This window comes from Psittacula echo (assembly GCF_963264785.1).
Source record: "Psittacula echo genome assembly, chromosome: 8".
Classification (NCBI taxonomy): domain Eukaryota; kingdom Metazoa; phylum Chordata; class Aves; order Psittaciformes; family Psittacidae; genus Psittacula; species Psittacula echo.
In genome coordinates, this window is record NC_137744.1 from 9,727,119 (window position 1) to 9,958,236 (window position 231,118).

General features: G+C 47.0%; 14 protein-coding genes and 1 pseudogene across 27 annotated transcripts; 9 read left to right on the plus strand and 6 right to left on the minus strand.

Moving 5' to 3' along the window:
• Positions 1-18,332: 18,332 nt before the first annotated feature.
• Positions 18,333-20,241, minus strand: LOC308224486 (voltage-gated potassium channel KCNC1 pseudogene; annotated as a pseudogene). Its single transcript has 2 exons — positions 19,750-20,241; positions 18,333-19,136 (listed from the first exon to the last, which is right to left on the minus strand). The product of its transcript is annotated as a voltage-gated potassium channel KCNC1 pseudogene (transcript).
• Positions 20,242-25,475: 5,234 nt separating this feature from the next.
• Positions 25,476-52,338, plus strand: LAS1L (LAS1 like ribosome biogenesis factor; the record flags this gene model as incomplete). 3 transcript variants are annotated; one of them, XM_080625008.1, is made up of 13 exons in its annotated part: positions 25,476-25,678; positions 26,205-26,330; positions 26,497-26,566; positions 27,655-27,736; positions 28,629-28,817; positions 32,275-32,321; positions 33,932-34,041; positions 35,840-35,925; positions 36,767-36,982; positions 37,578-37,713; positions 38,298-38,677; positions 40,561-40,702; positions 49,472-49,876. In XM_080625008.1, the coding sequence occupies 13 exons, from the start codon at positions 25,476-25,478 to the stop codon at positions 49,560-49,562; spliced, it is 1,878 nt and encodes a 625-aa protein (XP_080481134.1). In that variant the 3' UTR covers positions 49,563-49,876. The 3 variants fall into 3 exon arrangements, with proteins under 3 accessions (XP_080481134.1, XP_080481135.1, XP_080481136.1); XM_080625009.1 differs by lacking the exons at positions 25,476-25,678; positions 49,472-49,876 and adding exons at positions 25,758-25,993; positions 52,119-52,338; XM_080625010.1 differs by lacking the exons at positions 25,476-25,678; positions 49,472-49,876 and adding an exon at positions 52,119-52,338 and having other exon boundaries at positions 26,261-26,330; positions 27,655-27,749.
• A 50-nt stretch (positions 52,339-52,388) lies between these two features.
• Positions 52,389-63,141, minus strand: ZC3H12B (zinc finger CCCH-type containing 12B). The gene is made up of 5 exons (XM_080625007.1): positions 62,455-63,141; positions 60,004-60,143; positions 59,029-59,263; positions 58,832-58,938; positions 52,389-58,252 (listed from the first exon to the last, which is right to left on the minus strand). Exons 1-5 carry the CDS (start codon positions 63,063-63,065, stop codon positions 56,832-56,834), a joined length of 2,514 nt encoding a protein of 837 aa, XP_080481133.1. The 5' UTR covers positions 63,066-63,141; the 3' UTR covers positions 52,389-56,831.
• Positions 63,142-85,121: 21,980 nt separating this feature from the next.
• Positions 85,122-93,106, plus strand: ZC4H2 (zinc finger C4H2-type containing; the record flags this gene model as incomplete). The annotated part of the gene is made up of 5 exons (XM_080624918.1): positions 85,122-85,222; positions 89,439-89,610; positions 90,864-91,036; positions 91,724-91,886; positions 92,993-93,106. The coding sequence occupies exons 1-5, from the start codon at positions 85,170-85,172 to the stop codon at positions 93,104-93,106; spliced, it is 675 nt and encodes a 224-aa protein (XP_080481044.1). The 5' UTR covers positions 85,122-85,169.
• Positions 93,107-100,061: 6,955 nt separating this feature from the next.
• BRCC3 (BRCA1/BRCA2-containing complex subunit 3) lies at positions 100,062-107,070 on the minus strand. Of its 2 annotated transcripts, XM_080624748.1 has the most exons (8): positions 106,949-107,070; positions 106,571-106,691; positions 105,896-105,982; positions 105,180-105,268; positions 104,484-104,539; positions 103,804-103,935; positions 103,199-103,242; positions 100,062-102,276 (listed from the first exon to the last, which is right to left on the minus strand). In XM_080624748.1, the coding sequence occupies exons 1-8, from the start codon at positions 107,051-107,053 to the stop codon at positions 102,125-102,127; spliced, it is 786 nt and encodes a 261-aa protein (XP_080480874.1). In that variant the 5' UTR covers positions 107,054-107,070; the 3' UTR covers positions 100,062-102,124. The 2 variants fall into 2 exon arrangements, with proteins under 2 accessions (XP_080480874.1, XP_080480873.1); XM_080624747.1 differs by lacking the exon at positions 103,199-103,242.
• A 386-nt stretch (positions 107,071-107,456) lies between these two features.
• On the plus strand, positions 107,457-115,997 carry CMC4 (C-X9-C motif containing 4). Of its 6 annotated transcripts, none has more exons than XM_080624410.1 (5): positions 107,457-107,499; positions 107,862-107,913; positions 112,928-112,995; positions 114,528-114,661; positions 114,776-115,997. In XM_080624410.1, the coding sequence occupies exons 3-5, from the start codon at positions 112,938-112,940 to the stop codon at positions 114,869-114,871; spliced, it is 288 nt and encodes a 95-aa protein (XP_080480536.1). In that variant the 5' UTR covers positions 107,457-107,499; positions 107,862-107,913; positions 112,928-112,937; the 3' UTR covers positions 114,872-115,997. The 6 variants fall into 6 exon arrangements, with proteins under 6 accessions (XP_080480536.1, XP_080480534.1, XP_080480537.1 ...); XM_080624407.1 differs by lacking the exons at positions 107,457-107,499; positions 107,862-107,913 and adding exons at positions 111,687-111,781; positions 111,864-112,046; XM_080624409.1 differs by lacking the exons at positions 107,457-107,499; positions 107,862-107,913 and adding exons at positions 111,728-111,781; positions 111,870-112,046.
• On the plus strand, positions 111,191-111,777 carry MTCP1 (mature T cell proliferation 1; the record flags this gene model as incomplete). The annotated part of the gene is made up of 3 exons (XM_080624465.1): positions 111,191-111,307; positions 111,406-111,576; positions 111,730-111,777. 3 exons carry the CDS (start codon positions 111,191-111,193, stop codon positions 111,775-111,777), a joined length of 336 nt encoding a protein of 111 aa, XP_080480591.1.
• A 4,028-nt stretch (positions 115,998-120,025) lies between the features above and the next one.
• Positions 120,026-124,638, minus strand: FUNDC2 (FUN14 domain containing 2; the record flags this gene model as incomplete). The annotated part of the gene is made up of 6 exons (XM_080624469.1): positions 120,026-120,103; positions 121,400-121,534; positions 122,708-122,783; positions 124,044-124,191; positions 124,271-124,416; positions 124,478-124,638. The coding sequence occupies 6 exons, from the start codon at positions 124,636-124,638 to the stop codon at positions 120,026-120,028; spliced, it is 744 nt and encodes a 247-aa protein (XP_080480595.1).
• Positions 124,639-132,220: 7,582 nt separating this feature from the next.
• F8 (coagulation factor VIII) lies at positions 132,221-155,799 on the plus strand (the record flags this gene model as incomplete). Its single annotated transcript, XM_080624908.1, has 26 exons — positions 132,221-132,369; positions 135,883-136,028; positions 136,291-136,413; positions 136,597-136,809; positions 137,869-137,940; positions 138,384-138,491; positions 140,202-140,423; positions 140,702-140,936; positions 141,633-141,807; positions 142,775-142,868; positions 143,586-143,797; positions 144,237-144,387; positions 144,500-144,709; positions 145,961-148,628; positions 148,880-149,045; positions 149,715-149,921; positions 150,507-150,735; positions 150,827-151,009; positions 151,207-151,323; positions 152,669-152,740; positions 152,977-153,062; positions 153,414-153,569; positions 154,301-154,445; positions 154,867-155,015; positions 155,260-155,436; positions 155,644-155,799. The coding sequence occupies 26 exons, from the start codon at positions 132,221-132,223 to the stop codon at positions 155,797-155,799; spliced, it is 6,621 nt and encodes a 2,206-aa protein (XP_080481034.1).
• A 3,947-nt stretch (positions 155,800-159,746) lies between these two features.
• Positions 159,747-177,041, plus strand: MPP1 (MAGUK p55 scaffold protein 1). 2 transcript variants are annotated; one of them, XM_080624762.1, is made up of 12 exons: positions 159,747-159,954; positions 166,027-166,170; positions 166,486-166,564; positions 167,513-167,598; positions 168,262-168,330; positions 171,447-171,643; positions 171,897-172,003; positions 172,683-172,763; positions 173,286-173,366; positions 173,787-173,989; positions 174,296-174,370; positions 176,354-177,041. In XM_080624762.1, exons 1-12 carry the CDS (start codon positions 159,853-159,855, stop codon positions 176,528-176,530), a joined length of 1,401 nt encoding a protein of 466 aa, XP_080480888.1. In that variant the 5' UTR covers positions 159,747-159,852; the 3' UTR covers positions 176,531-177,041. The 2 variants fall into 2 exon arrangements, with proteins under 2 accessions (XP_080480888.1, XP_080480889.1); XM_080624763.1 differs by having other exon boundaries at positions 171,507-171,643.
• Positions 169,719-190,391, minus strand: DKC1 (dyskerin pseudouridine synthase 1). Of its 4 annotated transcripts, XR_013957548.1 has the most exons (17): positions 188,855-189,748; positions 188,684-188,745; positions 188,382-188,468; positions 187,751-187,842; positions 187,032-187,216; positions 186,475-186,539; positions 185,809-185,935; positions 185,293-185,423; positions 184,176-184,319; positions 183,614-183,734; positions 182,221-182,339; positions 181,369-181,472; positions 180,873-180,927; positions 179,966-180,124; positions 179,269-179,508; positions 171,795-171,950; positions 169,719-170,245 (listed from the first exon to the last, which is right to left on the minus strand). XR_013957548.1 is itself a non-coding variant. In XM_080624760.1 (16 exons), the coding sequence occupies exons 2-16, from the start codon at positions 188,868-188,870 to the stop codon at positions 179,440-179,442; spliced, it is 1,536 nt and encodes a 511-aa protein (XP_080480886.1). In that variant the 5' UTR covers positions 188,871-189,126; positions 190,336-190,391; the 3' UTR covers positions 178,154-179,439. The 4 variants fall into 4 exon arrangements, 2 of the variants coding, with proteins under 2 accessions (XP_080480886.1, XP_080480887.1); XR_013957549.1 differs by lacking the exons at positions 169,719-170,245; positions 171,795-171,950 and adding an exon at positions 174,455-174,506; XM_080624760.1 differs by lacking the exons at positions 169,719-170,245; positions 171,795-171,950 and adding an exon at positions 190,336-190,391 and having other exon boundaries at positions 178,154-179,508; positions 188,855-189,126.
• Positions 189,889-191,542, minus strand: F8A1 (coagulation factor VIII associated 1). Its single transcript, XM_080624765.1, has one exon. It carries the CDS (start codon positions 191,482-191,484, stop codon positions 190,411-190,413), a length of 1,074 nt encoding a protein of 357 aa, XP_080480891.1. The 5' UTR covers positions 191,485-191,542; the 3' UTR covers positions 189,889-190,410.
• A 140-nt stretch (positions 191,543-191,682) lies between these two features.
• Positions 191,683-198,555, plus strand: TRMT2B (tRNA methyltransferase 2 homolog B). Its single transcript, XM_080624919.1, has 12 exons — positions 191,683-192,121; positions 193,439-193,493; positions 194,095-194,214; positions 194,628-194,727; positions 195,163-195,233; positions 195,665-195,811; positions 195,961-196,055; positions 196,568-196,782; positions 196,911-197,012; positions 197,194-197,313; positions 198,092-198,191; positions 198,287-198,555. Exons 1-12 carry the CDS (start codon positions 191,871-191,873, stop codon positions 198,411-198,413), a joined length of 1,503 nt encoding a protein of 500 aa, XP_080481045.1. The 5' UTR covers positions 191,683-191,870; the 3' UTR covers positions 198,414-198,555.
• A 1,988-nt stretch (positions 198,556-200,543) lies between these two features.
• On the plus strand, positions 200,544-203,800 carry TMEM35A (transmembrane protein 35A; the record flags this gene model as incomplete). Its single annotated transcript, XM_080625098.1, has 2 exons — positions 200,544-200,668; positions 203,414-203,800. Exons 1-2 carry the CDS (start codon positions 200,549-200,551, stop codon positions 203,798-203,800), a joined length of 507 nt encoding a protein of 168 aa, XP_080481224.1. The 5' UTR covers positions 200,544-200,548.
• Positions 203,801-206,749: 2,949 nt separating this feature from the next.
• Positions 206,750-221,540, plus strand: CENPI (centromere protein I; the record flags this gene model as incomplete). Its single annotated transcript, XM_080624470.1, has 23 exons — positions 206,750-206,821; positions 206,884-207,040; positions 207,124-207,217; positions 208,522-208,739; positions 209,058-209,195; positions 210,135-210,253; positions 210,928-211,035; positions 212,238-212,286; positions 212,605-212,651; positions 213,300-213,389; positions 214,107-214,235; positions 214,477-214,638; positions 214,917-215,037; positions 215,253-215,344; positions 215,676-215,793; positions 215,879-215,943; positions 216,443-216,540; positions 217,214-217,349; positions 218,071-218,195; positions 219,243-219,291; positions 219,445-219,678; positions 220,586-220,627; positions 221,409-221,540. The coding sequence occupies 23 exons, from the start codon at positions 206,750-206,752 to the stop codon at positions 221,538-221,540; spliced, it is 2,595 nt and encodes an 864-aa protein (XP_080480596.1).
• Between the last annotated feature and the right edge of the window lie 9,578 nt (positions 221,541-231,118).

Below are 231,118 nucleotides of genomic sequence, written 5' to 3' on the forward strand. Positions count from 1 at the left end.
AGTAAGAACCACCTTTCTGCTTGAATTGCCTCTTTTTCAGTTGTTCTTTCTATGTACCATATGAGAGCAAATGCTCATCTTTAGCTTGCTTTCTACACCTTGTACTGCTTTGCAGCAACGTGGGGAACAAAGGGAAACCTAATGGGTATTCTGGGACCTCACTCCAGATGTTTACAGCCCAAGTAACAGATAACATAACTAGCAAGGACAAAACAATGAATGGGAACATATTTTTCCAGTTTGGGTGAAAGGTGCTGATGTAGAAATGCTCTGAAATGTATGCAGAATTGTAATGATGTGAGCTTTGGAGACTGACATTGATGCCTTCTCCTCAGAGCAAGGAGGTGGGGTAAAGCCCACTGATCTGTTCCCTCTCAAACTAGAGAAGAGAAATTTCTCCCATGGGTGATGGGAGGAATCAAACTCAGTTTTGGAAAGATAGCTAACCTAAGAAGTAGCTCCAGTGGTATTTATTCTGACAGGGTTAATGGTGTGATGTGTATCCAAACGGAAACGTGCTTACCCATATGTATTTCTCAGAGGCCGTTAAGCATTTACAGTGGTCAGTCAACTAAAAAATACTGGCAGCAGGGAACTAAAGGTAAACTACTACATTACCAATGCAGTTTATCCCCTGAGGCAGTCCACAAAGCCCATAGGACACCCACCAGAGTGGAGGCAGGCCAGAAGTGCTGTGACACATGGTGATATTTTTACTGTTCATCCAAAAACGTTTAAGTTCATGCAAAACTGTGGAGCCTGGCTGGGCTCTTTGTGTTTCATTCATGGGGTGACAAAGGAAGAGCTCTGCAGTCAGGGAGGAAGGAGACCTTGCGAAATATCCATCCCATATCCTGTATCTCCAGTGCAGTCAACAGAATTCTATCAGGGCTAAATGTAACCCACTGAGAATAACGAAGTGACAGCCTATCATTTTGGCAACTGCTTCCAAATTCATCAGAAACACCAATTATTACACAAGTGCCAGTAGTTTGCCAGTCCTGGTTCAGGGGAAGAAGCTTCCTGATTATAACCAGAGACTGATAGTCTTAGTTGAACTTTGATTAGGTGCACAATAATTTTCTGCGACAAAATGTCACTGATCTTTGTAGTTGTAACCAAGTCATTACTTGTCACCCAGGGAAGCTGAAAAAAATAAAGGTAAGTCTGTTTAACTTCAAATTTGTCATCATCAGCTGAGGGATCTCAAAGCACCAGTATTTACTGGAGTGTTTCATTCTCCCCATGTACATCCTGCCCCCTCCAGTTCTTCATTCCCTAGGCTTTATCTTCTGGATGATCATTCAGAACACATTCTTGGGCTGCTGTGTCTGCAGCCTGCAGACTTCACAACGGGAGTCCAGTCCTCCAGAGCTGTACAGCTTGTCTGCTCTTTAGCAGAATAGAATAGGATAGGATTCTATGATTCATTTAACTGGACCAGAATAGAGCAAGTCAAAAATAAAGTCCCTCTGAAACACATTTAGTGTGAATGTTAAATATTCAGCAGTAGCTCTTTTGTTTTCCAGGTCTGCTCCTATTACACCATGCCACTTGTTAACGTAGACATGCTTACCTGTCAAAAGGATCCAGGCTTGCTTGTGTGCCTATTGAACCTGTTCAAACATTTTTAGCTGGATGGATTTTAACCTGGATGGTGGTGGCAGAACTGAGTTAGGGAGCAAGCAGGCATGCAGACTTACTGGCACCTCTGTGGAGACAGTAACCCCCAAGGAAGACGGCCTCAAGTGAGCCACAATAGCACCTTCAGCCTCAGGCTGGCTGAGCCATTCCTGAGCGCCAGGCTAGCTCATGGGTGCACTGGGCACCAAACTGCAGTGCTGAAGTTGGCTCCTAAGTTCTCCTTCTCCCCTCTGCAAAACGTCATAGGCTCACCCATGGATTCAGGCTTCACTGATTGACATCAAGTTCCCCCTGGAACACAAGTATGCAGCTCCATGAGTGTTTTACCCTCCAGTTAGCCCCTACTCCCACTCATCTCTTCCTGACCTCTTTCACTTGCCACTGTGATTGGAAAACCTTCTCTCCCTCACTCACAGAGCAGCTGCTTATAATCGACTTCCCTCTGCTTCTCCAGGGCTCTAACAGTGACTCGGTGTTCCAGGCATTCAAGCTCCTACAGAGCAGGGAGGGAGCTCTCAGTTTTGCCACTAACTGTCAGTTAAAGTCAGTTCTCCCCACTGTACTGAAACTTGGTCAAGGGAATCAATGCACTGGAACATAGGGCTCAGACAGCCATGAAGAGGGAAAAGAAAACTGGGCCATGTTTCCAGGTAGCAGTGTATAACGTGGAAGATGATCTCAGCACTAACCGTTTCAGACAAATGACCATTTACCAGTTCTTTCCATCTAAGTCTTGGCTCCATTCATTTTGCCTGAGACTTAGATCTATTTTTGGAAACCTTAAAAATATACAGGCGGTTGCCAGCCATTTTTATTCCAATGCAGGAACATTATATACTGAAGACATTCGTCTTGGTTCCTGCTCAAATGACAGGCTTTTTCCAGGTGACCACCAAATTGACCCATGGCAATGTTGTCCAGGCAAGTATTGCAGCTCTTTCTGGGCTGGAACATGAAGTAGACCTAAAAAACCCCAACAACCCAGAATGTTATTGTGCCGGAGATGCCTAGAACAGGAGTCTAATCCGGGAATGTTCATACTGTCTCCCACCTAGCTGATTCACTCACAAGTGAAGGGAATTCCCTCCCAGCCTGTTAACACTACAGGGTGTGATCTGCAGTCAGGGTTGCATGACTGTGGGAGACATGCACCGCTGGGCATCCCTAACTCCCACTCTGCATCCAGTTCTTCTTTTCCCCACTGCAAAACACAGAGCACACACCACCCAGCCCAGTTAGGCATGATAGAAGGCATCCTTCATTTAGGTTTTTACTAAACACGTGGCATCTCTGATACTAAAATGCAGAGAAATAAGGCATTTAGGATATTTATATCAGCAGAGTGAGTGGGTTATAAAAATGAGGAATGGATAGGTGGATAGATAGATAGATATAGATAGATAACAGATAGGTAGACATATGGATATATACATACATACTGTGTTCTCAGCTGTTCTCTGCCCCAGAAGCGGCTGTCTTCAGCCACAGAGAAGCAGACACTCAGTCACAATTATGCCTGTTATGTTTCAGGACAATTCTATCTTCATAGAGAACACAGACTTCCATTTTTCGAACAGAGCCATGCCTTTATTTTTCTGTGTCTTAGAGGTTGGGTTTTTTCTCTCACTTAACCCATTTCTGTTTGTTTTTAAGTAAAGAGGACAAGGAAAAAAAAAAGCCTGCAATGTCAAAACTAGTTTTTCAAGCCCAAAAACGTGTTTTGAGAAGATCCCCAAGCCCAGGAGCCTTCCCCCACCAGAAACCTCCATCCTCAGCAACCCTGGGGGCAGGGAGGATTAGCTTACTGATGTTTGTACAGTGCTTTGAAAACACAAAAGCTCTCTGGGTAATTCTCTTAGAAACCACACAAACCACCAAGATACCAAATTCCCCCTCAGTGAAAGGCTAGTGTACAGCCAAAAATAACCATTAAGGAAAAAGGATGGCTCCTCAAGAGCACAGGAGATATCAGAAGTCCTCACTGAAGATGGCCTTCCAACAGACCCAAGGCTGAGTCGCAGCATTCTGAACTTGTATGTCTGTGCATGTGCCTTCTGGCTTTCTGTGAGCATCTGAGAGAGAAGCAGCAGGGCCAGGGTCAGGCTGCCTCTTCCCTAAATCACAGCACAAGGCTCCCAAACAGGTCAGCAGGTCTCCCTGGGCTCAAAGTGCACCATCCTTTCCGAGGGGTGGTGAGGATAACAGAGGGCTCAGCAGTTTCCTACAGCACCAACTACTGGCAGTATCAGTGGAGCCCCATGGTCCCTCTGTAGGGAGAAGCAACCAGCTTCTCAAAGAGCTCTGAGGAGGACTACTAGAGACTGTCTTGCTGTCCTCTGCTGCCAGGAGATGAACATCTAACCTGAGTCAGTCAGCAGGCCTGCGCTTCTCTGGGAGGAGTTTAACCTACTTCTTGCTTGTATTCTTTCTCTTCATCTTGCTCATTGCAGGACCTCCAAAGTCAGGGAACACACCGACATGTATTGAAAAGCATGGAGAACCATAGGAGTTTGTGTCGTGGTTTAAGCCAGTCGGCAAGTCAGCCACGCAGTTTCTACTCCCCCTTCCCCCCAGAGGGATGGGGAGGAGAATCGAAAGAATGTAACTCCCACGGGCTGAGATAAGAACAGTCCAGTAACTAAGGTATAACACAAATCACTGCCGCTACCACCAATAATAGTAATGATAAGGGAAATAACAAGGGAAGAGAATACAATACCACCCACCAAAAACAAGCCCAACAGAGAAGAGGACGTGCCATTCCGGGAAACTCCCAGTTACATTCCCAGGCATGACGTTCTGTGGTATGGAATACCTCTTTGGCTAGTTTGGGTCAGGTGTCCTGTCCCTGCTTCCTCCCGGCTTCTCCTCCTCCCTGGCAGAGCATGAGACTCACAAAGTGCTTGGTCAGAGTAAACATTACTGAGCAGCAACTAAAACCATCGGTGTTATCAGCGCTGTTCCCAGGCCGAAAGTCAAAACCACAGTGTTGCACCATCTATTAGGAAGGAGAAAAACTGACTGCTGCTGCTGAACCCAGGACAGTTTGTTTCCTAGCTGCATCCAAATTCTCTGGGCAACCTGTGCCAGTGCCTCACCACCCTCATAGGAAATAACTTCCTAAACCTAAATCTTCCCTCTGTCAGTTTAAAGCCATTCCCCCTCTTCCTATCCCCAAAGGCCCTTGTGAAAAGTCCCTCTCCAGCTTCCTGCTGGGCCCCTTTAGGTACTGGAAGGCAGCTATAAGGTCTCCTCAGTGATTTCTCTAGGCTGAACAGCCCTAACTCTCTCAGCCTGTTTTCATAGGAGAGGTGCTCCAGCCTGAGTATTTTCCTGGTTTCATGTTATTCCTATTAGTTGATGCATTTGTAGGAGCTGAATGCTTTCACAAACTTCAGAAGGATGGGAAAAGAATGGTGTAAGATAGGACACAATAGCATAGGATAGCATCTCATAGAAGCAAACTCCTTCTTATCAGTGGTCAGTGTGTCCTCATGTTGATATTTACAGTGTCAGTATAGTAAAGATTTCAGGCAATGTCAATTCAGTAAATACTTCAGTTCAGCAACCCAAACACACAACTAGAGTGGCTCCCACAGTAACCAACACAGGGTCAGGCACTGCCTGCATAGGTAACTTGAGCTTTCTTGGAACAAAATATAAACCCTGTATTGCCTCACTGCAGCGTGCAAAACCGGTGAAGTACATCCCTGTACCACATTGTATTTCATTAACCCACCCCTGGGCTGATGCCTTCTTTCAGAGAAAATGGATTGCTTTGAAAGCCTGGCTCAATAATCTCAGGAATTACTGCAGGTTGTTCTCTCTTGCCTCAGTTTCCCCAGTTAATGCTGAATTACTGGATGCTGATGGTGTTTATTAACAGCTGCAATGCACTCAAAGGGCCAAAGGTGGAAAAAAATATTATAGCATTACTGAGCTTCCCAGGATTCATTTGATATTATCAGTATTCTGGGGGATTGACAGGGAATCTGCCTTATTCATAGCTAGTTTATATCTTACTAGTCAAACTGGTGGGCCCTTGGGAATCCTCTGTGCATGTGGGGGTCTTACGGTGGGAAAAAGTTAAAAGCACTGTTAGAAACACTGCTAAGGACTCTCAGTAGTCACAAGAAGAGGCTTCACACTCCAGATCTTTGTCCAAGCTCTTGGATGCAGGAAGCTGATACACTGTCTTTGCCCCAGCACTGCTGCTATTGGATAATAGCAAATATAAAGCCCTGTTTCTCTGGAGAAATAAAAGACATAAGACGGTGAGAAGAAAACATGGATTACTGGGGGTTGGCTGGTGAGTGCTGAGCAGCTCTTTGCATTTCAGAACAGAGATGGCAATGTGGTGTCACTTTAACTGCACATTTCTGCATAGGTGATGCTCAGTCCATCTCAGCCTTATGGCTGGTGTCAATATTGTGCAACAGGACAAGGAAGTGTCAAAATAATGGACTGCTGACCATGTCCAAACACCTCTCCATGTGTGGAGGTTTTGGGGCTGACCTTTGAGACCTTTTATTTCTGGCCAGAAGATCCTGTTCCTTAGATACACATGAAACGTGTCAAAAACCAGTGCCCACCTACCTTTCTGAGCTGCTGAGCAGCTGATGTCCCAAGATATTCCTTGGCTTTGATGATCCAGCCCATTTCTCCCCTGGATGCAGACAAAAGCACTGACTTGCAGACATGTGCAGGCTGCTGACACCTACTTCAAAGAGAATGAAATTAGGAAGCTACTTTATCCACCACAAACTACCACAGACAACTCTTTTCCCGCAGGCTTTTCCTCCTTTCCATGAAGATGCAGATGATTCTGAATTAATTGAAATGGTGTATTTGAGAGGGAGCAGCCAGAGCTTCCTGTGCCCCGTGATACATCACACATCCTGGCTTGTTAACATTCAAATGCAGCAGACATCCCTTTCCCTCCCTTCCAAAACCTACATGGACTAGCCTACTTTATTAGTCTCACAACCACACCCTGCCATGCTTGTTCAGTCCCTGCCCCAGGCTTCTGCATGTCCACAGCAGGCCAAAACACAAATACACCAATAGACTACAAAGCTGAAAAAGCCAACACCTTCCCTAGGTTTCTCTCAGGTTACTTCAAAAGGTCCATTTCTCGGGCACTGATGTTAATGTTATATCTGTCCACTTGATGTGAATCTCATCTATTGACTTCAGAGCACCTAAAAGGCCAAATGTGAGGACGCAATATGTGTTCAAATTACCTGAATCTTTTTTGAGGGTCACCTGAAAAGGGCCTTGGTCAGGCATATTGATCTGATGTCAGCTCTGCTGGAATTTTGCTACCCTCTGGCATTCACATACCCAGACCCAGAGCGCCCTGGGGATTCGGGTAGTCACAATGAACGTGCTCACCCAGAGAAAGCTGCTGATCTGTACAGCCCCATAGACAGTATTCAAAGGGTCTCTTCTTGCACAAGTATCAAGGGACTCTTTTTTCTCTAATACCACTCAATGGCATTCACTAAGAACACTTACAGAGAAGGTAAGAACAAAACACAGAGGTTTCCTGGTTCCTGCTAACAGATGTGGAAAACAGAGACTCAAGAACCCGGCCTAGTGGACTCTTACTGATTATACAATAGAGAGGCATACAATTCTAGAACAAGCTTAGGCAGGGTGCTCCTTTGGATGGGTTTTTTTTTTCTCCTTCTAAGTTAGCAGATAGATGATGAAACAGATTGAGAATGTTTCGTAGCTCCCTATTGTGCCCTTTAATAAGGTCAAACCAGGATTAACAACGTTGTCTGGAGGAGTTCAACCCAAGCAGTCTTGGCTATCTTCTTAAACACAGTCTAAGTCATCTAATTTGGGTGACATTCAGTCAAATGGATTTTTAGTCATTGTTTTCAGAGCCACGTTCCCTTTCTTCATTGTTAGCTACATGGTCCTCCCTGAATGGTAGTACAGTCCAGGTGCTGAGCATCACTCTGGGTATTGATCCAGACTCTGCCCCAGTCTGAAGAAGCCTTCTGTCCTTTCCATATCTCAGTCACTGAGACACCTCTGCAACACCGGGGTAATGTCTTTCACCAGGAGCCTTTAACCTTTGGGGTTAAAAAAAGCATGTTGAATACTATCTAGTACTTTCTGCTTTCCCAAGCCATACCTGTAAAGTGTGCCAGTTTCCATCCACTTGCGCCTTCATGCAGTTTCCACTTTACAGTATTTAGAGGAAATAGAACAACAAAACACAAACAAGGTATTTATTTCTTTTTAGATTTCATTTCACACAGGCTGTGCTTCTGTGAACACCGATACTGGATCCACGCAGTTCTGGATCACTGACAGTAAACTTTTCATGTGGAGCAGGCAAGGACATTTCTGTCTGGTTAGCTGGGTCATGTTGAGTTTTGCTGACTTCATGTTTTAATGCTAGCACACTTCAGCAGAGATGAGATGTGATCTGGCGTGAATCTATAGGGGCCTGGACAGGTGATCCATCTTCTGGGACAAACAAGTTCAGCAATGTTTTTCCAACGAATCTTAACCAAAAGAAAGAGCCGCCTCTGGACTGGCTTCTTGTATCACCAGGCCAATGTGTTTCTGGTCTGTTAGTTAGAGTCTTAAAGCTGGATTTACTGCCCTGAAGTCTTCCAGATTCTCTTCCACTTTGTTTTTGCCTAGATTTCCACAATAAATGGAGACAAATTCTCTTCCATTTTGTTTTTTGCCTAGCTTTCCATGATAAATGGAGTCAAACTTTCCAGGATGATTCACCCTGGCTATAAGCAGAGATAACTCTGTACAAACCAGTGGGAATCAAGCGTGCTTTGCTACTCTCCCATACTCATCATCATAACCTAAACTGCTATTATTTTTACTTTGTCATCTTTACTAATCTTCTTCTACACCACTTAATATTTGTTAAAAGGGATGAGGTATTCTCATAAACCCCAGTCACACTGCATCACAGTACTGTGCTATTTTTGTCTTTGTCATACCCAGGAAACATGGCATCACATTGTGCCATAAAACTGAAATGGGATCAAAGCAGCAAAGGGCTGTGTCAAAAATCACACAACACTATCCTGCCCTGCAGAGAACTGAAGCAGCCTGCAGCGCGTAAGCATAGGGTGAAACGCAGTCTTCTGTGGGCAAGTCATTCCTGTGCTGTGGGAATGAAATGAGAGACTCAGCACATGACCCAGACTTCCTCCTGCACATACAAGGATCAATATCCTAGAAACACACAGGACAGCATCTTAGATGAACATTCACACCGCACAAAACTCCACAGCAACTCCTCACCAGAACTGCTGTCATCCACCTATCACTAGGTACTGCTGCTGTACCCTGCTGCTGCCTCTCCTGACATTTTGCAGGCCATGTGTTTTCATATGACTCAGCAAAAATCCCAGAGATGGAAGAACTGCACACCAGATCTGGCCAATTCAGCGCGCAGAAGAAGGAACTCCTCTCCTCCCCTCCATTGCTAAGCCCACCTGATAACCTCAGCACTCTGGTTAGATACAGAAGAATAGAAGTTAGTTCAAGTTCTCGACACCCCCCAGCTATCCCAGTGCTATCAGAGCAATTTGCTGTCCTGCTGCCCTGCTCACAGCAGAGCCTGGCATTAATATGCAGGTTCCTGATGCTGTCACCAGAACCCAGCCCTTGAGCTCATTGCATGCATGAATAGTTGTGCATTAATTTCAGTTCACTTCAGTTGCCAGTGCTGCACTGTGCAGCATTGGGAGTGAGGAGCAAACAACCTAGCAAGTGATAATCATCTTGTATATCTAGCTTTGCAAAGAGCTCAGCGTGGTGAAGAATTTAATAGCTTGGTTCTCCTATTCAAAAATAGATCAAGGGGAACAACTAGAGAAGAATGATACTAGTAAATAGAGTTTGGGATTACACTTGGGATTAACATTAAAAAGAAACAGAACAGTCTTGCAGTTTACTGGACAAAAGATAACAGTGATGTGTATGTTTTGTTGTTACTGCTCTCAGCTGGACTTCTGGAATATCAAAGCAGGTTGTTCCCCATGATCTATTTTGGACTTTTCAAATCTCCTTAATGGTAAAACCAATCTAGTTTCCTGAAACTATTTGGAGGTATGGGATTGGTTTAAACCCATATTAAGAGAGTACATCCTATTCTGTAAGGCATCGGTTCATTTAATCTCAGTGCTTCAGTTTCCTTACATATAACATGAAAACACTAATGTCTCCTGTTTCAAGAACAAAAAGCCACGCTGTAATTACTGATGTTTGCCAAGCAGTTGGCAGCTGTGCAGGGGAGGGTATGGGTACAAACGATGACAAACACAGCACTGTATGAATGTATTTATGTATAAGTTTGTTACCTTGCTTAGGAAAAAACAAACTCTGCAGATATCCCTCTGTGTCTACCTGGAAGGCTGCCCAAAGAGACTGTAGCTGAAGGGTGTGGTTTGGAAGCAGCCCGCTTATCATCCCTCACAGAAGTCATGAGAGCCCATCTCTGTGAGCCTGATTCTGTTCTTCCTTAGGGGGCTGCAGAATGAGTGCGGTGATTCTGGATTAACTGTAACTGAGACACAAATCTGACCTGTTGGGCCAGATTCCAGGAGAGTTCGTATATCCAGGCTCAGGAAAACAAACCTTTCTTTGGCAATCTCTGCTGTATTGAGTGCTAGCTTCACCTTCAAAATGATCAACTAATTCCATATTGTTTTATATAATCCACAGCTTTTGATTTAACTACCTTGCTTGTAGACTGATTTGGAATAAAAGTGGGTGCTATGAAAAAGCGCTTGGGATGCCTGGAAATGACGGACTGACGTGATTTTGGGGAGGGACTCCCCTGTGCTTGCCCCCAGCTAAGAGTGTTTCTTATATTTCAGCTCTGCTTCTAAAGTAACGATGGTTCAAGGCATCCATATTTCACGAGGCATAAACGGTTCCCCTTTAGGAAAAGTAAAAGCAGTTTTTCCTGTTTGTGAAATTTCCACGCTGCCAAGAACAAGAAAGCTTTCGAAACTCTATCTTTGCTGCTTGCAAAGCTTCACTGCCTTATAGGGTTCTGAATCCCCTGGATTCACACTGGGGGCGGGCTGGGAATGCTGGCTTTTCCTCCTTCTGGGTGATTCTGGGAGGCCCGCAATGATGTCATGGTACATTTTAGGCTACAATAACAGGAAATCATCAAGTGTTTACACTGGCAGACTGGGCTGTGATGTGATTTTCCTCCTTTTCCTCTCCGCCCCCCCCGCCCACCTCGCCCCTGCCATTGACTTCCTTGATATATCTGCTTCCTCCGATTAAAATACTACAAGGTGACAACGCTGAAGGAGGAAGAAGGGAAGTGGGGGAGGGAGACAGAAAAGGATGATTTTAAAAGGATGATTTCCCTTCCCCTCGTAGCACTCACACAACACCTCCCCCTCCACCGACTCTGCGCACACTGGGTTAGAAGAGCAGCCCAGATGCTTGGCCTGCTGAGGCCCTAGAGGATGTACCTCTCCAAGCTGCTGACATGAAAAAGAAACTCTCCCTTCCCTAGCACATCTGAGTCACAGATCTCCCCAGCAGTTTTACTTCTGAACTTCCCTGCCACACCAGAACAGATGAAGACATATGGCATAGGCTGATGGACTCGAAGGAGGTCCATACTTTCAGGGCTTGTGGCAGAGGAAGAATGGAAGTGAACTTCAACCAAAGACCGTGCCACAATTTGAGGCCAACATCAGGTTTCAGTCGGAGGGGAGTGAAGTTTCTGGGGTTGGGCTGGGTTTTATGCACTGCTTGGACCAGGGATGCACAGCATGAGTGTGCATGAAGTGTTAGATATTCTGTGCTTTCCAGCTTGCTAATACTGGAGGGAAGAAAGAGGAAGATATAAGGAAGTGTCCAGAAGACAAGTGTCCATCTCCCATCCTCTGTCCAGTGAAAGCACTCACCATCTCTACCTTGGCGTAAATTATCCTCAGCCAAATGATACATACTTGGAGCTGAAAAAATGCTGTATAATAAAGTGGTGTGTTTGTTTATCCTTGCTGAGACTTCAAGTGTCAACCAAGCCTCAGGCACAGCTGAAACAAAAGCAGAGAATGAGGCCACGCTTGTCTCAGCTGATGGAAGTAATGGAGGCTTGGCTGATGTAACTGTGGCCTTCCCTTTTCTGCTGCATCTGCCTGCTCCTTTCTTGTCTCATCCTGCCAAGTCCAGACATGACCAGGGTAGGAAGGAAAAGAGTAAGAAATAAAATGATTTTATTTCTGTTGTCTATTTCTCTCCATTCGTGCATCATCAGCAACACTGCCAGCTTTAAATCATGGCAAGAAACCTCCCAAATGGAAGAGCAAAACGTCTGTGTCAATCACTCCACAAAACCAGTAGGATGCAGGAAGTCTTTCTCAGAGCACCATGGCTCTGTTCAGGGCATTTAGAAATTGCATATCCCCAGCTCATAAAGCTCAGTAGCAGAAAAAAATACAGGGGCACTTAGACCCTGCATTTGTGTGTGTAAAGTGCCATTTGCAGTAGTTAGCAGAAGGAACAAGAACATGCAGATGTGACTTCACATTCTAAGTTACTCAGATACTTATCTGTGGCCAGTGACAAGCTGACACAAACTGCATTAAAGCTGTCGGTGCTATGTCCTCAGTGTTATTACCTGAGGCAGCTGATCAGGGCTGCTAGGGAAAGACCATCCCAGTAATGCTCACACACTCATCTTCCAGCATGGGTATATCCTGGTCCAGAATCATAGAATCATAGAATAGTTAGGGCTGGAAAGGACCTTAAGATCGTCCAGTTCCAACCCCCCTGCCATGGGCAGGGACACCCCACACTAAACCATGTCACCCAAGGCTCTGTCCAGCCTGGCCTTGAACACCGCCAAGGATGGAGCATTCACAACCGCCCTGGGCAACCCATTCCAGTGCCTCACCACCTTCACAGTAAAGAATTTCTTCCTTAGATCCAATCTAAACTTCCCCTGTTTCAGTTTGAACCCGTTACCCCTTGTCCTATCACTACAGTCCCTGATGAAGAGTCCATCCCCAGCACCCTTGTAGGTCCCCTTCAGATACTGGAAGGCTGCTATGAGGTCTCCACGCAGCTTCTCTTCTCCAGGCTGAACAGCCCCAACTTTCTCAGCCTATCTTCATACGGGAGGTGCTCCAGTCCCCTGATCATCCTCGTGGCCTCCTCTGGACTTGTTCCAACAGTTCCATGTCCTTTTTATGTTGAGGACACCAGAACTGCACACAATACTGCAAGTGAGGTCTCACGAGAGCAGAGCAGAGGGGCAGGATCACCTCCTTCGACCTGCTGGTCACGCTCCTCTTGATGCAGCCCAGGATACGGTTGCTTTCTGGGCTGCGAGCGCACACTGAAGCCGGCTCATGTTCATTTTCTCATTGACCAACACCCCCAAGTCCTCCTCTGCAGGGCTGCTCTGAATCTCTTCTCTGCCCAACCTGTAGCTGTGCCTGGGATTGCTCCGACCCAGGTGTAGGACCTTGCACTTGCCATGGTTAAACTTCATCAGGTTGGCATCAGCCCACCTCACAAGCGTGTCGAGGTCCCTCTGGATGGCATCCCTTCCCTCCGGCGTATCAACTGAACCACACAGCTTGGTGTCATCGGCAAACTTGCTGAGGGCGCACTCAATCCCACAGAATAAACAGGAAGATTTTGCCCCTAGCAGGTAGCTGTGATCTTAAGCCCACTTAAACACATACTTCACTCCCAGACATGCTTAAAATGAAGCACGATCTTAAATGCTTTGCTGAATGAGGGGTTGAGGCTTTTTTCTCTTTAATAATCCCAAAGACAAATTGGAAGGGTTTACCCGCTGGTAAATGGTGTAGACTAATTAGCTGAGCTTGAGGGAGCAGTTTAAAGATCAAGAGTCCCATGCACCCTAATTATTATTATTAAATATACCTCTAAGGCAGCGATGTTAGAGACTTGTGCACTCTGTCACAAGGCTTTTAATAGCAATAAAAGCAATAGCCTAAAACTACAACATGATCTACACTACAGAACCATACTGGCTGCCAAGATCTATCTGAATAGATATGGATATGATTCATAATGCTGCTAACACAGAGGGTAGCTCCATGCAAGGCTGGGGTGAGGGAGGGATACTCACTTCATATTTTGCTCCCAAATAAATGGGGGGATGGAGATTTGTTTCACAGAAACCCATGCAAACAGTAGATTGAAGTCAACCTCACTACATCGTCCATGCCTCCTTCTTAAATAGTGACAAAGGTGGCCTCGCTGGAGAATGACTTCTGCAGTTTGGCAGCCAGAAGGAAGGGTGGCTCCAAGTAAGGCCTTTGGTGGGGAATTATGGGACAGAGCCACTCCTCACGTTTTCCTTACTGCTCCTCTGCAGGCAGGGATAGGCTGAAAGAAGGATGCTCAGTGTTAGGTAGGAAGGATTTAGCCCTTCCACAAGCAGCTGTTTTTTCCAGGCACAACCTTTAAGCTGGAAATCGGTCAGTTCAAGACATGGTAGCATCAGAGTGGTTACAAGCTGCCTGGCCACAGCAAGTGGACAGGCCCTCCCATACACACACACACTCTCTCATCGTTCACTTACTAAGAATTTTCCATCATTTCTTTGCAAACTTTGTGGGACCTGAATAAAAACCTTTTCAGACAAGTAAAACAACATCAAACCTAAGCCTGTCCAGGAAAGCAGTGCTACAATTGCACAGAAACACAGAAAGGCAGAAACATCTGGAAGGGGCACTAGTACTTCAGCAAGCAAAAGTTTAATAGCATGACTATCTGAGAGCCAGTGTTATCTCTTTTGGGTGCTTGTTCTTGAGTCCCAAGAAACACCCAGATTGTGGAACTTCCATTCATTTCCCGCATATGTCAAAGGCATTTGCTTTCAGTGAGTCAGAGCCTGCGCCTTCACCAGACACTGACTTCACCATCTGTAGCTGAATTTCCCTTTGCTGCTGAGTCACCCTGCCCACAGACAGGCTGTGGAGATGCCCTGTGCAGATGCAGGCTGTGGGAGCGTGCTGCACCAGACCCTAAACTTTCCATATCCTGAGGGCCTAGGAAAGTCACCACCCTCACTGGCACAAGGAACTAACTCTCAGCTGAGAACATGGCTTGTTTCTCTGAAAGTGACCTGGTCTGTGTCAGTGACCCCTCTCATTCATTTCATGGGTACAGTAAGTCTGACATCCTATCTCTTCCATGGACAGCATCCATGAGCCTTTGTAGGGGAAGAGAGAAACAGTGGATGGGGTTTGGCCCTTCCCATAATGAAACACCTGACCAAGAGATTTCTTGCAAGGGGGTTTATGGCTTCTTCATCCCAGCCTTGAGCAGGTCGGGTCTAATAACTACCACGCTCAAAGCACAGGGAGCACAGAGTTGTCAGAACTGCAACAAGCACAACTGCAAGCACATGCTTTGGAGTATTTTGGGGATGCTGTGGAGCTAACATGGCTAAAATCACTGGAAATTCAGCCCATGAAGTGTAGGCAGTATTAAGAAAACAGACTCAGAAGAAAGAGGCAGGAATAGTGAATTTTGACCTGCCTTTGGGCTGTCATGACCTAGGAAGCAAGTGGGAGTTAGTATCTATTTCATTCAAAGAGTTTTGGAATAGGATAAGAAAACAATCATGGGGGGTGAACGTAGCAACCTAGAAAGATAGTGACTTTTAAGCACAAAGCGCATAGCATGGCTGGTTAAGGAAACCACCTACCTAAAACCCATGTCTGGGAGTCCAACACAATCCATCCCCATGCCATTGCTCTCACCTACCCTTAGGTCACCTGTGGCCCGAGACCTGCCTCTCTACTCCCATTCAAGCACTGCAAAAGAGATTGAAAACTGATCCAAGGCTACAGTTACCAGCTCCACAGCAGGGCCAACGGGGCACGCCATAACCATGGATGAGCCTCTGTACTTTCCTTCGTTGGGCTGTGCTGGACTCATCAGGAATTGTCCCATAAACTGCTCTTATGGTGGATTACACCAGCAGGCAGCAATGCTTTTCCCTTATCGCTCACAAAGCACAGCTTCTCACAGTGCTTCTCTTGCTTGGGAAGAGGAGCTAAGAGGCTCCACAAGACAGCGAGAAGCATGGTCTAGAGAGGGGAAGGGGCTTTCAAATGCTTTGGCAAGGCCATATTGCCAAGAACAGGCCTTTTTTCCTCATCACTTTTACACTGTGTGAAGCTGTGTTGGTGTTTCCCAGTGACAAGCAACTCCTCATCCTTCCACACTGGGGAGCACTGAGAACATGAAAGGAGGGGAGCTGTGTCTATTCCATGCTGATTCAGAGGTCAGCACAAGTTAGCAGCACTGGTCAGCAAGCACAAGAGAATTTAATGCTGGAAAATCCTAAACTGTTTTGCAGAAATGAGTTATTTTTACTGATATTTTCATGAAAGAAATCAAAAGTGCTCTTTGTCATATGATTTAGTTTTAGGTAGTCCTGTCAGGAGCAGGGAGCTGGACTTGGTGATCCTTATGGGCCCTTCAGACTTGAGATATTCTATGATTCTGTCATTTCTAGCTTCAGGACTCCTCACCAAAGGCTAAGTTTGCTGCACTGAGCTGGTGGCAGATGAGCTTGTGCATTAGGGTTTGTTTCTTCCTTGTGCTTACCTTCACCTGGGACCATGATCTCTTCATCCAGCTGCTCCAGCACAGTAGGGCTCAGAGAGCGTACATTTAGGTCTAAATGGGGTCATGCTACAGAGAGCAGTGTAATACCCTGGTCTGATGTTCACATCATCTTCCTGCACAGAAATGCCATATGCATTTAGAGAGCACCCTCTTCTGGGGGCAGCAGTGAAGGCTGCTCTCAATCGCAGATCTGTCTCCTGTGAAGCATCTGCTGAAAAATGCGTGTACAGCAGCAGAGCTGGTTAAACAGAGCAATAAGTACTGCAACATTCTGAACACCTCCTAACTCTGCAGCCAGCAAGATGTAACTATTCCAGTGGCTTTAACTTGGATTCTTAAAATGGGGTCATGGTCTATGATTCTATTGTGGACGTTTCCTGTACTGGGGAAAATTTGAGGACAGACCTGGTAAATCTCTGTTAAGCTGTTGCAATTAATATGAATTTTCAATAATACTATCTACATCCACAGAAAACATAGCACCACTTTAATATAATGAAGAAAACCTCCCATGCACCAGCACGCATGGCTTTACCCTGTTTGCCCCCTCTACTCTCTGCATACCCAAGGTGCGTGCAGGAGAACACCTAGACCTTTCTTCCACTGCCAGGCTGCCTCCAGCTTCTCATGTGCCTTGTGCCTGAAATGTTTGCAGCATTTTTTCTTGCTGTTTAGACAAAACCTAAATTCATTGTAATTGCATTGGAATAGAGGGAAGCTACCTTCTGGTGTTTCAATAGAAGTAAAACATCCTTAAATGCTATCCTGAACAGAAAAATCACAGTGACAGACAAAACTTCATCAAAATTGCAATTAAAATACAACCTTAATGAAATTTAAAAACAGAAATGTTATTGGATACAGAAATTTTTATTTATTAAACACAATAACCTTAGCACATCATCCTGCTATAGAAACAGTGGGATGTGGTTTGTTCTCACACCTCAACAATATTTGTTATTTCAAAAACGAACAAAGGTAACAATTAAGACTATCCAGTTAAAAGATAAATATTCCATATTTATATCTATGCTTTAAGAAAGTAAATGACATTAAATCTATATTGAGTATTGAGTATTAAATCTATATTGAGAATGTAGATTACATTCTTCCTTTTGAAGAGCAAAAACCATAGATATTTTGGCTAATAACTCAGTCACTTTTTTACATAAAATCCAAGAACTGTTGGAATGTGTTGATCCAATGGAAGTGTCCAATGAAATTTTGGTCTCACTGAGGCCAAGGAAAGCTTGTCATTGACTTCAGCAGAGCCAGGAAGGACTTGCTGTCAGAGGGCTCCCTTAGTGCTACCTGAATGCCACAGCAATTCCTGTGAGCCCACAAAGCAGGTTAGCAAACAGTGCTGGCTCTAAGGACCACAGAGCAGCCTGCAGCCTTCTTTCCACCTGTGTGTGAGCACAGGCAGGTCAGGTGTACTGGCCTGGCTTGGTAAAGTGAGGAAGTAGAACACTGCTGAAAAATACAACTTGGAAGTGCTTCCTCCTCGCTGTTAGAGCAGGGCCGTGCATAGATCTTCTTTCCCAGCATGCAGAATGAGACTATGGTCTGTTGATGGAGGGCACAGCTAGTACCATGGGTTGTATGGCAGCTGAGAGAATATGCTGTGGCCCCAGGTCATGGAACTGGGGTATGTGGTGCACATTCAGGCTATGGAATCATAGAATGCTGCTATAACGTAGCATCAGGGGAGTTGGAACTACATGATCTTAAGGTCCTTTCCAACCCTAACCATTATGATTCTATGATCACAGGCCTGTCCCTGAACAGCTGGATGAGAGAGAGAAACTGTGACATGTAAAAGAGCACAGCATGAGGTACAACGTGGGAAAGACCCATGGGATTTGACAGGTCTGATCAGTTGTGTACCAAGCACTCCGATGTTAGGCCTCACCAATAGTTTGAAATACACTAAGGCAGCAAGTAAATGCAGTATGAACTATTGGTGCTCCATTGCCCACCAAAGGGAATAAACCATGCTGAAGGTTTATTGCTAAAGGCAAAAGGGGAACAGAGCTTCTGAAGTGTTAATGTTTCTTGCTCCTTTTCAGCTTCTGTTTGAAGATAGCAATGTCATAATAGTTTTTAAACTTCACCAGGAAAATGGGTATTGGGATGATAATAGTTAACATGCCAAACACCGCCGCCAAGGCTGCCGTCACTTGGCCAGCTGTGGTGAGAGGGATAATATCTCCATAGCCAACTGTAGTGAGTGTGATCAAAGCCCACCAGAAGCAAACAAGAATGTCAGTGAAGTGCAGCTCCCCTGTGTAGGAGGGATGGCTACCCAGCAACTCCCCATAGAAAAAGAGAGAGCCAAAGAAGAGGGTCTCAAAAGCCAAAATCATCAGCAGGATGCAAATCTCTCTGAGGATAGACTTGAGGGTGTAGCACAGAACCCTGAGGATCAGTGGCGTTTCTATCAGCTTGGATATCTTCAGGAGTTTGAGGAGATAGATAACTCGAACAAAGCCCAACCAAAGCCCTAGGCTTGGCACTCTCTGAATCTGCCCAGCCACAAAGAGTTCAATATAAACTGGGAAGAGGGAGAGGAAGTCAACCACATTGAGGGGATTTTGGAAGAACAGCTTCTTGTCTGGGCAGAAACAAAATCGCACAGAGAACTCAAAAGTAAACCAGAGGACACAGAAAAGCTCCAGATGAAGCAAGTAGGCAGCCTGGTGGTAATAGGGTTCATGGTCATTGTGGGAGACCTCAGAATAGCCAACAGCGGTGAAGTTAGCAGTAAAGAACTCAAACTGTGCCTTGGTCTCCTCACAGAATACGATGACAATTCCAACGATGAACAGCAGAGAAACAAAAGCCAAGCACTGCAGAGGGAGGAAAGGGCACACATGCAATTAGTTCAACAAAGTATCCCATAACCTCACTGCCCCACCACAACCCCAGGGTCACTTCCACAAGCACTGTACAATCCCAGACTCATCTTTCCCAAACCACCATTGTTTTGCTCACAGGGAGCACATTTTCTCCTTCCAGATTGGAAAAATAGTAGAGAAGACTGAAGTCAAAGAAAAGACCACCTGAACTCGTATATCAGAGTTTGTAAGGAAGGGAAATATCCAACAGCTGGAGTAATGCGGACAGACTCACACTGGGGGCCTCTTCAGCACAAAATGTTGGCTCCAGAAACACCAGCAGCACAGAAAATACCCTCTGCAGCCTCTGACTTGTGTGTTTTGCTCTACATGCCTGACATTTTAGAGAGGCATGGGGCATGCATTTTGTACAGAGAGCAGGGACAAGAGGAGGACAGAAGAAGAAGGAGGTGTCTGTTAATGAGAAGAGAGAATTTTATTTTCCTTTTTCAATCTGGGACTCAAAGCATATTTATCAAAGCTGTGAACCCATTAGCATTTTTCATGGACCCATGCCAGTAATCCCAAAGGACACACGCTGTGTCATCACCACATATAGTATTACCTTAGCACTGAAAGAGGAAAAGGGTTTTTCAAACATAGACCAAATCTTTGGCTGCCATCTGGTTCGCCAGCTCAGATCCCTTCTTTCTGTCTGGACTATGAGGCACTGGTCATCAGTCTGCTCATTTTCATCCAAAATGTTAAACTCCTCTGGCTGCACCTCTCTGTTATTCAGCTTCAGCCAGCAGCAGGATGCTAGCTGTGCCTCATTGATTTCCCAGAAAGCCAGCTCTTCTTCCAAGACTGACCTACAGGTATCAATGGGACAGTGGAAATGTTTAGTCCTATAATAGTTCAACACATAGCTGAAGATCTCAGCACTCCTATCAAAAAAGAACTCTTTGGTGGTGGGATCATAGTCGTAGATGCTTGAGGCATGGGGCTCTGTGAGGCTGCAGAGCTTCGTCCCTGGGAAGGTCCGGAGGGTGGTGCTGTATGTCTCATATCTGACTCCCCCGATATTCAGAATGATTTTTTCCTTGGAGCCTTCCATCTGTGAGGGAGGAGGGAGGCACAAGTCCTCATAGGCTCTTGTTTACCTTCAGTCAAAAAGAGAAGAACACAAATTAAAAGAAGTAAAGCAAGCTTTGGAAGGTTTTCTGGGGTATCTCAGTTCAGTGCTTTTAAAGCATATTTTGTACCTGAAGCCTGCATCTCCTACATGGAGGAAGGCACTCTGCCATTTCCCATCAAGTTCAGTGCCTGTTCCCAGATCCTGCTCCATGTCCATATGATCTGAGCTCTTTTCAGGAGAGGTATCAAACTAAATGACAGACATCTGGTTTGCATTGCTCTCCCTCCCAGCTTTTCCCCACGGGGACAGAGCGCACACTCCAGAGTCTGTTTCACCACATTTGGTTCATATACTATAGAAAATCTTGCAATAAACTCATTTGAGGTGAAGGTTTTTCCTTAAGTCATCCCTACACAAAGGCAAATAACCTTTCCCTCTGCAGGAAGCTGCTCCTTACCCAGAATCTATATGCAGGATTTCTGGACTAGATAGAAATGCAGAACAGCATACTGCTACCTCTTTCAGGGCTGGCTGACATCTCAGAATAGCACCAGAACCTGCTGCCAAGGCCTCTGACATGGGAAAACATGTTGCTTATTTCCTGTAATACATTCCCTGTTTTTCTCTTCAAAATCCAACATACCTGGGAGAAACTCAAGCCCTTCTTCATGAATGTTACTGTAAGAAGGGAGAGAAACCAAGGATCTCTGCAACCTTGGAGAGCACATAGGAGAGGTACAGAATAGGGGCAGCATGTTCTTATGAAAGTGTTTAGGGCTGCCTTTCACTCACAGGTATCCGCTTCTGATTGTCTGTACCTCTCCATTTCCCCTCCTCCATTCCTACAGATTTCCATCCAACTTTCTCTTATGCCCTGCATTTCTAGTTCTTGCCCTTCTCATAATTGAGCAAGCCTGTGTATCTTTCCTGCTTAGGCTGTCTTACCCAGAGATGGCTGCTAAGTGTGCCAAGCATGGGAGTCACAGATCACTTCTGCAACAAGTCTTTCCATGCAGGATCAGCAGGGAAACAAGCCCTGCACCAGGGGGGAACCTAGAAGTAAAGAACTTCACCCAGCACCTCATTCAGCTTTATCAGAAAGGCTGGAAGATGCAGCTTGGTCACACACACAGCACAAGAGAATTACTGCCCATCTGCTGTCCTTGCCAATCCCAACATATGTGAGGCTTCATGCAGCTTCACCCTAAAACTTCCACTGGCTTCAACAAGAGCAGGATTGAGCATGGGGACTAAAAGTGTGCAGGCATTGCTTAGCAGTTTCTGCACAGGAATCCACACAGTGTGATTCCAAGCAGGTTAAATTAATTCAGCACTCAGCAAATCTGGAGTTACAATACTGGTCTCTGTTGCCTGACTCTAAAGAGTGCAGTGATTTTTGAAATCCCAGCTGAACTTTCCTTTATCTGCTGAGGACACCAGATACCTCTTGCTCAAACGTAACAATCCCCATGTGAAAAATGAGCCAAGAAGTGCCATTTCATATTCTTACCTTGGTGCTATTGCAGCAACTCTGCAACCAGAAGAAAGGAGAAGAGACTGGGAAGAACAGAGACAAATTCAGTGAAAACAGGATGTTCGATGGCTAGTCTCCAAAGCTCAAGTCTCATAGATGCCAGAAAACAAAACCAGCCAATAGCACTGAAAAGAAGCAGAGGCCCCTCTCCCTTGTTCCCTGCCCTATCAGCACTTGCTCTCCCCACTTCAAGGAATAACACTTGAACAAGAAGGCAGCAACTGCCATGCCAGATATGTTCTGACAATGCTGTCACCCACTGCTCTACTAAGTCTCAAAGGGCCACAATGCCTGGGAAATAGGTGCAGCTCAAATGTCTTAGGACCAATTAGAGATCTAACTTTCAAGCCACAGAAAGGCAGACCGAGCATTGCTGTTGGCCATGCCTTATTCAAATTTAAGTTAAAATTAATACAGAAAACAATAGGAGCAAACAAATAAAACCCCCAAAACACCAGACCCATCTTCTTGTCATCACACTCTTCTTTTTCTGGTTTGAAGGGCTTTTACTTAATTTCTGCATGACCCAAAGCTTAACCTTTGTACCCACTGATTTTAAATGCATTTTTTGTGATTGATTACTCCTGTAAAAGGGTTGGCACATAGTTATTAATCCCAGTCAAGAAAGGCATGCTGCGTGTGAAATTTCCTCTTGGCTGACATTCCAAGGCTGGTTCTAAGTATCACCTCTGCTTACTTCAAACTCTTTGGAAAGAAAATAGGAAAAGGAATTTCCTCATTCCCAGAAAGAGCAAGACTATTCAGGAAGGCTCTGGGGGCTTCCTTTTCAGTTATACAAATGAAAAACAGATTCGTGTCTCTTCAGAGGAAGTAGTATCACAGTTCACCTGCTGGGTTGTTAATTTTAATCCACCACCTATGTAACCCTGACACACCAAAACCTCTTTTCTTTTAAAAAGTAGGTTTTCCATTTAGGCCTTTTACCTAGAAAGCAGTCTGGTTCTTCACTCCTCATACTTGCACCTGCAGGTGCAAGTAACCCCACTCAACCATCCAGATTCCCAAAGTACTACAGGGACACCACAAGACAATCCTGGCCTCCTCTCAGCCAACACCACAGCAAGGCTGCAGAAACCAGAATAGCAAATTACGGCCAGTCTTGTGTGGGACATTCCAGGCAACAAGCCACCTTTGCCCATTACCTCCCAATTCTCAACTGAGCAACCTTATAGCCAGATATAAGAGCATCAGTACAAGCATAACTGCCCTTAGGTCTGGGCCCTAAAAGCACATGAAGCATGTGAAATCTATGCTGGTTCAGTCCTTTCTCCCTTCCATTCCTATAACAGGCACCAAACTCTTCACAACGTTCTCGCTCTCCACAGAGAATAGAAATGAAAAATAATCCTTTTCATTTAATTTCTGATCTGTCTCTGAGGTTCTGGAAGCAGGTGATCTGATCAAGTCTGATGCATCCTCTCTGTTCCACAGCACTGCCAGCATTTGCCTTTTACGACCTTTGCACTGCAATTGATTTCTGAAACCCAGAAATAATCTGGCAAGCAAAATGACACATGGTGTTCCTATGCTCTGAATAAGGCCCTTTGATTGCAGTAAACAGCTTGTCCTTTCAGAACATTTTTTAAGCAGATGAAAAGTGCAACTCCATTTCCAGAGAACAGGGCCCTGTTCCAAGTTTTCTCCCTGCTTCATATCTTCTGAGAATTCACTTTAACTGCATGAGGCACTGCGGGAGTTTGGCAACAAATGTTAAATCTGTTCCCTCAGCCTTACACTTCTTTTGAGTAATGAAACTCTTGTTTCAGTTTGGCACACGCTTAACACCCAAGAACAAGGTAGACTTTTTCTGGGGGAGGAGGTTGAAGCTGTATTAAACTAAGGCATCTGTCAAAGACAGTGATTAAACAGAACTCATTTAACAGAACTCATTCAGCAGAACTCATTCAGCATTTCTTTCCCAGAATCTCTGGTATTCAATAAAATAAATATTTCATACAGGGCAGAAGTTCTATCATTTTTTCCCATTCCCTCAGATGCACGTGGTCTCAACTATGCACTCATGCATACTCATGTTAGTCTAAATGATGTGTGTGTGTGTGTGTGTGTGTTAACTGCTTGTACTAGAATATAAGACAAGCTTTATCTTTCCAGAATAAACATTTCTTCAGAGAATGTTCATAGAAAGCTGGTGAGGATGATTGTCCTCAGCGCTGATAACACCGATGGTTTTAGTTGCTGCTCAGTAATGTTTACTCTGACCAAGGACTTTGTGAGTCTCATGCTCTGCCAGGGAGGAAGGGAAGCCAGGAGGAAGCAGGGACAGGACACCTGACCCAAACTAGCCAAAGAGGTATTCCATACCACAGCACGTCATGCCCACTATATAAACTGGGGCAGATACCCGGAAAGGTTAGATCACTGCTCGGTTCGGATGGGTATCGGTCGGCAGGTGGTGAGCAGTTGTATTCTCTTCCCTTGTTATTTCCCTTATCATTACTATTATTGGTGGTAGCGGCAGTGATTTGTGTTATACCTTAGTTACTGGACTGTTCTTATCTCAGCCCGTGGGAGTTACATTCTTTTGATTCTCCTCCCCATCCCTCCGGGAGCTGGGGGAGGAAGAGGGGGAGTGCGAGAGCAGCTGCATGGTTCTGAGTTATGGCTGGGCTTAAACCACGACAATGATTAACAGTTTTGCAAACAAAACTGTATTGAATAAGGAAGCTTAAGCTATCCTGAAGTCCTGACAGCCTTGGGGAAAGACCAAGCTACTCCCTAGGTGCTGGAGGTAGCACCAGAGCCTACACACTTAGCTTTTCTGCTAGGAACACCAGTGTAAGTAGGTTTTGTAGATTCCCACCTCCAGTGCTGTTTTCCCATCCCATGTTTCAGCTCTGCCTCCCCGCTGACTTCTAACACATGGGATTCAGCAAACCAGTGAAAACAGAAGTTTAAAAACATTAAAAAATCCTCCAAAAATAAGGTGACCTATAGCCTGGATCATTTATTGACACAGCCTACTGCAAAAACCAATTGCAAGTGGAAAGCAAAGCAGTTAAGTCTCATTCCCTGATTGGAAGGTCAGGAACACTGAAAGCATCCGTACAATGTGTGCTGTTTTAGTCAGGGGAGCTGCCTCTTCCCTCTCCCTTTAGGCCCACGACGGGCCCAAAACAGTACATCACTGGAGGGGGCCAGGTTGCTCCAGAGGTACTGAGTTTGGATAGCTTGTACAGATCCAGTGTGAAGCTCCATGTTATCCCTTCACATCTTGCCACTGGGGCCATGTTATGCATCCCATCGAGTTCACCACCCTGCCCTGAAGTCCTCTGGACGCTCTTCTTCACACCCCTGTCTTCACCCACCTCACAATACGTCTCACTGTCCCTCAGCTGTCTCCAGGCACGCCACGGGAGAGCTTGCCTGTTTTGCACACTCTTTTGGCCGTGGCCCAAAAGACTATAGCACTGGAGGGGACCAGCCTGCTCCAAGACCCGTGCAACCTGCTCCAGTGGAAGGTGTCCCTGCCCATGGCAGGGGGTTGGAACTGGATGAGCTCTAAGATCCCCTCCATCGAAGCTTGTGAAACCCAGGCTGCACAAGGCAAGACCCGGTTTCCTGCGGGCTCTCCCCGCCCCGGAAGCGGTTCCGGGAGGCTGCGCAGGCGCGGGGCGGTGCGCAGGGGGAAGCCGGGTTCATGGCGGGCGGCGCGGGGGAGTCGTGGCGCCGCGGGCGGCGAGGCTGGTCGCGGTCCCCGGCCCGCAAGCGGCTGAGGCCGCTGCGGACTGTGGTGGCGTGGAGGGGCAGGGCGGAGTGGGACCAGGTGATGGTGGGGCTGTACTGCGGGGAGAGCCGGCTGCAGCAGGAGGCGCTGGACCGCGTCTCGGCCTGGAAGAGTCGGTACGGGCCGCGCACCGCGGGCACGGAGCGCTGCGGGGCCTCCGCCGGCTGCTCCCTCCGCTCTCTCTCTTGGGTTCATAGGGGGCTCCGGACCCGGCCGGTTACCGGTGCTTCGACCGTGTGGTTCGTGCAGAAGCAGCGGGGGCAGTAGGAGCCGTGGATGCCCGCAGCTTCACAGGCGGGTTTCCCGAGGCAGTGCTGCAGTGAGCAATGCAGGGCCCCCAGGTCACCTCAGTCTGTTTGTGTTGCCCCTGCGGCATCCATAGACAAGACCAGTCTATGGCATCTTGTATTGTGAGAGTGCTTAGTGTATCCGTGAGTACTCATTTAACGTGTGCCTAGGTGTAGTCATGTAATCGCTATTCTAAATAAAAACCATCTGGAAAGAGCCTCTGCTGGCTTTTTGCATATTGTTTCTCAGGGTGTTCACTAGCACAGAGCACAAAGCATAACCCAAAAGTTACCCTTTTTTGCAGGGGGGATGTATTTTTGTGAGACTGCTCACCTATATCTCCTTTATATCTAGGTATGGTCCCAAAATGCCTCTTGCAGTGGATTGCACCGCTGAACTGATCCGTTGTAAGGTCCTGGACTCATCTGGCAGGTTGAAGTCGCATGAGCTCATCCTCTCTTATGGGCTGGCTCTTGTAAGGTAGGGAGACCTGTGTGCTCTGTGAGACCTGGGCAGATAGTGTTATACAGCAGTCTAATTTCACTTTGCATCTCTGGGACCACAGCACGTGGGGGATTTGTCTCTGGGGTTCCAGGTTTCTCTGCAGCTCTTGATAGTCATTTATCATTTCTGTATCTGCTTGCAGGTTTGTCAACTTGATCACAGAAAGGAAACAGAAAATGGTCAGCATTCCTCTGAGGCAATTAGCAAAAGAGGTAAATATTTATTAAGAGTAACTTGATAACTTATGTTTATACAGAGAGCTTATGCATCTGGTGGAGGGAGTTGGGGGGCATCATTCTTTTGTAGACAAAATGAGGGATATAGATGCCAGTTCTTTCCAACTGCAAAGTTTAGAAGGGGCTTGATGTAATTAGGTCAGATTAGAAGCAACAGGTTGATGATCATCAAAGCATTTTGAATCATGTGTGATCAAAAAGTCTTTGATTTTCGTGTAGATAGTCCCACTTGACATATACACCACACATTTATGTATAAATTCTAGTCTTTGACAAGCAATGCTATACATAAAAAGCACTTAATCACCTTTGCACACATTTTCATCTTGCCTCGCTTGAGGTGAGCTTGTCCTCTTTGTGGAGAAGGGAAGGTTTGAGTTGTAACTGTAGTAGCAGGACCAGCTTGAGTCCTTTTATTGCCATCTGCACTGAGCATCACATCTGGGTCTGAACAGTGAGTTTTGAAAGTGAAGAACTGACAGTATCTGAGACTCTTCTGTTTATGCAGCCTTTTCTGGGGCCCCTCTGTGAAAATGATGTGGTTTTGTGGTTTTTGTCTGGGTCTTTAAGAAAACTAAAAGCACCTTTTTTAAGAAAGGTGCTGCTTCTCACCTTTTGAAACTGATCACTCTGAAAAATAGAGGTCTTGCATAAAGTTAGTTGTCCTTGGGAAAGTTGTAAAAAACTGTGCACAAGCTAGAGTGTGTATGATTTGTATATTATACGTGATATGATTTGTATCTTTGCTATGCAAACTGTCATCCAATTTAAATAGAATTAAACTGCTTCTCAGTATCCCCTTAAATTATATATAGCAACTCTGTCTAAAAACACATCTGTTGTTGCAAGTAACGTTGAAGAACTTAATCTGTAAAATCCCAAGTTTGTGAGGACTCTAGGCCAGAGGAGGCAATCCCAGCCCATTCTTGAAGTGGGAGGTTGGGGGACTGTGGTGCGGGAGTGGCCTGGATGAGGCCATTCCCACTCAGATTCCCTGCAGCTGTGTATTGTTGTGGCATGATGCAGTGGGAGCTGCAGGGTAACACCAGTGGCTGTTCTTCCAGGTGGATATCCCTATCTGGGTTGTGGATCTTCGTCACGAGCTGACCCATGGGAAGCTGCCACGTTTGGCTCTGTGCCGCAAGGGTGAGCACTGCTGGTGGGTGGCATCAGGAGGTCTTGGCCTGAGAGGGGTTCGGGGCAGCAATGCCAGTGCCACAGGTCCTGAGGGGCTTATGCTTCCCTCCATTCTGGGACACTGCAGGGCAGGCAGTGGGCTCATCCTGGCAGGGAGACTTGTGGTGTGAGACACTGGGAGGATTTTCTGCAGCCTTATGGAGGTAGCTGAGCTATATTCGATGGCTCCAGGCTGTGATGCATCACAGGCAGTTGTCCAGAGACTTTCTCCTTCCCCTGAAAAAAAATACTGGAAACAGTAGTTCGTCTCTCTTGCTTTACAGCACAGGAAGTTGGTCTCAGGAAAAGAGGTAAATGTTTTTCCTGATGGTTTAGAGATACCTGAGATTCTTTAAAAATCCCACTTAGGGAGAAATGCAGTAGGTGCTGCAAGACTGAAGGAGTGACCAGCTCATGGCACTTGAAGCGATTCCCAGGAACTTCAAGTTAAGCACTGAGGAACCAGTTAAATAACTTTGGGCAGGGTCCTTGGTTGAGTTGGGTGGTGAAATAGTGATGGGACAAAAGACTTTTTTTTCCATTCTATCTAATGAATGCATAGTGTCATCTCTGCACAAAAATTAATGTTACTGTTACAGACATTGTGTTGGTCATAGTGATATTAAAGAATCGACTTATTTTCTTATCACAGCTCCACCACTGGGCTTAAATTGGTCCTAGTTTGAGCAAGGTGCAGCAGTATAACAGTGTCCAGTCATTTTTGTTGCCAAAATGATGATGGGTGTTACCAGGCCTGTGATACTGTTCGTTTTTTGGTTGATTGGTTGGTTTGGTGGTTTCTCTTTTTTTCAATACCAAAGAAAACCTCACTGAGAAGAGAATCTTTCCTCTTCTCCCTTAGGTTGTGATGTTGTACTGGACTGGCTGCGAAAGACCTATTGGAGCCGTCAGCTGGGCAATAACTTGTGTGGAGAAAGTGAGGATGAAGATGAGCAGGAAGAAGTGGAAGAAAATGCAGAGTTGGACAATGATGAATGGGAGATTCAAGCCCCACAGCATGAGGCCTGTCAGAAACACAAGGAATTCCATGGTAGGCATCCCTAGAACAGTGTCAGATACAAGGATTAGGTATGCCCTGTGCTAAAGAAATCAGTTTAAAAGTGTCATCTTCTAGCCCTGGCAGTGCATAAAGATGTACCTTCAGCTTAGGCGTTGGGGTTCCTTTTTGGGCCTTGCTGGATTTTTGGGATGACTGACTTTTGTTATTAGCTCACTGAATTTGTAGCGTAACATCTTCAGTTGAATATGCAGTATCTTGATCCGTAGCAACAGTTACACTGGGATGGTTTAGGACCAAGCATTGTAAAAATTAGTTGTAGTGCCTTGACAGCCACAGTTTCGGTACTGAGGCCACTACTGACAAAGAAGGCTGTGGTACTTTTATAGCTCTCAAAACTCTGTAGATTCATAAGCTGAGCAAGAGCAGAATAAAGGCAGTTCAGCCAGTTTCAAAATATGGACAGAAGTGTGGACAGAAAAATCCCTAGCTGCCAGTAGTATTAAAAAACAGCACAGGTAACTTAGCCTGGACATAATCTAAGATACAAAGTGTAAAGCAGTGGGAAAACCTTGATAAATTTTTTCAGTGGCTGCTTTTCTATCACCATAAGTCTTTGAACCTAAAATAAGGAGCTTTTCTCAAAGTGGATTTCTAGTTTGAATGACTGGTCTGTGAGTTTGAGCCATGTGAGGTGTCAAACATTATCTCAAATACCAAGACATGACATGCTTATGGGAGTAACTTGCCCAACAGATTACAGCAGACCAATCCAAGGTCCAGAGAGTATGCAGAAGTGCTGAAGTGACCGTTATTGCTCCCTGGAAGGTCACACTAGAGGACTATAACGATCTTTCTGGCTTTAGGATCTATGGATTTATTGCGAGTCCTTTCTAGATTCCTTTATAACAGACTCATACTAGATACAGTAGCTGTGATTCAGAAAATATCAGCTGATATGTTGTGCACTTTGAGAACAATCCAAGCCCAGAGGCAGTACTGAACTTTGGAATGCAGCAGCACTTGCCACTTTTCTTTTCAGAGTGTATGTCTGAGCTGCTGTCTTACTTCATTTTGGATGAGATCCAAGCATGTGCTATTCCATTGTCTCCCTGGCTACCCTAATAAAAAGGAACACCCCACTGCAGTTGCCAAAAGAGAACAACAGAATGATACAATATAGTCTCTGTTTTATTCCAGAGTAATGGAATGGCAATGGTGTGTCAGTCCTACAGTTCAAATGCATCTAGCTGATATGGGGTGGTGGGCATTCTGAGAGCACGTGGCAATAACACCTGAATGGTGAAGTATTTTGAAAGATGGTGCATTTCAGGTACAGTAAAAGTGGTCCTCAGATGGAGAAAGGACATTTCATGTAGATGGTAAATTAAACTTTATTAAAGCCCAGTAGAGATGTGCTTGGTTTGTGAATAGCCACAGTGCTGTTGCAGTAGATTTAAAATGCAAGTGTAAGGAATACACGTATACATCAGAACATGAACTGCTTATGGGGATAACTGCTTCCTAAAATGATCTATTTAGGGATTTTTTTGGAGCTGTTCGGACTTACTCAACTTGTCAGTCTTTGGCCACTGCTAGTGATAAAATGTGATCTTAAGGTCCTTTCCAAACCTAACTATTCTATGATTCTATGGTAAAATTTATGTTGCTGGAAAGGTCTGAAAGCTGTAGTATCACAGTATCACAGTATGTTAGAGATTGGAAGGGACCTCAAAAGATCATCTAGTCCAATCCCCCTGCCAGAGCAGGAACACCTAGATAAGGTTACACAGGAATGTGTCCAGGCGGGTTTTGAATGTCTCCAGAGAAGGAGACTCCACAACCTCCCTGGGCAGCCTGTTCCAGTGTTCTGTCACCCTCACTGAGAAGAAGTTTCTTCTCAAGTTTAAGTGGAACCTCTTGTGTTCCAGTTTATACCCATTACCCCTTGTCTTATCATTGTTAGCCATTGAGAAGAGCCTGGCTCCATCCTCATGACACTCCCCCTTTATATATTTATATACACTAATAAGGTCCCCCCGCAGTCTCCTCTTCTCCAAACTATAGAGACCCAGCTCCCTCAGCCTTTCCTCATAAGGGAGATGCTCCACTCCCTGAATCATCTTTGTCGCCCTGCGCTGGACTCTCTCCAGCAGTTCCCTGTCCTTCTTGAACTGAGGGGCCCAGAACTGGACACAATATTCCAGATGCGGTCTCACCAGGGCAGAGTAGAGGGGAAGGAGGACCTCTCTCGACCTACTGACCACCCCCCTTCTAATACACCCCAGGATGCCATTGGCCTTCTTGGCCACAAGGGCACAGTGTTGGCTCATGGTCATCCTGCCATCCACTAGGACCCCCAGGTCCCTCTCCCCTACACTGCTCTCTAACAGGTCGTTCCCCAACCTATACTGGAACCTGGGGTTGTTCCTGCCCAGATGCAGGACTCTGCACTTTCCCTTGTTATATTTCATCAAGTTTCTCCCTGCCCAACTCTCCAGCCTGTCCAGGTCTCACTGGATGGCAGCACAGCCTTCTGGCGTGTCAACCACTCCTCCCAGCTTAGTGTCATCAGCAAACTTGCTGACAGTACACTCAATTCCCTCATCTAAATCATTGATGAATATATTAAATAATACTGGTCCCAGTACTGACCCTTGAGGCACTCCACTAGATACAGGCCTCCAACTGGACTCCGCCCCATAGACTACAACTCTCTGGCTTCTGTCCTTCAGCCAGTTTGCAGTCCACCTCACTACCTGATCATCCAGGCCACACTTCCTCAATTTAGCTATGAGGATGCTGTGGGAGACTGTGTCAAATGCTTTGCAGAAGTCAAGGTAGACCACATCCACCGCTCTGCCATCATCCATCCACAATGTTATTTCCTCATAAAAGGCTAGGAGGTTGGTCAAGCATGACTTCCCCTTGGTAAAGCCATGTTGACTGCCCCTCATAACCCTCTTATCCTTGACATGCCTTAAGATGGCATCAAGGATAAGGTGTTCCATCACTTTCCCAGGGATGGAGGTGAGGCTGACCGGTCTATAGTTACCCGGGTCCTCCTTCTTGCCCTTTTTGAAGACTGGAGTGACATTTGCTTTCCTCCAGTCCTCAGGCACCTCTCCCGTTTCCCAAGACTTGGTAAAGATGATGGAGAGTGGTCTAGCAATGACTTCCGCCAGTTCCCTCAGCACCCGCGGATGCATCCCATCTGGACCCATGGATTTATGGATGTCCAGATTGCTCAACTGGTCCCTAACCCATTCCTCATGGACTAAGGCAAACTGCTCCAGTGACCTGACTTCATCTGAGGTCTTCAGAGTATTGATATGATAGTCTTCAGAGTGTTGTCTGAATCAGAATTTATGACTTCATTTGGCTGATTTCTTCCTTGAGTGTGCGTTCAGAACTGAGCAGCTTGCTCAGATACAGAATTCCCTTATTGATCCATTCTTTGTTTAAACTATGTATTTATGTTTATTTCTAGAAAAAGTCAGAGATGTGCTGATATCCTACAAGAATGAGCAGTTTCGGGTAAGTGCAGTCACATCAGCAGCACTTTCAGCTCTTCCTGTTTCCCTCTTGGCTATAAGTCTCTTCATTCTTGCTCAGCCTGAAGAACTGATCCTCTTGGCCAGGCCTCACATGAAATACCTGAGTGCAGCACAACTAAGTCACTGTGCTAGGAGTTTATTTCAAGTAACTGCAGGGATCTATTTTTTCTCCTTGCTGCATCTTCCCATGATCAGAATCTGTCCAGAAGCATCAGTGATACAGAAGTTGTATTTGTATCAGTGCTGAGAGGTGGCAGTACACCAGTGACACAGTGCTACCAACACTTGCCAGGTTGTGTACTCGCACCTAAAGGTAGTGCTGCTGTCCAGTGCATGGCCCATAGGGGAATCATGACTGCTGCATGTATGGAGTGAGGATTGGTTAATTCCTTGTTCTCTCCTAGTATTGTCATACATGGCTTGCTAAAGTAAAGCTCTGCTGCAGAGAGCAAGCAGTTTGAGCTATGATGGTTTCTAATGCAAACACTTTGTTCATGTTTATAAAAGATACATAGTTGTTGGAAATCCCAGATTTTGTCCGGGTTGTTTCCATTCGTCCTGGTGTCTATGGAAATGAAGACCTGTCATTCAAAAGTTATTAGCCTGTGTTTTCCATCATCCATCATGTATTTTTGCAGTGGCCCAGTGGCTGATGGTATTGGTAGGCTAGAGTTTCTTTGGTTGCTTTAAGTCATGTATTAATACTTGATTTGTTATCTAAAGTATCTTTTGCATGCAGTTGTAGCTTTGCATGTATAGGTTGAAAGAGCAAATCACAGTCCTGAAAATGACACCTTGGTTTTCCAGTCTCATTTTATATTAAGTTTCTACCTGGCAGGAAAAATAATTTCTTCTTTTCTCTCAGTAGCTATTGTCTTCCAGAAAGAATAGGGTTAGATAGTTGTTTGTGGTGTCACATGCTTCATGCCAATATTTTACAGAAGGAGGTAATGGTAGAACTGCCAGTTGGGTAGCTGATGAGCTTAAGTAGAAGAATGTAGTATAAGCATGTCTCACCTTGCTGGACAGACTCAGATCAGGTATATATCAACCCAAGAAATCACTAACTTTCAGGGGATTACTAACCTCCGATACTCTCTCCTCCGTTCTTGGTACAACCTGGTAGGCTGTTCTGTATATTGCTCCTACTCATCAGATGCTGTCAGTTGATGACAGGTTGCCTGGATGGCTGTGTTGACTTGAAATTTTCATCTACTGTATGCATAATATGAGTGACAAAACCTTGTCCTGAGTAGGCAATCTCATCTCCACCCCACATGGGGAGTTAATGATTCAAAATGAGTCTGTCCTGGTTTGTGCTGAAGTCAGGGAAAGCAAGGTTTAGAACCAGAATGAGGATGCCAGGACTGTGACTCTTTGGTGACTGCCTTTTTAGTTTGGGACTTTTCCAAGTACGACATGGCACATACTAGTTTTTAATATACCCCTAGGAAGGGGAACTTCTGTGATTTTTTTGAAGTGCTGTTGGTGAAGTATGTATGACATGTGCATCTTGTCTTCATAGCAATGCCTTTCTGTTTGTCACTGGAGCATATTTTCTGTTAATACTTGGATTTTTCCTTCCTTCAGGTTATGCAGACTGTACAATCTGTTTCAAAGAATCGAGAACAGTGGTCCGATACCTCTTCAGAAGTGGACTGGATTTTGGCTCAGGTCAAAGACCTCATGCAAGAGAACAGGTACGTCTCTGATAAGGAACTGAGGTGAAAGGTGTAATGCAGAGCTGGGCCTGTAGACCTTTAGATTTCTTCAAAATTGTAGGGCAATACTTGGCCTCTTCTCTGCTTTCTATCATAGAATCATAGAATAGTTAGGGTTGGAAAGGACCTATCCTTCTATTACTACAAGGGCCTCTGTGACCTAGTGTGTTGAGACATTATTATTACTATATAAATTTACCTGAAGATCTTCTCCCACTCTGAGAAATGTGATCAGTGTAACTGTAGAGGGGAGAGAATACCATGTTACAGAAATGAGCTATAACTCCTGATGTTTTGAATATAAATATATATATATGCCATACAAGCTGCTGATTAGTTTAAGAGATTATCAGATGTTGTGCCAGAAGAAAACCCTGAGGAAGAGAGTTGCATCTTAGTGGCGTTACCCCTTAGTTGCTGAGCATGGAGTAATGAGCAAGAAGGCATAAAGATTCTGTAATGAGAAACATATCTTACTAAACATGGGACTTCTACATTACTTAAACTATATGTTGCTAGATGTTTTTGGAAGGTCCTGGTGGAAGCAAGCCATTGCATCTTCCTCTGATTCTGGTACTCCCTCCCTAGGCATCCTCTGTTAGCCACTATCAGAACACAAATGGACCAAGTGCAGCTGCTTTTATGTATAAATAGGTATTTGCACCTCACATAGCTGTGTGGTAGAAGGAGTTGGGGCAGCTTTGTTTTTGAAACCCTTGGAACGGATGGCATATTTGAGAATACAAACACTTGGAATACCCATCCAGTTCCCAGGGCTCTGCAATGCTTGTTCTTTACTGCTAGCACAAAACCATGTTAATGTTTTTCCCTTTAAGTAATCTCAAATGTCTATCTTAAGCACATCACACTACATGTATTTCATGAGTGATTCTTAGAAGAACTCATTAGGCTGAATTCACTATCTCAACAGTGCCAAAACTTACTAGAATGGACAGCGAGTGGGATGGGTTGTTGATTAAAACTTTGTTACTGTGCTGGCTTTGACACTGTACTGGCTGGAGGGCAGGTATGTGGGGAAGGGAATGTTCCCTTAAGCACAGGCTTTAAAGAAGAGAGGAAGCTGGTTTCTATGACTAGAAGACTGTATTTTTTTGCCTTGTGGGATTTGTTTCTGTTGGCTGTTTCATGCTTTCCTGAGTGACTCCTAACGATCAGGTGACTTCATGAAAATAGCTGCTCTGATGTGCAGGGAAATCCCCCACTTGCAGCAGCCAGGGATTGGGAACTGTTTCACAACTCACAGCTTGCAAAACTAGGAGAGAACCAAACCCTTCAGTAGTGATGCTACTGTAGACAGATTTTGCAGTTGCATTTAACTCCCTTGTGTATTCATTGTTCAGAGAGAACTTTTGGCAAGAATGTTCTTACTTATAGATCTCTGTGTGTGTTATTTCCAGTAAGTGCTGGTTCCACAATTTCAAACTTTAGATCCAAGTCATGCTTGGATGTTTAGGTTTGGAACTGACCCCTACTGGAGAAGACAAATTTTCTCATCCATTCCATACCAAAATATGCCGTGTTTGACATGGGTACTACCATTCCAAATCCAATGAGTCTGATACCAAAAAGCGGTTGTTTCTGTGGAATTTATTCAGTGTTTGAAAATGGCCACCTTGATTTTCATTCTGAGGAGTATTTATTTTAGTGCCGGATCTTTGCACAGAAAGAGAAGCTCTCAAACTTGTTTCAGAGCTGTTGCAGGTGGTGTTTTGATACGTAAAGGAGTAAGTGGCATTAATGACTCTGATTGCTCTAGGGAGACAGTGGCTGAAGCTCTTCTCAGTGATGGCTTTCTCATCCCAAAGATGGATTGTCTGAAGATGCTAAATATCAAGTACGAAGGTTAGTGTCTTGGCACCACAAGTAAAAGGTGAATAGCTGGTGTTTTGTCCAAGTGTGTTCTTTTGTTTTCCTCACTATATTGAAATCTACAGTTTTCTGCATATTTTTCATATATCTGGGTCCTTAAGAATCTTTTGAACTGTTCTCCAGACCCCACTATGGTCATGCCATAAATCTCTTGCCATGGAAGAATGAATGCTGCTGGGCCACAACATCTTTTGAAGCTTTCATCTCTGCCCTTACCTGCAATAGTTAGTGATTTCCTGAATTGCCACGAGTTTTTCTACATTGAAGTTTTGAAACAAATCTGATTTTCTCTTTTTTTGCCCACATGTGAAGTTCATGGGTTTTCTGCAAGAGAATTTTATGCCTAGAAATGAAAATTAATAACTTGTCTATTGCTCTGGCACCTCATGGAAATACCATCCAAAGAACTTCCCAAGGAAGGTCCTCAAATTGCTGGGACTATATTACAGTAGTAAAAATATAGAAACTTCTTGATTCTATGTTTCTTTGCTCAATGTGCCTTCTCTTTGCGTATCATTAAACAGAATAGTTCTTTGCTATGTGTGAAGTTACCTGTTTTGCTAATCCCTTCCCAGTTTCAGATTGATTTTCCTGTGCCTTACCATGTGATTAGATCAGGCCTTGTAGATTTTGCTTTCACCGAGCTGTTGTGTTATCAATTTGGTGCTTATTTTACATTCCTGGCATAAGAAAATGATAGCTTCAGGTTCAGTGAGGATCCCAGGAAATACCCTGGACCCAGTGATCTCAGAACAGGCGACTTCAGTTTGGAACAAGTGTTACACCTGTGGTTTATTTTTGCTTCTTATTGCAGCAAATAAGGAGTTATGGCAGTTCAAAATTCCTCAGACGTTTTACTGCTTTTGGCAGCCTTTGCTGACAGGCCTCCTTTCCCGAAGCTTTACACAGATCCTAATAGAGAAAATGTTTATGGAGCTGAAGGAATGTTCTGACTCTTCAGAACTCCGGCCTCAGTTCTTAATCAGTTGGATATCTGAGATGCTGACTGGCATTGCCAAAGTAAACGCTGGTGAGTATGTCTGGAATGTCTATGTATATGCAAGAGTCTCTTCTCTACTATTGTGAAAACTGAGTGGTGTGACCTTTAGCTGGGAAGTGTAATAACCCAGTTATTACAGTTTGTTATGTGAATGTAGGACCTCTTTTCTTGCATTTCTTGCACTTTTCAACCAGCAGCTTGTATATGTCATATACTTCTGAGCCAAGAATCGAAATTGTTAGTGGCAGCTTTGCTACAGCCTCCTCAAGACAGGAAAAGCTGATCTCTCCCATGAAAGATCAGGCCCTCAAGTGGTGTTTTTTCCAGATACTGGTACAATACTTTGCAAACACATCTTACGGCTTCGTTGTCTGGGATGGCGTGCACAGAACTGGGTTGGGAATGTCTGCACCTCACTGTGGTCATGTCTTGTGGAGCTAACGTAGCTGTCCATGCATTGGCAAGTCACTTGTAACAACCTTGATGAATTTGGTCAGTACATCTTGGAGTCGGATTGGAATGCCAGCTTGTTTGAGGATGAGTGTTTTAGTAACAATGCAAAGGGTGAAGTTCATATTTCTAATGAGTTTTGAGCCCCCTGTTGTTTTCTTTATCTTTTTTGAAGGGAAGAAAAGACAGCACTGTAACAAACAGGTGGCGGTGAAGGAGCTGTTCCTTCATAAAGTTCCTTTGCAGTGGATAAGACTGACTGACAATTGCTTGGAAGCTCCTTGCTGGGCAACCCCACACCTTCTTCAGCTGTAAGTTTGACCCTGTGACAGCAAACAGTGCTCTGTGACATCTTTGGCCACCTCCCTTGAGATATGCGGAGTTACAGCTGTGTTCCATTTCCTCCCTTTGCATCTAGTAGAAATTGTGGTAGGTGCATATGAAGCCCTGTTTGTTGCTGCTCATCTCCTCATTGATTCTACAAAGAGAAGGAGGAGGAGGATGATTTAAAAGGACTGCACTTTCAGAATGAAAGTGGAGATTACCTGGGGGGGTATTAACAGAAGCAACCTGGTCAGAAGAAAGTGACTTGGTAGCAGAGATGTGACTGCATATACAGGTGATACAAATTTAGCACAGGTGGTAGCTATTCCATATGAAAACAGCAAAGCAGGAATTCAATTAGAAGTATTCCAAGTCCTTAATTGTAATCACAAAGAATGAGTATTCCAGCATCTACCCACCAGGGAATAGTCAGCTTTTGCCTCTTAAAGGAGATGTATTGAACAAGCTGTCCTGTAGGACACTCACACTTAAAAGCCTGCTCAGCTTGGTAGATCTTCATCTGGAATCTTCTTTTATCTTACGATTTTTACATTGCCCTTTTCCTTTCTAGGATCCTCACAATCATGAGGCCTCGCTTGCCACGTTCTTCACGGAAGAACCTTCTCTACCTCGCTTCCATTTACACAGAAGGAGGTGGGCCTTTGTCCAGCCCAGGCCTCTCTTCAGACGGCAGCGAACAGCCAATTTACACTATAGAGAGCTTACAGTGGAAGACCAGGCAAGAAAATCAGGTTAAAAATCCAGGTCAGATTGCAGAGAAACAAGATGATGTGCTGGAGAGAGATAACAGTGTGGAGGAGGTGGAGGAGGAGGAAGAAGAGATGGTAACTGAAACAAATCCTTTGGAAGGACTTGCTCATTCTGGTAACATGGTGGCTATTGCTGAGAAAAGAGCAGCACTGCAAGGGTCTGCTTGGCAGATCACTACAGGTAAGAAATGACTTTGTAAGACGTAGTCTCTGTCATTGGCAGATATTAATTGAAATGCAAAAGCAGCTCAGCCCTGTGGGCCTGGCCGGAATTGAAGTGTGCTTCAAAATCCTCAAAATGCCAAACCACTGAAACCTGTGGTTTATGTGCAGGAGTCAGCTCTAAAACATGTAAAATACTGTGAGTGCTGTTCCCAGGAGCAGGTTGTCGCTGCCTCATTCCATTCTTTATCCGGCTTTTCCAAACTGTTAAAAATGCCAATGTATCCAACTGATGGAGCAGTGTCTGTGCAGCTGTGAATGGCAAAAACATCTGGATGTTTCTTGGAATTCTGTTGTCAGACTTGGGGGGTATTTGAAAGCACAGTTTGGCTGTGCTGGAAAGCACCAGTTATATGTTCGTAAGTTCCGTGCTCCAGGAAAACTGCAGTTACAACATGGTGGCAAGCAAAAGAAAGGAGCAAGGGAAGCTTTTAGGAGGAATAAACAGTATATCTAGTATTTTGTTAGCACTATTTTGGTAGCTGTACTTTCCCTTTGTGGTGAAGGGTTCTGTAGCTAAGAAGTTTTTTGAATGAGTGATTTATGGAGGGATTTGAAGACAGGAAGTGAAAGTTGGTGGAGAGGAGTTGGAGGCGAAGTGGTATTTAAAAGAAGGAGGAAAACAGCCATTAGGAGTCAACGAACTCTTGTACCCTGCTTGCTGCTGTGAGCAGCTTTACAGAGCTGGATTTTGAGAACAGAAGCAAAATTGTCCTCTGCTTCAGTGACTTTGGTTCAGATGAAGCAAAGCTTTCACTGAAGGAACATGCATTGTATCCTGAGCCACCGAGGTTTTGGGAAGATTCTGGTTTTGTAGTTGGTTGTGGGTAAACTTAATTTCTGTTTGAATAACATTTGTGTGGCTAAACAGATCCTTAAACAATTTGGAACTGCAGCCAGTAGGTATGTACAAACCCATGCCAACATGTGGTAGATGAGCTAGGTTGTTCCCCAAAGACAGGACTTAGCCTGTTAAATATGTATATATGGTAATTTGCCTTACAGCTGCACTGGATGCCAGCTAATTCTATTTCTGCCCTTTTAAATTGTAAAATTATAATACTTAGAAAGCACTATCATAGGTGATGTTCTGTTAAGTTCTATTCTTCTTCTATTAAATGCCCAAGAATGCTATAAAAGGAGAAATGGATAAATCTGCTGATTCTTCAGGGCAATGCTTGAGGGTTTTGGGCAGATACCAGGTACACAAAACAAATCAGTTTCAGGCAAAAGGAAGGAAATGGGCAAATTGTACTTATTTAGTAGGGATCTCAAATACTCTGTGTAATTATGGCTGGCTCTCTAGAGCGGAGTGGCCTCACTTGTGAGGGCTTCTGTCTGCTGATGTTCGCTGAGCTGCTGGTAAGCATTAAGTACTAAATGTTCTGATATCAAGAAAGCACACAGCCTTAAGAGATGCTATTGTCACAACAGTTACACAAAATCATCTGTTATCTTTTATTTAGTTCATTGTGAAATAAGAATTAAATTTAATGGGGGATTGCCCTGTTGGCACCACAATGTAAAGGAACGGGCTCACTGATGTTTATCTGTGGTGCATGGTTTCCCCCTGCGCACTTGGAGGCCCCCATTGGAAGACAAATTTAACAAGCATGAAATGGAGAGGGAACAGCGATAGGAGCTTGTAAAAACAAATGGCAGAATTCCCAAGATGTTGTCATGTTCTTATGAACTAGAGTTTTTGCTGGGTACCTGAGATTGTTCCTTTTTGCTGAGTGGCCAGGTTGCATGAGCCAGCATCTGTGGACTTAGGGGGACCTTGTTCTTTGAAAGTCTCTCTGGGGAGCTCAGACTTCCTGTTCATGTTCTGTTTTTATCCAGATGAAGTTCGATGGCAAGACTTTCCTCTTGGGAAACTCCCAGGGCAGACAGATGACCCTGATGGTCTCATGTTGGATAATTATTCCATGATGTCCCTGCTTGACCAGCCAGTGAGAGATGAGTGGAAGTCTCCCAACACAAAGTGAGTAATAGCGTGGGCAGGACTTTGCCCCTGACCCATGAAATACATTTGTCTGTGCCTTGTATTATATAACATGAAAAAGTAAGGATGAGATTTCCGTTTTACTTCTGTTTGACCAAATAGTTTGACCCAAATATCTGCTACTATCTCTAGTATCTACTAACTGCACTGCTCATGGGCTTTTTAAGAAATGTGTGTGTTTGGAAGGCCCTGTGCAGTGCTGGTGTAACAGCATAACAGTCTGCTCTTGAGACTGTGCTGACAACTGTCAGTGTTGTCTGCTGCTAGTCTGACAGTAAGATACAGTCTGCTGATCCCTTAGAAGTACTAGTGTGGAAGTGCAGGATTTTTAAAGCAAGCTACTGAGCTGGTGCAGAGTGTGCCTGGTGATACACTGGGAAGAATAACTAATGGGAAGAAATGTTGCCTTACAATTAAAGCCATCAGGGCTGGGAGACTTGGAAGTCATTTAGCCTCTCCCAGTGGCAGTTTTCCCACACTAGCTAGTCTTGTTATAGGAAGGAGGAGTCATTGTAAAATGCACAGTGGTTTGCTGAAGCACTCTGAGGTGCATTAATGGGAAAGCCTAAAGGTGAGGAGAGAAGATAGCCACAGAAAGTGGTTGACTGCAGGTTGCTTTTGTAACACCTGAGGGAGGAATTGGTTGTACATAACTGGGGTGGTAAATATCTGAGAGTTTCACATCAGTGAATGCAAACATGTCTCTCTTATGTATGCTTGAAATGGGGACTATAATGTGCATCCTGAGTAAGGTCTGTGTCACTGCAGTCCCAGTTATTCATCCTGGGATGAATAACATGAGATAAAGTCTCTTCTCCTCACCATCCCCCATCACAACAGGAAACTCTTCCTGCTTGTTTGTACTGCATTGACAGTATGCTTGCATTGTTGATGGGCACAGACAGAAGTTACTGTTACCTGGATTGCTGTGACAACTCACCAGTATCATAGGAAGTTACTCCATGAAGCTCTCACAGTCATCCTTCGAAGCTGAAAGAATATACACAACAGTTACCTCTCTGCATTTGTGTCCATCTTTTCATGTCACCAAGCCCGAAAACTGTTGTTTGCGATTGCTGCTGTTCTCATTCCTTTCAGGGAATGTGTTTTTGTTTTGCGCTCCTTGGTTCTTTTGTGCTATCTGAAAGTTAAGTGCAGTGGCATAATTGGCAATCGGAAATGGCTTCCTCAAAGGATATCATGGAAAGCACATCTTACAGTCTTACCATCTTCATTCCTATTCTCTTTAAAATAAACCATTGCAAAGATTATGAGAAACTGTTGTTTAGCGGCTTGGAAGTTACTAGCACAGCCTCAGCAGGCTTGAAAACTGTTTCTGTTCACTGGGGCTCTGATCCTCAGCCACACTATGTTGGCATTGCCCAGTGACCTTTTCAGAGCTGCAGGTAGTAATTTCAGTTGCAGATCTCGCCTCAGTGAAGAAACACAGATTGTCATGGAAATAACAGTAGCGTTCTGTAAAGCTTTAGTAGGGTCACCTCTGCTGCTAAATGAAGCTTGTCCAGTTAAACCATCCCACTGAAGACATTTTATTAGGGTTATTTCACCCTTTGAAGTCAAAGAAACTCAAATGGTGTAAGCTGTCAAATCAGTATCATCACATACACAATAGGAGATGGGCTTATATGTGTTTGAATCCAAGGAACACTTCCGAGTATAAATGAATGGCAGTTGTTTTCTTAAACACTCGATAGGGTGACTTATCAGTGATTCTTTCCCTGTAGTTGATGGGCCAAATCTAGTAGCTTCCAGAAAATGTGAGTAACAGTGACAGTCATGCAGCCTGGGGTGTTGCACTGGGAAGAGCTCCAGTACACACTCGTATTTTCACATATTCAGAGTTGTCTTCAGATTCCTGTTTCAAACCTTCCAACAAACAAGGTTTCCATTCTTCTCTATCCTCTTGGGCATCCTCCCCAGGACCAGTCTGCTCTTTGGTCGGTTCAGGCCTGCTGAGAGGGTGTTGTTTTCGCTTGATTCATCCAATCAAACTGTAAAATCAGCATCTCAGAGATTGCTGGGTGATCAGAAGGAAACTGTCCTTTACTGCTGCTCCTTCTGATGGTCCAGACATTTAATGAAGTCTTTGGTTCCAACACTTCTAGAAGAGGCAGGACCAAACCTGTGTCTCTTAATATCAAGAAGGTAAATGAGTTACCCTTTTTGAGAGTCCTCCTGAATGACGTTAATCACTGGTAGAACCTATGCTTTGTGCGCTGCAGGAATTTCCTCTCAGACTGTGAAGAGAGCAGCACACATTTGTCTTCTGATAGGTGATCATCCCAAAAGGAAGAGGAAAACTATCCTAGATGCAAAACCCCCCTTTTGATTCATCCAAAGAGCCCATTGGTGTCAGCCAGCCGTGAATCATGGTTCTTGCAACATGTTCCATGTTGGGAATAAGGCAGATCCTGGAATTTACATATCTGCTTCTGATCTGCAGAGCCCTGGCACTCTCACTGTAGTCACAAGAGACAGAATACTTGATCTCAGAGACTTCAAACAGAAAGCTGTTTGACTTGATGCTCAGGTGGGTGAGATCACTGATAAGAATAAGGAGCTGCCGCAGAGCTCTAATTGTCTGCAGTAATCGGTACCCCTGGCTTGCGGCCAGGCTCTGACAGGAGCTGGTGGGAGTTTTCTTAATCTGATCCTCCTTGGCTCAGTTCATTTTTTGTGAGCACGATAGCTGGAATCATCATTACGGGGGCTGTAATGAGTGCATGTGGAGTAGTGTGATTCACTGCTCAGGCTTGTTTGTAAGCTGCTCCTTGAAACCAGCTGTAGCGTGTGCCCTTTCTGACTTGTGGTGTAGGCTTCAGGTGTTCTGAAATCCCAGTGTATTTCTTGAAGTGGTTTCTAGACTAGCAGCAGTTAAAAATCACCTCATGACTCCAGGTTCTGCTCTACAAGCAAAGGAATTCCTCTACATAGAACCTTTATAACCTACCACTGATGTAGATGTTAAAGGAGATAGCAGATTTTAGTACGGCCAACTTCTATCTGAATATCCACAGCACCATTACTCAATTAATTTGTTAATAAAAAATCCACTAAAATTACTAATAAATTAGGTATTTTGTAAGTCTGCTGTTGATATCAACAAGATCTTTGCTAGTGTCAGCAGTAAAGTCATTGCCAGTATTTAAGTGTGATTACTTTCAGCTTGACTTTGGCTTTGGAAACATCTCTTAGATAAAATTCAGACTAGAATTGAGAACAGAAAATTGTGTTGGATTATCATGGAATGTAAATCTTCTCATGTGCATTGCTGTTCCATTCCAAGTAATGGGCTACCATAGCATAGCCCAGGCTGGAAAGGACCTCAGAAGGTCATCTGGTCCAACCTTCCATGGAAAAGGGAGCCTAGGTGAGACTGTACAAACTGTCCCTGCCAAATTGCATTTATTTGATAGGCTCAGCTCAATAGAGGAGGGGTAGTGCAAAAGACTCCCAGAAGAGGGGATAAAAGCCACCAGGCTTGCTTGTTTCTGGATTCCTGAGGAATGTATTTACTGAGTGCAAATAGCAAGCAGACACTATTGCTGCGGTGCTGCCCAGTTTTTGCACCTGATGTGCTTACCTATGTTTTATCCTTGCTGCTTTTAGTCCACACATTGTGGTAGCAGCAGCAGTTTGGGATTGTTGGTAATGTGTCTGTTTCTATTGCCTCTAATCCTCCGGTTGCAGGTGGCTGGGGGATGATCTGGTGGTTGTTCTCTTGTCTCCCAGCCACAGCTGCTTTGTCTCCTTTTCCCTTCCCATAGCAGTGGCGGTTCTGCTGCAGCTTCCAGCCTCTGTGGGGTGAGAGTGAGGAGGTGGCTGTTTGTTTTGCTGAGTACAAGTGCCAGCAGTGGCAATATGCTTCTGTACTGTCACAGGGAAGGTGAAGAATTGAGATTTATCACCATGACAACATTCTCCTCTATCCCAAATTCCTCAGAAGTCTGTGCCATCAGTATACTGCTGTCTGCTCCTGCAGCTGGCAGAGCACCTTGCAGTTTCTATTGCTTTTCATTAGCAAGGTAATTAACTGTGTTCTCATTGCTTTTACTTTGGTTTTGACTGCTTTCATCTAATTCCCACTGTATCTTTTTTTCCTACGACTTCTACAAGTTGTGCTTGCTTACCTTTTATAAGAAAGGCTCAGCTGTGGATTCTGGCAGCTGACCTGAAGATGTTTTCTAGATAGTGTTTCCAACATGTTTGGCTTGTGTTCCAACGTGAAAAAGTCCTCTGTGTTCCATCGTAGTTCCTAACAACTGGAAAGCAGAGCCGTGAAGCAGCAACCAGTGGGTGCACTGGTCCTGCTACTCCTTCAGTGTTTTGTTCCTTTCTCCTCCTTATCAAAAGCTGACACATGCAGTTGTGTTTGTGATACTTACTTGTTGCAGTGAGTTGTGCAAAGCAGTTCAAATCTCAGCAGTTTTACAGCACTGGCAAGCAGTAACTGAGGGTTACAGTTAAATGGTGACTTGGTAAAGCTTCCAGTCTGTCCCTGACTTAATATCCCCTCTTGTGACTTCAGAATTAATGGGATCTGATTCTTTGGATTTAGAGGGCATAAAGGGTAATAGGGAAGAGTTTTGGGAGGTAAAACTTGTTAGTATTTTTGCAAATCCATTAAAGTGGGCAAGGTTTCTGGTGTTCCAAAACTTGCTTTCCTTATGCTTCAAGTGCAAAGCATCAGTGACATTAACATGGAAGCTGGAACTGTGGTCCTGGGAGTTAGGATGTCTGTGTGAAGTTACTTTGAGATCCGTGCCTGAATAGTCTGCAAAGCCACGTACTTAAAGGGTCTCAAGAAAATAAACCAAGCACAAAACAAACACCCACATGTCAACAAGTGCATCTGAACACAAGGCTGACCTTTAGCTCAGCAAGTCTGTGATTCACGAGCTGCTGGCAGGTGGGAGGGTAATTGGGAACACTGTTCTGTGCTTGTGTGCTTGCTCACACATCTGCTTTTGAACATAGCTGGGGACAGGCAACTCAGACCTTTGATCTCAGCTAGTGCAGATGCTTCTACCTGCTAGAACTGATGTGCAGCTAAATCTGGGCCGTAACAGCGTGATGCACACTCTGGGAGATCTCCTGGGCTCATCCTCCTTTCTCCCTGAATGTTAGCAGTTAGGAAATATGCATGGCTGGTTGTTTAAAAGGCCTCTTCCCCATGGCAAACATGTCAGGGGCATTTTTCTCCCCTCCGTGCTGTAAAAAGCACTGGAAAGTCAGATTTTTACTTAGTCATAAACTGTTCTTTGGAATGCACTGTTCAGTGGTTTTCTAATGGTGAACCGTAACTTATCCATCCTTCAAGTAATGTACTCTAGGTTTTACTTTCTAGGACTTGTTTAGGATTCCACTGCTTGCAACAAATCAGAAATGAGCGATCCTTGCTTCTGTACATCTGCAAAGCAGCAGCAAGTCAGACAGAACAGACATGGCGATGGGAGACGGGTCAGCCTGGCTGTACAGAGAAGAAGAGCAGATAAGTTGCTGTAGGATAACAAACCCCTGTCTATCAGCCAGCTGAAGGTTTTCCAGGAAGGCTCCAGGCTCAGCTGGAGTATGTACATTTGAAGGAATTGCTGCTCTGCACCATACTTGTGTAACTGTTATGGGAAATTTTGCTAAAGATACTTAGCAGAGGCAAGAACCTTGGAATGACATGGGCTATCTTCAGGAAGCAGTGCACTCTCTGCTATGGTACTTGCCTACACACTTGACTCTGGTCCCTGTCTTGATTTGGAGAATAAGCTGCTGGTAACCAGAAGAGAAATGTTTGGCATCGACAGCTCCTCTGTTCCTGGAAGAGACAAAACCTACTTTGCATTATAAATTCTTGCTCACGTGTGCCAAAACACTCCTCTTGGTATCTGCAAATGAATAGCTTGGAAGGACCTGTTTTCTCCAGTTTCTTTGGTGCTTTTCTTTATAGGTAACACTTAGTTATTTGGTGCTTGCAGGGACATGAAAAAAGATGTGGTGACATTAAGGAATTAATGACAGAGTGGGTGGTGTAGATTGATTGTTTGCAGTTTTATGGTTAGGGGGAAGCTGGCATTTCATTTTATAGTGCACAATTGTAGAGGGCCCTGGAGAGAATGAGACCTTTTCTGCAATGCCTGTCCTGGGGGCAAGGATTGAATTTCTGTGGTGATGCTTTGCAGAGAGGCTTATGCTGATGCTGCTGTGGAGCCAGCATCAGTGACAACAGTTACACAACCTAGTTAGAAACCTTGCTTTAAAAACGGGGGGAAGCCAGAGCCACCAGTAAATGTCTCACAGTTAAGGCTGAGGGTATCGTTCACTTTCTACCTTCAGTGCTCTCTTCATACACCATGGAAATAAAAGAAGAGGGAAGGTGATGTACACGATGCCGCTGACTTCCTGAAGAAATAGTGTGCGAGCTGATTTCTGCTGCAGTGCAGTGCCTCATGCTTATGTTACAGAAGCCGAGTCCCCACTAACTGCTGCATTGCAGACCTGCATGGAGTGTGTTGCCTGTTCTGTGTGGCACAGAATTACTTGTACTTCTTGAACTCCTACTGCAGAGAAACCAAAGCAATTCACAAATCAGGTGCATGGGGAATCATTTTGCTAACCCCAAAGTTCAGCCACTTCTTGGGTGGAAAATGGTAGCAGCTAAAGCAAGCATAGCATAAGGGAGCTGGAAAAGTAGCATCCTGGGAACTTGAAATAGTGAAGGTCACACGGGTTTCTACTCACTGTGAGCTGGGGTGTTTTCATATTGCCTTGACAATAGTCTTTCTCATAGATTGCTGCGTGCCTTCTTATGTTAATGTGGAACAACTGCAGCACGTATTCGATGGTGAAAATGCCATCGAGGTCTATAATGAATTGCTTCTAGGAATTTGTAAATTGTGTTGAAATTTGCTTTACTCAGAATTTGCTGCTGTTATCTCTGACACAGCCTCATTGGATATAATACCAGTGACAAGATTTGTAATTGCTCTCATGCAAGCTACAAGACTTTGTTGTCCAGGAGGTGCCTCAAAAGAAGCTGAGGCTTCACTTCAATCGTAGAATTATAGAATCATAGAATGGTTTGGGTTGGAAAAGACCATTAAGATCATCCAGTTCCAACCCCCTGCCATGGGCAGGGACACCTCGCACTAAGCTGTGTCACCCAAGACTCCATACCAGTCCTCCTGTTCATGCCTTGTTGGCTTCTGTGCTGCGTGTATTTGTGGCACAAATGTGCCGCCTTCAGAGGTTTTGGCTTTGTTTTCACATAAGTTCCTGTGATGCTTGGGATACTTTGGGAAAGCTTTCAGTTCCTTCCTCCCTGGTCCCAAAAGATGGTGTTTAGTGTTCTTTAGTGTATGCTCTGTGTGTGTTGTCAAAGTTTGCTGTGCCCGCCTCTGATGCTTTGAATAGCTGCTGACATCCTCAAGCAGAGGTTTGGGTTCTGTGATGAGCCCCAAAATGCGATTTCTCTTTCTTCTGTGTCAGTTTTACCTGCCAGCAGGAGCAGATTTGGCAGGTAATGACCACTTGGAGCTTCCTGAGGGTGGAGCTGCTGCCATGCACTTGCTTTGGGGATTGCATCCATCTGACGTTTCAGAAATGGGATTCATCATTTAAAGGTCATGGATAATGACCGGATTTGGTTGTCCTAAGGGTGAGATGCAGAAGCGGATGGGTGAGAGGGATGGCTAACATGTACTGAAGGGTGAAGACAGCGAGTAGGCAGGGAATGGATTCTAACCCTGGAGGATGGTAGGTTGCAGCTGGGAGTGCATCAGCTCTCCTTGGGCATGAGGAATAGAGAAAGTGGAAAACCATGCACAAGACAGCCAGGTTTTCACTTTTTCTCCTTCACCAGGTTTCAAGTGGATCCTTTAAAGATTTGGTTTATTGATAAAGTTTAGTTTTCACCTTCATCATTCTCATAAAAAGAATCAAAACAATAAAGCAAACCCTTCCCCGACCTACTAAGCAACGTGGCAGTGATAGAAGTTCCTCCGCACAGTAAAACTTTGGAGAGGGATAAGTTTACATGTGTTCTCCAGCCGTCCTTTGAGCCTTGTGTTTGACAGTGCCTGGTGTCTGGGAACACTGTAAAATCTCACTGTTCCTCTGTGCTGTGTTGGGGATCTCCTGGGGCTCAGCCCTAACTGGGTCACTTCTGCAATGAAAAGGGATTTTACGCCTGTCTGAGCGAGATACCTTCCAGAATTAGACGTTACACAGCGTGCTGTGGTGTCACGAAACAACTTCCTTTCCAGTCTGACAGAGCAGTAGTTTCTGTGACTTCTCTGTAAAGCCATAGGAATGGCAAGTTGCCACGTGCAGTGTGTGGTGGTGGTGCAATGCTTGTGACAGACTCTTCGCATGGACCACTCGCTGTGTTAGCACTTCTGGTGAGCTCGTGTGCCAGCTGCAGAGGACAGATGAAGGGTCAGATGCAAGTTGCTGCGTGGTTGTTGCTGCAGTCACATCTCCCTCACCGTTGTCAGTAACTGGTATAACCTTTGCTTTGGTACCTTTGGCACCTTGGGACTGTTGCCTCTCTTCACCAAACCAGTTAAAACCTAAGGCCATTCCAGCAGGCAGATGTTCAGAGCTGAAACGAGGAGAACTAATGTTTTGTTTTGGAAATGGAAGTTGTTAATAAGTTTCAAGTGCCATCAAACACTGGTGACGTGAGCTTACAAATCAGCTCGGTGCTCACGTGCTTTATTTCTGTTCCTCTCGCAGCTCTGCAGAACTGAATGTTCCCGTGACAGGAGGGTTGTTATGGACCCAGAGTGACTTCCATAAAATCAAAAGTGGCCTTCAGCTTTTCTGAGACAGCAGCGTGCTCTGTGGCTTCCAGGATTGCACAAGACAAGTGGCACGGGAGGACTGGTGATGGTGATGGGGAAACGGCTGCTCCAAGATGGGGTTTTTGGTGAAGATTTACTGATATTTACTGTGTAAAATCAGTATCTTCTGAAGGAGGTGTTGTAAGTTCCATGTGTGGTAGCCACCGTCTTGCTTAACCACTGTCCTGAACCATTAGCTCTAGTTGATGTTTGCCAAATACAGTCAGAGTTCTTCAGAATCCCTCAGTGTTCCCTAATGTTTTTCATGGTTAATAAATGCAGCCACCTGAAGGCAGAACTTCCTGCTGGATCCTGGTTTTCCTTTTCCACTCGGGTATTCTGCAGTGGCCTCATTAGCCACACTATTGAGCCCTTCCTAGTTCAGTGATGCTGATACCATCCTGTATGAGTTTGCATGATTTTGCCAGGGTAAGATTGTGCTCCAGCTTTCATCTAGCCAGGATGTCCCATGAAGCTGCAGGGGTCAGGTCTCGCTGTGGCATGGTTGGATGCACTGGAGTGCTGAGGTATCTTTGAGTATTGTGTTTTCCTCACCCTTTTTTCCCAGTGACGGTCTCGAGGCCTCCCCTGTCTCTTCAATGAGAGTTTTCTGCTTGATGTTATTTCTGGTCACGATTTTGTCAAGGTTGGTCCCTAATCCTGTGGTGTTTGCTGAGAGCTGCTGTGAGCACTGCAGGGATGGGCTCAAGTGCTGTGTTGGGAAGTTGGTCAGAAAGAGGATTTCCAGCTGGTTTTTCTTTACCTGTATTAAAGGGCTTGGAACCTGGAGACATCTGTAATTACCTGTCCAAAAAATTGGAGTTTTAAGCAAGTATTCATTGCAGGAGTCCTCAGTAGGAATTTGTTGGAGCTGGAGGGTGCCAGAGCCTTTCTCTGAGCTGTGGTATTTACAGGCTGAATAGGAACATGTCAGTGCAAGTTGTGATGGGGAATCCTCTTAGTTCCTTAGAGCTATTACTGACATGTGGTGTTCTGCAGAAAGAAATACGCAGAGGGATGGACACACAGCTTCAGCAGGACACTGGGTAGGGTTGAATTTCAAGTTTAGAGCAGCACCTTCACGGATACTTGGGGCTGGTTCTCAAGTTAAACGCATAGTTAAATGTCTGTAATGGATTATTTCTCTGTTCTAATTTTGTGTCATCCTGCTCTGTTCTACTGCAGTTGCTCTTTGCCAGGCAGCCAAGAGTTGTGCGCAGTGAAAGGTACCTGGTACATTTTCCTTGGCTAAAAACAAGCAGTGCTGATGCTAAAGGAACCAAACTCTGTCTTGGGGGCGATATTTCATGTAAGCCCTTTCCCTTTGTTGTATTTTGGGAGATTTCTCCTTTTACCCAGCAGTTCCTCATGCTTATTTAGGACATCTTGAGTGAAGGGGATTTCTTCTTACTGTATTTGGCAAGTAATTTCATACCCTAAGTTATCCTGTTTGGTACTTCTGAGGTCTGTCAGTGCAAACACAACAGCTCACACAGGCAAGGGTGATGCTGGCAAACACTGTGCTACGTAGCATTTTTTCCCCTTGGTAGAAGTTTACTTGGTAACGCTTGTTTTCAACACAAATATTTTCTTTGCTAGAAGCACATTCAGAGCAGTGGTAGGAAAGGCAAGGTTGGTGTATGCCCAAATTACTTCATTTTTCCTTTGCACTGGGCAGTACTTCCAGGGGCTGCTTTCTCCCTGTAAATCAGTCTCTCCAGGCAGATTTTTACTATCTGGAAAAAATACCTCCAAAGGGAAGAAAGGATTGGAGATAGAAGCTGGGGCTATACGGAACAAATCGCACAAACAGGAATTGCTGAGGAAGGCAAGGCCTGTGACCCTGCTTTTGGCTTTTGGACTTTCCAAGTTTCTTTTCAATGGAAACAATTGGAGAGAGTAATGGAACCTCCTGGGCATTTGTTCCTGGCTGCTCCAAGTGTTCACTGTTCTGTTTTCTCATTCCCAAAGGCAGCTGCTCTGACAAGGACTTCAGCTCTACCCAGGGGTTACAGTGCTGGGGGGGAACCTGGACCAGTAAGAATATCCTACAGAATCTAGTCCGTACTTCTGTTCAGGAATGGTGAACTTGAGGATGTGAATTTGAGTACAAAGGGCCTGAGATTAGGAAAAAGCAGCTTTGTGATACAGGTGTTTTATTGGTTCTCCTTGCGTTTGTGCTGTCTCCGAACCTGGTTCCTGGCCATTGAGAGAGCAAACATGGTAGGGGTGAGAAGTTCAGGCAAATCCAGATGGAGATGAACTTTGTGTGTCATTTTCCTTCTGTTAGGTTTACTTCCTTCCCCCACCCAACAAGTTAAAGCACCTGGAGTCCAAGCAATGGTAATAAATGAAACTGGATCAGGCCCCCCAGAGTAAGGGGGGTTTAAATGAAGGATGAAGTGTTTAAATAGCAAAAGAAATGTGTATATTGCAGAGGTTGATAAAGGACATTACTATGACAACACAGCAGGACTCCAATAGTACTTTTTCTTCTGCTTTTTAAAGAGAAGTAACCCTTTTGCCCTGTTCCTTCACAGGTTTCAGCAGATGGAAGGTCTCAGCATTAGGAATGATTTCAGAATCTGGGTATTTTTTAGTAAATCAGCTAAAACTATTGGGAAACAATTTGGCCAGAGCCAGACCAGTTGGTTTGGCCAAAGCAGCTTTTGGGGCTCCCCTCTACAGAGGGTTACAAAATAAAAAGCTAGAAACAAATAATCCAATGGCTCTCAGTTTTATTAAATAAGCAAGTTTCAATATATAGATATATAAAGTATAACAGGTTTCATGTTACTAAATAATTGTGCAAACTTGGTACACAGAGGGGAACAGGGAATAGCTGAGATTTTGTTGAGTTTCTTCTTATTTCTAATACGTTACAAATGTTAAATACCACAGACCAAAATCATAGGTGTTGTATAATGGCTCTTCAATAACCAAACACTGGCATGAGAATAACTGAAGTGACAGTGCACTTGTACTTTTCCAGTTGAAATACTGCAAGAGATACAGTTAATAAAGGCTCTGTCACACAGAAAAGCTATGGGGAGGTAAGAGGAGTATTAAAGCTGAACACTCACTGTAGAAATCACAGTGATGAGTCCTGGAGTACTGATCCTTCAGGTAAACTTCGGGCAAGTCAAGCTTAAAGTAATACTTCAGCTCTGTGGAGCAAAGTCTCACAGAAACGATGAGTTCCCTGCCTGCAGCATGGAGCTTTACCAATGACTGTAGTCAGAATGCATCCCTTGAAATGTTCCTGCTTGAGGGGTGGCTGCAGCACAGGCACAAGCGCAGGTCACCAGCGATTCTGGACCTGAATTATTTGGGCAGATTCTGTGTGTGTTCTGACTTGATCATTCAGAATCTCAAAATGCCAAAACTTGCCCCTTCAGGCAGACTGGCAGAACAAGCATGTACAGGGGAACTCACCTACAGAGATGGTTTGGGTTTGTAATGAGGCTCCTTCTGCTTGTTCTCAGCAACCATACCCACACCTTCTGCTGTTAAATTCACAGTTTGAGCGTTTCTACAGAAGCTAAACAGACTCATGCTAGTGAATGGGGTACATGCAGCAGCAGCTAGAGCAGTGCACGCTTACTACTACTGAGGTTTACGAATACCACGTACTGGTTTAACATCCATGTTCACTCGTTTTGTCATTAAGACTTACATTATATTTGGGTCAACCAAAAAAACCCAAAGAGATTTATAAAAGTTTACAACCATTAAACAGGAATGTTTAATTCTACAAATGAAGAAAGCCAACTACTGCAGCTCAATACAACCACAACAGGACGAACAGTAGTGAAGTCATCTTTATGTACAAGTTAATATATTACTGACATGTCATTCTTACAAAAAAGAACATTAAATAACTCAGACTGACATCCCATGGTTTATGAACTGAAGGTTATACGCTTCTAAGTGACAAATTATATGAAAGTAAGATAGCTAAAGATGAGAGATCAGTAAATCAGAACTCCCAGGGAACACTCTGGCCCCAGGAAAGCACTGATCAAGTCTACTGCTTAACAACTGCTGATTGCAGTAGGCCAGGATTTTACCTTCCCGCTCTTTCTTCCTTCATCTAGAACTGTAATTTCATGGATTTTATTAAAATAGAGTTTCTAGAACTGTTCTCTTACAGTTTTAAAAACATTTAAATACCATGCTCTCAAAAAGAGCATTTATACAAAGTCTTATATTTACAATATAGACAGTTATGATCAGGTGTTAATAAGATCAACTCTTCCATGTAAGAAGAAATCTAAGCTTATGCGCTGAAGATGAACGAACGTGTCAGTGTTTTGAATTGGCTTGTAAACATATCTGAAAACGGATGGGGATGACATATTAACCACTTAAAGTAGTCGATTAGGAAAGCACATCACAGACAAAGGGGGTTTTACCTCTAAGGAGGACTAAAGGAGCAGAAAACTTGCAAACTATTTCCACAAGGCTGCGCTGCCCCTTCTGTAGCTCTGTGCAGGGCACAGGCCAACAGCTTCCCAGGGAAAGACAGTTTGCCTTAGGGAAATAGTGTGCCGGGTTTGTATTGGCATAGTATGCCCGGTGTTTAAAAAGGAATTACTCTATCAGTAAGACAGAAGTTAGTGAGAATTAAAATGACCAGACAGTCCTACAGCAATGAGTATCTCCATGAACCAGCCAACGCTTCTTAATGGAAATTTCTGCTCAGTTTTCCACATCAGAAAACATCAAAATCACTTCCTAAACCTCTCTTAAAATAGCTTAGAAGTGGAGAGAAAGGGAACAAACCGTTTTCTACATACAAATATTTAATTCCATGCAAGATGGAAAACATGAGTGCACAAGAAACTTCATTTTATATCTAAAGAAGTTATAAATTAATGGGTTCAGAATAAAGCAGGGTCTCTAGCAATCATTGTCACATTTTAAACACATGCAGATGAGTTAACAGCAACATTTTCACATAAAGTTTAGTGCAAGAAGGTATCTGCTTAATAAATAGACTAAAGATAACTATGTAATGCTTTGAGGTGTACACACAGTATCTGTGCACATAATAACCTGGTTCTGAAAAGTTGTCCTTGTTTGTCTATAAACTACAAGTGCCCATTTGAAATAAAAAAGATCCATAATTACTCATGGGCTACTTCCCTGTGACACACGGTGTCACACACGTGGTGGTGAAAATGTAATACTGAAGTTAATCTAGAGATTATTGTTTTCTTTTTATACACAGTTTTTATACAATCAAGAAAAAGAGATACAATTTGTATCAACAAACAAAAGGTCATTTCTGGTTATTTGAGGCATTGCTCTCAGCTGCTTTATACCATGCAAGAGAAGAGAATAAGAATTAATCGCAAATCAAAAATAGAAGATGCAGGTTAATAAGAAATTGGTTTGAAAGCTTGTCCCGAGTTAAATCTTTTCTCCAACTGTTTTCAATGTCTGAAGATTTTCTTTTTTCCCCTTTAACAGACAATAACCAACTAAAAGTAATTTGCAGACACCGAGTGTAAATACAGACTCACCTTCAGGATAATTGATTTTAGATACATGATGTGGCCATTGTGTCTGTTACCTGTACCAACACAAGGATGTTTATCCTGTGTGAAGTGATACGGTTATCAAATGTCAGTAAGTCAACTGCAGTTGCACCTGTAATTGTGGTTTGTTCTTATTTGGGGTTTTTAGTATGACAGGAAGGTATTTTGCACATGATAAAGAGCCCACAAGAGATGTTGAATCAAACTAACCCTTACAGTAACACAAGTGGAAGAAATGATAGAACTTTGTTCCTCAGACAGGTAACTAGGAAGCAGCATGCAAGCCATTATCAAAACACCAGAAACAACCCTGACTGCAGCCTCACGTTCCGTGTGTTTCACAGTAAGAAACATTTAGGCAGTGTCACACCTTCTCATGAAGAAACAAAAGGCCATAAACCAGGCCTTTCTCAACTTTCATGAAAAAAACTACAGTAGAAGTCAACAAGTCCTAGCTCGAGCCGTGCCGAGTTAGTAATGGTTCCAAATGCTGAAATATACAATGGATTCAAAAAAGGGCGTCCAGTCAGTGCAGCTTAAAAAACAATAAACGCCTCTTTTGGAGACATTTAGCTACAAAGGTTCCCACCCTGAGCAAGATACCAGTTGCGCAAACAATGCCACACAAAATTATCTCACCTGTTGAAACAGGAACTCTAAAAGCCTTCATGAGGCAAATGCACACCTTTGCGTGGATCTGAAGAGCGAAAACCAGGCCCAGCTTTGCCATAAACCCAAACTGGAGCATCTCTTTTCAAGAAGCAGCCTTCCCCCTCCAGCCCCTTCTCAAGTTGATCTTGTACAGCCATCGTGAAGGTTAGGCTCACTCAACCACCATCCTTGCCCCCAGAGGAAGGGCTGTAGTTACTGACGAACTTCCATGTTAAACATCCAGTGCCTGCTGCTTCAGGTGGAGTAATCCAACTTACGCAAACCTGGCCATTTGCTTTCAGCTTGGCTGGTCCCTGGGGGCAGCAGCTGCCTAGTGCGGAGCTGGGAAGCGATTCTGAAGAGAGAAGCTACAGTCAACCTTGTTTTAATGTACTGAATGGCACTCACACCTTCACACCCCTTAATGGGTTTGGTCCTAACGTGGCTTCTGTTGGACGGAGCCAACGTATTGGACGCTGTGACAGACACTGAAACTCCGGGGGAACAGTTTTGAAATTGAAGTACCAAAAGCTGAAATCAAGCTTTTCCTTTTACAAAGTGAGGATTTTAATTTCTGTCAAGGTTACTTTTCCTTCAATATTTCCTATGCCAGTGGGCAGTGTCAAATGGCAAAGCTGAAACCCTAGAAGTCATCTGGGTGTGTACAGAGCTTACTTTTAAAGGCCGATTAGGTATTTATAAGTAAATTGAAAGTGTACACTCATACATGCAATATAATTGCTAACAATAATTTTGTAGTAACAGCTTTGAGACACTGAACGTGACATTGTAGTTCTTAATGAGCTATCCATGCAGCAAGGTATGCATTTCCTATAAAATACTATTAAAAATCCCTATATTTAAAACCTTAAAATTTACAATACAATCAAACTCTTATATAGTGCCTCAGCATATATATGATTGCTACTGTGTACAGAATTTTATACTATCTTAGTAGAAAATATTTACAACAGATTGGCCCCTTCCCTCTTCATTTACGTGCTCCTCCAGGTCCTATATGCTGCGTAGTTTTATCTATCCAAAAGAGGCTGTAACGCTTTAACGCCCTGTTCTTAATTTGGCAACAATCATAGCTGCCAGCTGTTGTGCATCTGTCATGTGGGGATTCTTTTCCATCACAGAAAGGACAATGCTCGGAGGGAAAATATTGCAGAGGTTCTTGTATGTTTGATACTGATGTTCTGGAATGATATGAGGTTCCCATGGTTCCCCACATATCCCAATCCAGGGATTCCTCCAGAGCTGCTCCATCTTCTCAGGCATGCTTCTTACCATTACAGGTTCGTAACATGGCTGCATGAGGTTGTTACTCAATGGATAGGAGTGGTAAGTGTAAGAGTCTGATGCACACGGTAATGGATCCCAGCTAGCATGCTGCTCTCGACAGAGAGGTGGTCGTCTCTGCCTCGTAGGGTTACTTTCATAAAGCCGTGAGTCAGAAATACTGTCCATTCTTGTCATGACCAAGGCACGGCTTGGTTGTGCAGTTGATGGATGAACATTTTGAGGCACAGGGTATTCTCCTGGACAACTGGACCGTGCTCCAACAACTGGATGCTGGGCATGGAGGCCTAAGTGGGAAACTGACTGTTTGCGAAGGGATTGCTTAGGCTCTTCACTTCCATAACTCTGAGCTCTATTTAAGGCTTCATGGTAACCATGGGTAAAAGGCTGAAGACGATTTTGCGATGGCAGTCTGTGGATCTTCACACTGTCTTCTGAACTGGCATCTGCTACACCCAGATACAAGTCATTGTAAGAGGAATAAGAATCATTACTTGTATGGCTTAAGCAATTGTCAGGACAGGGGCTTGAGTTTCTAGAATACATCCCCTGGTCCATATCAGCCCCGTAATAATCTGTGTTACGGATACTACTTATGCTCAAGTTGGAGAAATCACTGAGTAAGGAATAATAGCCATGGTCCCCCAATGATTCATATTTGGGATACTGGTCAGTATAGCTAACTGAGGTGCCATGGCTATTGGTGACTAGTATAGGAGGATATTGCACACTGGACATATGTTCCAGTGAGGATTTCTGATGCATGAACTGTGAGGAACCTGGCACCGGGCTGCTTGCAGAGCGAGTATTTAATGCACCAGCTGCATGGCTTTTTGGTGGAGGGAGCGTTGGTACACTTAATGCAGAAACCAGAGACGGGACAGAGCTGGCCTCGGACTTCCGGGCTATTGATAACTTTTCCTCAGGCTCCACAGCTACTGATCTAATGCTTGGATCTGACTGACGTTTTGGGGCAATGCGTTTCACTTCAGAACTGATTTCTCCTTTGGAGCTGGATGGCCCTGTGCCACATTTGGCCAAGGCTCCCTCACTCATAGTTTTCACAGCAGATAATTTGGCACTTATTCGAAGCTCATCCGCTACTGACCTTTGAGGCTGGTTTGCCCGTTCTGGGTGGTAATATTTACATTTGTGCCCATAGGTGCACTTTTTACCTGAAAAAAAAGTGGGTTCAAGTTAAATAAACCAAAACCCAATCAGTACCACCAGCTGCTATCTTTTTTTCTTTGTATCTTTCACCACTTCTCAATACTAATATTTCTACATTAACACCCTAAAGAATAATTATATAGTATATACAGGCAGTCACAGATTCTGCTGCCTGTATCCATGTATATCATTGCATCAAGGGAAGGACACATCACCTTTCCTTCCTCCTGGCTCACGATTTCAATACTGACATCAATACTCCATGCTATATAAAGCAAACCAACTCTAACACAATTTGTACAGTTCTGAATCTCCTTTCTTGCATACAAACCAGAAGAAAATGGCAAAAAGCTGCATTATCCACAAGACATATCTGGTAATCCTTCATTTCCTGCTATACTGGTTTTACTCATATGTGTAAGAAGGGTGTAAAAATGGATATAGTACTTGGATGGCAGCATTAAAAATGGCACTTTTTTACTGTTTACTCTTTTACTTTTTTTTACTTGTATGACAAGATGCTAATTAATTGCTTGCTTCACCTACCTTTGAATACAACAAATCAATCTGACTTGGGCACTTACCATAAGGACACGGTTGTTTCTTATGTTCGGGAATAACTGGCCTTTTCCTTAAGAAATTTTCGAGGCTTGGACCATGGCGTCCTAAAGGATCATCAGGAGGCATAAACCTAAGGGGAAAGAAATGAAATGTGAATTCTGGTTTCTACTGAGGATTCTGAACTTGCAAATTCCCTTACTTCTGAAGAAAACCCCCGTACTTGTCATTCACAAAAGAATACATCAGCAGCCGCTCCTCTATGAACTTCTTCCATTCTGGTTTTTCATTCTGAAGATCCCGATAGTTGTCATTGGATACGATGATACCATCCGAGTCGAAAGCAAGCTTCACTATGAACCGGTCATCATAGCAAACCACTCTTCTTCCCTGAACTCTTCGAGATGGGGTGAAAACAAGAATTTTCTCTTTCTCCAATTTACGTAGGATTTCTTGATCTGTAAAATAATTCGAGTTGAGCAACTTCAAAAATGTTTTCAAGAAATGCAGCCTGTGAAATGTGAAACTCCCTCCCTCTTTTCTGACAATGTATTTTGTTATTATGTTCATATACAGTCCCCACTGTCATTAAAAAACACCTAGGTGCAAAGTTGTATTTTTGTGGTTTCAAAGCACTGGCTAAATGGTCAATATTTAAGCTTCAGAACCATGCTACTCCTCTGTAAACAACCATGTACATTTACTCAATCTTCCTGAACACGTCAAGAACTCGGTTATTACTGTATTACAGTAGCCTTCTTGTTAGCCTAGAGTACATCCTAAGTACTTTCTATGGGTCAAAACACATGCTGCCTTTTCAGTGTTCAAGACAATGGCCTGATACTACTTATTATATATTCACCCAGCAACTAAGAATCCGTTCCTATATGTTTAACAATGGTTTTGCTAATGGGAAAATTCTGACTACTTCTCAAAAGTGTTGAAATGATCCAGTAATGCTACAAAAAACCAGCATTGGTTACAAATGCAGATACTTAAATGCTTGTTTCCTCGTCAGTGAAACAGTTGTGTTTTCAAATGAATAGTTGAAGTGCAACATCACATCCACAGCTCAGTGTGTATCCCCATCACCGGTACCCATCAGCCCAGTACTCATCACAAACAGAACATGGTTATGTCTTAACGCAATACTTTTTTTTCTTTAACCAAGGGGTCAAAGAAAACCTTGATCTATTACCTGTAATTGGTGCATCAGGTCGAGACTGTTCTTTCCTCCACGCAGGAACAAACACAGTGATATCTTTATGTCCTTTCTCCAGAAACCAATCCACAGCTAGTTGAATCCCCCGACAGGAAAAGCCTTCTTTATTCCCATGGCTAAAGAACATGCAAAAGTTTTAGAAAAAGTAAGGACAAAAGGTAGATTTGGTTTGGGGGGGTTGTTGTTTTGGGGTAGTGTGGGGTTTTCTTCTCCTTATATAAGAGTTATAAGAGGTGTAAGGGTATAAGGGAAATGAAGTCCATAAAAAGAGCTAAACCTTTGTATTCAACCAGCTTAAACAACTGGAAAAAGAACTGCCCAGAGATATTCAGCCATCAAATTACAACAACCCTGCTACTTCAAACTCTAGAAATGGATAATTTCACTACCTCAAAAGCAAAACCAAACCAAACTTCAAGACTTTTCACATATTCAATGAAAAATATCACTTTACCCAACAAATTGAGCTTGCCCTAAATATTACCATAGAAAGTTATCAGTAACAAAAAAAGGAATGAACTGACAAAGCTGGCTGCCATGGGTCACAGGTGCTTTTCAACATCCAGATCAAAATAAGATGTTTCCTTAACAGTAAAGGTTCTGTATTTTTTGTTAGGATTTTTTAAGGGAAAGAAATAACTCAAAGTTGTTTGAGCCCATCAAAAATGTGGTTTCTGAAACACAGAGCACAATTCAAATACAGGGCTTGAATTTTGTAAATGGCCTAAGAAGTTTCTGTAAATGAAATGAAATGTTAAGAGTTTTGATAGGAAGTAAGGACAGTATTAATTATGAATCATATTCAGTCTCCATTTACATCATCAATAACTGCAGTATTTTTAAGCATGAGAATTGTGTAACTTTTGCACTTCTCACTCTGTAGAGCAGATGCTTCATAGTTAAGAAATTTGTATTTTTATCATTATCCTATGGATTATCTTTCAGAACTTTGTGTTATTACTATAGAGCAACATCACAGATGACTGGCCCATAGCAAGATGTGTGCTCTTCTGGCCTCAGGATGTTATAGAAGGTAACGCTGAAACAGACTAAAGGCAGACAGATGTAATACCATCTGCATCACTGTGGCTCACCAGCCTAGTCCAGATTCTTGCAATGTAAATAATGAATACAGAAGCCCTAATGTTTCTAAAGCATTTTTCTTCAGATTTTTGTACATTTCAGACTTCGCAGAATTTAATATCTTTTGAGATTTTCAAATGCTTCTGCATCTTGTTATGAGTTGGGCTTGATAACCTTATGGCTTCCTTCCAACTTGAGATATTCTATGATTCCATAAATCAGGCATCAGACTGAAGCTCTGCAATAGTAAGGGTACAAACACTTTTCTCCAGCTCCTAGACACATTAGGCTCAAGAGGAGCTCAAGCACTGCAGAAATTGCAGAGTCAACAGGCCCAGAGAAAAAGGAAAGAAAAACAGTTAAATGCAGTATTGGTGATGCTGCTTTACAGAAACATCTTCTGGATAAATGTAGCCACAACTTGGCACTCAAAAATCCTGTATATAAAATATTCTTACAGGATTTGAGGGGGGGTTAATATATTTCAAATCTGAGAGTACTTAATTCACTCAAAGTATTAAGAAATGTATTAAATATGAACTTTCTAAATACCTTAAAGAAAAAGATAATAGATAATAATTCAGATGACAAATTCAGAGCAGAAAGCTGATACTAAAGGAAATCTCTTGTGCAAACACTACTGCAAGAAATCTTGGTATCACTGATCACTAAAGAGAGTGTTTAAAGAACTCCCTCACAAAAAATCATACTTTCTCATAATCAAATAATAATAATCAAATGGCTGAACTCTACAGACATGCTTGGAAGTGGCATGGGACAAATACCTCTTGAATTAAGTGCTGACCAAAATGCACATGTGCACAAGAAATTACAAGTGCCACAGCTGTGTGAGTCAGCACAATTAGATCATGCATATCCCTGTACTGACACAGCTGAACTGCTTTGCATTCTGAGCAGGCTTAATCAGCAGGAGCAAAAATACCCTGAAGTCAACTGCGTATCATCAGCATACACGGCGTGGCATTTTACAAAGAACCAAGTTTTCCTCCCCTAATTGGTTGCCTTTGTATATTAAATAAATATTCAAGGACTTCAAGAAGATTAAACCCATGCACACTGAAGCACACTACAGCTGGATTGGTAGAACAAAAAGGTTTGAGGGGAGAACTTGGTCCAAAAAGGGAGTGAAGGGAATTGAAATACAGATTGCACATAAAGGTGTAACAACATAATTAAAACCCTGGACTAAAGAGCTGATAAAAAAGATGGATTATCAGTGTAAATATACTACATGACTTAAAATGACTTTGCCATCAATACTGATTTTTCTCATACATATTTTAGTGACTTATTCTTTTCAAATGTTGTGACAGGGAGACCTACCTCATAGCCACATTGCTTCCATCAATGACAATTGGCCTCAAGTTATCGCTGTTATCCACAACTTCATCTTCAAGTGACAGTTCAGGGCTTGCTATTTCCTTTGGGCAAGGGCCTCTTGGCACCAGAGTACTGGCGGTACTGCTGGCACTGCTTTGTCCCTCTGATTCACTTTTGTTGCCAAGTCTCACAAGCTCTGCCAGAACATCATTGATGAGCGCATCTGCTCCCAGTTTATTCAGTACAGCCTGGATCTGATCTCCTGCATACCCAAGCTTTAAAGCAAAATCCATTTTAGCTTGGTATTCCTTGTCCAAATTTGTTTTGCATTCATCTAGCTTCAAGTCTTGTGTGATACTGCTCTGTGAAAAACTTGGGCGATCCAAGCAAGGGGAGCGACAGAGTGGCCGATGTGGTTTAGTGGAAACCTCCTTCTCTCTCCACTGAGTATTGCTACAGCTGCTTCTGAAGTACGGTTGCTCAGGTTCACTTTCTGAGCTCGTCCATTCCTCAGATTCAGCACTGCATTCCCCAGCATCTTGTTCCACGTTTCTGTCTCCTCTGGAGTGCCTCTTCTCCATTTTCAGCTTCCCTACCATAGACCAGGCCGTCATCACGTTCAGCTTCCAGCCAGAGCTCAGTTCTCTTTCATTTCCAAAGCCACCTGGAATTCATACTCAATTGCATTGTGTTGGCCAGTTAAAGGTGGACACGAGGCTGGAGTTAATGTGCCTTGCTTACTGTGTTCTGGCATAAACAACACCAACATGAAGGTCCTTAAAAAAAGAAAGGAACAAGAATATTAGCTTCTGCCTAATTCTGAGGATTCTTTGAAATCCTCAACCACAATGATCTGGTTTACAAGGCAGCAGAGGTCCCCAGTCATCCATATTACTGTGTAACACACTGATCAGAATAAAGCATATAATTATGTTGTCTCTTTAACCACAAATTAAACTCTTTTCCTCCCCTTGTTACTCTATGTACAAAAATGACACTTCCCACACAATACATCTGGAATTACTGGAGTAGCTCAGTAATATTTAAAGGTAATAAAGCAGAAAAGACTGACCCACTACTTTCAGCAGAAACCTCTTTCCAGCCTTCTACTGCAGAATAGCCTGTCTACTGCAGGAACAACTGTGTGAAGTTCCAGGGTGCGTAAGATACAACACAAACCATTTCAGCCTCTTTCAGGAAGGGGTTACTGTCAGAACCAACTTCAGTTTACTACAAGCTGGCTGCTAGACTGTCAAGGTCACTAAAGAGATGCACAAGGTTCTACATGTCGACCATCTTGTGCTGGTTTTCGTACCTACTGCACTGAGAATTCCAAAATCATGGATGGATATTTCTGCATTCTGTCAGAAAGTCAGGACAGACACTCCTAATTTTTGTGTTATACTAGAAGAAATATTGTTCAGGGAATTCTAGCGAGAGGTTTGACGAACGAGAAGATTAAAATGACCTGTGAAGGGCTGAACTGATGTCATGGAGCCTTGGAAAAAGAGTTTTTAAGAAGAATTGCACCTACAGCAGTTTTAGATAAAATGGTAAAGTAAAACTAGATATAACTGCATGTAAGTGGAGAAACTTGATTACCAAAATGATCAGCTAGAGGTCTGCTTTGAGAAAGCTGCAAGTCCCACTTGTGAGTAACAAAGCATAATGATGGAATAGTCTCGCAGAAACCACCCCTTTGAATCCACTGTCTCATTTTGATAAAACTTGTTTCTGTTCAAGTCAGCTCTTTTAGATGTAACACCAGGTAAAAAAAGGAAAAGGTGCCCAACTTCTGAAAGAGCTCAGTTGTAAAGCTACACTCACTGCAGAGGCTCCTGTCAGCAAAGATGTCTTCCAAAGAGGCCTGACAAGCATGATCCTGGATTTAAATAGCAACCACAGAAGAAAGACCTGGTATTGACACCAGTTTTCCAATATACTTTCGCTTTTAACAGCATAGCCAGTGCCTTTGTGGTCTGACAACAGCTGGAGATGTGAGCTGTGGATGCATGAAAAGCTCTTCCCCAGGATTCCTATGAGAATTTTTGTGTCACAAAACAGGCACAACTTTGGCACTGGCACAGAGATTGGGTGAAGATATGCTTTCCTAATAAGCTCCTCATGCACACAAAAAGAAGTAAAAAGAACTGAAAGTATAACTCGTTGTTTGGGGTTACTGGTCACTCGTGTAACTAAGAATAGATCTGTATCTCTTCCATGTGCCTTTTGACTCTCCTCTCACGTCTTCCACTCCTTCAGGCTATAAGCAAGCATTAAAAGAAGACAAAATTTTCCTCAAGAGCACAAGCACTCAACCAAGTACATGAATTATTTATACACAGAACATTATCAAGTACACTGTATTCAAAAGCTTTTTAAAAGCCTGACTCCTGTCTCCCCAGCAGACCACAGTGGCTCTCGTCTAATTACTGTGACCTACCAAAAAGGCAAATAAGAGACATATTTCCTTAACGTTCAGTAGTGCAACTCCCTTGATGTACAGCAAACACCCAGCCGCGGACTAAAAACAAGTATTGGAATCTATCCTGGGGGGAAAGTTGTGTCTAGTGTAGGAGGAAGAAAAGCATCTCTGATGTTGGTAATCTTATAATTTATTGGCTTTTTCTTCCTTAAATAGAACTTTAATTTTTTTCCATAGAACAAAGCTAAACAGATACTGAAATTAAGTGACTAATAATGGAAATGCTCAAATGCATCCATATATTAATGAATATTAGTGATGTAAAATAAATGCAATAAACATAAAACCAAAATCTCAAATATTCAAAGTATCCTCAAAATGAAAAACTGATTTTTTTTCTTCTGAACTAACAGTTCAGAGATTTCCCAAAGCATTACAAGCCACAAAAGAAAACTGAACAAACCACTAGTGTGTGTATAAGTCAAAGCTTCTTCATTCTGAGTCTTCCCATCCTTTACTTTTCAGACAATAAGACGCTGAAAACCACAGCCCCTAATATACCACTCATCTCTGGCAGCCTTCTTCCTTGACCATTTCCCTGCATTAAATGGTGGTTTTCTGTTGCCTATGAGGGATTCATAAGAGTATAAACACCCCTTCAAAAAAAACCACCAACCAACCAACTAAACCCAAAACTGCCCCAAAGTGAAGCAAAGATTATTAATCTGTGCAACATTTACACAGTCATATATAACGTAATGAAATCTATAATGACCTGAAACAGGCCAAATGGTAACATTCTATAAGACTGCACTCTAATTTATGCTCTTTAGCTACACATCTCACCTGGCTGTTATAAATGTACACACTGGTGGAGATGGTAGATATACATCCAGAATACAATGAACTTCAACACAGTGTTTTCAATGACACTGGAAAGTACCTATCTATTAAAGGGGGGAAAAAAAAAGGTTTAGAACAAAAAAAAACCCAGAATATTCTAAAATCTAGTCCTAGTTCTCACGTCATGTGAAGCACAGTGTGAGTGAAAATTACTCTTGATGAACAGCAGGATTTCCAGCTACAACTGGGTGGTTCTTAAGGAAGCAAGAGAAGTACATAGCAAAGGTGGCCAGCTTGACCAGTAACTATTAATGGTCTCAAACTCACTCCAAGTAATCGCAAATGCAGTGCCTTTCACTGGTCCATGCTCTTTTTGTGACGCACATACATGCAAACACACACACGCATGCAGAGAGGGCTGCTGATGTCCTTAGGAAATAAAGCTCATTAAAGAAAATGCTAAGCACATATCTAAAAAAAACCCTAAAGGCCAAGTTTTGAGTCAACCAACACTTTTTTTTTTTTAATGAAGAACCATATTCTAAATCCTTTGTGCAATATGGAATAAACCCATAGTTTCCTTGCACTTGAACGGAAATTCCAATGTTGATCAGTTAGGTTTCAGCTGGATACTTCCTGTTCTTTCGTTATTAGGCATTCAAAGAGTATCCCTGTAAATACCTAGACACCATTATTATTGTAGTACTCTGTTTCCATTTGAGGTGATTTTCTCTCACATAGCACTAAAAGCAGTATATTTACAACCCAAGTACTTGCCAAAATAGATGTATTTATTAATCAGCTTAATCTGGACTGGGTTTGAATTTGGTCTCACATATAACCCTGTATTGCCAAAACTAAACCAAAGGATATAAAGAATTATTATAAAAGAAGATTAAAAATGCAGGTTATCAGCACAGTGCACCCCAGCTTACAAAACACTGCAACTAAGGAACACTTCAGAATACCTGCGATAAGACTCACTTTTACCAGCTTGATGTTCTCTTATAAACACTTCAATGTTAATTTAAACTACAAGCAAAATATGTTCCTTCCCAACTGGAAATTAAATCAACTGTTCTCACTCAGAGAGACTACGATTATTTTTACAGTAATAATCTGGGTAAAACTGTCACTATCACTCCCACATTTAGATTTTTCAACCTCTTCTTGTTGTTAATGACAACTATTCAAGTTTTTTCATCATTTTCCCCCCTCTGTCTTAGCTGCATAATAATGTATTTTATCTGCATGTCACCATTCTGTTGCATTGCCCCAATTCCACATACACAGCTCTAGTCTTCTGCTATTTAACATCATATAAGCAATTCACCCTAAACTTCATTTACCCTTCCCTGAAAGTAAGATCTTATTTTAACCAGGCAGTTTAATCACAGTCACATCTCAATAATCCTGAATTCAAAAAAACAATTTAAATATAAAAGAAGTGTAATTCTAGGAACAATTTCTTTCACTGCTGCTGCATACTCACTTCTGTCACATGAAGAAAGCAGCTCAGCTACAATCCACGGTATGAAGCAGTGCTGTGTATGTAGGACTGCTCTCTGCCAGTCCTGAGCTGGGTTTACTATTCTTTGTTCACTAGTGCTAGATCAGTGGATCTGTCCTGAAATCTCATTCTATGGAAACACCCACTTCTGTGACTCATCTTGGGAGTTTCTTGCCTTTTCTTTCATTCATGTCAGGCTTTGGTTGAAAGCCACTAAGCGGGAAATTTTAGCTATCTCATCCCTCTCTTGCATAGCAGTGGAAAATATTTGGTCTGTGACGTCGTGATCACCATTAGCTCTCAAATACATGAGATGGGAATTAAAAATCTCCTAAAAAAGAAATAAATCTCTAGTTATCTTCAAGTTAGTTACAAACTAAAACACAGTGGTTTATAAGAAGTTCCTCTTCAGATCCATCTGTGAGCTTGTGAGGGAAGTGCTAAAAATCAAAAGGTCCCGTTTGTACCTAACATTGTAACTCATGGGAAAGTAAGTAGTTTTTCCCCATTTCTTTAAACACCCAGCAGCACACAAAGCCAAACAGGCTTTGTCAATAGCTTTGATAACCTGTTTTAGAATCAGCTGCTGTGTTGACAGAAAATGAGGCACAGGCAGTGTTCAGAGCCCATCTCTACAGCCCTGTGCACTTCTGTCCAGAGAGCTTCTAGGAAACAAGTCGGCTTCACCAAAGCCTCTTCACCTTCAGCCAGTCACTCCATCTGGGCAGCTTAACTGTGCCACTGCCTTCACCACCTTGGGATATTGTAGGATTTCTCCCCATTCCTGGGTCATGAGCACCAAAACAAAATATCCAACAGCAAGAAGTAACAACCCTTCCTCACACCCTCCAGACTGGAAATCAGACCTGTGACACTGCCTTCAGCTACAAAGCCAGCACTGTGGTCTCTCCCTTGTTTCTTTGCAGCCCTGAATAGTTCAGTCTATATATACCGTTTCCTGCTTTCCATGCTGCTCATAGAGTCATAAATATCCCTTGTCAAATACATGTCATATACTGTAACAAATAATTACGGTTTCTGTTCAGGAAACCCCAAGCAGCTGCATACCCCAGTTCTAGCCATTAGCAAGGTAAGCAAGTAATCCCAGGTTACACACACATGTATCCAGCACGCACATGGGCAGACACACAGATACCAACAATCAGCACCCACACAAATACAAGCGGTACCAATGGCCTCATCTTGCTCCCCTCTCTGGCTGGTGAAGATGAAGGTCTGTTAGTGGGAAGCATATACATATATAGATACATACATACATATTGGGGTTATGTGGCAAGAGTTTGGTACCAGGGGGGCTGCAGGGGTGGCTTCTGTGAGAAGAGACCAGGAGTTGCCCCCATGTTGAACAAAGCCAACTCAGCAAGCTCCAAGATGGCCTCATTGCTGGCCAAAGCGGTGCCCATCAGCCCTGCTCTCTGCTGTTGGCCTGGACATGCTGTGCCTTTGATGGCCAACTCCTCAGTTGCCTCATTCCAGAGATAAACACATACACATGGCTTCCCAGCCACTGAAACAGCTTGCCAGCTAGTTCAACTTGGTATTTGCTAGCAATCATGCACCAATATATATATCGCCTACTTGCTCTCAACTTAAATCTTTTGTCCATGTATTATAATTTTGACTTTAAATTCTTTTTAAAAAGGATTTAATAAAGTCCAAAGTGAAAAATACAGTGCAAAGAACTTAAAATCTGCATTAATGTACCTTTGTTGCTGAGTTTCAAGCTATCTTTGTTAGAAGTAACTGTACAAAGCACACATGTGGTGCACTTAAATCTGCAAACTTTCGTGTTTTGTAAAGGAAATAGCTAAAGGCAGAAATATTCAACTTCTTTTCTAACACCACCATCAGGTCCCACACGATTTTTTACGTCAGACAAGTCACCACTGAATTTTTCTACAATAAAAGAGATGGAGTAAAGATAACAGTGAACTTTAGAGTGATACCCTGGGTGCAATATGCACCATCTGCATACACACAGTGTAAAAGAAAGTATGTGCAAACCCATCAATTTTAAATAAAAGATAATTTGTATTTCATAGTTCACATTTTCCATATCCATATCAAAACAACTCCTGGTTATGAATCTTCCTCCTTCCCACTTTAGGTGAAAAGCTCGTGATTTCTTTGATACATGTAAAAGCAGTCACAATTGGTATCACATCCCTGAGAAAACTTCCCCTATGTATGCATTCAACACCCTGGCATTCAGGCTAAAAAACTTCAAATCTGCAATGGCAGTTTGTTTTTCCACTTCTCAGAAGTTCAAACACATCATCTTGCAGAATACTGACAATAATGAAGAATTTCTGATTTACATTATCAAGCAGTGGTAATACAACTGTACCTAAACACCTCAATCAGTTCCTATTCTATTCTATTCTATTCTATTCTAACTATACAGTCCCTGCCCAGGAGCAAATACAATACTTAGATGATGACATCTGAATTAAGCAAGTGATAACTGGAATATCAGCAAGACCAGACAAAACATTTCTGTATTGTTTCAGTTCACTGAAACACCTTTAGAAGGCAGTACTTTGTGGACACACTAAGGGGTTTTATTGAGAGATCTTATAGGGACAAGTGAAAAGAAATTGTGTTTAATACGCATGTGTGGAAACACACACATCAAAATAAGCAGTTAGGAAAGGATCTCAATCTAAAGTGAAAGCCTGGATAAACATTTTGATGGATTAACAGAAACAGAAGACTCAATTTCAGCCATCTCCCAGGCCATAACATTGAGAAACCTCAGAGAGTCTGACTGCGTAAGGCTAAGAAGAAGCCAGGTCTGGGACAATTCCCAGATTTTGGACCCACATATCCGGGAGAAATGAAAGCAGCATTTCAGCAGTTTTCACGGCTTCAGCATGCATTTTCATGTCTTAGTATCTTATGTCTCTTCATTTCACTAACTTATCAATCATTAGCATGCTCCTCTGTATCGATTCTTCCCTGTAAGACAGGAAGAGGCATCCTTCTGGAATTAAAAGCTGAATATTCAGGGTGAACAAAAATTCTTATTTAGCCAGAAGTTTGAAAAAAGGAGGTAAGATCCATAGATGAGAAATCTGTGAAGCAAACAGATCAAGCCATCTGAATTAACTCCACAGTTACATGGTATAGAATAAAGCCTGAAAGAAAACTGATGAGACTCTGGCACCCTTTACAGAAGGATGACGAGGAGAATAAAGTGAAGAGACAAAGTGACAATCTCACCTCTGCATATGAAGCTAGCCTGCAAACACAGTGTACCTTTATCAGGGCAGCATCAGACTGAATAGTACAGAAGTGAACTATGGATTATATTTAATCTAGTGCAAGCAATTTATGTATCATGTAGAATAAATTGACAACTTTCAGGCAGCCTTAGGACAATGATATCTTGAGCTCTATTTCTGGAAACAACAGGTGATTCATTGAGAATTCTCTATTATCTCATTGCCTTTATGCTCACTTTGCTCTTACGTGCACAGAAAAAAAGTTACTGGAAAAAAGCACTAACAATCAGTTTACAAACCTATCCTTGTGGATCATTTTCAACTGCTTTGTTTTGTTATTCCACTTCTTTGGTTGGTACAGATGCATTAAGGAGTTACCACACAGGGGGTAATAAAAAAAGAAATCCACTTACAAGCAAAACCAGAACGTTAAAAACATCAATAATTTTAGTAACACTCGATTTTACTGCTAACTGCGAAATGAGAAGTGAGTGTGCCTCAAAATCTTCTCAAAGCTGGAATAAAAGCTCATCTCACAGATCAGAAACAATAGCACTGTATGGCTCAAACTGCAGTTTGTTTAGTATGAGTTACATTCTCTCCAAAGACACACGAATATGAACACACACATACGGAGAGAAAAGAAAACCACTACCAATTTCTGCTGTGAAGATAACTCTGAAATACATATACCGGGGCTTTAAAATTTTAATTCTCATGATGTTCATTGCTAAGCAACCAAGTTTTCTTACTGAACACTTCTTTCGGCACAGTCACGACTGACTAGTAGAACTGATAGTGTGATTCAGAGAAAAGTGTGAGGCAAAATCATCTGTATTTTGTTCATAAAGGACCAAACTGAAAGCATCTATTTAATTTTGCTGGTATTAAAACTGAAGGAAAATGTTTGCTCAATAATAAAGTGCTTTAATGGCAATGAAAAATATTTGGGAATTACTTAACAATTACTATTCAAATGACAATGACTGTTAAAGAGCTGGTGCTAGAAATACTCTATTCAAAGCCAGTTCCTTCCAGATGGCCCAACACAATCAGAGAAGACAGGGTGAGAGAATGGACTGAAGAACTTCTTTCGGTCCCTTATGACACTCCCTTTCCGCCACCTCAGTGTGCTCTGAGCCATACCCTTCAAAGGAGCAATTCTACAGTGCACCCGTCTGTCATGAGGAACAACTTTTACGTTAAAAATGTTTCATTAACTAAATCTTTTAATCAGCTTTTCACCAACTGTTAAGCAGCTTTACCTGTGTTCTGCCATTCATTGCAGATACTAAACCACAAAACTAAAAAAGGAAAACATCAACCAAATCACAATTATTTTCTCAAATGTCTCTCACCTGGATAATAAATACATATGACAGTGATCCCACAGTACGTATTTTAAAGAGGGGGAGGACTATTTGTTATCTAACTGAACACTGATACATGTAATGGTTAACATTTGGGGGAGTTCCATATGCACAGTGAGGAATAAATAGTGCAGATTTCTCCTTTGGTATTTCTTAAACTGTCAAATAAACACCTTAACAAGAATTAAAAAAAGGTGGCATAGTTTTTTATTACAAAAATCAAGTTATTCCCTTGTCTTCAGTGTGAATTTTAATGTCTTAGTATCTTACATTTCTTCATTTCACTAACTTATCATCAGCATGCTCCTTTGTATAGATTCTTCCCTGTAAGACAGGAAGAGGCATCTTTTGGAAGAAGGCTGTTCTAAACAACAGCCAAGTCTTTGACTACTGTGGCTATTTCTACCTCACCAGCAGCTGAGTGAAATACACAATGACGTCCAAGCCAGAGCCATTTTCACATAGCCAGCTCAGCCACTAAGAGCAGACGCGTACTGTGTAAACCTCGCATGATACTGGCGAGGATGGCGAGTTACTTGTTCTACAACACATGAATGAATGAAACTCATTCTATCATCTTCACAACCAAACAGGTAGGGCTGGTATACTACAGATCTACAACAGCTACGCCATGTGATTTCAGTGTAGACAGTGTATAAGCCTACGAACACAAAAGCTGACAACTTCCTGGTAACACACATGCTGATTACAGTAAATTAAGAAACTAAAACCATGGAAACAATATGAGCAGCAACCAAGAGAAAAAGAAGTCGTTTGAAAAATGATTCAGTATTCAGAGATACTACATTCAACAGGAACTCCAACACTGCAGTGTGCTACAGCACAGACTAGTGGTTACACTGAAGATGCATTCGTTCTCTGAGCACGTTTCCATGCTCTTTAAAAACTCCAACACACAACTGATTTCCATTTTAAAGACCTCACCACTGGGGCCTGCAGCACACACACAAACCCCCCCAAAACCCCGAAATGAACTGCAAAAGTCTTCAGGAATGTGACAAAACAGAATTTAGCAGGCAGGAGTTATGTCAGAGCACACAGACAAAGAGCACCTCAAGGTGCACCGATGACACTGGGCTTTGGCTTAGCCCCTTATTTTGAAACCACATTTCTAGAGCGCTCACGAAGAAAGTGGCACAACTCAAAATCGTGTTTTCATGGCACTGAAGCCACAACCTTCTCATAGCATTCTCATTGTAGGAGCAGTGCAGAGATTACACACTCCTGCTTGTTGCTTTGAATATTTTCTGAGCTAGTGAGCTATTTTATCTACTGAGAAAGAAGCTCTTAAAGCTGACAAAGCCTATGAGTCACAATAAAAATGGTAGCTTTTCTCATTCTAATTATACACCCAGGTCACACACATCTGCTGGGACAGATTCACAACTGAAGAAAAGCAGAAAATATTCCAAAATTAACATTTGGGTATTTCAGAATGGATTCAAAGAGCAGAGCAGAGCTGCGCTGCATGACGTGATGTGCAATTATCTTTTGTCCTCAATAAAAAGGGCTGGTGATTTGTAGCGGTTTGCCTCTGTGTTTATACACTCGAACCACTTGATTTCCGTATTTATCATGACTTTAAACAGAGATAACAGGAATCCATTACAGTTTACACATCTATACCATAATAATACATATGTTGTAATTCAACAGGTATTAATCACTTTCACCATTTAGTTTTTGATCCTTAGAATGAATTACATGTTCGCGTGACACATGTGGTAGCTCAGTATATTTCATTTGCATTGACAGTGTCAAGTGTTGCAGGACTGTCTGAATACGGGAGAAAATGGGCTTTGTAGAAAATTCTCCTATTTAAGTTGGCCATTTTGAAATTAAAGCAACTCCAAATGTGATACTTTTGCAAAAATACAACATTCATAATCTGTAGTCACAGTTTCAAGTGCATCTCTCCATCGCGTCAACAAGATGATATGACCAAGCACTCTGAATTTACCCAGCAGGACCGGGAATAAAGAACTCAGTCTTTTTTTCCCTTTAAAACTGTATTTTAAATAGCTTTATTAAGATTGTTCTAAGACCTTTTGTACTTAGCAAACAGCACTCATATAAACATCAAACCATTGCCAGATGTACAGCATTCTCTGATACAGCTTCATAAAAAGTCCCAAATACATACAAGCCACTCGGTGAAGGAAAACAAGTATATCTGAGGCTTTAACCAAGATAAAAGCAGGTAGGAGGAGCAAGGAATCTTCCTATTTAAAAGGAATATTCTTATTTTACCTTAAAATGAACACATGTTCAAATACTTTTTGTACTTTTTAATCTAATAAATTAAACCAACTCATTTCTCTGTTGTAGAAGAGATGGTCTAAACCAAAGACTCGAGCACAGATTTGCAGCTCCTTTATACTTTTACAGACATGTATAATCAGTATTCCCAGAGCATGCACTAAGTCACACAGCACTTTTAACAGAAGCATTAAAATGGCAGATCAGAGTTTTTAATCCCTTGATAACTAAAGCCATATAAATGACAGCATTTTGATTCCGTTTAATGGGTTTTTTCTTACCTCACTATGCAATGTCAGTCTCAACATCCTAATGGGAAGTTTCAACACTGTCATTTTGATGAACAGAGAAACCTCAAGTTTACACTAATCAAAGGCCTGATATTGTGGAGTCTTCTATCAAACCAAACTCAGAACAACATCAAGAAAAAGATTTCACTTTTTCTACTTATTTTAACTTCTCTGAAATACAACACTGACGTACATTAAGTCTAAAGTAAAGTGCTGGCTGGTAATACCTTGTCCTTAAAATTAATATCGAAGCCACAAATGAAAACCAGCCTGCTGGCTACGACTATCATAATTTTTACTTAGAAGCTGCCTCCTTTCTGAATCAATTCAGGTATAGTCTTATAAAAGAAAAACAGAATTGTCATTTCTGTTTCTGCATCTGTCTTCCTCCTTTAACCACCTTTGGAGTAGAACAGTAAGGAATGTGACTTAGCACACTTCTGCTACAGAGGCAAAGAGCAAGGGAAGATCTTCATTGCTCATTCATCAGTTCAGATGAATGTAACCATCATCACCACCCAACCCTGAAGGGGATATTCCTTCTTACCAAATGCTTAGGGAACACTTGCAATGGTAGAAGTGGTTAAGCTGTGCAGAGGACTGAATTTGAGGAATCCACACACCAGAATATATAGAATTAGCAAGAACTTTACAAATACCACTAAGCTTTACCTTTCTGATCTTCTGAGCCTTTTTGTACCTACATGTGTCCTGTCTACACAGAGCAGTGATGGGAAAAAAACCCACCATACACACAGAGATAGATATGCCCATACATATACACATACCTTGTGAATCTTTCAATGTATCACTTGATGCATTTCACAGACCAATTTAGAAAAGTAAAGAGTTCTTCCAAATGCTGCTAAAGCTTAAGCCACACACTTGTTCTTCCTCACCAACTTCTTGCCCACTGTCCCTGAAATCCCTTTCCCACAACTGACTCAGTTTAAAACAAAGGATGCCTGCTGTGTGAGAGCTATGGCAATACAGGGCAATGATATAAGGTAAGCCACTGAGCTGGCAGATCATTCATTTTCAAATCTGATGAGACTGTCTGCAGGTAGCACACCTATATTCATGCAGTCTTGCCACAGAATCTTAACCAAAACCCCTAAGCCAGGAACTTACTTGTCCATGACTTCCTACATTATGAAGAGGCTGATGGGCTCACGCATGCCAGCTGGAAAAGAATTGGGTGGGGAGTTTTTGAAGGGGGAGTTAGGGGCAAAATGCTTGTTTTTAAACACTGATCAAGTTTCCAGTGCATCTCCAAAAAATAATCGTCCCTGTGCAAAATGGAAGAGCATCCTGCAACACAAAGGTAAGAATGAACCCGTATGGTAGACAAAAATATCTTATACAAGCATTGCTGTGCAAAAAGTAATTGTGCAGCTACCCCCTAAGGACCTCAGTTTCTCACTTTCCATTTCAAGTGATTGGTGTTTGGCTGGACCAGGGACCAAGACATCAGAAAGTCACGGTGTCATTCAGCAATTACAAGACATTCAGCTGAATTACATCAAAAAGCCACTACTTACTTCCAAGACTGAAAGTTTAACAGTACAACTGTCTTTTAATGGTCTTTTTTTATTTGAGCAAAATCAGATTAAATACTACAACAATTAAATACTACAACAACTCCAATGATCAAGACTTAAAAAACAAACCCAAAAAACTTCCCAGATCTGCCACAGAGTCCCAGCAGGTCACAAAGTTACAGATACGCTCTTGGCTGACCTTGATTGAACCTCCGTTGTTCAGCTTAGTGGAAATGGTACTGACTTACTGTGCTATTGTGCTCAACCTGCCCACAACAAGCAAGACACTAAACAGAAAAGTACTTTGTTCCATCAGAAATAAGACCTCCAAGAAGATGCTTAGAACTTCATTTTCTAACTCTCCTCAAACTGTAGTATCAACACACAAATTGGCTGACAAGCTGACTGAACATCTGTGGTGCTTTTCCATGGCTAACCTTTCCTGAAGGATTCAGAAATTAATCTAGAGACCATTTTAGAAAATGCCAGAAAAAAACCCCAACATGAACCTGTTAACAGACAACAGGGAAATGAGGAAAAGTATTTCGATTAGCTGGAAGTTTCAGAAACCATGGCCACTTCTGAAGATCCAAATAAAACCTATTACACACTAAAGTCAAAGCAGATTTGGAACATTAAATAAAACAATGTATTCTTTTCTCTGCAAAGATGTGATGAACCCCTTGCTCTGGTGATGACTCCAGGATTCAATTAAAAACAGATAATAGAATAACAATGTCCTAGAATAGAAGCCCTGGTAGGAGGATATGCATCTTCACCTTGTTCTTAGCACATTGTGGAGTTTTGCTAAACTGAAAACTTGTACTAAGAAACTCCAATATCACCTCCATGTTTGAGGTATTTTAAATGTATTTCAGTAAATACTTCAAATAATCACTGCTATCAATATTAGACTACACATAAAAGCATGCTGGGTCTAGCATGTCATAAAGAAAGGGCTTGAAATGGCTTTTGAAGGAGCCAACTTCAAATCAAGTGCAAACTGAAGAGAAACACAAAGGTAGTACAGAATCTGAGTATCTTACCCCGAACTTACTTCATTTGCAACACTCATATGTACAAATTCTAAGGGACAGAATGGGCTTAGTTGGAATTATAAACACCGGAAGTGGCATTTTAGCTGTCTCTTTATGTCTATGATTTTCCTCTGGAGTTAAGATTGCTTCACCTAACAGGTAGTGTTGAGCACAAGACAAGTACAAAGAACAGGCCAGACTTCTGAAGGGAAGGAAATGGAATATTTCTGTTACATCAGGTGCTCAACTGTACTTCCCAAGCCAGGAAAATAAAAGAGACGAGCAGAGGGAGAGGGAGAGGAGAAAAATTAGATAGGATGCATTCAAAAGAAGGTGCTCTCACAATAATACAGTAGTTCTTTCCACCAACCTTCTCTAATAATCTCAAGCAGTTTCAGCTGGCATTATTGCTACTCAAAGTCTGCTGACCCTACCAAGGCAATATTTACCCTTCAGTTGACAACATTACATAAAAAGATGGCTTGTTAGCAGTTCTTTATAGACTGAGATCATATGTTCAGATCTAAAACCAAAGTAGTGCACCGGTTCTCCTAATGCACATTCTGATAGAAGGCCATTTGGTACAACCTACTCTGCAGATCAAAATGACTCATTAATGCTCTGGGAAGGAAAAAAAAAGAGTTGTGTTTGCAGCTAAGCCAAAGACACATCAAGGATGTGATGCACCTCATCAATTTACACTCATTCTAATTTTGCAATTGAATATTTAGAATACTACTTCGATAGACTAAACCAAATGTTCCTTTAAGCCAAAAAACTCATCCAGAAGCAATCTTTAAGAAACCTGAAAAACAAAGAGTATTCATGTTTGAAAAGGTCTCAACACACTGGGTGGACCCTCACATGCTCTGCCACTAGTGTAAGAGGCAGGATGTCCTCAGTTGGTAGGACAGAGCCTTCTCATAAACTGAAACAACCATTTCACAAGCTGCTAAAAAGGGACAAGCAGAGAGAGACACCTTGCTTGGGAAGCATCAAACAGCACCTTTGTAGCAAGCAAGAGAAGCTCAAAGGCATCTTGTGATTAGATTTTCACACCTGTTACTTTGCTCTGCAGAACCAAAGTCAGCCTATCACTAATTAGGTCTGCTCTGAGCATGGTGTTGCACTGGATGAACTCCTGGAGTCCAATCCAAACTGATTATTCTTTTATTCTAAGATTCTTTTCATTCTTAGCATGACAACACTACACATTTCCAAGGTGAAGAAGCGGGAAATTCATCTTCAAGAAGAAAAAAAGCCTACTGCTTTGCTTTCAAAAATGAAAGCTGCAAATCCTCACACTCCAGTAACTGCATTTCTCCCCTTCTAAAGAGAGATCTATGTATTGATCAGGCCCAAGAGAGGGGTTTTTGTGTGGTGGGTTCTTTTGGTTTAGGGGGGTGGGTTTTATTAGTTTTTAAAATCTGGACAATCTAGAAATCAGAAAAGGGAAAGACTTGGCAAAGAGTCTGAAATTAGTGTTTTATCTTAAAAAGGGGGAGGGGGAGTACAGAGGGGCAATCACTTGTGGGGCTTAGTTTAGTTTTGACTTTATGTGATCTGGCTGAGATGTCTGTGGGCTCATTACATGAGTGTATATGTTAAATTTCTTGTGGATGTCCTTACTAACAATAATTAATAGTCTAAACTTGGCTTTAGCCTAAGGTTAATACTCTGTGCATTACAGCACTCCTCTCCAGACAACTGGAATAGAAGTTGACTTCAGCACAGATGCTAATCGTGATGAGGCAACTCTTTCCAGATAGACTGAATGTGGAAAAAGAGCTCTTCTATTTCAACTATGGAACCAGCAAGCACCTTGGCCTATGGCAGGACTTGTAAAAGGCTTTAGTTACACTGCACCATAAGATCCTAATGAAACTGTAGAAGAAGCACACCACAAGCCATGCAAAGCCTGGGTTTTGACATGGTGATTCAACCTGCTTTGATACCAAACAATGTCAAAAATAACTCATGTAAGAAAATGAAATACAACAGCTACCTTTAAAACACTCTGCTTTCAATATAGAAAGAATGTATAGATTTGAAACAAAACTGCTGATGAAGAGTTCTCCTTATAGCCAATCTCATTAGTAAATTGTTCATCTCAGAACAGTAAGACCATTTCAGGAGGTGCTCTACTGCTTAGCTCTGCACTTTCAAATGCTTCCTACATTTGAAATGTATCAAACACAATGCTACGTATCATGGCTTCAGAAAGTGGTTGTAGTATTCTTACTTCCAGATGAATTATCTGTGTTAGCATGAATATACTGTATCCAATACAGCTTATCAACAAAAGGGGACAAATCACAGCAAATAAAATACAAGCAGTAACAAATGTAAATAGTTTTTAAATACCAGTATTTTTATTCAAACATGCTTTTCATCTATAATGCCTAGGGGTAAAAAACAAACCTTTTTACAATGAACTCACCAAAAAGGTAAGTTTCTATATATAATATATACAAATACATATTTGTCCAGCCATGTACACATGGCTTTTCAAGGCCTTTTATGTCATGCAGATTCCATGATCAAAAGAGGATAGTATTCTCAGGGATGTGTGAGATCTAGATAGCATTATAGCCATATATATATATTTACATTTTGAGATAGATAGACAAATCAATATATCAAACTAATTTACAATGTGGCAACATCTGGAAGCTTCTTCTGAGTTGATAAATTACATTTCTTCACCTTTCAAAGCCTTGCTTCCATCCTGAACTCACCCACTGCCTTCCTGATTCCCAAAAGCTCCAATGCTCTCAAAGTAAACAGTAACAGAGTGCAAGTGACAGAAGCAATTTGGTTTCTTTCTACTATTCACAGATCTATAGTAGAATTGTAAGTGTCTAACAAAATCAGTTGCAAACTGTAGGAAAGTCAAAACCAGTATATGTCTACAATGGAGTAATGTGCACTGGAAAAGGCATCCATAAGGACTAAGCAACAGAAAGCCAGAACTTACCTCATCCCCAGCAGCTGACAGTAAGAATTTACCTTCCTACTAGCTCATCTGTATAAAAATGCCATTGGTATCCATTCACCCTCTTAACACTTTTTGTTTCCATTCTTTCTGAACAGCGAGTTTGGATGCCATTGGATTTTCCTTTTTTAAGTACATCTTAAAGAGGTCACTCCCATGCAATTGTCTCAGGAAGCTTTACAGATGGCTTCTAATAAACTTGCTGAGCATTAGATCACATTTTAGAAAACAAACGGATCACAAGTCTAGAAAACGTCAACAGCCACAGGATCGACAGATGGAAAACATGACAGTGAAGAAGACAACACATATTCCAACAGCAGTCAAACTGCTCTAAATTTGAGGATGACCTTGACATGCCCACTAACCCATTTTCCCAGCAAAAAGCAAAGATAATTTTGTAAGTGATGTTAGCTACACTTGTGAAATACACCATTCAGTTCTACATACCACGGTCCATTTATAACACCTGACAACCAAAAGATCTCTCTCACCAACAAAGGATATCTCCTGTGCAAAAATGACTACCTGACATTACATCCATTTCAATAAACAAATATACCAAGCATAAGAAATCAGATGGGATGTGGAATGCTGCACACTCAAAGGCACACAGAACTACTGATAGGCGTAATAGGAATTCATAAATGACCAGTGTTTTAATTCTCTTTCTAGTCCTACTTCCCATTTATGACAATAGATGCTGATCACTGAAACACATTGCAAGATGAAAAAAGGGAAAGTATCTCATGTATCTCAATAAACCCGATTTAATTTAGATCCACATTTATCAACTTAAGACGACACAATATAGCTACTGATTCAATTTTACTGTTTGCTAACTTGCACAGGAAACACACACCTCTTGTGAAATACATACCCCAAAGGTTGAAATGACAATTTGAAAAGCAGACAGCTGTGAAAAATAGCATTTTAAAAATAACTGATTAAAAAAAGTATCTCAAACCTCATGTATACTGCAGTCAGTGACCAGTTCCTCAATCACTTTTGCACTATGAAGCAAAACGGAAGGATACAAGCAGTGATCAGTACCCTCTACAACTGCCTTATTTCACCACCTTTCGCTAATACAAGCTCCTTGCTAACCCTTCTCATGCTGACACCGCACACCTTCTCAGACAGCGTGCTAACGCAGCCTTCGCAACCGCTCCTTGGCACTCACAGTTGCTAAATGAAACCAGACGAATTCCCCGCTCCGTACCCAGCTGGCTAGGCCACCTCAACCGCGCTGCCACCGCAGCCAGCTCCCCCAGGCAGGTCCCCGCGAAGGCCCCGGTGCCCTCTCACCCAGGCAGTGAGGGCCTCAGAGCGCCAAGGACAGCGGCCACGCCGCGGGGAAGGAGCCGCCAGGCCGAGCAGCCGCCCCTCCCCGTGCGCGCAGGGCGGCCGGGGCACCCCCGGGGGCCGGGAGAGGCGGCGGCGGCGGCTCAGCGAGGGGCCGGGAGACGGCAGGAGGCCGCGCCTCGACTGCGGCCAGGCCCGGAGAGCGCCCGGCGGAGCGGCAGGGGGCGCGCTGGCGGCCTCCCGCAGCACGCACAGCGCCTCAGCCGTGCCGCCGGGGAGGAGAAGGAGGAGGAGGGATCTCCACCATCGCCCCCCGCCCTCCCTCACCACCTACCCCTTCCCCCCCACCCTTCCCAGCCGGGGCCTCACCCGCTGCTGTCGCTGCAGACACCGCCCGCGGCTCCCTGCGGGATATGGCGGTGGAGAGGCGAGGGACGGCGCGGCTCGGCGCGGCCGCGGCACGGGCCCCACTCCGGCCGCTCCCGCCGCATGGAGGGGGAAGTGCAGGCCGGAGCGAGCGGAGAGGAGCGGGGCGGAGGAGCAAGAGCCAGGGCTGGACGGGATGGGGAAGGGAGCGGAGGGGGGCGGCTCAGCAGCGGCGGCAGCCCGAGGGCCGCTGCCTCCACCTCATCGCTGCCTGCGCCTCAGCCGGGCCAGCGCCGCTGCCCGGGCGCCGTTGCCTAGCAACCGCGCGCAGCCCCCGCTGCTGCAGGCGCCGGGCTGCTCGCGGCGCCCTGCGCGCTCGCGAGGAGGCGGCGCACGCGCAGCGCGGCACGCGGCGGCCACGCGCCCCAGCCGCCCCCCCCCTCCCCACGCCCCTCCCCGGTGCTCAGTGGAGCTCTTACACACTGCACGTAGGGAAGGAGTAACACAAACACCCTGTGAATGCTTTCGGCTTTGCACAACATCTTCCAGACCAGATGCTCTGGAGATCTCCTGTCGATTTCAGTGGTGCTGGTGACTGCGCTCAGCTTCCCAAAGCTTCCTGAAACCGGTGTCAGCTTTCCCTTAAAATATGGAGTGGGCCAGTGCAATTGGGGTGGTCCGGTTGTAGGGAAAAGCCTTGCAAGTGTGACTTGAGTAGAGGGCGAAGGCTCAAAACCCCAATAGCACAGAGAAGGAATCAATTTTCATTGTAAAAAATCAGGAATTTAAAGGAACTTTCACATCTTGGGATGCACCATTTTGACTCATCCATTTCCGGATGCTTACATTTGACAGAATCGCTCCCCATTCTGCTCATGGTGACTTGCACCTCATCCAGCAGTACATAGAATCAACCAGGTTGGAAAACACATTTAAGAGCATCGGGTCCAACCTTTACCCCAGCACTGCCAAGGCCACCACTGACCCATGGCACTGAGGGCCCCGTCTACACGGTGTGTGAACACTTGCAAGGGATGGTGACCCCACCACTGCCCTGAGCAGCCTGTTCCATACCTGATCACCCTCTCGGTGAAGAAATTGTTCCTAATATCCGATAAACCTCCCCTGGCACAGCTTGAGGCTGTTCCCTCTTGTCCTATTCCTTTGTTGGCTGAAAGTGACACTGATAAAATATTGAGAAATTTGGCAGCAATAGCAGAAGCAGCACATAAAGGACTGTATTCTTCAGTCATGGGGAGAAAAAAGGATGCTACATTGCCAAAACCAGGGAGAGCTGAGAGGATACAAACAGCAAAGAAGATTCACAGTACTTCAAAGGCAGCATAGGGAAGAGAGCCCTAGAAAACACATTGCCACAGAGAGCAAGAGAATAGTAAAGAGTGAATTGGAGAACACAGGTAAACCAAAGGGGGGGGGGGGGGAACAAACCTGCCAATCCATGCTTAATGAAAACTAATAATTTTTGCTATTAAAACATCCATTTTTCAAAATAAATGAGGGTCTGATACTGGAGTCTGCATTCATTCCAAATTCCCATTTACTTCACTAGGAATTAAAAGCATTTTTGAAGATGAGTAAGGCTGTTATTATCAGGGGAAAATGAGCAGAAAGCTGCAATGCACTGATCCTGATGTCATCCTTGAGTGCTGAAAGTTTTTATGACTGACCTGATTTCCCGGATCGTTTGTTTCCACTGAGTGAAAGCAGGACAAACTGCATCTCTGGGGAGTTTCAGCTCCTCACTGCCTGGCACAGGCGCTGATCTGCATTACAGGACATTGATCGCTCAATGTCATTTGTGTAGGAAAACAAAAATCCCACTGGTAAGACATTTGCTGCCTCAGTTCCACCACCCCAACAGCTCACACTGGCTGCTTATTACCTCACACTCCAGTTTGCCAGCTTCCCAGGCACAGATATTCACACATGAGGGGCACCACTTGCCCTTTAGTCTGCAACTGCAGATGCAACTGGTTCAAGATATTCAGTTCTATGACCATAAGCCCCAACTCATGCAGATCTACCACATGCCATGTAAATACGTCCACACTGTCTTGCATTCAGTGTCTGTTGCATTCCCCAAAACACTCACCATTGCTCTCCTCTGCATTCTGTTCATTTTTAACATGACACCAGCAAGTTTGATCAGTGCTGAGTAGCAGTTAAGTACTTCCAGTGCCTTCCAGATAACATCTCTGTTACATTCCAGAATAATAAGCGTTTTTATCAGCCTCCCATTACCAACTGATGAGTGGTCTGCTATAGTCACTAAGACTATGGCACTGCTGCTTGTACATTTGTAACACACAGAAGTCTGCATTTGCAGAATCCAGTGTCCTTACTGACTGCCTAGACCTTGAGCTTAACTTCCATTCTAATGTGCTGACCCTTCAATCCAGCATGACCATCAGAGCTGGTGAACCCCAGGGTAGCTGACTGAGCATACAGGTGAAGGACCATGGATTTAGGTGCCTTAGGGCAGATCCTGGAAGAGACCTTCTGAGATATAACTGTTATCTTCATAAACTAAACCACAGTGCTTAGTACATTACAGAAACCAAAGGAAAATAATAGAAAGACCAAGTGGCCACTTTCCTCAATCCAGCAGTTTTATTTGCATGCTGGCTTTCTTTTCCATAGTTACAAGTGCTATGTATAGTATCAGAAATAAAGAAAGGAAAACCTAAAGAACAAAATACATCTTTTCTGAACTCCAGACACAGCCACATTACTCAGAGCACCTAGTAGCAAACTGCACTGTAGTAATAATGGCTACAGCATGCCTTTGTGTCATTTTTAATCAAAATGGTGAACTCATTCAAAAGTCTCTTACCATATTGAATCACAGTAGATCACTTTAACGAAATGCAAAACTTTGCACAGATCTCAGGAGGAAACCTCCTGCTCTTTTTCTCATAGAATCATATCATACAATGGTTTGGGTTAGAAGGGACCTTAAAGCTCCTCCAGTTCCAACCCCTGTCACAGGCAGGGACACCTTCCACTACAGCAGGTTGCTCCAAGCCCCATCCAACCTGGCCTTGAACACTGCCAGGGATGGGGCAGCCACAGCTTTTCTGGACACCCTATGCCAGTGCCTCAGCACCCTCACAAGGAAGAATTTCTTCCTAATGTCTCATCTAAATCTCCCTTCTGTCAGTTTAAAACCAATTTTTGTACTCCCAACCACCTCTGACATAACGAGGTGTGACAAACCGATTTAAAGTGTAGTTGCAGGAAGAAGGGCAGGAAAGCTCTGCTCTGCATTGTGGGTGTGGTAGTCTTTTTACTGCCTATCTGCCTCGGCAACAGTAGGAGGCTGGACTCCAAGTCCCAGAGCTCCCACTAGAGCCCACCGCACAGGCTCAGAGCCCATATGCCAGGAGGGGGTGACTACATTGTGTCTATTGTATGTTTTTTCTTTCTCCCCCCCCCCCCCCCCCCGGCATTTTGTACATTTCACGAGAGGTTTAAATCGGGAGTGAAGAGCATGGCAGATGAGCAAGAAATTATGTGCAAACTCGAGAGCATCAAGGAGATCAGGTATGTCTGCTTTGTGCCGCATCAGTTTAGATGAAGCAGCTTTTTCCTCGGGGGAGCAGAGGACTTGCATCGATCTGAAAGTAGCTATTGTGCTACCGAGGGAAAGAAAAGCACCGCTGGGCTTCGTGGTTAGAGCTGAGCATACGTTTACCTAAGTAGGGAAGGAGCCTCTGCTGCTGGGAAAAGGCGGCAGCGGCCGTGCGTTTCCAGAGCACTGGACCCGAGTGGTAACAGGAGAGTAGGGTGGGAAGGACGCAGCACCCAGCGCAGCCGGGGGAGTGGTGTCGGGCCGCGATGTTCTTTTCAAAGCCCTTTGAATTATCATTTCTAGTTCCAGAGGCGCTCTGGCATAAACCGATTATTCTGCCCCACTCACTCCCTGGGAAAGGGAGGGGAAAGGAAGGGGATGGCACGAAAAGCAGAGCACGGCACCGAAAGCCGAGGACCGAGAGCGGCCGGTGCCGGGAGAAGGGGGGCGACGGACACCGGTTCAGCGTTGCGCTGGGGCCGTGGCCTGCGGGGGGCGTGGGGCTGGTGATGACCCTCGCACGGTGCGTTCAATGAGGGGCCCGATGCACGGCCCGGCCTGTGGCTTAGCTTTAGGTAGGGCTCAGAGCACTGATACTCGGGGTAAGGTCTGAGCTGCCTGTGTTTAGCAGGCATCCACACATCCAGGAGCCAAAACACGTTACAAAGGAAGTGAGGGCAGCGGCTTTGGATGTAGCCGGGAGGTGCAGGGCGTGCAGACAGTGGGTCACCCCACATGAGGAGTGTTTTGGGACGTGGCAGCTAGCGAGGGGCTATGGGGGAAAGAGGCCAGAGGGCAGGGGAGAAAGGCTGTGCCACTGGCAGCGTGTGCAGGTGGTCACAGAGACTGCTGGCTGGTAACAGCACCCCTAAGCAGCACATTTTACCCACAGAAGAGGTGAATTAGGCAGCAAGGTATGGGCCTCAGCCTTCCTCACAACATACCACAAAGGGGAATAAAGATCAAGCAAAAATATTTGTGTGTCTCACATCTCAAAGCTATTTAGAAAGAGAGAGGACAACACATGCTTTGCAGAGCAAGCACAATGCCTTCATACTCAACTGTTAGGCAGGTTCTGATTTAAAATACAGATCTAACTATGGGCTACTACAGTTTGTGGTCCAATTATTATAACAATTAACATAAATATCTCATGAAATTATCTTTTCAGAGAGAGTGGTGTCCTGTCTTTAGAAATCTGTGGTGCATTCAGTTTTCTGGTAATATATTCGAAGGTGATAGATAAACTGCAACTAAGCCATTTCTGCTATTGGTTTGTAGCATGAAGTACTGTAAAGAGGACGTTCCTGGCTTTAGTGTACAATGAAAGTTTCTAGTATATATTTTAAAGTTAAGAACAAATAGTCAAAAAGTCAATCCTTGCAACATTGATGTCAAGTTTGAGCTGCCTTTAACAAAATCTGATCAAATAAACCTATTTTTTCATCCCCAAATTCTTTCAAAAGGAGCTTGCATTCGACGAATGAACAGGAGAGTTTCTTATTTACAGGCACACCTTTGATAGATTTAGCAGGCTTCATTTTCATCTGCATTCCATGATTATCCTACAGGCAGAGAGGGAAAAAGCCCTCGCAATCAAAATCAGAGAAATTACCCCTTCCTGTAGTTGATCTCTAGCACTTATTAAAGGCAGCTCAACAGGGTTTTTGAAGGGATTCTGGAATCTGATTTTGAAGACCTGTATCTATATCCATCTATATCTATACATACATACATTTGTAGTCAATGGAATACTGCTGTCAGTAAGCATTTGTATATGCCCACAATCGAAACATATCTGCACATGCTTATTTATATGCATAAAGTAGTTCCACAGAAATAACCCCAGTCATAAAACTAAGCAAAGACTGGACCTCAGTGTTCTGACTGGGAAAAGATAGAGAATGAGAGTGAACTTATTGATGGCAGATGCTCATTTCACTTCTAAATGCCCTGCTGGGATGCACTTAGTGACTACTCTCAGCAATGCAGTGTAAGAACTTAGAAAAGAATACGAGGGCAGAATTCCTTAGCAGTCTAGAAATCACACAGTTTCTGTTTTAAAACATTACTGGATATTGCCTTGTGCTAACAGGAAGAGTTGTAACTTGTGTACACTTTTTCTTTCCTAATATCGAACATTAATCATTTGGACTGAAATAAACCCCTGCAACTCATTTGTTGGGGAGCAGTTTGGCAGAGCATGGCAGACAGTGACTCATAACAGTGAGGAAACTGATTGATTTGCACTCTCTTAGGTGAATGCGTGCCACAAATACAGAGAGAAGAAACTGGGAGGAAACTGGGGACAAATAGTCCCAGTTTCAGTAATCAAAGCTTCCATTACTAAATAAATGTTTTAAGTAAATGGGAACAGTGAGACATGAGGAAAACAAGTGTAGATGGTTGGATGGTACTTCTTAGTGGGATATTGCCACGTTTGAAATGGAAGGTAGAGAGGATCTCTTTTACTGGTTTATGTCCTATATTTACAATCAGGCTAGTATATGCCATTGTCTGGTACATGACAGAACACTGCCAATGACATTAAAGATTACAATGCTGTAGCTACAGACTGGAATTCCATCTACTTTCCAGGCTTCTTCTGCACTCCCTTCATAAAACTTTTACTATTCCATCAGCTGGTTTTTACTGTAATGGTGAGATAAGGATTTTTCAGAGCAAGTGTGATATAAAGCAGTTTCAGAAAGAGCCATTGGGGACTGGGTATGGAAACAGTTTGTAACAGGAACAGATGCCCCACAGAGGTTTAGGAATCCCCTTTTCTAGAAACAGTGCCTTCTGCTTCCATTAAAAACCTCAGACCTGTGTTGCTTGCTTCTATGGGAGCAAGTCTGGGCGTAGCGGGAATGGAAGTTACACTCCCAGTTCTAGGATCTGGGTGAAATCCCTGTGCTAGGATTTCATTGCTAATCTGATAGGCAGCTTCCTATAATCTACAGACTGCGTTCTATAGTCAGCTTTGCTGCTTACAATGAATTTGAATCAAACTTACCCCATGTTGCATTGGGATGGGAATAGGATATTTAAATATGAGTGGAAACCTCTTCTTCCTCACCTCCCTCTTCCATCATGCCTGTAGGAAGTCTACTGTGTTATTCAGTAGTGCACTTGGAAACCAATATGGATCTATTTGTGCTCGTAGAATAAAAAGGAATGCTATACGCTTGCTTGTTTCACACAAAGTAAAGCAAGGAGTCCTGGAACTCTTGATTACATGCCTGAAAGGTGACATTGCAGCCTCCTGTTAGAAACACTGACATGTTGTTGACCCATTGGTTACCCAGTATCATATTCTAACTTCCAGCACAAGAAAAATAACTTAAGGCCTGTTCATTAACTACATCACAGGAACAAGAACAGTTTGTTTGTTCTTTTCAACAGCTTGGATGAGTGTGGAATCACACTCCTGCTTAAACTGTCTGATGACTGAAACTCACACTCCTTAATTATTAGCTTTGAAGAGAGAGATAAGGGCTCAACATTTGTGCTATGGAATTAGGGATTTGCACAAATGAAAAAGATATCAGAATGCAGGATATGGGCAGAAACATTTACAAATGTGACAGGTACTAGATCTTGGCAAAGAACCAAGAGAATGCAGAGCTGCTTGCAGGTGGGACATTGATGGCCAGTGTCATTTGAGTTTTCACTACTCTGATATGTAATTGCTCTAGAATTTACTTTAACCTGACATTGAAGCTAGTATTTTAGCAGGTCAAATTACTGTCCTATACATAGCTTTAGTCTGTGTGACACTGTAATCACCTCCAGTTAATTTTGCATTTATCAGAATCCTGTGCTAAACCTCCCAGATTTTCTGGATTTCTCTGTTTTGGTTTAATCTGAGATAACTGATGCAGTAGAACTCTTATTGGTACCAATTCTCTGAATCTACAGCAACTGTTAAAGCCTGACGATGTTCTGTTAATTTCGGAACTCAATATAAGAATTCTAATAGCACTGAAAAGCTCAGCAAAAAGAGCTGGGATGAGAAGTCAGTTCTTTTTACACCTCATATTTTCTCAGACATGTTTAGTCTCACCCTTGTCTATTACAGCTGTTACCTTCTCCCATCTATTCACATATGAAGCGACACCTCAGAAAAATACATTGCAGTGACTTAACTGTTGCCTCTCTATATTTTTACATGTCACTGGGATTCAGGAATAAGACTTTGCAGATGGAAAAAATAAAGGCGCGACTGAAAGCAGAATTTGAAGCCCTGGAGTCTGAGGAGAGGCACCTGAAAGAATACAAGCAGGAAATGGACCTGCTGCTGCAAGAGAAGATGGCCCACGTGGAGGAGCTGCGGCTGATCCATGCTGATATTAATGTGGTATGCGACAGTCCAGCTGCAGACAGCCTGACTAAGAGTTGTAGATGAATCACTCCACAGGTCGTAGAATTGTGCCCATCACTGGTTCAATAATCCAGGCTCCACAGCATCATCCTGGGATCTTACAGAGCGGGCAAAGTCTATTTAGCTCAGGATAATTGTTTTTTCCCGTCTGAGTTGGGCAGGCTATTTTGTAATGGTGGCATATTAGCATGTGCACCAAGAGGATAGATAACCAAGTCCACTGTAGCTACCAGTGGACAGTTACCAGTAGGCACAGTAACATCACTCTGGCAGGCCCATAGAAAACTGTTATTTTCTTAGTCTTTCCTTATTTAGCACCTCAAAATAGAGAACCCTTGGCAGCTAGGTGGGACTTCTGATTGGAGGGGTTTGGAAGAAAAGAGGTTTTGGTAAAATACATATTCATTAAGTTCTTAGTGACAGCTGACCTTCATCACTGAGCAGAACCACCAAACATGAAGAAGCACCAGCCTGAAGGGAATGAATACAACTAAGAGAAACCCAGTTTATAAACAAGCAAGACTGGCCAATTAGAGGGGCTAAATGGGGAATACACTTTTAAACCAGCAGGTTTTATGCCATGTTAGAGCACTCACATGGCTCTACAGTGGTTTCTTGCTCTGAAGGTATCCATGCTTTGCATCAGATGAAGAAAGCTCCAACATTGTAAGCAAGTACAAGCTATATACTAGATGTGCAGATTGCATTTATTTATCGCTTGAACAGTCTGTCCCCCATCCCAGCTGCATAACCTCAGTCTCTGTTTCATTCTCCCCTCTTTTCCTCTCACATTGTGTTTTTCTCTGCTTTACTGCAGTAAGAGAAGCAGAAACCTTTCCTTCGCTTGTTTGTCAGCTTCTACCTATTGGCGTTCAGGTATCTTAGAAATACAGAAAAGTAGTTTATTCTAATTTTTTAATGTCCTCTGAGAGTTTTCCACAGCTCCTTGCTGACTTACCTGTAGCCTGTCTACCTGTTTTTAATGTTGATCAGAAGGACATACAGGTTGAGTGCACCTTTCTTTAATGAAAATGCATCTCATATGTCACTTTGAATTGCTTCTTCCTAGCCCAGTTTTCATCCTCCTGATATCTTTACTTTTTGTTTTACTACTGCATTGTCTCCTGTTTCTTCCAACTTGAGTGAGAAAAATCTCTTCTTTCTGGTGCAGTCTCTTGCTAAAAGAGCTGTTAAAGGAAGGGTTCTTTAAAACCATACTCCTGTTTCAGATGGAGAATACTATCAAGCAGTCTGAGAACGACCTCAACAAGCTCCTGGAATCTACTCGTCGCCTGCACGAGGAGTACAAACCCCTGAAGGAGCACGTAGATGCTTTGCGGATGACTCTGGGATTGCAGAGGCTGCCAGATCTGTGTGAGGAGGAGGAGAAACTGTCCCTTGAGTAAGTCTCCAAAGCAAACATTATCTGGCTGTAGGCCTCTTGATTCTACTGGTTATTTTGTCATTTTACTTGTGTTGGTAGGTGGGGGAGGGTGTCAGAATTAGGTACTATTCAGAGAACAGTGTCCTTTGTTTTCCAGATCAGTCTTAAATGCAAGGGATGTTTTAAGAAAGTGGCATTTCTCTTAACACCCAGCACACTTGGCATCATTTTTACAAATACACAATTTTCAAGATGTCCTTTGCATTTCTTCAGAAATGCTGTTTTCCATTCCAAGCACCTTGATACTACAAAGAATATCTTAATATATTGCATATAAAAGTTATTCCTTTTAACAGAATAAAATGTAAATAATAAGTTTGGCAGAGGTGCATCTAAATCTGTCAAAGGTTAAATATGTATGTTGTCTAATTGCCATCCTATTAGATTTACATCCAGGCGTACATCATGATACCTTAGAAGCTGAAAATCTGGAATCTGGCTGAAGTGTACAAATGCAGAGGAAAATACCATCAATTCTATTTATGAACTAGTCCAGGTGGTATCTAAGCGTAGGCAATTTGTCTCTAGTGGAGGAAGATGATAGGGAAACGTGATCCATTGTATTTTAACACAAAATATCCTTTACAAACTAATGAAATACACCAGAAGGTGGGTATATTTTTGATTTGGTTTTCTTTTGTCTAGCTACTTTGAAAAGCAGAAGGCGGAATGGCAGACAGAACCACAGGAGCCTCCCATCCCAGAGTCTCTGGCTGCAGCTGCAGCGGCTGCCCAGCAGCTGCAAGTGGCCAGGAAACAAGATACCAGACAGACAGCAACTTTCAGACAACAGCCACCTCCAATGAAGGTCAGGACAGGGAATGTGCTGGGGTTTCACTTATGTCTTATGTTTATAAAGTTATCAGTTTATGAAAAGGAAAAATGACGTGTCCTGATTCTGGTTTCTCCTGCAGTGGTTCAAATCAAAAAGCAACCCCAGTAGACTTAAAGTAGCAGCACCGGTCATGAAGGGTTAAGGACAAGGCTCTGTATTATTTGACTCCTTTATGAGCCAAGAGTCTCCATCAGCAAGGATGTGGTCAATTCTGACTCCTCTTGTTTCATATGGGAGTCAGGCATGACAGAAAAAAACCTGCTGGGCAAAAGAACAACTGATAGCTGGGAGTTAATTCCAGAGAGGTTCATATTAGAGCAACGCACATATTTTATGAGGGAGAGTACTTACTGATGGTACAAATTACCAGAAAAGATGATTGTTTCTGCACTTCTTGGGATCTTCAAGTCAGTATCAATTAATTTAACCCAACCACAGGCACTTACGTGACAATTTTACTCAGCTCCTGCAGGCAGTAAAAAGAGCTCAGTAATTCCACAGGGGTATTCATCCCACCCAAGTTCCAAAGATTCACCAAGGAGGCAAACTGACATAGGTACACTCCATAGTTCTGTATTTACTGTCTGGACTCACACCATCAGAAAGCCTTTCTGAAAGTAATATGCTGAGGGAAGTTAAAGGGCTTAGTATGGAGCAAAAGGGCAGAGTTCTACATCTTGTGTTAAATATGTGTAGTTCATCTAATCATCCGCTCCTGCCTTGAATTCTGTGACACCACAGTTGGCCTTTACTGTAACTTCTCTGGCACAGTTGTAAACATCTTTATGACACTTTTAACATAAAATAGAATTCAGTGTTAAAGTTACTGACACATACCTGAACCACGCATCTGCGGAGCTGCAGTTTCAAGTCAATAAAATACAAACTAAAATAGTGTTTTAGTTGGTCTAAAGTTACTGTACAATCCAAAGACCTGCACTGTATAGAATGTAGCACTGGTTTAGCTATGAAGGCAAGAGGCCTTTGTTACTTCTGTGTGCTCCATAACTTGGAATGTGATAACCTGGGTACCACCACTTGAATGTTTGTATAACAAGAGCTGCAATGTCGCATTTCAGGCGTGTTTATCGTGTCACCAACAAATTCATCGGAACGCACCCATCTGTCCCCTCTGCAAAGCGAAGAGCCGCTCTCGGAATCCCAAAAAGCCCAAGAGGAAACAGGATGAATGAAACCCAGAAGACTGACAAGCAAACACATGACCCATTCCAGTACCCTTCCAGCAGAACTGCAGATATGGCCAGACTTTTACTGATGTGCAGACTCAAGTATGACCGACCCTTGTTTTCTATTTAATGCAATGTAAGCACAATGTTCCTGTTCTGTCTTAATTTCCTTCCGGTCCTTAGGATTTGGTTTTAGGAAAGTTAAGTATTACTGGTGCTACGGTTTAACATTTCAACCATCCCATCTTTTGGACTCCTAAATGAAGTAGAATTCTTATGCAAGTATCCCAGTTGCAAGGCTATTCCTATTGGCCAGATGTGATTACCACAGATGCTTTTATAGTCTCTTTTTAAAAACAAATGTTACTACAAGATTGAGGTTATTCAAAGTGCTAAAATAACTGTCTGTTTGTTTCACTAAAGAACAAGTTGTTCTTCAAGCTAGTAAGACTGCATAGGTTTGGGCATCCAGTAGAGCTCTTTTTGTACAGGAAATGTTCAGGGGGAAATAGAAATTGGTTATACAGGAAATCAGTGCATTAAGAGCATGTGTCAGTTTTGATCTGTTGGAATTTGATTGTACCATTCCCTCCAACTTGACTTAAAATTTGGAAGTGGGATCAAGTTGCTGGCTGTGTATGAAATTCTAAGAATGATGTAATTTGTGATGCTTTAACATCTTAATATGGTATTACTTTCAGCAGTCAGAAGACTTAAGAACAAGGATCAACTGAACTGTATTAGTGGTCCTTCCAGGCTCTATGGCCAACCAGCTCACTGTGGTTCTCTAGGAAACATGTATGAGATATGCACACAGACTACAACATCAGCCATTCTCACATCTTCTATTCCTAGTTTCCACAGCCAAAATCTCCCTTGGAAGACATACCCTCCACTGGAGCACAGGGAAGCTCAGTAACATGCACCAGGAACAATGTCAACTGCCTGGCTTTGGTGCCATTGTCCTCCCTCAACCAAAGCTTCCTACTTTTGTGTCTTTAAATAGGGCATTTTCAAGTAAGCTTTATTTCAGCGCAGGTTTTTTTCTTGCTCAGTATGTGTGCCAAGAGAACCCTGACTAAAGGATCCTCTAGACCACTCCCTGTATCCATGTCTTCCCTTTGTTTCACCTCATGTATCATCAGTTCCTTCAATGGGGAGGGTGGCAGTGACCCAGCTACAGAACCAGGACTTAAAATTCACTCATTTCTAATCCCAGTTTTGTCACCACCTTTGTTGTCCAAATGGATCTCAAGCATTAAATATTCTTTTCACTGACTTCAGGAGGCAGGGACTGCCTGTTTACATTCTTCTCTCTTTAGCCAGGTTTTCCTCTACTGTTATGTTTGAATGGTTGTATTAAGGACTTTGCCTGAAGAACAGGGACGCTGCAAGTCTCTGGTCAGAACTTTGCCAAATCCAAATCTCTACAAATCCAGATAAACCAGTTTTACTGGGCAAATCACATATGTTGCCATTAATTTCCTAACTCTATCCAATGCGTATGAGTGTTTTATTGAATATAGTCCTATAATTCACGCCAAGTTCAGGTGGTGGTCTCCTATTTTAATGTTTCATGTATAGCCAATAAACATCTGTCAACATCAGAGGCAGAATATGACCATGTGCCCCTGAAAATATGCGAAGAGCAGATTCTACTGCCTGAATTACTGGAATTCAGTCTCTGAGATGGCAATAATGAAGGATAGTCTGATCCCATGCTCCAAGTGGCAGCAGTGTGCTAACTATCCTTACACGTTTCCTACGCAAATACTAGATTCTACCTTTAAATGTCAAAGCAGCCACATGCTGTGTGCCCTGTTTCAAGCAATTCCTGATGAGTTTCAGGGAAAATGCACAGAGTTAAAGGACAGCATATGGACTCACCCAAAGTGAATGCATGAGAGCAGCATACTTCAGTAGCTGTACATAAAACTGCATTTGCATTGTCAAGAAGTGGTGACAGTGGAGAATGGACGAATGGTCTGCAATGAAGTTGTGTGAATAGAGGATAGATGTGTAGAGACTTGAATTTACAGTTCTGAAATAGGTAGGGTTAGTTGCAGCTGCTCTCACTTCACTGTTACTTTGCCAGGTTCTTTCTTGAGAGATCTCTAGAGCTCTGAACTGAAGGATGCACCACTTGCTACTTTAGTATGGCAATTCTGTATTTTTACTTTTTTTAAACTAATCTCTTGTGCCCTCGTGTTTAACAAGGTTTGCTTTTATTTAAAGGAAAAGAAAAATCTATGACTATGACATAACTGTTTGTATCAACCATATTCTTGTGTTTACAAATCTGTTTTCACATCCTTTACCAAGTTCTGCCGTATGAATAGCCTGTGTTGCTGAGCATGAGTCTAATTGAATATGAGGCAACAGTTTGCCCTGGCAGCCAAAAGGGTCAACCATATCCTGAGGTGCACTGAGTCAGTTGAGGGAGATGATTGTCCCTCTCTGCACTGCACTGGTGCAGCCTCACGTACTGGGTGCAGTTTTGCACATCTTAGTGTAAGAAGAACAGGAAACTATTAGAGTTAGTCTTGAGGGCAAAGCTTATGAGGAACTGCTGGAACAGGCTTCCCAGGGAAGTGGTCACGGCACTGACCTGTCACAGTTCAAGGGGCATCTGGACAATGCTCTTAGTCATATGGTTTAGTGTTAGCTAATCCTTTAAGGAGCAGGAGTTGGACTTGATGTTCCTTATGTGCCCCTTCCAACTCAGGATATTCTGTGATTCTAACTATTTCAAGGACACAAAATCAGTACTATGTATTAAGGAATTCTGGGGGTAGGGGCAGGGAGGGAAGCAGCATCTTTCATAGGGAACCAGTATTCTCATCTTCTCTCACAGGTTAATTAAGGAAGTTTCACTGAAGAGCTCTTCTGTGACAGTCCCAGGCCCTTTTCTCCCAGGCACCTTTCTCAAGAGACTAGAGGATAATTGTGAAACAGTGATTTCTTGTTTTGCAGTCAGAGGAGGAAGCTGTCTGAGGTACAGTTCTTACCAACACTCTGCCATTTTGCTCATGGAGCAACAGTTGCCTCTTCCTTTGTACCTAAGGTTCTTTGAAGATACTTCTTCACTTGGCTTAAATTCATTCTTATTTAGGTTAAATTCTCCTAATAGCCACAAAGAGAACCTTCTCACTCACAAGACTTTTTCATTACTAAAGAGTGGTTTAACCTGGGCTTTGTCATTCCCTTTTCAATGGGTGGCAACAAAATCAATGAATTCTTTTGTTATAGATGGTTTCCAGGGTCTTTTCCTGGTTCCTTACTTGCCTCAAAGGACTCAAAGTTTTGTTGTTTTGCAAGCAAATGGCAAAAAAAAAAAATCACAAGCCTCTTCCCCAACCCCACTGAGCTCATGCGAAAAGAATGCTAACACTCTACTGCATCTAAAGGCTTTGCTATAGACATTTTCAAACCCAGGCTGGGGTAGATCAGTTGTTCAAACTTTAGTGCCAAGGACCCCATTAACTATAGAGAAAATGTAAACCAGATTTTAATACTTGCATTGCCTGAACTCAACTTTAGCTTTCTAAAGAGGACACTGACTGAGTGAACCTCTCAGTGGCTTCAAGTTACAGAACCTACTTTTGAAAGAAAGAACAGCCATTGATATGTTCCTCTAGTAGCAGATTATTCAAGAAATCAAGACATTACTAGCACTTTAAATGAATAAAAGTGCTTTCCTTTATTTTAGAGCTTTGTCATTCCTCTGACATAGGTTTTCATTTTAGCATTTAGTATTTTAGCAATATCTGTTGTTTTCACTGACTTCTGTGTTTTAAATATTTCACTCCTGTGCCCAGGAGGAGTAGCAGTGGCTACCTGGTTGTCTGTACAGTCCTTTTTAATAAATGTTTGTTTCATGTCATGCTTTCTTCCTGCAGAGTATTTTCACATCTGTTACTTGCTTGTGCTGCTGCTAAGTAGCCATATTGCTAAAGGTAAACCCCAGCTTTCTCTTTTACAGGATGCAATTAGCCACAATTCTGTTATATCTTTGTAGAAACTTTATGGAGAGAAATATGGGGAAATAAATATCCCTTCTAATGAGCTTTTGAAAATAGAAAAGGAGACAGCAAGACAAGTTTTAACCCAGCCAAACTTCTCAGACACACTTCAGGAACACAAACCACTATGTGCTTAAGCTGCAGGATTTCTGCATCTGTGTAAGGGTCATAAACAGTGTCCAATTCCCCAAACGAGGTACTTCTGGAACAAACCCATCGTCTGCTACCACTGACTACTCACACTGGAACTGGATAGTCTGCATGCGTAAAAATACCTTATTTGCATTTGGAGGTGTCCAGTTGTGAAACTCAGACCCAGAAAAAATAACAAGGAAATCATGTCCCTTTTCAACCACTGAAAGCTCTGAGTGGGCATTTCTTTCTGTCTGTGACTGATTCACAGTCCTTCAACTTGAGCTGGTTCCCAGCCAATTTAAACTAATTCAAAACAAACCACTCTTAGGTGGGAACAGGTCTTGCTCAGACAGGTTTCAGTTTAGAGACTCATATCCAACACCTTCTGTCAGGTGCCAGATTCCCAAGAGGGCAAACCCCAGATGGATTTTTCACAGTTCTGTACTACTGAGGAACCTCACGTTTTGTTTTGCCTTCTAAAGTTAAACTGAAAGCAGCAAGAGACATGATGCCCTTTCTGATTCAAGGTAGGGATAGCTGTTTTTCAAAGAGTCCTGCTTTGCCATCAGGAGATTCTGTCTTCTTCTAATGTGTGCTGGAAGTAGCTTCTCTCAACAAACTGGTGACTGAGGAGCTTATGGGAGCACTTCCTAACCCAGTTCTGTCAGGGAAGCCCACGTATGATGTACACTGCCAGCAAAGGAGGTAAGCTACAGCATGGTAATTCCAGTCCTGAGAAATGACCTCTGCTATTGGCAGTTACTTTAAAGACTTATTTTCTGAATGGAAATACACCTTTGTAAGGGCTTTTTTCTGTTCCTGATGCACACAAGCTTCTATCACAGTAAAGAGATTACATGCAAGTAGGTAGAAGAGATGATTCCTTACAGAGGTTCTCTCCAAGAGGTCTGCAGCATCTCAGCTCTGATAGTTTACTGTTCTGATCAAGCAGACTGAAGTTGCATTTCCAGTGGTTTCAGCTTCAAATACAATTCCACTTAACATCAACATCATCAAATACATAGTCTCATTGGTGATATAAGCCTTGTTTAATTCAGTCAGACACAAGTACAGTCATCTGCATTGAACTCCTGAGTAATGGACAAAACCTGCATATTTCTGTGTCTGTTTTCCTGGAAAACTACTTCCCTCTGCATCCTCATTTCCACCTTTTATCCCCCCTCTAATTTATCTGAGGAGATTCTCACTTAGTCTCTGTTTTTCAGACAAAAATCATCATTCTTCGGTTTGTTTTCATTTATCTTTGTAAGATAATAATAAAAACTAAAAAGTTTGAGCAAACTTGGTTCTGCCACAGCTCCAAACAGCTCCTGGTGCTTTGGTCAGTGCTCCCTCTCAAACTTCCGCATAGAAACACTTAACCCACAGTGCTTTCAATGCTTAACTGCCTACAAGACTGATAGCACTGATTTCCTGCTATTACAAACCTATTACCTTTTTGATATGTCTCCTATACTTGGATGTGACTGAAACGAACTACTGCATTGCTGCATCCAGCTGCTTCTCTTCCAAGTGTCCTCTGCAGGATTGCCCCTGCAAAACAAAGCAGAAAGGGCATTGAGACCAATTAAGTTACCATGCTTTGAGAGCGCTTTTCCAAACCTTTAACTGTGATGGAATAACGTCTCATTACACAAAAGTTACAGAGTTGTTACTCAGGCCTGAATAGTTTGCTTCAGGTTAACTGCTTGGAGTGTTCTGTTGTTCTCGGGGTTGGGGTTTTGTCTGTTTACTTGGGGTTTACTTTAAAGCTTTACACATACTCCATGATCTGCTGGGCCAGAGAGACATCCGTAGTTCCTTCTGGTTTTACACCACTTCCAGTATCTAAAGTTGGTAACTGACAGTGATGGGACAAGGGAGATGGGATTGAAGCAGAAAGAGGAAGATTTAAATTAGACATGAGGCAGAAGTTGCTCCCTGTGAGGGATGTGGGGCGCAGGCATAGGGTGCCCAGAGAAGCTGTGGCTGCCCCATCACCTCCACCATATGCCCCCTGCCCTTGCCCTGACCCTCCCCCACAGCCCGGCCCGTACCCGCCACCCCACACGCTCCGTGCCTCCCCGCGGGGCCCATTCCCGACGCACCGGGTCCCGGGGGCACCCGCGGGCCTGAGGCGGCAGCTGAGGAGCTCCCTCACGGCCACCGGTCCCCTCACGACCGCCTCAGCCTCGCGCGCGGGGCGGGGCCGGCACGTCGCGAGTGAAGTACGTCACGGATTACGTCACACACCTCTGCTTTCCCGCGCATCCGTTTTCCCGCGTTCCCACCGACCGAGCGGGGCCGCTGAAGCACTGCCGTGAGCTGCCAAACGCGGGTTGCGGAAAGAGCTGCAATTTAAACCGGTCCCTGCAAAGCCACAGGCCTGCTTCATGCAGGCACAAAGGTATTTGATTACGAGTGCCAAAAGAAATAAAGGAATTATCCGTGGGGCTATAATATGCATTTTAAAACAAAAGTAGATACAGTCCCACCTCCTCCAAAAGAAAATAACTGAAGGGCTTAGATAAGCTTGGTCAAAGAGTGGGAAACAAATGCATGCTGTATATGCTGCTTGGGACACCCGACTTTTAAAGTCAACATCCAGCTCTGGGGCCTCAGCACAGAAGGGACATGGAACTGCTTGAGCAGGTCCAGAGGAGGCCAGGAAAATGCTGCAAGGGCTGGAGCAGCTCTGCTCTGGAGCCAGGCTGAGAGAGCTGGGCTGGTTCAGCCTGGAGAAGAGAAGGCTCCTTAAGGGGGCACCTTAGAGCAGCTCCAGTGCCTAAAGGGGCTACAGGAAACCTGGAGAGGGCCTGTAGGGACAGGACAAAGGGAACGGCTTTAACCTGCCAGATGGGAAGGTTTAGATATCAGAAAAAATTCTTCCCTGTGAGGGTGCTGAGGCGCTGGCACAGGGTGCCCAGAGAAGCTGTGGCTGCCCCATCCCTGGCAGTGTTCAAGGCCAAGTTGGATGGAGCTTGGAACAACCTGGTCAAATGGTCTATAGTGAGACTGTAAGAAAAGCATGCACTTAAGACATAAGAAGATATAAGCCAAATAGAACTCAACCACATTCATCTTGCTTACTGCCTATTTAAGTACACAAATTGTGGAGTTCTCTATTAGTTTATTTTACCAAAACTGGCGATATGAGAAAGAAACGCGTATCAGAAAGGTGCAACACAACTGCTCTGGTGTATCAGTTACTGGCATTCAACGTTGCGTAGTCACACCACTATATCCTTGCTTAGAATTCATGTCAAAGCAGCATTATAAATTAGATTGTAATTCTGAAACTTGATACGAGATCCTGGTTTGCAGTCAGCAGTTGAAACACAGCATTTCTGCCAATAACCCACTGCAGAGATGGGCAGCGTTACAGTGGCTTCCACACTCGCTGTGGGTTAACCCTAGTCGATAGCTAAGTCCCATGCAGCCAGTTGCTCACACCTTCACCCTAGCAGGATGGGGGCAAAGAACCATAAGGGTAAAAGTGAGAAAATGTGTGGGTTGAGATAAGGACAGTTAAAAACTAATCAATGAAAAATACTATTCACAGCACTTTTTGTTAAAAGTAGTGAGCATTTTACCTGGAAGAACTTCTACTGTTTGAGGGTTTGCCAGTATCAAAGCAGAACTATTGAAACATGAAGCCTGACAAAACCAAGCTGATTGAGGGGTTCCAGGTCTGACAGCAATTTGCAGTTGCTAATCAATACGGGCTATTCCCTGGAAAAGGAATGCCTCTTTCTCCCATGTTTCATTCTCCCAAAGCAACAGTCAAGCTCATGGGTTGTCAGAAGTCACAACCTCCACTGAGCTCATTTTCATCTACTTGAGCAAGGATTACATTAAAACCAAGGACCTGAAACAGAAGTTTCAACTGTGCCGTTGGCTCTTTCACTCACATGAGACAGACTTCACATAACAGAATGCAGATGACTGTGTATGTGATGGGGGACACTCTGAAATGCAACAGCAAGAACACTTGAAGGCTTAGTTCAGCAACAGGTACTTCGTTCCACTTCAATCTAATGCAACTTCAGCAATTAAGTTTAGTGTGTAAGAATGACAGGCTCACACAGCTATCAGTTATCTTCTTTCCCTCTGGAAGGAACCACACTCCTCCCACTGATCCAGCAGGAACAGTCCAGTTTGTAAAGAACCTCAGTAATGAGCATCAACAGCATTACATGAAGTAAGAAAATACAGACTGTGTCCAAAAAATGCAGGCACTGGCTCTTTGTAGCATCCACTTCATTTCTACTCCAAAAAGCTCTGGCTTTGGAATTCTTTATTTGGTTTCGAGTATGCTGAACACAGATACTACTGTCAAAGTTCTTCCAGGTTTCTTCCCAAGCTTCCCTCCCACCTCCTACCTGCCTGGGTGGATAACCAGTAATCTGTTACTAGATCACAGTCAACTGAAGCTACTAAAAGAAGGCAGAAGTTGGCAGCGTCAGCTATGACTGCAGGGACACATTGTTCCTCTCTAACCCTCCTGTTCTAGGCTCCTGGAATACATGTAAAGCAATAAGACTTCTGTCAAAACACAGGGAAGGGAGAAACAGCATGTTCCCTAGGTGTGTGCCCTCCAGAACTGATGGATCTTCAGGTGCTGCCCAACCGCACTACTGAGCTGTGATTGCACTGCATCATGCATCACCTGGAGAGATATCACTGCTTTCCATCAAGGTGGGGCAGATAAGCCCTTATCCTGTAAAAGTGCTCTTTGCTGCCTGGGGCAAGAAGAGGCATAGCTAGCGTCTTCACTGTAAGGCAATGTTGGGCCACCCTTCAGCCAGATGTAGGTCTTGTAGAGTTTCTCTCAAGTCTCTTTTCCGAGGGGGCTGCATTTTCTCTTTCATTCTAAAGCAGCGAGTTCCTCCAAGAGCTGCTCTTTCTCCTGCTGCAGATCCTGCACCCGCTGTTTGTTCTGCTCTAGTCTGTCCTCCAGCCACTGAAGCAGAGGCCCACTGATGGCTGACATCTGGCTGCAGAGGTTCTTTGTGAACACTGGAAAGAGCAAGAATATATCATGCCAGTGCAAACACAAAAGGCTACAACAACCCCAAAGCCAAGAGCATTAGAGACAGCCAAGGAAAGCCTCCAACATGCTGGCCAAGGCAACCAGACCATCCCCACAGGGACGTCAGAATCAGCAGCTTGCTAAACAGAGAAACAAGCTATTTCAACCTGACCTTTAGATAGAAATCTATAAAAATATGTATCATCACTGATGCTAATTATTTTCTAAATCCAGAAGCAAAGAATGCCTCAAGTATTCAACAGGTGAAAATGGACAATAGGGTATTTATCTTGGAACAGAAGTGGGAATTAGGATTCACCTTATCTCACGGGCAAATGCAAAGATGGTATTTCCTGTATGTTACATGCGTATGCCAGGAGATGCAATCATACATTCACATCAGCCAGACACTGCTCTAACACTCACCAAATCCAAAAGCCCCTTGCTGTTCTAACAGAAGAAAAAAACAAACCCCAGACCAACCCAAAACTCCCCAAACAAACCAAAAGTCTATTGCAATTTTAACTAACTGTATAAAGGTCAAAGGACACAACAGCATTCATAAAGCCCAGGATTAGGTTATTCTACAGCCCTTGATGTTTTCCTGTAAAGTGTTTTGTTACAATTCTGTTCCTCCACTAGACTTTATGTAACAAGACAACAATCTCAGGGAATTCTCTGTGTTACACAGTGCTTGTGATTGGAAATAAACTGTATGGCAAAGAAAAAGACAAAAGTTTGTGCTATTATAGTTTTACAAGTGCCTTTTACAGCAAAGGGGGGGCTGTTACACAGCTGGGGTCTACTGTCCCCCAGAGTTAGAGCCAAATCAGCCCCTGCTCAAGACTCTGCTGTTTGGACTCTGGTAGCAGCATCCTGGATCATTGCATGCAAAAAAGGAATCCTTACCTGAGCCATTATGAATCTTGGTTACAGAGTCTAGATGGGTGAGGCTGAGAAAAATGAACAGAATGAGGTCAGCGACAAGAGAGCAGTGGATTGCCTATTAGGCAAACCCAGGCTATAGAACCAGCTACCTACAAGTCACTGACACTGCAGGTACCTCTAAATCCCTTCATGTGTGGAAGCCCTGTACATTCACAAGGATAACAGAGCTTGCAGCACAGGAACATCAATGCTGAGCACCAGAGGCAGAAAAAAAGAAGCTGATACTTAATCTAATTTTTCACACATCTTTAACTTATCCTGGTTGAACACTAACTACTGTCACACACAGACATATCACTAAAGGGCCACCATTAGCTCATACATGCTCTATCTCTTTTTTGTTGCAGAAAAGGAGCAGTTACACTTAGCTCTTGTGTGCATGGCTGAGGGAACTTGAACTCCTTAATGCGAAATTATTCAACCAGTTCTCCTATAAAGGCACATGAGCTGCTAATACTTCTTATTTTCTACACCCCTACTGAGGTTATGGTGCTTTGAAGTACAGCAAGAGTTGCATATGTTAGCCAAGACAGTCTTGGAGAGGGGTGCAACCCCAGTGTTGTTACCTGTGAATTCTTCTGTAAGCATCTTGTTCTTCTTGGCAAAGGATCTTGGGCAGCTCTACAGCTGATTCCAGACACACCTTCCCAATGGTTTCATGGGGGACAACATGAATAGGAATTTCGATCCTTTCATATCTAAAAAGGCATCAGACACAATTAACTTCAAAGGTCGTCTTTTCTACAAACCCGCAACAGTTTGTCCAATGCATGACACTGCTGCATGTTTGGGAACACATGCCTGAGTTGATAGGCAAACAGAAGCATTTTATAGCCACACATTTGTCTGAAACTGTACTGATAAAATGCTAAAGCAACTAAATAGCCAGTACTGCCAATATGATGCACAGCATATGTGAGGTTGGCAGGGACTCTGCATGACTGTACACAAGCTTGAAGCTGCGACCTCTACAGTTGAAAGTAAAAAGGTGGCTCTTCTACACAGCGAATTACAGCACAAATTCGTACCCAGACTGCAGTATCCTACACAAATCTTAAAACAACTAAATTATCTAGGCTAAATTAATCAGGTCTAATTTTTAGATTCTCTTCAGCCTGCATTAGCAGAATTAGAGAGACCTCATTCAGGCATCTCTATACAGTATTCGTTCCTCATGATAGGAGCCATTTGAGACAAGATTAAATACAACCTGATGCTGGAAATAATATTCTTCTGCTGTACTCACTCTGAGCTCTTTTGGGCCTGAATGGACTGGAAACAGGTGTAGAGAATCCTGCCTGTCTAAGAGAGATGGCAGGAAGTCAGATTCCAAGAGTAAAAAAATAAAAACCCCAAAAATCATCTAAACCCACACAATTCTTCAAGAAGCAGAATGTGCTTTCAAGTAACATTGTACCAGGTTGCAAAGGGACATGCTTTTCACTTTGATTGCTGTGCTGGAACTGTTTACAAGCAGATACCGACAGACCCATTAACTATGAAGAACATCTTAAATAATAGCTCCCTGGAAAACTGAGACAAGACACAGCACTGTCAGCTTATCTCACGCTACAGCAGCATCTCCTAAGGAGGCCAAAGGCACAGAGCTGCAATAAGCTGTATCTGCTGGATCGAACAGCTGAAGGGCACTCACACTTTTCAGCACACACACACACTGCAGCCATCTGACGCAGTCCCAGAAACCTGGTGGCAGCCCAGCTTTGCTGGCTGGAGAATCAGGCTGTGGGTCAGCAGACGACAGTAATTAGTAATTCTCTCTTTTGTCACTGGGATTATGATCCAAACATCACCATTCGAGCCATGCTTTGACTGTGCTCCAAGCAGAGCTCTGCCCTTCTTGAAGGGTGCATGCAAGGATTTCAGCTCTACCCTGTTTCTCATCAGTACCTGGAGGGTTTACTGTCATTTTTAAGTTGCCTACCTTTGTGTTTTTGTCCTCAATGAAGCAGGAAAAGATAAGCCCGACAAAACCTTGGTCCATCATCTGATACATGGCTTGTGTGCGGACATCTGCAGACAAAGAAATGAGAGAATGAAATCTGCACTGCTCACCTGAAGAAGTGCAAAAGATTTGCACCTTTTGAAAGGTGACCTGGAATTTGGTTGCAAATGTCACAAGATTTATTTTAAAGTCCTTACTCCAGGTGACTAAGTTAAAAGATAAAACTGATCTAATTTAAAATAGAATTAATAGTAAATCTTATAAATACCGGATGAGTTACAGAACAAGAAATTAGCATCCGCCTGGTGCCACAGATCACCCTATAGCCATAATGTCCAACAGATACTCATGCATTTCTTTTAAAAAAGCTTTTTTCTGCATTAACACTCACAGATGCCAAAAATCAGCACAGCAGCACTGTGATCCCCACAGCCTTTTTTGCTATTCCCTACTCCCTATGTCTGGAAAAACAGTACTACCAGTATAGCTGTGCTGTAACTGAGTCCTCCTGCCTCAGGAATGGGGCTACACTGGCAGAGGCTCCTGAAGCCCAATCTTGTCCTATTGGAGGATGATTGAGAAACCAACCTTTGATAGTTGGGATGTGAAGAGCTGACAAAAAGCAGTAAATTGAGCCATACTATTAGCTGTTGCTGTGAGTTTTCATACAGAACTTAGAATAAAACTGCTCTCACCAACATGTGATGGCCAGACAGTAATGTGAGGATGAGAGTGATACCAGCCCACAACTCGCATGGGACGCCCCGTCATTTCAGCCAACCTGTGTGTGAGTCAAGGTGCTTTGGAAACCAGTAGAGCAAATGGAAGGGTTTTTGCACAAGGAAAACCAAGAGTTTTAAAAGAGCTTCTCATCAGCCAACAGAATTCCAGATGCCTTTATGGAGGAGTGACAAGATACGCAGCAAGAAGCTGATAGAAGCTTCTTCCCCAGCACTGGCAGGATGCCACTGCTACAGAAAGCAAACTGCATTTTGTTGGCACATGGCAGTAACACAGCAGCAGCCTGTCTAAAACAGCATCCTTGAATGGACATAGCGAAAAGGCTCTCCAACGCACCATACTTCGAAACAGAGACTTGCTAACCTTTGCTTATCTACTAAGTCTCCTACTGAACAGCTACCCTCCTGAAAACATACTTCAGTTTCACTTGTGCCCAAATATAGGTATTACAAAACCAGTTATAACACAAGTACACTGCAAACACTGGAACCAATGAAGACTCCAGAGAACAGCTGCAGGAGGGAAGCAGCAATTAATTTCAAGCCACCTAGAACAAGTCACAGCATGTAAAATGAGCCCTGATGTAACCGCTTCACTGGCCAGTCTGCTGCTGTCTCTACAAAAGGATATCTCTGCTTCAGTAGAGGCAGCTGAAAGCTGCTCTGGTGAAATTTCTACACGGTCTTTTCTCTTATCCGAGCGGCGCAGGATGATCACAGAGTGGATGTGCACGATCCGGCTGGTGTCAACCTGACGGCACAGGAGGAAAAACAGATCATTCCTCTTCCTCGGCAATAACCACCCCTAAGGACAAGGCGGATTCCCGGCCGCCAGCAGAGCACAGGTACACACTCGAGCACAGCCAGGCACGCAAACGGGAAGACTGCCTGACACTACGTGTTGATTTTCATAGCAGCAGGAGACGAGAGGCCGAAGCCCCGCAGCACAGTCCTGCTGTGTCCCGCCCGTCTCCCCCTTCGCGGCCGCTCCCATCGCACCGCCAGTACCTCGCCGATGCAGAGCCCCATGACCTCCTCCTTCTCGGTGCTCAGCGCATGGTTCAGGCACACCAAGAAGGCATCAGCCTCCAGATACACCGCCTGCACCGCCATCTTACCCCCCGTCTTCCTCCACCACCCCCGGAAGTAGCCGGGGCCAAGCCCAACTCCTCCCGCCCTCACTCGTCACCGGGACCAATCCCAGTAGGGCTCGTCGACCCTTCCAGCCAATCAGAGGGGCAAAAGCGCCCCCTGGCTTCCGGAGGTGCGAGCGGTGCCGCGCGGCGGAAGCGCCGTGTCGCCCACGCGAGCGGCAGCCGCGGGGTTCCGCGCTGCAGTGCCTGCCCGCGGCGGGGCGGATCGAGACGAGACGGGGCGGTGCGGGGCGGGCGGTGGGGCGGAGGGGGCCGGCGCGGCTCGGGGTGGGGCGGGGCTGTGCTGCGCGGCGGCTACTGGGGCCTGCGAGCAGCCGCGGGGAGGCTGCGGGTCAGAGGGGGAGGGCGGGGGAAGGCTTTGCTCGGTGCACACGGCGCTGGCTGTCACCTGGCGCGGGGCTGCAGGTAGGTCACGGGCGGGCGGCCTGCGGGGCCCGGCCCGGCGGCTCCCGCTCCGCCCGGTGCCGTCTCATGCCGTGGGGCGGCCGCTGAGCCCCACAGGCCCGGCCCGGGTGGGAGGCGGTTGCTATGGAGACGTGCTGCGCACTCTTCCCGCCGCGGCGGCCGGACCTCCCCGGCCCTCCCCGCCTCCTCCCCGCCACGGCCGCACCGGTCCCGCACCGCTCCCCACCCTGCCTTCCCCCCGCTCCCCATCGGCCAGCCCGTCACCAGGCCTAGCTCCCGCACCCCTCTGCTGTCCCTCCCCTCCCGTCTCTGGGGCTCCCCCCATGCTGTGTCCATCTCTTTTTGTCTCCCTGTTTCTTTAGATCTCACCACAGAGCTTCCCTCCCCGCGCTGCTGGACAGCCCTGGCTGGTCGGTGAGCATCTGCTACCCCTCACTAGGTTGGGCAGAGCGGAGAGCAGAGTCACAGGGCTGCTTGCTCGGGGCGAGTGCTCCAGGCAGAGTAGAGTCCAAACCCCCAAGAAGAAGCTTTAGAGTGAGTCAACGTGCTCTTACACCAGCAGACAGCTCATCCGATCCCTCATCTTGCTTGTTGCAAGACGCAGGCTTCGTTTATCAGGGAAGCTCAGCTCCCTTTTAGCTCCCTAACGGCTGCACCCCCGGAGGTGTACAGGCAGCTGCACGCTCCACCAGAAGGCCAGACTGGGCAGCTTTGGTCCAGAAGCTGTGTTAACACAACTCTGTGCCTGATGCACAGAAGCTCAGCATCGCTTCTTGGTGCCTAAATGGCAGCTGAACTCTTCTAGCGATCTGACCCAGTCCCCTTTTAAAACAGAAGGCAATGAAGGGTGCATCGTGTTCAGCATGCTGACCTCCAGCCCTGGGGATGGTCCGAGCAATTTATTTCACTGTTTTCATAAAGTATTTTAATGTACCCAATCTAAAAGTAAATAAATTGTCTTCACCACAAGCTGCAGTCCTCCTCCCGCCCATTTCCACAGTTATTCATTGATTGTATGGCTTGGAAATCCACCCAGGTCCCAGAACAGCATTGAACTTGTAAGGCCTGACGCTGAGATGGACAGCACACCTGTGAGTCTTGTCCCTGTCCATGGGGATTTGGCTTTAGATGTTCCCAAATCGATATCTGAAACAGCTCAGACTTCTGCAATTATGTTGATGCACTTTTCTGTGTCAAAGGATGACGCTGCAATCCTGCAGAGTTCATCTGCTTGGGGTTTTGTTGGATACGGTGTTTTTAAAAATAGATTATGAAGCAAGAAGTATAAGAAACGGGTTTTACAACTTGTCTTAAATAGTAAGTTTGCTCCTCCTTTCACCCAGGTCTTCCTTCAGGCTTTTTTTATTGCTTTATGATAAAATCTGCCAGAATAAGCACTGTATCTGCCTTTGCCTGCTGAAAGTTTCAGGTGCAAGTGTTTAAGAACAGGCTCTTTAAAATCTCCTGTTTCTTTTGTATGTTTGAGTGCTGCAGACAGACCTGTCTCACTTCCAACCCAATTGATGGTTCTGCCTGACCTCAGGATTTTATGTGTAGCACCTTCCTAACAGTCTTAGAGACTGTGGAAAAGAAAGGCTTGACTGAGCCTTTGAACTTTTGGCAACTGAACTCGGAGCTATGGAGTTCAGGGGAAGTTTGGGACAGATTAGTTGGGCAAAGGGTGAAAACACGTTAACCACTGCCCATTATGCAGTGTCCCTGTGTTACAGCTTGTTCTGTCCATCCTGTATCTATCCTCCACGTTCATACACAGTAAACGCAAATGTACATGTTGTGCTTCAGCCCTCCTACCTGGAGTTCAGCAACACTGAACCAGGTTAGTATTTGGACAGGAGACCTTCCAGGAGAGTTTATTTACTGTAGGAAATAGCGTTTGCCTACTGAGTCGTGTTTTTCCAGTACTGAAGTCAGTTGTGAGTCTTCTGGTTCTGGGACCGTGAGCTGTAGGAATTCCAGCTTTGAATGGAATAAAAGCAAGTTCTTCAGCGTTTTTGGTCATGATGGAGCTTTTTGGCAGTTGACTGCAGAGTAGGAGAGTATCCTGGCCGAATTCCAACCTGGGTGATTACATTCAGCTGACTGAAAATGAGCAGCGATTGCTGCATTTCACTGTTGGGCAAAGTCATTTCCACGCATGGGATTAAATTCGTAAAGTGGCTTAGGGTAAAGCAGAATGAAAAGGACTTACAGAAATGTCCCTTTAACCCTCACAGGTTATTCCTGAAGGCCTTGCAAGGCTTTTCAGTTTGCTGTCACATTCCTCTAAATGCTAGGGATCCAGCTGCTGGGCCATTGCTTGAAATGGCTGTCCCCTGTCACAGGGTGGTCTTCAGAACAGTGGTGCTTTTTATAACACACATACATATTCCCACACATCAAACAAGGAAATAGAATGGGAGAAAAAAAAGTAATAAAAGAACATCCAAAGTTTCCTTTCTTAGAGATTAAAATGCTGTGACAGTGCTGCTCAGCCTGATCCATGGTTGGTGTTTTGCTTTCCAAAAGGCCAAGTGATCCTTTGATTCAAAAAGGTAGAGAAGCTCTGGTGTAAGATGTAGAAGGCAGCGTAGAAGCGTGTTTCCTGTTATATCGATAGCCCAATGTATAACGGTTTTCTTTTTCTCTCCCTGACTTTCCCTACTTTATTTTGTACCCAGATTTTCTTGCTCCTGTCTGAAATGTGCCTTGTAACTTTACAAGTTTTCAGAAGACCACTGTGTTTCACTGGGATAGGAATACTGCATCTGCTTCGTAGCAGGAGGATGTTATATGTATTACAGCTTAATTCTGTTCTACTTTAAACCTAGATAAAGAATGAAGACTGTCTGTACCATTTTGATTACCTCTTCTAGGGTTCAAAGAGAGAACCATTTCCCCTGACCTTCATTTGCTAATGGCTCAGCTTGATCTAACCGGTATACAGATAAACTTGCTGTTACACAAAAATTCCGGTAGGAAGAACCACCTCAATGTCCAAAATTCCTTTGCCCCTGCTGGTACTGGTGGCTTTCTGTAACCATCTAAAAGCTGAACTACGCAAAGTCCCAAGAGCTGTTCACGAGAAGCTTGTGTGTGAATGAACAATGCTGCCATCGTCTTGAGAGATGAGACGAAGGACCCATCACAATGACAGCTCTGCAAGTTCCAAATATGAGAGTCGTGCATACGGAGTTTCATGCTTTGTCTCCAGAGTGATCTTCGTTCTTGTTAAGCTAATTCCACCTCTTGTCACAAGTTTTGCTTTTGGATTTAGACCATCATTAAGCCACGGAACTCCTGTGTAAATCACTTTTTTCCTTTCCCCCCTCTCTGTTTTACACAAAGACTGTTAACATGACTGTGAGTGGAATAAGCAAAGCCAATATTCACAGGGTTTAACTCTCTACCAATAGCACCTTTTGCCCCAGAATGCCTTACAAACACCATACAGCACGCATGTCCCAGAGTACGACTTGTCATGCCATTTCTGTTCACTTAGGCACCACCTCAGTTTCCCAGGCTGATGCTTAGGGACATTTCAGCTCATAGCATCTCTCACCATAAGTCAGACGCCACCCAGAGGTGCCTTTCAGGTCTGAGAGCTTTCTCCGTGAATGTATTCCGAGCTAAAGAGACCATGTGTGCATCCTGCGGGATGATGCCGTCCACCTAACGGGAGCATCCTGACGTGATGGAGGGCATGGCAGCAGGAGGGCATGCTGGCACTCCTCCTGTCCGACTGTGGGTGCGACGAGTAGGTGTTTACTGCGATGAGCACCGCAAAACGTGGCTTGTGGCTGCGGAAGAGGCAAGTGTCTGAGCTTCCCAGTGATTGTAGCTTTACTATTGCAGGTGCCTCTACTGCATTGCCGGTAACTGCCTGCTCTTTTTGTTACTTTCCCCTAGGAGGAAGGTATGCTGAGGGCTCGGATCCAAAGAGTTCAGGTTCCCCTGGGTGAGGCGCTGCGACCCAGCCAGCTCCCCCCATCCCGGCTGCCTCATATGTGGCAGCTGTCCCAGGGTGAGCAGTACAGGGATAGTAACTCTCGCGTTTGGGAGATAGAGCACCATCTCATGGTAAGGATGGTGGCAACAATAGGCCATAGTCATGCCTGTTTGTGAAGTCGTTTGAGATCCTTGAGGGACGGCAAAGGACTGTTATTTTGTTGAAGTCCGTTAGCTCAGCCACAGTAACTGTAGACGTATTGAACTTTTCCTTGTCGCTTACAGCTTGGTGGTGTTGAAGAACTGCTGCTTAAACTCGTGCCTGGTGATTAATCTGGTATGTGTAGACGTTATCCCTGCTTTGTACTGTGCTCTTGTTTATTCCCAGTCATTCTTTAATATGAATTTTTGTCTTTCAGGAGCAGTGGCTCTAGGAAGATGTCGTTGTATATTTTGTACAATAAATGATTCTCTCACCACTGAAATGCAGCCACCTCTGAGGTGGAAGCAGTTTAACAACACACAGCAGCATCACACAAGAGTTTAGGACAGGCAGTGAAGAGGAGTATTGTGTCCAAGTGAAACATCAGGGGGAGTTCTAGGTAGGCAGAATGTAATTGCCCTAAGTGGAGTTTGGCCAGGATGCTGGAAATAATGCCCTAGCGACATTGGAAAGTGCTGTGGGCTGGTGAATGGTCAGAAATTGGAAAGGCAGCACCTCCCTAGTGCTGGGCTGAAGTCCTGTGATCACTTCCAGTAACAGCGGTGCTTTCCTGTAGAGGTCTCCCATCCAACTACTATAGTAGCACCACCAGTTTCTGCTTGTCCTTTGATCTCTTAACAGAAAATAACGGTTACAGTTGTGTCTGACCCCTGCTTTCTGTGGGGGTTGAACAGGATGGAGCTGTCCTCCCATCGGTGGTGTTGTTTGGGGTCTTTTGGGAGGGAGGGATTTCCAAGAGACTTTCTCCTGGAACACCATCAGAAAAAGCCCTCCTTGTTGTCTTTATGGGAACTACACAAGTTGTTTTGTTTGGTTGTTTTTAAAAATGCCTATATATATATATATGACTAACACCAAGTCCTTGGCTGCGTAGAGCTCACAGAGAGGGCTTTTACACAATACGTGGTATAGTATCAGGTCTAGAGGCACAGAAGTGTTAGCCGTGTTAATTTGAATCTTTGCTGGAATCTTTGTGCATCCAAGTGAGAAAGGACACATTTTGGCCAGAAAAAGGCCTCCAAGCCTAACGACATAAAACTTCCTGTATTCATTGTCCACATCATCATCCTTTAGCCAGACACAGAGAATTCTTGTGTATGTTGGCAGGCATCTGCAAGCAGCAGTAGGTGTTTTCTGCACTGTCTGTGACAGAGAGGGAAATTAGGAGCCCTTTAAAGTCTTGGCTTTAAGACTGTGTCTTGCTCCCCTGCCCCTTGAAAAGCATGTTGTTTCTACAGTAACATTTTCCTATCATTTTAGTTCTCTGAACATGCCCCAGAAGGATCCCTGCCAGAAACAAGCCTGTGAAATACAGAAATGCTTGCAAGGTACCAAGTGTCATTTTGTCTTTTGGGTAAAACTTAATTCTTTTAACTTAATCCTGTTCTCCTTTCACCTTGAGAAGGAAGAAAGCACATTAGCATCACCTGGATGCAAAGCAAACAATATTGTGATCTCTGGCTTTAATAAATTCCCTTGTGCTTGATTGTAAATAAGGAGACACCATTAGTACCCAAGAGCGCGTTTGTAACAGGAATATTGTGCTGATTTCAGAGTGTTATCCATGCTGGTAGTGAGATCCCAAGTGTAGTCTTGGGACTGAGCTGTAGGTGTGGAGAGCTAGACATTATAATGAGCTGTTTCACAGAGTGGGTAGTGAGGATGGTGGGTGGATTGCATGAGAAGACTGCCGAGCTTCTAGATGCAGGCATGTTTTAAGAGCAGGTCAAACAGATGTCTGTCAGGAATGGGTTTGGTATATGTGATCTGGCCTCAGGGTATGAGCTGGTCTCCTGAAGACCTTTAACAGCTGCTTTTTATATCTTAGCTAAATAAGAAGGGAGATTATGTGATAATGTGGGTTTTGAGCCTCAGTTGGGAAGAGCAGACTTGTTACTTGCAGAGAACAATATTGCTTCTTGGAAAAGGATTTGCTTTATAGAACGAGTAGGAAAAAACATTCCTCTGTGCCAAGGCAGCTCAGCCATATGGGAAAGAGCTCTTCCTAATTCACCTGGTAGAGCCCCCATGCTCTGAGCTTCAGGTGAGAGTAACTCATGGTGTTAGCCCAGGGACAAGGAGGCAGGAGGCAAGTGATGCCACAGCTAAAATCAGCCAGGCCGGTTCCATGGCAACTCATTTGTGCCTTTATTTTATTTGCAGACTACAAGCAGGTTAGCTAAAATACAGCTGGGGTGGATCATAGGAGGGAAAGCATCTGGAAGAAGTAGGGAAAAGCAATAGTCGGTTATTGGTAGACGTCTGTCTTTCCCAGGATTGTTTTTGAAGCTGTGTTCAGCTCAAAGCAAAGGCTCAGACAAACCCCTCTACATGTCCCTGACATTTGTTTAGACACTGCCTTTTACTGTTTTTATTGTTTGGAGCATTCTCCCATGAAAGGCTGCCTTCTCTCCCCATGGTGACAGCACTTAAAAGCTACTGTTTGACCCTGGTTTGGTCCCATCTCTGACAGTGTTCTTTTTAAACATCCATGGAAGTTATTCCAAGTGTTTCACCTGCGTAGGTTTGCGAATAGGTTTGATCTGAATGGTTAAGTGTTAGCAAAGAAGCTCTTTGACTGTGCTACACGCACAGTGTGTGTATGCACCACTTCTCTAGCTCTCATTTTGCGGTGCTGCTGTTACTCATGTGTTACCATGCTGTGGAGTTGTCTGAGTTGCACAGAGAGGAAAGCAGAGAGAGTTGCATAGAGCAGAGAAAATGCTTAAATGCTTTTAAACAGCTCTTGCTTTCAGAGAAACATGCTGCCCAGCAGCTGAAGGGCTGAGCTTTGTTGGTCCCCTCCAGGGACAAAACCTGTTCTCCTCTGCAGACTTAGTGTCTCCTTCTTATTTTCCAGTGAACAACTACATGGAGTCTAAGTGTGAAGCTGTGATTCGAGAAATGCGGAAGTGCTGCGCCCGGTACCCCAGGGGCAGATCCATCTGTTGTTCAGGGTTTGAGAAAGAAGAAAGGGAGAGAGAAAAGCTAAAGGTGACGTCAGAAGGAATTCCCCCATCACCTCAGTAACACAATGCAGCTCCAGCAGGTGCCGGAGCAGGGACTCACCTGCAGAGCTCGTGTGTGGTTATTTCAAGCCTTCTTTAGACTTTCAGGAAAGCCAGATCGCTCCAAGGACACACCACCCGGCACACCAAAAAGTATAACGTAGTACCAACAGATGGCCTCCTTAACAGACTGTAGTTTCTGTACCAAAACATCATCTGCATTGTCTTTGCATTGCACCTGTGTCTGTGAAAAGTCAACTTGATGTTTTTAGAATGCTTACCTTACTCTATTCCATCCTTGCTCTCAAAATGGAGAACTGGAACCAAGTTATTCTAGCTTCTGGAGTGAGAGGTACAGGAAATGAGCTCAGACAAGTGAGTGAGTTTAAGCATGACACATGAAACAAGCCCATCTTGACACAGCAAAGGTATTGCTGCCATCGTGCAGTAGTTCCAGACATGTGCCTGTCCAGTGGTTCAAGCTCAAGAAAGGGAATCAGGTCTGGGGATTGTTCCTAGGTCTTGCATAGATCACGAGTGACTACAGTCACTTTGCCTAAGTGCCTCACTTTCCCACTGGACAGACTTTTGATTACTTTCTATTTGAATTGCCTACACGCTGCTATTTGCATGACAAAGATGTTACAGGAACATTATTTCAGGGATTGCTACAGGAATAGGGTTTTTTTTAACAAAAAGCAATATTCATTTGAAAGATCTGACTGTTGATATAAAATTTATAAATTTATAGTTGAAAACCTTTAAGCAATATGTTACAAACCCAGCATCGTTCAACCCGCTGGTACCCAGAGGCCTATCACAAAGCCCTGGGCTAGATCCAAGAACTGATTTAGGCGCTGCTTACTCAACAAGCAGTTGTAGGCACTTGCTTTCAACACTTTCAGACTCACTCCCAAGCCGGCTGTGTCTGGACCCCAGGGAGAGATGGCTTTTCAGAAGCTCTCACCTGTGCAGCAGAATTTCCTGTGACCTGTAGGAAGAGCTCAGTAGACAGGTTCCTGCATCACCCTTCAGAGCTGCTTAAGTCTCTCTGACCCCTGTAACAGGAGTCCAGGCACTTCAGTGGGTGCCATGTCCATTACAGGGCTTAGGCACCTAAATACCAGACTTAGAACCCACTAGGCTCCTAACTCTGTCATTAGATCTAGCCGTAAAGGACTTTTGTGCTGTGATCAAGTACAACTTATGAAATACAGCTTCAGTAAACAGACCACTGTAGTCTAGGCACAATAGTTGAGTGTATTGAAGCCTAGAAGAGCCAACCATCTGTATTCACTGCTCTGAAATACCATGATACAAAATAAATGACTGGAACAAACTGTAGTCTCAGCTTGGTTGTTTATTGAGAATACAAGGTAGCTGCAAGCCAGGCGGCTTGGCTGCCATTCACCATCCAGAGCTGTGTGTGATAGCATCATGTTTAAACAGAAGCTGCTTGGTGTTTTTATAACCCATGCTCAGGATCGGAATAATTCAGGGCTGGCCTTCTCCTCCCACTGCCTCCCCCCCAAAAAAACAAACCCTTAAGACAATATGTGCATTAATATTCTTGAAAACAAGGGGAAAGTGATCACAATGTGTGAAGCACCTCAAACACTTGGATGAGTTGCTCGTTTTTCCATTGTGTCTTACCTGAGCAGGAGCAGTGGAAAGAAAGTTACCAACAGATGATAGAAAATAAATATATAGGCTTCTGTTGTGCAGATTGATAAGCCCTGTCTCCAGGCCCGGTTCTACTCAGGTGGTACAAAGTTGTTGAGCAGAGAGGCTCAGAAGCCAGGGTGGCAGTAGAATCACCTCCCGCCCCAGAAGCATCCACCTATTTGAAACAGGGGTGATTGGTACCAAGATCATCAAGGAGAGGGGTTTATTAAGGCAGCCCATGGTTACCTGCAGAGAGGGAGGAAGGCTGGTGGCCTCAAAGAATCATTTAGGTTGGAAAAGCCCTTTCATCACCAAATCCACCACTAAACCATGTCACTAACTGCCACGTCTACGTGTCTTTGAACATGTCTTAACGCTCACTGTTCCCAGTACAGGGAGATGATCACTTCCCTGGCCTGCTGCCACACTATTGCTGATATGGGCCAGGATGCTGTTGATCTTCTTGGCTATGGGGGTACACACCTGGGCTCATGCTACTTGACTGGCTGGAACTGCTGCTGTCAGTCAAATGCAAGATGCAGGGTAAGACAAAACCACTCTGGTTCCCGAGAAGTCAACAGACCACACATAGAAGCTATTAGAGTAAAGCTGTTTAATAAAATATCACTTCAACAAGCATTTACATACAATATATAAAAACACTTTAAAAGCCTAGTGTGTTTTAAACCTTCTCCTACTGTAACAGATGCCAGAAGTTGTTGAAACAAGACCAAAAGGAGCAGGGGTGGGGAAGGGTGGGAACAACTCATCTTGACACCTGCAGCAATGACAATGCATCCCTAAAGAGGTTGATTCAGCATCAAAGCTTCCAGTGTGGGCCCCCAGCATCAAATGGTGCCATCCACAAGCCCCACACCAGAACAGCAGAAAGATTTACCAGATCCCAATGTCCTTGTTCATTCCCTGCCTGCATTCACATCAAACTCAATGTAATTTTGTCAACTATTCTGTGATTCTATGTTTCCCCTTTCAGCAGCAATAGAGGCGTTTTAGCTCCCTCTCTGGGCAATTTCTCTCCATAGCAGCAAGTTGGGACTCTGGAGCAGAACCCAGCACAACCTTCCCTGGGGCTGGGCAAAAATAGTGACTTACTTGAGCCTGAAAATCATAGGTACAGTCTGTTAATGATTTACTTTGAGCTTTGCCGTTGGAGAAAGCTTCGTGGAGATTAGTGCATCTCAGAAGAAGTTGTGTTATGCAGCACACCAGGAGGAGGAGCAGCAATGCTGTTTTCCTACAGAAACAAGAGATACCCTGCAATAAAAGTGTATCTATTCATGCATCTATTCTGCAGGGTTCCTAGAAACAAAACACCAAACCAAAGCCACCACCATCACATGTCACTCCCCTCGCAAACACCAATTTCCTGAAGACCTCTTTGCTGCATCACATCAGTCCTGCAGTCCCGGGTGGCTTTTAGGAAGACCATCATTAAAGGACTTGAGCCCAGCTGTTCCTTCATTCTTCTTGGCCATGTACAGCAGGACAGGGCCGAGAGACCTGTCCTGGGTTCAGCAGTAGCAGTCATTTTTCTCCTTCTTAGTAGCTGGTGCAGTGCTGTGTTTTTGACTTTCAGCCTGGGAACAGCGCTGGTAACACCGATGGTTTTAGTTGCTGCTCAGTAATGTTTACTCCGACCAAGGACTTTGTGAGTCTCATGCTCTGCCAAGGAGGAGGGGAAGCCAGAAGGAAGCAGAGACAGAACACCTGACCCAAACTAACCAAAGAGGTATTCCATACCGCAGCACGTCATGCTCACTATATAAACTGGGGGCAGTTACCTGGAAGGGCGAGAACACTGCTCAGCTCGGGTTTCCTGATTATATGCAGTCTTTTTCAGATCCTGAGGGTGAGAAAACATCAGCTATGTCAATGTGTTGCTACACTGACACTCCAGTCAACATTAACTGCAAGTTCCAACACCTCTGGTGGAAGAACCCACCATTCCAGCAGCTTTGGGGGGAAGATCCCCATTTCTGGCCATACTGACAGCAGCAGTGGATGATCAGAAAGGCATTACACAGTGCTGGAGATGGGGTGCAGCGTCCCCATCACCCACGCACATCATTGTTCTCTGGCATGTTTCCTGCTGAAGGATGGATGACTTTCACACATGAACAAATCCTTGGCAAGAACTCCTACATGTACCTGCTTGGAGGACATCATCATGCTGTCACCCAAGCCCCCACGCTCTGCCAAGCGGCAATGCCAGCCCAGCACAGCCAATGCAGGACACCTCTGAGGGATTTTCTGTTATTTTTGTTCATTTTCTCTTGTAGGTCAGAGTTCTGCTGTGCACACAGCTGCACTAGGGCAGACTGTCCAAAACCAGCCGAGCGCTGCATCTGGGAAAGAGCTGCAGCTGATGGAATTAAGCAAGCAGCTCTTTTGGTGGAGATTGTAAACGCAAAGGAGGAAGAACATAACCGAAGCAGAAAGTATGGAAATGAGCCTCTCCCACAACAGCACAGCCCGGTTGTCCCAACAGTTTTGTCATTTCAGTTGCTTGAAGAGACTGGGAAGATGGAGTTGGTGCTCTACAGAGGCAGGTAAAGGACTGAACTCATGTTTTCCCCTGCCACCGCTCCAGCAGAGCTGGCAAGAGGGACCCTGGATCAGTACAACATACCCTAAAGAGGCATGCATTTCCTGCCTATGATCCTGGCCCACATGACTACACCTCTAAGAGCATCACCGACACCAAAGTGGCCAGAGAAGGTCATGGCAGACCTAGAAACATCAGTGTGAGGCCCAAGGTGATTTACAGGAAGCCACACAGCTGAAGCACACACTGCTAACCTGACATGGACAGGTCAAGCACACTGGAAGCCTGCCCTCCACAAGAAAGCACCTCAGCACATTTCAACGGCTAAGCAGTCAGTGAGCAAGCGAGAAGCACTTGCTCTTAAAAGCACACTCTAACACAACAGGAAGCTTGGTGACTTTCAGAACACATAATGAGGAAAGGGCCTGGAGAGCCACCCGCGGTGCTCAGTTTCCATCAGCAGTGCCAGTGCTGCATTTCCAGTAAGGGGTATAAATAACGGCAGAGGAGCAGCCAAACTGCCATCTAAGTGCAGTGCAATGGCAGGGGAAGGGCAGGAGAACCCCCAGCACCACATATAGCATGAACTTACTCCTTATGAACACAGCCCACCTGACCTGACACTCCAGCATCCACCCCAGGACAGCCAAGCACAGTCTGGATTGCACGCACCATCTCTGGGCAGAGGGACGCACAGGCTTCCTGGGTACTGGGGCAGAAAAAGTGCGAGCTAAGCAGCAGTGAACAACTGGGAGGTGTTGTACACATATCCTGGCAGACAAATGTACATGTAACAGCTCTGAGCATCTGGGAAGAAGCTCATTTAAGAGGTTTCTCTGCCATCACATGTTTAAGAGGCTGCAACTCATCAGAAAATTTGGGCTAGGCATACTTAGTGGGGAAAGGAATCACAATGATACACTGGGAGTCATGAGCTTTCAGACAAATCCCAGCACCTTAATAGCCCAGGGGAAAAGGCTGGAAATCAGAGGCAGCATTGTAAGAAAAAAAGCTGGAACCGAACTGAACATGTTTACAATATCCTTTGACTTCTAAGTGAAAGAAAACAACAGCAGAGGAGGGCAGGGAAGGCTGGACATGGAGAGTCAAACGCAGTTTCTAGGATGCCATTCCGAGCAGGAATCCTCCAGCAAACCCTCCAGTCACAATAACATTCTTCTTCAGAAATACGATCACCTAAGCATGGGAGAGAAGAGCCAACAGTGTTCAACAGCAGCAGGTCACCCACCCTCCCCAAAAGAAGACATCCCTCAGGCTCTTCTCCAAGCGAGAGGCCACTGCTTGGGTCAGGGAGAGTATTCCACTTCTGACCTCCCCTCCCTAATCTAATCACTGTGTATGCAGCTTCTGAACTGACCCAGTCCCAGCGCAGCTCACATCCTCCACGAGCTGCAGTCCAGGCCTACATGCTCCAAGGCTATCTCCCAACCAGCAGTCAGCCTGACACAAGGGGCTGCTAACTCTGTGTGCCAGAGCAGGGTACAGCAGAGCCCAGGGTACACTGGGCCACTCTGCTGCCACATCTGCTTAGCTTTTCTTTTTGGGCTGAAGAGACACCTCTCCCTGCAACCCCAGCACATTTTGTCCCAACCCAAGGAATTTGAAGCAACACATGGTAAGCTGCTGTCATGCCTAGATGCCACCCTGGCTGTCCCAGATACGCAGAGACAGAATCATAGAACAGAATCAAAGAATCATTCAGGTTCGAAAAGACCCTTAAGATCATTGAGTCCAATCATAAACCTTACACTGTCAAGTCCACCACTAATTCATGTCCCCAAGTGCCACATCCACACATCTTTTAAACACCTCTAGGAGTGGTGACTCCACCACTTCCCTGGACAGCCTGCTGCAGTCCTTCATAACTCTTTCAGTGAAGAAATTTTCCCTAATATCCAATTTAAACCTGCCCAGTGCTGCTTGAGGCTGTTTCCTCCTGTCCTATCACTTGTTACTTGGGAGCAGAGACCAAACCCCCACCTCTCTCCATCCTCCTTTCAGGTAGTTGTAGAAAGTGATAACCTTCCCTGAGCCTCCTCTTCTCCAGACTGAACCCCCCAGGTCCCTCAGCCATTCCCCATCACACTTCTGCTCCAGGCCCTGCACCAGCTCCATTGCCTTTCTCCGGCCCCGCTCCAGCACCTCAATGTTTCTCTTAGTGAGGAGCCCCGAACTGAACACAGGATTCGAGGTGCAGCCTCACCAGTGCTGAATACAGGTGAACAATCACTTCTCTGTCCCTGGTGGCCACACTATTGCCGATACAAGCCAGGATGCAATTGGCCTTCTAGGCTTTACTAGTTTGGGCAGACAACATGCACAGCCTTGGCCACCCCTCCAGTTTTGCTGTCGTGCAAGCATTCCTCCCTTGCAGTTGCACAATAAAGGATCCATAAAGGCCCAGGAGTCAATCCTGTTTTCTGATGTCCCTTCAGCTAAGCATCTGCACACGCCCTGGGAGAGTTGTCTCACCTCATCCACTCTGCTTTTCACTTCTGGAGACACTTTGTTACCACTGCTGTGAAATTTCAGCTGCTGCTTGGCTTTGTTCATGTCCCGTTCTACCAGCTTCCAGTCCACTTTGATGTATCCCGTGTGATTTGCAATCTAGAGTTTTGAGGAGTGGAAAGAAAGTTCCTGGAGTAAAGCCCTGTGTGACCATGGCTAAACAGAAGCCCCCCTTGTGTACCCACCTTCCCTGCCCATTGCCACCTACCACACACTGCTCCAGTGGGCTGAGAGGATGAGCACACTAGCTTAAAAACTTGACAAAGGACACACCCCTGCAGCTGTATTGATTCTCCTGCAACATCTGTGCTCACAGGAATCCCCTACCAGCAGGACCCATGTTGCAGTGAAGCCTGTTTCAGCCTCTATTCTTTAATGCAATGCTGGCATCTGCCTTTCACAACTGCTATGGATATTGTCAGGACTCTCTGTAGCTCTCCTGTTTCTGTGGGTGGACACAGCTATTAATAGCCTGCTCCTCTCTAACTATTTTATTTGGGCAGGATGATTCAGCAGTGAAACTCTCCATGCTCAGAGCAAGCTTCTGGCTTCCAACAGAACAAGCAGAGCCAGAAGAACGGGGAGAACAAGTCACAGTACGAGACAGCTCCTGAGATGCAAACAAGTAAGGTTGTTGAGCAAGGCCTGAGAGCTGCTCTGCTCCTGCAGCATGTACAAGCTACACGTGCACAGTGAGCAGCTTCTCCGTGCCATGGGCTCTTGAAAACCTGGAGAAACTACTGAGGACAGAGAAAGATCTCTGTTTCTCTTCCCCAGTGCTTCCCAAAGAGCCCCATTTGTGCTGGCCTGACTCCTCAAGTAGCCAGGTTGACAGGAAGCACATCACAGACATGGACAAACCCCTCTTGACATCTAGGGCTGTTTCTCGTACCTCCATGAGACTAAGTATGGGACTAAGTACAGTACAGGCCTAAGCACAGTGGCAGCGTGGTTCACCTGCTCCCTGCTTCACTCAGATGCCCCTGCAGTGATAGCCCCAATGTGCCTTTGGCCTGGCCTTTGTCAGCAGCCCCTAAATCAAACAGCACCTTTTGGCAATCCTCAGGTTTACACACACTGCTCCTGCTTTGCTGCTGCATCTACCCCAGGGAACACTCACCCCTGACATCCACAGTCACACAGAGCTCCACATGGAGCTCCTGGAAAAGCAGGGAGCTGGACCCACATGTCCCAGCAGGTAATGATCACCAGACAGCCCTTTTTCCCCACCAGCAGAGCTCTCAGAAAGCCTGGCTCGCTGTTCATACACACCTGAAGTAGGAAAAAGCCACCTCCCACCGCTGTCGCTGCCAGCTTTCCAACTTTCTGGAAGATGAATCCAGTACACCTACAAATCAACCATGTTCCAGTCAGGAGAATGAGATGACAAACACACCCTCCCCAGCACGCTTCCTGCAGGCAAGGCTGCCTTTGGCAGTGGTTACCCAGGACTCAGAGACAGCTGATGAATGGCACAAGAAATGCACGTGCAACCAGAGAGTAAGGATTTGCAGCCAGCTCTACAGCTTTTTGGTGCTGTCACATTTCAGCCTTTTGCAGTTTTGATTCTTCTCTCTTCAATGTCAGCTCCCCAAAGAGTCACTGGAAACACACGGTTTCACCAAAGGCAGAAGTGATTTTAGCTTTGTCTCTTATTTAACTGGCATCATCTCTGAAGGGAAATCAGGCAGCACATGTGCTGCTGCTCCACGACAGAGCATGGGAAGCAGACCACAAGGCAAGCTGATTGCTGCCCAAACAACTACTTGCTTTTCATTTTTCAGAAGAGAAAACTGTCGAAGCAAGCAGGCAGCAGTGGTCTAAAGCTGTACTGGTCTCCAAGGTGACACATTCTCAACATGAAAGACATCACTGAAGCCACCAGAACTCAAGCAAGTGACACCCCATTGCTCAGCAAAGGGCTAATGTATTGTATCACTGAAAGCAGACTTTACTTTGCCCACAGTTTCCTTACCAACACTGCAAAACAATACAGCAACCTTCTCTCACCCATTTCTGAATACATACATTTAGTGAAGATACAAGAGAGATCTGTCCTGCACTGGTAAATGCGCCCCATGCCAGGTGAAGGAGCAAAGCAGTGTGATTACACCAAGTTTTCAACTCCAACAATGCTGCTGTGGGAATGAAGTTGCAAACAGAGCCACAAGCCACCAGCACTTGCTACAAGTGACACAAACCCCATCAACCATGCCTATAGATATAAGAAGCCACCTCCACAGGAGGTTTAGTGCACATGTCTGAAACACAACCATCTCCAGGGAAGAAGGTATCCTTGTTCCAAGAGGCTCATATTTACCTGTCCTAAGTTTAACACCACCACGTTATGGCAGGAGTTAAAGAGAACTTTCTCACCTCAAAAATTAAAGCCTGGTGCCATTTTCTTCCCTAGGAGACAGCCTCAGTTCTTCAGCTCCATGTTAGAGACAGCTTTTAAGACCATGCCAGGGCACACTGGGCTAAGCATGCCGGACACCTGTCTTCTCTGAAAGGCTGCCAGATGCCCCCCCGCAGCTGCCAGTGCCTTCCCAAAAGCCCAGCATCCTGCCTGCCACAGGCAGTGACAGCAACCCCCAGCACCTCTTACCATCCCGTGACCCCTCCGATCAGCAGCTGCGTGGCCACGTTGTACTTCTCAGCGCTCGACCCCGAGTTGGGGGCGAAGACCTTGCGCCACCAGGGCTGCTTCTTGGTGTACTCCGCCAGGTCCAGGACATTGAAGGAGTCCTCCGCACCTGCAGGCAGATAAGAGGCTCAGCGCCGGGACTGCTGCCCCACAGCCCCCTGCCAGCTCCCCCGGGACACGGGACCCACACCCAGCCCCATAGCCCCGCAGGGTCTGGCATCTCTCTGGGACCCCCTCCAGCCCCACGCCCTCCACCGAGGGCCCCAGAGCCCCTCGGACCACGTCCTCAATCTGTGCTTCCCGTTCATTCCAGTGGGGAGCGGGCTGAAGAGCGCTGTCCCACCGCGGGACGCCCCCGGGCCAGGCCCCGCTACCGGACGCCGCGCGTAGCCAACGGAAACGGCCGCACGCAGGGGACAGGCCCCGGTCGCCCGGGGGGTGCGGAGGAGAGGAAGCCGGGAACCCCACCGCCACCGGGACAGGAACGGAAGGACCCCCCCATTCCCATCCCAATCCCCGTTCCCATTCCCATCCCACCTCCGCCCCGCGCCGCCATTCCGCCGCCAACGGCCCGCCGCGGCCAAGTAACCCCACACGGCGGCGTAAGCGCGTTCAGCGGGGGAAGGCCGCTGTGACGTACGGCGGCGGCGCTAACGGCACCGGTGTCCGCCGGCTCGATTCACCCCCACTGCGCGATCGTCCCCTCTGCTACCGCAGCGGCACCGCCTGCCCACGGGTGTGCCCGGGGCCGTCCGTGAGTCCTAAGGGAACTGGTTCCCGTACAGGGCGCTGGTGCCGCATGAGGCAGCCTATGGTACCCAGCGGAGGGACAAAGCGGGCTCGAAGGGCATCTTAAAAGCTTCCACGGCGCTTTGCTCCCCCCGACGTGGGACTTGTTTTCCTGTGTTGGTCATACAGAGGAGCAGGGCACGTGTGTGGTGGGGCTGGGGGCTCAGGCACGTTGGATGTGACACAGAGCCCTGTCATGATGTGCCCCTACCACCCCCTGCACTGATGCGGGCAGCCGGGCAATAATACATCCGATTGTCTGCCCTGGAACAATGATCCCTCCCGTGTCTGAGCCGTTCCTCACTTGAGCTCCCGCAGAACAAAACACACCCGCTTCCCACTTGGGGACGCAGCTGCCCAGGGAGTGGCAAAGCCCGAAAACCCGAGACACTGCAGGCAAAAAGCGCAGAGATCCTCCTGGAGATGTTGTAAGCAAAGGAGGAGCGGGCTTGACTCTCCTGTGGGGTTAACGGGAACCAGTGCATGAGTGGGAGCTGGAGCGCAGGTGGGGGAGCAGCGTTCTGGGAACCAGCGGCAGCATTCAGCCTCCGTGCCTGGGACATCCTGGTTGCCCACAGCACTCTCTTCCTCCCCTCAGGCCGGCGGGGACAAGTCGGGAGCCGCGGCAGCATCACACGTGTTTCCTGCGCTGCCCTGATGAGGGGAACTGGCTGGGGCAGTGTGTGCGCACCCAGAGGAAAGCGGGGAGATGGGGACAGCGATTCCTCAGTGGCTTGAATCGTGCTGTCTTGTACGCAGTCATCTCCGGGGGGCTGCTGCCCGCAGCAAGTTTGGCCCTTGGGACTAGGCTGTCTAAGGTGCAGGGGGCCCAGCAAGGTACAGCTGGACGCCATGGGGATGCAGAATGAGAGAATCCAGGTGTCCAGCCCTTGAGAGCCACGGATCCTGTAGACAGGAAGCTCCAAAGGGCTTTCGCTCGCATAACCACACAGAGAAGGGGGCTGCACTCCACAAGAGTTTATTTACTCTCTGGTGACTGGAAAGCTCCTGTATTTGCTATCCTGGGCAGCCAAAGCCCCATGGCATCACTCAGGATCAGGGCTCCCCTCTGCTCCCACCACACTCCCAGAAAGCCCCAGTTGTCCCATACCCAGCAGATCAGAGGGCAGCTCCTGCAGGTGCAGTGTGGTCACCCTTTGGTGACCCAGTAATCAGATGTAGCTGTTAGTGAGACTGACGGACAGATCCTACACCGACTACTGAGCAGCCAAGAGCACCATGTCTCTGCCGGGTCTCCACCTGAGCTCTAGGCAGGGCTGGCAGTGAGCAGAGCAGCTTCCCCTGTAAAGAGAAGATATGAGGCTGGGGAGAAGATGGCTGATGGGAAGGGGTGGCTGGGGGCAAGTGGGTACCTGTGGCAATGTTTCATTTTGGAAATCCCAGTGAACACCGATGTCAGGTGGCACTGGGGTCTCCTGCATGTCCATTATGTGGTGGGCTCCCATCTCCATGCAGCACGTGTCCCCAGGTTGTCTCCTTCCTCCAGGCAAAAGGCTGCCTGCATGCCCTGGAGCCAGGCAGGGTTCCTCTCATGCCTTCTCCTTGGTGCTAGCTGGAGTGTTCCCTACACACATGGTCCCAGAGGCATCCGCTGGCCTGAGCATCTGCAATATGGCCCCATCTTTCCCAGCACACGTGTGCCATCACGCAGGGCAGCTTCCTCTCCTGGTGGGGAAGGAGCTGGGCTGATAGAAGAGCTGCAGGTCTGGGGTCAGGCAGGGTCAGGCAGGGTCAGGCTCAGCTTGCTATATAGGGTGGCACAGGGGCTGGTGGGCACAGCAGCGGGGCCCAGCACTCCATCTCAGCACCCCACAACCATTGGGGCTCCTTGCAAGGTACCTTCCTGGCCAAGAGCCCTGTTCAGCTCAGGAGACACAGGCAAGAACAGCCGTTCCCCAGCTCAGAGGTTTCCCCTCCCTCCTGGCACCACCACTGCCTCCCAGCCTGTGGTCACAGGCAAGCAGTACTAGGCGATAATGCAGTCACCAAAACCATGTCCCCCTCGCCAGTACCTGCTTGTAGACCCCCCCAAAATGCTCTGTAAATGGACTCACGATGCCCCTCTGTGCACCTCAGAGAGGCACCATACCTGTCCATCTCCACCAGATAGGAAACGTGTCCCGGGCGCTCAGGGACCTGGAGGGCTGCAGCGTCCTGGTGCTCCCAAGCTGCTATCCCAATGGCTCAGCGTGATGCGGCTCCGATGCTGCCAGCCTCGTGGCCCTGTGCTCTGCTGGGGCCACCACCGTGTCACTGCTTTTAGTACAGCAAGAAGCTGAGTCTGAATTCCCCTTCCCCTGCTGGGACATCCGCGCTGGTGTCACGCAGCCGCGCAGGGACAGCCCCGGCTCGCGGCTGGCCGGGGGCACGCTGCAGCTTGCAGGAAGGAAATGATGTGCAGCTCAGCCCCGTCAAAGCAGGAGCGCAGGGATTTTCAGCGGGGTTTCTCTCTCTGCTGCCGTCTCTCTCAATCTTTTCTCATGTTCTGGAAACGAAACAAACTCGGGCTCCAGCCCTTCGTGCCACTATGCGGGTGACAGCCCTCCTCCTTCACTCCCCCCGCAGCTGCTATAGGGAGTTTTTAGCGCAGGCCAGCTCTCCCCTACCACAAAGGAAGGGGCTTTCTGCTCCCTCCTCCCAGCAGCTGGGATTCCTACCGGCTGGGCTGAGGGAACAGGAGGCAGGCTGAGCAGCCACAGCGCTGTGCTTAGAGCAGCAGTAAGCTCCTGGCTGCCCGTCGAGCCATCCCTCCTGCCATGAAGCACTGATTTCGGACCACGAATGGATGCAGCCAGTCTGGAGCATGGCAAATGATACTTAGTGGCTGCTCAGGCCGTATAGACTCTCTCTTCCTGGCTTGCTGCTGCCTTGCAGGCGGCCATAGGCAAGTCCTGCTGCTCCCTGCAGCAGTTTCCCCTATATAAAAAAGCAAATATAAATAAAAGTGAATAAATAAAAAAGCTATATGAAAAGTGAATAACAGTTCCTGGATGCTCCATAATCTCCTCGTTCAACTTTTGCATGTTTTCTGCCCCTTTGGACAGGATCCCAGGCCATCTTCCCTGACAGTCCCTCCATCTACACCTTTTCCCATCACTGACTGGCCAGGGTTTGTCTCTCTGTCTGGGCTGGTTTTGCAGCAGCCTGAATGGAGACAGCACCATGAGAGATGCCTGTTTTGGTGGTGGGTTGGTGGTTGAATGTTGTTGTTTCCTAACTGAGACAGTGGGTTCTGACAAAAAAAGCAGCTCCCCGTAAAGCAGCTCTGCCCTTGCAGAGCACGGTGGGGCTGATGCATACGGTAAACACACCCCCTGTGACTAAACCCCAGTGCTGGCTGAGGAGATGAGGCTGAAAATCCCCGCTCCAGCTGTGCAGGGAGGTGCTTAAGAGGTGCCAGGGATTTCCTGCGGCATTTGGTGCAATGAGTGAGTGTGGCACGCATCCAGGTGGGAATGGCTGACAGCCTGGGCAGGAGCCAGCCGGGACCTTGTGCCCAGCGGCATAGGGATGAAGCGTGGCAAGCCCACGAGGAGGGGACTTACCCAGGGCATGTCTGTGGAAGAGCACGGATGGGCTCTTGGTCCTTTCCCTTGGATTGCCAGTGCCACACAGCACAGGCAGTTTTGGTGCTCTCTGCCCGTGCAAGTGCTGGGAAGGGTGAGGCTGGGGAGGGACTCTTCATCAGGGACTGTAGCGATAGGAGAAGGGGTGATGGGTTAAAATTGAACCAGGGGAAGTTCAGGTTTAGGTATAAGCAAGAGGTTCTTTACTGTGAGGGTGGTGAGGCCCTGGTGTGGGTTACCTAAAGAAGTGATAAATGCCCCGTCGGTGGCAGTGTTCAAGGCCAGGCTGGACAGAGCCTTAGGTGGCAGGGTTTAGTGTGAGGTGTCCCTGCCCATGGCAGTGGTTGGAACTGGATGAGCTTAAGGTCCTTTCCAACCCAAACCATTCAATGATTCTATGATTCTATGGGTGGCTGCTGCTTCTGAGATACTCTGCATTCCTGAGAAGCTGCCATGAGTCACTTGCTGTCACATGCACACACAAAAAGTCCCAGAAGATTAAACATGGCTCGCTTTGCTCTGAGTCATTTTTGTCTGCCCCATCACAGTATTGAGCTGGGAACTGCACAGTTCTGGGAAACAGCCAGTGCTGTCTGCATGCACGTGGGTCCTTGGCTCTGGCCAAGCAGGCTTCTCTGGGGCTGTCAGGGGCAGGAGTGCGTCCTGGCTTCCCCACCATGCTTGCATGGGAGGACGGTGCCTGGCGCTGTCTCGTGGGGCGGTTTGGGAGCAGGCGGCTGTGCTCAGGCTGCGCCTCGCTGCGGGCAGGGCTGGAACGCCGGTGCCTCTCCACAGGTCCCACAGAGGCACAGCTTTTTGTCGGGCGATGCTGATGCTTTGCAGCGGCACCCACAGGGCTTTGCAGAGCCCAGGAAGTGCCAGCGCTGCCAGTGTCACCCCTCTTGCTGGGAATGTGGGCTCCAGCTTAGCAGGCTGTGCTGGCTGGGAGCGGGCTCCATGCAGATTCCTGGTTGTTCTCAGCACGCTTCTCTCTGCCCTGGCTCTCATGTGCCTGCACAAAGCTCCCCACTGTGTGCAGCAAGAGGCGGGAGCTGAGCCCCCTGCCCAAGTTACCTCCAAGTGTTCTGTTTCACACCTGAATTTCCCTTCCCACAGCCTTGAGTATCTTAATAATATGGGGGGTTCTGCTCATTTGGGTCCCATCTCTCCAGGTTACACTTATGTCTCTGGGTTAGGAGCCTGGAGCTGCCTCCCAGTAGCTGAAAATGGTCAAACCCAGCAACCGAGCACGTGCCAGTATCACAGCCAACAGTTGTGACTGTGTCCAGGCTCCTGTCACTGCAGCCCCCAATGGAAGCTTTGCCTGACTCCCCTCCGTGATCCTTGGATGTTGTTATCCTGTAGTGCCTGGAGCATCCCTGCCAGGGTTACAGGAAAGAAGCCTCTATGCTGCACCCAAACCTGGAGCACCCGTCCTGACAACCAACCCCAACCCTCCCACAAGCCCATCCTGACCTGTCATCCCCTCCACTGCCCCCTTCATGCTCATACTGTTTGCTTGGCCACATTTTCCCCATGTGCTCCTTTCTGGAAGAAACACCTTTTCCAGGCTTTCCGGGTGAGCACGGTCTCACAGCACCGGGAGATTCCCAGGCAGCATGACTGGAATAAAGTCACGTCCATACTGCAGAGGACACTGGTGCCAGAAGCCCAGCCCGGATCTCCCATGTGTCTCCCAGACCTCCGGACAACCTTTCCCCTCCAGCCCTCAACAATATCCTTCCACTTCACCTCACCAGGACAAAGTGATGCAGAGCAGGCAGGGCATCCCCACATGTGACCCACTGCTTGTTTTGCCCCAAAATAATTACTGGAACATGAAGGACAGGTTATTGCTCATCTTCCTCACACAGAAAGGGAGCCCCAGGCTGGTCACGGAGCCAGCAGCCAGGGTACAAGCAGGAGGAAATGTGTTTCTCACTGGCTCTGTGCCTCTCCTGGAGCGGGCTGGGTGGTGTGGGGGGAGCACTTTCTGCCCCGGTTCCTGCTGCATCAGCCCCCCAGTGACTGCAGGAAGGAGTGGGCAGCCCCTCAGTGGGTTGAGGTTTTTACACAGGGTGAGGGGAAGTTCCTCTGCGCGCTCCTTGCTGCTGCCGTGGCCAGAAACAGCTGCCTGGGATGGTTTTCTCCCTTGGGCCTGGGGCTGCAGTAAGGAGAGGGGTGGAAAGAGAAGGGATCTCCCCAGTGAGGTGATGAGAACTGGCCCCTCTCTAAAAGCCATCACTGGCCCTATGGACATGGGGTGCTCCTGCACAGTGAGCCCGTGGGACGGGGATGCTGAGGGTCAGTCCTGGGCTGTGCTGGGCTACATGGGGCAGTGAGACATTGAGGAATGCATTCCCACATCCACTGGGATTACCTCTACCCGAGGGTCTCAGCTCCTATGTCCTGTCCCATTACCTACCCGTCCCATCCTCTCCACACTAAGGATTCACATTTGGGATCCCAAAACACCCATCCCTCCACCATCCCCACTGCCTCCCTCTGTCGCTCAGGCCCCAAACCCTGCCACATGGATGCTTCTGCACACACTGGGACTGTCACCAGAGGGGTCACCGCCCCTGTTGCACTCTTGCTGCCCTACAGCGTGATTTATGGGCCATTCCCTACGCTGCTCGCCCAGCAGACGCCGGGACCACGCAGGGCGTTCCTCTTCATCTTCCTGCCTTCGTGAGCCAAAGGAGAGCCGCGTGCTGGCGTGTGTGCCTCAGCACGTGTGTGTGTTTGGGGGGCAAGGGAGGAGGTTTCCTGGGCTTTTAAAAAGAGCTATTGAAAATCTGTGAGCTTGGAACAGGAGGCATTGGTGCAAACGTTCCCAGGCATCTTCTCTGAGCTGTGCTGCAGGACCCGTGGAGAAGAGGCAAAGGGTGAGGAGCAGTAGGTAGGAGGAGGACACCAGGGATCACCCCAACCCTCTCCCTCCCATGTGGCTCAAAGCGAGGTTGTGTGGCTACACTATCACTGCTTGGGGGCACAGGCACCCAGGGGACAGGGATGCACCTCACATATGTTCATGCATCCATCCCTGGCCATTTCTTCACCTCCATACCTGTCCCTTCAGGCTCCCAGTGCTGGGGGGTATGGGGCAGCTTCTTCTGCTTCTTAGCAATAAGTAAGCTGCACCCTGAAAGCAAATTTCCCCCTATATCTCCATTTCCTCAAGCTATGCAGGCTGGCAGGTTCGGAAGGCAGCTCCAGCCCCAGCTACAAGCCTGGACAGACCTGCAGGGGAAATGATGGCTCTTGGAGCCTGGGCTGCAGCATGGTGCTGGCCTGCAACCTGCTCTTCTTCCCCTCTTCAGTGAGAGGGAAGGTGGGACCAGGCAGAAACCGCACCTAAATTCCACTTCCTCTGCAACCCTCCCTTTCCTCACCTCACTCCCAGCCACAGACACGGGCCAGGACACGAGCCAGGACGCCAGGTCCTGCAGTGGAACTTAGTGCTGCATTGCCCTCCCTTTCCTTTTGTTTTTTCCTCTCCTCCTGTCACTGCCACCCCAGGGGAAGAGGGGGAGTCCATCGCTCGCACGCTCCTCTTTGCACTAACCCGCTCCTGATGTCTTTGAGCAATTCTCCAGTGCTCTGACTGAGCCTGTAGGTGTTGGCTTTAAACCGTCATCATCTCCTGTGGATTACAGCAGCTGGATGAGAAGATAAAGGCTTTTCTCTCCTCTTGCCTTTCTCATTTCTTCCTTCTCACTTCTCTCCCGAAGCCAGAGCAGTTCCCAGCCAGCAGACATGATGCTGATGGGAGCCCTGCGCAGCCTCCTGTTCCTCTGCCTGGTTGAGGAGGGCATCAGCAAAGTCAGAAGATACTACATTGCTGCCGTGGAAACCGCCTGGGACTACATGCACAGCGACCTGCTCTCTGTGTTGCAAGCACCCGCAGGGTAAAGCTCATTCTATGGCAATTCCGGATCCCTGCTATAGGTGTTCTCCCACCCTGCATGCACAGCACTGTGAGCTTGGGTCCAGGACGATGCATGAGGGCAGCCTGGTGGTGGTGGGGGTTCACTGATCTATTGGTACAGGTGGGAATGGGTGTTTCTGTGCAATGGGGAGTCACTAAGTGCAACCCCTAATAATGCACATATGGAATAAACCTGCAGAGAGAGATAAAGACTTGCTCTGTGCTACTCCTCTGCACTGTTTGATCTTAATGTCATTTGCCTGTGACCCTTTAAAGTCTGTGCCTGGAGCCAAGAGCTGGTTTTCCAGCCTGTGCTTCCCCCTTTGCTTGCATCCTGGGAGCTTTGGGGAATGCGAGGAGAGATGGGGTATGGTGCCTCCCTCCCTGGGGGTTGCACAGGAAGGTTCACTGTGCTCCCTGACCGAACTCAGAGCAGCAAAGCTCTCTGCTGTGCCTGTCCCTAGTAAAACCCAGCTTTAGTTATTTATATCTTTGTGTATATTACATTGCTGGGCCTGAAGTTTTTCCTTTAGGGAATTACAATAATGTTTTAGTGTTTGGGCAAAGAACAGTGTTTGTCCACAGTGACAAGGGGGAGGAGGGCATGTGGTGGATTTGCCCAAATACCTTGGAGTAAGAAGGAAAAGTGGCAGTTACATTGCTGAGGCATCAGGAAGGTGTTATCTGGAGACACAGCTGGCTTGGACACACATGGCTGTGAATGGGCTGTTCTGACCTCAGCCTAGGGACCCACACTGTCTCAGGCAGTGAGGAGCTGTGGTCAGGCACTGGAAGCCAGGCTCTGGTGATGGCTAGGTCAGCCTGACTCGCTGCTGGAGTCACTGTATCAGTTACCTTGGTTTATTGCTCTTTGGCTACCACCAGAAAGACTGCATCCAGCAAGCTTTACTAATGCCCCCTCTGCCCTGCTTTTACTAACGTTGCACTTAGATCCATTAATCTACAGTGGAGATGGGGTCACTCCTGCTGTTAGTTCACTCCTGTGGCTTTTCATTTCGGCACTGATTTAATGATGTGCTTGCGCGCGGTTTCTGACCCTGGAGTGACTCAGGGACCTGTCTCTGCACTGGGGACAAGCAGGGCATCACCAGGCAGCCTGAGGTCACTTGTTCTTCTCTTAGAAATGGAAGTTTGCCTTTCTCAGAGGGACTCAATGGCATGCTCCAACCCAGGCACGCCTGGGCAGTGAGGCTCCCTGGGGAGCTCTGGTGTGAGCTGGAGCTTGCTGGTGTAGCTGTTCCCAGCTGGATGTCAGTGCCCTTTCCCTGGCCCTGCAGCCTCAGCCCAGTACGCTTACATGGGGAGGGCACAGGAAAACAGCCAGGCTGGGGAGAAGGAGTGATCCAGGGGAGTGTGGCAGGAGCAGAGCTGCAGGCAGAGCTGGGGTCCCTCTGAGCTGTGCATGTTCTCCCTTGTGGTACCAGCATCTCCTGGCAGTCCCAAGGGCGCACATGCAGGCAGGACCTCCAAATCCCCTGTATGCATCCAGTGGTTTCCCTGGCACAGTTGTTTAAAGCCCTGCCAAATGAATGGGCTCAGACACACCAGCCTGGAGCTGCTTGCACCTTCCCCACGATTTCAGTTTCTCTTCCTCCCAAACACAACCCTGCCGGCAGGGTCAGAGCCGGGACCAGCACATCCTGCGATGGCTCCAGGGATCTCAGCTCTGGCTTGGAGCTAGTGACCACGTAGCAGCAGCCTGTATTTGAGTGCTTGAGCAGTGCAGGGTGTTTACCTTGGCTGTCTCCTGGCTCTGGGAGATGAAGAGATAGTGCTGCTAACAATGCCGATTGAAGGCGCCAGGAACTTTCCTCCCTGCCTTGGCTTCAGCTGCCCTTGGGGTAGGAAGTCTATGGGGACCCCAAGTGCAGAGGACTGGCCAGAAGCACTTGAATCAGGCATCCCTGCACAGAACTCCGGCTCCTTGTCCCCTGCAAAAGCTGTCAAGCTCTGTTGTGCTAGCTGGGACCCAGCGCTGAGCCCTGGTGTCGCCAAGTCTCCTCCCAGCCGTGTCCCACGTGCCAGCAAAATCGCCCTGGCTCCAGAGGATTTCTGCCTTGTTTACCACAGAATCAGCAGGACCAGATCTTATTATCTTAGGGATGTATTTTCAAAGCTTGGCCTTCTGCGAGTTAGGGATTAAGTGCCCAGCGCCAGCAACCCTGCGGCACTGCCACTTCCCAGCACAGGGTCATCCTGGAGAGCAAAGCTTGGTCCAGACTCTACTGTCATCCAGCCAGGAATGACAATGGCTCCTAAGGCAAGTCTGCTGGGGGCTTCCTGCCAGCCCAAGTGCGGGGTTATAGCAAGGGTGGGAAAGGCAAGAGGTGGGTGCATGTCCTGCTCTGCCCCCTGGGAGGGTGAAGCCCACTCTCCCTACAGCATCCTCTGGCTGCAGGTGGCTTCCAGCTGGCAGCGTGGGGGCAAGTGTGTGTCACCCCCTCCTAAGTTTGAGTCACTCCGTCTCCTTCCTCTTCCTCTTGAGGAGGAGTTACAAAGGGAAACACTGCTTGAATGACGGCTTAGTCAGAGGCGGAGAGCAATGCTCCCTGCTCCTTCAGGGGAATGAAAATACCACCTGGCTTTTGCTCCAAACAAAATGACGCTGGACGTGGTCCGTATGGTTACTGGAAATGGTCTCAGTCCTGGGGCTCCTAAGTCAGCCTCTAAACTCCCTGGAGAAATTAATGGCTTTGTTATCCTAATAAACGTGCTGGATTTCTTCTGGAGAATGGATTTGTTAAGCCACTTATGGATAGAAAGTGGCCAGCAGAGATAAGTGGGCTGTGAACTACATTCGAGGCTCCTTTATCCTCTTGCTGCAAGAACTAGTTTTTAGGGGTTGGCTGTAAATCCCAGTTTGGTCAAAAAAGAAACAAATGTGGGGACACTGCTCAGACTGCAGAGCAAACTGCTGCGACCCTGCTTTGGAGTCCCACACAAGTCTATTTCCTAGGGGGAGCTGGGGACGATGCTTGAGGTTATATATATATATCACATTATCACATCATATCTATATATATATAGATATGATGTGATGTGTCTGCCACACCTGAAGGGGATGAGGGCTGCAGGACAGAGACCTCTATGGTACTGCTATGGCAGCACTCCCAGAGCTCCAGGTCTGTGCCAATAGGGGAGCACAGAGCCAGACAAGGCATGAGGCAGGAGGCTGGCAGCGATACCTGTGGCTGTGCCTCCAAGCACAGCTGGGTATGATGCTGTGCCTCCTGCCCTTGTGTCTGCTTCCATCGTGACTAACACCATGACACCAGTCACTGCCATGTCATTGGTGAGCTGAGCAAAACGTTTCCAAACACGCCTGGAGATTGTCAGGGTACCCAAAGGACACAACAGGGTGAGCAATGCCAGGGCCGGCGTGCCAAAGACGGGGAGGGGAGGAAGAGGATGGCTGCTACCCATCCATGGATGGGGCTGCGCAGCCAGCCTTGACTTTTCCTTCCTCCTGCAGTGTGCCAGGGCACCCGGGCCCACAGCCCCCCCTGCCTGGTGTCCCTCCCTGGTACAGGAAGGCTGTGTTTGTGGAGTACCCCGATGCCTCGTTCACGCAGCCCAAGCCCAAGCCAGCATGGATGGGTAAGAAGCACTTGCAGCACGGTGAGACCTGGCTCTCCGTGACAGTGGCCAAACTCATTGGGTTGGGTGCTGGTAGCTTGTCAGCCAGCAATGGGAAAGTGCTTGGGTAGAGTCCCAGTACAGCAGAGCTGCTGGGATGGATGCAGGGAACCTTGCTGGTGCCATGCTACATGAGGGACAACTGCTGATTGTGAAGGTGGAAAGCCCAGACCCTTTGGGGCCCGTGGCTGGGTGTGAGCTGCCTGACCCCAGCCGCCTGACCCTGTTGTCTCCCCCTGTTCAGGTCTCCTGGGCCCCACCATCCAAGCAGAAGTCTATGATGTGGTGGTCATCACGTTTAAGAACCTGGCCTCACGCCCCTACAACCTCCACGCTGTCGGGGTGTCCTACTGGAAGGCATCGGAGGGTGAGTTGGGCAATAGCCAAGTGCTGTAAGCCCTTGAGCATCACCTCCTGCTCTGCCACCTTCCTGCCAGGAGGGAGCCTGTCCCTCCACGATCCTGCTATTTGCATTCCTCCTACAATGGCAGACGGTTACCGAGATGGCTTAGACACCTTCACCTTCAGTCACATCTGGCTGTTCCTTTAGGTGCAGGGTATGAGGATGAGACCAGCCAGCCAGAGAAGGAGGGTGACAGGGTGGATCCAGGGAAGACACACACGTATGTCTGGGAGATCCCTCAAAACCAGGGCCCGACGGATGGTGACTCATCGTGTCTGACCCACTCCTACTCCTCCAACACCGACAGTGTGAAGGACATCAACTCTGGTTTGATCGGAGCCCTGCTTGTGTGCCGACCTGGTAAGCAGAGCTCGGAATGGGGAGAGGTTACATGCAATTGTGAGTTGAAAAGCAGATGAAGATGCCTTCCAGAGGCTGCATAAGGCAGTGGAGTCATTAAGCTGTGGTCAACGACAACACTTTTGGGGTCAACAACAGCACTTCTGGGGTTTGGGCCTTTCCTCAAAGAGTCCCCACGAAGGGTTCACCCCAGTGAAGGGTTCAAACACACTTTGGACTTCCCTGCTGGAGAGAAACTGGTTGCTTCTTTCCTTTGCGAGATTTCAGGCCACAGGTGAAATCTCGAACCTTATTTGTCTTTATAGAATCATTATGGAGACATAAGTGTTTGTCTTTCCTTCGCCAAGCTTTGATTGTTCAGAGTCAGCCAGGGTGTTTGTCAAACAGGGTTTCATTGGAAGAAATAGAGGGAAGTCTCTATCAGCAAGGGTTAAGTAAGGATCAGGCAGTAGAGGCAGGACACCTGGGGCACTGCCTGGTCTCCATTGCCTGTGCCTGCTCTCCTTCCTTTGGCAAACATTGAGGTGATGAAATCCTGACTGTTAATACCTGCGGGGTGCAAGGCACCAAGAAGTGTACCTGGGGTGGGACTGGTCACCTCTGGTTGAGCCATCTCCAGTAGTTGTAGTTGTCCAGATCCCTCTGTAGTCACTGGAATGGAATGGGCAGGAGTCACCTCCTTCCAGATCACTCTCTGCAGGCTCCTGTGACTCACCAAGAGCGGTTTCTCCACCAAGTCTAGACAAGGAGTGCAGACAATAGTGTTGATGAGGGGGTTGAATAAAATGAGCTCTTCCAGGTGACTAAGTGGATCCCGAGAGCCTGCAAGGGGGAGGCAGCACAGACTGACCTTTCAATGCCTTCTGGGGGCAGCTGTCTCTCAACCATGGGCTTTTGGGGACTGTGAGGCTGGAAATGGGTCTGTGCCAGTCATGGGATGTGGTAAAACAAAGCACAGCCTGGCCTTGACTTACCAGTTCTTGGAGGGCACAAAGGGAATCCCCTCAGGAGGTGATGCTTTCTGACCTTTAAAGTGATCTATCCTGTGGCATCTTGTAGGGACCCTGGCAAGTGGTGAGAACGAGGACACGCATCAAGAGTTTGTGATGCTCTTTGCAGTGTTTGATGAAGGTAACTACCCTGTTGAGTGGTGTTGGACTCTGAATTCAGCCTGGTCCATGGCGCATGCTTTGGCTGTGGTGTGAGCACAACTGAGCTTCCACTCTGCGTCCCAAGCCTTGTACAGTCTCCGAAGGCAAGGTGCTCCTAGTGCAGTACTGCCATTCCTTCTGTTCCCCTGTGAGGTACAAGGGAGCTTGCAGTCTCCCCAGCTCTTCTGGCCTTGTTCCCATCACACAGGCTAAAATGGGGGGGAGTAATGCCCTGTCACATGCAGTAGTCATCACCACGTTCATGCAGAGCCATGGCCAGGACTGCTGTGGATTCCCAACAGGCACCACACACCTGACCTCCCTGTAATTTGGGTTTCATCCTGTTTCAGCCCAGTGGGAAGGTTTCCTTTTTCTTTGAAGTACTCTCAAGTGAAAGCTGACTGCAACCTTCTCTCTCCACAGGGAAAAGCTGGTACTCTGAGCCCAGTTCCTCAGCAGCAACTCAGCCCGTGCCTCACAACAGGACAGAGCTGCACACCATTAATGGCTACATCAATGGCTCACTGCCTGGTGAGTACATCAAGAGGAGGTTCCAGGTGATGGATCTGTTAGGCTGTATTCCCCCAGAGGGACTATCACATCTCAACACCTTGATCTGCCTTGCCCATTTACACTGGGACAGGACATGTTTCTGTCTGCCTGTGCTGATAGCAAAGAGTTTCATCTCTTGCAGCCCTGTGAATGAGGCTGTAGGTAGTGCTGAGGGCAAAGTTCAGCTCTCACTCACCTGGGTCTGACAACACACCTCTGTGGAAGGTGTAGAAGAGGAACAGAATCATAGAATCATTTAGGCTGGAAAAGACCCTTAAGATCATAGGGTCCAGCCGTTAACTGAACACTACCAAGTTCACCACTAAACCACATCCCCAAGCGCCACATCTACACATCTTTCAAGCATCTCCAGGGATGGTGACTCAACCACTTCCCTGGGCAGCCTGTTCCAGTGCTTCATAACCCTTTCAGCGAAGAAATTGTTTCTAACATCCATCTAAACCTCCCCTGGTGCAGCTTGAGGCCATTTCCTCTGTCCTGTTGCTTGTTACTTGGGAGAAGAGACCGACACCCACCTCACTACAACCTCCTTTCAGGTAGTTGTAGAGAGCGACAAGGTTTCCCCTCAGCCTCCTTTTCTCCAGGAAAGCAAAAGGAAAGGCCATTTGTGGTCTCAATGAAGACAAAAGTTGACATTTTGTGATGTTTTTCTGGGAGAAGGTGCAGAGCTGCCTGAGTGTGAAGAATCTCCAGGGCAAACTGGGAAACACTGTCAGGAGAGCCATTACCATCAGCAACGTGCCTGATCCACACCCTGAAATCTCCCTCCTGGGCCTGGCCATTCTTCAATAAAAGGCAAAAGCAAAATTCCCCTGAATTCCTTGTCCCGGTGGATGATGGAGTTTAGGAGCTGAGTAGCTCCGTGGTCAGCTGCTGTGTCTGCACAGTGGGTTTCCCCTCAAGAAGGTATCCACCTTCACCCAGCAACCCCCTGTCTGCAGGACCTAGCCTGGGAGGTGTCTGATGGAGAGATGGCAATGGAGAGCTGAGGACCTCAGGATGCAGCCTCCGCCTGTCTCCTCCTGGGTTCTTGGGATCTGTTCCAGTGCCAAAAATAAGTGCTTGACTCTGTATTTGACTTGGTTTGGTTTCAGCTTCCAGGAACTTGTTATTTACACCCCTGCTAGATTGCAGAGCCCTTCAGCACACACTGATTTCTCCCTAGGAATGTATTTTTACAGTCGTCTCCCATTTTTGAAGCACACGGAGCTCTTTGAGTCTCTCCAAGAGCAAGAATTTTCTCCAGGCTTCAAGTAATCCCAGTGACCTCTCTCTGCCCTTTTTGGGGTATTTCAAGTACTGCTGAGGAGCCATGCCCCAGATCCAATGTTTTAGTATCAGGCTTGCCAGTGTTGTGATGAGACAAATGATTCCCCTTTCCAGTTCCACTATTGATAGAGTCATCCACCTCTTTTGCCACCGCATCCTGCTGTGAGCTCCCATAGCACACCTCCCAAAGCTCTTGCCAAAGTCAATCCACTCTGTGCATCCAGTCCTATGTCAGGGGAATAATGTGACTGTTTTACTGACAGTGCATATATGACTTTTCCAGCTTGAAACCATCACCTCGCAGGGCAGGAGACTCTACTCAGCACATGTCAGACTCTGAGTGGAAACAAGGGATGGACACAGTGCTGACCCTTAGGTACTTTCTTTCTCTCCTGGCAGGTCTCACACTGTGCGTTAAGAAGCAGGTCAATTGGCACGTCATCGGATTGGGCACTGGGGCAGAAGTTCACTCCATCTTCTTCGAAGCCCACACATTCCTGGTGAGAAGCCACCGTCTCAGCAGCCTAGAAATCTCCCCTGCCACCTATCTCACAGCCCAGATCATGCCAGGAACTGCTGGCTGGTTTCGGATGTTCTGCCAGATACCATCCCATCAGCAAGGTAACCTTATTCTGCAAGAGCATGGGGAAAAAGAAGCACAGGGGATGGCCTGAGCTCAGGGGTTTATGCAGGGCTGCAGTTCCAAGGCACCTCCTGTTGCACAGTGTTACATCCGCATGCAGTGTAGCCCGTGATGAACATGGCATAGGTTGATGCGTGTGATGGCCTGTTTGATGGGACAGCAGGGGAGAGGACATCTCTCAAGCAGAGCCTGGGTGAGCGCACGCCTGTGCTGGCATGTCAGTGTGACCCTTTCTGCCTGGCTTGTCTGCACCCAGCTGGCATGGAGGCCTTTGTGAAGGTGGAGGAGTGTCTGGAGGAGCGCCTGGTGAAGATGGGGAAGCTGTCAGATGAGCCAGAGGACATGGATTACCCTGAAGAAGATGAAGAAGCTTATCATGTGATCCAAGTGCGCTCTTCTGCCAAAGATAAGCCTATGACCTGGACTCACTACATCGCGGCTGAGGAAATGGACTGGGACTATGCCCCCGTGAAGCCAGTGTCCCTGGACAGGTAAGAGTGGGGATGTGTGCCCCTCAGGCTGCTCTTAAGTCAGCCCTGCCAGCTCTTCCGATTTTCCACAGAAATTTGTTCTCCTTCTGCCCAATCTGGACAGTTTGGTTCTTCCTTATTAATCCTAACAGTGCGGATGCAGGACAAGGATGGGCTTGGCTAGGGCACAGGAAGGCAGGACTGGGCTTTGCTCCATTTTACTCAATGTCCTGCAGAAGCATTTGCCTCCAGAGCATTTGTCTCTCTGCCACCCAGACCTCTGGCATCAACCCCTTCTGACCAGGCAGCAATGCCTGGTGACCCTTTGGGCTGGTCTTGCTCCTGGGAAGGAGCTGGGATGATCAAGAAAAGGCACATATCTATTGCCTTATGCTCATACACTGGGAGTGTTCCCTGACACAGGACAACCCACCATGCTCCCAGCTCTCACAGTCACTGCTTCCCTCCAAAACAGGGCAGTCTCAGCCCAAGGCTGCTACTGTGCAACCTAGCTGAAGTTTTCTCCATTAAAGAAGCACTGAGTCACTTGAAATGATATTCCCCATGATGCATATTGTGGTTGCAGGGATTGGTGTCCCCACTTCGCACTGATAGTCCCCAGACAGCTGTGTAGGTCCTTGGATGATGGAAGGTCTTACTTTGGTTCTGACAGTGTCCCACATGTGACTGTCTGCTCTTTCTCTGCCTTGCCTGCAGAAACATGACAAGCCTGTTCCTGGAGGCTGGTCCTCATCGGATCGGTTCAAGGTATAAGAAAGTGATGTTTGTGGAGTACGAGGATGCAACCTTCAAGAAGCGCAAGGTGTCAGATCAACTGGACAAGGGAATTCTGGGCCCCGTCATTAAAGGGGAGGTTGGAGATCAGTTTAAGGTAAGAGGGAGTTTGCTTTCAACAGAGAAGAAATTGAAGGGGAAACTTCAAAGCTTGATGCTGTTCCTCCTTAATAGCACTTGGTTTGTGACTAAGGTCTGACATAAGTCCTTGAGGTGCTCTGTCATGTTTGGTAATGTCCAAAGTTCACCAGGAAAGCAGATGTTACTGAAGGTTAAAGCTAAAATACTCTTGGTGAGATCAGTAGAGAGGCAGAGGGTACGGCCTTGATTTGACTTCCCTGCAGACATCGTAGGAATTGTGAGGATGAATCCATGACACATGGCATCCAGCACCTTCCCCTGAAGCAGGAGCATCCTCTCATCCTCCACCCTTCTCCATCTGTGTGCCCTTACCATACGGTATTGGGGATTGTCGCTTGTGTCTCCCCAGGTGCCTCTACTGATCCCTTGACTTGTTTGATGCTAGGAGGAATGGGATGATTGCCAGGAGCTTCACATTGCTGCTCCTGCCTGGGGTTCCTTGTGCAGTTGTGGGCATGAGGCTGAAGGTAGTGCCTGTGGCAAACCCCCACAGAGCTATTTAGAGAAGTAAATGGAGGGTTTCAAGCAGTGAAGTGGGGAGCACTTTGAAGCTGTTGACTGTTGTAGTGACTTGGTGTGTTTGTCCTCTGAAGCCTCCTGGGTTAACAGACCTCTTCTGTCTCATATGCAAAGTAAGACTAAAGACAGCAACTTTCCTTTTAATAAATTTGATATTTACATGCCTTCCCTAAGATGGGCACCTCCTGGAGAGATGGACAGTGTAGAAAGAGATAGAGAAAGCGTTATTTCTTCTATCCTCACTCCTGCTTTGTGGTTCCGGACATGTCTGGTTTCCTCCTAGTTGGACACTGGCAGGTATCTGATCCCAGAGCACTGATGCCCAGTGTTTCCCCCCTGAGGAATCAGAGGGCTCACACTGTTCAGAAACCACTGAACATTCCTGCTGCCTGTCCTCATTTCAGATCGTGTTCAGGAACCTGGCAAGCCGACCATACAACATCTACCCTCATGGCCTCACCAGCGTCAAGCCATACCACGCCATGAAGCCTTCTCAAGGTAAGGCAGACCACAGGAACCTGGGACATCACTTGGCCACTGCAGTTCTCCTGGGCCAGTAGAGCTTCCTGCAGCCTGTGGTAAGACCAGCTGTCCAACCCACCTGTCCAGGCACCTGAGCCCTGGGATCCTGGAGGTGTCGATGGTTCTTGGTCCATGTCACCCTTGGTGCCATGTAATCCTCTCTAAGAAAGGTTTGGATGATGGCTGGAAGAAGGGGCATTCTCAGTCAGGGAGCTGGGAACATGATGTTCCATCCATGCTGGAGGCCTCCACTTTCTGAGGAGGCAAGAACCACCCTGGTGTTTGCCAGCTTGCTTACAGTCCCCATCCCATGGGCTCGCCCTTGCCTTGCTGTAAAGTGAGGGGTTCATTATGATTTCAGACTCTCCCTCTCACAGCTTCGAGGGGGTTCCTTTTCATCTGAGGCTGGGCAAATTTTCCAGTTTTCAGGAGTTTCAAGGGCTTTCAAAAAGGCATGTGCCCCTCCATGTTCACCTGGTCCCAAGGGCTCCTTTTGTCCTGATCAGCTCTCCATGCATGTGCATGCTAGCAAGTGTGCCATCCTGGAATGGGCACTGGTTTGGGTAGTTTTCAATGCAACTTGTATGGTCAGGAAACCTCCTTCCTTTTTAGAAGAAACCTCAGCTCTTTTTAAAAGCCCTTGCAGGAGCAACCCAGACCTAACTGACCTGCCCTTGGGCTGTGTGTTGCCAGATAAGGATGTGAAGGACATTCCTATCCTCCCTGGCCAGTCATTTACCTACAGCTGGAAAGTCACCACTGAGGATGGGCCAACGCAGGCAGATCCTCGCTGCCTCACCCGTTTCTACTACAGCTCCATTGACCCAGTGCGAGACACGGCCTCAGGTCTCATTGGGCCTCTCCTGATCTGCTTTAAGAAGTCCATGGACCAGAGGGGAAATCAGGTGGGTCCGTCCTTTGCTGCTTCAACTGCCAGGCTGAAAGGCTGGAATAACTGCAGTCGGTGAAATATTTGAATCATAGATGCATCATAGAACGGTTTGGGTTGGAAGATCATCTAGTTCCAACCCCCCTGCCATTGGTAGGGACGTTTCCCACTAGACCAGGTTGCTCAAGGTCCTCTCCAACCTGGCCTTGAACAAGCTTGGGTTTGGGTAGAACCAAATTTGCCTGTCCTGTTCTCTCCAACCCTCCCACAGTCCCAATGCCCCTGCCTTCTCCATCCTCCCTTGCATGCTCTCTTCTCTCCAAACTTTGGTCCTGTCTCCTGTGAAATAACAGTAAGCTGTTCCCCATGCACCCAGGCTAAGACCTGGCAGCTACACTGGGGCCTGGGGCACTCTGATCAGACCAGGAAAAGCTTCTTCCCTCTCTGCCTTCCAGATAATGTCAGACAGGACAAGGCTGGTGCTGTTTTCAGTCTTCGATGAGAACCGCAGCTGGTACCTGGAGGAGAACATCAGGAGGTTCTGCACTGACGCAGCCCACGTGGATATCCAGGACCCCCAGTTTTATGCCTCCAACGTGATGCACAGTGAGTGCTCAGCCAGCAGCCTCCTGAAAAGCCTTTGAGAACAAACAGGGAACATGTGCCAGCCATGGGGTAATCAGGTCCTGACGAATGTTTCACCTCTGCTCTCTTCCAGCTATTAATGGCTTTGTGTTTGATAACCTCGAACTGAAACTGTGCCTGCATGAAGTTGTGTACTGGTATGTCCTGAGTGTTGGGGCCCAAGCAGATTTCCTCTCTATCTTCTTCTCTGGAAACACATTCAAGCACAACATGGTCTTTGAGGATGTGCTTACCCTTTTCCCATTTTCTGGAGAAACAGTCTTCATGAGCTTGGAAAAGCCAGGTTAGTAAAATGGGTTATTCTATAAATCATGGGCTTGGCATCACAACAGAGATACATGAGCACCTCCGGCCACTTCTGGTACCCAATTGCATTTTGGCAGCCCTGAGAGCAAAGGGATGCACAACCTGCTGGAACAGCAAAGTGAGAGGCAGTGATTAAATCCTTCTAAAGCTTAAATCAAAGAAATGAAATTACCATGTTTCACTTCATTAATGGGGTGTGTTAAGGTCACACATGCTGATAAGCCAGTAAGCTGGCTGCAGTAACGTAAGTACAGTGGACCTTGGATCTGCACCCTTGGCTCCAAGCTTGGAGGTCAAGGGGAGCAGCAGTGCTGTCCCTGCTTTGGGTTCAGGCATTGGTCACAGCATCCCATTTATCTCCACACATTTGCAAGGACAGAAGTCGCAGCCATGGGAAAATCCTAGAGGGATTTGCTTCAGAGTTCAGTTTTATTTCCCCCCGCTCTCCATTTTTTCCTTAGCACTTGCAGAAGTGGTGCCATTAACCATTTCCTCACTCACAGAGGAAACACAGGATTTACCACAGGGCTGCAAACACTGCTATGGTGGTCACAAGCACTGCACCCTGAGCCAAGCTGACAGGGTTCCTACATACCCCAGGTAGCTGTCTACATCCCAGCCAAACACCGCATCCATTTGGGCTCTGCTTTTTGCCTGCTGATCGCGAGCAGCCCAGCAGCTCGGGCAGCAGCAGGTGACAGCTCTCTCCAGTGTCAGAGCCTGGTTATTACACACCTCACCCACTCCTGGCACCTGGGGAAGAAGCACTTGCTGCCGGGAGCAAACGCGTTGGCTGAGGATGTCAGTGAGCATGAGGCAGCCTTTTCATTTCTCCCTCCTTGAGTGGGAGAGCTGTGACAATGGTGTGCAGGGCAGAGGTGTGTTTGACAGCACCAGCATGTCTTTGGAGATGAATTATGGTGACTACACTGCTGCTGCTGGAGGCTTTGTGGGTTCTCAGTGCGTTAACTGGTCTCATCAAGTCTGTCCTCAGGGCCCTGCTGATGGTGCTTGTCAGGACTGGCTCTGATGTTGCCAGCAACCCTGATGTCTTATGAGTCCAGCTGTAAGATGCTCTAGGGATTATGAAAACATGAAATCACTACCATGAACTGGAGGCTGCCTGTAAATATAGGATGCACTAGCAAAGGGGCTGCATGGGGATGGCATCTCTTCTGGTTTCCCACTGTGGTGGGCTGATGAGTCCTCTTCTGCCCTATTGAGACAGGTGTCTGGATGCTGGGGTGCCTGAATCCTGACTACAGAGACCGAGGGATGCGTGCCAAGTTCACCGTCTCGCAGTGCCAGCAGGAGCAATACCCTGATGGGGAAGATTATGTGGATTTTGAGGAGGAGGATGCCTATGCCTTTGAATTCCAACCCAGGGGCTTCTCTAAAAGAAAGAGATGGCGCAGGCCATGTGTGAATGGGCAACCGAATATCACCTCTTCCAGAAATGAGACTGAGAAGCCAAGGTTGTGCTTGACAGAACCCAGCCATGGGGCCCTCCTGACCAATGGTAGGATTTCTGATCCCACTCCCAATGGCACATCAAAATTTTTAGGAACAATCCCACACCCACCTGAAGTTTCCATGTCTTCTCTGTCAGAGACAAACTATGAGCCGGTGTCCTACGAATCCTTTCTGGAAGATGACAAAGAGTTGTCAGAAACAATCAGCCAGGAGGAAGGGTTTGGAGCTCTTTCACCGGGAGAACACTTTGTGAGTGCCAGTGGAAGGGTCCATGGTACTGTGAGCTCAGAAGGTCAGCGATGGCTGCACCAAACCGTGCCAGCTCCAGAAGATGCTCTGGCAGGAAAGAAGGTGACAAACATCTCAGAGGTGCAGGAGCCAGTGGCAAGGATGATGATGAAGCCTGGTGGTACCTCAGAGATCCCGGAAGCAGAGCCTCAGAAGACAACTACTCATGCAACAAGCTTATGGGACTCAATTGCTTCTGGTGCTGACAAAGCTCTTCAAGAGAACAGGAGCTCATTTCATGAGAATGACCTGGAGCACAATCTGGGACTCCAAGACACATCTTCACAGGATGCTGAGGACAGGTTACTGACAGGGACTAATAAAATATCCTCGAATCTAGATGAGCCAAAGGAGACAATCAATGCAGAGCCAGATTTAAGTACTAATCATAACTCTTCTTCCACACTGGACAGTCCTTCTGCATCTTCAGATGAGACAGACAACAACAGGACTTCTCATGCTGCCGTTCCCAGTCACACCACAGAAAGCAACTATTCATCAAATGAGCTAGATGCCAGGCTGGAAGAAAGACCTCACAAAGTGGTTTCACAAGGCTTTCGTGAGTCTTTCAAAGGGGGAAATTATTCTTTCACGGACCCGGGACCCAGCAAACCTGTGCAAGAGCAAATCTTCACAGAGGAGAGTAACTTCTTGCCTGCAAAAAGTGGCCCAGAACAAGAAGCCAGGGAACTTGCCAAAGGCACAAACCATCTAGAAACCACCTTTGGACAAACCAATGATCTCGAGCCTTCCAGCTATATAATGACAGAAGAGAGGGATGAATTAGTCTTGGAGGCAGTGTTTCAAGATGCCACAGCCACTAAGGAATTGCCAGAGATGGACAGTCCTGCCTTGTCTGAGCTGAACACCGTGGCCAACGACACAAGGCAGTTCCCAAATGGTTTCTTAAGCAGCCCTGAGCATTTTCTGCAACACAGAGCTCCAGCCCCAAGCGTGAGTGGCCCTGCCTGGAGGCCTCGGCAGGTCAGGTCACTGGAGAGCAGAGTGGAGCAGGATGTGGGCAGCCAGCCCCCTGAGGCAGCAGTGAATAGCGAAGTGTGTGGACCTCATTCCCCTTTTAGCAGCGCTTGCTTCAGAAAGAGGTCCCTGATACCAAGCAACACTTTGCCTGAGGTGATGGTGGCCCAGCAAAGCCTGGAACTAAAACCAAACATGGTTGAGGGGAGACCGCAGCCAAGCAAGGATGTTCCACAGGCTCTGCAAGGAGATGGCACTGATGAGGCGCATCCCGAGGGGAGGCTGAGCACAGATGGCCATGTTCAGAGCAGCAGTGAGGGGGCTCAGCGCGGCGGGCGCTCCTTCCCTACATGGGGAGCAGGGGGGAGCGGGGCAGCAATGGCAGCGAGAAGCTCTGAGGCTGCAGACCTGGCCTCAAACCGGGATCTGGTCACCCTGGGGGCAGCGGGACGCGCTGGGAGCTTGGGGAGCCCAGCTTTGGCTGAGCTCCATCCAGGCAGAGGTGCTGTCTGGGGGGATCCTGGGAATGAGCAAGCTCAGGGGAGAAGCTGGATGGAGGAGCAGACCAATTCTGTGGAGCAGCCGGGCCAGTTCAGTCCTCAGCACCAGCAGCTCCAGGCCAATGCCACAGAGGACTATGTGCCTGAAAGCTCATATGGGGAAAGCCTGGAAGAAATCCCTACGAAACCAGCCTCCAAAGAGAACTATTCCCTGTCTTCAAGCAGCCCTGCTCACAACCATAGCAATAACACAGATCCACCCAAATATGTGCAAGCCAGTCCAGATGGATGGCAGGAGCTTGGTGGGGAAGATGTCCTCAGAGAAACCAGGAAGAGAGAGGAACAGGGCCTCAGAGAGCCCAGGGAGGATGGGAAAAGCAACAGCACAACTGGGAAGAACAGCCAAGGCCCAGGACATAGGGAGAGACTGGCTCTGAACAACGGGACCCATTCCAGCCCCTCGAGGCCAAAGGCTGACAAGCCGGAATATGATGAGTACGGTGACACAGAGCAGACCATGGAGGATTTTGACATCTATGGGGAAGAGGAGCATGACCCGCGCTCCTTCCAGGGGGAGGTACGGCAATACTTCATTGTGGCAGTGGAGGTGATGTGGGAATACAGGAACCAGAGACCCCAGCACTTCCTGAAAGCCATGTAAGTGTGACTGTCCCTCCTGTATTCCTCCTGCGCTGTGTGGCATGGCTTGATGCGGGAGCTGGCATGTCCTGGAAGGCAGGATTACAGGTCTATGTACACCCCAGCCAACCAGCCTAACGGAAGGGTGCTCCCAGCGCCTTCCCTCCTCCTGGGGAGTTTTGAGACTCCAGCAACCTTGAGCTTCCTTGCAAGTGGGTCAGGGATGCTCTAGGCTCTGCCCTGTTGCTTAACTGCCCTTACCCTTGCAGGGACCCCCACAGTGGCAGGAGGAAGCCTTTCCAGCAGTACCGCAAGGTGGTTTTCCGAGAGTACATGGATGATTCCTTCACGCAGCCGGTGCTGCGGGGAGAGCTGGACGAGCACTTGGGCATCCTCGGACCATACATCAGGGCAGAAGTTGAAGACGTCATCATGGTGAGTTGAAAGTTCCCCTCTCCTACAAAACCTGAAATCCTGCCATTGCTGGCTCCGTTCAGAGGGACCTCAGTGACTGGCAGGAATATTGGAGTGTTCGGATGCAAAGCCCTGGGCCTGAGACAGAGCCAACCCCTGTAACAGCACAGCCTGAGCAGCTCCTGGGCTTCGTGAGGAGCCTTTTAGGTAAAGGGATTGTAAAAAGAGCAATGAGCTAAACAGAGTTCAGACAGCTTCTGTGGGTGCTGTAGGTGAGGGCAGGCTTGGGCTTCCTTTACCTCCAAAGGTCCTTCAGCAGCCACCTAAGGAAGAGGTGAAAGGCTCTTCACCAGGCTCATAGGCCTGGAGAAGTTGTCTGGTTTCCACTGAAATCTTCAGGATGCATTCATCACCTCTGGGCTCCAGAGGCTGTAGTGTAGCTGCTCTTGCTCCCATTGAGCAGAGAGAGGGCCTCATCCTGCTGACATGACCAGGATGTGCTTTCCACTGGGGTCACACTGCAGAGCCACAGCTTGTGGATCAGCAGGGGTTGGCCACTGCATGGGGACCAGCTGGAGGTCTGGGTACCAGGGACATGTCTGCCTCCTTCCCACCTGCTGGCTGCATCCAACCTCAGGGTCCAGGGCACTCTCAGTGCTGCACCTTTGCTTTCCCTTCCCTCGGGTGCAGGTCACGTTCAAGAACCTGGCCTCTCGGCCCTTCTCCTTCCACTCCACGCTGCAAGCCTATGAGGAGACGCAGGATGCAACGCAGGGTGGAGAGGTGGTGCAGCCTGGAATGATTCGGAAGTACACCTGGAAAGTCCTGCCCCAGATGGCACCCACCACGCAGGAATTCGACTGCAAGGCCTGGGCTTACTTCTCCAACGTGGACCTGGTAGGTGGGAGCCTGCCCCATGGGACGTCCCAGGAAGGAGAGATGGGCAGCGTGCATACCTTCTGAGTGTGAGGTCAAGGATTTCCCTATGGTGCTGTGCTGAAAGCTGTGGCTGTGCAGATTCTCAGGTGTCTGACAGTGCTGAATGCATGTTGCTGTTTCTCCTCTGCCCTTTTCTTAACTGGGTTTATCCCCTCTTTCCCTGGTTGTATCAGACTTATGAGACTTGTAGGGAACCAGCATTCTCCAGTCCCCTACCACTCTGCCCAGTCTAGCTGAATTTGACCTGTGGGTCCAATGTTAGTGGGGTAAAGACTGTTGGACAGTTGGACAGACAGACACTACTTCTCTTGACAGTACATGCAAACACTTCCAGCACACCTCTGTTAGTCTGGGACAGAGTGGGGATCCCCCAGTGAACCCAGCATGTCCTTCCCACCTTGCATGGGCCATGCCCTGTGTAGGAGTGGGAGCCGGGCCAGGCATGCGAACAGGGCCACCACTTCCCTCCCTGCTGTCCTGTTTGCGGGTGTCAGAGCATCCTTCCCCCCCGAGGCAAACCCTTTTCTCCTGGCTCGCCGGCAGGAGAAGGACCTGCACTCGGGGCTCATTGGGCCACTGATCATCTGCCGCCGTGGGGTGCTGAGCTCCGTTTTCAGGCGGCAGCTGGCTGTGCAGGAGTTCTCCCTGCTCTTCACCATCTTTGACGAGACCAAAAGCTGGTACTTCTTGGAGAACATGGAGAGGAACTGCCGCCCTCCCTGCTACGTCCAGCAGGACAGCCCTGGCTTTAAGAGAAACCATTCTTTCCATGGTGAGGATGCTTGCCCTTGCCCTTCCAATCCCACAGTCTATATTGGGATGGAAACCCCCTGAAGCCTTGAGCTGACCACTGCCTTTTTCAGCCATCAATGGCTATGTGAGTGACACACTGCCCGGGCTGGTGATGGCTCAGCAGCAACGGGTCCGATGGCACCTCCTGAACATGGGCAGCACTGAGGATATCCACTCCATACACTTCCATGGGCAGCTGTTCAGCGTCAGGACTAGCCAGGAGTATCGCATGGGAGTCTACAACCTTTATCCTGGTGAGAGGCAGTGCGGGCACTATGCACGCTCCTGCTGCTGTGGCTTTATGTCCATGCCTGTTAAGAAGTGCCAAGCCTGTGGGGGAGCAGCAAAGATGGGGAATGGATCTGAAATTGGTATTTGAATAGCACTTGGCCTTGTGGTATCCCGTGACAGCCAGTAACTCCCCTCTGCTCTGCTCTCCATCCCTGACCAGGTGTCTTTGGGACAGTGGAGATGTGGCCTTCACATGCCGGGATCTGGCGAGTAGAGTGCAAAGTGGGAGAGCACCAGCAAGCCGGGATGAGTGCTCTCTTCCTTGTGTACAACCTGAGTGAGTGATCCTCTTTGTGCCCTGGCCATGGCCAGCATGGCTTTGAGCTCTCTGCCCCAGTTCTTTCACCATTTCCCCTGGGGTGACCCAAGTGGGGTCTTCTGGGTTTTCACTCCTAAAGGAAGTCATTACTTCAGCCCTGGTCACCCTGCACAGCACAGAGTTAGGGGCACAGCTGGGGAGAAGGCTGGGAGAACAGCTTCATTTGCCTGCAAATATGTGCAAATATGTGCTCTCATTTTCCACAATTGAGGGTCCCTGGACCTCCTATAAAATGCATTTACCCAGCAACTGCATGCACACGCTGGTGCCTGCTCACGCTGTTGGGGAAGTACAGTGCCCACCTGCCTAACCACATGTCGAGAGGCAAACTGAGGCACGAAGTGATGGCAGGAGGCAGCGAGCAGCACTGCCTGACTGCTCTCATGGAAACAGCCCAAAGAGCAACTGCAAAATCCATAGGGAACCTCTGACTCCACCCCAGAGCAACACATTTCTGCCTCACCATAAGTAAGCACTGGGGGAACTGGTTTGCAAGAGTAGCATTTTATCAGTCCCTGGCAGTGTTCAAGGCCAGGTTGGATGGGGCTTGGAGCAACCTGCTCTAGTGAAAGGTGTCCCTGCCTGTGGCAGGAGACAGGAACTACGTGATCTTTAAGGTCCCTTCCAACCCAAACCATCCTATGATTCTCTGATATGCGATCACACTGTGAAAGCTTCTCTCCTCTTCCTAAGGGAGCATTAAACATCAGCCAGAAAATGTTTCCAGAAGTTAAAAATTTGCTCAAGATTTCACACTCACATTTTCCCCAGAAGCATTTGCTGCGCAGCAGACAGGCCAAGATGTGACAAGTCACTAACAATAATGGTTATGGTAACAGACAAACAGCCCTGTGCTCACAGACCAGAAGGACAGGAGTGTCAGACAGACTCTCCTTTACTGATGTGGTATTTGTTTCTAAAAGATGCTGCCTAGCAACAAAAAAGCCCAGGAGCAAGACATGGGTATAAGGAAGACACACTTGTCAGCATTGCTGGGAGATTGGGACACGGGAGTGAGAGGTCAGGGACTTGGGGGCGGGAGTGTGGCTAATGATAAGAACTCTCTACTGCTGACATCAGGGTCGAGAGCAAGAGCTTCCAGCATCCTTAACATTCAGGAATGGATGTGGATGCATCTGAAACACTGCTTAGTGTGAGACAAACAAGCCTGGGTGCTCCTGGGGTTTGAGACAGCCTCCCTGAGCCTGGAGGCTGCTGTCCAGCCTAGGCTTTTCCTTCAAAAGCCTTATTATCTAATCAGCTGTCCCTGTGTTTTGCCCTCCTTCTCCCTGTGTGGCTGCAGACTGCCAAAACGCCCTCGGCCTGGCCTCAGGCCACATTGCAGACTCCCAGATCACAGCATCGGGGCAGTACGGTGAGTACCTGGCAGAGTCCTTCCTCCATCCATGCCCATGTCATCATCCCAGCTGGGACATGGAGGTGCCTTCCCACATGTCTGTCCCATCATACCAGTGCTCTGCCACCCTGTATGTGGCTACTAAACCCTAAAGTGATCCTCCAGCCCCATCCCACAGATGTACTTGTCACTGCCTTGGGCTGGGCAGCACCAGGGGCCAGCAGCATCCTTATATCTGCACGCTTTCCTTGCAGGGCAGTGGGCTCCTTACCTGGCCAGGCTGGATAACACCGGCTCCATCAATGCTTGGAGCACAGACCGCAGCAACGCCTGGATCCAGGTAAGAGGGGCCCTGTTGCTGGAGGCACCGCTGAGAGCATTCCAACAGCGTGTTTGTGGCTGATGATCCATCCTCAGTGCAGCAGAGGAACCTCTTGATGGTCCAGCTACAACATCCAATTGTGCAACAATCCCTCAAAGACAGTGAGAACAGCTCACCTCTCCAAACAGCTCTCCCCTGCCTTCTTCCAGCTGCTGGCTGACTTGTGTCCTTCTGAACAACCGTATCAAATAGTTTCATAACCTGTGCTCATTTATATCATAAGGAAATGAGTTCCACAGGTTTACAGTGCATTGCCTGAATGTGGCTTGGGTTTTCCATCAGAAATGAGTCCTTGACTTTCATTCTCAGGTGGACCTTTTGCGTCTCATGATTATTCATGGCATAAAAACCCAAGGGGCCCGACAGAAGTTCTCAAGCCTCTACATCTCCCAGTTTGTTGTCTTCTACAGCTTTGATGGGCAAAGGTGGAAGAAATACAAGGGGAATACCACCAGCAGCCAGATGGTAAGATGAACAGGTCTTGAGGAGAGTGTTGTCCCAGAATGGGGTATTTTGGGGTGATGAAGACTAGGGAGCTCTGTACACAAGGCAGAGACCTTGAGCATTCATTGCCAGGATGACTGAATCACAGATCGCAGATCTGCAAGGGACTTGCTGTCCGTGTCCTTCTGTCTCATGCTAAATTGACCAAACTGTTTCTTTGCATAGTCCCAGGTGGCTGTAAGATCCACCACTTCACATTGTGTTGCATGTTACTTAGAGCTTGGCATAAGATTTTGCCTGAATATCAGTTTTTTTAACTCCAAAGACAAATTTGGCTTTCTAAACCCATTGTGCAGATGCAGATGATTTGGTGGATCTCTACTCATTAGAAAAAGCCACAACTTAAATATGCATAAGCTGATCATTCCAGTGGGAGAAGGAAAAAGCCTCCATCACAAACACCAGCAGTGGCCAAAACTGTTCCCAGGTTCTTTTTCTCCTGTCTGTTTGGTGAAATTATAAAGAGATGTCCATTTGGAGAAACCTCCTCCTGTTTCTCAGTGATTCACCCTGATTTGCCCATTCCTGCTTCTTTGGTCTGAGTCACATCTCAGATCATTTCCCTGAGCTGATGCTCTTTTGTAAGGATGGTGATAAGATACAGCAGTGCCAGACAGAAATGTTATTCTGCCCACTAATCCGTGCTCTCTTTCCACTGGGACAACAATCCTTTTTTCTCCCCTTCCCTGCAGCTGTTCTTTGCAAATGTGGATGCAACTGGAGTGAAAGAAAATCGCTTCAACCCTCCAATCATAGCCCGGTACATCCGCATTAACCCCACTCACTACAGCATCCGGACCACAATGCGCATGGAGCTCATTGGCTGTGATCTGAACAGTACGTCCCACCTCCAAAAACCAAGCACCAAAGGAGGGGTCTGTTCCAGCGGGGTGTCAAGCACCAGCTCCACACATTTCAGGAGTCCCCAGGCAGTTGTGGAAGGAGAAGGAGGAGGCTGGAGATGGCATTGAGATGTTGGGAATTCAAAGCTGGAACATCTCATTATGGTCTTAGAAATAGCAATAGCAGAGGGAGATCGTGAGGCCAGCTCTCACCACCACCTTTTCCTGAGCAACCAAGGCAGCTAAGCTGATATCTGAGGAGCTGCTGCCTCAGTCTGGGGGAGCAGGGATCAAGTAGAGACAGATGCTATTGGCTTTTCCTCTGCATTCAGGGTGGCTGAAGCAGCGAGCTGTTGGAAGGCATCTCCATGTTGGGTCTGTTCCCACCTCTGAGAAGCATCACTTCTCTCTTCTAGGCTGCTCCATGCCCCTAGGAATGGAGGACAGAGGCATCCCTGATCAGCGCATCTCCGCATCCTCCTACAGCACCAACATCTTCTCCAGCTGGTCACCCTCCCGAGCCCGCCTGAACATGCAGGGGAGGACCAACGCATGGAGGCCAAAGGTAGCCCATGCAAGGTGACCCCCAGGCAGGTATCTGGGGCACGGACAGGCAGGCTGGGTGCTTGCAACCTCTCCTAGCCAGGGCTGTGTGGGGAGCATGTACAGCCACATGCACCGTGCAGGCACACAGGCAGGAGAGTTACCTCACTGATTAAGCACCCAGCGTCTCCACATGCCTGGTAGGGCAGGTGAATGTGTCTTTCCCATTGCTGCTGAAGGACTGAACGCAATCTCTCCTTCCTCAGAGCGACAGCCCCAGCGAGTGGTTGCAAGTGGACTTTGAAGTAACCAAGAAGGTGACTGCAATCATAACCCAAGGTGCCAAAGCTGTCTTCACCCACATGTTTGTGATGGAGTTTGCTGTCTCCACCAGCCAGAATGGTGTGCACTGGACCCCAGTCCTGCAGGGTGTCAAGGAGAAGGTAGGCAGAGCTGCTCCATGGCCAAAGGCAGCCCGTGGCACTCCCAGAGCAAACACGTTTACAGGAGCTTTTGCAACAGCAATGATCTAGGCCGTGCTTTTCCCTCCCTTACAGTATCCCCAACGCTTGTCTGCGTTGTGTCCTCAAGTCATGAGCTCATTGTACCAGTGCAGGAGAGCGCACCCCTGATTTCTCTCTCCTCTCCAGATTTTCAAGGCAAACCAAGACCACATCAGCACAGTGATGAACACCCTGGAGCCCCCGCTCTTTGCTCGCTATGTGAGAATACACCCGCGCCAGTGGCATAACCACATCGCCCTGCGGATAGAGTTCCTCGGCTGCGACACTCAGCAGGAGTACTGATGGCTGCAGGACCAGGCATGCGCAGCGCCAGCCTCAGGACCCACATCCAGCCAGACACTGGACTCTCACCAGGGCCTGAGCCAGCCCTCCGGGGCTCTGGCCATCCCTGCTGCTGGGGAACAGAAGGCCTGCAGAGCTGTCACAGAGGCTGGCTTGTTATCAGCATCTTCCTGGCCCTTATCTACCAGATGCCACATAGTCAGACGTAATGCTGAAGAATTAAACAGTAATTTTCCAGTGTAAAGCTGAAGAATTAAACAGTAATTTTCCAGTATCCCTCTGCACTTTCTCCCCTGCTCCAGCCTTGGAGTCTCCAAGGGCCCAGTCAGCATTACCAGCAGCGAGTAATTAATTAGCCCCAGAGCTTCTCAGCTTTGTTTTGCACAAGCACCCACTGCCCAGGCACAGTCCTGGAGGAGGAAGAAGCAGCAAAGATAAAGGCTGGGGGAGGAAGCCCCAGAGTCCATTCCACAATCAGTGGGGATCAATGGCTCCAGGGAGGCAGCATTTGCTCAACCTGACTCAATACTGGGCTTTGGCTCTCCATGTCCCTTCATCTCCTTTCCAAATGCTCACGCAGTTGTGGCTGCTTAAGCAAGAGTTAAGTATTCTCTGCTCATACCTGTAAGAGATGCCTCCTGGGGCAGCTCTGAGGAGAGCTCTGCTGGAAGCACCAGGGGATGGTTGTGCTAGGGACCAGGGAGATGAGCAGCAGATCAGCCCAATGGTGTGAGCTGTCCTGGAACCCACACCCAGCGGCAGTCAGAAGCTGGTGTCTCAAATAAAACAGTGCTGAAAGAGCTTCATGCAACTGTTGGGCTCCACATTGCTGCACAAGGAGCCTTTACTGTGGCCCTGGCAGTGATTACATTACAGCCCCAGCAGCAGATGCAATCACCCTTTGGCTTGATTGCATCCTGACAATAACCAGGCACAGGTAAGTGCTGGCCTGAGGAAAGGAATTGGAGCCCGAAGCTTCTCAAATGAGAGCAGCCCTGCCTGAAGCAGGATAGCCTTCAGCCTGGGAAGACCAAACCTGCCTCCTTGGGCCCTTCTCAAGGCAAACTTCCTCAGCTCCAAAGCAACTGCATCTCTTCTGGGTGCAGTGGCAAATGATGTGCAAGGACAGCTGGCTGCAATCTCTGGTCCACCAGTGCAGGGGAGTATCCCAGGCATGGTGAAGGGCCTGATGGCAGAGAAAACAGGGCAGAGACATCAGCTCAACCCCAAACAGCAGGCGGACTGTAGGCAGAGAGACACACACACACTCAGTAACTGGCTCAGTTCCCTGGGCAAGGGCAGACATCTGCATGGTCTTTCCATGGCTACCTCTGCAGGCCAGGCTGAGCCTCACCTGCTGATGCTTAAATATCCATCAGAGTGAGGGGCTGGTGGGGATTGGTCAGGAGCAGAGCATCTTTCCAAGACAAGATTGGTGAGGACCAGAAGCCCCCCTGCAGGAGCTGGCTCAGATGTAGGTGTAATCAGTCACACAGGACTGGCTGCTCTGTATGGTCCTGGCTGCCTTGTCTCTCAGGGCTGGTACCCAGCTCTGCTTGGTGAAGCAGGGACACGAGCCCTGCCCGTACCAGTGGATGCTCAGACTCTTCCTGCCTGCAGAAACAGGCTGCTGTGTTGCGGCACACTTGTCTGGTGACACAGGGTTAGATCAGAGCAAAAGCTGCGTGCACCAGAGCTCCCTCTGGGTTATTTTCGAAGCGGAAACACGGCTGAAATCTCTGCAGGCGACTGAGCAGCCTTCATCAACCAGCCCCGAGCAGCTCCAGGATGTTCTCCAGCCACTCAGGAAGCAGTGAAGGAGGTTGGCTGAGGGAGAGCACGGGGAAGGGGCTGTGGGCAGGCGCACAGATGTGTCAGAGCTTGCCAAGCTCCGGCATCCATTAGAAGAAGAATCTCTTGACATTTGTGGGGAATGGAGACCAGACGCTGTTTCCTCCCCACGCAATGTAGATCTGAGATGCATCATAGTTTCCCCAGGTCACAGACGTTTCTGTGCAGGGGAAGGCTTGAGCAGCACAAAGCCCTCTGCCTTTCAGACAGGGGATGGTCCTGCCTATTCACCACCCTCAAAGAGCCCTGTCATGAGCCAGGGCTGTTTCTGAATCTGGCTTCTCCCATGCTGGATGGAGAGCCCCTGCCTGAGCCGAACATGAGGGATATATGGAGGTATTGTAACTGGGAAGATGGGCACCATTCTCAGAAGAAGTTGCCAGCATATAACCAAAACAGGCAGCAGAATGCTGAAGAGAATACATGGGCAGGGACCATGGCCAACAGGGAGCGAACCTGGGCAAGCGCAGCCTGATTCCCACTTCAGCCATGGCACTAGGACCAAGCTGCTCACCGCCTCCTCCGCCTTGGTTTCCCTGTATGTAACCAAGAGGGAACGAACAGACTTAGACTTCCCTTTTCTGTCTGTTAGGTGTCTCTTGTCAGATTTCTCACTCCTACTGCATATTCCACAATTAATTCCAGGGCTTCTCTCTGCTCTCCATATCTCTTGCCTCCTACCCCACATTGTTACCAGCTTGCTTCTAGCCCATGAGTGCAGGAGGAGCCTGGAGCCAAGGCAGCTGTGCTCAGGATGTGCTCAGGGCAGCATGTTTCAAAGCCATGCCCCACAATCGCACTGTATGTCCATACTCTTCCCCAACAACCTGCTCTCTTCAGGAGAGGCCAGGCTTGCTCTCCTCCTGGGTTGCCTCAGCCCCTGGCTGAGGATGCTCCATAAATATGTATGCTACTTATACAGAATTTGCTTAGCATAACTTGCTTAGCTTTAGCAGCTAAATTTGCTGAAGCCTTAGGCTGCAAGCTGCGGACTTTCGTTCAGATACACTGAACTTTTACCTAGTTATGTAAAAGAAGGCCCCAGAGCTGGTTCAGACTGGAAGATAAGGAAGCAAGGAAGGCTGCTACCATTGTCAGCTGACACAGCAACCTTAGAGATATGAGAAAAAAAACCTAGAAGAAAAGAAAAAACACTTGGAGACAATGAAGGGACCCAGTGAAGAACTGGAAGACCCCAAAACCATTAGGGTTTGGGTAATGGTCATATTAATTACTGTATAATTAATATAAAAATAGTCATAGTAACTACTAATAAAAAAATAGTCACATTAACTACTGGTCAGAACTGTTGCGTGAGGAAAGGGTGAGGAACTTTGATTGTAAGGGTGTAATTCGCTAGGGATTTCTTTGTTTGGGCTCCCTTTTTGGAGGCATCCAGATTGAGCTGCTCTGCGTGTCAGAGCCAAGAAAAAGGAGGATTCCTGGTGTCTCTCTGCTCTCCCCAATAGCGAGTTCTGCTGCAAGATTCAGTTTCTGAGAAGTCCCTGGATCTCCTCACCTTGGAGGCACCTCAGAGCACAGCACACCCCTCTCAGCACACCTGCAGGGCCCAGGGACAACCATCAGCTTGTGAGAGCCGTCTATGCACCAACACTGCTTTGGAGACCTGCTCCCCATGTCATTGCTGGACCTCTGCCCTGCCTGTGAGGGGATGAAGCCTGCCTCAGACTCAGCCTTCTGCGGTGATTTTGGCAGCCGCATGAGCTGGTGCTAGGGATGCAGGCTTCCATGAGCACCCAGACTTGCCTGTGCTTGGGCACATCCCGGGGCCGGCACGACCCAGGGGTTGCTCGCAACAGAGACACAATGGGGAGAAGAGAACCCACGGTGTCAGCCAGGCGATGCCCTGAGCTGCTGCTGGCGGTGCGGGGACGCCGAGCCCCATCCCCTCCGCTCCATCCCCACCAAGGGCCGCTGGGCACCGACCCGGGCGGGACGCGGCACCATGCGGCGGCGCTGCCCGCGGGGCCGGCTCTGGTCCTGCCCCTCCGCTGGCTCCGCCCGCCGGCCTTCCCCCGCCGCCACTCGGGCGGAGCGTGCGGGGAGCCCGCGGCGCTGCTGCAGCCGGGGCCGTGCGGTGGGGCCGTGGCCGGGCCGCTTTGCTGGAGCCAGCGGAACCGGCTGCAGCTGCTGGCGGCGGTGGCGGAGCGGCAGCGGCAGCGGCGGCGGAGCAGCGGCGGGATGACCCTCAAGTCGGGGCGCAGCGCCAGCGCCGGCAGCATGCGGACCGCGCTGTCCGACCTCTACCTGGAGCACCTCCTGCAGAACCGGGCCAAGCCCGAGGTGAGCGGCGGCCGGAGGCAGCCCCGAGCCGCAACAGCAGCGGCGCCTCCGAGAGAGCGCGACTCCGACCCCTCCATCCCTCTGGCCCCTTTCCTGCCGGGGCCGGTCAGAGAGCCCCAGGGTGGCCCTTCCTATGTTCCCCTTGTCTCCTGCTGGCCCTTAGCGCAGCACCCTGTGCCCTGGGGGCCTCTCCATCCCGTCCTTCCCGTACAGACGAGGGAAGCAGGGCCCCTAAGGCAGAGACCCGATGGCAGGCAGGAAACGGACATCCATGTATGTGCCTTGCATGTGGCCCTGCTGGTCCCCAGCACCTCAGGAGCAGGGCTGTTTGCTGAGGGTACCCTGGGGGAATGGTCAGCCAGCGTAGCCGGGCAGGGAAGAAGGAGCTGAAGGGAGCAGGGGAGGAAGGCTTCAGCATCCTGCCACGGAGGAGCTTGTGCTTGTTTTGCTGCAAAGTTGTAGCTGGTCTGATCTGGAACTGCCTGTCACATGAGCTGATTCAGCTTGAGCAACATCCAGGTCTGCAGCATGGGATAGAGGGGTGCTGGTGATCATGGTCTTAGCCCCAGAGGAGGAGGATGCAGCCAGCCCCTCACACACTGACTCTGGCACAGAGAATGGGCTGGCTGGCACCCCACTTCCAGGGAAGGAGCCATGGGTTCTGCTTGGAGGGTTCCTTCCCCAGCCGTTGCCATCTGGGGTAGCTTGGGTACAACCAGAAGGTCAGCAGTTCCCAGTGCTAAACAGCCGGTGCTTTTGTCCCAGCAGAGATTTTCAGCTCTGAACAGGAGTCCTTGATAGAGCCATGGCATAATGTGCCTGGACTGAGGGTTCATTGCAGCTGTGGGAAGCCTCAGAGAGCAGGGAGGAAATTGTCCTGAAGCACTGTCCTTGGCCCATCCTGTTGGACACTAGGGCATCCAAAAGAGGCTTGTCTGATGTATCGCACACCAGTGGTTTGTGCACTTTTTATGGCTCAACCTTGGCAGACTGCTTACAAAGAGAAAAAAGAAAGATAAAAAGGTTTTAAAGCCAAGTGGCTGGATCAGGCAGCTGCTGAGAGGAGCTCTCCCATCCCTCTGCCTGCACGATCCAAGCAGAGGGCCTGCCTGACTGCAGGCAGAGCAGGGATAAATCACCAGTGGCCAATACCAATGTAGGAGCTGGCCTACAGCTCCCTGCTGCTACAATATGTTTATTCTAGTAGGGATAAAGAGAGAGATGGTGAACTGGGATCTGCCTTGGGTCTTTTAAGAGGAGCTCTGCAGAGCTGGTACCCAACTGGGCTTACATGTTCTGAGCTTGCCAGGCACTCGTGCTTGTCATGGGCATACAGAGATGGTGCTGATCCATGGATGCTGTGGGCCCCTCTGTGGGAAAGGGGGGATATCACCCAGCAGCAGCTCTGGGGAGGGGAACTGGCTCTGGCTGCTATTTGGCTGGAGTCAAACAGAGCAGCCGGGAGGTTTCTCTTCCCCATTTCTTGTGTTCCTCCCTTGGCACACAAGCCTTTGGTGTGTGGAAGCCATATTACTGCTAGAAAACAAGCCAAAGTGGAGGGAGCCACTTGCCCTCTTCCCGTGAGCCCATATCTTTTCCTTATCTCCCAACTGGCAAACACTGATGTACCAAAAAGGTGTGGGCTTCATTCCCAGCTATGCAGCTCGCTCTCAGGGTGCCCTTGGGCACGTTTCGTTATCGCCTGTGACTCAATCGATCAGCTGTAAAATGGGCAGCAAATGTGACCTTTGGGAGGCTGGTAAAGAAAAAGAGGGTGCTTCTGGGTAGACCTGAGCCTGTGGGTGCAGAGGGGACACTGCGTATCCCGGTGGGCAGTGGTTCCTGACATCCACCTGGCACCAGCTCCAAAGCAAACTGAGGCCGCATTCCCGAGGAATCAGATCCTGAAATGACTGTGGGCAAAACTAGTGGTTGAAAGCTGAGCACAGCTTCTGGCCTTGACCAAAATGAAGTGTGGAGGACTGGCTCCAGCCTTTCCATCCCAAATGCATTTTCATTTCATGTTGCCATGTTCTAGTCTATAGCGGCTTCTGGAGAGAAGTGGTTTTGCAGGGCTTGTTGTGGAAGGTGGGGATGGAGCGGCCGGGCAGCTCCTTGGGTTTCTGCTGTCAGTGCTGTGGCTTTACTGGCTCTCCTTTGGAGGTGACCGGTTTCATAAACACACCTGGAGGCTGCATCAGCCTTTCCTGGTGGGAAAATGGAACCTCAGCAAACCTGACTGTGCTCCCATGAAAACCTGGCCCTTCTCCATCGCAGAACTCCATGATACAGAGTCAGTTTGAGGGCGTGCAGAGCTGGTGGCATCTTCTAACCTCCACAACCGCTTGTACCCCTTTCTGTTCCCCTTCCCTCTGCAACCTGTTGGTGTTGCTGGGCCTTTTCCCGGTGTTAACAATGTAATCCTGTTCGGTTTAAATGCCTTTCTGGTTTGTTTGTTGCTGGAAGGGGTCTTGGGTGAGGTTGCTTCTTGTGCTGGCAGACCTGAGAAGGCAGTAGCCCCCAGCAGGGTTAAATTACTTCTAAATGTCCTGTTGCTTCTCAGCCTGCTGGAGCAGCTCAAAACCAGCTCCCGGAGTCAAGGCTGGGGTTTTGTTTTGCTAGTTTGCTCTTTTTACACATTGCTGCATTGCTTAAGCTGTGCTGAGACTGTGATGCACACATCTGCTGGCTGGGGGGGGGGGTGAGGTTGGAGCTCTAGAGGGTGGGAGGAGAGATTGCTGGGCCAGGACATGTCCCCACCAAACAGCCACCAGCCTCCCTGCACGCACCCATGGTAATTATGATGTGAGGGATAATGATTCCTGGGGGGAGCTGGGATTCTGTGGCTTGCTGTGGGCAGCAGAGCGTGTCTCCCTGCCAGCCGAGACGGTAAGCCCAGGGGATCCCAGCTCCAGGATTCCCTCCTGTATCCCAGCTGCTGTACTTTGGGGGCCTGCTTGGCGAAGCCAGCAGCATCTGACCACATGCTCCCCAGGGCGCCCTGCTCTTCCAAAACCACCCAGTATTGAAACCTCTTGGTTCGAGCAGCAAGGAGAGCCCAGGAACCAAACGTGCCCTTTGCACCGCGGTGCTGCTTGCTCCAGCCTCCTGCAAACAAGCTGCTGGTTAATGTTTGATGTGCCCATGGCGCGCAGCCCAGCTGAGCCAGCACAACAGCCGGAGCAACCCTGGCACATGAGTGACCCCGCTGGGGACAGGACACCAAGGTCCTCGCCAAGGATTGCTCCACACTGATTGAATTCCCTCCTGAGGAATTCGCTGCCCAGGGAGCTGAAATCCAGGGTCTTGAGGAAAAGAGAGGCAGGGAGCTGGGGTTCACCTCTTTGGAGCTGGTTGCGTTGTCACCACTGCTTGTGAGGATTTGTACCCTCAGCAGCCAGCTGCAAGGCACCCGTATGGCTGAGCAGCTCCCCTGGGTGCTATTACACAGCTCAGCCCCACAATCTCCTTGCCCCACGTCTGCCCCCAGGCTGGCCCCAGCGGTGGCCAGCTCCGAGCCGGCAGTGGCTGGTGGCCGCAGAGCCGGCTCTTAGCAGCACTCACAGCTGTTTCCTGCAGAGCAGAACGTAAGTAGCTGGGTATGGCTGGCTGCCAGCATGAATTGAAAGGCTCTTGAGGTCACAGGCTATGCTGGGCCAAGCCAGGCAAGAGCATTGTGGCTGCTGGAAGAGTGCAGGGTGGGTGATAGGCACAGCTGGCTCACATGAGAGCCACATGCGTGTCCTGTGGCTGCTGGATGCCGAACACCGGGGCTGGAATCTCCTGGTCCTTCCTTGCACACCAGGCGTTTTCCCATCGCCATCCAGCGGCTGCCCAGCGTGGTCAGGAAAAGCCCACCCTGTCCCAGCATGGCTCTGTTTGGGGGTTGGTGGAGGACCCTGCTGTGTCCAGAGCTGCCATTAAGTGACTGGTGGCACAGCAGCCGGTCCCTGGTGACAAGGCTCGCTCTCCGGGAGTCACCAGCGTGGCAATAGTGCTGCGTCAGCGTCGAGGGCTGGGTGTTTTCTCCAGCTCTCAGCAAAAAGCAAAGGTGAGGGCTGGGAGGCTCCGCTGGCAGCGATGGTGGGGACAGTGACTCCCAACCCTGCGCCTGGGACCTGGGTCACTGGGCTCTGCTGAGCCTGGAGGTTTGAAGCCAGGGGTTGCATGGGGAAACACTTTGCTGGGGTCTGACCAAATAAGTGTGATCTATGCTGACTCAAACCACCTCACGGGCACTTTGGCCTCGGGCAAGGCTGGAGAAGTTCCTCATCCTCCTCTTCCTTCTCCCAGTAGCTGGCTCAGCAGAGAGCTGGCTCTGGGCACCGCACTGCTGGATCTGTCCCTCTGCCCTGAACATGGTATGGTAGCAGCGTGCCCTGCTGGGGTTGGCAAGACAGGCTTGGGGGCTGCGAGTCCTTGCCCAGGCCATCTGGGCTAGGATTCAGCCTCCTCCTCCTCCATGTTTAAGCCATTGGCAGCTGGAGCCCACGTGGTCGCCTTTTTTCCTCCGAGGAGGAGATTGGTTGGCTCTTTTATAAGTAGTTGGCTTAAAAATAAATCCCACATCTTCCCTGTTGCTGCAGTGTGGGCACAAGACTCCCTCCATCCTTTCTGTCCTAGCCCAGAGCCACCAGTGCTTAAGGTCAAGACTACAGCAGTGCCCATGGTCCATCCCTCTCTACCAATGCCTCTGTCCTGACTAGTGCTGGCTCTGCTGCCCCTGCCCTCGGCTCCCTCCCTGCTTTCCACCACTGCACAGGGCTGGTCTCAGCTTGACAGTGCTCTGGCACATCCCTACCCAAGCCGATTCTGTTGTGGTTCAGTGCCGTGCCTGCACCCCACCAGCCAATGCTTTCCACCCCAGTTGCACCCATGTGAACCTCCCCACGGCCTCGCTGCACCTCACCCCTTGGCAGCAGCGGGGCTGCAGCCTGTGGCTCTGCGCTGGGTGCCTGCAGTGGGTGAGAGCAAGCCGGGGCAGAGGGTCAGGACACCTCTTCCCAGCCGCTGGCTTGGAGCCCAGGGGCCTGGCGCTCAGCTGGGTGCTGGCAGGGCGGTGTGCATCGAGGAGAAGTGTTGGTTGTGCCTGGCTGGGCACGGTGTGGCCGCGGTGCTGGTGCAGGACCTTGCTGGTGTCCCCACAGGTTTGCTGGCTGTGGTTCCCAACCTGGGCACTGCTGGGAGCACGCTACAGACTGGACAAGAACAGAGGGTTTCCCATGGCTGAAAGCCCCTGCTTGGTTTCCCAGTGCTGGTCTGTTGCTAGGAGCTGGGGAGGGAGACAGGAAGTTTCTGGGTTGCTTGGGAGCACATTACCTTCAGTGCCTGGATGCACTCATGGCTCTGCACTGTGTCGGGTTCCCACTGATGTAGATGAGGAGAGGTTGAACTTGCGAGCTGAGCAAGAGCAGAGCTTGGCCCTGGTCTCAAGGGTGTCACAAACTGCTTCGTTCACTTGGTAAAGCTGTCCTGGGCTTTATGCTCTGTGGCAAGCCAGCTGTGGGCCAAGTGCTGCTGCACTTGCTTGGGACTTACTGACGCAGAAGACAATCAGCTGTGGACTCTTGGCTTCTGGTACCTGTAGCTTATCCAAAGTTTTCTTACCTCCTGTGTTTCCCAGGCTGGAAAACTGCAGATCAACCCCACACCTGTATCTTCAAGGGTGAAGCTCTTTTGCAGAATCACAGAGTCATAGAATGGTTTGGGTTGGAAAGGACCTCAAGATCATCCAGTTCCAACCCCCTGCCATGGGCAGGGACACCTCACACTAGACCATGTCACTCAAGGTTATGTCCAACCTGGCCTTGAACACCGCCAGGGATGGAGCATTTACCACTTCTTTGGGCAACCCATTCCAGTGCCTCAGCACCCTTACAGTAAAGAACTTCTTCCTTACATCCAGCCTGAACTCGTTTTCTTCTCTTGCTCTTCCTGTCCTGTCCTTTAGCCCATGGGTCTCTGCTCCCCTGTGTCCCACTTGCACCCCTAACGTGATGGAGTAGCTCAGCCCCACAGCAGGGAGCCGGCACCCCCAGCCCCTAAACCCCAGTGTTTGTTTTGCCCCGACAGACCGTCACTCAGTCCCCGAACGCCATCACTGAGGACATTTATACCAACGGCTCAGTGACCGGGGGCAGCCCTTCCCACAGCAACGGCCGCGAGATGCGCAAGATACGCCTTGTCCAGTTCGAAAAGGTCATGGAAGAGCCCATGGTGAGAGCTGGCAAGATCCCAATCCCAAAGCCTGGTGGCGCCCGGGGCGGGCGGAGGGGCAGGTAGAGCCGTGCCTACAGGCTGGCCTCAGGGGAAGCAGGAGATCACTGGAGCCCTTAGCCAGGGGATGAAGGTGCTGGATCCTGCAAGTCCAATGTGGGAGCAAGTCCCATCAAAGGGTGGTGATGCTTGTGCCAAGAGGAGCTGCAGGGGCTTCCCTAAGCCCACCATAGACATGGGCCTGGAGAGGACTTTGCTGAGAGCGCGGGAGCAATTCCCCTCCAGCAAGCAGTCATGGATTTTCCTGTCTTCCAGGGAATCACGCTGAAGCTCAACGACAAGCAGAGTTGCATGGTGGCCAGGATCTTCCACGGGGGCATGATTCACAGACAAGGTAACGAGGCCCTCGTAGAGGCAGTGTGTGGCATGCACATCTGCAGAGATAGGGTGGCCCCCCAGCACTGCTGGCTTTCCCCTGTGGTGAGGACATCTGTGTCCGTTCCTCCAGCAGGGATATGTCAGGAGCTCGGGGCTCGCTGGTCTGGCTGCATGGTCGGCATGTTAATGCACTGGAGGCTTTAGGGAGAGATAAAGGATAGGGGGAAGGGCTCTCCCAAAAAGCAGCCAGAGACCGTCTGTCTCCATCTCGTGATGAGGTCACTGTAACAAGAGATGGGTCATACCCCAGAGACTGCATGGGAAGCTCTTCCCACTCCTAAAGTGCACAGGTGGGACAGGCTTGCCGTGGATTGGCTTTGCAGACCACATGAAGGTGCCAAAAGACATAAATAGGTGCTATTTTCTGGTTCTGGGTCTTGCCAAGGGACATGGAAATGAGGTGTTCTGTGCTTAGAAGAAGAGGTCCCTTTTCCAGCCTTGGATCCAAGTGGGAAGTCTGAGCTTACCCCTGCCAAAATAACACAGGAGTCATTCCAGTAATGCTATTGGAGCTTGATTTTATAGCAGCATATCTGAGGCTGTAATCTGGCTGGGTGTATAAACTGAAAACACACACAGACTGCTGCTGTTACGGAGGCTGTCACTTGGCTGCAGGTGGGGTACATGGGGCTGAAACAGGTATTTTGATCAGTGTAAAGCACTGAAAGACACACAGTGGAAAGCAACCTGGTGACCTTCAAGCTAGATGAAGACTGTGTATTGGGTGGAGAGGCTTTAGTCCCATGTGCTTAGGTGACATGTGTGGCTCCATGGGCTCCAGGCAAACACGGCAGTGTCCTGGCCACAGCTTGCCCAGGGGGTTGGAGGCTGGTGGAGCTGTGTTGGGTTTGATGAGTGGCTCCTGTCCAATCCTGTGCTTTGATGTTTCTCCTATTGCTGGCAGGCTCCCTTCACGTGGGTGATGAAATCATAGAAATCAATGGGCAGAGTGTGAGCAACCACTCGGTTGACCAGCTGCAGAAGATGCTGGTAGGTATCTGTGTCTGGCAGGGCTGTTCCCTAGGAAAGACCCTCTTTGGCCTGCAGATGTGCATGCTGGTTCAGCATTCACCCCCTGCTATATACTAGAGCCAGCACACAGCTGCCTGCTGCAGTGTGGTGTGGCTGTACCAACGTGCTGTGATACAGCCAAGCACCAGCTCTCTATACAGCCTGGGTGGTCTGTGCTTGCTGCTTGTTTCTGGCCCTGAGAGCAGCAGTGAAGGCTGTTGGCTGGGTCCCTGACATGTGCTGATGTGTGTGGGGCTGGCTGCTCTTGCAGACCTGAGGCTCTCCTCTGGGTCTTCTTAGTGCTATTTTCTTGCTGTTGAGGTCATGGTGACCCTGATAGGCCCTTGCTGGAGACAGCTTTGAGCCATGGTCCTCTCCTGCCTGGTGGGACATCCCTGCTCCAACAAGGAGCTTGTCTGTGCCTCCTGAGGATGATTGGCCCAGGAGGCTCCTCCAAGCCTCTGAATGTGGTTATACCCACAGGACCATGTAGGTCTTCTTGTGGAGCAACAGTGCATCTGGCTTGTGGCAGGCAAGGGAGTGCTGTGCCTCTAATGTCACCAGGAGGGAAGGAGCGAGAGGCCAGCTGCCTCCAGGCACCACCTCCTCCAACTCTTCTTTCTCCCCTTCCTTCTTCACTAGAAAGAAACCAAGGGCATGGTCTCAATAAAAGTCATTCCCAACCAGCAAAGCCGCCTGCCTGCTCTCCAGGTAAGTGCAGCCTCCAGACCCCACTGTGCTGGGACATGGGACATGGCTGTGGGGCTGGGGCGGGACCAGAGCAAACCACAGGGGACCAGTGCTGGGCAGAGAGCTGTGCTGAGCCATGGGGATGACTGCCGGTGAGGATGAAGGGACCTATCCTGTGCTTAGATTGCTGCAAAACATGTGGATGTATTTACCCAATGTGTATGTAGGACTGTGGGCTCCTGAGCCGCAGCGGTACATGCGTGCAGTGTTTGGTGATGATAAAGCAGCGTCTTGTGCACACCAGGAAGCGTCAGAGAGTTTCCTGCCACCTTCAGAGCCGCAGCCGTTAGAGCCACATCCCGCTGGCAGGGCCGCAGGCAGCTCCTCCGGGGCTCTGGCTGCTCCGCACCGTCCCTGACGCTCAGTGCATCAGTGCAGGGAGGGTGGCGCGGGTCCGGATGCCACCAGCACGCTTGTGAGCAGCGAGTGGGAGGACGGGAGTGGGAGGACGGAAGCGCTGGGGAAGAGGAAGGCAGCTCCTTGTGCTGCCTCTGCTGGGGTGGGGGTGATGTGCTGCGACACGGTGACACTGCCTGGCTCTGCCTTTGGAGTCCTGCTGCGGCTCAGGATGCTCAGGGTAGGGGAGGGCTGACTCCTATGCCAAAGGTTCAGTATGTGGTGGCTGGAATGCAGGATGCTGTCCGGTCTCTGGGTGCAGGAGCCGACTCCAGTGCAGGTACCACATCATGGACAGGGACGAGTGGGAGAGGAGCTCAGAGACAGAGGGTTGGGGCTGGGATGAGCTGGGGGAGCCCATGGCACCCTCTTTCCTTACGCAGAGCAGTGACGTGTGAACATGGTGACAAGTGAAAGCTGCCTCCGTGGCTTGCTCAGCACACGCTGTCCCCATTCCAGCTCACCCAGCCTTGCACATGTTTGTTTATCAAACAGCCCCATGCCTGTCCTGCCGTCTGTCTGCCCTCCCTGGCCTGACCCAGCCAGCGCAGTGCCAGGGGAAAAGCTACCTCTGAGGTAAAGAACACAGCTGCTGACTCACCCAACACTGGCCACGGGCTCAGGGAAGGGCACAGGGGACAAACTCCTTCTTCCAGCAGCAGTTGTCCTTCCTCTTGCTGTGCCGAGGGCCGTGGTGCTGTCAGCTCATGGGCTGCCCGCGTCTCTGCTTGTTGCAGTCCACTGCTGAGAGTGTTGCTCTCTTTCACTGGATCCCTGTGATGACCTTCATTCCAGGGCCTGGCAGGGAGGACAGTGCAGATCCCAGCATCACAAACCCCCCTCACCTGGCTTGCCCTGCAGCCCCGTAATCAGCCGCTTCGAGGCCCCTGAGTGTCCCTTGCGGCAGGGCTGCTTGGAGGATCCTAATGCACTGACCACTGTGGGCTCTTGAGGTCACCTCCAGTCTGTTCCAAGGCACAAACAGCAGCCTTTTGGCTTTAAAGACCAGGGCTTCTCATGCTGGTACCTGCTTCTAGCCCCAGAGAGGGAACAGGCAGCAGGCAGGCAAATAGCTGGCATTTGGAGCTGGCCCTTTGCAGTCTGTGGGTGATGCCTGGAGCTGTCTGATGCTGACTCCTAATAGGTGTAAGGGAAGGTCTTTCCAAAAGTGACCTGTGTCGGCCTTGAGGTACAGGGGCTTGTGGGAGCAGAGGGCTCCAGGCAGTGCTTGCTCTGTATCCCTCGTGTGTATGTGTTGGTGGCCAGCGTCCTGGTGCCAGAGTGCTTTCAAAGCAAGCATCAGTCCTTATCCTGAAAGGAGATTCCACTCTTATTGTCTCCCATTGTGAGCTCTCATGTCACAGCTTGATCCGTATGCTCTGCCTTTCTGGCACTGAAAGGGAGCCATTATTCATGTCCTGCTGGCGCTGTGCCTCCAGCAGCACTGCTGAAGGAGGACCCACTGTGGGACATGGTTTTCCTGTGGAACAAGGACAGCATGGTTTACCCTACTCAGTGAGGATGACTTTCCAGGCCCTGCCTGTCTCACCTGAGCGCAGGACATAGGCATCACCCCACAGGAATCCCTTTGCCCCTTTGCTACCGGCTGCATTTCTGGGATAAATAACTTGACAGGGTTCCCGGGTCAGGGACACGTTGCTGCTGCAGCAGCGTTTCAGGTGAGAAACCGTTCACCCAGGCACCGAGAGCAAGCGGCAGTGCAGAAGACACCAGGTGCACACGCGTGGTCTGCCCTCCTCCCAGGGATAGTGACTCTCATCCATCCTGCTGCTCCCTGACAAGTCTGTTCTTCCTGAACGGCCTTCCTGGAGAACAAGCTCCATTTGCAGAACGCTGTATGCCATTCCTTTCCTGACCTTGCAGGGGCTGTGAGAGCCCAAGGAGGGCTTGAGGCCATGGGAGGTAGCAGCATCATCTGCCCTGGTGGCAGCAGGCACTGTAGACTCCCTCCCAAAGAGGGAGGGGACCAGGAAGGGCCATTTTTCCCATGCTTTCCTGGTGCCTGGGGCCTGCCCAGCCCCAGGATGGTGGCACAGTGGCCTGGGAGCAGCAGCAGCTCATTTCCCATTGCAGCTGCGAGGAACATAATGTGAGAGCAGCTGATGTTGAAGAGGCCAGGACAGACCTAGGCAGGGATGGACAGGACATCACAGCCTGGGCTCTGTGAGGGCCCTGTGCCATGCAGTGGGGTGCACAGTGCTGGGGAGAGGCCAGGGCGCAGCAGCTGGGGATTGAGATGTGGCTGTCCCTGCAGTCCCCAGGACATGGGATTGCAGGGGACACTGTTTTGATGGCTTCTCTCTGCTCACCCCATTGCAGACCCTGTGTTGTCTCCCCTCTGGCTGGTTCAGCTCACTAGCACTGTGCAGCAGTGTAGTGAGGGGCTAGATGTCAGGGTCCAAGCTTGAGCTGTGGAGCATGCTAGAGGTTGCAGTTGTGTTCCTGGATCCCAGCAGGGCCGAGATGCCATCCTCCTTCCTTCTTCCCTCCTCCCTCTTCCCAGCAATGTCTCACTGCAGCTCTGTGCTCATGAGCTTCCCCCAAGGCTTTGTGCATCTCCCTTCTCCCTACCTGGCCTCATGGGGTGTGCAAAGCAGCAGGGGCTGGGATCAGCCACCCTGCGTGCCCGTGCTGATGCCAGCCTGCTCTCTCTTCGGCAGATGTTCATGAGGGCGCAGTTTGACTATGACCCCAAGAAAGACAACCTGATCCCCTGCAAGGAAGCGGGGCTGAAGTTTCAGACCGGTGATGTGATTCAAATCATTAACAAGGACGACAGCAACTGGTGGCAGGGCCGGGTGGAGGGCTCCTGCACGGAGTCGGCAGGACTCATCCCTTCTCCAGAGCTGCAGGAATGGTAGGTGCCTGGGGTTGGTCTGGATCTGGGAGCGGAGGTGGGAACAGTGACCATGTGCTATCAGGAGCGTGGCTGCGTTGGGTAACACCAGTGTCAGAGCTGGGAAAAGGAGGCAGATGTCTCCTTCGTCTGCCACAGGGTGAGCCTTTACCTGTCCCAGCAGCCACCCTTGCATGCCTGAGGGACAATCCCACTGCTCCCCCAGGGCCTGGGGTGATGGCTGGGCTATGGTGGTGTTCTCCTCTCTCGGCAGGCGCGTGGCAAGCGTCACCCAGTCCAGTCAGAGCGAATCCCCGAGCTGTAGCCCCTTTGGGAAGAAGAAGAAGTGCAAAGATAAATACCTGGCCAAGCACAGCTCAAGTGAGTGTGAGCGGGGCAGTGGGCTCCATCCCCACTGCTGGCCATCACCACTGCCTCTGGGACAGATGCGTCCATGGAAGTCAGACCAAACAGCCCAGGCACCGAGCTCCTGTGCTCTGTGCAATGACAACCACTATGGCTCTTGGCACTATGCTCCTTGGGAGGCTGGGCTCCTGAGCCTCCAACCCATGGGCTGCTGGCTGCAATTAGGGAGCAGCCTGAACTGCTCCCCACAACTGCTGTGTCCCCAGTGGGGCAGGGACCCTGCGAACACCCTGTGCTAAGCGCGCCTCGTGCCAGGCGGGTGCCTGAGGATGTGCTGGCTGCCAGCCTGGCCTGCAGCTCCGACCAGGAGCAAACAAGGCCATAAATCACTGAAATAAATAAAGCTCCCCCAGCAGCAAGCTCCCTGCTGCCTCCCCATGCAGCTCCCAGCTCCTGCTGTCCTGAGCTGATTTACTGACTGAGAGCTGCCCTGGCTTCTCCTCTGGTGGCTGCTGGTCCAGCTCCCCATAGCCCTCCACAACCTGCCCTATTCCCCACGCAGGGATGAGCTCCCAGCCCAATCCTGATGCTCCCTCCACTTGCCCAAGGACCTGCCTTCGGTCTGACACACACATAGCCCTGCTGCTGCAGCCAAACCAGCTCTAACCGCTGTCTTGTTTCTCCTCTGCTCCAGTTTTTGACCAGCTGGATGTGGTTTCCTATGAGGAGGTGGTGAGGCTGCCTGCCTTCAAGAGGAAGACTCTGGTGCTCATCGGTAGGTCCTGTGTGCTGTGGGATCCTGGGAGGGGACCGTACAGGGCTGGGGCAGTCTGGCCCTTCGTAAGCTCTGGGGAGCGTTTCTCCTTCCTGGAGCAGGCAGCAAGCGGGCTGACCTCCCCGTGGCATTGCGCATGCTCTGGCATCTGCGCTGAGCTGCTGGGCTTGGGTTAATTCAGGAGTTTCCAGCTCCCGAGTGTCTTTATGGGTGATTCTGATTGAAAGCAGCTCTGGTCTGCCCAGCTGCCTTTGGGGCAAGCACTCAAACACTGTGGGTGCTGAGCACTGTGGGTGCTGAGCACTGCGGCCATGGGCAGCCCATGCAGCCCAGTGGGCACCAGTCCATTCTCCAGCTGGGGCTATAGGTGAGTGTGCCCAGGGCAGGGAGTGCCACTTCCAGGGCTGGAATACACCACAGACCAGCTCAGACAGCAGGTCCTGGGCAAGGCTGCCGGAGCTCTGCACTGTTCCTCAGGCTTCCCCGAGCCCATCTCCAGCTTCCATCCCTCCTTGTCTGCAGGGGCCAGCGGCGTGGGCCGTAGCCACATCAAGAACGCTCTGCTCAGCAACAACCCGGACAAGTTCATGTACCCACCCCCTTGTAAGTACCCAGGTCAGAGGCACAGGACACGTTTCCTGTGACCTCCTCGAGCCAGGGCCTTCTGACAGCAGATGGGACACAGGGAGATATTCCTTGCCACCAAGACCCTGATGTTGGAGGCCACCCTGTCTGCTGTCCCATGGGCTGAGCCTGCCAATGGCTGCAGGGTTGCTACCGCCTGCATTGCAGACACCTCACTCTTCACATCCTAACAGCTCTCATTGGGCTTGCTGGGTTCCGTAATTGTCCCAAGCAGGAACGGGGATTAGTACAGCCAAGTCTTGAGGGCCTCCGTGCGCTAGCCTCATGCTCAACAAGGGAAGGTGGGATGCTCAGGTTATCCAGAGCAGAGGCTTCCTGCTCTGCTCTGTTCCCTGTTCCTTCTGGGCACCAGCACTCACCATGTCCCTCTCTGCGCAGACACCACACGGCCCCAGAAGAAGAATGAGGTGGATGGAAAGGACTACTACTTTGTGTCCACCGAGGAGATGACCCGGGACATCTCAGCCAACGAGTTCCTGGAGTTTGGAAGCTACCAGGGAAACATGTTTGGCACCAAGTTTGAAACAGTGCACAAGATCCACCAGCAGGACAAAGTCGCTATTTTGGACATTGAGCCCCAGGTAGGGAGCAGGGGATGGGGTGGCCACCAACTGAAGTCCCTGTGTGCTGGCTGTCACTGTCCCTGCCCTCCCCTTGCCCACCCACCCTTCACAAAGGAACAAGCACATATGGGTGCAGTGAGGATATTCCCTGTCGCAGCACACATCTGGCTATGACAAGGTCCCTTTCCCCCCTCCAGCACCAAGTGTGTGAGTGCTGCTTTGCACAGTGGCAGCTGTGTCCAGTTCCCAGCTCAGAGCAGGCTGGGGATGCTCTTATATCCTCCCCATGGAAACCCTCTGGTAACTGCACCCTTCTCTCCACAGACCCTGAAGATCGTCCGCACGGCCGAGCTCTCCCCATTCATAGTGTTCATTGCCCCAACAGACAAGGCAGAGCAGGTGAGTGGCAGGGCACTGAGCCTGAGTTCTGCTCAGGGAAGGGGGCAAGGACCCCCCTGCAGCAGTCCAGGACTTGCCTTCTGCTCCATATCAGCTTCTTCTGCTGCATTGATCCTTGTGGTCCAGTAGAGCAGACCTGAGAAACAGGAACTGAGGATTCCTGTGGCTGTAGACTCCCTCCCAGATTGACACCCCCATCAACCCTTATGCTTGCAGTATAATTAGCCCCTAACATGTAGTGGGGTGTCCAGCCCAGCTCCCAGGGCCATCTCCAGCTGCAGCATTGCTGCAGAGCAGGAACATTTATCCTGCCATTGGCTATGCAAATGGAACACACATACAGCAGCTCCTTTCATTCTTTGCCTCATTAAGCTGCTCATCTCTCCAAAACTGGGATGAAAGCAGCACTAATGCTGCAGTTAACTCATGCAGCACCACAAGGCTAGCAGCCACACGCTGCCATTGCCCAGGAATCCCCTAATGCAGGGATGGAGGGAGCAGTGCTGCCTGCTCTGCCAAGACACAGGACCAGCTCCCACAAGGTCTAACCTCTGCAGGGAAATGGGAAGTGATGGAAGAACAGGGAAACCCACAGAGCAGCGCTCCTCCTTGTCTTGTGTCCAGGGACTTTCCCCCAGGACACAGGGAAATGGACTGAAGATGAAAGAGGGCAGATTGAGATGAGCTCTCAGGCAGAAGCTCTTCCCTGTGAGGGTGCTGAGGCGCTGGCACAGGGTGCCCAGAGAAGCTGTGGCTGCCCCATCCCTGGCAGTGTTCAAGGCCAGGTTGGACACAGGGGCTTGGAGCAACCTGCTCTAGTGGAAGGTGTCCCTGTCCGTGGCAGGGGCTTGGAGCTGAATGAGCTTTAAGGTCCCTTCCAACACAAACCATGCTGTGATTCTACATCCAGACAGGACCACCAGCTTGCTAATTTGGGGTCCATAAAGGTTAAAGTAACAGTTTGCAGGGCAAGTGCTTATGCATCCCACAGGCATTTAGCAGCACGGTGAACTCAGAGGGCTGCAAAGCCAGTTGCAGAAGGCTGGGGGGGGCAAATGCCAGGCCAGGAAGGGCAGTGGGCAGCCTGCTGCATCCCACCCCACGGCTGCCTCCAGGCAGAGGAGCTGGCTCTGCCGCAGTGGGCAGGGCCAGCCCCGCTGGTGCAGGCACTATATATAGCTGCTGCTGCAGCTCAGGTAGCTGCTTACCAGGAGGGATGCAACAGAGCCAAACGTGAGCTGGCAGAGCTCATATGGGCCAGGCACACTGGTTATTGCCCACCCCGCGAGCTGCTGGGCAGCACACAGCAGAGCTCAGCAAGAACTACACCCCAAGCTCTTTGCCCATCCCCAGGCACAGAAGCAGGGAACTGCTTACATTTCAAGCTCTGTTGGTGACATAAGTGGAAATGGGTCTGGACTTTGCTATTGAGGGGCACACAGAGACATGCTGCTGGGATGCTCCTGCTAGCTGCGGCGCTGTGCAGAACAGCCACGCTGGCTGAAGGAGGCAGGCAGCTTTGCTTCTACTACGACAAAATCCATCCCAGCCAAAAGCAGCCTGCTAGCCGGTGCTGCCCAGGTCAAGAGCCAGTGGGGACAGACCATCCTGCAGGGATCCTACCTTGAAACCAGCCTCAGGTCTCAAGCTGGCTACACTGCATAGCGTAGTAATGGGCAGCCTGCTGCTCGATAAACCTTCTCCTCCTAGGGAGCTATCACAAAGCATTTCAAAGATCAATACCAGACAGCTCTGTCATCACTCCAGCACATAACCTGGTGCTCTCAGCGTGGCATAGAAGTCCAGCAAAACTCCCAGAGAATGCACCAGCTCCTGTCTTGTCAGACTGCACAGATGCTCTGATGCTTAGCAACCACTTGAGCTGTTTTGGTGGTAGTTGGAGGGAGTTTGGCTGCTGGGGCAGGCTGTGAAATTCCCCTCCTCCCTCCCCAGCCTCCTGATCCACTGTCCCGTTTCTTGCAGACAGAGGCTTTGCAGCAGCTCCGGAAGGATTCGGAGAGCATCCGGAGCCGATACGCACACTACTTCGACCTCTCGCTGGTCAACAACGGCGTGGAAGAAAGCCTCCAGCTGCTGCAGGAAGCCTTTGAGCAGGCCTGCAACTCCCCACAGTGGGTGCCTGTCTCCTGGGTCTACTAAGAGGGCATCCGACCCCAGCCACTTCCCATCAGTCATCCTGCAGCCATGGGGAGAAACCTTCTCAGCTTTCCCTGATCCACACACAGCCCAGCACAACTCCCTTCCTCTGCTGCTCCACGGACATGGTCTCAATTGGGTGACACACAAAACAGGATCTCTGGATCCCCTCTCCCCAGGGAACACAGGACAGGGAATGCCCAGGGGACAGCTGCCTCCCTGGGTACCACAATGCAGTGGTAAATTAAGTGGCTACAGCCAAGCCCAGAGCACCCCATTAGCTCAGAGCACAGCTCCCACCTCACTGGGCAGGGGAAAGCTCAGTCCTGCTGGAGCACCCAGATGACCTCTGCATCAGTCCCAAGGGAAGTGAAAGAGCAGAGGCTTTGCAGGCAGATGTCCCCCACCATGAGAGCACACTGTACCACAAACACCTCAACAGCCTGGCTGGAGGCTGCAAGGCTTCAAGGAAACCCACAGCTTAGGAGGCTTCACACAGACCATACCAATGCTCCTACATTAAGGGTTCCTCGTCACACATAGGAAAGAGCAGGAAAAGGAGAGCATGGATTTGATGCTGGTGGCATGGAGCATGCCACCCCCAGGCAGGCCTCAGCACATGTTCTAAGGTTGAATCGTGCGATTCCCCCTGTGCAGCTGTAAAAGCTCAGTGTATTTCAGCTCTCACTGTGCAGCTTGGATTGTTACCGCCTCAGCAGCAGCCAAGGAAGTCCCATGGACCAAACCCCAGAGGGACAGACAAGTTCAATGGGTAAATCTAGCCCCAAGCAGCAGTTGCATGCAATAGAAACAGCATCCCTACAAAAATCATCCAGGCATGCTTTCTCCAGTCTAGGGTGTACTTGCACACTGTATATGTGAGCATAAAAGCCATCCCTGCAAAATGTCCTGCAGGAGTGCAGTGAAGCACAAACCCCACCGTGACCATGTCTGGGAAGCATCACCCTGGCTCCTGGGCAAACCATAGCCATCATTTAGGTGACCTCTCTCATTTGTGTGTTCAGCAGTCAGCTAAGGGAAAGGGTTCAGAAGTCTTGTGCAATTCTTAAAGGATGCCAAAAACACAATCGATGTGCAATAGGGACCTTTGTTCTGATCCACTGCAGGGAAACAATGAGCAGCAATAAACGTGTGCTGAGACGTTGCCATGACTGGTGGTGTACCTCTTCCTCTGAGCACTTCCTGGAAGTCTGTTCTCACCTCTCTGCCCCTAACACACAAGGTTGGGCAGGCCAGCACCAAAAAGTCCCTCCAGCAACCGAGACCTCTCCAGCACAGGCAAAGGAGGAAAGGGAACACCCAGCTTCCAGGCATATGTCTTCACATGTGGGTTTTACCCAAGTGGAGGGTGGCCCCATGGCATATGTGAAGTCCTGACCAGCAACAAAGGCCCCCTCTGGTCGTGGTCCACATCAGCATGACCCCTTCTCTGCACCAGCAGCTTCTCCAGCAGAGCAGCACAAAGGCTGGGCAGAAGGGGCAGCCGTTTACCTGCCCTGCTGCAGCATGCACACGCATTAAGCTGCCTCCCCTCCCCAGGAACAGAGCACTGATCTCTTACAGGAGGCAGATGAGGAAGGAAGTCACCCATTCAAAAATAGGGCTTTTATTTTTATGTAAAAAAGAGTAAATAAAAATGGATTTTTTTCTTTCTGCTCAGGTTCGGGCAGCCACGAGCTGCTGGCCCCACTGCCTGCGTGTATCTCTAGCGTTGGAGGGGAGAAAAGTCAGATGGTTAAAAGCAATGCATGAGGCTAAGACAAGCGTTACAGAATCTCTGCAGGGATGAAGCTCAGAACAAAGCAGAGTGGATCCTTCCCACGTGGAAGGATCCCATTAAACGGGTCTAAAGTCTGGCTCAGCATTACCCCTGGGAGAGGAAAGAGACCTCCCACCCCCAGCAAGCCACCCAGCAAATGAAATCAGGACAAGAAACCACTCAAGGCCCACAGCCCATGCCTCCTTGCAGAGGTGCTTCTGGCCAAGCTTTTCCTCAAGAAGACTCCAGTCCCAACAGCCCTTTAGCACAGCATACTGGACACTTCACTTCAGCCCCCCAGCAGCATCCGTTTCCAGCCTTCCAGAGCATATAGGCTATCAAAGCCCTGGAAGTCAACTGAAAGTGTTGTGGTCCCATTCCAATAACTGGGTAGAGGAGAGCAAATTGCAGCCAGAGGTACACAGTGACAAGGTCCCTGGGGCACCGGGCCTGGGGATCAGCCAACAACTAACATGTAGGTCCCCGCACTATGAAGCAAAAAGCAGGAATTCCATGTTCTAATCCTTTTATGATAAAGAGTTAAAAAAAGCACTGAGGAATCTCAGGATGGACTATTTGATTTCATCTAGGCAAGGGCTGAAACAAGCATATGGCCAGGTCAAAACAAAGAGCCCTTCCAATAACCGATTTGACTGTCATTCATTCAGATGGGCCATGACAAAGCCAGTCCTCCAGACACCAACATTCTATGACTGTCAGGTAAGAGCTCCAACCTTGGAGGAAAAGGAAGAAAGAGGCAGGACAAGAGGAGGGAGAAACATTATTCCTCCCTCTCAAAATGAAATCAGAGACACCAAGTTAAGAGCCAGAAGCTACAGCTTCCCTGAAGATACCACTTCTATTGGCATCATGGTGCTCAGCTTTAGAGAGCAATCCAGTGCAAGGGCAGCAAGACATCCCGCTCCTCTGGCAACCCTTAAAACAGGATGAGGAGAGGTACCTGAGCAGGGCATATCCTGGGCAAACACACCCGCTCACACGTATACACAACAGAAAAGGGACCTGGAACTTGCTGGCCCCTCCGCCACGCAGCCAGTCCTCTTTTTGTCAAGGCCTCAGACTCCTCCCTCCCTGCTAAGGAGGTTTTCCTGCTTTGGACAGATCCAGTTGCTTACTCCGAGCTCTCTTCTACCTCCTTTTGTTTTTTCTTCTTCTTCTTCTTGGTGCTGGTCTCACTGGTCTGCAAAGAGGTTGGAGATATCAGGAAGGAGTCAAAAAGGAATCCCTCACTGCTCATTTCAGTAGAACAGTCCCACTCCAGATGCAGTGCAGGCTCCCCATGGCTGCAATCCTCTCACTACCATACAAGCACTCAAGCACACTGTCAGCACCAAATGGATCCTACTGGGACCCGTTACAGGGCATCAGAGCACAGAGGCCTAGCAGGAACATGTACCTATGAACAGCCCCAGGGCACAGATAGCTGTTCACCCCATCCCTGCCCCACTGCAGATCTATCCCAAAAGCTTCACCTGCCCAGTCTCCCACCACCCTCAACCAGTTCAGCCTGTGGGGAGCCTGGCACTTGGGGGACACGCACACCAGGATGCTGATGCGTTTGTCCTGAAGGCGTTAAGGAGAGACAGCAACCTCTGCCCCATGCTTGGACTGTACCATGGGAGCACCCAGTTACGTACCACTTCTCTTTGCTCTCCTCCACTCTCAGCTGCCTCTTTGGCTTTCTTCTCTTTCTTCTTCTTTTTCTTTTCCTTTTTGCTCAGCTCCTCTGGTGGCGGGCTGGCAGGGGATGGCGGGCTCACAGTCTCCTCGCTTTCACTCTCCGACTCTCGTTTCCTCTGTTAGAGAAACACGTTGTCAGACACACCACCTCCCAAAGCCGCTCATGTGATAGAAGACCTGTTTGCAAGCCCATTGCAACTATTTTACCTGATTCCATCAAACTACACAGTTAACAATGCTTTGAGCAGCAGGGTGAAGCTACGGACTTGCCAGTGGTCCCCTCCCGCATACACTGGCTAGGATTTGCTTCTGTACCCTGTACTTCCTGTACCCCAAATGCGGCAAGGTTTGAAACACTGCTGCATCTTTCCAAGTGCATGCACAAGCCCTGGCTTAGATCCTTAGATCACAGCACAAGCCCTGACCTAGGGCACTTTAGGCGCAACCCTCACATGGACGTTTCCGCAGCTGTCTGTAGCCTCCAGAAAGGTTTTCTGGCACAACAGATCTCCCCTGTGGCTCCATACAATGGATTTCCTTGGATGCTGCAGCCTGTACACTACAAATCAGAGCTCCTCATTCTCATACTGTGCTACAGGGCTCATAACCAAAGGACAACATCCCAGAGACAAGGCTCTAAATAGGGCACCCTACAGCTAGCTCATGGGCCATGCAACCACAATACACATCTGGGCACTAGGCTCCCAGAAAGTGAAACACCTTCCCCTGTAAAACAACCAACCAAAGCAGCACTCAATCCAGCACCTGATACCAGCTGCCTTAGGGGAATAGGCACGTATCCACCCCTTCATCAGGGCCTTCCTCATACCCATCTCACAGCCAGAGATCTGTAAAGATACTCACTTTTGGAGCCCTCTCCGGCTCTGAAACAGGAGCTGCCTCTTTCTTGGAAGTATCCCTGAAAGAGAAGATCCCCAGACTGAGCAGGACAGTGAGGAACTGACTCGCACTGCTCTGTACGAGCACAGAGTCCCATCCTGCCTCAGGGGCTCTGTAACCCACACTGGGTGCTGGGTGGGGAAGCTGGTGTGGGGAAGACCTGCAGCCTGCACCAGGGTCAGACAAGGCAGGGCAACAGCAAGGTTTCCCCCATTTAATTTAGCAGACTGACTCCCTCTAAAACCACAAGCACAGGCTAGAAAGGGATAACTGTCTGCTCAAGGCCTTTCCCTCCACCACTGCCCACCAGCAGCATGCTCCATCCAAGAAATGCCACCATATCCCATAGGTCCAGAGAGCCACCAGCTTTGTGCCAATATGCTTTAAGAACAAATGGCAGCAGCCCAGCCCTCACTGCACAGGGCTCCCTTCTGCCCCATCATGAAGGAGCTGTACCCACCTGTAATCCACATACTCCTTCTTCCAGGAATCTGGTGTGCTCTCATTGGGCTTTCCATGCTTGTCCAGCAGACCCTTCTGGATCATCATCTTCTTTTGACTGGCCTGAGAGTAACACGCAACAAGTCAGACTGCAGCTCCAGGAAGAAGAAATCATCCCCAGAGTTTCATCCACTCAACCTAAGAGGAGGTACTCCAGAACACACCAACAACTACAGCATTACTTATTTAACACTTCTCTAAGGAGCTTATAAACATCCCCTGCACAGCAGCCTACAAGAAGGCATCTTCACCACCGAATAAGGGCTAATTTGTGGAGGAAGTAACAGCAGCAGCATAAGATGACTCTGGACATAGAATCATAGAATAGAATATTCTATGTGAAGCTCAGATCTTTGATTGGTTTCTCCACCTTTGTGACCTGCTACCTTTCAGCTGAACCACTCCAGCTGCAAATGCAGGGCACTGCTAAAGACTCCAAGATGCTTGCACTGGCCTCCATCACCTCACATTTGCTGTGGGCCTCTCCAGAGCCATCAGTATGGGGTGATAGATGAAGGTCATCTTTGCACAGAGCTCTAGTGCCATCCATTTCACATCATTTGGCTCTTTACCAGAGGACGACTGGTGCTGCAGAGACCTGAGGAGCCCATGCCTGAGCAGCAGTTCCAGCTGGGCCTCAGGCAGAGCTGCCCAGGCTCCACTGGGAGGTAAAGCCTCACTCCCACTGGCACCGGGCTGGCACAGTCAAAGCACTGGGAATCATCACCATTGTGGCTCCAGGACAGCACATCTCTGCCTGAGGGTCATGAGGTGCCACATCCTGGAATTGACCATGCCCCACAGCACTCACCTTGGGACCGAGACCCCATTTGCGGGGGTACGTATCTCTCTCCATGATCACTCTCTTGATCTTTGCCACAACACCATGATCACAGGTAGAAATCACTGCTGTGGTCATCAAGGCAATGGCTGCAAAAGCAGGCAGAGAGTTCATTAACTCTTTTAACAGCACAACTGTGACAGCAATGCAGGAACCTGCTGCGTTCAGCCTGTTCTTCTGTCAGCACAAAGAGGAGCAACACCTCTCACCAGTGCCATCTCACTCCAAAACATCACTGAAGGTAGGTTCTCAACTAAATGTTCAGAGACCTGCTCTGCTCAAAGGCAGCAAGTCCATCAGTAATGGATTAACCACACCATAAGCCTCTACCTTACACAGAAAGACTGGTTCTGGATCAGCAAACACAGCAAGACCACCTCCCGGAGCAGCACCAGCACCACCACTGGATGGGGAAGAGCTCTGTAAGCAGCTCCTGGAGCACTTCCAAGCAGCTCAAGGAACCATACCAACAGAGAAAAGAGCAGTGCTGCTCCTTTATCAGCTCACAAAACCTTGCAGAGGCAAACATAGAAGACTAATCCTACCAATAAATGTTTTCATTGCCAGGTCCCCAAGATGACCAGAGTGCAGGCAGTACAAACAGCAGGATGGAACAGCTAGGCTGTTTACCCCTCCAAGGCCCATCAGTCCCATGGCTCTGCAGAGAGCATGAGACCATGCACCACTGAGCACCATGACAGATCATCTGTACAGTCTGTCAGTCCCTGGCACCTACACAGCTTCTCTGAAGACCCTGGTTAGAACAAAGCACCCCCAAGAGTCACTTCACAGAAGCTGGGAGTTGCTCAAGCCCTTTTACACTGGTTTGCTCAGGAAGTGTGATGTGCAGGTGGCAGTATGTGATCAGACATCATCCTTCATCTCAGTGAGGACAGAGCCCCCCAAAGAGGGGCTCCAACCGTGCCAGCACCACTTCACTCCTGCAGGCAGCCAGCCACACACCACAACAGCCCCCAGTAGGACACTGGCAGACCAGAGGGTCTCTGGAGGCTGCACAGCACCCCAGACCCTAGAACAGGAATCGGGGTGCTGCAGGAGGACAGCACCACTGCACTCAGAGAATGGATAAACTTTGTCATCATCTCACACACAGAGCACACCTGAGCATCCACACCTGAAACCAGGCTGAGGAACCGTTCACACCTTGCCAAGAACTGACACAGCCCCTGTTTCTTAACATCCTGCCCAACACCAGCTGCCTTGGGACACACTAACCCACAGTGCCCATTAGGAAGCAGTATTTAAACCTTCTGCAGATGGATGGGGACCCATTTGTTGTGCATTCATTAGAACATAGCCTGTTATTTCTGCAGCTGGCTGGGCACAAGAAGGAGTTTCATACCTAGGCAGATAGCTTCTCCCTTTGTGGTGATGACAACAATCTCCTGATTAAGCTCAATTCCATCTTCATACCTGAGGACACCAGGCAGCATAATCTTGGCTCCATAGCAAATGGCATTAACCTGAAAACATAGGAAACAGGAAGGCTTATAAGTCAACATGAGAACAAAAACGAGGTAAGAAGTGCCTCTAATATTCTAGCTTCCCACTGCTGTTACAGTCCCAGCAATAACATTTCTTCTTGTCCATTATATAAAACTTCAGAACTTTCTAAAAGAACTATGCAAAGCAAAGCACCTATCACAGCAAACATGTGAGGCAGATCTCCTATAACCATCAGCATCCTCCTGAAGTGAGGAGAGCAGCTTCTCTGCCACTCGATTCTTGCCTCTTGCATCCTACTGCTCACCTGGCAGTGGCTCATACTAGATCCTACACAGCTCACCATCAGGACAGCACTGGACACCATGGGAGCCCTGATCCTCCATTTATTATACCAGCTGTACAAGTGAGGAGAACACTGCAGTCTCTGGCTCTTAGCTAGCACTGTGTTAGGAGCTCACCGCGCTGTCTTTCATGACCAGCCGCTTGTGTGAAGTCAGCAGTTTCTCCAGCGGCAGGATAACTCTTCGCAGGTAGCTGTCATCCTTGTTGTTGTCATACTGCCACTGTGCATCCAGTACATCATGCATGGTCACCATGTTATCCTGTGAAGATTAAGATAAAACCTTTCTGAACTCTCCTCCAGCCACTAACTTGAAACACAAACAGCTGAAGTCCAACAAAAGGAGTGAAAAACAGATGTCCAATTCAGAACCATCAAGAAAGCAAGCTAAAAGAGGCAAGAATACTTTCCACCAACAACCTGAGGTCAGCCTGACTTGTGCTACCACAGACTTCAACCTTCCTAATCTCAGAGAGCACTTGGATCTAATGCATCAGGTGTGTCCACATGAAACTTTGAAATATGACCAAATTTAAACAACTATCTGAGACTTCTAGGCAAAGAAGTCTGAATTAACCAACTCCGCAATCTGTGACATGGAATAAATTCTTGAAGCAGCTGTACACACCCAACCCCTGGAATTCAGAAATGACTGCAGGGATTACAGCTGCAGTAAGAGCACAGATTGGTGGGGAAGCACTTCCACTGATACATGTGTTTTGCAAGAAAAGAAATCAGTTCTGGAGTCTGGACTGGCAGCAGGATCCAGCTATGACCAGACTAAAAGGACCGTACCGTGTTCAAAAGCCTGCACCTCCCAGGCTCAGCCTGATGAAGCACATTCCCTGCATTATGCCCTGACACCAAGTGGTCATTGATTGCAAAGCAGACAGCCCATCCACCTGAACTCACAGCACATGCATGGTTTGTAGGCTGAGAAACACAGGTGGCATGAAACACACTTTCAGTCACCATGGTGCACTTCCCAGTCATTCACTGTCCCAAAGTTTAATTACCAGAACAGGGACAACACCTTGAACTGAACTCAACACTTTGGTTCCAGACCATCCAGACCAGCAAGAGCTCCCATGTTTTCAGGGCTATTCACTAAACTCCCCCAAGCTGCCATGCACCAGTACCTTCTCCTAACTCTGTAACACTAATGCAGTTCCAAGACACTCCTGCAATTCTGACAAGTTCAAGCTGGCTGGTTATAGTTAGTGCTACCACTCTACCTTCTCTCCCAGGATGCCTGAGCGCACTCTGCGGAGCTCCTGCATCTGGCCCCCTACTCCAAGCAGCAACCCAAGGTGAACACAGAGTGTTCGGATGTATGTGCCTGCTTCACAGCTCACCCAGAAGATACCTGAAACAGAGGGCAGGACAAGAGAGTATTTAAATACGTATCCAGAAATGAACCACATCTAGAAACTCCCTCCAAGAGAAGCTGTACACTGAACCCTTCACAGAGCCATCAGCCTGGGGTGATAGATGAAGGTCATCGTTGCACTGAGTGCTAATGCCATCTAAATTGACATCATTTGGCTCTTTCAATGAAGGATGCAGCAGTAGGAAAAACACAGAGGATTTGCTTCTCAGCATATCCAAGTAATGCATGAAGCAGTTACTGCTTGATGGTGGTGCAGATTTAGGTCTTAAGACATTTGCCAAGAATAGGAAGCAGCCCATTTCACAGGAAATTTTATCAGCCACCAGCTTAATAGGAAGAAGGCAGGAAAGCCCTGTTTTACCTAATCTTCTCTCAGGATCATACTCCACCAGCTTGCTCTCATAGATGGTTCTGACTCTCAGTTGTCGTTTGACAGCAGCAATGAGGGGTGGTCGCTGAAACAGTGCGCCTGTCAGAGTTTCTATTGCCTAAGGATAGAAGCAGAAGTAACTGTTGACACCTGTACCCCAACACCTTGGGGTCTCCAGCAACTATGACCACTTCCATGAGCAAGAAGGTTCACCATAATTTGGTGATGTCATATTTAATAAAGCCAATGTGAACCAGGGATGTGGTCAAAATGCGACCCCAGTGAGCACAGCTGGGCTTTTTCATCAGGTGGCAGTATGTGATCAGACATCATCCTTCATCTCAGTGAGGACAGAGCCCCCCAAAGAGGGGCTCCAACCGTGCCAGCACCACTTCACTCCTGCAGGCAGCCAGCCACACACCACAACAGCCCCCAGTAGGACACTGGCAGACCAGAGGGTCTCTGGAGGCTGCACAGCACCCAGACCCTAGAACAGGAATCGGGGTGCTGCAGGAGGGCAGCACCACTGCACTCAGAGAATGGATAAACTTCATCATCACCTCACACACAGAGCACACCTGAGCTCTGCTCCTACCCTCTCATCTGTACACTTTGCACGTGCAGTGCCAGCATGGCTGAGAGCATGCTGAGACTTACCCTGGCAAGCTGAGCCTCACTCTCAATTGCATTGTGCAGCCGAACAATTCCCACATACTCTTTGCCTGAAAAAACGACAAGAGCAGTCAGGAGTGGCCGCTTGCATTTAATGTTGACCTCAAGGTCCTCCCTGCTTCACAGCCAGAGCCCTGAAGGGTTCACAACCACCTCTCCTACAAAGTGCGCACAGTTTGGTATGGAGTTGGCTATTCTTCCAATGAAATAAATCTGAGCTACATTTATTCTTCACTGATTTCATTTCACTGGACTCGTAGAGCCATAAGTTCTGTTAGCACACAAAAGCAGTCTGTCAGAAATGTTTTCAGTGACTTCAAACTGCACAAGCCTCAAAGAAGCAATCAAGGAAAAGAACCTGGTTCAGCAGGGATGCACCCTCCCTAACTTGTAGTGAGAAGGACAAGCAATCCCTAGGCTCAAGGCACTGAAGAGCAAGGGTAGTCCTTGTCCTTTCGAAGACTGGAAATCTCCATTTTGTCTTCAAAAGAACTCCACACCTCCCCATTTACACTGCAAATGATCCCAGGCAATAAACATACCTGCACTCTGCTGAGATTTGACCAGTCGTGTCGCCCTTTCAATGCACACAATGAGGCACCCAGTCACCTTAGGATCCAGAGTGCCACTGTGTCCTGTCTTCTCTACTCGAAGGATGCGTCGGATCCATGCAACTACCTCGTGGGAAGATGGATTGGAAGGTTTGTCGAGGTTAATAAATCCAGACCTACAGTGCAAGATGACAGAGAGTAGGAACTAAGCACTGTGGCAAACACATCAAGAGCATAAAAATGCTGACAGTATTTGTTATGGCTGCAAAGAAATGTATTTCTCTGCAGCCAAGTGAGCTGTGAGCCTCACAACACAGCTGTCACTGAGTACACATTGAGCTGCTCTGCACACAGCAATGAGAATATTTCATGATCAAAGAATTCTCTTCTCCCCAAACTTCTCATCACTACTCTGCACTTAAGCCAAAGTAAACTATTAGAAACAAACTCCAAGCAGTCTCAAAGCCTAGCAGGCCAAAGGACTTTCCATAAGACCCCAATGTTTGCATGTGCATCCACAGATCAGCCACAACCCCAGAACAAAGCAAGCGTTACAGGAAGTGATCAGCAGCTCCTATTTGGACACTTAATGGTTAGCAGCAAGGCACTGAGTCGAGCAGAAAGGTACAAGGGGAATCCAGAACAGAAAATAGGTTGAAGATATTAACTGTGGAAGAGAAATAAATCACTGCAGCCCCTACTGCACTCACCTCACATAGTCAGAAATCTCTCTCTTCAGGGGATTAGCGCCAAAAGAAAGAGGTGTGTAGTGTGCTGTCATCACATTTAGCTTGTCGAAGTTCTACAAAATCAAAGCAAAAGTTACAAGTGTTTGTCAGCTCACCTTAGTTTCAGGGCTGCTTTGCCCCAATACATCTCCCCAGTTACACAACGTCTAATTTGTACATTTGAGTGTTAAGAGCCTCTTCCAAAATGAAAATGACCCAACAATGAAACCATGTTTTATGGGAAGAGAAAGAAGAAGTCCCACACTGAAAAGTGATGGGAAAGCAGCAGAATACCAGCCTTTACAATGCAGCATAAATCCAGTGTGCCCCAGAAACTCAGCACAAGCAATTCATAAGTACACACAGACCACAGGCAACTGAAATAAACAGAAGAAATCTGGCTGGGTCTTTACAGAAGAGATGGCAAACTTATAAAGCAGGCATGCAAATCATGCTGCAGGACAAACATTATAACATGATTTCTGCATACAGAGAGCTATTCCCTAGCAGCAGGGTTGCACAGAGAAGGAGCTGTGCTTCTCCAGGGGTCTACACTGAGGACAAAAGAATGCAGCAGGACCAGGGCCACGAGGTTGTCTATGACCCCCCCTACCTTCAGCAGCAAGGGCCACTGCGACGTGTCCAGCTGGGCGACGCGGGACTCGGGTTTGATGAAGAACTCTTCCGTGTGCTGGATGTCCTGATGGGGATGAAGGTACCGAGATCAGAAGGGGTACCCCGTAGGCCCGCGCTCCCCCTGCTGCCTCCACGTGGCCCCGGCCATGCTCCCGCTCGGGCACGCCGTGAGGCACCGCGGACTCCCAAGCCCTGCCCTTAGCCCCCACGGATGGAGCTGCGGAACCCCCCGTCACCTTCTCTCCCTTCTCCCCTCTAAGCCGGGATCTCCGCACTCACCGCTACATCCTCATCGGCAAGCGCCCGCTTCTCCTTCTTGCGCCGCTTCGTCACACTGGAACCTGCGGGAGCGACACGGTGAGCATCCCCGCCGGCAGCGGAGCGCGCCCCGGGCCGCGCCCATTGCCCCGAACCCCCACCCCGGGCCGGGCCGGGCCCTCCGCCACGCACCGTTCCCGTCAGCCATGGCCGCACCGCGTGGTGCCGCCGCCGCCGCCGCGCAGGGACCGCGGAGGCCGTCCCTTCCCGACAAGCCCCGCGCAGCGCCTGGTCCCGCCTAGCGCTTTGCGCGCCCAGGCCTCGACCTACCGGCGGCCGGAGGAACCGGATGTCCTGTCCCATCGGGAAGCGGCGTTGGTTCCCTCGGCTCCGCAGGCAGCGTGCGGGGGGTGGTTGGCAGCAGTCATTTAGCGGAGCGGTGAATCCTGTTGTCCCGTCTGAACCTTTACAGCGAAGTGAGGCGTTAACACAGCGGATGGACCCTCCCGGTTGGGGTCCAGCTTTGGTGAGAGAGGACTTGGATCCCTGAGTCTCCAGACTGGATACCATGTACCTGCCTTCCTGCTGGTGCTGGTTGAAGCCGTTGGAGCAATGGATCCCCACCATTCTCCAAAGCCCCCTCATAACCCTGCTTCAATTTACTTTTAGCTTCTTGCAAGCGTGATTCTAATTTACGGCCTCGGCTTAAACCATGACACACCAGATTTCTAACCCCAGACTGGGCACCTATTATAATCCCAAATAGGATCTCCCCAAAGCCAGGCAGCCAATCTCCTCCCAACTCCGGGGTTAATTTCACATTCTTTTCAATTATCTTCTTCTTCTAATAGAACTACTCAGTAACAGGTTAACATCTGCCTAGGATGAATTATAGCCCGAAGAAATGTTAGTGATCTATTAGTGATGCACATTGATCCACAACTTCTCTTAACCTGGTCATTTGATTTCCTCACATAACCAAACCCCCAGTGTTCCAGGTGTGAAGGCTGTAACACTGGAAATGGGGGAAGAATATTTCACACACAGACATCCCTTCCACTGACTGCACTGCAGGAAGATTAAGGATAACATTAAAAATCTTGGAGTAAGGCTCAACAGGAGCAGTGGGAACATCAGAGGAAACTGGGGTGGGAATCAATAAGTAATACAGAGGGAGAGTACAACGTGGTGCAGAAACAAACTCATCTGTTCTATGTAAGATGCAGCCAGACTGATACCAGCACCCGTCCTCAGACAGCTACTTGCAGGTCACTGACCAACTCCCTTTCCCCACGAGAGCCAAATGCTCTCTTTGGCTGCACTATCTTCGTCTTCGGGGGAAACAAAAAAGTTTTACGTGCTGCCTTTTATCAAAGCAACTTCAGCAACTTCCAATTCCCAGACATGCAAACCCTCCAGCACCCTTACCTCAGGTGATACCACCCTGGCAAGTTTTCCTGTCTGCAAATTACAGCCAGTTCTTCAAGAAACACCCTGTTTCTGTCGTTCTGCTTTAGCATTACACTTTTTCAAAGCATGACAACTTTCAATATGCACAGTGAGTAGTTTACTATGACACAACATAAGATGAACGCATTTGCTCATCAATTATTACTTGCTTCTGTTATAGAATTCGTATTAAAAATAAATAACAAAATAGAAGATAAACTGACACAGACTGTGGCTTCAGTAAGTCCAAGCCCGACCCTGCAGCCCTGCAAAAGGCCCGTCCATGCCTGCAGTGGTGCTCAGAGCCCCTGTCCAGCAGGGCTCAGCATCTCCTGCAGCACCAGGTGGAGGAGGTGGTTCTGCTCTGCGCTAAGCAGCGGCCAGAGCTCGGCCTGCAGGGCCTTCAGAGCCTCTGCGTCCTTCTCCTGGCACGCCAGCACAGCCGACTGCAACAGCAGGAAGAGCTCGGACGGCAAGTAGCTCGCTGCAGGCGGCAGGCCTCCACCCGCCCCGGCGCCGCCACCAGTCCCGGGCCCCGCGCCGCTCTCGGGAGCCTCCCAGCAGTACTGCTCCAGCGTCCGGGCGTGCTCGGGCAGCAGCTTGGCGGGCGGTGGCTGCAGCAGCAGCAACAGCAGCACCCGCGACACCTCGCAACGCGCCAGCATGTCCATGAAGGCACCACCGGGGGCTCCCCCGCCGCCGACACCACCACTCAGCCCGGCCGCGGCCAGCGCCTGCGCCCGAGTCAGCGCCGCCAGCGCGCCGGCGTAGTCGCGACCGAGCAGCAGGCAGGAGGCGCGGTCGGCCAAGCACCGCAGAGCCTCCAGGGGCAGCCGCGCCACCGCCAGCAGGTCGGCTGCCCGCTGCAGAGGCGCGGCGGCGCTGGCGGGCCGCCCCGTGTCGCGCAGCGCCGCGGCCAGCTCCAGACACAGCCCGGCCGCCAGCGCCGGCTGCCCCCGCTCCAAGTGCAGGCGGGCGGCAAACGCGCCACAGCTCTGCGCCGCCGCGACGTGCTCGCCGAAGCCTCCGCGCAGCCCCAGGCGCTGCCGCAGGTCGCGCTCCTGGCGCAGGAAGAGCCGCGCGGCCTCGGCCAGGGCGGCCGCCTCGGCGGGGCCGTGGAACAGGCTCTGCGCGCACCGCGCAACGGCCAGCTGGCACCAGGCCGCGTAGGGCAGGCTCTCCTGGGCGCGCAGCTCCCTCGCCAGCGCCGCGAACTGCTCGGCCGCCTCCGCCACGTTCGGCTTGCGCAGGAAGCGCCGCCGCAGCTTGGCCGACACCAGCCGGTATCGCGACAGAAAATCGCCGTCGCTGCCCAGGCCCGGCCCGGAGCCGCCCGCCCCACCGGGGCCGGAGCTGCCCGCAACCGACAGCATCGCGCGCCAGCCGGAACTGGCGCACCCGGAACGCTCGCTGCTTCACTCCGCCTCGCGTAGCCGCCGGCCAATCAGCGCCCACTCCGCGGTCACGCGGACGGCGGCGCACGGAAGGGGCGTGGCTATTGGGCAGATCTCAAGGACGCCCCGCCCACTAGTGGGAAGGCCCCGCCTCTCCTGCCGCTGTCCGACCGGGCAGCGTAGCGCGGTGTTCCCGGCTGCGGTCATCGCGGCCCGGGAAGGAAGCAGCGATTTCGCCTCCTGCTGCAGGCACCGTCCGGCTGCAGTGGGTGAAGTATAAGCACAGGCGGGCCGTGGGTGGCTTTAAACCGAGTGGTTTCATTCTCGGAGCGGAGCACGGCGCTTTCCTCAACCCGTCTCCAGGGATGAAGCTGATGTGCCCAACGGGCTGGCGGTGGCCTCGCTGTGCTGCTGGCAACGGTGCAGCCGCTCTGCGCCCCACCATGGCTCTGTCCTGTGCGCTGAGGATGCGGCACCGGCACCCTGTAAGCGCTCTCCTGAGCAGCCTGCCTGGCTGGGACCGCAGCTTGCCGGCACAGAAGGCAGCAGCACAGCGGAAGGAGAAGGGAAAGGGCGGTGAGGGCCGCAGCCTGCCCCATTCCTCCTGGGAGGAGAGGTAGGGCTTTACCAAAATGCGTGCTTCCAAAGCACAAAGCACCTGAAGTGGTTCGAGTAGTGGGCTGGGGGTTTCATCTCCAGCCAGCGCTCTCCAGGAGGAATGGAAGAGCCAGGGCTCAGCTGGCTTCCCTGGAGCTTGGCCTGGGGATGGGAATAACAGAAACCACAAATAAAAAGGTCTAAGAGGAAAGGGTCAGGAGCAGAGCGGTTGTCGTACTGGCAAGCAAAAAGTAATAATCCATTTGATTTGCAGCTCTGTGCCTGAAAATAGTTGGGTTCTTCGGAAGCAGCTCCAAGAATTCCAGTAAGCAGCAGCAGCAGTTTATCCAGCTGTGGTGTTGAGGCTGCCAGTGACGGGCTTTGTGTGTTTGCAGTTGGTGATAGTTACAGCTTGGATCGTATCCACTTCACCCCTTTCTCTGTTGGAGTTTGGTTTTGGTTTATTTTTAGATTAGCTTTCCTGTGCTTTGTTCATGCTCACCCTGCCTCAGGTACAAGTAGCTCCAGGTTCTGAGGTTTATCTCTGAACTGTCAAGGTATGATTGGCCCGGTCAGTGAGAGTGAGCAGCCTGTCACACAAAAACTGTGCATTTTACTCTGGTGGAATTAATCCAGTACAGCATTAGCAAATAGAAAAGGTGCAGTAGTGACTGGAAGTGTGAGCAGGTACATGATGCAGGATGGATGCACCGAGTGATGGGAGAAGCATCTTGCTTCTTTAGGAGAAAACTCCAGGGATATGGGACTTGGGTTGTCCTCAGAGCAGCAATGGATTGGCAAAGCCTCTGATTCAGTGGGAGAAAGCAATAGACCCCATCTGAAGCTACAATACATTATCTGTCTATCTATCTATCTATCTATTTTATTTTTCCCTTTTCTGCCTGCACTTTGGTTTGATTTTTTTCCTCATTTGAATAATCATTCTCCTGGCTTTACCATCCTGGAATCACATCTCACCCAGGGCTTGGCAGGGTCTCTCTGGGTCCCTGTGCAGGGGAAACACTGTTCCTGGCCCTGTCCTCTAAAGGAAGATCAAAAAGATGCCTGGGTTACCCAGGCATCACTGATCAATCTGTCAGAGGCTCAGCCTGTCCTCTGGAGAGCTGGTCATTGTGGTTCCTGGGTCACTCTTCCAGCCACAAGTGTGCTGCGCTGGGAAGGTGCCATGAAAAGGGAGTTTCAGTGTTCACAGCCAGCTTTGGTAGAAAGCCTGTACCAGAAGGGTCCTGCCCATGAAGCAGTTGGTGAGGATGTTATGCTATAAGGGTGAGGAGGTGCGTAGCTCTCAGCACTACTGTGATGTTGTGCTTTCCAGGTTAGCAAACGCAGTGACTCCACTGTGGAGATTTCCTTATCAAGAGCAGCTGCAGGTAAGATGTATGTGGACTTTCTTCTGTTGTGTTGCCCCAGTTGTCCTTACTATCCCTCTTGAGCAGCATCCCCAAGCATCTTAGTTGCTTAATGATGTAAACTCTTCAGACACTGTCTACTGGTGCTTTAATTCTTCATGAATGAAATGTGGAATGAATTAAATGAAATTAAAATTATTTTTTATAATTAAATTACAATGAATTTTAATTTTTTTTTAAATTGGAATGAATTGAATTAAATTAACTAAATTAAATATGTTCAAGGCTAGAACTGTGAGATCCCATGTGGGGGGGTGCGTGTGGTCACCAACAGCACAGAAGATGGGTACTCACACAGTGATCCTGCCCAGCTGGTTCACTGGGGCTTCAGGCTGGACCAAGTTCTCCAGTGTCTGTGGTCCCAGTGCTTTGAGACCACAGACACAGGATTTCTCTCTCTCCGTTGCTCCAAGCAGCTGCGGTGATGAGAAAGGCAGAGCTCCTCTGGGGCTGTGTCCTACTTGCAGTATTCCCTGCTGTTGGCCTTCCCAGAGGTGGGTGATGGGCTGCCCACTGCTGTGTGGTCCTGTGAGAGTGTTTCTGGCTTAGGACTCCTCTGCAGGTGAAGTATGAAAGCCAGAGGAAGATTTTGCAGACGCTGGCATCTTGTCTTGAGGACCTGGGCATAGACACACAGCAACCTGGTGGACTCTGCTGTCCTCTCCAGCCTATAGTGCCATCGGTGAGTGTCCCAAGGGAATGCTGTTCCCTCTGAGCCACTAACAGTCTCTCACTCAAATCCCAGAGTGTCTCATGGTGGGGATTACTTGGTTGCAGATAATGTGTCTGTGGCAGTCCTTGGTAGCTTCTACTTTGCAGCCTGTGACTGCTGGAGAGTGAACAAGCCCAGTGATTATGAACCCTTTTTTGTGCCCAAGCCTTCCCTGATAAAGCTGTTACCATTCTGTCCCATAGAGCAATTCCTGCTTCCCAAGGGGAAGTACTGGGGGTCTCATGCACAAACTCTTTCTGCATTTTGCACATTCATGTGGATCTTCCCGTGTTGCCAACAGAACAGCCAGGCTGGGGTTTGGCTTCCCTCCGTTACTTTTCCTTTTAATCCAGGGCTTTTCTGTTCCTTCTTTCCTCCCCCAGCCTGTCATTAATGGCTACCGAAACAAATCTACTTTCTCTGTGAACCGAGGACCAGATGGGAACCCCAAAACCGTGGGGCTCTATGTGGGAACCGGCAAAGGTCAGTGGAGGACAAGGAGCTGGGTAGAAAACTACTGGTGTGGGTTAAGGCAAGGCTTTGCTGTGACAGCCCCCATCCGAGTTAGAAGCCTGAATCCTGGCAATGCCAACAGAAACACCACCAAGTCCAAGGAAACAACGGAAAACCTCAGTTCATTAGCTTCTTAAGAAACACCAGCCTTTAATGTGCTAAACAGAGCAGTAAGGGTGACAGCTGTGGTAGCAGCCCCTCCAGGATTTAGGGTTGTTATTCTCAATTATGCTGTTCCCGTGTTTTTGCCGTGTTCCAGGAGTCTGTGCTGAGCAGGGAGAGAGCATGGAGGGATGTGCACCTGTCCATAGGCAGCAGAGCAATGTTGGAGCATTTGGGATGTCTGAGGCAGTGCTTTATGTGCCCTGAAACGAAACGACTAAATACCTCTCTGTCTCTCTCCAGCAAGAAATATTGTCTGTGTGAAAGCCAACCACATGGAGAACATACCCCTAAAACACAAACAAGTAGCCCAGGTAAATAAATGAGTCATGTTTGTTCCTGGACTGTGGAATAGGACTGCTATAACTTTTAGATGGGAGAACATTGTCATTTTAGTTACACTGTGTTGTCAAGTCCAGTTTCATGTTTTGGGAAGTTTCAGGGCTGACTGTGATTGATGGATAAAAAAGCCTGTGTGTTAATGTTGCAGCTTCTAAACTATCCCAAAGAATGAAGTTAATCAAGTGACAATTAATTTGTGTCAATCTATTGAAGTATGTAAGAATCACAAATTGAAATTAAGTTCCAAGAACTTGGAAAGAGCTTTCACTGAGCATGTTGAAATCAAACAGTAAAAGTCAGATGATACTGGTGGAATGACCACACATTTGGGGTGCACAGAGTTATGCTAAGACCAGGGCATTTGTCTTCACTCTACTACAAGTGCTCTTTCCCTCCTGCTCAGTGCTACGAGGACTTCATCCGCCGCTCCCCCCTGGACTCCTGCCTCCTCTTCCACAAAGGTGGCCACTGGCGGGAGCTCGTGGTGCGCACCACCAGCTACGGTCACACCATGGCTATCATCACCTTCCACCCGCAGGACCTGGGCCAAGTGAGTACATGGAGGACAGGGCCACGGCAAGAGGCACATGAGCTGGGTGATGGCCCCTGGCTGACCTGAGCTTGCTGGGTGTATTGCTGGGGAGAGGTGTCTAATTGGATTACCCAAACAGCCAGCTTGTCCTTTCTGGCTGCTGACAGGAGGCGCTGGCTACTCAGAAATCATTACTTAAGGAATTCTTCACGTGTGGACCTGGAGCAATGTGTGCCTTGACTTCACTCTATTTCCAAGAGAGGTATATGTCTTGACATGGGAAAAAAGTGGAAAGAAAACCACCTCCTTTTTCTCCTCCATCTCTAATCAAATTCAAATTCTACCAGTCCAGGGACTGCTTGAAGACAATGACAAACGTTTGGCTGCCTTTTGTAGATGTGGTTTTAAGATAGCCACGTGTTTTGTTTTTCCAGACCTGAAATATTTGAATACACTCTGTGGCCCTACCTCATGGGAGTTACGAGCCTTGAGTTTACTCCCAAGACAGTGAATCACATTAGCAGCAAAGCTGGGGAATAGACCCTAGGTCTGCTGTCTTCTGCAAAGTCATTTTGATTTTTTTGATGAATTACAGGCAGTGCAAATTACAGATCCCTTACCAAAAAAACAGAATTCTTTGGTCCTCTTGAAAGGCTCACTTGAAATAAAAGTGTAGGGGGAGACCCATCCTCCCCTGCACATGAACACCCTGGGAATGGGAATGAACTGCTTCTCTGCTGCCTTCTAACAGCTGGTTCTTGTGTGCTCTGCTAGCACCATGACACGCTGCTCCCACGAGCAGGCCCCCTTCCAGCTCCTTCACGGAGAGCCACACATCTTTGAAGAAGTGCTCGGCCTCAAGTTTCGCATCTCTCCGGATGCCTTCTTTCAAGTAAACACGGCTGGAGCAGAAGCTCTGTACCAGGCAGTCGGGGAGCTGGGTCAGGTTGGTGGGGACACCATCCTCCTGGATATCTGCTGTGGAACGGGTGAGCAGTGGCTGTGTGAGCCTGGCTCCCAGGGCTGGCTCTTTGCGTGCGAGAAATATTCTCCACTATCTAAAGGCTTGTTTCTTCAGCATGGATATATGGAATATTTTTGTGTCCCTTGTTTCTAGGTGCAATAGGTCTCTCTCTAGCTCGCCAAGTGTCTAAGATTATTGGTATTGAGGTGGTGGAGAAGGCAATAGAGGATGCCAGGTGGAATGCAGCATTCAATGGTGAGTTCAAACTTGCCATGGCAGAGAGTTTCGAGCTAACTGCTGAAAAACTGGAAGCAGAGCTGAGCAGAGGGATGCTGACAAGTCACCTCCACGCAGCAAAAGGTGGTGCTTCGTGTTATACCTGATGTCTGGTGAGACTGGCTCTGCTCAGTTCGTGCGGTTGCTTTCTGCTTCACAGGAATTTCAAACTGTGAGTTTCACAGTGGAAAGGCAGAGGCCGTGTTACCACAACTCCTGTCATCGTGGGAGGATGCCCGACCCGTTGTTGCTGTGGTGAACCCGTCCCGGGCTGGGCTCCGTAAGAGAATATGCTATTTATTTTCACCTTGAAAGCAGGGAATTTTGAACAAGCTCCGTGAGACCTCTTACACCGGCCCCAGACCCCCTGCTTAGTCTCTAGTTTCTTACCTTGGTACTGACAGCAGCTAAAATCCCATGGTCTGCTGTTTCCAGTGCCTTTGTCATGCTTTCTCTTTAAAGCAGACAGCTCTAATATTTTCCCCATCTTTCATGGCTTCTCAGAATCATTTAGGAGAGAAGGAGCCTCTGAAGGCCTGTGTGCAATCTCCCAACTAAAGCAAGGCCAATTTCAGAGTTGTATATGGTTGCACAGGGCTATGGAGCACAGTTGAGGTTTGAATGTGTCCAAGGGTGGATACTCTCTCCTGAATTTTTTTTCCCTAATACTCCTTACATTTCCCCTTACTGCAGTGCATCTGTTGCCTCTCATCCTCTTCTCATGCCTCTCTGAAAAGGTTGTAGTTCTATCTTCTCTCTAATCCCCCATGAAGCCACTGAAGATAGCAAACGGATCCCTGCTCACCTTCTGTTCCCCAGGCTGAATAACCCCAGCCCTTAAACACTCCTTGTGCATCCTGTGCCCCAGCCCTCTAACCGTTTTAGTCATCTCCGCTGGACTTGCTTCAGTGCCTACTAGGAAGTCCCAAGCTGGTCCTGGTGTAGTCTCACAAGCGTGTGTGACGTGCAGTTGTGTGATGCTTCCTGTGCAATAATTCTTTCTGGAGAGCTCATTGGTGGTGGAGGGTCACTGGAAAGCACGGTATCTGTTTTCCCAGATTACAGGGTTGTGCGAGCCATCCGAAACTGCAGGTCCATCCGAAGGCTGCTCTACATCTCCTGCAAGCCAGAGGGTGAAGCCATGAGGAACTTTACTGAGTGAGCACCCTCCTCTCCTCTTTTCTTCCATGGACTTAGTGACAGAAGTAGACTTCTGCTACTGGTCTAAAGGATGCTCTCTTTGCTTTTCACAGGTTGTGCTGCCCACCTGACCCAGGGAAGAAACTGTTAGGAGACCCATTTACCCCCACGTTGGCTATACCTTTTGATATGTTTCCTCATACTGTTCATTGTGAGCTGGTGCTGCTGCTAACCCGCTGACAAGGACATAGGCATGCCAGCTCTGAGAGCTTGGGAAGCAACCTCCTGCAGTCCTGAAGACTGGAGTCTACACAGTGATGGATTTTAACTTATTTTCTTGACATTTGTGTTTAAAAAATAAATATTTTTGCTCTTGCTCTTACTTTGGGTTGCCTAACACTGTTCTATAAGGAAACACTCAGATTTCTGGGATGAAAAGGTTCTCTGTAGCATTTCATCACCCTTCTCTCCTCTCCAAACCTCTTCATGGGATGCTGGTTAAAGCAGCCTGTAAAATACGCTCCCCCTGCTATTGTGGGTTTTCACCATCAGCATGTGAATACGGAACACTAAAATCCACTGTACTTTCGAGTACTCCATGCCATTAGTTCTCTGCCTGCTTCAAGGATTTTTCAGGTGTTTTTCAAGCTGATAGTGAATTTGCAATGAATAAACAGTAGGAACTAGAAACCCTCATGTTTCACTGGGAAAATGTTGACTTTTGGGGTCAGGGGAATATTTCCTGTATAAACTTCCAAACCCAATACTGAATCACTGTCAGTCATGTGGATATGTTGGAGGCAATGGGGAAGATTTGTCTATAAAATGAAGAGAGAACAGGTTTCAGCATGTCCCATCCTCGCTGTTCTCTGCTAATGCTTGTTGATAATCTAAATATGCAGTGTCCTGTGGAAATGTCAGCAGCAACAAGTTATTTTCTCATCAGGTTGCTCTGCAATAGCCAATTCAGAAATCTGCTGTGTTTTGTATCTGCCCTGCCATGCTCACTGACTGGCAAGCTGTGATCCTTGTTCAGCTCTTCAAAAGATGGAGTTGGTACAACCTGGAGATAGGTCTGAGTGAGCAGTTCCCTTGTGTTCATGAACTCCATGCTGTTTACAGGGCTCCTTTTATTCTTCTGATTTTTACTTTTGTGTTATATTGAAGTTACCTTTTGGTTTATCCTGGTCATCTGCACCAGAGCAGAATGCTTACCTGCAGTGAGGCTGTTAAATTTGACTCTTTGATCCAGAACAGGAGTTCCCTGTCTGATTTGGCTGAATCAAGGCTGATAAACTTCCAAGGAAACAGAGAGCTGCCTCTGTTTTTCAGACTCTAACTCCAGTCCTAAGCAACCGTGAGCTTGGAATAGTGACAACAACCACTACATCTCGAGCCATGGGAGCTTAAAATACATGGGTTTAGGACCTGAGACTTACTACAGTAGAAAGGGGAGATGATGGGGGGATTCCTGCCAGGCATAGGAAGTGTCACTCTTGTGTTATCCCACGAGAATTTTGCACGCTGTTACAGCCTTTTGTTTTCAGTTAATAGCAAGGGATAGAGTTTTCCAGAAGTTGTTTTGTATCATTACACCCTGGCTTCTCACTGTGAGATCTGAATGGATTTCTGCTTAGCCTGGATATGGTTTTGTCAAAAGGAAATTTGTTGCAAATTAGAGGGGGAGAGATAATGACTTTTAATCAGAAAGTTAACAGAGGATCAGGAAACCTTTCCAGTACTCTCTGGTGAGCTGAACACACAGGACACTTTTTATCTGCAGTGGGAAGGGCACAGTGGCCTCACTCTTTTGGGTATCAGGTTTCAGGACAGCCACAGGGACAAGGCATCTTTTTTTGCTTATCTGGGGGCAAATACACAGCCATAAACCCCCATATCGCTTAATAAATTAGTGCCTGAGCACCTGAAACTGAAAGCTGCCTATGTCCACGGGACCTCCAATCACTCTTCACAAGCAGGTTGCTCCCATGCCTTCTGCTAACACATCCTTGTTTTCCCAGGAGTGAGCAACTGTGCTATGCATTGTGCATTCTGCATCCCTAGAACTGGCTCAGTTTCGGCTTCCTGTGTGTAATGTATGGAACGTTCAAAGAAACAGAGGATGACTTCATGGTAGGAGCGGTGGGAATGCTGATCGCTTGGCAGGTGCTAGAGCTGCCTGGCTCTGCCTGCGTGGCTGTGGGGCATTAGGACCCGGAGGTTGCTGAGCGGAGGAGGCTGAATCCCCCTCCCGCTGACATCCTGCTGCCTCTGCAGCTTTATTCCTCATCTCCTTCAATGGTGGCTGACAGCCTCCCGCTCGCGCGGGCAGCCACAGCGAGAAGGCCTCGCTAGGACTGGTTCCCAGCGCCTCCATGGCATCCCCCAGGACCATCACCATAGTCGCTCTCTCGGTGGCCCTGGGGCTCTTCTTCGTCTTTATGGGGACCATCAAACTGACCCCTCGGCTCAGCAGAGATGCCTACAATGAGATGGTGAGTACGGCAGTGGCAGCATGGAGGGAGAAACACGGGGGCTGTCTTCCCCTCAATCCTGTGGCAGAAACAATGTTTGCACTAGGATATACTGAGGATGACTGCTCTGGGACACTGAGCGATGGGTGGAGAGGGAAGAAGCTTATCTGTCTCTCTGTTTGATGGACGCAAACACAAGTAATACGCACTGCCATGGATATCCTGGCAGCTCTCGAAGGGCTCTGAGTGTATCCATGGGGAAACCTCTTGTGGAGGGGAGGGAAGGAGGACAGGGTAGCACAGCACACCAATGCCTGCAAAATATGAGGATGTAAGGGTCTCTGAAAAGCAAGGTCTGTAGGAGTGCCAGATATGCAGCAGGCAGGTATAGCTGGTCCTTGGGGGAATACCTACCCCTGGACTGAGGGTAGGAAAAGCAGATGCCTGCTTTGGCAGCCAGACTGTCATGCTCAAAACTCCGTGCTTTAAAGCAAGGATAATGACACTGACCGTCCCTACCTCACCAGGCTGAGCAGGGATTAATTCATGCCTGTGAAATGCTTTGAGATTCTTAGCTGGCAGAAGAAGATACTATTAATAGTCACCTTATCATTAGCTTGGGAAATAAGCCTCTCCTCCTTCTGCCTAATGGAAAGGGGTGAGGGGAGGATGGAGAAGTCACTGTGTGCATTTCCCAGCTGGTGAGCAAGTGCCGCTCATCCCTGCCCAGGGCCAACCCTGCTGCAGAGCTTTGCTGACTGCAAGCTGCAGGCAGGCAGCTGCCACATCCTGCTGCCTTGTCCATGTTTGTTTACGCTCCTGCTGGCCCCTGTCACATTCATTGCAGTGGCTGAAAAGCACTGGTATAATTTTTGTGCCCCTTAAAAATACAGCGCTGGAAGTTTCCAGCACATTCTGTTCTCTCCCCTTGCTCCACCTGCCCAGCTGCTTTTGCTTAGCTCTCAAGTAACATCTGAATCGCAGTGCCTCATCTGCAGCCCAGCACAGGGATCTCACAGAGGGGCATCATCAAGAAGAGACTCAGGAGCAAGAAACAGAGATGAAATGCCCAGGAAACAAAGCTATTAAGCTTCTGGTACATAAGGGACAGAAAACAGCAGTGAGCCTTTGCATTGCAAAATCCTTGCTCTGTAAAATATTTCACTTCCCTATCCCTTTCTGCTTTACCAAGAGTCAGGCCTACAGTTAGGAATGATCTCCATTTTTAGAAAGACAACACAGAGGCACTGGATGTTATACAGTCGTTCTTCTGTCATTCTTAATAGCTCATATTGTAACACGTTCACGGCTCATTAGGCTTTCATGCTTTTGCTATGCTGCATACCAGGGTGGTCTGTCAGGTTAATGGAGACAGTGAAAACCTGGTCTTGCCCATCAATAAGCATGGCTTCTTGCCCCAGGCAAATAAGAGAACCTCTGTTATCTACCTGCAACACCAAACTTGAAGCTTTTCATTCAGCGAAAACCAGACACACTAGTTTGTCTATTAAAATACTTCAAATACCAGAGTACTCTAGGACATGCTGATAGTGCATTTCTTTAAAGAGCTGTATCTTTCACAACTGTACTGTGCTCTGAGGAGAGATTTTATCCACTGATGGTTTAAAATCCATCCTTATTAATGAATTAACTTGGAGTAACTGTGTCATGAGATCTTCAATTATTTGGTAGCAAAAATGATGATGCTGTGTATTTTTGAAGTGCCAGCTCCTCTTAGGAGAAAGCAGAAAAATTTACAGAGAAGTAGGGAAGTTCTGTGTGCCTCTAGTGCAGGTTTCCAAAACCACATGGAAGTAAATCTACAATGTGATTAGTGCCTGTGGGAGCTGAACAGCTCTGTACCCGAGATTTGGCTTCCGTTTCCCTCTCCCTGATTAGAAAGCAGAGAGCACAGTGGCAAGAGTATCCACAGGGAAGTATACTCAAGTGTAAGTGGAAATAATTTCACTGTCTCAATAGCGAGGAGCTTTATTAAAATATATAAAAAAGGAAATAATTGAAAAAGAAGAGAAACAAACAAACCCAATAAGCCCACAAGCACCTAATGTTCAAATGCAAGAACTTAAATGTGTGTAAGGACAGAGGCTGTTTCTTCTCTGAAACAATAAGACAGCCATGTAAGGAGGCTGTCTTCCAACTTACACTGCTTCTAAACCCAGCATAAACCAGGAAGAAGAGGATATCACAGGTCAGTTTGCTTTCATCTGAGGAAAGAAAGGATCACAAAGCACAAAATAGGGTTGTTAGATCTCAGCTTTCATGTATAGTCCCATGCTAAGATTGTACTGTCCCTAAACACTAGGATATTGTAAGTTGCTGTGAGGTAGAAAGAGACTTCTCTTTTTCCTTGATGTCCCTTGGCTTTGCAGGGACTAGGTGTGTTATTCACTTAGGGACTAGCTACTCCTGGAGAGTGGTACTTCTTTTTTTAACAACATGGTTCTGCATTGCTAATTCCAGCAATAGTAACTTCAGATTTCAGGAGAGGGTACACCTGGCCTGGTCCTAGCTCCAGACATGGGTGTTAGGCTGCAGTACTGTTTTCTAGCAAGGAGGCAGCAACTTATAAAGGGGGAATTGCAAGCTGATGGTATTAATATCCCCCCAACAGAAGCTTTAGGGGTACAGAGAGTGATGTATGAAGTAATCTTTAGGTTATACTATACAGCAATCTATTTAAATGGAATTCACCTTTGCCTTTACTTTCTCACATTGTGGTGTTCTACTCTTACTGCTTGATTTCAGAAACGAGCATACAAAAGCTATGTGCGGGCCCTCCCCATGCTGAAGAAGATGGGAGTCAGCTCCATCCTCCTCCGCAAGAGCATTGGTGCCCTAGAAGTGGCATGTGGCATTGTCATGACACTGGTGCCTGGCCGTCCCAAAGATGTGGCCAACTTTCTCCTCCTTCTCCTTGTGCTGGCTGTGCTCTTTTTCCACCAGCTAGTGGGGGACCCACTCAAGCGTTATGCCCATGCTCTAGTCTTTGGGATCCTGCTTACCTGTCGCCTGTTGATTGCCCGCCAGCCAGAGGAGCAGCCACCAGAAAAGAGGATCCTGTCAGTGAATGGGGATGAACAGCCACTCATCAGTGAAGCAGCTCCTGAGAAAGGCAAAATGAAGGTATCCTAGTTGAGTGCATGTGAGAAATACGGACCCTCGAGGCAGCTCTCTCCTGAAAATCACCCAGAGAAAAATTGTTTTTTATTTACCTATTTATATTTTTTTGTCTGTCTAAATAAAGTTGCACTTGGGGTCTGAGAGACACGTGGTATGTCTACACTGTAGTCTTGCTTTTGCAATGTAGATAAACACAAGCTAGCTTTCACTGGGATAGCTTGGAGGCAGTGAACAGCCTGGCTGAAGTATGCTGGCCTCAGCAGAAGCTGCAAAACCAGCCTGAGAGCATAGGCAAAGACTTGGACAGGTAATCATGCTAGCTTGACACTGCTGCACTGGGAAGAACACACCTTTCGTAACAGCTGAAACCTGGCCTGGAAGCACTTCTGCTACATGGCAGGCTCAGCAACAGCAGCTGGGTAGAACATAATCAGGGTGACCCTGTGCTGGCTTGTGTAGCCCCATCCACAAATCTGTTTCCTTCTCCATAGTCAAGGGGAGAAAGAACCTTACCAAGCATAAAAGTGCTGTTGTTGTGTTTGAGAGAGGGATCCCTTAGCCGCTGCTTCCTCTGTGCCCGGTCCTTTCTTTGGACATCTAGGGAAAGCATGGGATGCACTATTTACGTCTTTCTCAACTTCCACACTTTGCAGAGGCTCTAAAACTGGGACAGTGGCCTGATAAAAGTCATTTTTTGCCCACTTCACACAAGGAAATGGCACCTCTTTACCCTTCTTGGCAGAAAGTAAGGATCCCTGGTGAGGGGATGGGGAGCAGAACTGCTCAATGAACTCAAAAGATCTGTCTGCTGTTGGCAAATAGCATCCTGCTCCCTATTTTCTTGCAAGAACAAGATTCCTTTCTCCACAGCTACTGCAGCTTTATGGAATTGTTGGTTATTGCTGATAGATGAGGGTCTGAACATGTCCAGGTACCTCGCTGTTCATCCCATGTAGCTTTGGTGAGCTGGGGGAAGTCCTCTCACCAGAGCCTGAATCCCTGTGTATCTGAAACCTTAGAGAGTGTCATAAGAAGCATGTGTTACCTCTGAGACTGTTCTTGATGTTTGTCTGGTTTTAGTTTTTCCTTGTTTTCTTAATTCCTCACAAAAATAAACTTTTTGAAATATGGAGAAAAATGTCCTGGCAAAAAACATACCTATTTTTTTCCCAAGAGACACATTTGAAAGTATTTTTCCTGTGCTCAAACATTGCCCCTAAAATGGGCAGAATTGTATCAGGGGATTTCAGGGGAAGACAAGGTGATGCAGGATCAAAGCCATCTGAGTATTACTGGGCTTTACATTAATAACCACAGGCATTTAAAACAAACGCTTGATGATGAAACAGTGTCAGATAAATTTCTGCTTCAGTACAATGTGTCAGCAAGAAAAGATATTAAAACTCCAGAAAAACGTATTATGTCTCTATAAGAATTAATGATGGATGTTCATATACAGTATATCCAGTTTCCTTCTAGTTTGCTGCTGAAACAGCTGTAATCCCAAATATATGTGTATTTTATATATATGCTGAAAAATCTTCCTCCTAGAGCCCCTAAGAGTGACTATTTCTCTCTTACCAGATATGCACCCTGCACAAAGGACACTATGAACAGGCCACCTTTCTTAGATAATCTCTCACCTTTACAGACTACCTCAAGGCCATCCCAAATGTATACAGGATTTACTTTCCAAAATGCATTTAATCTACCATGCCCTGGCTGAAGTTATTAATCACTTTTTAATTCAAAAGCAAGTATCACCCACTCAACCCCCACCATGATGTGTTTTCCTACTCAAAGTACTCAACTTTTGAGTTGAATTGAGGTGAATTGTTACAGCCTTTTGGCCAGCTGCCCCTGATACATGCATCTAACTCTGCTACAAGTGTTTGTGTTTGCCTTTTGTAACATTCCTCAGTGAGACCTGTATAGATGCCGCAATAACAAATGTAAGAGTATTCCACATAGCAAAACTTATCCTTGCAAAAACATCAGACTGTAAGTTAATTCTGGAGAACATTCCCCTTTTCACATTTGCAGCAGTATAAATTACTGACCTGCAGTAGTGACCACACGATCTTTATTAGGGAGGAATACAAAACCCGTCTGGGTACAGTTAACAAGAATTCTCTGTTTATCTATATTGGGTTGACCTCCATCACCGTCCCCCAGCATCGGCAAACTATTTGTGGAAGCATCTTTGCTTGCTCGAGGTGATAAGGCACCAAGAACCGATTCAGTTCCTTTGTAAGACAACGACGCCCACTTACTCTTTTTATCCCCAAGCCCATTATTGCAGGGGGTTGGTCTGGATTACCTTTGTGGGTCCCTTCCAGCCCGAATTCTATGATCCAGTCCTTTCAGTCTCACCCCATTACTGAGGACAGGCACCTCCTAGCGCCATGCTTTCCCACTGCAGCGTGATAAGGGGCAAGATCTAACAGAAGAGGGGTGCCTGTCCTGCAGCCTACCTCAGGGCTCCCCAAAACTGCTGACCCACCCGCAGGACTTGCCCAACATCTCCACCCGCTGTTAAAAACGGGACAAAAAGAACCATCACATCCCATCAACCCTCTCACAACTCCAATAACTTCGCGCTCCAATACCCCCCCCGCCATCTGCCTCCCGCTTCCACGCATGCTCAGAGCCACCCTGGGCACGGCGGTGGCGCCGCCGTTCACGCCCAGAGGAGGAGGAAAACAAAAGAAGGAAGAGAAGAGAAGGAAGAAAAGGAAGAGAAAGAAGAAAAGGAAGGGGAGGAGGAAAAGGAGGAGGAAGAGGAGAGGAGGTGGGAAGGAAGAGGAGGAGGAAAAGGAGGAAAAGGAGGAAAAGGAGGAAAAGGAGGGGCGCCGAGGGGCGGGCCCGCCTTGTGCGGCCGATGTGCGCATGCGCTGAGGTTTGAACTGAAGGGCGGTTGGCGCTGGCGCTAAGTGAGGTAACTGTGGCGGGTCTTTGGGTATGGCAGCAGGGATAGCTCCGGAGCGGCTTCTTACTCCGGCAGCGGCCGCCGCCTTTGGGGTTACGGAGCCGGTGTGTCCAAGCGCGGCGGTGGGTCTGGTCCAGGAGGGCCTTGTCGCCTTCCGTTCCCTCAGGGCCGCGTCAGCTCTGCCGGGGCCTCCGGGAGTAGCCGCTGTGGGGAGCCGGAGGGAGAAGCGTGTCGGCTGGGAGGAGGGGAGAGGATGTTCGCGCCCAATATCCGTGTAGAAGAGCCTAGTACTGAGGAGCTGTGCGGTGGTGGGCTCGCTGTTAGTAAGAACTGGTGTTACAGCCTGTCTGGTAGTTCTGCTTTAAAGTCTGGTGACTTGCTCGAACCCACCAAACTTTTGTGATAGAAATCCTGCAAGACGAAAGAAAACTAAATAAACTCATAAAACCGGGTGGAGCAGATGCCAAGGAGTCTGTGAGAAAGCTGTTGCTGGACTCCAGGTGTGATAAATGAGGGCTGTTGGCTTGCTCTGCTTCCTGAACCACTTAGGGCATGCTCAGGTGGTTCAAGATGCAACAAGCAAGGTTCTAGTGTTTGCGGTCTTCTGTAACTCTTGTAATCATGTCAATCCAAGAACGAGGTAGTTGCTATCAGGAGTTTTCAGTGTTCTAAAGCATCTCAGTTATTCTTGGTCACCATCATGTAACACATCTTTGTGTGAGTTGTGATGTGTTCAGTATTGTCCTTTAATACTGGGGGGTTACATTTCACCTGAAGTCAGTAGTTGTCATTTGTAACTGTGAGTACCCTGTGTGTGTATATCACGTGTGCTTCAGAGGAGGTCTTGACATTCCTAGCCAGAGATTTGTTCTTGGTATGCTGCACGGAGAAGTTAGTGACAAATGTATAGGAAAATAGGGATGATACTAAAGTCCTAGGAAAGTGAGAGCTGAAGAGGGAGTATGAGTTGAAAATCATTCTGGTCTATTGTGTCAAGAATGCTTGGAAGCAAAAGATAGGCTCCAGTAATCCAGGGACATGCATCATACTAACAAATCCAGGAAGTTGTAGCAAAATTTTATATTTTGTGGGTAAAAGGTATATCTGTCCAGTGTACTGAGGGAAAAATGCTGCTTTTCATGGTTGCATTTCACCCAGAGTTAGGCAGTTCTGCAGTGTTGGTAGCTCTTCTGCTTCACTGGGAAGTTTACCAAAAATATACGTTTTTCAATCTTGGCTGTTACATAAAAAGGTTGCAGAAGAATCCAAATTTTGTAAAATAGGGAGATAAGTGTTGTTATGATCATCTAAAATCTGTACATTGCTTTCAGGAAAGCATGATGTGTTGACTGTTTATATTGACATATGTAATATGTGTAACAAAACTTGGAAGAAAAATTGTGGATTGTGTTTTGCTAAGTATCTGATTATGTTAGGTTTCAGGTCAAAACCCTATATGAAGCGTTATCATAGCATTTACAATTGAAAGGAGTTTGTGTTAACTTTTACCTGTGATTTGTTCTCTTCCCTTTTTGAATCAAAGAAAGAACGGAGTTTTGCTATGCTGTTGTCTGTGCATCTTCTGAGTATACTATATGACCCTTTGGGGGGCAGGTGGCTCTAAATGACTTCCTCTGAAGTTATGCTGTTACATTATGCAGAATCCCTCTAAAAGCTGTTCTTTTCTTGCAGGGAATTGGCTCTCTGATGTTCCTCAGCTGTTGGAGGTTTATCTATTTTCTTGCTTCTTTGTAATGAAGGATTGGAACCCATGTGACAAATGAGTAAAATTCTTCAATCTCAGTTCGGAGTCTGAAAAGATGCTGCAAAGTAAGAGTTCTAAGACCCCAAAGGAGCCTTTGCAACATCGCCAGAAAAGCCAGTCTGATCTCTCTGCATGGTTAAAAATAGGGAGAATTGACCCTGAAAAGACTGTCCAGGATCATCAATCTCTCAATGACCAGGAAAATGACAGCAAGCAAGAAGACTCCCTTGAGCCAGCTTTGAGCTACTTTGCAAAAGGTAAGAGCAGCTTTCAGGTTAGCTGCCTAAGGTTGAAAAGATAACAACTAAATTCTTAATAACAGCAATAATAATTTTTAAAGTATCTAATTTTATCTGCTGTTTTCCCTCTATAATGCCTGAACTTTGTAACATTTCTTTAATGTCTTAAAAGGATTTTCCCTTTCTGTTAATATGTAATGAACCCAACAAAAACCAATAGCTGTAGGGACAGTTCAGAGAAGTTTTAAATGATTCATTTTTGATTCAGAAGTTTTTTATCCTGGTTTGTCATGTTGTGTTTTTTTTTTGTTGTTGTTTTGGGTTTTTTTTCCCTAGCTCAAGACTGCGTCTCATTGAAAAGGAGCAGTGCTCTGCAGAGACACTTGGCTACTGTGGAAAGCATTGCCCTGCAAAGAGGGTTACCCCCTGAGGCATTTAACATATTGCTAAGCACAGCACTCAGTGGCAAACTTGGTAAATGTTTTTATACTGTTAATGTGTCTTCTGTGTATGTCTTTTATTCCCCCCCACCCCCCAATCAAATCTGCTAGAGTTAATGTGTTTATGGGGACTGTACTGTCAGGTACTTCAGTATACAATTAATCTTTGAGATGCATCAGTATAATTCCTGAGTTCACACTAAAAATAACCTCAGCTCTTGCTCCAGGAGGGTGGTGTCCCAAAAATACAATTACTTGTTACAAATATTTATTGAAAAGCTGGTTTCCTTTTTCCAGAGTTGCAGGTGTCTGAAAGGCTGAAAGTGTGACATTGTGTCTGTTCCTTGTTGTAACTGTTAGTGTAGCTTTCTTTTACCCAAGATCAAAATAATTGAACGAACTGACTTGATGCTTTAGTGAAAATTGCCCAAATTAAAATGCTGTCCTAACAATCATTTCAGCATTGTGAGGGCAGATCTCATGCTGCTTTCTTAGACATGGCAGCCAACATTTATTCTTCTAAATAATGAAAAAAAAACCCCTAAACTTTCCCTTTGAATACCAGAGGAGCATACAGGATTCTTTTTCCATTATGCAAGTAGTGTTGTGCTTTTCTTGATTTAACTTCTCTCTAGAACACTGATCTGCTGGTGTTTGGCTTACAGTCATATACTCTTGCTGAGAAATTAGTTGTATTACCAGAAGCTTGTATTACTTGTGGTTGTCTTGCCAAGAGTCTAAAAGCTGTTTCAGTATTAAAATACTCAATATTCCATTTTCTTTAAGCTGGAAAGAAATATTTCTCATCATTTTGAGGTGTGGGTACGTCCCTACTAGATTCATGTACCCTCTTACTTTAAGCAGTGAAGTGCTGCATAGTCTTGTCCAGGGGGAATTTTGAGCCAAGCTGCAGAACCATATTGGGGAATCCGGTTCATAAGCACCATCTTATTCTAAATTGTTTGTTTTCCAGTTGATACAGTGAATACTCGTTTACTGAAGAGCCTGATTCCAGAGTCAGTAGTACCAGAAACTTCTGTGGTTTCAGCTGTATCATGGCTCTGTGTTAGCAAATGCTCAAGCAACATCCAGGTAACTCAGTAAATGTTTACAGCACTTATTGCTTCTGCACAGGAATGATGAGGACAGATTTTTTTTTTTTTTCAGGAAGCAAAAATCCTGAGGTTTTAATGTAGAGGTTCTTACATAGAGATACTGCCCTTTAGGAAGATTGGCAGACACTCCCATTGCTGGAACAGCAGTGGGAACAGAGGACACTATATGAGTGGAAATTTGCACAGTTTCTGTGTGAAGATACCCCCACCTTGCTACAATCTCCTTTCAGGAAGTTGTAAGAGTGATAAGGTCTCCCTTGAGCCTCCTTTTCTCCAGACTAAACAACTCCAGTTCCTTCAGCTGCTCCTCAACACACTTGTGCTGTAGACCCTTCACCAGCTTTGTTGCCCTTCTTTGGACATGTTCCAGCACCTCAACGTCTTTCTTGTAGTGAGGGGCCCTCAGATCACATCTGAGGGTCATCACATATTCAGAACTGAGCTGCTTTTTCCATTCTGATTTGGCAGTTGATGTTCTTGGGATACATTCTTGCACATTTTTACTAGCCCAGTTCTGTTCATCTGTACCTACATTGTCCTTGAGAGTAGCATGTATCCTTAATGATTTTGTCTGTTAAACTGACTAGTGACTAGTCTGGCTGGCGTTTGCCCATCACTTAATGTAATACGGGGTTTTTTTCCTCTATGCAGGTGCTTTTTTTAAGATGGCTGATCACAGTTTTTGACTTCATTGATCACAAGGAAGACCTTCGTGCCCTCTATGGTTTCTTCTTTTTCTTCTTGCAAGAGGAGAAGATGGTAAGAAGAGCTGAAGAATATATGGAATTGACAAAAACCTAAATATTCATTAGTAGTATTCATGTTAATGTTTAGAATTAGTCTGGAGTAGCTGTTGGTTAGAGACCATTTTCTGATGCCTGGAATTTATTTTGTTTTTTTTCATTTTGCATTTGAAGATTGCTGGGTGATTTAGCTTCAGAACCAGGGAGGTACTGGTGGATTATTTCATTTTCAATGCCGTGGTTTGGTTGTTTAAAGAATTGCTGTTTTGCATCAGAGTGACAATATATTTGGTCTAAATTCCCAAGAGTAACTGTGCTGCTGCATCTCTGGGAATGCCTTTGGTGTCACACATCAGCAGGTGAAGTCTCCTGCTTCTGGGGTGAAACTGACTTGCATACCTCGGGCAAAAAGAAAACAACCTTTTAGAGCAATGTTGATTTAAAGGTGAGACACTCTCAATGCCATTTTACTTAACTGATTTAAAATGTAGCTTAAATGAAAATGAACAATCAGGACATTTCTCTTATATGACAACTGTAAAACCCAGGTCCTGGAATATTGAAGTGTTTGGATTCAGTTCACATTAAGATGATCTGGGTGGTCATGTTAAGCAGCTATTCTTTCAGTTTAGGATATTTTGTGGTCGGAAAGCTCAGAAGTTATATTGAGCTATATTTCTTGCAAAGTTTTTAATGGTTTTAGGTGAGCATTAGTTATATTCTTTTCATAAAACTGGATTTAAGTTCTATTGTTTAAAACAGTGTTTTCAGGCACGATGGGCCAATTGGGAAGTGCACAAAAGTTGGTGTGAAAGTGGTTTAAGCCCCTTACAGCCTCAATTATAGAAGCTCTAATGAATTATTTTGATTCTCAGGTGCCTTTCTTACTAGAAATGTGATTGTACTTCCACTGCTGACTCCTAAAATGTCCAGACCATGTTTCCCATAACAAGATTCAAGCTCACTGAACAGCTTGATTGCTATAGGGACTGCTCATAGTGCAGATAATGTTTCTAAATAAAATTGACACGTGTGACACTTAAAAACCATGCTATTTGCTAAGGGCGGTAGAGTATGCTCTGCTCCATGGGGACACAGGGATGACTTGAGGCAGTCAACTGGATAAACCAACACTAGCTTGTGAATCCTTTATGTTGCTTTAGTGTGTCCTGGTCAGCAGCACCAGCAGGATAGTTCATTGCTGCCTTTTCCTTGCAGTGCCCCTACGTCTGCCATGTGCTCTACTTGCTCACCAGGAAGGAGAATGGTGAGTCAATCAAGTTGTATGAGGTGGAATACCATTTTGTTTCTTACTCTCTTTGCTGGCATCAACTTTCCTTCCGATGGAGCTAATGCAGTGACCAGACAATATATTGCTTTTTAGGCAGAGGTATGAGTGGTAGTTGTAGTTCAGCTGGATACGTGTAGCATTTTCTGAATTGGAAACTGTCTATTAGCCTAGGAATAAGGCTGGTTCTGCTTCTTTTGCAATGGCTTTCTATAATAAACAGGGTATTTAATTTTTGCTTAAGTGTCTGAAACAGTGTTTTTAAAATCCATTATGTTCTTAATTGTGTATCTCCAGTCAAGCCTTTTCGGGTTAGGAGACTGCTTGACCTCCAAGCAAAAATGGTGAGTTTATTTCGAATCTTGTAGAGTTTGACCTGTAGTTAATAATGTGGCTTGTAAGACTGGAGCAGAGGGGCTTAGTGTCTGAGGACAGGGTTAGACTGGAACTGTACGTTGTAGTCTTTATAGCATCAGGGCTTGTCTGTCTTGTGCGTGTCTGCCTAGTTTTCATTTGTGTTTGTGAGGACATACAATGACATGTACACAGGTATACATTTTATGCCTATGCCAGTAAAATCCTTGAAGCAAGAGGTGGCTTCATTTATGTGTTAACATCTTTAATTTTCTGATAACCTTTTTCAACTGGTATCAAAAATAACTCAAATATAAGATTGTGGAGGGTCTGTGATCTTTGTTAGAAAAAAATATATTTTTGAGCGGTTAGATGGCAGATGGTTTTGCTTGTTAAATTCCTTCTTATTAGTTATGATTACAGAAAGTTCCTTCTTCAATCCTCTTCCTATGGTGTTTCGTTGACAGTTTCAGCTCTTCCTTTCATTTTCAGTTGTTCATCTATGGTCCCTTACTGACATCTAGCTTTAGAAAGCTTTTATTAATCAGTGGTGGGTTTTTGCTTCTAGAATACAGTATGTGGTTTTCTACAATAAAAACATACCCCACATGTTTTTCCTCTTCTTCTTCATTTGGCAGGGAATGAGGTCTCATTTGCAGGCTCTGCTATCACTTTACAAGCTCTTTTGTCCTGAGCTGGTGAGCATAACCCTTCCTGCAAAAACAAAGGTAAGGAGTTAGATTTAGTCTACTTGGAAGCAATACTTACAACACTGTTTGTACTGAGCTTTCTGTTTAAGCTGTAGCATGATTTAGTGGTGACGGTTAAAACCCAAAACCATCCTCAACTGTTTTTTATGGGCACACTATATTAACTTTTGTGACAAAACCTTGATTACCTGGGCTGAAACCAGCATGAATACTTGTGCAATGCTTTAGCACTCAGAATTTACAAACTGATTGCAACTGAAGTGACAGAAAAGAAGTTTTATGCAGAAAAGTTGTTGGGTTCATTTTTCCCATTTTTATTTTCTGTAGTATCTAGGTTAATTTGAGAATTTGGTTACTCACTGCTTTCTTCTGTTTGGTGGATATCACTGATGTTGAGTTTGGGAAGCCTTCCCAGTAACTTGGTATAAGCATACCTTGGTAATTTTTATTTTAATGTATACTTAAAATTTACTGTATGAATTACTGATTTATCTGGATAGGGATTATAAATCTGAAGTGTTAGAGATCTCTTCTGAAAAGGGGGACATCATTTCAGAAGCATAACTATTGAACTACAGGCAAAAGGTAATGAAACTGAGGACCACTGCTGCTTGGTCTGTCAAGCAGTGTTGAGTGTATAAATGCTGTGGTGACGTTTATCAGAATAGAAACTGATCTTTCTGTCACTTTGTCTTAGTTTGGCTTCTTGCATAGATATCTGCTTTATGTTTTCAGATTTACTTTAAGAATGCAGATGGCCCATGGAAAGAAGCAATCAAAACAATAAGGCAAAGAAGGCTGGAAAACTCTCCAGTGCCCCAGCCACTGTTTTTAGGCACAGCTCAACCTCGGTCACAGAAAAGGGTAGGTTGTGGGCCTAAGGTAGACCTTAGAAGGTGCCAAGGAGCTGTTTTCATTATGAATATTGGCAAATAACGGGAGTCAGGCTTTATTTCAACACTGGGAAGGGTGGAGGAGCTATATAGAAATCCACTATTCCCATTATAATGAAAGCCTTTCTTGAAAAATGAGGTCTTTATGGAAACACTGCACTTGATTGCATTGGAAACAGTCATTGCTATTCTTTTGTGTTTCTTTTCTAAAGAAATGGAATGCCCAGTTGGTGATTCCTGCAAGCAGTACAAACAGAAGTCATTTAGAAGGGGCCAGGGAAAAGAACGCTGATTTGTACAGTACAGATGAGTATTTTCCAGTGGAGCTGCTGCAGACCTTTCCTCAGCTCCTACAGAATATCCACCATCTAGAGGTGAGTTTCTGGAAGGTCTTGGTGAGGTCACTGAATGTTTTGAGAGATCAAAGGTTATACCTCTAACCCCAGTTTGTATGTGAACAGTGTGTGGGCTACCTAGTTCTAACAGAGCATCTAGTCCTACCTGGGCTTGACAAATGAGTCCTGGAGATTTTCTTGTTACTGGTTAAACGGATTGGACAGCTCTGGTAGAATGAATTTCTTTGGCAATTTGCTGATATAAATACTCAATAACTCTTTTGTTTGTTTGTTTGTTTTCTTCATTTCTCTTGCAGTTTCCTTCCAGGATGGGTTCAGTGTTAACAAACCCTTTATTGCTTCACTACATGAATTGCACCAAAGATGAATCTGTTTACCTGAGACTCTATTATTGGTTGGGCCAGACCCTTCACGAAGGTAGGAACTTAATACTACCTTGTATATGGTAGGGAAGTGAAGGATGTCTGAGGCTTTTCACCTTTTGGTAATGGTACTTTGCTATTCAGATTTATAGTGATAATCTGATAATCACATAATGTTAAAACACCTATTGAATGAGAACTGAATTTCATTTCTGATTGTGCAAATTCTTGCTGTGCTCATATTTGAATACAGTATTCTCTCCTATTTAGAGTGTACTTGGTGTGTGGTTGAGAATAGCCAAAATGAAGAAGAATTCAGGGACTTCCTGGAAATTCTCTGCAGGGCACAGTGTTTCTTGCATGTAAGTGCCTGCTTTGGGGAAGCAAAGGGTTTCATGATGTCTTCCCTTATGCTACTTTTGGGACTTACCTATTTCAAGCAGTACCTCTGAGAAGTGATAGTGTCTCAAGTAATAAAACAGATTCCTAAGGCAAGTCAATATTCTGAAGATGACCTTGTTTTCTACAGGAAAGGTAGTTTAAGAATGATATTAAGAGTTATAATTTGAATGTCCTGGTGAATTGTACGGTAGGAAGGAGGTGTAAGCCTCTTTCTTTCTCTAGGGTGAAGTGAGCGTGGCAAGGTGCAGGCAGATGAGATTAGTTTTTGAATGTTCATCTTCTGCTTTGTAGGAGGGACTTGCTCCTTGTGAAGAGTTCCTGTATCGGAGCCTTCCTCTCTGGGATGGCTTGTGTTGCCGATCACAAATCCTCAGGCTTGTGAGTTGGATCCCACTCAACAGCATGTATGGTATGTGTGATCCTCTGGGCAGTGTCTGATCTTGAAGGACAGAATTTGTCCACAGATGATATACTGTCTTCTCATTTCATTTCAGAGATGAAATCCCATCTCTATGATCCCTTGGCACAGCTTTTCTTCACATCATCCCTTTACTTTAAGGTAATTTAAGTGAATACAGCGGCTTTTTAGTTCTGCTTGTTACTGTATCTGCACTTTTACCAGGTGTAGCAGTCTGAGGGATTGTACAGGGGACTTTTGGGGAGGTATGTGCCCAGAGGAGGGTAAAGTATGTACTTACAATGTAACTTTTGGGGAAATTTGAGTGCCTTTAAGATATTTTCTTTTTTTTTATTTTTTTTTTTGACTGGAATTGAGCTAAGGCACTGGAAATAAAAAGAAATGAGGGTACACAAGACAGTAGTTGGTTTGCAATTATTTGTTGCGATTTTAACTCAATATTTGAAGCGCACGTTCTCCAGGAAAAGCTGTGTAATGCATACATTCGGTTCAAGGGGATATGCAGTTACCTCACTGCTTTTTGTGGTCCTGACAAACTTGATATCTTTCCTTGCATACATCACCTGTCATGGCATTTCTTGTTTAGTATTAGTCACTTCTGTAAATTGTTATCAACCTGTTCTTGGTTTTGCCTCTGCAGTGCAGTGTTCTTGAAAGCCTGAAAAGGCTGTTGCAGAACTGGTTAAATTGGCAGATGGTTCATCTGGATTCAGCAGCTGACTCCCAAACCCATTCTTTGTAAGTTTGTCTGAAATAAGTGCAGTGTTCTGTGCGTTGTTCACTAGTGTATTTAGTGATATAATTTAACCCTGTTACCAACATAAAGAAAAACTAGAAGGTTAATAATGTTGTAGTGTTTCTGCTCTATTGTAAGCTACCTTGTCATAGAATCATAGAATAGTTTGGGTTGGAAAGGACCTTAAGATCATTTAGTTCCAGGCCCTCTGCCATGGGCAGGGACACCTCACACTAAACCATGTCACCCAAGGCTCTGTCCAACCTGGCCTTGAACACTGCCAGGGATGGAACATTTGCCACTTCTCTGAGCAACTTGTACCAGTGCCTCACCACCCTCACAGTAAAGAACTTCTTCCTTATATCTAACCTGAACTTCCCTTTTTCAGTTTGAATCCATTAGCCATTGTCAATGCTCTTCTTTTTCTTTAAAAAGATTTCTGTTGACACTGAAGATTGAAATTTCCAGGAGTCAAATCCTTGTAGCACTGACAGCTGGGTCATGTTTGTAGTAACATTGGTAACAATATGTTACTGGATATATTGAAGAACAAATTCGTGTTGCTGAATGCTTGTGGGGCAGAAGGATAAACTTCAATTTCTTTTTTACTGCTTTTCATTTTTACTGCCTGCAGAGAGGTGTATATACTCACATTGTGTCGTGTCATTGCTGCAGGAATACAACCTTTTCTGGACTAGTGAACACAGTGGCTGAACTGATCCACTTTGTTGGAATGATCTCTACGGTTGCCTTGCATTTGGAAAGCAATCATACATTCTTGCTGTACTTCATTCTTGAATTCTATGAGACTGTACGTATCCTGTTCATTTCTGGCTTTCAAAATCCCAGTACACGCAAAGGATGTTTGCATTTTTTGAGCTAGACCATGAAAACATCTTCCTCATAGTTTACAGAACTTTGATTAAATGCAAGGATATTCCAAATACTTGGTTGATCTACAGGTGATGACTGTTGCTCTTGCATCCTTAGGCAGAACTAAATATGCTGCGAGAAAGTGGTTGCTCTTAAATCGAGATGAACTTTGGCTTAAGGGAAGAGGAAGAAACAATATGGCATAACATGCTCTTTTAGTGCTGATTTATAGAGGAGAACAATGTTCACTTTAGTTTCAAACAACATATCCTGAATTATTTTTTTTTTCCTCAAAAAATGAAGCTTTCCCCAGTTTGTCTTGGAGACAAACTAAGAGCATCAAATAGGCTTAAGCCTATTCTCTAGTTTCCTCATGTCCTCTCTCTTACTGCCATTTGATCTCCATGGGTAGGTTTGACTCTAAGTAACCATGACAAAACGTACGGTATACCTAAGTGGTTGAAGCAGAGACTGAGATGTGGACTGATGATATATCTCATATTAAGAAGGAAATGGAATTGCTTCACCCTGGCCTTCCCTCCTAGGTGAAGTAACTGGAGCTGGCTGGAATTGGAGTATCATATGCTTTTTCACTCTTAAAGCCTTTGGGGCTGTTTAATGGCAGTATTAATCTGCCTCGATTTGCTTCATTCTTACAGGTGTGTGACGTATATCTGAAGTACAATATGCCTTTGTTGATAATGCCTCCTGCTGGAGTTTTCTACCCAGTGCTCCTTGGCATGGATCCTGTCAACTTGAATCAGCTCTGCTACATTATGTACAGGTACTACAAATGGTGTGGGCTGTAGGGACTCCTTGTTTTCTCTTTGAATCTTTTGGAAATGAAACTATCATCATCTCATCATCTTTTTCTTACCATGCAAGGCAAAGGTGGAAGTTCCAGCTGTGCTGAGCTTTCATGATAAAGGATGCTATAGCTGTAGTTCCTACTTCATCTTTTTTTTTTCTTTTTCAGTCTATTATCCAAAATAGCAGGATTTTGATGTATTTCCTAGTATTATTTCCATATCTTTGAAATGTGAAGGAAGGAGTTCCTATATTGTTTTGAGAGAACTTATCAGCCAGCTGGAATCACTGGTAGTAAACAACTGCTCACTCCTTTGCTTTGACCACTAGACTACAGAATTTATAAGGAAAAGCTTACATGGGCTGAGTAGGAAGCACTTCTGCAGCCTCCAAATTCTTGGACTTTGGGACTGCCTTGTGCTGCTTTCCGGTGGAAAGACAGCACAGTTTAGCTCTGCAGGACCCCCCAACATGGCTGCTGCTGTTGGCCTTGTTAGTTCCAGTGGCTGCATGTTAGAAGAGCAGCCAACTGCTGACAGCTGGCACAGGCCTCTCCATGTGGCCTCTTTCTCTAAGGAATCTGCGGGGTAATTAACATGACAGGATGATCTCTGGGAAATAAGAGGAGCCAGTGCTGCTTATAGAGAGCAGCTGTCACGTTGCATTACTTACAGTGCTTCTGTTCTTGTGCTTAGTGAAAGACTCCTTTCTTTAAAATGCACTGATTTTAAGGCTGCATATCAATAGTTACGTATTGCCTTTATAAGGTGACTGTCTCAGGGAAACTGGTCATGTCTTAATCATTTAAGAGGCTAATAGCTGTCACTGGTCTGCCTGGGAAGGCTAAGTGATAAGGTCCCTTTGAATTCTTTTTTATCTCTCTTGTTTTTATCAGTAAAGTTTGATCTCTCTTGTATAGGAAATAAGCTTTCTTAATATGTTCCTCCAGCTTATTTTCAACACTGGTAGGTAGTAAAAACTTACAGGCCCCTAACTTTCTTGTTTGTTTGCTTGTTTTTCTCAGGTATCGAGCCAACTTGGTGGCTGCAAAGGAAAATGAGCACACTGAAAAGGTATTGTGGAGAAACTTATGTGCTGGAACAGACCTTAGCAAGGAGTTTGGTTGTTTGGAGGGGAGGTGGTATGATGACATTCTTTTAAAGACTGGAGGGAGCACACAACTGCTTCAAGGATATTATTTTTTGGTTTGTGTTCTTGTCCCTCAGGAAATACAGCAATTCAGGTTCAGCAGTGAGACATACAAAGAGTACAACCAGTACATAACAGCTATGGTGGGTTGTCTATGGACATCCAATGCATTCCAGAAGGATACTCATCCTCAGGGTCTTTGTATGGATGATGAACTGCTGAACAAAACTGGAGTGAAGGAATTCAAAACCAGCTTTAACATTGTCTATCACCCAGCCATGATAGGCTATGCTGTCCAGTTCCTGCAGCAGGTAATGGTGAAGGCCAATGTTTGGGCCTTTGGCAGCACTGGATGTTGTTTTGACAGTTTCTCTAGAGACATGGCTTAACACTGTAGCTGACTTGTGGAGTCAACTGGGCTTTCAAAAGCTGCTCTGGCATTCTGTGTGTGTGTGTGTCTGATCAGTGGCATAATTTGTATAGTCTCTGTGTGGTATGAAATCATGAATGTAACTGTTCTAGATGTGAACTCGTGCTTATAATTTTTGAAGATAGAACTAATAGCTAAATAAGGAAAGAAATTATTAATTCAGGAAAAGTTTCCCAATAGTGCATCAGGCCCCCCAAAATAGGCAGCATGACCTAAACAGTTAAACTGCAGAAATTCAAGAAACACATAGTTCAACCGTATACAGGTGCACATGGGAAAATCTTTGCTTTCTTCCTCCTGCAGTACCAAACTAGCTTTTGCTTGGCAGCATTACATGTGTGTCTTAAACCAGAAGAAATACTTAGCAGCAGTGCCATCTAAAGCACATCAGTATTGAGCACCAGAGGGCACTGCTCTGCAGCACACTGGGAGAACACAGGCAATAATCTAAATGTAGTAGATTCTCTCCTCTTGCTCATCTATGCGTAATGCTTTGATGGGGGGTGGCTTTTACACTGCAGAGAGACAATGGTTAGAGTTGCCTAAATAAATGCTTTCTGTTGCTGTCCAGTAATGCTGCAGCAATGGGGCAAGAGGGTCTCACATTACCTGGTCACTTGTGGAACGTGCTACGATGCTAGAAGCCCAGTCTGAAGCATGATTTAAAAATCTCTGAATATATTTGCACACCTACAATCCCTAATTTAGGAGGGGACTAAGCAGAGGCCCAGCAACTCTGGATGTACTTTTTATCTGACCTGATACTGTTTTTATTCCCTCTCCTTAAGGCTTGGCCAGATGATACCACCTTCAACTTCAGTTTAATTAAGGTAAGATTTCTTGTTTTAATGAAGTGAAAATGGGCAGTTTTCAGCTGCTGTGTAGGAGCGGATGCGGTGAGAATATTCACCAGTTCCACAAATACTCTATGAAAATTTTGAAAGGGGAAAATTCCACCTGTAGATTTTGGTTCAGTGTTTTACAGGAGAACATCAACATCTGAGAAGTTCTGTATCTGCTCATCTGTGGGTAATGGTCTTCTCCATAACTCAAGTGCAGTATCAGGACAACACTGCTTATTGTTCTTTCTAGAACAAGTTCTATTTTTGGTGTAGTTGAAGCAGAATTTCTATTATCAACAAACTTAATATTAAATTTCTGAGATGGATATGTAGCTTTTACAGCTTGAGCAGGGATCCTCTGCTGAGTGAGTACAGTGGCAGTTTGTTTAGTTTCCTATATCACAGTGCACTTCAAACCTGATCTGGAGGAATTGCCACTAGTGATGGGAAGGAAGGCTTTAATATCGAGGTTAATTCGGTTCCTGTCATCTTCACTGTTGATCCAAAAGACTTTGTTCTTTTTGGAATTGGGATTTAGAAACATCTTCAGAATTAAAGATGATGATCACAATTTGTCATGTTCAAGCTAAGAATGTGTAATTCATAACTGATAAGTTTGGGCATGTGGAAACAGGATGTGACCGTCTATACCTGTAGACTAGGATGGATATTGTCAAAGTATGAGAGACTATATTTGCAGACCTTTTCAGAATGGCCTAAGAGACAAAGCTGTGTCCTGCACATCTGACTATTCTTTCTGTTTTTATAGGGAAAGAAGTGGAATTGGTATCTGGAATACCTCTATGCAAGAGGTTTAGAGGGCCTGAAGGTCTTTATTGAAAGCAGCATCAGTCGTGTTTCCCAGGCCTCTCGCAATAAAGCAGGGAATGTGGAAATGTGACCTGGGACTTGCCAGAGCCTTTGTATCATGTGGAACAAGAAAGCAGAATATAATGGACTGTGTCACTAATTCCTCCTTCCTCAGAAGAGAGAAACAGAGCAATTACCCTTGTCTGCATTTTTGTACTGACATCTATTTTAGGAATGTGAAGACACAGAAGGAATGCTGAGTGCTTGTGGCTGCTGCCTTGGCTCACTAATACTGAACCCCCTCTTGTCCTGGCTGAACTTCTCTGGTCTGAAACTGCTGAGCTCAGATGTTATGTATCATCCACAATTTTCATCCTTATTTTTCTCTGTTGGAGTATCTGCTTTGATTGAGAAACAAACATTTTCCAGCTCAAAATCACAATGAGCAATGCTGCTTCATTTGTAAGTAATGCTGATCCCTAACCTTTGCCTTCCTCAACAGTAGGTAATGAGAAACAATTGAATCAGTCTTTCAGGAATCCCGTATACATTCTGGATTTTAGCACTGTGAGTTTTCCAATTCCAAATACATACTGACTTTAAGCAGGCTGACCAAACTGACCTTCCAGAGGTTCACTTTCGGTATGAAGCTTCCAGAAGAGACTTTATGCTAAAACTACGTATAAAGTTCTTCTAATGCAACTGGAAGATTTGGTGCTCAGTTGGTGATTTATTGAGGACTTCAGCAAAACTGTTGCCACTGGCTCATCATTTTTTAAGTGCAAACACAGCTTTCCTTTATGTAGTTTTTAGCTCTGTATGTATTGTATATTATCTGTGTACATATAGATATAATTTATATTCTGTAAAATGTTTCAAATGTGTTATTTTGAAGGAACTTTGCTACAAAACTTACCTTCTCCTGTCATTTCATTGTAACACTGAGTACAAGTTGGGTGAAGCTGAACTGAGTCTCAAAATTTGAGTAAACTTTGTTTCACTGTTGTAAAACAAGGTTATAACAACTTGAAAGATGGGTCAGAGTACACTGAATTTTGCACTTTAATCTGTACTTCATTCCAGTAATCAATCCTAAGAGTGACTCCAGAAGTGGTAACGATATGTTAGGTCTCTCCATCCTCTCATATGTGTATATATATGTCTCTCTATATGTTCATTCCGGAGAATAAGAAAATCTTTCACTGAAGACCTTGAGAGAGATTTGCAGAGAGATCTGCTTAGACTGAAGTATTGCCCTCTCTCATCCTGCTGTGTTACTCCAGCCTGTGTAGGGGCTGTTTGCTAATTTCTGTTGACAGAAATGGATCTTCAAAAATCTGGATTATATTTGATTATATTTTCTCAACAGAAGAAACATTACAAATTCCCCCCTGTTGCTGTGTTTTAAGATGTATTCCTAACATATAAGCATTTATCTCCTTTAAAGGCTAGCCCTGTTGTTTTGGACCAGCTCAGCTTTTTGGCTGATGACTATTCCACCACCACTGGCTGGCAATCCCTGTCATACTGTTGCCTGTTGTTTGTTAGACTCCTTAAAGGTTTCAGCTAAGAATCGAAGGAGGACAGCTCTGTAGCTCCATAGTTGGTTTTATGATTTTTCTGTGAAAATTTGAGTTTTCATCATTCATACTATGAATATCTTCAGAAAGGTATTTGAAATGCTGGTACTTATGCAGGAAAGCCTGTGTATTGCATTTCTTAAGGACAACTCATACTGTTGTCTTCAGATGTTGACTAGACTTGCACTTTCATATACACTGGGATTCCATATAGGAATAGGGCTGGAGGGTTTGACAGCCCCAGGTGTGAAGACATGGACCCAGTTACAGACCTGGGTATGGCAAAGGAGCAAATACAGAGCATCTCAAAGAATCGTTCCTCGCCAGGAAGACTTTGTTACTGGGGTGCTGGTTGGAGTTGATGTGGAAGGAGGAAAGCTCTGTAGTGTTCCAGTCAGGTTGGAAGTTCATTTCCTGCCTGCTGGAGGTTTCATTTCAGTTGTAAAAGGTGCCTTGATTCTGAAGAATTTGTGTAAATGTGTTTAAAGGGGCTTATAGCAGAATCCTTTAGGATGTACTGAATGTTGTAGAGTTACTGGCTTCTGAGATCAGTTTTTCCCTTGAGGGTGGTGTTTAGTTGAGAAAATTGAATCATGTTATGGCAGACTTGTTGCAGCATCACAGGTCTTTTGTTATGCCCTGTGTTACAAGTCTTTAAACAAAGTCTGTACAACTTTGTCATTCAAGAGCATAGACTGGATGCTTGAGAGGAGCAGAAATAAAGTCTTGGGGTAGACAAGTTTCCTGCAATGTCAGCTTTTTGGTCAAGATGGCTGTTTAAAAGCCTTCCCACGTAGCAATGATGTGCCTACTATTACTGGGCACTTGACTTTTAGGCACTGGACACCTTGGGGGTTGTTGTCATCTTTCACATCTGGACATTTATTTTCCTTTTCCTCAAAATACCTGACTTCAATGCAAGGACGGTCCTTTCAGGGAGAAATGTGCTGCTCTATTTAGTTTTCAGTTTTTTCCTACTTGTTCCTTACCATCTAATCCCTGTGGTAAAATTTGTAGACTATTTTCTATTACAAGCATATGCTTAAAGTCTTGGCTGACCACAGCATCTGCTTTGAGGACTAAACCAGAATTAGTCAAGACCCATCTGTTTCCTGGTAGGTGACAAATAGATGATTTACCTCGAGTGTGTGTTTCTGTCTGTTGTAAGGTGCTTGCCTGTATGCATGTGCTATGAAACTGCAGCAGGAACAACTGCTTTGTGGTACTGTTTGATAGGAACAATACAGGATGAAAAGTTCGTTTAAGACTCACGTTCATTTTGTCAGTGCATCCCAGAATATTTAAGCTTAGGTCGGGCCTGCACCCTTCCTCAGGATTATATCCAATACAATTCACTGGAAAGTAAGTACATGCTTTCATGTCACCGGGCTCTGTTCTCAAGTGTGTGGTTTCTTTCTAGAGGATGCTGTTTCAAGGTCCAAATTTCTCGTATCATCTGATCTCAGGGAATGCTGGTTTGTGTCCTGTCTGCCCATCAGTAAAAGTTGATGACTTGCTCCAGTTCCTGCCTGGCCTTCCTTCTCAGGAGCTTTCTGCATACTTAAAATGTAGGAGTTCTGTAATCTTACAAACAGGCCAGGGCAATGGTCACCTCAGCTTACCAACATTCTGCAGCTTTTCTAGTAGTCTATTTAGATGCTCACAAAAAGGGAGGCCTTTCCCTTTGGAAAAAAATCTCTGATTGGGTATTAAATAGGATTTCAAAGTACAGGGTCAGAATCCTGTCTGGGTAAGCAGGAATAGCTCTGCTCATTCCTAATGGATCTGTGTTGAATTGTACCAGCTGAACATCTGGCCCATGGGTCACAGGATCAAAGCCATTAACCCCTCCCCTGTCAGACACATTGGCCTGAGCATTATGCATCTGCAAATGGAAGTGCCTCGGGCTAGGGTTAAGCTGAATTCATTTTCTGAAGCTGTATTTTGTTTTGTGTTTCTGTTAATTCTGATTTCATTTTGTGGGGAGAGCTTCACTCATGCATTTTTACACATCAGGCTGTGTTGCTCTTTCAGAGAGAGCTTGCTCTGGAAGAGTTAATAATTTCAACCTGTTTTCAGCTGGAATGAAGAGACTGGTTGCTCTGTGTCCCTGCTTTCTATTCTCTTGTTGGCCTACTTCCCTCTGCTTGCATTTTGCATTCCTAATGCCATGAATAAATCAGGACCCAAGGATTTAGAAGGTGGTACAGCTGTAGCCACTCAGAAAATCGAACCTCTGAGGCTTGTACTGCAGCTCTAACAACTGCCAATATGTGTGCTTCTGAGCTCTTTTAATAACATCTCACTGGTACTAAAGCAAAATTCACTTTGCCCTTTTTAGATGTTTAAGGTTTTTGTGCCTCTACCCAGCATCTCCTCGTATGGCTCCCTTTGTCTTCTGGGTAAAGCTGTTATAAACCCTGGCTGCTGTGACAAAATGTTTTATCACAAATCTTCGCACAGGGGAGAAAAAGAGTGAGGGGGAAGTGAGGGATCTGACCTGGCTGAGGGTTCATCTTCTCTAAAGAATCACAGCACAGTCAAACTCCTGTCTGGCTGTAGCCCGAGATCCTCTGATAACTACTCATTAATAATACACATTGGACAGCTTCTATTTGTAGTGCTGTGGCTCCTGAGAGAGTATGTCAGCGAGCTCTTTATGTGCTCTTTAGTCAGAGGATACATCCAGTCTGAGTGAAGAACAACAGGCATCAGTAATAGGATTCCTCTGGAGGGTGAGTATCTTGAAAGAAGAAAGTCTCCAAGTATTTTCTTCCAGGAAAGATGGTTTATGTTGTACTAATGGTTTTCCCTCATTATGGCTTTTAGAATTAAAGTTGATAGAATAAAATTATTTTAGAATAAAAGCCATAATGTGATTTTTAGTCTGATGATGGCTTGATTTCACTGAACTTTGCTTTTGACTAGAAGGTCTTCTATGACTTTCTTAGCATATGGTGATGTGGTTTTCAGCACAGGATTCCTGAGATCTGTACCTGGCTGTTAGACCTTCCCAAGTTACTCCCAGGTAATTATAGTTGGCAAGGGAGGCACTGAAGTACATAAATAATGTTCAGTGAAGCGCGTGTCTTATGATGCTGCTTCATTTCTCTGGGTTTCCTGTTGTAGGAGTAAAAAGTCTGCATAGCAGAAGGTAAGATTAAAAAGCCAAACCCAACCTTAATTATTTTGGCATCTAATTTCCATTTTCAGGCTCACCACAGACAGAAACTGACACATTTGGGCTTTAAAAAAAGCTGCAGGTGCCTTACACAGGCTCTAAACACTACTTTAACCTTGACAGCATTTAGAGATGTGTAGGCTCAGACATAATCATCCCATTCCACAGCTTAATGAGTGAGCTTGCACCAGGCAAGCTGTGGTACCTGCCAGTAATGTGACACAAAATGGACTGTTCTAGCCCAGGCTGGGTAATGGGATGTTAAGTCACTGTAATGTGGCTGAGCTCCTGAGCCTCAGGCACTGGGTTTATGTGCAAATTGCCACAGATGCTTTTGAAACATTTCTTCTCTGCCTAAATCATTTGGGCTTTTCCTTTAAAGAATTCAGTGATAAGCTGCTTGTGTGTCTTTTCATATGCAGCTCTATCCCCATGCAGTTTGACTTGCTCTCCTCTAGCATCTGTGCTGCCTGTAAGTCTTGAGTGTGCTCTCTGCAGAGAGGCTGCTCACTGCAGGTTTTCTCCCAACCCTCTAGAGTCTCTAGGCCTGTAGCATTCCCATCATGGTTTGCTGTACACGGATCACTAAGCAGTTTCCTTTCTCTTAGGGCACCTCTGTTCTATGTCAGAGTGAATCTTCAGCAGCTCCTGTGTGATTGCTTTCCTGCTCCTCTGTGTGCACAGCCCAGTAAATAAGCAGGGGGATGGAAATCACATTGTAAATGTGTTGACAGCTTTTGAAGAATAAACAGCCCTGAAAGCCGCCTCTCTGCCTTCTCCCCTGCTGCTTTTGCTTTCTTTTCTATCATTTTCTCTATTTTCTTTTTTTTTCTCTCTCTCCCCCCCAAATTCTTTTACACTTTTGACACCCACCCTTGTTTCTTTTGGTGCTCGCTGCTCTCTCCCCTGTAGTCCTCATCTCTCACCAGGGTACTGTTTCAATCCCTGTGCAGGAGCAAATGAAAAGGGGGATTCATTCTGTTCCTGAGTGTGTGTCTGTTTGTATGTGTTCTCTCCCCATTCTTCTCTCTCACCCCAGGTCCATGCTTTTAGTAAGTGTCCTGCTGTTTTCCTAAATGCTTTCGGGGGGGGGAGTATGCATGGGGGATTTCTGTGCTTACAGATGCTAGCAAAGGAGGTGTTGTTATTTATTTGGCATCAGGATGTTACAATATCTGAGCAACTGTTAGATTCTGCTCAGGCTGTAAATGGGCCCCTAATTCTAGTTTTACTCCTTGTTGAAAAGAGGCTTTTTGTGCTTTACTCGCAAATGTGCTTGCTTATCTAATACACTGGAATTGATGGGCAGGTCTGTCCCTTTGTGTGAGATCTCTTCCTTCTGGTGTTCCCTTCACAGCTTAACCACTGAGACCAATGATCCTGCATCAAAACTGAGTAACTGTCATTTTGGTATGGATGGCTGTGTGAGAGCTCAGTCTCGTCTGTTACCTCAATTAGGACAAGACCCAGATGAGGGTAGGGAAACATGGATTCTTAGGTTCTTGGGAAGAAATGGGATTTCTTCAAGCTGTAAAGAATCTTGTGCTGGTTCAAAAGCCTTTCACCAAACCCTTCTTCAGCAGCTGGATCCACAAGGATACTGTTGATGTTGTGTCTCTTCCTGTATTCTCCTTTTAGCAAGGAGATGCATTTTCATGTATAATCTCAGTCAATGTTTAGCTCTGTTCTTTGGCAGAGGTGTTTGAATGTGTTTCGGTGTTTGGTTTAGGCTATGAAAGACTTGTTTCCTTATGTATGGATCTTCACAACCTCCAAGTGCTTCTCCAGCACTAGTTCGGGCATCAGATTCCATCAGGCTTTACCGGGGGTTTCTCTGCTTACAATATTGTGTTAGTTCCTTATCACAGGTTGGTTGAAAGAGTGCTGCAGCACTTAGTACGTGAATACCAGTTGAAATTCAGGTGTATGAACATGCTCTAACCTACTGCCTCCCTTGCTGCTGCGGTGTTTAAATCAATTTAAACTGTGCTCCCTGAAGCCACTTTGCATTCTCAGTGTGTGTCCTTGGTATTGCTCTATTATGAGAGACTTCTGAGAACTTATTCCACACTGGTACCTTGTAATCTTCCTCGCTCTGTCTGTGCTCTAGGTTCCGAGGTGAAGCATCGTTCTCTGAATTACTTTAATTGGGATACACTGAGAAAAATGAGCTTTACTTAGAAAGGGAAAGAATCAGGCAGAGCTTCCAAGGGATGGTAACAAGAGGGAAGATGATCCTGCTCTTTCAGGAGAAATGAGATTCTAAAAGAGGGAAGTTGCAGAGTTTGAAGGGGAGAGAGTGTGCGCATTTTGGGAAACAGTTCTCTGCGATAAGGACTTATTTTAGAAGAGAAAGTTAACGGGTGGGAAGTTATGAGAAGCAAAAAAGTACAAGTGGGAGCCGTTACCTGTACTCACATCAGAAGTATTGTGATGGAGGTGCAAACGCTAGGATTTATTTAATGTTTTTATTGGCTGGTAATGCAAGGTATTTGGTGTTACGGGTGTTCCACTTACGAGTGATTTGGCCAAACACAGCCCTTCTAGTTCTGTGAAGTTTTCGAACTACAAACACTGATAGTGTATCTCCGTATGGAACAGTGTTCACCAGTCGGTCTCAGCAAAGGTGTTTGTAATGAGGGCATTCCTCCTTTAGTGACTTCGTGTGTTCAGTCGGTGTGGCTGGCTCTGATTTCACAAGTGCAAATTGGAAGCTGTTTCAATGAGTTAAACTGATTTAAACGTCAGTGTTTTAAAGGGGGTGATTCTGGTGTAACCCTGAATCTGACTTCAAAATCATGCCCATCCATTATGAAACCTGTCTTAAGTTTTATCTGTCGTATGTCTGCACACTGTATTTAGCATTGTGTGTATTGAGATGTTCCTGTTGGGTAAGTGGAGAGAGTTTTGCTAGCAAGGTACATATTTGCCACTGAAATGTTCTGTTAGGGAAAGGCAGACAGCAGCAGGTACCACCGTGCTTCTGGAAGCTGGGTTCTGGAAATTGCTTGGGAAGTTTTTTGGGCTAAATTCTCTTCAGAACTCAAAGCACCCGGAATTCAGCATCCTGTCTCCTCAGCCATCCCATACGCTTCAAAAAGGTGTAGTTCTGTGAAAGGCTGTGTTTATCACAAATCTGAGTTTGTCTCCCTGATTTCCTCAGAGTCCTGAATTGCTCAGCTGTTTGTCCTAATTATATCCTTAAACCAGAGAGTACTGGGAGACTCGGGAAGATGCTCTCAGCCACGGAAGCAGCTCCTTCACCAGAGATTCTGGTTTGTCTCAAAATGTAAGCTGAACTGACACAAGAGATTTTCTCCTGCTGAGTTTTACTGTCTCCAAACTATCAATAATTGAGGATGTGTGTACTGCAAAGCACCCTGGTCTTGTGATTCACCCTGTCTGTTCCTGTCTCCGTGCTGAAGTGTGCGTGTGCAACTTGGCTTGATAGGTGCTCCCGTTGCTTATGCATGTTGTCATGTCCCTCATAGATACTGTTGGTGACTGACGCATGCTGCAATTGGATTTGGTCATGTATCTCTGTAGAATGGTGTGTTTGGAGTTGCTGGATATACCTTCCAGCATTGTTTTTCCCCTTCACTCTCCTTACTTAACCCAGGATGTATTATTTATATGTATGTGTATGTACAAAAATAGCCCAGCAGAGACCCTGCTCGTTTCTGTCTTCCAGTCCAGATTTCTTTTTGGTCTAAATATAGCTTTTCAGAATGAGTTTTGTTGCATCAGGACAGCTGTGGTGGAAGCAGAAGCTATTGAAGAAGCTTTTAAAAGCGGAAGGTGTGTGGAGTGAGAGCTTGTTCTTGGGTTTGTACTTGAAGTATCCAGCATTAGTCCTTTTGGAACCAACTATAAAGAGGTCTTTATTTAAAAAGCTCCTTTCAGTGTAGGTACCTGAGGTTTCTGTGCATCTTACATCGCTATGTGCTGATGAGCTCTGCTCCTCACTCCTGGGTCACCTACCTAGGATGAAAGGAGAGGTTCCTCAGTGTCAGTGGGTACCACCATGAGGAGCACACTGGTTTCTTGGGAGCTCTCTCAAGTTGTGTTTCACTGAAGATGAACTACATATTGACTCCTTTCTCCAAGTTTAAATTGGTGACCTAGGAAAGCTTTTGATCTGCCCACAACCACCTTCCAACAGTAGTGTGGGATTAGAAAGCTTTGCCCTTAGGGTCCCAAACCTGGCAATGAACCTGTATTGAGGTACACCCGACCTACTGTTTGTGAGGAATAAACGGATGGAAACAGGCAACCTTTAGAAACAGTGGTGGTGTTCCTGTAGAACATGGCTGTATGAGTAGGAAATGAACATCTTCAGCCTGTCAGCTCTGGGAAAGGAAGGTTTGAGGCTCATTAAAGGTTGTTCTGGCAAGCACCACGCTGGTGTTTCCCAAGTTCTAATTTTCCCAGGGAGAAGCTGTGAGACCATCTCATGCGCTGGGGTCAGATCTGAAACCTTTTTCTGACCAAGTCATTTGTCTCTGTTTGTTTTTGTGTAATAACATCCCTGGCACCTTGAGCAGTTTGAAATCCCTGGGTGGAATGATCTGAAGATGATTAAGGGAATGGAGCATCTCCCTTATGAGGAAAGGCTGAGGGAGCTGGGTCTCTATAGTTTGGAGAAGAGGAGACTGCGGGGGGACCTTATTAGTGTATATAAATATATAAAGGGGGAGTGTCATGAGGATGGAGCCAGGCTCTTCTCAGTGGCAAACAATGATAGGACAAGGGGTAATGGGTATAAACTGGAACACAAGAGGTTCCACTTAAACTTGAGAAGAAACTTCTTCTCAGTGAGGGTGACAGAACACTGGAACAGGCTGCCCAGGGGGGTTGTGGAGTCTCCTTCTCTGGAGACATTCAAAACCCGCCTGGACACATTCCTGT

What these genes read in the sequence shown, in the direction of transcription:
- ZC3H12B (XM_080625007.1), bottom strand. Translation starts at nt 63,065, where the DNA reads ATGACGGCCTGGTCTATGGTAGGGAAGCTGAAAATGGAGAAGAGGCAC. An exon ending in GGAAGCAATGTGGCTATGAG is followed by an intron (nt 60,144 to 62,454) that starts GTAGGTCTCCCT and finishes CATGTTCTTTAG; the next exon opens with CCATGGGAATAAAGAAGGCT. An exon ending in TATTCTTTTGTGAATGACAA is followed by an intron (nt 58,939 to 59,028) that starts GTACGGGGGTTT and finishes CTTTCCCCTTAG; the next exon opens with GTTTATGCCTCCTGATGATC.
- BRCC3 (XM_080624747.1), bottom strand. Translation starts at nt 107,053, where the DNA reads ATGGCGGTGCAGGCGGTGTATCTGGAGGCTGATGCCTTCTTGGTGTGC. An exon ending in TGGGGCTCTGCATCGGCGAG is followed by an intron (nt 106,692 to 106,948) that starts GTACTGGCGGTG and finishes CTGTGCCGTCAG; the next exon opens with GTTGACACCAGCCGGATCGT. An exon ending in CAGGCCCAAAAGAGCTCAGA is followed by an intron (nt 103,936 to 104,483) that starts GTGAGTACAGCA and finishes ATGCCTTTTTAG; the next exon opens with ATATGAAAGGATCGAAATTC.
- CMC4 (XM_080624410.1), top strand. Translation starts at nt 112,938, where the DNA reads ATGCCCCAGAAGGATCCCTGCCAGAAACAAGCCTGTGAAATACAGAAA. An exon ending in AATACAGAAATGCTTGCAAG is followed by an intron (nt 112,996 to 114,527) that starts GTACCAAGTGTC and finishes CTTATTTTCCAG; the next exon opens with TGAACAACTACATGGAGTCT. An exon ending in GGGAGAGAGAAAAGCTAAAG is followed by an intron (nt 114,662 to 114,775) that starts GTGACGTCAGAA and finishes AGCCTTCTTTAG; the next exon opens with ACTTTCAGGAAAGCCAGATC.
- MPP1 (XM_080624762.1), top strand. Translation starts at nt 159,853, where the DNA reads ATGACCCTCAAGTCGGGGCGCAGCGCCAGCGCCGGCAGCATGCGGACC. An exon ending in AGGTCATGGAAGAGCCCATG is followed by an intron (nt 166,171 to 166,485) that starts GTGAGAGCTGGC and finishes CCTGTCTTCCAG; the next exon opens with GGAATCACGCTGAAGCTCAA. An exon ending in TTTTGGACATTGAGCCCCAG is followed by an intron (nt 173,990 to 174,295) that starts GTAGGGAGCAGG and finishes TTCTCTCCACAG; the next exon opens with ACCCTGAAGATCGTCCGCAC.
- DKC1 (XM_080624760.1), bottom strand. An exon ending in AGTGGCCCTTGCTGCTGAAG is followed by an intron (nt 187,843 to 188,381) that starts GTAGGGGGGGTC and finishes TTGATTTTGTAG; the next exon opens with AACTTCGACAAGCTAAATGT. An exon ending in GTGAGGCTCAGCTTGCCAGG is followed by an intron (nt 185,936 to 186,474) that starts GTAAGTCTCAGC and finishes TTCTATCCTTAG; the next exon opens with GCAATAGAAACTCTGACAGG.
- F8A1 (XM_080624765.1), bottom strand. Translation starts at nt 191,484, where the DNA reads ATGCTGTCGGTTGCGGGCAGCTCCGGCCCCGGTGGGGCGGGCGGCTCC.
- TRMT2B (XM_080624919.1), top strand. Translation starts at nt 191,871, where the DNA reads ATGAAGCTGATGTGCCCAACGGGCTGGCGGTGGCCTCGCTGTGCTGCT. An exon ending in AACACAAACAAGTAGCCCAG is followed by an intron (nt 195,234 to 195,664) that starts GTAAATAAATGA and finishes CCTCCTGCTCAG; the next exon opens with TGCTACGAGGACTTCATCCG. An exon ending in GCCATGAGGAACTTTACTGA is followed by an intron (nt 198,192 to 198,286) that starts GTGAGCACCCTC and finishes TGCTTTTCACAG; the next exon opens with GTTGTGCTGCCCACCTGACC.